Source organism: Labrus mixtus, chromosome 4, assembly GCF_963584025.1.
Source record: "Labrus mixtus chromosome 4, fLabMix1.1, whole genome shotgun sequence".
NCBI lineage: Eukaryota > Metazoa > Chordata > Actinopteri > Labriformes > Labridae > Labrus > Labrus mixtus.
In genome coordinates, this window is record NC_083615.1 from 22,131,298 (window position 1) to 22,417,271 (window position 285,974).

The following is a 285,974-nucleotide window of genomic DNA, read 5'->3' on the forward strand; positions in this document are numbered from 1 at the left end:
GAAAACAACCACATAAAGTTCCATAACCTTCTCTCTGTTTTTAATTTGTAATCAGGGTCAGTCCCTAACATGATTCTTGACTGAACAATTAAATATCAAAGATTTCAAAACCACAATTTTAACAAGAAGAACATGGGACGAGTTTGGGGGAACAAAATCAAACTTTTTTTTATGTAAATACATTTCCATTGTAGATAAACTCATAGCAACACAAGTTTATGTCCCAAAGTAGACACGAGATCAGTCGTTTAATTCAGATACGTTTTTCACATGCAGGCAGAGAGCCGGGTTCAAGGGGTTAAAAAGGTCAACTTGTCAGTCAGTTGGGTAACTGTTTGGATTATGGCTGATATATCTCAGGAACTCTTCAATACTGCCATGACATTTAGAATAGATATTAGATGGGTATTACCTGTTTAAATAAACACACTTAACATGACGGGGGGATGGGACATTTTTCTGAAGTTTTCAAAAGCTTTGTCAATATTTCTGTCCCTTTTTAAGCCTGAGTGTGTGTAAGGTTTCTCAGTCATCCAGGTCATGGTGAATCTAATCCAAAGGGCAGCTGCTCTTGGTTGAAGTTCTTAAAGATGTTCCACCATTTTCAAAAGAGACCAGCTGTCTTTTGGATGAAACTTTGAATCCATTTGAAGTCGTTTTAGGAGAGAAGGCAGAATAAGTGCAGACTCTGTGTGTGTGTGTGTGTGTGTGTGTGTGTGTGTGTGTGTGTGTGTGTGTGTGTGTGTGTGTGTGTGTGTGTGTGTGTGTGTGTGTGTGTGGCTCTTTGGGAAGTCACTGCAGATTAGTTCAAAGCATTTTCAGCTCACTTGAATATCATTCTAGACTGAGCTGACAAGACTGTACAGTCACACAGAGAGAGAGAGAGAGGGAGAGAGAGAGAGAGAGAGGTTGAGGCACAAATATGGCTATGACTCTTGTGACGTGTCATCGTCTCAGTTTCATGTGCAATCAGTCCCAGCTCAGTGCTAAATCACACGGTTTAAAGCTCGCTGGTTCAAAAGGGCTCCTAATCCAAGTGTTTATTATATTTTTTCACTCTCTACATAAACCGGCTACACTTGTCCAAATACACACTCAGCACCAGGGGAGGGCGGGGCTGTGATGAAGATTGATGGGCCCGGTTCAGGCCACATTAGCCGCTAATCAAGTTAGGTTTCCTGGCACAGAGCTCTATACATCATTATGTGCCTGAAACGTCCTCTACAGCAGGGACCATGCTGTTTACAACCTGAACATAAATGCAGAGACTGCATTACACATGTTCAGAATAAACCCCTGTAACATGTCATAATATTAAAAACAGCTGAACTGCAATAATTCTTACCTCATCAATGCTCAGTTTGAGTGGGATAAATCCTATAGTTGTGTCTGAGCCTGAACTTCAAATTGTTTTCTCATCACACCTCCTGTCGAGTCCACCGACTAAAAGGGGACCTGAAGTTTCTCAAGGCTTATGGTGGAAAAACGTCCTGAAATAGTCTTTCTATCGCCTATTCATGTAATTTGTCATTCATCTGTATCAAAAGATATGTATGGAAAATCAAGTAGCAAAAAAAAGAAAAACAAGAAAGAACTAAGGCAACACCGTTTGCATGTTTTTATAACTGCAGTTCCTTGAGTGGCCACTTGAGGCCTGCTCCAAAAGTGAGTCAATCCTCATCAAGCCCAATATTAAAATGTCAATCTTTACAGCAGAAACAAACGAGGTTACACCCAAGTTACTAAAATAGATTTGGTCTGCTTGTTAACTTGTATTTCCTGACAACTTCAAAGCAATATTTTTATACGTCTAACCTGTTTGAATTATGCTAAGGTTTAAAGTTTTCAATAACTAGGGATGTGGTAGTTTTCTGTGACCACTGGGTGCAGCTCTCACTTCTTTTGATCTAATGAGTTAACTTAGCCTTCTCTACAGCAAGACAGAACAGAATAGTGTCTACCATGTTGCTTTGTGAGGGCATGTGTCACAGATGGTTGTGTTTTCCATCTATTAAAATACAAGCTGTTTGTAGGATGAGGAGAGTGGAGGTAATGTGTTTATTTGTAGCCCCAAATTTTAATAATCAAAGCTGTCTTTAAATAAACAGTAACCCTTATCTGTCCACTCCCACCTGTTGTTTCAGTGCTTTCATACCTGATTGTTTGGACCCTGCAGAGCGTCAAAACAATTACAAACTTCATCCGGCTCAGGCTGGATAAAGGAGAGAGACCACACATGATATGTAACTAAAACGTGTTTATTTTACATAACTAAAAGAGACAGGAGGTGACAACACAGCAAAACAGGATGGAGAGGAAAGGACTGGCTGACAGCTCCAATAGTTCACAGACTCTCACACAGACACACAGGTGAGCTGAATCTGCCTCAGGGTTGACCCTGACTCTGCACAGCAGGCTCATCATCACAGTAACACAGCTCAGAGAGACAGAACTTTAAGGAGATCTCATGTCCTCGTGTTTGCAAAACCGAGACAAATCCAGCAATCTGAGATGGAAAAATGATTAGAAAGAAGCATTTGCTGTACAACATCTTTAAATTGGCACAACAGAAACTAACATGCATACTAATAAACTGCTGAATATTAAATCATGTTCAAGCTGCGATTCATGCCTTTAGACGTATAAAACAAAAATACCAAAAAGCATTGAGCCAAATACTGCAAACCAGTAAGACATGTGTGAAAAATATACCAGTTGATTTGATGGTAACTTTCAGTTAAATGAACTGGTAAATGGACATGAGCTTGTATAATGCTTTTTCTTTTTAATCTCAAAGTGCTTTTACACCGCAGGTCACACCTATTCACACACTGATTGTGGAGGTTGCTATGTGAAGTGACCATCAGAAGTAACTCCCATTCATATTCCAACGCCACCGCCGAAGCAGCGGAGCAACTTGGGGGGGTTAAGTGTCTTGCCCAAGTTCACATCGGAAATGTGGCAGTGGAATCGAACCCCCGACCTCCCAATTAAAAGACATCTGACTCTACCACCTGAAGCACAGCCGCCCCCAGTTAAACATAGACCAGATAAATGTGCTGTATTCATTGCTCAGAGCTCATCTACTGTATCACTCTACCTGAACCACAGCTAGTGTTTGAGACTTAACACACATTAAAAAAAATAACATTTGCAAATATATGATGTGCAATCTGTGAATTCTATATCTGACCATGAAACTAATCGTTACATTTGTCTGCCATGTTTTGCATAATTTCATTTTTTTTGGTACTTTTTCAGGTCATCAGGATTTGCACCAAAATGTTCTGCAAACCTGTACCACCCCCACCCTCCAACCCCCATTTGAATCACTTAATTTGTCTCTCATATATCCTTTATTAAATCCTGATTAAGCTTTCTTAACATGTACTATTCTTACATCAGATAAATTATTCTATGTCAATAAGCATGAAGAGGAATACATCTACATTTGTGGTTTGTTTTAACATTTACAGTATACTTGATTTTTTCATTGATGCTAGGTTGACTTTGACTCACTACAACTGTAGTTATTTTCTTTCTTCACTCATTGGATAGCAAACCCAAAGGCTAGGTTTAATTCAACATATGAAAATGAAATGAAACATTTCCAGTCGCGATGATGGCGTCACTGTCGGCGTCGGGTCGTTGAAACATTGCTCTCATCAAAACTTTTCAACATCTCTGCAGCTTTGCTTTCGCCAACTGTAAATAAATACCCACAGTCTCATGAGGCATGTGTGTATATCTGTGTGTGTGTATACGTGTGTGTATACGTGTGTGTATACGTGTGTGTGTGTGTGTGTGTGTGTGTGTGTGTGTGTGTGTGTGTGTGTGTGTGTGTGTGTGTGTGTGTGTGTGTGTATACGAACACTGGCAGAAGGATGTGTACACAGCAGCAGGATTACCACCCCCAGACTGGGACCACCCGGACTTTAACACTTAATCCAGGAGGAAGTGGAGCTGCATCACAGACTCACTTAGGGCCATCGCCCCCTCTGCACACACACACACACACACACACACACACATACATACACACACTCACAGGACATGTGTTGCAATGGAGATTGCGTTCTCAAATACACACCCATGCAAACATACACACATTTAATTTAAGCACTTCAGCTAAAACAAAACAGTCCAGATTTACGCTGCACAGCTGGTCTTGGACAAATCCAACATGTTTGCTGAATGTGTCATGTCAGAGTGAACATGAATGCATCATAATAGTGTTTGTATGTACAGCGCTCTTACAGTGTCAGTATATGTCTGCTGTAAAAGACATTAGTGCTCACTTCAGCTGTGTCAGCACTATGCCTGACTGTTAGTATGACGGTGTGCATGTGTGTGCATGTGTGTGAGTGTGTGTGAGTGTGTGTGAGTGTGTGCTTATATACTTGAACTGATGTCCCTTATGAACCATACAGAGTTGAACCATTAAAAGAAGGCCTGAATATTAAAAACAAAAATCTAAACTTTGATCTTGAACTTGGTAAAGAGAATAACCAGGGTCACTTAATGTCCTTAAAAATGAATCTGAATTATTCTTCATACTTCATCGGACTGAAAGTCTACACCTTTGAGTTTGGACTGTTCTTACACAGGAGCCAGGGATTATTTCCTGTGTTTACCTGTGTAATCTTTGTAGAGATCTTATTGGAGAGGGGCTTGCAGCAAAGAACTGTATTTCAAACCTTTTTTGTTCCCTTTTTATTTGTGAGAAACTTCGCAGTGAGCACTTGACGTGGTTTCAACATTGAAATTTGGATTTAAACAGGGTGAAAGCGGATCGGTCAGTCCAAGACTTCTCTCAAGCATTTAGCAACTGGCTAAAGTTACAACATCAACATGTAACCAAAGCACAGTTTTGTTGTATAGTTTTGATTACCATTACATGTTAGGGTTACAAGGAGGACAAAAATGATCGTCGTAGTGACATTTTGGATGTGGCCTCAGTTGGTAGAGTTGTCGTTACCCAAACTGGAAGGTTTCGGGTTCCATCTCCAGATCCTGCAGCCATGGATGTGTCCTTGGGCAAGACACTTAACCCCAAGTTGGTCGTTGGCGGCATATGAATGTGTATGAATGGGATTAGTTAATACTGATGGTCACTTCACATAGCAGCCTCTGCCATCACTGTGTGAATGTGTAGGTGTGACCTGCAGTGTAAAAGTGTTTTGAGTAGTCAGAAGACTTGAAAAGCTCTATTCAAGCTCAAGTCCATTTACCATTCCTCAAAAATGATCATCCAAGATTGTGTTGGTGGTGAAATCCTGTTAATGCAAAGATTTCAATGCCTCTTTTTCTTCAAAAATCGTAAATATGACGTGTTATTGGCTGTAAAGTTAACAAACCATTCAGAACCATTCAGAGGTTCTGTGAAGAGAACAGTTTCAAACAGATTTCCCAGCAAAATCTAGGCTAAACATTGACATTTTATCAACATCCTTAAATAGTTGGTGAAACAATTCAAACTGTTGAACCAGTTTTGATTGTCTTTTCAAAAGGTGGCCAGAGATTTTTTTCATCTTTCCAACGGAAAAAATGTCTTTGGTTGAAACCAAACTATAACTTAAAGTTATTGGTTATAAAGTTAAACAATCCATTAGCTGGTTAATGACAGTGTTTGCAAAGAATTAGAACGTGTCTGTTGTGGTAGCTGACTAGACTTGTTCTTCAGAAAAAAACCTGAGAGAGCTTGTAGGACAAAGTGATCTTGCATAAAAAAATGAAATTCCACTCACCAAAATAAGATGAAGCACAAACTTCTATGTTGGCCTGTTTTGTGGTGCAAAACCTATATGGCTAGCCACACTCTTGTCAGATATTTGCCTGAAACACAATCACAAAAGCCACCAGATACACAAACAAGAGGTTAAGTTCAGTGACTGAATAAGTTGATATCTGACTGACAGCTTGCACTAACAACCTGACACTCAAAATCTTTATGCCATAAATTGTGCATACGTTTTTAGCATCAATAGAATTTAAATTAGTGAGTCATTGTGAAAAATGACAATTCAATGCCTGAATAGTTGTCAGAACACATGAATTAGCCCAAGGGTTTGGGGTTAGCAAGGTTACTTCTGGGTTTTCAGTCTTACAAAGGTGGTTCACTTCTTACCTGCAGGATTATATATCGCCATGGTAACTTATGCTGCACACCTAACATGCTCCAGAGTCTTATTAGAGATTAGACATCAACCTGGGAAAATCTCCACCCACTGACCAATCAGATTTCTTGATCGTGGAGCTCTGTGAGCTGATCGAGCGAGGGGAGGAGAGAGAGAGACAAACACTTTATGTGTCCTGTAAAATTTTATATTATAGGCGAAAAATCATTTTTCACTGATATTGTCCTTCATCCTTCAAAAGAGACTGGAAAAGCACCGGAACCTTTTAGTTGTGTTTTTAAGATGTAAAATAATGACTAGCCAACTTATGGCTTTGAATTACATTTTCATATTAGTTTTTAATGGCTCAATCTCGCTCTGTTTGTTATCGTCAGAGCTGCAGCTGCAGTATAGCCTAACTTCTACAACTGTTATACACGGCACGCCACATGAAAGATTCAGACAAACAAATTCAGTTAAGGGAAAAAACAGGAGTTATTATAGTCAGTTCTAAGGTGAACTAACTATGGGACAAAAATATAATAAGCTGTAGTTTGCACATTGATACTCCCCAATATTTCTAGAAGCCAGTTGTCCTTCCTGCTTTTTTGCTGCAGCTGTTTAGCTTTAGTCTTTGGGAGCCTATTTGTCTTAAACTTCTTCATATTTGTATTATAGTTTGCTTAGTTTGTTAAATATAACGATCTGCTGACGGCAGACTCAGTGATGATTGTGATAGGTTATATGAAGCTAACTGAGCCCCTTTTATGTGAACATGCTCTCTGAAACTCTGGGTTTACCTATCAGGTTGATTACCAGCTTAATGTGAAGCATGATCTCTAATGTTAGGGTTAGTAGAACCAGATAACCCAAAGATATCCAGGGTATAGGCCCCAAGACTGTGTATGTAACAGGCTCTAAATCTGTATATTTATGTTGTAAAGTTTTGTATTTTACTATGGTATTCTATGGGGATCGAAACAATAAAGGAGCCAGCCTCAAGTGGCCATTTGTTGATTTGCAGTTTTGGCCGCATTCATATTGGCTTCATTATTCACTGAGGTTTACGCTGGCAACAAGTTATGTACACAAATAATTCAAAATGCTCTTAGTTTCTTGGGGAAGTTTCTGGTGAAATAAGGTTAAAGTTGCACTATGTAGTTTTGGTAAAGAAATGTGAAAGTTGGAGAAATGTACAGATTATGTGGTATATGTTCAGAACTCTATACAAACTGTCCTCAGAGGAAAATTTGGTCCCTGGAATTGTTTGAACATAAAATGCTATGCGAGAAGTTATGGTGGAGGGCCCGCATCAGTGAAACCGTAACTTTCCTGGTAGCTTTTTAACTCCAAACAGTATTCCAGGGACCCATTTTTAATTTGTGTAATTAGTTCAGAATATATTGCATAGAATGTTTAAATTCTCCAACTTTCAAATTTAACTACCAAATCTACACAGTACACCTTTAAGTGCTATAATCTTTCAGCTATGATGAGACCAAAATGACAGCGTGAAAGAACTCAATACATCTTAGCATATACAGACAAAAAGATAAGAAAATAAATGTAATACATAGATAAAATGACAATGTTCAAGTCTGTAAGAGTGACACAAGATGTGAATTTATTTTAACAAGGTCACACAATACATAAAGTTACCGTCTTGTATAGAAAGGCATTGAAGAAACTAGGTATGAAAAAAAAGAATTTACCATTTGCACATAAAAGAACAAAAGGGCTGCAGCTTTCATTGTGATTTGTTTACTCATTCTAAACGTCATATGGAGAACCTCATGTTAAGAAAATGTGACAAATGTAACTAACATGTAACATGACTGCCAGTGTCATGTGTGTTGAGGTCTGGTATTAATTAGATGGAGGATGGTGTGGCACTGCTGACTGGCCTTTCACAGCTCATTACATGGTGTCCAATCAGAGCGCAGCCAGCGTGACTGCTGTTTATTTACACACAGAACTTGAAATGGCAGAGTTGGGGCAGCTCCGACACAACCTCAAACACTGAACACTCCAGCACATTGTAACCCTGCAACGAGTCCCAATCAACACAATGTTCTTATTAACACAGACATATACAAGCTCTCACATACACACACTAAGAAAAAGGAATGGCTGTGCATTTTTTTGAAACCACCTGAATTTTTATGCTGCAACAACAATTCTTTCCTAGAGATCAATATAATAATAGTTATGTTAAAGAGATATTAAAGTTTGTAGTAAATTCTATATTTTGAGTTATATGGTCATAGTAAAATGTGCTGTTAGCATCTTCAACTTCCAGATACATTAAAAATTTTATATTTAAATCCACAACGTTTTTTTCATATCCAATTCCTACATTTTTGAAAACAGCTTATTGCCTTTTAGTGAATACTTACCATTTGAGACTATATTCTTCAGAAGGGTGCTTATTCTATTGGTTAAAGGCCACCACGGATAAACTTCTTAAACATTTTTGATGCAACAGTCTCAAATGTCTATAGAAAATAATCCAATATTTCATTTTGAGTGAAATTTTAACTCACAGGAACCCTTGACTCTTTTATGTCAACTTAAAAGTTTGATAGACCTCTCAGATACTATTTCAAATGTATAAAAAAAACATTTTGTACCCATGGATAGATGGAGCTTTTATCACAAAACTGTCATATGAATGGTGGTGTTCCTCAGGGTTCAATATTAGGTCTCTTATTGTTTACCTTTACATCTTGCCACTTTGAAATGCCCGATTGATTTATTGATTAATTATTTTGTTTTGTTTTTTAGCAGCTTTCAGTACATAGACCTCTTGATAGAAGAAGCAATCTGAAACATATATGAAGACTTGCTTCTTGGCTGCTGTCAAATACACTCATACAGCACATCATGCCCCAGCACGGCTTATCCAACAGTCTCAGCTTTAAAATGGTTGCAAAACTTTTTGCAAATCATTTAGGGGATTGGAAAAAGTCAAGTATTTAAATATAGCCCTTGTTGATACATTCACCAATTCTGGCTCTGAGTAAATTTGTTTTGGATTGACACCAAACTGTGCGGTATCGCCCACCCCTGTTGGAGACCACATTCTCATGAGTAAATCAAGAGGACAATCCCACAAAAATGTTTTTTTTTGTACTTTAATGATATATTCTGCTTTGTTGATACTTTACACAAAGTCAGTATGGTTGAACGTGTGTATACCTCCAGGCAATAAAAGACAAACTTGGGTCAACAATTCACAACAGATATGCCCATGGTAGAGAGACAGCATGCACTGAACAAATATAAAAGCAATAACCAGTGTAACATTATTCACAAGAGGATGTGTAGAGTGGATGTATGGACTACATGTAGTGCAAACGGCTCGCGCAGAGCAAACAGATAAAGGTTGGTACTTCAGAGAAAAACACAATGGTCTAAGAAGTCTAAGAATATGATTCAAAGTTTTAAATATTGACTTTGACCACATGCAAAGAGAGACTTTGGAGAAATAACTGAATCGTTAAAAACAGTTTGCAGGATACAGAGGTTTTCATGGCTTTCTATATGAATCATAGAACCATTAACTGTACATTTAAAATGGGTCATAATTTCACAACACTATGTACATACTTTGAACGGCCACATCAAACAGAGGCTACATGTTCAGAAGCACTTCAGGGTCATGACTACAGCTGGACACTTATTGGAATGACCACAACACACTTTTACAGCTACAGTTTATACATTTACAATTAAAGATCGAGAATTCACCAAAACAGCACATGATTAATTCTCACAACAGAAAAATAAACATTTACACTATTTACAAAATCGCTTAACAAATTATCAATCTGAAAAAGATCGACCTGTCAAAAAGTGCATCACCCTGGTATTCACATGTACATAACCATAATTATGTTCAAAAATCCCAGATTCATATTGTCTTCATATAGCTAAGAAGGAATTTGTTAAAGTGGGTTAAGGAATCTCTCCCTGGGAAGGGAATTGAATGAAGACACAATGCTGCCCCACAGTGGTCAGATGAAGTAATACAGTTGTCACTTCACAGTTCAATTTCACATTTGCTTGATGTGGGTTGCACATGCTGGGTATTTACAGAAATATACTAATGGAGCAGGGATTTAAAAGGACTACCACTTAGATCCAACAATGGGAGCCCAGATAGTAAGACTTCTATTTGCATGCAGGGGACATAGCAGGGAATGAAAATAAGATGAATAATGCATAAATGAAGGGTAAAGGGTATAGCATGAAATGATAGAGTGGAGGCCAATAACTTTCATTGAAGGCACTTGGGATTGGCAATGTTTCCAAAGGTATAAGGAAGTCTCTATTAAATAAACCCCATAATATATATACCACTGTATATTAAATATGTCCCACAGTTGGAATTGAAAACATTTCTAGGAAGACTTGGTTTGTTTGTTTCTTTTTCCCTCCCAGAGTTGGATAACAAGATTGATAGCATCGTCTGTTTAATATCAAGCTATGGCTACAGTTAGCTTAGCTTAGCACAAAGACAGGAAAAAATGTACTTGTTCTGCCGCTAAGAGAAGCAGATAAAATGTCAAATGAATGATGCAGGATCTAATGTCATTCACATCCTTCATATATTCCCTTTCAATGGCAGCAGTATGGACCTTTTAAAAGGTATATAATTATGGCATGTTTTACACAAAACCATAGGTTGAAGTAGTTTTTTTCCTTTCTTTTCTTTTTTTTTTTCCTTTTCCCATTAAATGTCTGTAGATACAATACTACTGAGACCAAAAAGTGTATATATCCACATGAGCAATGGGAAAAAATGAGTTAAAAATATCAGTATGTTTCAAATCTGTTCACTATCCTGCTTCCCTTTGAAACAATAAGAGCAGTTTCAGTCAACAGAGCTCCCACCATTTCCACACTCTTTAATTTGAACTCTATCTTATGGATTAAAGAAACGTTAGAGGCTTTAGGGGTGCTGATAAGTGAGTTTATTACCTTTAGAATGAACCAGGTGTGCTGTATCTCTCTGTCCTTTCACAGGCCTTGTGCTAAGCTAAGCTAACTGTTGCTGTAGTTTTATATTAGGCATACTAGCATGAGCAGGGTTTATCCTTTTTGTCTAACTCTCTGCATGAAAGTAAATAAACGGAATTGTCAAGAAGATATCAAACTTAAAAGAAATGTTTGGAGAGATAATGTTTTTGTCAATTTAAATGCAACAGATAAAGATAAACGATACAAACTCACATATTTCTACGTCAACTGCCACACAGGATACTACATTATACAGAAAACACAGATGAGCATGATAGAGTATTAAGTAATTCAATTAACTGTCTTATTTATTCTGATCCGACAACAACTAATATTTGAGTCAACATTGCCACTTAAGGTTGAACTGTACGTACACAATTATTTAAAAAAAATATAACAAGGGAGGACAATAGATACTCAGCACACTATTTAAATTAGAAGCTGTTAGGTGTGTTACCTGTAATAAATATAATTACCAAGGACCACACAGTTTAAAACAGCACAGATATATATATATATATAGATATATGTAATGTACACACATCCAGAGAGTCTGACTCCACACTGGGGCTGTTTAGGTTTATTCTTGATGGTTTCCCTTTGTGCTCTTCTTGTCTCTGTGAAGATGCTCAGTGTCAGCAGTGTTACAGATATTAAAGTACGCACCAGCTAAAGACGACGTATTATTGCTAAAACAGGACGAATGCAGAGGACCACTACCAGGCAGGGTTTGCTACAATATGATACAGTTCAGTATGTAAATGTTTGCCACTTTGATTCTTAGCAGTACAGCGCACAAATGCAACAACAGTGAGACAGACTGTTGGTTAATGTGATGCTCAGGTGAAAACAAACTGCTGGTGTGTTTATGTGTGTGTGTTTATGTGTGTTTGTGTGTGTGTGTGTGTGTGTGTGTGTGTGTGTGTGTGTGTGTGTGTGTGTGTGTGTGTGTGTGTGTACACTGTCAGTCTTTGAAATGCTGCCTGTCCTCCTCAAACTCATTCTGCCGCCATCTTCTCAATGTGGTCGGTCAGCAGCTTGTACTGTTCTGCAGAAAGATAAAACACAGACACATATTTGTTATGGAGCAGCTGTGGAGTCGGACGTCTGTCCACCGGAAGGGTTCTGGGTTCAATACCCAGCTCCTGCAGTCACATGGTGTTTCCTTAGGCAAGACACTTAACCCCAAGTTGCTCCCGCTGCTTCGTCGGCGTCATGTGAAAAGTGTATGAATGGGATTAGTAACTTCTGATGGTCACTTTACATAGAAACCTCTACCATCAGAGTGTGAGTGGGTAGGTGTGACCTGTTGTGTAAAAGTGCTTTGATTAGTCAGAAGACTAGAAGACTCTATACAGCATAACAGGCATTAGACCCAATTTACACTGTCTATCAACATGCGAAACTCCAAATCAGGACACATTCTGATTGGATAATAAGAGGAAGCAAAAGTCAATGTACATACGCAATGGCAATGAAGAGATCTCTCTAACAGACAACCTGTAGCTTTCAAAAAAGGAGTTAGTAAGTTCACTTATAGTTAGACATTACAACTTGATCCATCCATCAGGATTCTTTATATCTATAGATACCAAATCAATAATGATCCTATTGTTTCAGGTTGAATTGTTCCTCTCATGATTTACCTTCATTGAGGTTGCCGATGACAGCCTGCTTCTTCAGGAAGTCATTGCAGAGTTTCTTACTGAGCCCAAACGCCAGCATGTTGTGAGTGAATGTCCTGAAATACACACGTCCCCAAAGTCACATCAGTTCAAATGTAAACTATTGCTGACACAAAATAAATGTATTATTATCATTAGCATTTAGGTGTGCAGTTTGTCCTCAGTGAAAGGATTCATGCTCAAGAGCATTTTTTATTTCAAGTTTTAACATCGTTCAAGGAAGAGGACATTTTGAACACTTATTTAAAAAGTAGGGCTCTTAAATTTAACAACAAAAGAATCTGTAATCCAAGTATTAAATTACAAAGGACGCATCATTTGTCTTCAACATAACCTTTGTCAATATAACGGCACTTATTGACCGCAGTATCTTATTTAACCACCAGGAGCCTCTCCATGCCCTCCTCTTGTTTTAGTTTAAAGACATTACTGCGGCTTCTTCCTCACCCGAGTTGGCCGAAGGCGATGTTCTCATCGATTTTGGAGCTGTCGTCCCTCTCCTCCTGGGTCATATGACACCACCTCTCCCTGCAGCACAGAGACACTCAGAGTCAGCTTTTATCCCAAAGTCTCCACTCGACCTTCAGAACTACTGAAACAGGTCAGGGGTGGATGTCAGAAAATATCGCATGTCAGTGTCTTTCTGACTTTTTCCAGCTGTACAACAGACGGGAACTTGTTTTACACCAATCTGTCAAATGCATGACATTAAGATCATTATCATTTCATACTGAAGAGGATCAGGGCCACATAGCGAACATGTGAAAAATGTCTTTGAGTGTGTTTTTAAACTTGACTTAAAGGCCACTTCACTGCATTGTGGCCTTTTGACGATATTTAAATATCGGAGTCATTTGCTGGCATGTTGTCTTACTGAACTCTTTGCTGAATAATTAAGTGTAATACTGCGCTCAAAGTTCAAAAGTAAAACATGATGATGTTTGAGTTGAAAGATGCTGCAAGTTAATCATCATACTTAAAGGTTGCACAAGCAAACTGTTGTGATTGGACAACCCTACGTTGTCAAAGTATAGGTTGGAAAATGTAGCATTCGAGCCTAGATCATTGTACAAAAGCAAATGTTTGAAGTTTTCTGTCTGACACCCTGGGGTGCCACTGAAGTGTCAGTGTTTACACCAATACCAAGGAACTAATCACTGCGACTCTAACCAGGACTATGTGAGCAGGGCAGGGTTATAGTAAGGCAAGGCAACTTTACTTACACACCTCAGTCAGGTGCCAGGAGCTAAAACCTAAAAGGAAATCCAACACAGTACTGAATCATTATTTCATCTCTGTTAATGTTGTAGTGATTGTATGCTAGAGTGGCGGTCTGATGGCCATAGTGATCAATAATGTCCACTGATACAGTAACTACACCTATATTCTCCGCCTGAGAAAGAATATCAACACAAGAAAAGGTAGAAACCTTTACGAGAGTGAGACTTCAAACTTAAGATTCTGACTTTGGAGTCTGAACTCAAATATGTTTTTCACATGTGGCACAAATCAGCTTCTTCCTTTTGTTCCAGAAACTTTTTTCCAGAGATTGGTAACCATCTCTGTAATCCACCTAAAGAAACCCATGACATCCACCCCTGTACCTCGGATTATTGTTATGAGATGCAAGAAGAGCGACTACATTACGCATCAAAACACATTAAAACAATATCAAAAGCAACAAAAAAAAGACATCAACCAGCTCTCAGCAAAATAATAAAACAACAGGTAATGATGAATTCATAAAGAATCATCATTGGTAACAAGCAGAGGAAAGGTTGTTCTGATATGGAGCACCATCCTGAACTGAGTATTTACATGCAGATAAAAATAAAAGTGTTGATTCTGAAATCTTAGGCTTTTATAGAACATACTTAGCCTATATCTAAAACCATATTAGACAACTAGTTGTCCCGTAAAATGGTGAGGGATAGCTCTGCAACTTTGCACTGCTGAACATTTAATGGGGATAACAAGCGCTGTGACAACAAAGTAGAAAAACATGAAAGAAATCATAAGGTAAGATAATAACAACCAGATCACTTTCTCTCTCTTTGTGTATGGTGCCCACTACCAGTTTGAACCACTAAACCATGACCTGATGGGACCAGCAGAGAGTGTAAAATACATTTTATAATCACATATCTTTTTAATTTTTGTTGGTATTTGAAACTACATTCAAAATTCAAAGTTTATAGAGTCAACGTAGTCATTGCTGTGTTGGTGTAGCCCGTTTTATGGACCGCCAATCCTAAGTTTTGAGGGTGGCATTTTGCTCTTCTACATTTTTTTAAGCCAAAAATGACCACAAGTCAAGAGTGAGGCGCTGGAGAGAAGTAACAGTTACAGTATGGTTGGTAGGTTAGGTGCATCTGACATCCACTGTAACTGTTTGTGCATAGGATGATAATTTTAGCCAATGAAAAACAACTTACTCAGATTGTCTTCAAATCAACTTAACTCAAAAAGCACATTAAGTTAGTTTACCAAGGCAACTAAACATTCACAGGTGGCCAGCCCTACAGCAGACTCAACTCTACACCAAGACCATCACTTACTAAATAAACATTGTGCTGTATTGAAGAAGACTTAAAGTAGTGGTTGAGAACATGAACGCATTAGAAAATGTTTAATAGAGAAAGAATATGGGAAGAAGAAAACTCATTTCATGTGACTTCTATCTGGCTTGTTTGTATCTAGTCGAGTCGCCTCCTGCTGGTCATTAGAAACAACACACGTTTAAGGCCCCTCTGTATCAGCTTCACCTATCAGATCCCAGGATTCCTTTTTACAGTATATAAATGTAATATTTTCAGCAAAAGAAATAAGAGGAAGATGATATAGTGTATTATGAAGCATATTGGCGAGCATTAAAGAGAAAAATACCCCAAAACAAACAAAAATGCAGAGTGGTACCTCAGAAATGACTGTGTTTAACTGTTTCAAGTGCACATTTCTAGTTATTGTTCATTAAAATCTTTGCACTCACTCTGCAGTGAAACACAGAAGCTGGTAAAGATAGTCAAAAAGAGATTGCATATAGGAAATGTGCAGAAAGGGGTGAGAGCAAAAAATCCCATGCAGCGAGACGAATGGTGTGAACATGCAGAGAGCTGTGAAGAGACTGCAGAGGAGCTGCTGCCTCCGTCTCCTGCTCCAGATATAAATACCATCACAGACATTACACAAGGCTTTCATTGCACATCAGGATATTAAATGTGGGTGTGATGCTTTTACTCATCAAGGATGGGCACGTAAAAATCCTTTCAACAGCAGCATGAAAGCATACCAAGGTGAATCACATCACCTATTGGACACCCACACACAACATGCCAACTGAAGTTAGATGAAGGAAGATGAAAGGCAACAGAAAGAAAACGAGGATTTCAGCCTCTGAAGAGCTCAGAAAACAAGCTTAACAACAAATGATGTACAAATAAATATTCAAACACAGTAATCCAACTGTAATTACAATAAAACCACTCCATTAATCCTGTGATGTGGAAATTACTGCCAGCTGGGATTAAGCAGATTATATCTTTTAATGAATACACCGCTGTGTCTCAAACTAGACTTCCTGACGTCCTACACTAAGGCCATCCTATTATTTTTTAAGAGAGCACATGAAGGAAAACTCAAAGTTGGACGCAGAGCCATTTCTGGACCTTGAGGGTTCCCCTTCAACCCAATGTAACGCAGTAAATATTAAATTCCCATCTATGCTAGAACTCTGAGTTTAACAGTGTGGCTGCAATTTTGCCACATAAGATCTCAAATGTTAATTTGGCTTCGTTGGGTTGTTTCAACAAGCACAACCCATCCAACAAAATCTTTTAACTAGGTCTCATGTCAATTCAGATATTTGTTTCCAAGCGTCTGCCGCACTGATCCTACCTGACAGATTATACAACACAATATGTTTTCCTAGAAGATTGGTGATACAACTGCCAGGCCTACTGTCCTTCTTCTCCTCTCTGCCTTTATTAATCTATTCATTGTTTTAGGGCAGCGGACAAACAGAAGGACAGACCTCTCAGACTTCTCTTCATCCTGCGTTCCCCTGCTCGGCAGCAAGGCACAAGGAGACAAAGGGTCAAAGTCAACATGCAGCAAGGAGGAGAACAACAACAGCTTGTAGACAGGGGGGGGGGGATGTAGAGAAGTGAGGAAAGGAGAGGAGAGGAGAAAAATGAGGAGAGAAGAAGAGGTGAAGGGCAGGAGGAGATTATCAGCAGTGTTGTTTTTGGTTGAAGCCAGCAGCACTTCACTTCAGGATTTTAAATTTGAATAGACAGAAACAGTGACAAGAACAAAACAAACCTATCATGCTTTATTTTTTTCTAGAAGACTTTTTTTGTTATAAATAAATAGTTCCACTAATCCAGACTCACCTAGTAGTTGGTGATCTTTTCGTCCTCTCACAATGGACAGCATCAAAAAAAGCTGCGTTCCAAAATCGTAATGTATGCCTGACAGAGACAAGAGAACACAGATTACAGGTTTACTTCCTGATCCAGATCACAGAGTCTTAAAGCGAAGCTGCAAATGAAAACCATTGATCGCTAAGAATTAAGTCATGTAATCATAAATCTGGTCAAATCTGCCTTTTCTTGACGTTTCTCCGCGCCAGATCATGAACACACACGGTCACTAAGCTGCGACATTATTCACTTTAAAGTGCTTTGAATGATGCTAAATGTAGCAAGTCTGCACATCGCAATACATCCTGATAAAAGGTCTAAGTAGCATCAGAACCAACCTGGGCCCTAGTTTTACATAGAAGTTAAGGTTCAAGGTTTCAAGGTTTCTTTATTAACTCAACTCAACTTTATTTATATAGCACTTTAAACACAACATAGTTGATCCAAAGTGCTGAACATTGCAGAAACAAAGCATTAAAAAGTAACAGACAAGAACAACAACAATAAAAAATAAAAATAACAAGTGACAGTTAATTACAGTGTAACACAAGAATAACAGAGCTATGGGTTTTTTGTGCTTGATGGGTTACTGTACATTAAAAGCAATTGAGTAAAAATATGTTTTAAGGCGAGTTTTAAAAACACCAATAGTGGGAGAGAGACGGATGTCTGGGGGCAAAGAGTTCCATAGTTTTGGTCCTGCAATAGAAAAAGCCTGATCCCCATTGCACCTTGTCCTGGATCTAGGCAGTGACAGAAGGTTTTGTGCTGATGACCTAAGACCTCTCACCGTTTTATATGGGATAGGAGTTCTGAGAGGTAGGCGGGGGCAAGTCCACTTAATGCCTTAAACACAGTCAGAAGTATTTTAAAATCAATCCTCAGCTTGACTGGCAGCCAGTGTAAGGAGGCAAGAACTGGGCTGATATGATCTCTTCTTTTTGACCGTGTTAGGACTCTGGCTGCTGAATTTTGTATGAGCTGAAGGCGGGATAGAGATGACTGAGTGATACCAAAATAAAGTGAATTACAGTAATCGATGCGAGTGGATATGAATACGTGAATAACTTTCTCCAGGTCGGAATAACATAGGATTGCTCTTAATTTTGAGATGGATCGGAGCTGCATGAAGCTTAATTTTGCAACCTGATTTATTTGTTTGTCAAATTTTAGTGCTGAATCAAATATTATGCCAAGATTTTTTACCTGAGATTTAACGGACTGGGACAATGGGCCGAGATGGGGTGAAATTGAGTCTGCCAAGTGCTGTGGACCAACCAAGATAACTTCAGTTTTTTTGTTGTTGAGCTGGAGGAAGTTTGTGGCCATCCAAGATTTTACGTCTTGAAGACAATTTGTGAGGTTTGTGAGTTTGTTGTAGTTGTTTGGTTCCAGGGGGAGGTAAATCTGTGTATCATCAGCGTAACAGTGGTAAGATATGTTATATTTTTCAAAAATTTGGCCTAGCGGGAGTAAGTAAATGGAGACGAGGACTGGACCAAGTATGGAACCTTGGGGAACATCACAGGGAATGGGGGCAGAGGAGGATGAAAAGTTACCAATGGAAACACTGAAAGATCTGTTGGATAAGTAGGACGAAAACCAATTTAAGGCAGTACCAGAGACCCCAACCCATTTGTTTAGTCTCTGGATGAGAACTGAATGGTCAACTGTGTCGAAAGCTGCAGTTAGATCTAACAGTAGGAGAACAGAGCATTTACCAGAGTCCGCAGCTAAAAGCAAGTCAATTGTAATTCTGAGAAGTGCTGTTTCAGTGCTGTGACGAGCTCGGAAGCCAGATTGGAATTTATCAAAAATGCAGTTCAGCGCTAGATGGGACAATAATTGATTGAAGACTGTTTTTTCTAGGATTTTTGAGATGAAGGGGAGTTTGGAGATTGGTCTATAGTTATTTAAGACTGTAGGATCTAAATTTGTTTTTTTCAAGAGTGGCTGGACAACAGCATGTTTGAATGACTTCCAGAGAGTTATTGATGATTAAGAGAATACAGGGGCCAACGGTGTCTGTAACGTCCTTGAGGAGATTGGTAGGAATAATGTCTAGACAGCAGGTGGAGGTTTTGATAGAAGAGATTAGTTGATGAAGTTCTGGTAAAGTAATCAAGGTGAAAGAATTTAGAACCGATGTGTTCTTGGAGGGAATTAAAAGATTATTTACAGGTGGACTTATACTACTTATACTTATACTAATTAGTACCCAAAGGTAAATTTGTTGTGCAGACAGGAATTCAGCGTTCCAGAGATAAGAGGATGCTGAAAACCCACTGAAACATTAATCAACCAACCCACTTAAATGGGGTGGTTGGCTAATGTTGCGGCCTTAACAGCCTGTTGCTGAGAATCTACTAACATTCTGTCAAGGTGAATAATTTAGACCCCAAATTATGGGAAAAAAACAAAAACACAGGGCCCAGGTTTAAAATGACAAAATACACATTCCTGTACACAATATTTTACTTGATTCTCAAAATTTTTCAAATGATTGATACCTTCATCCCATGCCCCCTAAAAACTAAAAACTACACCCCAAAAAAACAAGAAAACCTAAGCTGTGATGAGAGGGGTCACTAGCCAAATCCTTCTTAGCTGAAATGATTATTATAATTCATAATTGATAATTCAATCAGGGCTGATCTGAGGGGTTTTGTTTTGGGCTTCACCATTAGAGTTTAGTGTAAACGCTGCCATCTCAATCTTTAAAGCCTGGAGTCGGTATCTAAAATTCAGGATGCAGATTTTCAGTAGAATACAATATGTCTTTTACTCTTAGTTACTGAATGATTGATTTCTGTACGTTCTTCAGACAGTCTCTATGAACCTTAAAACTGCAAAATAACAAATACACGTTTGGCTACTGTTTAAGGAAGGCAGATGCTGTATTGGTTATTTTTTTTCCCTTAAAAGGTCACATATTAAACTCCTTTTCAACAAGTTTAAATAAGTCTCAGCGGTACCTAAACTCTGTGAAGTTTCTTGCCAAATATCCACTCTGATCCTGTATTTGATCATGCCTATAAACCCCTTTTTATCAGCCATGCTCAGAACAGGCTGTTTCTGTTTCCGTAGCTTTAAATGCAAGTGAGCACCATGCCCATTTCTTTACAGTGACAAGGCAGACTCAGAGGGCAGAACAAACACCTAGCTGTGGGAGTGTCTCCCACCTGAGGGAGGGGTTACTGCCCTTTGTGATGTCACTAAGGGAAAAACTCTAAACGGCCTGTTTGAGGACACATTTTCTGGAAAGTGAAGCAGGCACAAGATGGAGAGGATGGACTTTTCTCATCTTTGGGGGGTTTGTAGACAGACTAGGGACACATATTAGTGTTAGAACATGGTAGAGTGTATTCTGCATAATATTTGACCTTTAACTTACCATATGGGCTGCTGCTTCAGGTGAGTGTAAAGGTACACCTTTTCACTTTTCTTTTCCTCTGGAGCATCTGACACTGGGATGGAAGAGGAGCTCAGTTAACATCTCAATCACATTTTGTAAAAGCTAATAGATTAGTGGAGGAGGGAAAAAAACACTCCTTGGACTGTCTATTATTGTAATAATCTCAGCACAGTGATTTGAAATTCACTATACCTGGTGATCTGGGCTTCGTCTCAACTGTTCCTTCACTTTCCCTACAAATGAAAAAGCAGGAGAGAGAAAATGATTGAAGCCTGGACACGACTATGTTATGAAAAAAAAAAGACTTCAGAAGAGGAGAAGCGTCTTCTCACTCAGTCTTTGTAGCCACCGAGCTCCTCAGCTTGTTTTCCAGGCCTCCAAAGAAACCTTTGACATCTGACTTTGACGTGTTTTTAAGGAGGCGCTCGGCTGCACCTTTCTTCACAGACAGCCAGGAGTTGGCCTTGTTGAGGTATGAATCCAGACTAACTGGAGGACCCCGATCCAGCAGCTCAGAGGGGGAAGGCTGAGATTTCCCTAAAGCAGAGGACAGCAGAGAGTTCAAAACAATCGATCAACGGTAGATATACAACTTAAGGTTATCCTGTACTGTATGTTTTAACCATGTTACAATGTACCAATAATTATTATTATTTATTTGTCCTGTTTAAAAAGATTTTAAATAAAAACCATAACAGCTTCAGTATTTCTTATTTTTGAACAGAAGTCTTTGGTCTTTTATGTCAACATGTTGAACGTTCGTATCTCAAATCACATAATCACGTTTCATGAAGCACAGCCGAAACATGCTTTTTACATTTTTTCTTTTTTTGGGGGGGCTTTTTGTGCCTTTAATGTAGAGATAGGACAGTGGATAGAGTCGGAAATCAGGGAGAGAGAGAGAGAGAGTGGGGAATGACATGCAGGAAAGGAGCCACGGGCTGGATTCGAACCTGGGCCGCCCACTTGGAAGACTATAGCCTCCATACATGGGGCGCGAGCACTAACCACTGCGCCACCAACGCCCCTGCTTTTTACATTTTTTAATTTTAAAGGTCTGTCACATTTTTTTATACTTTATAGTACTTTTGAGAACATCCTTTAGTCTATATACTACAGATTTTTGGGGCATGAAGTATCTTTTTAAGAAGTTTTTTTTTTTGTAAAAATACCAATGTAGCCATGATTATCATTATACTGCAGATAAAACTACTAAAATGCTTCTGCTGCTCATAAAAATTTGCATTTTTGTTAACAAGCTAAATTCTATTTAAAAACATTTGAGATATTTTCTTCTTTCTCTTTGTGAATGGATGAATGAAGTTAAACTGCTGCAACTCAGTAAGTGGGAAATAAAAAAACAAAAAAAGAGTTCATACAAAAATATCAAACAGCACGCACGTCCAAATAGTTCAGTATTGGTTGTTTCACAAAAACCAAATCCAAATACAGAGAAAGAAAGCGTTACATGTGGTGATAATTAACATTAAATGTTTATTGGAGCTGCTTCTGGTGTGCGGACTTCGTCTTTCTCAGTCTTTAAATCTTTTCAGAGACCATCAGGTTTGGATGGATCTGCCAGTGTTCATAGACTTTAAGACTCAAACTACAAAGTCTTCCTCATCTGATACAGACTACAAATGAAGAGATACTCAATGAATAATTTACAAGAATTCAATGAAAAAAATTATATTTTGATCACTAATTTGATCTAGATTTGTGAGACAGCATGTAAACCTGCTTCACTGCCTGCATACTGTAAGAGAATTCTTGAGTCATTCTTGGATACATATTGTAGTTCAGATTCATTTTTTGTGTCAAAGTGCTTTTTCCTTATTTTTTGATCCACAATCTAATTTATGTCAACACTATATGCATAAGGGCCTCTAATTGGAACCTGGCTTTATCTGTCGTAACATATGGAAACACCTGGCTAGTATAAAGGGACTGGGCCTTAAATTGGGATGGGCTTTTATTTGGTGTTTTACGGTATTATCATTATTATTAATTTCTAAGTTGCTTGTATAACGTTTTAATTGTCTAATGTTTTCTAAGGTGAAGAGTTCCCCCCTACCCTCGTGGTGTCTTCTGAAAGATCACTACTGAGTCACAGCACTTGAAATCCTGAAGTAGAACCAGTGGAGTGGAATACGGATGGAGCAGGATAACTTTGAACAGACACACGTACTCTTTTATTTTTAGGTCAAGATTCTTTGCAGGTAAAATGTGCAGGAGACCTTTTAAAGCCTTTCTCTTCGCTCCTTAAAGCTGCCTTCTGCAGGTTTATGTGTATAGAGAGTAATACAGGATCTGACTGCAGACTGATGTTGATTAAATTAATGTTGTGTTCTCTGTGTTACACAAATCACTCAAAGCTTCCTGCTTGCAGCATGTTTTGTGTTGCGGTGTGTCTGCAAGACAAACCACAGAGACGACCTGTGCCAGTTACACTCTGAATCATCACTGGGGAGTGATTTTCATTGGACCACGCAGAGCTCTGTTTACTTTGCTGTGTCAACTTTTCACTATTGCAATTTAGGGTTTCTTGTGTTGTGCAAAGAAAGTACTTAACACCACGCTGTGTTGTGAAAGAATAGCAAGTCATAGTTTGAAAAGAGGAGCTCCTCTAATCCTGGGCTCATACTACGGCACTTTTTCAAATCCTTACTGATTTTGAAATGGGGTTGAATCCCATGCACAAGGAGAAACTTCACAGATATTACCTCTCTAATCTCAGACATGCAAACACACAACATTTATAAAAAATGGCACAAAACACACTGAGGGGTTTGGGCTCAACATACAGACACACTGTGATCTTATATGATCTTGTGATGTCGTGTAGAAGTCAATGTAAACAAAGCAGAGAATGCTGTTGGGCAAGAAGCTGCTGCAATAATGTTCTATAAAGAGTGAAAACAAAAGGCTCTATGCGGTTTCTTTATTCTTCAGCAAGAACTGGTGGTGAGATTTCAACTATCACTTATCAGATCTGTCAACACCAGCATCCTCGAAAATGTTGACCACAAGGTTGAATCATTTCAAGACGCTGCCTCGCTGGTCCATCTCAGAAAGTACCAACGTAATCATCAAATCTTACCGATGTAGAAGTATGTGAAGCACATAGTCATGAGGTTTTTGGCGGGGCTGTAATCATCCATCTGGTAACATCTGTAACACACAATCACTGTAATGTTGATCCTGTCTTCACTTGTTGCTACTGTATTCATATAAATGACTTTTTATTACAAAGATTATTAGGTGGTACTGACGTATTTTTTTCAGCTTCATTAAAAAAAACCCAACCCTCACTAAATGACAGGGTGATATTTTCTTAAACATACACTGATTTTTTCATTTTTCCTATCTAACCACATGTAGAGCAGCGGGTGTGTGTGTGTCACAGCTGAAAAAAGTCTCAATTGTCACGTTTGCTCTTATTTGAGTAATATTTTCTAAAAACTTTATTGAAAGTTTGCATTTAAACCTTTATCCAATAAAAGCCAAACGGGCTGTAGAATAAAAATATTTCTGTCAATTTTCATGGGAAAACTGAAGTGCGGCATCCCCTTCACAGTTACACAGGTTCAGACGATTATGATATCTTAGACTCACTCAAACAGCATGACTGCAAACGACTGCACCAGTCTGTAGAAGGTGGCTTCACTCACACATTTGGAGTGGCAGCGCTGTGAACAAAGAATGACAGAGGGTGGTTTAGGTTTAAGATTATCACATCAAATCAGCTGAGGTGAAGGAATAAAAATCCAACAATTATTACGGACTCCACGACTTATCTAAAAGGAATTGACTTGAATATGCGACATTTTGTTCTTCTGACCCTTTGCCTTCTTTTGACAGAGCAGCTGTAGAGATACAGGAAATGTGTGGAGGAGAGAGAGGGGGAAGACATGCAGCAAAGGGTTGAAGTAGTGGCTGCTGCAATGAGGACTGCATCCTCTGTGTATTGGGCACATGCTTTAACCGCTGGGCTATACAGGTGATTAGTTCTTTCAATGGCGTTTCTATGACTCGTATGATTCTTATGCCAGTGCACTAAAATAGAATAGTTGTTTTTCCAAAAAGGTCATACACCGCATCATTTCCTCTTCATCCCCATATTCACCTGTGCACTGACGTATTTGGCAAACCACTCCCGACCTTTGCCGTTCTCTCCGCTGCACAGCTCTCCAAAGCGAGCCTGCTCTTCCTGGTCAAAGTCCTCCCTTTGGAAACAAGAACAAAAAAAGTCGTTATGGCACTCATTTGCAGACCCTGTGAAAAGACAGGCTTCTCACAGCTGGCTGTGTTTACTGCAGGATTTATGAGACAGGTTTTTATGATAACTGGAAAAGGTCTGTGACAGACAAAGAATGAGAAACAGGAAACATTACGAATAACCCCTCTTTTATGTGGACATTCAGTCAGTGGCATAGTCAGTAAAACATGCATCACTGATCCAAAACAAGATAGATCTACAAATATGTGAAAGACATTTGTACAGAAAAATTTGCATATTTCTAAATTCTAAAAATATATTCTTCATATGCTTATGAAAATGTGATTGCATCCCAACAGGTCATACATACAGGTAACATGTAAATTCATTTTGACTATGCAAACATGAAGCAAATTTGCTTTTTTTTTTATGTTGTATTTTAGACCTAGGTCTTCAAAAAATGTTTTTTTTTTGTGGAGTCCTCAATGAGAAATGTAGTAAATCAAAGCATTATGTGTGTTAAACTTACAGAAGGTTGAATTGTCTCCACATAGTCTGTGTGTACCAGAATGAACTGCAAGTGTCACCGTGCTCTAATTGTTCAATTAATTGTTCAATAATTAGCTTTCATATATTGAGGGAGAGAATAAGCTCTTCTTCTGTACATACAGTACTACACCCTCATCACACATAACACGTCAAACCTTTATAATCTGTAGCCTCTAAATGGTATTTTTGTTTAATCCACTATTTTTCTTCCTGCTTTTTCTCTTGACATTTAAGGAGGATTCACAGGAACTTAAACATGAAAGTTCAGACTGAAGTTTGGGAGCAAATTTAGGAGGCTTCAGGAGGAACAGCTCGGAGAGAGACATTTGCAACAATAAATAAATGAATACAGCGACCTCAAATTTAGCAGAACTAATATCAAAAGAGTGTTGCCATTAATAGCAGGATGCAGTTAAGAATGTTTTTTTCTATATTTCATCAGGCTCAACATGTGTCATGTTTGGAGACAAAGCTTGACACTTTTTTATTTTTTATTTTTTTTTAAGATAAATTTTTTGGCTTTAATGACTTTTATTCTAGAGAAAGGACGGTGGATAGAGTCATAACCCGGGGAGAGAGAGCGAGAGTGGGGAACGACCTGCAGGAAAGGAGCCATGGATCGGATTCGAACTTGGGCACTTACCACTAGGCTACCGGCACCCCAAATGTCACCACTTATTGGAGGATTGCTGTGTAATTTAAGTTGATTAAGGACACCTGGGGTGAGAGTGAGAGTGGGGAAGTGGAACAGTTTTTCGACTGCAAACGGCAGCTTAAGATTGAAGTGACAGCGATCTGATTTGTTTATAAACCTATTGGCTTTAAATGTATATTTATTCTTTTCAGACTGATGACAGAAGTATTCTGAAGTTATTTACCTCTTATTGGTGGTTTGACCATGAATCGGTACATCAAACAGTATAAAAAGAAAAAATTGTGAATTGACTTACTTTCCATGAAACACCTTCTCCACATAAGCCTTCATGAACTTCCTCCTCTCCACTGTGTCGGCGTCAGCGTCTTCTCCGCTGTGCGCCGACGAAGATGACGACCTCCTCAGCTCCCACGCGTCAGAGGGCGGGTCCATGTCATTCTCACTGTCTGCGGACTCTGTTGCATCGCTGTCATTGTCTCCCTCCTCTTGGTGGTGGTGGTGGTGGTGGGGGTGAGAGCCATGCTTGGTGGGTGCCATGGGCTCTGGCAGTAAAGGCTGCTGATGAAGTCCTGTGGATGACCTGGGCTCTGGGGAGAAAATGTCTGTGTGGCCTTGTTGTTGACCTCCGTCTACACTCAGCGTTGAGGCCCCTGAGGGCAGGTCGAAGTCTATGAGGTTGTCCACTGCCACACCCTCCATGTTAGAAATGATGAGTGGGATAGCTGGAGGTTTCAGCTGAGGTCATAGACACTGTTTGACTTTGCAGACCCTCCCATCCCCCGAGGATGCTGACATCAAGTGAACTCACAAGCCCAGTGCATCTGTGAACAGATTAAAAATAAAATTAGCATCACGGTCCTCACTGACATTGTCCTCAGACTTGGCAACCATATAGTGCAATAAGTCACTCACTACTGTTACCTACAGAATGTTCATTTACACTGACTATTGTGTCAATATTTACTACATTATGAGTACCAGGATGATCTACTCATAACAGTCAAAAAGTTGACTTTGGAACAATTGGAGACTTCTCACCCTACATCTAAATGGTTACAGCGTGATCATTTATTTTCATTTTATTAAGACCAAACTGAAATCAACAACACAAAGGCTGGCTGATATGTTCTTAAAGGTAAACTCCTGCACACTATCTAGACTACTTTGCAAATAATCATATATTGGCAATGTTCCAGTACCAGACATTCATCAGGTATTTGTTAGACAGTGTGCAAGAATTTACCTTTAAGCTTTCGATGGACACATTGCTCTCCTTTGCACCTGTCTTTTTATGTTTTTATTTTATTTTGAATTATATTGTTTGATTTATGATAATCATGCTCAAGTTTATGTGATAATGCACCAAGGCTTCATGTATTTTCTAAAATAATATCCAGTTGTCAAATAAAAGTCTTTATAAAAGCGCTTTAACACCTTCCCATTCACACACTGATGGTAGAGGCTGCTATGTAAAGTGACCATCAGAAGTAACTAATCCAATTCATACACATTCATACGCCACCAACAAAGCAGCGGGAGCAATTTGGGGTTAAGTGTCTTGCCCAAGGACACATTGGACATGTGGCTGCAGGAGCTGGGGATCGAACCCGAGAGACGACCGACTCTACCAACTGAGCCACAGCCGCCAGATGCCAGGTGGGGCAGCTACAATTTTTTGGGGCCTTGTACAAACAGATGACCAATAGGACGAGTTAAATACAAAGGCCTTCCTCTTATACAAGCCTGCTTAAAATAAATGCCTGGTATCTAAACCTAAGTCACCCTAAATGACTGTACTTTATTTGAATCAACATAAAGATTTACTTTTTGTTTAAATGTGTGGAAATACAAATGGGATTTATTCCGATGGTTGTTATAAATAATGTGAGCTCTGTGGGGCCGGTTTATGTTGTCTACAATTTAAAAAAAATGTCATGATAGAATACTATTTTGCCTCTGGATTGGAGGCAGCAGGAACAAGAACTTTAAGCTCTTCCATCCTTTTATTACAGTAACGAACCTCTGCATATCACTTTCCAGTTCACAGAGGAAAAGGGAGTGAGGAAAACAAGCAAGAAAAACACAGATCACAGAGTTTCTGAACCAGAATCGTTTGGCTTTCACCTTTGCTTGTAGCAATGAAATCTCAACTGACTATTCAGCATAAATGGATTCTAACAAGGTCATTTTAATTCATTACCCAGCAAGCATGCAGACGGGAAAGTATAGATGGAAACCACAAAGACAGGAAACACAGATCTTAATCTTCATGTCTGCTGCACATCTGAACCTTTAATATTGTTGTAATACTAAAAAAACAGCACACTGACCTGGTCTAACTTTAAAGAAATGAGCCAACCAAGGAAAGCACAGTTACACGAGTCTTTACCCTGACCTTGTATGCTCTGAGACGGAAAACAGCAACAGCTGCCCATCCTGCTCTCTGTCTGCGGGCTAATCTGCTGCAGCTCCTCTAGCACAGGGCACCATTTGGCCTTCTGACTACATATGAACAGTTATAACTTTGTTACACACACACGGACACACAGACACACGGACACACACACACACACACACACACACGGACACACACACACACACACACACACACACACACACACACACACACACACACAGGTCTGGTCCGGAGCCCTTGGGTCAACAGTATGTTTTGGTTGGCACTCTGAAGATGAGGTAGTTTGTTATATAAATCTGTGTTTAGTGAATAAAACCAACAGTGACGCACATAGACACATCATGAGTGCAAGATAAACACACATGCACATCAGCAGCACAGCAGCAAGCGTAGACTATGTAGTGGGTATTAATGACATCATAAAAAGGAGGAGAAAACATGATGAAGGGGAAATCACCTCATTGCCTTTTCCAAGTGTTACCCCTAACCAGTTTTATTCATATACTTTATGTAGTGTTGGAGTATTCAAAATTGGTCTTGGTCTCAAGACCGGTCTAGGGACCACATTTTGAAGGTCTCGTCACGGAATCGAAAGGATTTTTAATCTGTCTTGTCTCGGCCTCAGACTGAGCAGACTCCAGATTTTAAATCAAGACCGGTCAAAACCACCACTGATCTGCTGTTTTTCCACGTAATCACTGTGATTAGCAGGACAACGCCTGTTTCTTCAAACAACAAATAACTTAAATTCATTCATTTTATCCCCCAGTTATGTCCACAACCTTTCCAATGTTCACCGTCTAAATGAGTTACACGCCCCCTGCACACAAGATGATGATTATTCAGTGATATTTATGGTCTTGGTCAGTCTCAATCCCTAAATGTCTCGGTCTTGTCTCGGTCTCGGAGCACTTCGGACTCAGGTTTGTCTTGGTCTCGGTTAGTGTGGTCGTGACAACAACACTATCCCAAAGGGGTAATTTTATCTGCACTCTCTGTTGAGAGACATGCTACTCAAACACTGGTCCGAAATAATACACACATGCAAAAGAAATGTGTATATCAATGCTTTTCTGTCATTCTTAAATCTCTTTATTTGCCAATACATTAGCTGATGGAGGGAGTAAGTGTCATTGGTACATTTGTTGCAGAAAACAGGATAAAAGCTAACTGGATCAGCCTAATAGGACACCAGTGATGGGTCAGCTAGAGTTCAGAGGACTGAAGCTGCAAAGCTAAAAGAAGGCTGAAAATCAGACCTCACACAATGGATCTTGAAAAAAAGACCAAAAAAACAAACAACAAAATCAACCGAAGCTGCATGTACTGTATCTAGTACAGAACCAACAGACATCTTTAAATCAGTGAATATTGTCTTCCCACTGACATATTGATATTGGCCTTTAAGTTGGCTGAAATTTAAACTTTTTACAGGAAATGATGAAGAAACAGCGCTGAAGAAATGGGGTCATCACTCGCATTTTTAAGAGAGAACACTCTGACTCCATAGTATATACATCTTTAGCACTGTATACGGTATATAAAGAACAGACACAAGGAAAATGTCTGTTTTCATTCCATCTTAAGAACTAATCATGCTTTATCACACATGATCTAGTGTTGTTCATTTTCAGTATTGGTCTATAAAGAAATACAAAATAGGTTCCAATAGGCTCCATTCAGGAGTTCTATGCTGTTTGCTGATACTGCTTCAACACCGGAAGCTGTTTTATCACATCATCAGAATCCTTCTGCTACAGCTGTCACACTCACCACAATGACTTATGTGAGAAAGTCTGATGGTCATCTGACATCTACAAGGCATCAGCATATCTGTGTCATTATCATTTAAAAGTCTGTGTGATTAACGCTGCCGTGATATTCAACATCCTGAGTGCAGGGTCAACAAACAGGACACAGACACAGTTTTCTTCGTTGGGACGTTGTGCATGTGCCATTCCTCTCTTTTGTACAAGAACTCTTGCTCTTAATAAGCCCACCATGAGTTTTTTGTTGTTGTTGAAGAGGCAGTGAGGTTCCAATATGGTGACGGAGCATGTGGCTCAGTCTTACTGGTGATGTTGGAAGTGTGAAATGTCGCTGGGATGATGTTGTTCTACCCTCACAGCTTTTATTCTTATAGGCCTGAGCTGATCAAAGATAGCAGCAGAGAGCCTCAGTCAGTCATGATTCTCTGCAGGGGATGGATGGCAGAGGTACAATCACCTGCAGGCCAGTGACGCCATTTGGCCTGAGTAATGTGTCCTGTCTTCCTGTCCTGCTACGGCCACTAAAGTTGAAGGCACAAAAAACACACACACACACGCACACAAAGATGCAAGAGGACTCTGTAAATCCTTCACTCTGACTGCAGAGGCTGCAGTATTTCTGCTTCCATGAGCAGGAAGGGGGAGCCCCCACAAACCCTCAAACACATACAGTCACAACCTGCCCCCGCATCAACACCATCCCTGCATGTGATGTGCGCAGGGGGAGGGGCTTACATAAAACTACAGTACTTTGTGTGATTTCGTGTAGAGGATCCCTGCTTGTTGCTGCCAGCTATGCACCAAACATCACAAGACCTGTCCTGGTCTCTGCTCTCTTCCTCTGTGTTTTGCTGCATGATTCTCACATGAAAGTTGGTGCTGTTATGCAACGCGCCCCTGAGCCTCTCCCACCCCCAGGAAGTATCATTCAGCCCACTCATATGTAAAAAAAAAAAAAACATAGTAGAGCAAGATATGAGGTGCATTTACCCTTAACACTCAAGGTGATGCAGTTCATCCATCTCTGTCACCCCGGCTTTATGAGCAATATGCAGCAAATGCAAAGCCATTAATCACCTTTTCTTATATGTCAAATACTGTTTCATAGAAAATCAATTCAGCATGTGAACAAGGTCCTTTCAAAGTCCCAATAATGGCCCACTAGTCCATTATCCAAAGTGTCCTCTGTAGCATTCCTAAACAAAGCTTTGCCTAACTGAAGCTGCCTGCAGAAACCAACACCACACTAGGGACTTCACTGACCCACAATCCTTTTGGCTTCCTTCAGTAATTTGAGACTGAAAGTTGTTTCCATTGTTGTGTCTACTGGGATGCTTCAGTGACAAAAACAAAAGCAGTGAGTCCATTCTTTGTGTTACTCGTTCTTGATACTTTGGACTAACAAGGTTGTTTCCCATACCTCCCCCTGGCTCCTTTTTTCTTTCTATTTTTTTTTAGGTTTTTTTGGGCCATTTTTGCCTTTAGAACAGCTGAAGAGAGACAGGAAATGTTGAGAGGAGAGAGTGGGGGGGACGACATGCAGCTAAGGGCCGAGGTCGGATTCGAACATACAGCAGCTGCGGTGAAGATTATAGCCTCTGTACATGGGGCGCGCAACATTACCACTAGGCTATTCGGTCTCTTAAACATGCTTTTTACTGATACATTGTTAACTTATTTGCTTGTCATGCTATAAAGAGTCCAATGACGGCTCAAAGTGAGACTGTGACAGTCACCACAGCAAAGCTCATCAAGCAGCATCAGCCGACAGGTCAAACAGAAATGTTTGTATTTGTGATAATGCCTCAGTATATGCTTACATACTATGACTTCTCCACTGTCTTTACGTTTGTCGTGCCTGAGGTCTGTTTACAGTGTCTGATCTTATGACTTCACGTGATTCTTTTCTTGCTCTGCTGAAATTCTTACTAGCAATCTCCAGAGTTTACCAGAGTCTGCCTTTTCTTGACTGAAAAAGATTTACAGTTTGTGCAGGAATTCATGTAATATATAGGAGTCAGGTGTAGATGCATCAGGTTTATGTTAATGTAATGGTTAGCAACTATAAGACTCACTGTTATACTTCATTTTAATTGTATTCTATTTCTTTGTTATCGGTTACGCACAATACAAACCGTCTTCTACCTGCTTGGAAATAAACCTCACTCTGACTCTTTAAATATTAATACTGACAGAAAGACCAAACTAGGAAAGGGTACCCCAAGTCTCTCAAAAGAAAAATGTTATGCATTTTTTAAAGATTACATTTTTGGCTTTTTATCCCATAATTTGACAGGACAATAGACTCCAACCATGGACTGCCCGCTTGTAGGACTAGCCTCCATGGGATGCGACCTAACTGCTAGTCTGCTCAGCTAAACGGCGCCCCGAAATGTATGACTTTTCAAGACCTTTTAAACTCCAATTATACTCTCTGTAGATGGCAGACGAGGTTGACTTCTCTTGTACACTTTATGTCCAAAATATGAATCCATAGTCTACTTAGCTAGCTAGCTTACTCACTAAGATGACAGGCTTGCATGAAACATTAAACATGACTACAACTCCCCTGCTAACAGCAGTTAAGATGGACATACAAGTTCCAATTCTAAGGCAAGGAGCTCACTTTAGCATTGAGTAAGGACATTTAGTTTTCTTTCCTGATTGCTGGTTCACACCAGAGCTCCTGCATACTCCCACTGCCAAGAGCATAATGCAATGCAGTTATGGTAAGAGCACCTTTAATGTCCTAACCTCAGAGTCAGTCACCCAAACTGTATCCTTTAAGCCAGAGTTACTCCCCGACATCTCTCCTAACCAAAAGTATATCCCTTGACCCGTCAGACTTCAAACTGCCACTGAGTTCTTGCAGACCTTCACTTTATCTGGACCAGACTCAAACACTCTTTAGGAAGGGAGACAAGCGTTTAGGATGCAGGAATGTCAAGTTGACCGAAGCCTCTTTCCGAGTAGCTTTGGCACTTTGGAGCCAAATAAGGGTAAACAATATCAGTTGGAAGTGTCTGTGTGAGTCACCTGTTAAAGGCATAAAAAGGCTGCTGTTAGCTGTTATCAGCTTCTGTCACCAGTAAGTGGGAACTACTCTCTCGCAGCCTTGTATGACTGACAGGAGCAATAAAGTCATATTATTACAATGCAGCTTGAATGCAGAAAATCCCATCACTGAGTCAAATATGTATAGTTTCTCACTTCACAGCACGTTCATTTTTTTATTGAACATAATATTGTCAAATATGTAATTAAAAGCACCGTTCAGGTATACTAGTGTCACAGTGCCAGAGCACCTCCCATCACATGCTTCATTGAATATGTGTGACAAGGAGAAGTGGCTGCTGATAAGTTAGGTGCTGAACCTCGGCTGATGTTGGCCAGTAACAGCTAGGGGACTGTACTCACAGATATAATCTCCTCACCACAGGCAAACCTCACCAAACAACAACACCAACTCTGTTTTCAGGGACTATTTGTACTCGCAGAGACGGAAAACAGCAGCACCACTTCGGCCCTATACAGATAGACATCATCAGTCATTTAAGCATATTATTCATTTACACAGAAATGTGTCTCATTAAATGTGTTTAGAAAGATAAACAGTTCTTAAAATGACTGTACAGAACATATAATTCAGAAAACAATGCTTGAAGTGAATTAGAAATGACAGTTTGTCGAGCAGAGCGCTTTGATGCTATGGTTTTCAATACTCTCAGCACTGTCTGCAGCACATGCATACAACACAGCTCAGCTGACTCCATGGTTCAGCACTTCATTTGGTTGACAATATATAATGCCAAGGCAGCCTTATGAGTACATTTGCATGGACAAGTCTTCCAAGTCAATCCATTTAGAGTAGTTTTTTACCTTTAAACAGGTATCGGTATCAATGTTAGATAGTCATCATTGGTTGGGCCTGTCAGTTCTTGCCTATACTAGCAGAGGTGTACGACTACTTATCTATTCTTACTTGTTGTTTACCATCACTGTATCTCAGTTCTTTTCTTTTGTGTCACCGATTACTACGATTACTCACTTTGACATTTTAATCTGAAGGAAAGTGCTATACAAATAAGACAAGTCATTAAAATCACATGAAGCTATGATTTCAAGAGTGCCATTCTGACACTATCATGGCTTGGTTTTTAAGCACACATGACAACACTCTCTGTAGTATCACCACTGCCACGCTTATCATGTGAAATCTCTAATGTTTGCATTCCCCCTCACAACATTATACGTAAGTAGACATGAGTGTGGACAAATTCCTGCCTGTCTCATTCATGCTCAATGAGTATGGAAGCCAGGGTATATTTCAAGCCTTTTCTGCATCTTTTGCAGAAAGAGTTTAAAAAAATAAGTCCCTGCTATTTTTTTTTTTTTTTGCCTTGAAAATGCACATCAGGCCAACTGAACTGACATAATGGAGCCAGGTTAAATGAGGCATGTTGGATAGTACAAAACCTGGGAGGAAGTTCCCCCACATGTGCACTTTCAGATAACAGCAAACAGTCTTATTTGGCAAGGAGCTGAAGCTACAGCAATATTATGTCAGGCGTGTGAAAACAGGCAAAGTGGTATGGGGATTTGGAGGAATCATGATTGCGTAAAATAACTTTAAAACTTCTTGTTCTTTTTGGGTTTGTTTAAATTTGACACAGATATGTCTCCTGTTTGTGTGCAGAACTCCATGCTCATTACCATTTCGTCTCATTATTTAGGCTACTACTTTAGATTATCTTCCATGTGCTTGAATATATGGCTAGACCGTGAGTTTATAAAATAATTTAAAGTGCATATAGCCTATTATCAGTAAGCCTACTTGTGAAACCATGATAAAGTACAAAATGAGCTGTTCTCCAATGTGGCAAAAGTAGAGTTACTATAAAGCAGATCGTCTGTCATGAATTAATTATATTGAATAAAACGCACTTCAAAAAGACCACGGTGCAGGGCCGATTTAGTAAGACGGAACATCTTTAACTCTGAAAGTTCCCATTTTCTACAAATAAAATGCACTTGATGAATGATACATACGCTTTGTTTTCCAAATTGTTTTAAAGGCAACTAAGCTATTACAACCTTGGAGAGTGAAGTTAGGTTTACGCTGTCTTCTTGGAGGAAACCGGAATTAGTTGAGGTTGAATTGAGATACAGACAGTTAAAACACAAGCAAGAAACAGGTGCTTTGGCTCTCACAGTGCACACCTTAGCTTATAATGTAGCACAAATGCTGACCAATGAGTTGAAGCTGGGCTCACTTGACAGCTGAGATAGGAAGCAGCACTGAATAAACACAGCAAAGGCTGACGTTTCCTGCAATGTTAATCCCTAGCTTTACAGGAAAACAGGGATACCCCACGGCAGTCGAGAAGGTGTATCTACAAGTAAAGCCATAGACACATCAAAACACCGTTAATTCATCCATAAAGGCAGAAAACATCACGACCAGAGGGTAATAACCCTCCGCTTCGACCCCAGGAACATTCAAGAAGGCAGAAATCCAATGAGAAATGCGGTTTAAAAGTCGGAAAACAATACCTTTCGGATGTGTAAATGTATATTTCATAAGACAACGACATAGACAGCTGTACGTACATGAAAGGTCCCGCGCTGACAGCAGAAAGGGGTGTATAGTGCGTCGCTTTTTGCTGAAGACTGTGGTCTTGGAGACAGAAGAGCGCATGCGCAAACAAAAGCGAACACGACGAGGGGGAACCCAATGACGTTAAAGTCAGCACAGCCAATCAGAGCGACCTGTGCAGCCGCGTTGCTGCGACAAGCTAGAACTAATATTAATGGTTATGCCCTTCAAGATAAAAGCATGGTGTTTCCATTTACCTTAAAAACACAATAATTTCGGGGAAATTGAAATTTTGACGATAGGTAAAAGGTTTTCTTGAATCAAAATCATTCATTTTTGTATCTTTACTCAAATGATTCAATCCATGCCTCAGGAGATTTCTAGTAAAATGTTAAAATGTTCTCTGTTGTTCACGTTTTTTTTTAAACTTCTGTAAAAGGAAGTGTGCTTTGCAATAATATATCAAGCCCAGATACAAACTGTTCTCAGAAACGGGGGGCCTATTCCCTACCACATGATGATGAATTATAGCCTACCTGTTCACGGGGAATTCTATAAAGACAGATATCACACGCTTTGAGTAGTTTTGAAAACAATAGGTACACGTATCTGTAATTGGGAATTTGGTTTAATTTCAAAATGTATGGAAAATGTCTCACTAACTCACCAACACACTTCTGATAAGCTGCCTCCCAAAATTTTCAAGCAAGAGACACTTAGGCAATTTAGTTCCTTTATCACAACTATTAAACAAAACAACTGTAAAAAAGACACTAACATGGAATTGCTAAGGGCTCAGGAAAGAAGACCCACTCCAAAACAGAAAATTATTATTTGATTAGTTAGTTTCAATCATAGGGTATTTTAACTCTAAAACATATAGAACAATACAAAAACATGAGAGTGGTCAGTTTCCAGTTCATGCTGCTGCTGCTGCTGCCAACTCTTCCAGCTTCTGAGGGAGTCTGACGGTGGCAAAATCGACTCTGTCCTCCTTCAGTTTCTGTTTCACCGTCTGCGTCAGACCCAGCTCCATGTACTTCTGCGTCTGCCTGTCATACTGAGGCCAGCTGACCAGATCAGGACCATCAGGGGAGCTGATGGGATAGTCAGACATTAATAGACATCAGGGCAGTCCATGCAACGACAAAACATCTAAATATTGTCTGTGCATGTTTGCTGACAATATGCAAACGTTTCCATAAATCTGGATCACTTTCCCATTGCTCAGTCCTGCATATCTTTATATTGGCTATATAAGTTTATTTATTTGTATTTGTGTTCATTTTTAACAACTTAACAATAGGCCTTCCACAAAAGATTTTTTAGATTGTGGGCATATAAACAGAAGAAGAGTATCCGGTTGATGTTTCAATAGTTGCTTTCCAACTGTTTTTATTTTTAAATGACCACATCCTTTTTATTTAATTTAAGTTAAGTCACAGCTTCCCAACGTTTGTGGACTTTTAAAAAAATGTTTTCATAGCTTGTACTTGCTATTGTTTCCAGTATTAATATGCATCAACTTTCTGTCAAAAAACCTCTATAAATATAAACATTGAAATATTTCACATTATAAAGCTGCTATCAGTGTTTGTGTTAGAAAATCCAGCTCACAGAGAAACATTAGCATTCAATTGGTTCAACTGAAGACTGAAAATGTAAATTTAAGGACGCTAAAAAGCTTTCGAGAGTGACATAAAAACATTGATTTTTATAGTCTTCGATGCTTACTCACCTGCTGCGGACAAAATTGGCCCAGTAAGCCATCATGGTTTTACAAAGACTTTCATCCTCCTTGTTAATATTGCCTGAAGATAGGACAGGAAGAGTTTAACCGCACAATCAAATATGTTATTATCCATTAAACATGATCTGAATGGGCTGATTTTGTAGTGCAGATTCAAGGTCACCAACATTTACCTTCATTCATTCAACTCACATTTAGTTTGCCCTGAAAACATGTAATGAGAAGAGACAGTAGCAGAAGAGCCTATGAGATATTACACATAGCCTACCAATGATTTTTATGTCTCCATTCCAGAAACAGCCGCCAAACATGAAGCCGACATCATCAGCGTGATCTGCCTTCACAAAGCTGGGCCTGGTGTCACTGTGTATCCCAGCACGGTACACAAACTCATACATATAGACAGGAACATCCAAATCTGACCACACAAAGGAGAGAGGGGACAAGATGTGAGTGCTGAGACAGAGGTCAGAGGTCAAGAGTAATTGAACTATGAGGTGACTTAAACCAGATCTAAATAACATCAAGTAATCTATATTCTGTACCAACAAATTGAACTAGCATTGACAGATTTCCTCCCACTGCACGACAAGCTTTGGATCAATTTGTGCTCCAATGGCAATGTAGACAACAAGTCACATCTGTTTTGATTTGTGTAAAAGAGCCTCTCTGACCTGCGTGGTATCCGGCCACCTTGACAACAGGAAACGTCATCAGCAGGTCTCCAATGACCTCTGTGAATGCGTCTCTGATCTCCTCAGGAGTTTTAGCCTCTTTTAGGTATTCATCTGCGATGAGGCTGTTTGCAGTGGAGATCTGGACCGAGAAGAGGAGTTGGACCATTAGATTCCAAGGCTATGCTGAATATGGGCAAAAATCTTGCTCATAGCCTCCTATTCGATATGCATCAGGGCATACATATAATAATTTGGGATTGTAATGATAATGATTTTTAAGCAATTCTGCCACTTCAATCTGCCTGTTTTATTCTCTCTATTTATCCAACATTATGAGCTCACTTCTTCCTGTCTCAGTTTACATTGTTTCATTACAGTGGTAGAGTCATGTAGCATTACACAGACAACAACACAGCACAAAATCAAACACTACCAAAAATATTTGCTTGTCAAAACTGTGTTTAAGAATCAAAAGAGTTTCACATAAGATAAATATACCCAATATTCAAGTTTAACAATAATGTCACATTGTCCTGATTAAACTTAACTTAACATTTTTGAGCAGAAAATGTACTTGCCCAAAGTTCTGAAACTTAGCTATCAGTACTCTAACTCCAACAGGTTTGACATTTAGCAAGGATGGACAAATAAAAGTAAGACATTGTAATATATTATTAATATATAAATCTGTATAGATATAAGGATTGTATAAATATATAAATATAGTACATCAAATTGTACAAATAGATATGTATATATAGATATATGGATTGTATAAATATATAAATTATAAAAAATCATAGTAGATGAAGTTGTATATATGTATGGAAAATCATTGGATAGTAAATATCCAATATAGTATCATAAATGTAGTACAGCAAATTGTATATAGATAGATTGTGTATATAGAGAGATTATAAGGAACACAGGAAGTTAATTTAATTTAATAAATATTAATTATTGAGTTGTGGAAAAGGGGTAGGATTAAATAAGTTTTATACTTCTTCCTACTCCTTTTCAGGCATATCAATTGAATATATGTAATTTTCTTTTTCTTTTTCTTTTTTTGTGAAATAATTTGAACATTGTTTTTTGTTTATTGTATTTTCGTGCTTTTCATTTTGTTTTGTATTTTTGATATGTTTGATTTTATTTGATATGTCTGAAATAAATTTAATCAATCAATCAATCAAAGTTCAAGCTTAATATAAATCCACCAATCAATCAGTCATTATGATCAACATGTGGCAAATGTTATTGTGGTGCTTACCCCAGCAGGATTGAACATATTCACCACAGCCAGCACAGTCTCTCTGTTCATCCCGTTCTCCCAGCCAGGAGGGGCAAAGCTCTGTGACACACAGGAGATAGAGCTCAGGATGAAGAACACATCCTTTAATACAAAGACAGTCACAGAGGCTGGGTACAGTAGATCATATCTGGAAAAGCATTGATAAGCTTGTATGTGTGACCTGAGGCAGGATCCATCCAAACTCATGGTTGGTTATTCCCAACATCACAGGGATCTTCATCACTTCTTTCTTCTTCAGAAGCTCCTCAGCCAGGTCGGTCAGAAACACGCCGTCCACCACGGCGCCCAGATAAATCCTCATCTGTATTAAAGACTCAATTCACTTAATTTGAACATCAGGGTTATTTTGGACAACCAGGTGAAGGGACAGCAAACTTGTACCAGAGTGCCATCTTGTGGCAGAAGTTTGAAATTACACTTAAAAACAGTTTTAAGATCAGTCTGAAGTTCTATTAAAAAATTTGTAAAAAAAAAAAAAAAAAAAAATTCAATCCATACAATAAATGTACATTAATTCACAACCTTTAAATTCATCCTTTTGGTTCTTTTATGTGGTGGTACTTTCTGTACTGACTAGTAAATTCCTCCTGTTTTCAGTTTAGGTAAAGGCAGAAAAAGGTAAATTAACTTGAGGTTGTATATTGCTTTCTAGTCTTCTGATAACTCAAAGCTCTTTTACACTCAGGTCACACCTACCCATTCACACCCATTCACACACTGATGGCAGAGGCGGCTATGTAAAGTGACCATCATTATTAGTTAATCCCATTCATACACATTTGTACGCTGCCAATGAAGCGTAGTATCTTGTCCAAGGACATGTCGACCTGTGGCTGCAAGAGCCGGGGAACTAACGGAGAGATGAACAACTCTACTACTGATCCAAAGCCCCCAAACAAAACTGAATTAAACTAAGGCTAATGACATGTGTAAAATAGATCTTCACAGGACTATTTACCCTTTTGCTCGCGTCCACTAGCTCTTCTTTACTCTTTCCTCTCATACACTGGACCAGTTCCTCTGTGCTGCTGCGGTCACATGCAGTCAGGTTGGCAACCATCTAGGTACAAGGAAGAGATATATAAGTTCTCGGATAAAAGAGAAAATCAGTAAACGATTTCAGGGATTTCAGGAGTTGTTTTTTGTTTTGTTGTTAATCAGCAGGAGAAATGTCATGCTTCACTCTAAATTTCATTCTGCTCAATGTCAACTATAAGGCAAAAGAGAGACAAATTAAACAGAACAAACATTCAAAAGATATATATATTCCTATATATTTGCTATGTTGGCTTTTCTGGTACTCCGATACAGACTTACTCTAAGCAACTTGTTTTTTGACAGTTTCAATTGAAGACATAGTAAAGTCTATGCGGCATGTTTGCTGTGATACATTTTCAAACTGAGGCCCGACATTACATATTTTATGGTCTAATGAATCTCTACTGCTGTTTCAATCTGTTCTTCCTAGTTTACCTTGTTTAGGTACTCCAGTGGTCTGCAAGTTAATTTAGCGATATGTAATATGATGGTATGTTTAAGTCATTTGCAGATTTGCAGTTGGCAGTGTCTACAGGGGTCACCAAAATTGACACAAACTAAAAGTTCAATACAAGAGCTTTAAAATGAAGCTCGATCACTTCCTATAACAATCTCAGCCTGCCAGTGGCAAAGACAAAGTCTTGAAGCAGACTTGAAAAGAGTACCACACAGCTCTAGTGCTGTTATGCAAGCGCTGAAAAATTCCTGTTAATTCCTCATGTTGCGAAAACAAATTCAAATAATGCAGTTTTAAATATATACACTCCACATACAGTAGATGTTGTAAACACTGAGCATTTGCTTGACAAGTGTTACCTTTGCAGTAGCCAAAGGATGGCTGGTGGTGTATGTTCCAAGTGTTGCTACTCCACTTTGAAAGATCGCCTTTTGAAACAGTCCTTTAGATTGTGGAGACAGAGTCTGTTCATAAGAAATAAATGTATGCAATCACTTGAAATGGACATTAAGATCATACATTTAAGATGCTCCTGAACATGAATAAAGGACAGCGTCAGTGCTCACATCTTGGACTTAAACATGGATGAATGAGTTAACAGTCAACATATAATTGCCTAAATATATCGCTGAACAGGTTTTATTTTTTCTGGGATAACTTTTATTTACCAGTATGGATGCACTGATGCCTCCTGCAGATTCTCCGGCAATTGTGACACTTTGTGGATCCCCATTAAATGCCTCAATATTTTCCTGGACCCATCTCAGAGCTGCCAGCTGGTCCAAGAAACCCCAGTTGCCCTGAGCATGTTCATCTCCAGTGCTTCAGAAAAGCAAAAGTCACCACACCGCTTTATTTCTTGATTTCAATGCTGTGGCAGAATTGTAATGAGCTACACATTTCCTTACCTAAGGTATCCCAGGATGCCGAGGCGATACTGAATTATGACCATCACAATGTTTTCATAAGCAGCTAATGGAGCACCATCATACTGGGAAGCTGCACCCATTGACAGACCTCCTCCATGGATCCACACCATCACCTAGAGAACAGAACAAAGTAGACTGTTGTTAAATGATGATCTCTCGACACACAGAATTTCAAGCCATTAAACTGCCAGTAACAGAATAAGTGACGACAGTATGCAGTCTATTAGTTGGTCAACAGGACTGAGATTACCAGATGAAAGTAAAATGTACAGCTGTGTGTCATCGGCATACAAATGTTTCTTCATGATTTCACTAAGCGGGAGCATATAGATTAAATAGCAGCGTCCCATAAACTGACCCTTGTGGAACCCCATGTAGAACTTTTTTTTTTTCCAGATTTTAAATTGGCTGTTGAAACAAAACATGCCTGTTTTTTAGATAAGATGTGAACCAGTCATGAACAGGACCTGCCAAGCCAACTGACTCATGAAGCCTTTATATCAAGATTTCATGATCTACAGTGTCAAAGGTCATTGATAACTTTACCAAGTGATTTACTCTGTAACCAGACTGGTATATATTATGTGTGAGTTGGGAGATATTTCTCCAATTGATTGTAAATAACTTGTCTGTAAATTACTTATAAAAGGGACATTCAAGACAGATCTTTAGTTATTAATAACTGATGGATCTAAGTTGTTTTTGTTCAGCAACGGTGGTGTTATACCCATTTAAGAGAAGCAGGAGGAATGCCTGTCTGTAGAGAGGCTTTAATTATGTTTACAAAATAATTTATGAAGCAATGAGTCACAGAGGAATGAGAGAACAAGTGCAAGATTTTAGACGCTGAATTAGCTCCTCCAGATATTTTTAGGTAATCGGGGAGAAGGTCAACAATGAGCTCATGGCATAGAGTTGTGTAAAGGTTTGATAAAACCAGGTGTTTTGCTTTTAGTAAGTGATATATCATCTCTCAGAATATTTGTTTTTCTTCCTGAAATAAAACACCAAATAAATTACATTTGACCTTAGAAAGGAGCTCAGCAGGGGTAGATTTAGACAAGTTAATCAGTTTGTCAATTTGATAACAAATGATGCATTATTTAGATTTCTGTTAATCAAGTCGGAGGTGTAAGAATGTCTGGCAGATTTCATTTCTTGATTATAACAGTAGAGTGCATTTTTAAAGATCTCAAAGTCAACTGGTAACTTTTTTTCTCCACTTCTGTTCAGCTATATGGCTGAATCTCTTTTTCAGCTTTATTTTCCCCCTCAGACTATTTCTCTGAGGTGCTTTGGATAGTCTATGGATTTTTGCAATTTTTTCAGGAGCAATATTTTTAGACAAGGTGGCAGAACAATATTTTATCAAGGCATCACAGGATGGCAGGACAGATAATTTATGGAAACTTCATTAACAACTTTAGTATCTTTTCTTTTGAAGACTATCATCAGAAGTAAACATTTCGTCAAAAAATATGCAATAATGATTGGGAGATTACAAGATCTAGGACACCAGTTACATTAACATCAAGACCTTTACCTTTAATAAAGGTTGACCCAGTGACGTGTTTTTAAATCAAATAAATCAAGTAGACTGAGACATTGTTTCACAATTGCTATAAACACTGAATGCAGTCTACATTTCAAGCCCAGACCCAATAGATTTATGTACATATAGTAATAGTTACTTTCTTTTGCAGTAATGGACATGATAATATCTTGTTCATGTCTGTACAAACAAACTGTGTCTTTAACCCACCGGCAGTTTGTCACCTGGTGTCACGTCAGCTGGAGTGTACACATTCAGATACAGACAGTCCTCAGAAAGCTCAGGTTGGATATATTGCATTGACATGGTTTTTGAAACATTGGCAACTATTTCAGGATCCTGGATGCACCTGAGGTAGAAAGAGAGAGAATTAAACAAAGGAGTATGTGTCTCCCAGAGGGAGGAAAAAAAATCATCAAATTCTCGTTCTCAGTGTCTTTTGTTAACAAGTCTTACATAGGAGGCTGGTGAGTGCCATCTCTCTCCCCCACCCAGGGCTCTGCATCCTGTGGAGCAGCAAAGCGGAGGGGCCCCTCAGGGGGCTGTGCAAAGGGTATTGCCAGGTATTGTTTCACCCTCCTGTCTGTACCTTTCACCGTTGTGTATTCCCCTCGGATTTGACCATTTTTCAGAGAGACCACAAGGTTGTTGCTCCCTGCAGAAGATACAAGTTTGTGTTCAAAGTCCACATGTGTTATTGGGTGAAAAATAGTTTGTTTTCTACAGGACTGCCAGACATTTTTGTTTCCCAAAGTTATGTTGAAGAGATTTTAAATGATCTAGAAATAGGTTATCACAATGTGGACATCATTTGAGCTTTTAATGATCATTACACTATGGATGAGTGAAATATTTCATCCATCCACCCACCCTCCATCCATCCATCTATCGTGACAGCAGGATAAGCAATTTCAACACAGAAACATATCCCAGCTCCTTCTGGGGGATTCAGAAGCATTCCTGGGCCAGATGAGATATATAATCCTTCCAGTGAGCTCTGGGTCTACCCCGGGTGTAGTGTCCAAGAAACCTTTAAAGGGAGGCATCTTGATGGCATCCTAATCAGATGCCTGAACTAACTCAACTGGCTCTTTTTGATGTGACTATTGGCTCTTCTCAGAGCTTTCAGTGGGTGTCTGAATTCTTCACCCAATCCCTAAGAATGTGCCCAGCTACTTACTTACTTACTTACTGCCCTTTATGCCTACTGGCATGTAGGGCAGCAACAAAGGATCTCCACTCCTGTCTGTTTTGGGCGAGCTTTTGGATAGAACTCCAGGTCTGCTTCATGTCTTTCAGTTCTTTCTCCACTGTTCGACGCCAGGTTTCTTTGAGTCGTCCTCTCTTTCGTTTGCCTTCAGGTGTCCAGTGTTGGGCGGTTCTAGTAATGTAATCCTGTTCTTTTCGCATGATGTGTCCAATCCATCTCCACCGCCTTCTTTTTATGATGGTCTCTATACTTTCTTGGTTGGTCCGAGCAAGTAATTGCTGGTTGGAGATGGTGTTAGGCCAGAAGATACGTAGGATTTTTCTGAGGTTTCTTGTGTGGAATGCCGAGAGCTTGGAAAGGTCTTTCTCTGTCATCCTCCAGCATTCAGAGCTGTATAGTAAGGTGGAGAGAACACAGCTTTGGTACAACTTGAGTTTGGTGTTGATGCTGTACTTCGTGGACTTCCACACATTGTTCATCATTCTGAATGTGTTTCTTGCCTTGTTGAGTCGGCTTTTGATGTCATTGCCTGTTCCTCCATCATATCTAACAGTGCTTCCTAGATATGAAAACTCTTCTGTTGTGGGTATATTTACTCCATTTATTTGTATGGGTGGGGGATTTTGTGTGTTTAAGGTCATCACCTCTGTTTTCTTCAGGCTTATGTTCAGTCCTATTTGTTGTGCAAATCTGTTGACACGGGATGTTTTTTCTTGCATATGTTGGTGGGTATGGGAAACCAGTGCCAAGTCGTCTGCAAAGTCTAGGTCTTCAAGTGTTGTAAATAGTGTCCATCTGATGCCTCTAGGTTGATCTTCGGTTATTCTTCTCATCACCCAGTCTATGACGGTATTGAAGAGTAATGCTGACATCATGCATCCTTGCCTCACTCCAGTCCTGACTTCAAAAGTGTGGTTGCTGTTTCCTACTTGGCATGTGAAGTTGGTGTAAAAACTCTTTATGATGAGGATGATTTCTTGTGGAATCCCATACAAACGTAGAATGCGCCATAAACTGTCCCTGTGGATGCTGTCAAATGCTTTCTCGAAGTCTAGAAAGTTGATATATAGCTGTCTTTGCCATTCTGTGCACTGCTCTATGATGTTGTGCAGAGTAAAAATCTGGTCGGCACACCCTCTTCCTGCTTGCTCTCTTCTGAGCTGCTTGTCTATTGCATATGAAATTCTTTGTATGATGATTTTTGCAAGTATTTTGCTTGGAATTGACAAAAGGGTAATTCCACGCCAGTTGTCACAGTTTTTTAGGGAACCTTTCTTGGGGATCTTTACGATTACACCCTTTGACCAATCGTTTGGTATCGTCTTCCCCTCCCATATGGATGTGAAGAGTGGTTTGAGCAGTTTTGCTGAAAGTTCTGGATGTACTTTGAACAGTTCTGCATTCAGGTTGTCTTGCCCGGGGGCTTTTCCATTTTTGAGTGATTTGATGGCTGAAACAATTTATTTTTCTTCTGGTGGTGTAGTGTTAACATCAAGGGCAGTCTCAGGTTCCTGTATCTCTGCTTCTGCTGTTGGTGGGGGTCTGTTTAGGACCTCGTTGAAGTGTTCTGCCCACATTGCCTCTACTTCTGCCTCTGATGTAAGAGTGCACCCTTGTTTGTCAGTGATCGGCATATCTATAGCTCTATGGTACCTACCGCAGACCATTTTGGTAATTTTATAGACCTTACCTTGCTCTCCCTTGTTTGCTGCTTCTTCTGCCTGGTCTGCAAGACTGTTTATATAATTTCTCTTGTTTTCTCTTGCCATCCTCTTAACTGTTCTGTCGGTTTCCCTATATTGTTGCTTGTATTTATCTTTAATCCTTTCTGACTTGGCTTCCATTAATTTCTTCTTAAGGGCTCTCCTATCTGTTATGACTTTCCAGGTGTCTGCTGTAATCCACTCTTTTCTGTTCCTTTGCTTTAATCCAAGGCAGACTTCACTGCTATTGGAGTAAGCGGTTTTGATCTGTTCCCATTTCATGTTGGCATCATCAGGTCCTTTTTGTGTATTGTCATTCGTGTCTGCCAGAGCTTGGAATCTGTTTTTCAGCTGTAGTATAAAAGCAGCCTTCACTTTGGGGTCATGTCATTTCTCCACATCAAAATGTTGCTGTCCTATTGTCTTCTGCCCGGCTCTCCTTAATTTTAACTTCAGCACTGCTGGGACTAAGTGATGGTCACTGCCGACATCAGCTCCTCTCCTGACTCTGACGTCCAAGAGTGATCGTCACCAGGTGCCATTGATCATTAGATGGTCTATCTGGTTCCTGTCTCTTCCATTGGGGGACTACCAGGTGAGTTTGTGGATGTCGCAATGTGGGAATAGGGTACCTCCGATGACAAGGTCGTAAGTGGTACATAACTCTAACAGCCTCTCTCCGTTTTCATTCATGATGCCGCAGCCCTCCCTCCCCATGGCCCTGTCATAATTTTGGTTATTGCTGCCTACTTTTGCATTTAAATCACCCATTATTATCTTTATATCATGTTGTGGAGTTTCTTCTAATTCGGTTTGAAGCTGGTCATAGAATATGTCCTTGGTTATTTCATCACTGTCATTTGTTGGTGCATAGCATTGGATGATTGTGATGTTAATGTGTTTCCCCCACAATCTGACTTTCATGAGTCTGCTGTTTACAGGTTTCTATTCCATCAGACACTTCTCCATTCCTTTTCTAAGGATGATGGCTACCCCTTCATGATGTTGGTTGTCATCTCTTCCGGAATACAGGACGGTCTCTCCTGTGTTGGTTTTGTGTCTGCCTGTTCCTGTCCACCTACTCTCACTTATTCCGAGAATATGCAGGTTGTAATTTCTCATTTCTGCTGTGACTTGAGCGAGTTTACTTGTTTGGTACAAGGTTTGCACATTCCAGAATCCAATTCTGGTCTTGCATTTTGTGTTGAGGGCACCCACCTTCCTGTCAGTAGCTTCCTTAAGGCTTTCACTACTGACATTCATTCTAATTTCTTTCGATAACTCTGGAGACCCATTGTACACAGTAGTGTTTTTTTCCTTTGTTGCCGTTTCCGTAACAATATTTTTTTTCTACGGGACTGGGTTGTTAGCCCTGTGCCCAACCCCCAACCTGGAGGACCAGTGGATTGCACTTTGTCAGACCTCTATCCCTCGACCTGACCGACTTGGGTGACCCTACCAGGAGCCTAAGCTCCTGTCGGTATAGCTCTTGGGGTCATTGAGGCACGCAAGCCCCCGGACCACAACAAGGTGGCAATCCTTCCATGAGAAGCCCAGCTACCCTTCGGAGAAAACTAATTTGTATCTTCAATCTCATTCTGTCGGTCATTGACCAAAGCTCATGACCATTGGCCCCGGAGAGCTTCCCACCACATAGGGGTGGCCTTGCCCAGCAGTGGCAAACAATGAGACTTTCTTACAGAAGTAAGTGTTACATTACACTGGCATCTGTGTTTAGGTGGGATTCTCTAGTCTAACTTAGCTAATGGTACAAGTCTGCGTGTGGTATCATTTGCCGGTTTCCCAATAAAGGAGCTGTGCTGACCAGCGTCCCTCGTGGCTAATACACTCATCATTGACAAGTTCCTCATACAATCCCACTTAAAACAGAACTAACTATCACTTTAAGTACAAGATGAAGCTTGTACCACAGTTTGTTTACCGCTGCAATATCCAATTGGTTGATAGCTGATAACTGCTCGAGATGTTGCATCCTGATTTGAAGAGGTTCAAAGGCTCTTGAAAAGTTACCTGTACACTGTCCTCTGCACAATTACTTTCTGTAAATCCTGTATTATGAGAATTTCAGTTTAAAGCTGGGTTATACTTTGACTTCATAACATTTCAGATGTAAATATTGAGTTTTTTCTTGTTACTACATTTAATGACAGCTAGACTTGCTGTAGTTATTTGTCATTGATAATATAACCAGCCTCACTTGTTGAACTACAACAATAAATGTGACTCATACATTAATGCATCAGACCATTACCATAAAGTATTCGATAGAAGCACTTTACAGTATTTTTCTGCACTTGCACTACTTTGAGTTTATATGCTCTGAAATGTGTCTTTGCAGGACTTTTTTTTAATAAACTATAACTTTACTGGGTTATATCACCTCTTTTATCAGACTTTGGGACTGTAGCGCTTCTTGAAGGTGGGCTTTTTGAGAATTCAGTGTAAGCAACTGTGACAAAACAAAACACTGCAATCAGTACAGGGATTACTCAGTTTGTTCTTAAATACTGAATACAGCTATTGTCCTTTTAAAGCCTTTCAAAAGCTACAGAGGTAAAGCTACATGCAGACTGTTGTTGGTGTTCTTTTGCTTCATCTTGAATAATTTTGCTTCATCTTGAAATCTTGAATAAGATTTTTCATGTCCACATTCTGCTCGGTTATTAGAAAGTCATACAAAGGACCTATGCATCTGTCATTTCCAGTGGCTGCTGCATGAAAATGCCCTTCCCTGACATGAGGTAAAATAAATAGTTGTCTTACCTGGTGCAGCCTGAGCTATCACTGTCAGCGCAGGAAGGAGATAAACAAAGAACAGTGCTGTTCTCATCCTGACCGAGCTCGAAGAAAAGACAGAATGAATTACAGTGTACTTTGAGAGAATTAGACCTCTGCCCCAGTCCTGGTCCTCTAGGACCACCCCCTACTACTATACACACGCACATACACACACTATTTAAATTGTGAATATAAACAAATCAAAGGTTGTAGGCACTTTCAACCCCAAAGTCCTCACACACTACTCCCACACACAAACAAGCTCTTATGTCACAAACTCAGCTCAGCAGTAAAAGGATAATCTCCATTGATTTAACCTCTGATGGACCACAAACAGCACCCTGACCGCTGAGTCAAAAATGACAGAGTCCTGCTCTTTGACCACTTCAGCTCATCACAGTTCTGACACTGCTGAATGCTGCAGACCCTCATGTCTGTACTCAACTGTAATCTTTATATTACTGTTATATGCTTAAAATGTAATGTTGTACTTTTTGGATAGTCTAGGTTAGATTGAACACGTACATTGTAGGTTTCTGTTTTCAACAAGATTACAACGAGCAAATTAAAAGAAAGATTTAATATTTAAAAAATGTAATATATATTCTGTTTATGAAATTAAAACTTCAGAACATCTATTTTTTAGATTGTGAATGAAGGGATCATTTCAAAATTGGATTTCTGAAAAAGATTTACAGTTAGTCAAACTTAGAATAAACTATAATCAAATATGGTTTTTAATAGGAGGATGAAAAAAATGCACAAATAAAAAAATGCACAAATCCCTAATTATTTTGTTGAAACAATACCATCATAAATGTAGATTTAAAGGTAAAACCGCATATTTTTATCTTCATGAATGAGTTAATAAAAATAAAACCCTTAAATATATTTAGAAGGTGTGTCCAGTTTGATGATATGGGAATTAAACTACAGGTGCATTTATTGTTGGCTGGTCTGATCAGGAGCGTTTGTGTTTGTGGGTTTGTGTGTGGGCGTGTGTGTGTGTGTGTGTGTGTGTGTGTGTATCCACAGGATAATTTATTTTAAAGGAGCAAAGAGAAGACAGGAACATACATATTATCTAACGCTAAGGCCAGCCATGCACCAGTCATTTTCTTTAATTGTAATGCTGTTTTCTTTTTGTTATCAGGCTTTTCTAAGAATGTATATACATTAAAAGTTAAAAATGACATGATTGGCCTTTAGTGTAACCAATCCGGTTGATGTGGTGGCAACTTTTCAATCACAGGGAGTCACATGGTGAATCAAAACCTGCTCTATTTACTGTTATGACAGTTTAGTTTACATTTTCAACATTATTCTGTCTCGTAAAATAATTTAAACTGGCAATCAAGACTGAACATTTTTTGAATGAGGCAATTCATTAACAAGGAAGGATGCTTATTTTCTCCAATCAATTCAACTTCTTTTACAACCAACTGGATTTGAAATTTAGTGCATTAGAAAGAAAATGCAGATTTTGGGCACGTCCTTAAATGAAAGTGAAACACTGCTCATCTTAAAATATATGACTTCCACGTTTACCTCGCAAATCATTTATATAAAAAGTATAACTTGGGGCATTCGAGTAATCAGTTAGGTGACTAAAATACAGTGAACAGATCCCTGCCTGTCGATTGAATCTCCCTCACCAGAGGTCAGCTTTACCTTTCTATGTTTGTCTTTCTATAATCAGCAGAACAAGTTCCATCAGGTCGAACAAACATAGAGAGCTCTGTGAACTCGTGGCCGCATTGTTGTAACTATTCAATCTTAACCTGCAATATGGTGGATTCACTACAAAGTCATGTAACCTAATGGTAAGATTCTTTGCAACATGTTTCAGAATTGTGGTTTGGTAAAGGGGCATCTTCAAATATTGTAAAATATACAATGTAAACAAACGTTTTGTCCTGCCACAGCATGTTGAAGGTGTAACTAGCCTTTATGGTTTCTCAAGTCCATTACCTTGAATCCTGTGTCAGGGGAATCTCAAAGCTGTAAGACTTATATTAAAGACTATATTAAAGGATGTTCTCCAGGCCCTGGATCTTTGCTGCAAGTTGACCTGCTGCCTAATATTTCTTTGCACTGATCCCTGATGGCAGGAGACCAGTAGATGCTAGTGGAGGAGTTTTGGATCAAGGTGGAACAATGGTTAACTGTACGATTCTCTTTGGACAATTTTTTTAAATAAATGATGCATTCAACAAGATTTATAATCAGTGGTAATTGAAATGTACATTGCAACATTTGAAAAATAATACTTCTGTGCTTTTGCTTAAAGAGAAGTTTTCAGCCCAATTTGTATTTTAGTAAAGTACAAGGATTAAATCTCGTCTGCAATTGTTGTCAATGTTCTCTGTGTCTCTGTGTAAGCAGCTTGATGCTGCTGCGAAATCTCTCGTTCTTTGAGCATCAACAATGTCTGGTATGTCGTTGATGGCACAGAAGAACTACAATTCTCAAGTCTCTACACTTTGCTTGTATTGCAGGTTCCCTACAAAATCACAGCATCTTGTTATTAGAGTGCAGAGGATGTTATGGATCAGGGTTCTTCTATAAGTTTTGAAACTGACTCGATGAGTCCAATGATTTCTAGTAAATGTAGGCACTGCTGGCCAGGCTCTGTGCGCAGAAGAACTCAATTTCACAATAATGAAAATGGCGAAACTGACTATCAACACAGATTGGTCATCATCATTATACATGAAAAATATTGCTGTTTTATTGAACTATTTCCTTATACAAGAAAGTCAATTTATATCTATAATTGAGTTAGTGTAACATTTCAAAACTGTTTCCATGTTGATATGAAGAAGTTTGAACAATAAGGGTAATTTAAAGAAGAAGAAGAAGAAGAAGAAGATATACTTGAATAATCCCACGAGGGGAAATTCAGTTTTATACTCTGTTGTTGAACATGCTACACACACATCGGCTGAAATACACACACATGCACAAACAGGATCCTATGGACTGCACTAATGGAGAGATGTCAGAGTGAGGAGGCTGCCCACAGCGAGCGCTCCTGAGCTGTTTGGGGTTTGGTGCCTTGCTCAAGGGTACCTCGACAGTGCTCAGGTAGTGGACTGGCACCTCTCCAGCTACCAGACCAATTTCCAGACTTGATCCGCACCGGGACATAAACTGGCAACCCTGCAGTTCCCAACCCAAGTCCCTACAGACTGAGCTACTGCCGCCCCAGTTTTAGCAGTAGAAGACAAGATACAAAAACACAAACGTTTGACAACGTTCAAACACCAAACAAATATTTTGAGGCCATTAATAATGTTTTTTGTAGAAGTTGCAAAATTAGGGTGAAAATACATTCAAACAATACTGCTACACTTAGACAGAGAAGTGATATAGTAAATCCATTATATTCTGTGTAACATAGGATTGGCAAACACCATCAAACAAGACAGGCTTTTATCCCACAATTGCAGTTGCCTTCAGATTGGTTTGAAAACAACTGATCCCAACTTCTAAAGTCTAAAGTATAAAATGCATATGGCTCACTGACTATTCTGATGAGTGAGAAGACTATGTGAATATCTTTGGAACAATAATTCTCTTAATTCAAACGCTTATGGAAATGTTTTTTAAAGCAGTTGTGGATGTCAACTGTGGAACAACACTCTTGCTTGTTGGGTTTTCCCCTATGTGCATTGGTGTTTAGTTCCTGTTGACATAAACTAAAACTAGTTGGATGTAGCTGCATGAATTAAATCCCCTCTTATTCTCAGAAATCTCTCAGAAGTCAGAATGGTACTGATCTGAACAGCTGCACGGAACATAAAGAATGTGATGTTTTTTTTAAATTTATTTTAAGCTCTAAACACTTTCTTTTACTAAATCTAGTGATTTTAAAAGTGACCACTAGGTGGCAGCAGTCAGTCTAGCTGGTAAGACGCTCCCACTATTCCTACTGTACACATTCAACTGTTTGCTTTTATATATCATTTTAACTGATTGATCGAGACTTAACATTTTTAACAAAAACTTTCTCACTGTATGAATTATACAAGTGAAAGATTAAAACTTGAACATTATGCTTTTTTAATTTTTTTTATTTGGATCCCAATTAGCCACTACCAAGGTAGAAACTCTAGTTGGGATCTAGGTTTAAACAAAAAGCAATAAAACAATAATAATAATAATGATAACATTATTATTATTATTATTATTATTAATAATAATAATAATAATAATAATAATAAGAAGAAGAAGTAGTAAAATCATTACAATGGCAAACAAAGCAAAATACTCAATACTCAATAAGAGCATAGATTTGATTTGATTCAACTTTAATGAAGCTATTAAGTACCCACATTATATGTATTCAGGCAACCATTTTTATTGTAAAAGATGTTTATATATTAGAACATAAATGAATCAATACAATACATATCCTTGTCTTTGTTCTCCAACATCTCCCATACAGTACATGTCACAGTAATACTGCCATGGCACTGTGTGGATACCTTTGTAAGGCAATAGCCTCATCTGAGTCATCCATGCAGGAAACCAGAGCAGCCTGTAGTCAGCTAAAGGAAATCCTGGCTAATCTCATGTCTGTATCACATTTAAACAAAGAACAGTGCAAGGAAAACACGCAACAATATCATGTATCAGATGCTTAAAAAAAAGATTATTTTTACAGTATGATAACAAGGTTTTCACAAGTACACACTGATCAAGTTATTGAAAGGAAACCATCAATTGTAACAATCATTGGTAAATATGAGTGCCAACAAATTCAGAACTTCCTTTAGAACACATGATTTAACTTTGTTCCAGATAAGACAATGTACACACTACAACGTATAAAATAAACCCCCAAGAAATCCTACATTTTTCATCAAATAACTTTCACCTCACCGTCTAAGAAATATCAACGAATAAATAAGCTTTAATTTTCATGTGATAAAAAAACAATTTAAGATAGTCTCATAAGTGGTAGCCTAAAGCAAAAAAAAAAAAAAGAAAGATTACATAGAGAAAGAAGATTATTTAATTTGACAAACCATATCAAATCAGGCCTACCTTGCGCCTGTATAAGAAACCAGGTATATGATGAACCTGCCAGTATTTAATATATGTAGCCTAACAATTAAACTGTACTTCTTTGGCATTCATTCACAATCAGAAACATAATTTTAGAGGGCAAATATGTTCAAATTAAACTTTGAACTTTTCATAGGCCTATTCCTTACTGTATATGCATTTGTACAGCACTCTATACAACAACAAGTAGGCCAATCTAAATTTAGAAACATCAAAGATTTAAACGTGAATGAACAAATAAGTTGAGTATAGGCCTATTCAGTAACCTATGTAACACAGCTGTTGATATTTAGCTATTTTATTTCATTACTTTGGGAAAAAGCTGGATTTACATGGGTGTATTGTGAACCAATAGGGGGTGGGTGCGTTGGCATACGTCAGACGTAAGGGGTGTTCCCGAGGCACGTCTTCTTCTCAGTAGTAAGCAGAGTTGAGTGTAGCGCTCGGGCTCCACTAAAAGTAGCTCCCTGGTTCAGAGACAGCGCTTGTGGACAAGGGGGCGGACCGGCGTGAGGAAACTTGACAGAAAACAATAACAGTCACTCCGCTGACCTCTATGTAACTGATATTATTTATCAGCGCGTACATTTCTGACGACAGGCAACAACAGTGCCCGCTGACAGACGCGGTGGCGGCTGAAGCGGAGGCGCGCCCAGCGAAGGAATAACGTTAGCAGGAGAAAAAAGGTGAGGTGAAGAAGGCACGTCTGGGAGCAAGAGGAGGAGGAGGACATCAGTGACAAGTACGCGGACCAAGCCGCAGGTAGCTCTACGTTACCTGGCGTGGCACAAGATATCAAAGTGCAGGCGGGTCATGCGGATTTCTCCGGTGTGTGATCGGAGCGCCGCGTCGCAGCAGTAAACGGTGTTCAAAGAGAGAAGAGGCAGACAACAGAAGAACCAGACCGCGTCTATCAGTCCGTCCAAGCGGGCTCCTGGTCCCAGGGAAGAGCCACCATGTCCCGGAGGAAGCAGAGCAAACCACGACAGATAAAGCGTAAGCATGGCACAAGTTAATTACGAAGTGTTGTTTTCTTGTTGGGATAGAAGTGTGTGGAAAGCCACGCGCGCGCTGCTGCTGCTGAGAGGGCGCGTGTAGCATAGTTCTTGTATATTTGGCGTCGCTTCTGCTGTAGTAAACTATCAAGTTAATAAGTAGTTTGACTCGTAAAAGTAACGCCTGGTTGTCTCGTCAGTAGTTTTATTACTTTATTTTATGGGAAGGATAAATATTGCTGCAAACACAGAAGAATTAGGACTAAAGTAACTTCAGCATGTTCTCACAATAACTGGCTGATATAGACTTTACTCTTTTTTCTGCACAAAACTGACGAGCCACTTTGGCAGCCGCACTATCTGGACTGCGCAGTGATATCAAAAAGTTTCCATTTATTACCCTGTAAAGAATGCTTTGTCCATAGGCAGGCAGCCGAAAGTGTAGCCGTGGCTTCCTGTTTAATTCTGTTGTGGAAACGTCAGTGTTCTCTGAAAAAGCCGATGTGAGCATAGATAAGGCAGCGATCCGATGTGAGCCCTGATAAAGATTAAAATTGGATCTTTTTTTATTTGTTTTCTGTCTGAGGCCGCCGTTGCATTTTCCCTCTGGCTTTTCACTTCTCTTTTCCAGAGATGGGGCGTCAGATAGGCCGCTTGGCTGATTTCTTCGGCTGATAGCTGCTTACAATTGGATCTTTTTCTTTTTTTTTTTTCATCTGTCCTTTTAACTCAATAATGCATCTTAGGACCGCTTGAAAGGCCCTTTTCTTGTTCTGGTCGCTCGGCTTGTCTCCGTGCTTGACGAGTTCCTCCTGTGTATAAAACGTGTGAAGATTTTTTCACTGGGGGACTGATGTCCAAAGTTGATATCAGAACATATTAATGATGTCGTCATCAACCCCTCAGTATGCTTTGGGAGGCCAGACAGCAGGCCTTCATTTAATGTTATCAAACTGCAGATTAAAGATGAAGGAAAGAGTGTGATGTTTGGAAGACACAGCAGCAATGGAAAGCATGACATCAGCAGGACAGTTTGTTTAAGTTATCATTAAGCAAATAATAATATCTTACCATCATTGATCGTGTCACTATGTTCACAGAAACCTGATGTCTAAAAGTAGCCTATTTAAACTGTATAATATCATTAATAACAAGCACAGTGTAATGGAATAATAATGACTTTGGTATAAGAGCAGGTGTACTTTTTATGTAACATGTGGCTTCATGCAATTAATGTGATTGAGCTGATCAATCATGAACTTTTTTTTAGTCAATGTATGGAAACCTCTTTAATGAGTTTGTTGAGCAACAAGTGATATTGTTGTCACATATACAAAACTTAACTGTAGACATGACTCTGCACAATCTGCTCCTTATCCAAATCAATTTCAGTGTCTTGTTTAAAAAAACCTCTTACTCTGTGACAGGATCCTTTTCTCTCTATATAGGCCTCCTTATGTACTTTTATTGCTTAGCCAAAGATGATTTCAATGAAGCAGACTCATCACTTTGTGTAATAAAATGAGTCTTGTTTGATGGTTGGGTTTTTTTACTGCTCAAAAACTCCAACGAAGTGGGGGGTCTCGCTCTTTCTAAAAGATCTAGATGGTTAGTTTGCTAAGCATGGTAGTTTATGGGTAAATGATGGACATGTTTCACCTGAGCAATATGTTGTTTTTTTTTCCGATGCAGAGTTGTTAAGCTAATGTTAGTGTTAGCTTAAGCCAAAGTTCAGATATGTCAAGGTTATCATCAACATGTGCTGCAGACAGTGCTGAGAGTATTGTTACCTCTGGAGTCAGATAGCTCTATGGCACCATTTCTGAATCACCCAAGCGTTGTTCTCTGAAATATATGTCTGGTAAAAAGAAGCTTCATATCAGACTCAGACAACATACCACCGATGTATGGAAGTCCGTATCAGCAGACCCAGTCTATGGGTTAGTCTCTAATTATAAGCCATAGTTAGCGTGCTGTTTACAGTATTATCATTAGCCCTACTTTATTGATGGTTTAAAAATATCTCCAACCCACTTATGTCTGCTTTAAAGCAAATAAAAGGTTTTCAAATGTTGAGCTAACGGATACTCGATTTAGTGCGAAACGACTAAAGCTAACGTTTGCAGCTCACATTTGAGCAGGCGAACACATCTCAGGTTTAAACCATTCCTTAATTCCTAGCATGTGGACTACACTGTATTTTTGATAGATTCTAGATGCCAAGTAGTTCGTCATTAGCATTAGCAAGATAGCTTTTGCTGACCAACATATAACACACAGTGCTTTTCAGATGAAGATTAGGCTTTCTTTCATAACTATACAGGATAGCACTACAGTCATTGATGCCATCCATTGTCAAGCACAATATGCCTTGTTGCTAATAAGGATTTCACCCCTGAAAGTGTCCATATAGTCTGTCACTTCCTGGTTTTTCACATGTTTCCATAGAGAGGCCTATCAGCTGTGAACTCCCAGCAGGCTCCTGCAGTAGAGCCAGCAGCGAGGGCCTGGAGATGTATTCCAGACCCTGAGGCTGATAAACCCAGGCTAGACTTGGCGTGTATGAGAGAGAGAGAGTATGTGTGTGCATGTATGTGCGTGTCTCAGGGGTGTCATGGCCGTCTTTATCAGTGCTTCTGGTCCACTATGCTTCCCTGTGCACCAGGCCCCGGCTGCAGTCGAGGCCAGCCAGCCTCTCAGCCCTGTGACTCTCTTGTGATTTGGCAGACATTTTGATAGGAACTAGTGAAGAGTGATAAGGACTTTGTTCGGCTGGAGGGTGTGGGGGTTCGGCAGAGGTGGGGGTGCTACCTCTACCAGTAAAGTTACTACTAATGCAGTGTTTCTGCCATGTTGTTTTTGAGTGTGCTCTGCTGTTTGCTGCTACTGATATGACTAATTCCAGCCAGGTCACAGAGCTGTTGGTTTGTAGTACGCTTCTAACTTCTTGTATGTAGTTTGATTGTATGCAAATACACAACCAACGAAGTGTTTCGATCGGATCAGTTTCACTTTTCTGACCTGCTATGTGCTTTGGAAGCTTTAAAGATATTTGGATATATTGGATATTTAACCCCAGATGCATTAACCGAGCTAATTGTAAACCAACCAAGTTGTGTTCTCTCAGTATTTATTAAATATTTAAGCAAAAATTTCAGAGTATGCAATGAAGTGTTTTAAATTTGACCCTAGAGATAGAAATAGCACGTAAAAAGGTAATACAGCGGTGCTTTGGGTAAAGCTTTAGTTTCTGCAGAGATGCACAGAGACACACATACGTGTTTTATTTAAACTGCTGTGTAGGAGCAGGAGTGAACTTGTCAAGCATGCTGATTGGTTGAAAAATGACAAATCGTGATTCCCAAAATCAGCATGCAGATCAGAACAGAAAGAGCTGATCGTGTATCGTCTAACGAGGCACTGCACATTTGCTTCATGCAGCCAATAGAAGCAGGATTCAGCTTTAACTCTGCAATGAATCATTTCCATCCATTCCAAAGTCACCTGTTACTGAGGCAGAGGTGGTACTGCAAAATGTAATGACTCAGTTTAAATGTTGGGTACTTTGTTTAGGTCTGAATGATATTAGTTCTTGATCACTTGAACTTGATTTTTGGGAAAAGTTGTAGCCCTGTGCGAAGTGACAACTTAAAGTGCTTTCAATTTAGAAGAAACTATGAGCTCTGATGTATAAACAGGGTAAACAATTCATAATGGCTTAGAGTGGTTACCAAAAATGTGTAGACATTGAGTGCCAAAATTGTAGATTACAGACATTGGTATCAAATGTCTGCATCAAATTTCTTTTATCAGAAGATCTTTATTTGCATTTTTATTTTTATGAAAACCTCTTTCACAGCAGTAAGTTTTGATATCTGCCCAAACTCATATATTCTATCGACAGTTTTGTTTAAACCGTTACACTTGATGCAGCCCTGGAGGAGTGAATCTTTTCCTCCCGACTCCCTGGCCTGAAAAAACTTTAAAAAAAAAAAAACTACAGGAAAAGCAACAATTGACAACAACGCCCCCCTCCCTCACAACCGAGCACTGCATTAAGACAACACAGCATGGATATCTTTTTAAATTTCTCCCCCCCAACAACAATGGATTAAGTCCAGGGCTTTCTGGAGGCCCATGGTTGAGGAGGAGAAGCTGGTGTTTGTGCAGCAGATAGATATTTGTCTGTGCCTCTTTGTGCGTCATCCTCCCCAACGGTTGGTGATCTCTCAGCCTGATAAGGCTCCTCTCCTTGATGGAGCGATAGCAGGCAGGCAGGCAGGCAGGCGGCCCACTGAGGCTGGATCCCTGGGCTTATATTTTGGCGGTTGAGATGGGAGACGCGATAAAACTTGGCGGCGATCACTGCCGCTGATATCTCAGAAAGCAACAGAGAGAGAGAGATGGAAGAAGAGATGGAGGATGGAGGGCACATTGTAATTACATCTGGCTGTGTTGCATGCCATTTTCCCGGCGTTGTCACGTTGTTGTTGGTGGTTTTGTTTGCAATTGGCTAGGGGTGGGATCTCTAGATAATTAAAAGAAAAGCGGAGGGAGAGCAAAGGAAAAAAAAGCATGCAGTGATAAGAGCGAGGAGCGGAGGTGAATAGTGGGAAGGAGGAGTGAAAAAGTGTGTGAAATACATGGCTTTTAGATGAATGTGTTGTGATGTGTTTTAATGGAGGCGCAGCCTGCTCTGCTGCTTCCCCCACCCCTCTGTGAAAGATGTTTTAGGCTGATAAGGAGGCCTGCTGATGGTAGATAGATAACACCCTGCAGATCCACACTGCTGATTGTGTGTTTGTGTGTGTGTGTGTGTGTGAGAGAGAGAGAGAGAGAGAGAAAGCTTGCTTCCTATGACATCACTGCTAGAGCTCAGAGGTCAGCATGAATAATACGCTGCCTCCCACGGCTTAAAGCAAACCAGGACGCCTACAGAGGCCAGACAAAGAAATCGCCAATCTGACCTCCACAGCCTCCTTTACTTCTTCTTCTGCTCTTTTTTTCGCTTCATAAAACAGTGGTTAAACTTCTCTGAAAGCTCACAAGAGGTGTTATTAGATTAGTAAAATGACTTGAGTCAGGTTCCAGTTGAGTGTGTCGCAGCTGTGTGAAAGGAATGTGTTGTTCTTTATCAGTAGGCCAACAAGGCTCGGGTCACGTGAGTGTTATATGGACGCACAATTGAGAGATTAATTCATTCTTTGTGAGCCAAAGTGAAATACAGCACACAAGAACGTCTAAATTCCAAGCACACACAACACACACACACACACAACACACACAACACACACACACACACACACAACACGCACACACATACACACACACACACACCCAGAAGACTGAGCAGCGCCTTGGTGGCTTTCTCTTGTGTGTTTTTTTCGCCTTCTTTGTTCTGCTTTTAGCTTGATGTGAACTTTCGATAAGCCGCGGGGCCTGATCTCCGGTGCAGATAGAGATCGCCAAGTGTGATTGGAGTTGTTATCAGGCTGGAGCAGGCAGGAGCTGAGGCTCCACTGCAATAACAACAGGCCCGGGTGGGAGCAGCCGGGGTCCGGACCCTGGCAATCAGTTCCAGCCCTAATGGGATTAATGTTGTTGTATAATTAGATGATAGGTGTGAATGCATTTCTTTTCTCCCTCGATCTCTTCTCACTCATTCACACCCCCTCCCTCCTCCTCCTTCTTCCTCATCTCTTCTCTCTCTCCTCCCTAACAAGCATTGTCATTGATTAATTTAATTAAAATTAATAGCACGTATTACTCATTCCAGATTCTGTGTAAGATAGTGCAGACATGTTGGGAAATTTTGGTGTTCATCGATGATAATCTCCAGGTTTTTTTTTTGCGTGTGTCTTTTTAAATATTCTTCTCTGTTAAAGGCGTAAAACTTGAAGAGTGTACAGTCAGCGGGGAGGGAGGAAGAGGGAGGAAAGTTACAGCATCAGCAGGATGACTCGCTCTGAGTTGATTCTGACAGATATCAAACTAGAGATGGTGACTGATTGGGTATCAAACGGCAACAGTTGCTCACAGCTTGGTGTGCATGCAACTGCAGTTTGTCAAAAAGAGCTTGTTGCTTCACCTTAGGAGTAACATTTAGAAAACTTTTTGCCTCATGTGTAATCTAAAGTTTCTTTTTAAATCAATCAAACTCAAGTGACTTCACTCTTGTTCTTCACAATCTGTCATTGCACTGTTTGCTTTGTCAGTTTGTTGATCTCATGTGATATGTCCTAGTTTAACAGTAACCATGATATCACTTTACAGCGATAAGAATGTAAAATAAAGTATAGTTCAGGATTAAGGCCTTTCTTCACTTATTTTGGTGTAGGTTTAAGCTCTTATAATGCTTCATCCTTTAACTTCTTTTCACCCCTGTCAACTTCTTCTTTGGCCAATTAACTTCCACTTACGTTGCACTCATTTATGTCACAAGCGCCACCCTGAGGAGTCATGAAGTAGACACTGTGAGTCAAAATGGCAGGGCTCTTCTTAGAGTGCTGTTATTCTTATCGATATTTGGCACCAGGGATTGGATAATAGATTCAGAAGATTCAATCGGGACAACTATTAATTTCCATACTGAAATTTTGTCCAAAACCTAATATTAAATGAATATACTCTGTAATATAGATCTGTAAAATAATGTCTGAGGTGTAGGCTACACTTCCTGCTATTGTCTTGCTTACTTCTGCTGTGTGATAGGCTCTAAGTGTTTATAATTGTCGAGGAAAAAGTTCCAAAGCTTTATTGTATTGCTTTTATTATGATTCCATTTAGAGATTGTAGAATGACCTTAAAGAACCCACAGTATTAGCACCCTGATTGGCTCTCTGTCAGAAACTCATCAGATCCTTAACGGGAAATCATTTATGGCCCATGTGACCGGGAAATTATTGAACTTCTTCCCCAAATGTCAACTACTTTTTTGGTTTCAAAATCAGCTCTTGATAGAATAATTTATATTTTAGTTGATTTGATTAAACACTGGATTTTCCTGTTTTTTTTCTTCTGTTTATGTTAAAGGTGTTAGTTTTTTTTGCACTGATGTGTGTGTGTTTGTGTGTGTGTGTGTGTATGTGTGTGTGTGTGTTTGCATTGTGCCACTGACGGAGAGTGTGTGTGCATGTACGGTCAGATAGACCAAAGGGGGAAGTTGGCCGGGTTACAGAGGAAACACCGTTTGCGTTGGGTGTGTGGATGAGTTATTACTCTTTCCTGCTATTTACCCAGGGGACGGCCTTATGGTGAATTATGGTTCCTGAACTCAGCGCCGTTGTAAACGGTTTCACCCTTGACCTCGGCGTTGAGGACTCCGCAGACGATGGGGGGGGATATCACCCCGGACCAACAGTAGCGTAATCTACGTCCAAACTGTTTGCTCTCGCTGTAATTACCACTCTGCCTACTCTTCCCAGGGAGCTTTGTGAGAGCTTAACTCATGGCTGACGTGCTTTCTGGTAGGGGCAGTGGATGTTTAACCAGAGTAACTAAAGAATGTCTTCGAGCTGCTGTCCCAGGGAAACATGAATACGCACATAATTAGGAAGTATAGGCTAAAGCAGGTGTGTGTGTGTGTGTGTGTGTGTGTGTGTGTGTGTGTGTGGCTGCTGATGTAGGTGTTTGTGTGTGGGATAGCTGCTGGCCGTGCAGCTCTGATATCTGGTCAGAATGACTCAGGACACTTTGAGGACAGTGTGTTTATGTGGATATATATCTTTGTGTATGTGTATGTGTGTATGTGTGTATGTGTGTGTGTGTATGTGTGTGTGTGTGCGCGCGCAAGTGTGTGCGAGTGTGTTTGTGAAACAGCCAGTGTTATGACAAGGCCCCCCCAGCGGCAGTGATAAGACAGACCATTTGCTCCTACTGTGCTGAGCGCTCTGTTCCGGGGTGTTAAGGCAACCTGGGCAAACAACACCGCCTGACCTGCTTTTAGTCCACACACACACACACACACACACACACACACACACACACACACACACACACACACACACAAACTCACACACTCTCCTGACCCGACCAGCCGACAATTAATGCACCTGTGGCTTTAATTCCCACATCACCAAACTGGACAAACGTTGAAGAATTCAAAAATCAGACGTCAGAGCAACCTGACGACATCATGTCACTATATTCAATTGTTTCTAAACACATCATGATTTACTTTTTACAGACACATTCATTCACCCTGTTCTTGACCACTGTGTGATCCTGCTCAATGTTGTCAGGTCAAAGAAGTTTGATCATAACACAGAACATGTTCAGTGAAAACTCAAATCTGTCACGTGCCAAAAAAGTTTTTTTTTACCAAACTAAATTTTCTTTTGGTTTAATTTGGGTTCATCGAGCAACAGACATTTTGAACACAAATAAATGTGGGTCTTCCCATCTGAAGGTATTTAATCGGTGGTTATTCAGAGCGGTGCAGCAGGGCAGTTTGTGCATTTTTTTTTTAATTTAAATTTCCAGTTCACTTAATATACTCTGGTTATAAATAAGCCCTTCAATAGATATTTTTATTTAGTGACTTAAATGCAGGATTCTCCACCATGCTAGATAGAGCATCTCTTTTTACAGATATCGTGTAAAAGTGTCTTTTTCTGTAACAATGGTCACTGTGCCAGAGTAGACAATCACAGCTATACATTTGTGACTTTACAGACAGACATACTGCAGGATGGTGGTACCCAACAATCATCATGTGATGTTAATTTGATAACATTGGGGCGGAACTAGACGACAACCGGTTGTTATCACTGGCGCTCTACAAATAAAGATTGATTGACATCTTAATCCATATTATACTTTTTATACTATAATACTAAATTTATACCTGTCATGGAAAAGTTTCTGAGACAGATAATGTAATATTTTTTATCACTTACAGTATATTAATATTGATTATATTGTATTTAAGAAACTTCTGGTTGTGTGGCTGAATAAACCGGCTGACCTTTTTAAAGCCCATAACGTACAGAGCAAGAGGCAGATGGTATTTGTTGACCACAGAATTTAATTAGTTAGATACATTTTTTTTACTTCCTCTTATCTTTTATTTACAACACATCATTTTCATTCACAAACAGGTAGCACTTCCACAGAAGGCTTGCTGTTGCTTGGATAGAAAAGGCTTGACCAAACAGTGTTGAGATCATAAAGGAGCCACACTGCCTTAACAAATGAAAGAATTAGAGGAGGAGAGAATAAAAAAAACAAATTACCTCTGTATGAACAGTGATTGCAAGGAGATGATGATGAAGAGGACAGGAGGCATTGAGGGAATGAGGAAGCAGATTAATGTTAGGAGAAGGAAACGGGAAGGATAGGAGGGATAAGGGTGACTTGGCGTCCAAGACAATGCAAGCAGAAAGAGGAGATGCTGAAAGAGCCTCATGTGAGCCAACTTAACGGGGGGGGGGGGTCTAGACCAGCGGCTCCTCTCGCTGTCTATCTGCTCACACACTTGCACACAAAAACACACAGACGCAAATACATGCACTCACGCACACACACTTAGATCAGCGCTTTTAGATTTCAGGATTCCCATTGAGCATGAAAACACAATATTTTGGTTGCTGTAATCTTTCTTAAACTTTCTGATCTGATTTAGAACCTCTTGACTTGCAGGTGTCAAATGCTACATTTCCCCTGCTGTCAACTCCAGAAGTTGCTGTTGCAGTTCCCTCCAGCTGCCAACAGAGGAGGATAAAAGTCATAAATATCTTGTTTTCCATCTAAAAATTTAGTATTTGATTACATACAGGAATGTCAGGCTGACCAGATATTCGAAACGTACTCCTCTTTCTTTCTCTTCTCTCTCTTCCTGTCTCTCTCTCCCTCTGTCTCTCAGTATCTCTGTCCATGTCTCAGTGTGTACACTATGAGTCATGTGAGCCAGTAGTGTTGCAGTGATCCGGGCCTTTGGGTTGCTTTGTGCTTGTGTAAACCGTGGTGCTCCGGCTCCACAACTGATAAGTGAACTGCCAATCAACCAGCTGTGTGTGCGTCTGTGTATTTAGTGGGGCTGGAATTGTGTGCGTGTCTGGCCTTACAGTATATTCATATAGAGTGTATGGTATGAGCCAAAGATGAAGACATCATATTAGGAGCAGTAAATGATGTCAAAATATTAGATGTATAAAAGTCTTTTTTTAAATCAGTGCTCTTAGGGATAAATGAACACATCATTTTGACCGTCATCAACTGTGCTGGTGTGAACTATAAAGTCTTGTTGTAATATGAAATACATTTTTGAACTCTAAATTTGAACTCTACTTAGATTGTGAGGATTTAAACATACAATATGTTGAATTTTTACACTAAAATACTTAAATAATTCAAAATGGACTTAACCTGTATTATATATTTTTTGTTTTGGAGTACTAACATTCACTCAAATATTTCCAAAAGTTATAAAAGCCAGAGAAATCCCTAATTTTATACTTTTAACAGGACGTGTCTTGTCATGGCCGCCATCATGACCGACATGACATATTTATCGTTGCCATGGAAACACCGTTGTATGACAAAGACCGCTGCATAAGGAAGCGGTAGCTGCTACTGAAAGCTGCAGTACTGTTACTGTAGGTGCTGCTGTGATAAAAACCTCATTATGAATAGGGCTCAAAGCCATCGGGCTTCCATAGTTACAAAAGCTGTGGCTCCATATGTACAATTGAGTTTTACATCTTGATGTTTCTTCTCTGCATATGTTCACATATTGACCTCCCAAAGCTAATGTTTTTGACATGATACCATTTTGGTGGATTCTGCGAAAACATTTTTCAAATCCCAGTGAAAGGCGATCTCTGATTCTCACATGATACTCTGAAAGGTCAGTACTAGTCATGAGAAGTTCTCGACTGGTGAAAACAGTTTTCAGTGTGTTTCTAAAGTCTGAGAAAAAAAAGTGCAGTTTGTGCTTAAAGACCATAAAGAGAAGATCTCATTAAATCATCCTGTTTTGTTAATGGGGAATGCATGCTGCAGATTTATTTAAGCATGGCGCTTAAACATCAGGATATCTCTGCCTCCGTTGCTTGTCTATTTCATCTTTAAAGAAGTGCTACACTTAATGGCTGGAGAGTAGTCCTTTTAGATATTTGATTTAACATGTAATGTAATGTAATCTAGAGGCTTGTTGAACCTCACAAGAATAAAACCCTGCTGCCAAACTAAAACGAGTCTACAGTTAGAAACACAGTTTTGATAACGGAGATCAAATGTTAATATCAAAACTTTTCAAAATAAATCAACACTTTTGATTTCCATCTTTTATTTCTCAAGGTTTTGTTATTTTTAATATGTTGGGAGAAACATATTTTTGCTGTATCCTGTCGCATTGTTTCATCTTCCTTCCTGATTGAGACACAGATAATAGTCTGAGAGATCCCTTTATAACTAACTCTGTGTGAGCTCTTCTATAAATTATCCCTGTTGTAACATCTTTTATTGTGGACATGTGAAACAACAGTGGTGTAATGTGATGTAGCAGAGAAAGCAGGTAAAATAACAACACCTAATGTTTTCAAGTTTATTACCGTCTTTGGATTGTACCATCACTTTGTCAGCCTCACACCTTTATCTCCATCTTCAGCTTTTCCATCATTTTTTCTAGTTTTAAAATGATTTCCCCTCTCTCTCCTCTTGACCCTCCTCTGATTTATTTTATTTATTTATTTTTTAACAATATCTACCCTCCCACCTCCACTTCTCTATCACCCCTTCTTTCATTCTATCTATCTCCCCCCCTTTTGCCCCTCCTCTCCCTCTCTGTCTCCAGCCAGACCCCTCGTCTTGGCGAACCAGGTCTTGGCGGTATGATAATGTGGAAAGTTGAACTGGCCCCATTACAGCGAGGCTGATGCTGGGCCCGATAAGGCTGTTGATAATGGGTGCAGATAGCGCTGACACAGCGGTCCAATAGCCTAGCCCTGCCTCCCCCTCTCTCTCCCTCCTTCACCCCCTCAACCCCCCCCACCCCCCCATTATCATTCCTGCCCACCGATGGGCTCCCAGAACGCTATCTCCTCTCCATTTCCACTCCTGCGACAGATAAGAATGGAAATACTGACTTCATAGCTGACTGATTAAAGTGTCTGCCTTTCTTGATAATACACAGATAAATTATGTTTTTTTTTCTTTCTCTCCCTCTTCTTCTTCTCCCCCTCTCCCTTTCTATCTAGAAAAGGGTGGGGCACAGCAGGAAGAAGAAAAACCCTGTCCTCTTTACATTTCTCTTTTCTTTTGTGAAGGTTTTTTTTTGCAGTAAGGAGGAGATGAATTGCAGAGAGGAAGGAAAGAAGGAAGGGGGTATTGAGAGATTCTGTGGTGGTATAAAGATGTGAGTGTGTGTTATATTTGCAGATCCACTGGGCAGTATGTGTGGAAACAGATCACTGCAGTACCAACCTGAGTATAAAGAAAGTAGTATTCCTGGCTTTTTGAGTCATCATAAAGGCTAGCAGAGCGTCTGTAAGGGGGGGGGGGGGGGCATAGAGATGGGTAGATAGAGACAGAAGGGTGGGGGCACACAGGTCTGTTTTCAGCCCACTGAACTCCCACTGCAGCTACAGCCGTTTCCAGGTTGACTTTTTATCACTGATTGCTCCAGTTTGATACCAGCAAAGATCCCTCATGGATATGCTCCCTGCATCCAAATCCTCTATAACCCCCCACCCCAGACACACACACAAACACCCCCCACTCAACCTCTATCTCCCTCCCCTCTCTTATCTTTAGCTCTCAAGCTCCCCATCTGTCCAACTGAACTTCTGTCCTCCTTCCTCCGCTCACCTCCTCCAATATTTCCATGAGGAGAAATTCCCCTTCTGCTCTATCAGGATGATGATGATGATGATGATGTCATTATTCAAGTTGTTGGATGTAATTTGTACTTTTAATTCACTAAAAAAACTCAGTGTTCCACCTGGGGAAGGTACCTTACCTGCTGCGTGATCTTGTCAGCCGGCATGTGGATGCCTTGACATTCTTTGGATAAGCCTGCAAAACAGTAAACAGAATAAAAAGTTGTTTTTTGAGCAAATCTTTCTAAGCCCTAAGATCAAATCTGAATTTGTTTGTTTGGAATCATTGATTTTTGAATATAAACTTAGACTTTTGCTTCTTTTGACTTCACTGCTGGCACATCAATAGTTACTTTGTCCTCTGTTGAGTGGAGTTCTATTGCATCATTTTTTATTTGGGACTACAGATGCAAATGAGAGAATCGCTAGATCTGATGCACCCATATTTCAAATTTTCTTTGTTGTTGCACGCTGTCCACTGACAAATAGAATAAATGAAATGAAATGAAAATTACCTCCTGATGATATTTGAAACACTTTTACAAGTGAACAAAATATATTGCTGATTATATATGGACAACAATTAAATCCGGCATCTACAAATATATACTCAGAGAGCGTCGCCTGTAGTCTGATACCAATGTAATACCAGTATAGTAGCACCATAAATTACATTTTAATCCCAAAACACAATTTTTCCCTAAACACTTCGAAATTGGGATAATTTCTTAAAGTGATACAAACTACTCATAATTTGGTAAGGCTTGGGCTCAGAACACGTTTTAAATGCAGCCTTGCAGAGACTTGATACAGGATTGATACCTCTCCTACATCTTATCCACTTACACAAAGCTACAGCCATTCATCAATTAGCTTAGCTTAGCATAAAGACTGGAAATGGGGGCAAACAGTTAGCCTTGCTCTGTCCAAAGGCAACGAAATCTTTCTTACCATGTAACATTATTTTAATACATATAGAATCAAAGCCATCGTAAATGATCATATTCTGCTCGCAATCCAGTTAGACTGTCGTCAATATGAATTATTTTGGACCCAAGAAGTTAAACTGATTCCTTCCACGTCATTCAGTAAAACTTGCATGAGGTATAGAAGCCATGAGGCTAGAAACCAATTAAATTTTCCAACCTCAGATTAATTTGTCATGATACAGCAGTGCTTCAGTTAACATTATAAATCTGGTCATCTTGTCATGACAGTCCCTCAGCAGCTGTTACAACCCCGTCATCCCTGCAGCGAGCCCACAGATGTCGTGTTCTCCTGCAGGGAGCAGCGGGACGGAACAACATGCTGTTTGTCCGGGCCACACTCGCTGACCTTGATAGATTAGACCCAGAAAAGCTTTTCTGTCTGACACACAACCATGATAAGTCTGTGTGTGAAATAGTTTTTCCTCTTCTCAGAAATATGGCTCTATGCTGAGAGCAGATTCTGTGTGTGTGTGTGTGTGTGTGTGTGTGTGTGTGTGTGTGTGTGTGTGTGTGTGTGTGTGTGTGTGTGTGTGTGTGTGTGTGTGTGTGTGTGTGTGTGTGTGTGTGTGTGTGTGTGTGTGTGTGTGTGTGTGAGAGACTGTGTGTCAGTCTGCTTCTGCCAACCGACCTTCCTGTCTGCTAATAAAACAACTCTCCTCACACTCCACCAGATCACATAACGTAACATGTTTTCTTTTGCTTGTGTTCATGCTCCTGCATTTAACATGTACCTTAATGAGCGTGCAAAGCAATAAATAAACCAGAATTTAGCTTAATTTGACACCAAAACCTGGCTTTACTTTTTAAGGTCAGTGCTCCTTTTTCATTTACAAAGAACAGGGAGTGGAAGGCATACAAAAAGAAAGAAAGAAAGCAGAAGAAAAAAAAGCTGTGATAAAAAGCCCTGATAAGAGAATGACTGTGTTGTGTAGGAGTTGATATCAATGTTATCTATCTGTCTTTTTTTTCCTCTCTGCGAGCCCTTCTGTTGTTTTCGGCTCTTATCTCGCTGCACCAAAATGCCAGGAACAAAAAGGGGAGAAAGAAAGAAATTACCGTGCGGATTATTCGTGGGGGTTGGCTGATAAAACGTTGATGTCGAAATTAAAACCAATACTTGTTTTTTTCTCAATGTGATATTTGTGTTTTTTTTATTCATGTGTCTATGAAGGTTTTTGAATTTTGTGCAAGCTGTGCGTTGATAATTTCTTGCTGTTGCTTGCTATTAGCAGATTAGACCTCATTTAACTCTTTATGCCCTTCCTGACACCAATTCATTACACACACCCCTCTGTCTCCTCACACACGCACACACACACCCTGCTGGGGCCAGATAAGCACAGTCCTCAATCTGTCGTTAATAGAGAGCCACAAACCGGCAGCGGACAGGTTTGAGTTTCCACAATGACAGCCCCAAACGTCACCGTCGACAGCGGTGGCAGGAACGGGACGCTGTGATTGGCCGCTTTGTGGCACAGAGCCGTTCGGTGGCTTCCCAACAGAAGACATTAAGACAGGCAGGTCAGCAGCTTGACCCCACTTTACATCTGAATCCCTAATTGCTCCTGTGCTTAATACAATAGCTTTGAACTCCCAAGTGACTGACTGACTCTGACTTGTGTGTGTGTGTGTGTGTGTGTGGTTACTCATCCTTTCACTGGTACCGACAAAATGTGGCTTTGTAATCACTTTTCACTTCTTAAATGATTTATTCAAAGCTCTCCAGCCTACAGCCACAATGAAAACAGGAAAAAAGCAAAGATGTCTCGTTTTACCAACAGCTGCTGAAGACTTAAAGGAACAGTTTAACCTGGAAATACACACTCTTTTCTCTTTGTATGTGAAACTTCCAGTATTTCCTAAAATATTGAGTAATTTCAGTTGTCAATCAGCGACAAAATGTTGGTGTTCTTCATTAACAAGGAGAGCAGATTATAACTTCCCAGAGCCCTGTGTCTGTCAGAGAGCAAAGCTCCCCGGGTATAAAAGTCAGAGAGCTCACCCTCTCTCCGAAACAACTCAATTATTTACACAAAGAAAAGTTCTGAAAAAGCATCTCCTTGTAAGAATAAATGTGTCGCCACAGCTTTCAGGACACAAGAGGGAATAAGGAGCTTCAAGCTGAGTGTTTATAGTTCCTTCTCCCTTCTTTTCTTAAACACACAGACTTGATGATTGTAATGTGTTTTCTTAAAACTTAAAATCCAGAATATCAAGAATCCTCTCAAATGATACTGTAGCGGCGCAGGTTTAGCTCTGTTGGCAGAGTAGGCTCCTCATACAACAAGTCCACAATGCGAGCTTCAGGTTGGACTCCAGGTTGGTCCTTTGATGCATCAAGGTCCCGCTCTCTGCTCCCAACATCACCTGTCACGCTTCAGCTGTCTTATCAATATAGACAAAAAGGCAAAAATCAAAAATCTTACAAAAATACATAACCCATAAGACGATCCTGGTTTTGCTCAGTCAGTAGAGAAGTGCCTCATGTAGAAAGGTCCTCAACGCACTTGTTGCTGGTTGGAGACTCGGTCCATTCAGAGCCCCACTCTTTTTTTTCCACATTTCATGTCTCTCTTCAGCTCTCCTATTCAGTAAAGGCAAAAAAGGCAATCTCTGAAAAATTCAATAAAACCTGTAAAAAAGAAGAAAAGACAGTTCAATAATGTTGAGTCGACAGCTGGCATGCAGGGTTCCTCCTCGTTCACACTGTTTGTGCTAAGCTAGGCTAAACACATGCTAGTCTAATATTTGAACTGGACACACAACAACTTCATTAACTTGTCAGACATCTGTAAAGATGGAAAACTGTGTACTTCCCCCTGGTGTAACAGTGTTTTCTTATGTGGGCTTGTCTGTTGAAGCTTTAACACTAGAGGGACGTTACTCATTTGCATAAGCAGTGCTTGATATTTTCAAGTAATTTTATTCTGTAATGGCTTGGCCTTTTTTATCATGATGGAGTACACCTGTATAGGCTGGAAAAAAAACCCATAACTGAAATGAGAGAATACTATAGGAAGATTAATGAAATGAAATAAGAGATGATAAACCATTAATTTAATGTCTTCAGAAAGATCTTTTATTAGGTTATAATTCTTATTTTCTAAGGTTAGATTTTATTGGGTAATTCCAACTGAGATTAGGATCTCTAATAGAGAGAGGGCTTTTATTAAGCGGTAAACTGTCGATCTGGGCAGAGAGAGGGAGATAGAGAGAGAGACACAGAGAGAGAGAGAGAGAAAGTGGTCCTTGTGTTTCACACTTGACCCTTTTTTTTTTAACCGTAGGTCACCTGGCGCCCTACCTTCTGCCCCCCCAACCCCTCTCTGATAGCTCAGGTTACCCCTGACAGAGTGTTTGTGTGAGTGTACACAAAGTAGTACACACAGTTTTATCAATTTAAATCATATTTAAATGGTTGCCTTCATAGTCCATGGTCCATTTTTTAAAATATTTTGATTCTTTAATCTAGAAAAAGCTCACATAGCATTAGCGTTAATGTTTCCAGATTAGCGTGCCTGTATTTCCACAGGCAGGATAAGGACATATCGGACATCGGCTGTAATTTCCTCCAGCTCATCGCGGTTTCCCTGCCCTTACCTCTTTGTGCGTCTTGCCCCCTCTCCCTCCACCTCCCCTCCCATCGCCAGCGAGTCCTCTTGTCTGTGTATTAGTATTAGCAGCAGCAGCAGTGTCCCCTGAAGTAAAACAATCTGCTGTAATCTATCAGCGTGTTATCGGCCATATCTGAGAGCCGAGAAAGCCAGGGCCGGGGCTGTGGCGCCGCTCTCCGGAGCTGATAAAGTTTCAGAGTTCAGCGATGATGAATGTTAAGAAACTACACCCTCGTTACCGGCAATGTGGACTTGGCAAAGCTGAGAGATAGGGAGGGGGTGTGTGAAGGTGGGAAACGGAGAAAAAAGGGCAGAAGAGGAGGGTGGAGGTGGGAAAGGGGAGAGGAAAAAGAGGTCTTCTTGGCATCAGGTGTGGGTCGAGGGGTCAGGCCCTGCTGGGTCTTTTGTTTTCTTGGGTTACTCTGTGTCTGGAGCACGGCTCACTGTCTACCTTTCTCCCACCTTCAGATACCAGGATTGATGCTTTTGACCTTTTAAACTGAACTTTCTCTGCAATTGTTTTGTTGCAGTTTTTATGAAGGGTATTGAGTTTTAATGAACGTATTTAATCATTATACAATGTTAATGTAAAGTAAAAAAAAAAATGTTATAATGTTTTAATTTTTTACGAGCATAAAGCTACCATAAATACTGTACTATCAGAATATTGGGATCTTCAATAGAAATGAAAACAAGCTCTCAGGTTTAAAAATATAGATTTGAAATTGTATACATTTGACCATTAAAGAACACATTACAGGTTAAAGTAGATCCACGTGTGGCACAAGAGCTGCATACAGAGCAATCATTTTGGACTCATTTTAATCCAAGTTCAACCACAGGCTCATTTGCGTTTGTTCCTGTCAATTGAACAACCTATGAAAATAAGGCCCTTCCACTTGCATCCAAAAACCAAACCACCACTTTTAGAAAATTGCTGAATTTTGTAGGAAAAAAAGAAAACTTTTACGCATCAGATTTTGTTTTGTTGTCACTTTTTTGCACCTCAGAACCTGTAGCTTGAGAAAAGAAGCACCAACGATGTTTTAGTTTTTAGTACGAATAAATAAAGTAAGTGCGCCTTGTTGTTTCAGGAACAGGAAATTGATATGAATGATTATCAACATGTGCTCTTTGGAAAAAACAAAACACCCACCTCTCAAAACATGCACCTTTTTTCTTCTTCTAGTATCATTAATCTGTTGCACAGTCCCCCCCCCCTTCTTACTTAAGCTTAACATGGAGACCCAACTGTGTTGCGTCTGTATCAAAGTCTCATCAGCCGCCAACTCTTCAGTCTGTCCGTCCTCGTGAACACATCGACAGCTTCTATCTGTCAGCCATCAGACTGTCAGGCCTCAAAGTCCCCCGATTAGCTGATAAGAGTGGCGGTGGTTCACAAAGACAACAGTACAAATGACTGATAAAGCATTAGGAGTTAGTCCACTGATGATTAGTGGGCCTGCTTTTACAGGTCATAGAGCTCTCGATGATTTGAAGGTGCTGTTGACTTTTGGGACTCAAACTCTGTCGTGGCAAGTCTGTGATCTCTTGGCAGGTCAGGAGTTGCTCTGAAGAGTTTTCTCCACTCTTTACCTGACAGGGGGCTCTGAGCTTCAAACAGCTGGAAACAAATCAGCTGCTGCGTCTGCGTTGATCAGTATTTTTGACAGAGCTTTTAGGGAAATGCTATTGGTAGCAAACTTCTGGGGTAATGTCAAAGCTAAGATCCCTTACAGTATATTCTTCCATACTTTCTCCTTCTGTAGACAAACAGGGGTTATCTTAGTGGCTCCCAGAGGGTCCCAGCACTTATTTGCCTCCATGACAGTATTTATGACCATTGGTTCATTGGTTGTTTACACATGAGTGCAAGATATCAAAGTAAAAACCCCATCTGATGGGACAAAATCTAATATAATTTGGGGTCTGTGCCGTAGTGTTTTAGATATAAGTTTAGCAGTCCTGGATTTTCAAGAGCGTGAGAAGCGTAACAGTTCCCTTCTTTCTATTTCTAGCCATGTTTCTGAGCTCAATTTGTGAGTGTCAAAAAAGAAACGTGATCCACAAGGTTTGACAGCACCTTCTCAAAACCAGCAACAGAGTGAAGCACATTATTATACATATATGAGTCATATTAGCTGAAATCCTGTTTGAAAGAAAATGCAGGAATTAAAATTATCTCGTTTTGTCAGCATATCTCATGAGCCAGCGAAGAGGAATTTTTAACAGCGGGTCATAAATAAAAAGCTTGATTCTTAAACATGTTTTGAGTATTTCCCTAAAATATCTGTATATTTCTGGACAGTAGTTGCATGCAATTGAGCCCCTTTCTGGCAGCAGGTTGGCACACAGGTTTATAAGTCAGACCTTCATGGTGCAGTAGAAGAGTACAGTACATCACTCAGGATAAATCAGCACTTGTTAATGATACATTCATTGTGATTTTGCTCCTTAATTTGGTATTCATGACATTTTCATATGAAATATAACCAGATATCTGAATGCAACTATTGATTTAGTTCTTAATGCAGTGACCTGGTGTATTTGACCCGGGATGAGACTGTTGAACCGATGTTTATTTGAACATCCTCTTTTTTTTGTATAAACATCATCAGATCCCATACAACATCTCTGACACGCACACACAGACACACAAATGCAGAGCGATGTGGTTCTCAGTTCTCTAGAGCACAAAGGAAGACTCAAAATGTGCAAAATGGAGAATGGGGGAACCATTGTGATTGTGACAAAGTTCATGAGCGTATAATAGCAGTTAATGCGTAGCGGGGCGCGGGCAGCTTTGTTCGCCAAAGTGCCGGGCTCTTAATAGAATCTGATAGATAGACGCCTGTCTCCTCAGGCCTGTTAGGGGGGCGTTGGGCTGTTTCCACTCATCAAGCCCATAGTCTCTCTCCCCCCTCTCACTCTCCCTCACTGCTGTCCTTGTCTTACTGTCATTCTATGAAGGAATAATTTGTCAATAATTGGCCGTGTCATTCTCGTCAAGACGGTTTGATAAAGCGGCGGCTCTTTGGGGGCCAGGCCGGAGTATATCTCAAGAAAAAAAAAAGAAAAACTAGGGGAAGTGGGGAGAAGGCAGCATGTGGCAGCAGATCTGAGGCAGCGATAGAGCCATTAAGCGCTTTAGAAGTATTTTAGCTGAATGCACACAAAGCAAAAATAGATAAATAAATAATGAAAGAGGAAAAAGTGGAACGTCAACTGTCAGGGAAGTGATACAGACTTTAAGAAATCATTTGGGAGGGTGAAAGATAAAAGATTATCCCTCTTTTCTGCCAACTTATTGCCTCCTCAGCCATCGCTCGGGCTAATTCGCTTACTCAAGCAATCATGCGGACATACCGTGTCCCTGTGTGTGTGTGTGTGTGTGTGTGTCTGTGTGTGTGTGTGTGTGTGTGTGTGTGTGTGTGTGTGTGTGTGTGTGTGTAGCACGCTGCCTTCATAGTGCTGCTGGGAAGTGCTTGTAGCAGCAGCAGTATATAAACGTGTGTGTGTGGGGTGTATGTTGCCCATGTGAATCTGATCCTTCCTCCGTCCACATCACTCAGCAGAGTATGGCATCCATTATCTTCTCCACTGTAAGGGGCAGGAATTTTCCACAGATATCCCAGAATGCTTATTATCTTTAAAATATCTCTGGATGGCTGACACTCATCTGATTGGCTGAATCTGCCTTCCCAGGCACATTCCTCTGACCCCCCCTAAACCCTGATGTCTGCAATGTTCTTAGCTTAGCCCCCCCATGTGTGAAGTAATATCAGAATTGTGGCCGTTGTAATCTGGTCACCCGCAGAGAAACACAATGTGGAAAGATATTTGACAACACAAACAATAACAACAACAAAATGTATATAGAACACAACTGAAGTCACATCAAACTTCACTCTATATTAAAAAATGACTGAACATCTTCCTGCAAACTGTCTTAATCACTATGAAGTCCTGTTTAAAAAGGTTGGAACAGTTCATGTGGGGTCTATTTTTCCCCGGTTAGAATAGTTTTTAATTAAAAGAGAACTGACACATTTCATTAGTCATCAAATGCTGCACTTCCTCAAAGATAACTCGAGAAAGATAACTGAAAAAAATGATTGGCAAAGAAAAATAAAGCCGAGGTCGAGATGTCCTGGATTTAAGATCCTACAGTTCTACCTATCTAGTATTGAAACTCATAAGCAACACTCCATTGGACCACATTTTCTTGATAACACCTGCAGTTACAATTCCAAATAGTTGTCTTTAATGTTTTTTTGTTGACCTATATATCACAAGGCCATGCTGTACAGCTGGAACCCACCAGTATAGAAATAAAAGGGATATTTCCTTTTTCCCCCTTTCATCAGTGGGAGGATCTGATTGATAACGGTCTACTTAGCTTCTTTTGGCAGACTGACCGAACGCATGCTGACCTTTCAGTCAACTGGTCCAGCTTTGCATACCTACTTGCCGTTTCCCCCCGGCATGCAAATGGATGGAGATACAGAGCAGGCTTCCTAGGATGAGAAAGGCCTCACACGGAGCTCAGAGGACTCTGAGAAGAATAAGTGTTGTAAGCTCCTGTGGAGAGCAATGTTTGAAGAGATAAGTTACTAAGTGGTTGAATTGATGTTTAAGTTTCAGATTTGTGAGGTTTGCAAGCAATTAAGTATGTTCAGTTTCTCTGGTGAAATAGTCCATTGAATAAAGTAACAATATGAGGCCTGTATGGGGCTTTAAATAGTTACAAAAAAAAAATACCATTCTCTCTCTCACTTGAACACACTTGATGTAACCTTAGTGTCAGTGTTTACATGTGCCAGCTGACAGTCTTCTTCTGTGTCTGCCATTCCACACTGGGCCATCACCAGTGCACACACTGGTGATCTTGTGTATGTGTTTGAGATATTCACAAAGCAGGGAAAAACCCTTAAATACACTGATCATTAGCACACAACCTAATACACAGATAAACACGTCCTGCCCACCACCATGTTTGATACTGGACAGGAGAGTGGGATGATCAGAGCTTAAAATGTGGAAAATCTGTGTTCAGACAAACAAATAATGAGCTGAAAGAGGTTAAATGGCTCTAGAGCTAAAGGGGAACTTAAAGTCTGACCACCGTTCACTTTAGATTGTTACAGTTCTCCCCTTTAAATCGCATTCGTTTTTCCCTCTGATCAGAGAAACCCACTCACAGCTTCTTCTTTGACAGCTTGGTCATAGAGATATAGCAAAAGCCCAGCGGAGAAATGCAGTTTAAAAGAGATGAAAACAATTAAATAGTATTAGGCTCTCTAAAAATCTAATTAGGTGAAATACAAATTTTCTTTGATCCATATAAAAATATACAAATGCATAATTTAAACAAGATAAGAAATGGATAAGTGAAAAAAATTCTTTTAGAATTAATGTTTGTAAATTTGTATTTATTTTTTATGTATTATTTTTCATTTTATAACTATTCTTTTGACATTTTTAATTCTTTCATAGAATGTTTCTGGACATCCTTACATTCAGAAACAGCCTATACTTGTTTTCTTCTAGTATTTTTTTGATTTTCATGACTATAAACAGACTTAATAATATTTTCATTTTTCTTTTAACATTTCCATGTTTGTCTTTTTCGTTTCTACACCTGCTTCTGTTTCATTTGAATCCTTCTTTTAGAAGATATCTTAAAGGTTTTTATGGTATTGACTCCTGAAAGTTTCTCATTTCAAGTTTTTTTCTAATTGAGACTGAGTTCAGTCCTCTGCCCACCACTCTAAAACCACAGCGTGTCGTTTTAAAGTGAGGAGGAGGTAACCCTGGAATCCAGCATTCATTATTCATCAACAGATAGCACTTCCACAGTACGGCCTCTCACAATGTGAGGGCCACGGTGCACAGCGACTGAGTGGGTGTGGGAGAGGCTGATGTTAATATTCCTGCTCCTCAGAGAGACATCTATCGCTCTCATCCCGCTGCTTTTATTTCACTTTGAGCTCATCTTAAATTTCCATTATTCACCACAAAAAGCCAAGCCAAGCCAAGCCTTTTCACAATGACACTGACGGGCCCCTCCTCCTCTGTACACACACACACACACACACACACACACACACACACACACACACACACACACACACACACACACACACACACACACACACCTCAGAGGACCATGTGGAGGACTATTATTAATCATGCTCCTATCAGCTCCTCATATCTTCGCTGCTATTTGCTGTTTAATCACTAAAATAATACGAGGGGGGAAGGCTTGGCTGCCGGGGTGGGGGTGTCGGGTTGCCATGGTGACCAAATGGAAAAGGTCAGGTGTAGTTTATCTTATCAGTGATAGGGAATGGTTACTAATTACAGATAGGTACTACCAGCGCTCAGTCCACCGGGCCCTGCCTTAAAACACTATCAGCAATCCACACCGGCCTGATATTAAAATTATCTCCTAAGTCATCCACACAAAGACACACACACACACACACACACACACACACACACACACACACACACACACACACACACTCATGAACACACACAAAGCATCTTGTTTAGGCCCCGGACAGCAAATGACCAGACAGGGTCAGGCTAAGAAAGACATGACTTGATGCTATCATCAGTCAACCAGGAGTTAATCTAGTCAATGAGGACTCGTCCTACGACTTGGTGCTGCAGCCTTTGAGCAAGACTCTGTCTGATCCCAAACCAGATCCTGAATAACTTTACAGAAGTTTCTGCTTTCATTGGACACGTTCAAAAAATACATTTGCTAAGAATTCCACTTTTTTTGATGCTGGAACTAGATCAGATGTGGAAATGTTTTTTAAATAAGAGGGATTCATATTCTGTACATAATTCTATTAAGTGTTTTAACAATAATACATTCAGGCATGAGTTGGTGTAAACTGTATTTATTTACATTTATTTACATTTAAGAATTCCGAATTGTTATGCTACAAAAGTATTTTGTGTTACTTTTCCATTTTTCACCTCTCATTTTGAGGGCTAACTGATTTCATAAACCAGTTTTTAATTAAAAATAGAAGAGCAATACATGTAAGTTAGAAAAATAAATAATGTGAACACCTTGCATTATAAAAAACTGTCATATTTAAATAGTCACATTCCTCAGAGACATCGAGGGGAATTCAACTTCAGTAAATTCCACTCTGTGTTAAAATGTGTGTTATTTAAAGGCACAGTGTAGTCTTGATTGCAGAAGATACTGGATGTGAGCTTTGATAGATTCTTCAAACACGACAGTGACAGATGCAGATGCATTTTGTGTGTGTGTGTGCGTGTGTACACACTTTAATTTGTATGTGTGCTTTAAAAAGTACAATTGAGGAGGAGATCTCTGTCCTGCCTGCCTGCCTGTCCCGTGTGTGTGTGTTTTTTGTGTGCGTGTGATCTTGTCTCTGCACCCTTCCATTTATCATCTTTGACATTTGGCTGTACTCCCTCATCTATCTGACCATCATCTGAGGAAAGCACATTTTTCCCATCAGAAATCCCGTTGTGACTTTTTGCGTTCGGGGGGAGGCGAGGGCGGGGGGGCGCTGATACTTCCTTTGGCGAGGCGGAGAGATACATAGATGTGAGCAGGAGCATCTTTTCTTGGCTCTGCTCCGTGTGTGTGTGTGTGTGTGTGTGTGTGTGTGTGTGTGTGTGTGTGTGTGTGTGTGTGTGTGTGTGTGTGTGTGTGTGTGTGTGTGTGTGTGTGTGTGTGTGTGTGTGTGTGTGTGTGTGTGTGTGTGTGTGTGTGTGTGTGTGTGTGTGTGTGTGTGTGTGTGTGTGTGTGTGTGTGTGTGTGTGTGTGTGTGTGTGTTAAAGTAGTTGTGTATGCCTGGGCTTGCATACTTATGCATGCATGTGTTCGATCAGTAGTTTTGGATATGTCCACACACACACACACACACACACACACACACACCCTCTCTCTTAACATGGATGTTATCTGGGCACTGAGGGCTCCAGTGATGCCCTGCCTCTTGAAAATAGCCCCTTTCTTTGCTGCTGCCAGCCGTGCAGCGGGTTATATTTAACCAGCTATCTCCTTTACATCCCCTCTCCATGCTCCACGGGGCTATCGCACCAACACTGCTGCCACCATCGCACTTTATTTTTATTTTTATTTTAAGCCTTGTGACAGGAGGCGGAGATAACAGATGCAAAGCCAAGTTGTGAGTGGCACCCCCCCCCCCCCCCCCCCCCCCCCACAACTCTTCTTCTCTATTTCTGCTCTCTCTAGTAAAAAGCCTAACCCCCCTCCTCATCTCTCCATCTCTCCTTCCTCTTGTTTTTTCTTTTGCTTTGCTTGTCTGTCTCTTTATCTTTATCACTTCTCTGTCCTTTTATCCCCCCCCCCCTCCTTCTCGTGGTATTTCTCTTTACTTTTCCGCTGAGGGTTTCCTGGTAGCAGCGTCCTCTTCTTGGCAGTGGGAGAGGCAGATGTAGGCAGCTGGAGATCTCACAGATGTACGACACTGGGATTCTGTCGAGTGGAACGACGGCATATTGAATTTTTTGTGGCTTGATCTGTGCTTATTTATCAGTGCTTATTTATCCACCTCATGTGACACTTGACTTCAAGTGCAACGTGTGCATTCAAAACAGCTGTGAACCTGTTAGAGGGTAAGCAAATTACCTTCCAGGAAAACTGTTAGAGGATACCATTGATTACAATGATTTACTACAAATTGGTTGATATATCCCTCAGCTTATGTATTCTTTTTGCTCTCAAAACGTCAACCAATAATTATCAATAAAATTAAGTACAGAAATGTCCAACTAAGTCAGAAATCATTTAAACAGTGTAGCATGAGATCATTTTTGTGTAAACATTTTTGTAAGTGATGATGAGCATTAATGTTCCCATCAAGTTCTTTCCCCATATATATATATTCCTATAATCAGAGTCCAAATCCAAAACTTAACAGCCATAAAATAAATTATTTAAACTCCAAGGCCAATTACATGCTCTATATTTAAAAAAATAAAAAAACAGCCTACAATTTTTTTTTCATTTTATTTTAGCAAAATCTTTCTTCAGTTTAAAAATAAAAAGACCAGCGTAAATGGTGACCTATAACAAATGATATAATTTGAGTCAAAAGTCAATATTGATAATCAGTCAAAACAATGCAGTGAGCAGTACACATGTAGATGTGTTACATTACATTGGTACATCACTAACACGTCATCTTGCTGAGCATGTTTCATGATCATATTTCCTTAAAAATGATTCATCTGAAAGATTCCATTTTTATACCATCTGAATCGAATGTCAGCTATTAATGATGCCATATCATGATACAGTTAGTAATCTACTCTATTTAACCACAAAGGTGCTGCAAGATCAGAGTCATGAAAGAACACCCGAGTATTGATCCATAACATGGAAAACATAGCAAACAAACCTGAGTCATATCCCTAATATTACAGATGATACTGACTAAGGCAGAAGCCAATAACTGGAGCCCTGTCCTGTCTGTGCAAGACACACACATACAGCACACGCACACACATAAACACACACAGGCACACACAGCCCCTCAGGGCAGTTCTTGTTGCACTCTCGCTCATGTTTTTTGTTTCTGTTTCCTGGAGATGTTTTCTCTCCCTGTTGTAGTGTGTTTAGTCTCTGGGACTAGAAGAAACATCTGTGTGTGTGTGTGTGTGTGTGTCTGTGTGTGTGTGTGTGTGTGTGTGTGTGTGTGTCTGTGTGTGTAGTGGTTCCTGCTGTGATGCTGTACAGTTGACATGAAGTTTCGGGACTAAAACTTAAATTATAAGAAAGCTAAATGAAGGCCGTTGTCCAGGAGATGGAGGATGATGAAGAAAGTGAGTGAGTGAAGCAGAGGAGGACAAGATACATTTTGTAAACATTTGAATTATTTTGACCTTTTTAAAAACAGACTAATTTGGTCATTTGTCAAAGTCTGCAGTATCTTTGTGAGGTGAGCACAGAGCTGGTTCATGTCAGAGTGAGGCGTTCAGGGATGCTCAGACAGGGAGGAAGTCTCTCTCTCTTTCCTCCTGCATACCATCACAATCTCTCATCTGCCTCCCGTCCTTATTCAGGGCTGAGATCAAGGAGAAGGGATTGCAATCAGGCTTATTATATCATTCAGACACACAAACAGGCCAACACTAATCACTCTAAAAGTCAAACACACACAAACGCATGATGATCCTCCTTCATACTGTATACTCTCTGAGAAAAGTCTCTCATGTTGCATCGTGGTATACATACACATCTCTGATCTGCATCTAATGTCTCCTGTAGGTTTCCGCTCTGCCTTAATTTGATGCAGCATATCAGCAGATGACACACAGCCTTGTTATTAGATACTATTGATGCAGTTTGGATAATCGTCGTTGTTGGTGCAGTAACACGAGTTAGAATTTGCCTCTGAACGAGCCTGACTGCTTCTGTTTATAGTTTTTATTTGACTGAATCATTTAATGGATCAGCCAAAAAAAAAAAGATCCTTAGTGTAACCTTTTTACTCCTTTGATTGTTTTAACGAATCACAATAATGTTTCACATCACATGTATCACAACCAGAAAAAACACTTTTTATTTAGAGAAGGGAGGAGAACAAGTTAAAATAATTGCAGTTCCTCAAGTGTCCACTTGAGGCTGGCTGCAAAAGCCCTGGAAGTCACATACACACCCGTGTCAGTTTTTTTTAATTTTATTTTTAAAGATTCATTTTTGGGCTTTTTGTGCCTTTAATGGAGAGATAGGACAGTGGATAGAGTCGGAAATCAGGGAGAGAGAGAGAGTGGGGAATGACATGCGGGAAAGAGGCCACAGGCGGGATGTGAACCCGGGCCGCCTGCTTGAGACGACAGCCTCCATACATGGGGCGCACGCACTAACCACTGCGCCACCAGCGCCCCACCCATGTCAGTTTTGACAGCAGAAAAAAAAGAAGTTCACTGCCTGGTTCAAGAAACGATTTTCTATAGTATGTCAGATATGACTGCAGCTGTTTGACTTGAGGCTTAAGGCATGCCTCATCTCTATCTCTTTGCCTGTAATAGGCTGAGTGAAAGTTATGCTGAGGCAGCATTTTAAATATGGGGAAGGCCGTCTTTGGGCTTCAAAACTCCCCTTCAGTAACCAATGGGTCACCGCACTGAGACTACGTCCATGTTTCATACAGTCTATATAACAGAGTTTGTTCGGTTAAGTTTACAGACTACAGCGGGCTGGGGGACAACATTACTAACATTAAGTGTATGATTGTTGTCACCTCTAACCACCAGAGGAGGCCCGAATGATAAAAGCAGACAAGGTGAACCCTAGATCCAGCTCCACAAAAACAACTTTCTGTAGGCCATGTTGAATACTCCATTTATTGTGTTAGTGGTCAAGCTAACGCTAAAGCTGGCAGTCTGTGCGGTCTTCTCCCAGTGTTTGTCATCACTGGTGTATTTATTGCATATAAAATTTGGGTGAGTCACACCTACTGTTGAGAGCATGAGAGTCACATTAGAGGCACAGAGAGTGTGCAGTAAAGACCTTGTGAATGAATCCCATCAATAAATTTCACAGCCAAAACCATGTTGGATACGGGAATGACCTTATTTCACCACGCTGTGTGTGAGTGTGTGTGTCTGTGTGTGTTTGTCTGAATGTAGAAGTGTGTGAAAATTCTCACCATTTCACTCAAGGCCAAGTCTTTTCATATCAACGGAGAGGAGCAGAGATATGGAGAGAAACACTGTCTCATATGATTTTGGGATGAACTGTTCGACCTTGTGTGTGTGTGTGTGAGAGTCAGTGTGTGTGAGTGTGTGTGGCTGATGGTTTTGACCTCTTTTTGACCTCTTTATGAGACCTCGTTGTTGTTTCAACCCTTATTTTTCAATAAGAGATGACATCATGTATATATTCTGTGTGTGATATTCCCACTGGTCTCTTGAGAATCCCCACAGTGTGAAGCAGAAGAGTGGTTGAATTGTTGAGCAGTGGGAACCGTGCAGTCTCTTTTGAGTGTGTATTTGTATCAACCTTGTGTTCCTGCTCCTCTCTGGCCTTGCCTAGCTGTTGGGTTTTGGTATAAGGGGGGTTGATGGGGTGGTGGGGTTGTGGTTGTTGTAGATAGGGAGGGATTCAATAAGTAGTTGAATCAGCCCCTCCTCCCTCTGTGGATCTTAGGACGGTGGGAAAGTTCAAATCTGCTGCTATTTTCTATCTTTTATCAGCCGGGCTTATCGGCTGCCTTTCTCGTCTGCATGCCTGGCTTCAATAGTCCAGGGTCTCAGCTTGGGCTGCTGGGTAACTGCTCTCCGTCTCCCTCTCTCAGAACTCCCCCCCCTTTTTTTTTTGTTTTTTTGAAACACCACCTGTTCTGTTGTTTTCTGTTTTTACTCCCCTTTTACTCATCCACATTTGATCAGTTAAAATCTAGTTAAAAAAGATAGCTGGTATTCATTTTTTTTTTACTCCAGGGATTGCAGTTGGTTGTATAACCTGTTACTGGAGGTCGGTTTAGACTAATTCTTCTAATAGGTTATACACAAGTCCTGCATAACTCTCTGTATGTGGACCTGCGGTTGTTCATGTTGAAACAGTACCTGTGTTTGCAACACGTCCCTCCTGAATCCAAATCCAAACCTATTTGCATTGCTCCACGTCATCTGCAAAAGCATTGTGTGCAAGACAGTAAAAACTGATATATGATGCTATTTTTTTGAAACTTGAATTTATTCTCACAGAACCTGCAGGCTGTTGAGAAACACGAGCAGGAGTCGCCAGTAAAGTGAAGACTTTGGTCACATTAAATTGACATCTGTGGTGTGAAAGCTGGTGTTTTTTTTTTCTTCTTCTGAGAAATATGAACATACACACACTGTCTTTCCCTTCCTTTTCTTATCATAATGCACACATGTTCACTTCTCATTAGATTTGTGCTGTATTTAAACTGCAGACTGCCGCTCGTCTGTGATGTGTGTGGGAGTAAGGCGTCCTTGAGGAACATGAAACAGTCTGTCAGGGTGAGAGTGTCTGAAGTGCTGCCAGAGAAGAAACGGTTGTGTAAAAAGAATACCAGAGCAAAGACTTGATCCAACACATCAGGAGCTTTCTCCACACTGTCAGTGTGCAGGGAATCTAGCAGACGCTTCACTGGTGCAGTGCTGAAGCAAATGGATTTTTAGTTAAAAATCACCCAATATTTTCTACATAACTAACAATACGTTCCAACAAAAACATTTAGTCACATTTGTTCATTGATGGATACAGTATATATTACAGTATATAGTATTTATGATGTTGTTTCATCCCTCGACGAAAGCAGCAAAATCACAGAACCAAAGATTAAAGGCACAAAAGCTGTGAGTTTGTACGACAAGCCTCAGACGATCTGCTCTCCGTCAGAAGTGATGAAATCTGCTGAAATGCAGCATCTCCGAATGTTATCACACAAAATCAGTCCAGTGAAACACTGTTGTTTTAACACTGTGTTAATACCATTGCTCGGTGATCATTTTCTATGAATTGGTGCTGTCATGTCGTGTGAGCACAGTTCCTTGAAGAAATCCTTGAAGGATTTTTTTATGGCCTCAGAGTTAGTCCCATTTTAGAGCTCAGCTGAAAAGAGCAATTTTTCCTTTTGATTTTACGCAGAGGATCCGTCTCTGACCTCTGAAATGACTAACATAATGTGAAGGTGAAGAAACAGACTTTGTCAATATTTCAGAGTTCAATCAAATGAGGCTATTTCCCTCTATATTCAATTTTTCCTTAAATTAACCTTCTCGGCAGATGACAGCTGCTTGAATTATACATGTTGGAGAATGCTCACAGATATGCTTTAATGCAAAAATAGTCTTTTTTACATTTGAGTCATATTCAGAATATTCGTCTCTAGTGAACAATCTATTGAGCTGTGTAACCCTTTATAAAATATCAGACACTTATTTTTTCTTCTATTTCTATTTTGCATGAACTCGTTTTGACTTGCAGACATTAACTCTTTGTCGCCCTTTGTCCGTCATCTGTTTTAATGTTAAAAATAACCTTAACTCTACCCATGTATGGGATCTTTCATACATATCAGTATCCTCAACTTTGAAACGTTGGGGCTGAAACTAACAATAATTTAAATAATTGATTAATCTGCTGATGTTTTTCTTTGAACAATAAATATGTTTCTCTAAACATTTTCGGAAACAGAGAAGAATGTGTCTTCCAGTCCCTGAAACCTCTTTACACGTCTTGTCCTGTCAGTCAAAAAAACACAAAAATGTTCCTAGTAATATAATGTGAGTAAAAAAAATGACGTCAGGTATAATTGGATTGGTAAAATATTGTTGCCTCTTTTGGTCTATTTATCTGCTCCACTGTAAGTGTGAGTGTGTACAGTATTGGTCAGGTGCTACTGTAACATGGTGGGACTGCTATCAGGTGTGAAGCGACACGGTGTAGGGACATGGAAAGTAGCAGCAGGACCATTTATTTCAGCAGGCTCAGGTCGCTGAGTCGTCCTCCTGAGAGGAGCTGCTGGACTATCAGATGGGCCTGCTGTGAGGAGGCTGCTGATCCACTCCTCCAGGGCTGTTTTTTCTCTCCGGGGGGGGGGGCATGAAGGATACCCCGACACCAGACCATCCATCAAGGCCAGGGCTGTTGCAAGGCACTGTGGGTATCCGTGGTGCTGTATCACTACTATCTCTCCACCTGCCCTCCTCATGCCCAAGAAGCAAATCTCTGCTCCTCAGAGGATGGAAACTAATTGTTATAGTCTCTCTCGTTCTCTTTCGATTACACCCCATCCCTCCATCCAGCGTCCAGCTCTATCTCCGTCTATCTCTCCGTCTCTGTCTCTATGTCTCTCTCCGAAGGTTCAGCCAGTGTCCCACCCTTCCGTCTCCCCAGGACCTTTATCAGGGAGACAGCTTTGCTCATTAAGGAGTTAATTTTCTCACTCCTATCTCTGATTAGTATAGTCAACCTAAAGCACTGTGAATTCTTTAAATTTTCCTCCTTGTTATCAAAAAAGGCAGAGTGACAAAAAAAAGATGGGAATGGGGGGATATTTAATCGGTTAAGTAGTCTTCCTGGGGAACTAGATTTCTCTCTCTCTCGCTCGTCTTTTTTTTTTCTCTTCCCAGCAATGTAAAGAAATCTCGCTGAAAGCCGGCCCAGCTCAGTAATTCAGTTTTTAAAGCACAAGGATGGAGGGATGGGGGGGAAGGAGGGAGGAGGATGAGGAGGTGGTGGAGGGGGAGGAGGGGGTGATGGTGGTGGCGGCGGGAGAGGGAGGGAAGAGAGAAGGAGAGAAGAGAAAAAAAAAGAACGACTTGATGAAATTCCGCTATCAGCTCCGAACCAATATGCAAAATATCTCGCTGGAAATCAAATAGCTATTATGTTTTCATTTCCACGTCGGCGTATTTGCTTAATGAAGAGGAGACAGATCAGACCGGCAGAGAGAGTCTGCAGGAGCCGATAACCGCCAACGGCTCCCAGCTATCCGCGCAGAGTGACGCTCCCAGTCACTACGCTTTTTCACCAAAAGAAAAAAAAAAAAGGAAGGGATGGAGGGAGGGAGGGGAGGGAGAGAAAGAGAGAGAGGGAAGGTGATGGAGTATATGAGAGAGAGAGAGCGAGCGTGAGTGATATTGAAAGGTGGTGGAGAAGAAAAAAGAGAGGTTGTGTCGGCAGTGGTGGGGGGGGAGTAAGAGGGGATGAGGAACGGAGAGATAATGACAGAAAGAGGGGAGGAAGTGAGAATATAAAGGAGAGACTACTGCAGGTTGGAAAGGAGAGAGGTGAGGAATGAGGAGCGTTCAGAGCTGCTAAAACAGGGAGCTTAAAGTCTGAAATGCCTTGAATTCTTCCAAACTCCAGGCCTTTAAAGGGTCTTGAACACAACCAGTTTAAGTTCCCAAAGAAAATTACTTTTAGTTTCTTTAATGTACTGCTGTTTGTTAGGGTGAAATGTTCAAAATGTCAGGAACGTGCTGTGTCTGCTTTATGATTTCATGCATCTCCAGGCCTTTGATGTTAGGTGTCATGCTGCGTTCAAGTGCTCGAGCTCACCTCGTTATCACGGCACCGGGATCAGTCATTATCATTAGCCTTTCCGTGTGTCTGCAGTGATGGACATTTTTTACCTTTTTTTTTTTTTTTTTTTTTTGCTTATTTTTCCAAGGTGCTCCCCTTTTTATTTCTTCATCTCTTCACTCCGTCTGTTTTTCTCACATTTCTTCACACTGTTGGCGGGAGCTCTTTATTTCCTGCGGGCATGGCAGAAAACATGCTGTGGCGTGGAATTATAATGTCTCTCAGTGATGCAAAAAAAATTCCAACCTCATTGTGCAGCTTCTGTCATAACATAAAACCATTTAACATAAAATTGTGAAGGTTTGTATGGTTCAGTTAACGTTTGAAGCCAGTTGGTTTTAATTTGCTGCTGCCAATAAGCATTATTGTCCATATTAGAGCTTCAATAACTTCAGCTTTTTTTTGATAACTCTACTGTTTCAGTCATTTGGAAAGCAAAATGTCTAACTAATTTTTGGTGGCACTCCTTGAATGTAAATATTTTCTCCTCTTAACCATTTGTGAAGGTAAATGAAGAGTGATTGGGTCCTTTGAAGTCCTGGTCAGACAAAGGAAGCAATTTAAAGATTTCACTTTTGGACCAGCGGAGAAGCATTTATTTGCAGCACAGTTGATATATATTCAGATTATATTCAGCACTAATTTTAGTAGTAGGGTAGGATTATACACGTTTGAACATGTGTGCAGTGTTGGACACACAAAGAGTGCAGCACAGTGTTGATGTTACAGGTGTAGGAGGAGAGAAAGATTCTATCTGAGGTTATGTGTTCCTATCGTCTCATTAGAATAAACTCAACCTTTAAACCCGGTACTGACACCAGCTTGTGCCTCGTTCAGATTAAAGATTGTTGGAGCTAAAGGTCAGCATGCGGCAGCGACATATAGGTTTTAAGTTTATTTATTTCAAGTAATCAAAGAAAATGTACGTCTGAAATGTCCACATTTTACTCAGGTCAAAGAAGTTTAAAGCTGCCATAGTAATGAAAACACTCTGAACTGAGGAACAAGCAGCAGAGTCTAGGGATTGAAAATCCATAGGTCCATCTGTAGGTCCATTAAACTGTGATATCTGTCATTAAAACTTGTCTTGATTCATTCTTTGTAGATCTTAAAAAGTCACACGTCTGTTTGACTTTTGGCCGTGAGAACTGATTAGTGTTTCCTGACATTTTGTGGATTTATTGACAAATGAACACAAATAAGACAAATGACTAAAATAATTATTTAATTTTTTTATTTTTACAGCTTGGCCTGTGCTAATATGACGCTGTATCAAGTGGGTGCTATAGACTTATTTGAAGTCTGGTCAATCTCAAATTGAATAAAACAAACTAAAATAGCTAAACACATTGCTCTGGTACTCATAGTGCAGTTACTTACATTTCTCCTTCAACACAATGATGTGACCATACAGGTTATTTGTTCACACCTTTCTATACAGTACACCCCACAGGAGGGCGTCACACTTGAAGCACCCATTTAGATGGTTTTCAAGACATCCTCACAGCTACGTGTTGGTACTGGACAAACACACTGAACACATGGTTCTCTTTGTGATACAGTCAATTAAACTATTATGTTAATTTTAGAGAAAAAGAGATAGTGGTTTGGGTTCAAATTAGCTACAAGTTACGATACAATTGTAAGCTGCTGTTCCAGCAAAACACACATGATTTTGACAGAGTCATCTCCTAAACCTGAACCCAAAATGGACTTCATCACTCTTTGAAAAACATCACCAGACTTCAGCCATTTCTCCTAATCATTACTGTGAGTCACCATCCATCACATGATAAGATGGGTCGTAATGAGCTGTTGTTCTGATGACCTGTACGGCTGTGTTTTGTATGGGCGGCCTGTTTTTCAATCTTTTACCACAGGGTAAATAAGACTATCTATATTTGTGTATAGCCAAATCTTTCACAAAGAAATAAACAGTTTATTTCACCAAGCAGGTTCCACTGAGATACTAAAAACTAATTATTTTGGTAACATCTAAGAGACGTTGCACAGCCTATTGCAGCCCCTCCCCCTTACCCCACAATGCAATCTGGGAACTTTATCATCATCACATTAGATGTGAAGATGTGCAGGACGGTCAATAAGTCCTGAGGATTTCAGATCTGTCAAAAAAAAAATCTATGGCTTTGCTTGAGTTTGTCATTCCCGGAGTAATCAATGCTCAGTCGTTAGCAGCTCAGATCCTAAAGGCTGAGGAGAAAAAGCTGATTTTTATTGAAGCTGAATATAACCGATCGATGTCCTGGCCTGTGTGGATGCTTCCTCTTGTGTGAGGGGTTTGGATTGGAGGCAGCGTTGGGCCATGGAGCTGTGATAAGAGCCCACGCAGTGTTGAGGGAAAGTGCAAAGTTGATTAAAAGTGTTTCCTCAGCGGTGGGTAATTCTCGTCGCTCTGATCAATAAGTGGCTCCTCTCCAGTGCGTGACTCTGTGTCAGGTACTGTAGTTTTTCTCGAGAGCTCGCACATCCTCCTCTCCTTCCAATATTCTCCTCTTTCTTTCTCTAAATATCCTCTTTTAATGTTTCTCTTCACAAGTTGGCGATTTCCCGATACAGGCGTGCCTTCTCTTGCTTTCAGGTCTAATGTATTTTTTTGTGCGTTGGGTTATTAGCGTGAGAGCTGCGAGGCCTGCGTCTGTTTAATCAGGCTTGTTGAGCACGCAGGTTTGATGTGTGTTGTCTCTGTGTTTAATCAGCGAGCTGCGAGCTGCAGGTTTGATGTGGACGGAGAGTTAATAAAGCAGTATCTTTGGTGCCTTCATCAGCAGCAGCACTTTGTTCTGCCTCTCCACGCTCCTCCAAGACAGACAGCTGCAGTCTCTGCGCTGCAGCTCCAGTACTCCTCTCTTTCCACATCTGTCTTCTTCGTCTCATCTGGTGGAGGACGGATTCCTCCTCAGCCAACTTGTTTTTTTTATTTTTCAGTTTGACACCTTACATTCAGGTCCATCAGGACTTAAATGTTTAAGATAAATGATGTACAGTTATTACAGACTATTGGATGTAGACAAAAAGAGTCATCACAATGCCCATATGCCTGAGATGATGTTTGCTTGTTTATAGACTTAAAGGAACAAAGTGCGTCATTTTACACATTAATACATCAGAAATCATGTACCCTATGCAAATATCTCCCTGAATCATGAATGAGTGAGAAGTGCGAGTCCTGCTGCCGTGTTGTTGTCTGAGATGTGTTGACATCAGGTAAACATGGACGGGACGTCCGGCTCCTCCCCTTGTGTATAAAAGCTGTTTTAGTCAAGCACTAGAGGAAAGAAGAAGACATTAGAAAGAAGAAAGAGCGCTAACATTAGCCTGCTAACAGAACAATGCAGGCCACGGGCAAATTGCAATTTGCAATTTTGCAAACTCGAGTGGAGAGGGGTTGGAGGTGTGTCGCTGGAGGAGAGCGGAGGCTTCAGTATGGCGGATGTGCGACCAAACAGCAGTTTGTTTTGGTGAATGCTCAAGGGCGACATCTACTGGAAAAGAAAGTTACACATTCTTAATTTAAAGGGATACAGCAATGTATTGTTCAAACATCTGCATTGGCCGATAATTGCCTGGTTGACAAACATCGGCCCATAGGAAAATAATCCGACACTGATGTCAGTAGCCTATATGTGTATCTGTTGTGTTGCATTAAATCAATTCTTGCAGGCTAGTATACAAACGGTCACTTGTATTTCTCAGTTTTATTATAATAATCATTCTATTGATACATCTAGGGCGTGTTAATAAGAAAGAATTTAAAACTATTTTTGTTCCCATCGGTTTGTAAACTTGGAAAAAGATCAACACTTTCTGGAAAGCATAAAGTAAACATTTAGGGACATCTGAAAGAAAACAGCAGTTTTTTTGTTTACAGTTTTCTCTTTACAAAAGCTGATCAGAGACACAAGTGTTTCTTTGTGCAGACACTGATGTGAAATCAAATAAACTAAAACATGTGACACTCAGATTATTTCCAAGAAGGACCTGCCTACAGGATTGTAACGTCTGATAACTACAATAATCGTAGCAATCAAATAGATAAAAAAAAAAGTATTTAAAAGTCATGACATCAGTGTAATGTAACAATAAGTCACTTAAAACAAAAGTGGATAAAGATAATGAGCACTTCATCCACTGCAGATGAATATTTGCTTTTCATAATCAGATTAAAGGTACGTTGAAGGCCTCTGAAGATTTGGTTTGTGTTTGAAATGTGTCTTTGTATCTTCATGCATGTTGTTTTGTTGTAAATGACGCCTCTGCAATAAAGGGAGACAAAGATTTATTTTGGGCTTTTTTTGCCTTCATTGGAGGGATAGGATAGTTTGGATACAGTTTGAAATCAGGGAGAGAGAGAGAGAGAGAGAGAGAGTGACTGACGTGCCGGGTAAGGGGCCACAGGCTGGATTTGAACCCCCCCGTACATGGGGCGTTCGCACTTACCACTGCCCCACTGGCGCCCCGACAAATGTCAGACTTTGACAATAAAAAACTTAGTGATGTTGCTTCCTCCTCTAGAGATCCTTGCTTGTGTTGTTCTTACTCTTAGATGTTCATCTGTCGGTCTTCTCGGTGAATTATAGAATGAAGTTCAATCAATCAACTAAAACTGCAACAGTTGATATTCGTCAGAACTTTGACTGCTTTGCTGAAAATAACCGTTGCAACCAGAGTATCTAGCTTCAAAGTTCACTGAAATCAAATCAACTTATATGAATTGAGCTTAAACCAATCTGAGGCAGTCCATGAGATCAGTGTTATTTTTAGACCCTAAACTTCCTCCTTTTTCATATTCCACACTTCCCTTCCCCCTGAGAATCCAAAGTTTGGTAATGTCAACGAGCTTGAGGCTGAACTGGATCCTCCTACATTAAAACCTAGAAAGTTTCTTTGGTGCTGTTGGATAAGTCTCATGCTTAATTGATGTCCCTCCTACAGAGATACACATGTGGGCTATGTCTTCTTTATTATTATTTCTACATCTCTTCAATGAGTTCGGTCCCATTTTCCCGTGGATATCACGCTGTAACAATTAATAAGGCTTTAACTTTTAAACGAGCCAATGAAGTAGAATGTGCCGCACTTATCACACTATCCTTTCTGCCAACTATCCGAGGCGAGAGGAGAGGAGAGAGGGGGGAAAAGAGAGGGAGAATTTATTTCTCCTTGGATAAAAGAGGGGAGAAAGTGGAGCTGAAACTTTTCCGCACCATTTGATGTCTGAAAGCAGTGATGCAGCGATTGATTCATTAAACCCGAGCCGTAATGAGGAGAGAAATCATAATTCAAACTTACATTTTTAAACAGGAAATATAATTGGAATTTTATACAGAGAAGTCCCTTTGTACAATTATGATTAAAGGGAAATTAATTGTATGAAAATCTCCTTATAGATACCGAAAATTAGATCTAGCAAAGCTCAGGCGACAGAATTCTAAAAATATTGTGTACAGGATCGATCTTTTTCTTTCTCCTCTACTCTTTTTTTTTCTCCTCTTATGAAGGTCCAAATCTAGCTGTGTTAACTTTATCTGAAATTACAGTGAACCATGCAGGCGTGGAAGTTGAAATTAGCCTAAAGATGTTTCATTTACAAAGACAGAAACACTTTGTCAGCCGCCGATTGTTTCCCGGCATTATCTCTCGCCTGCTTTTTAATTGCTTTGGAAGTGAAATTAACAGAATTAGAAAAATTGCCTCTCCCTTTCTCTACAAGCTTCTTTATTCATGGGTATTGTTGTGTGCTTTGTATAGATTATAGACTCCTTTTGTTCCAGTATTGTAAATATATACGCCCCCCAGTCACGGCTTTAGCTCGGAAACAATCCCCCTGTTCGTTCGACGCAACCTACTGCAAATTAATTTACAACCTGTCTGGATTGGGGGGAGAAAGGCGGGAAATGGTTTTTCTCTCTGTCTTCATTTCACTGTGATTCAGTTATTCAAAAACAATGTGCCCACCCTCCTTGACTTTCCAGTACATCATTATTATGTACGTGACTTGTTTTCTCCCTCGGCAGTCGGCGGCACATTCTTCTTCACCCCCTAATCCTCTTAAAAGAAATGGTTACCCTGAATTAATAATTCTATCATGGCGTCCTCTCGGGAGAATCGAGCATGTCATCCGCTGCAGATGAACATGCCTTTTCATAATCAGCAAGCCTTGAAACACTTAATAACTCCGAGTCAGTCTTAAGATACACACAAACATGCTGTAAATATAATAATGGCGTACGAATAAAAGGATTCTGAGGAGCTGTTGATGCACTGTACAAGCAGCCGGGGTGTATTCATCATATAGAAGGAGAATAATTAATGAAGCAATTTAAAAAAGTCACATTAAATCCATATTAAGTGACTCCATTTTTTGGATGTAATCTTCAAACAGGCTAAAATAGATCAAAAGTATTGTATAATTACTATGGTCAGCAGGGATTATGAAACTGTAATTGATACAGATCAGCCCTGCACTAATCACTCTTTTAGCTACATTTTTAGGTATACTGTAATTTGGCTTTAAGGTCCCCCTTGGCTCCCTGCTATTAATCTTGTGGATTATACCGTACAGCGTGTCCAATTCTTGAAACTGTTTTTTGAATGAGTCCAGTTATAATAAAAAAAGACAAATTGGATCCGTGTGTTTAGGGTATTTTTCCCCCTCCCTTTTCTTTAGTGCCTAAAATCATACGGAGCTTGTTTAACAATATCACTTTCCTTTATTTCTTTTAACCTTCCTGCACCAGGCAGTTTAGACTTGGCGCCCATGGGGGAGGTAATTAAACTGAAATCCCTCTCTCTCTGTTTGCAGATTTAGGAGTATGACAGTGTTCTGTGATTGTGCCAGAGACGGCGATCTACTTCATGAAGATTCGAGTGATATTCTCAGTGTTCATGAACTAAATGTAACCCAAAAGTGCAATTTGGGCTGCTGTGGCTCAGTTTGTAGAGTCCGTCATCTCCTGATCAGAAGGTCGGGTGTGCGATCCCCAGCTACTGCAGCTACATGTCCGATGTGTCCTTGGGAAAGACACTTAACCCCAAGTTGCTCCCGCTGCTTCAGCGGCGCCGTGTGAATGTGTATGAATGGCATTAGTCATTTCTGATGGACATTTTACATAGCAACCTCTACCATCAGTGTGTGGATGTGTGAATGTGTAGGTGTGACCTGCAGTGTAAAAGCACTTTGAGTAGTCAGAAGACTTGAAAAGAGCTATACAAGCTCAAGTCCATTTACCACTTACCAATTCTCATAGCTCTCATATTTAAGTCTTAAATTGAATTAATAAACTTGTGTAAGCTCCAGGTTACATTCTTCAGATGTAACATGTACAGTAATACTGTAAGTGTCCTCTCAGACATCTTGTGTATAGGGGTGTTATAGTGTGCAATGAACACAAGTACAGGTTGGGTTTTAAATATTCTCTCTTCTTCCTCCTCCAGGTTCCCTTGGGGATCTCGATGGCGGTGAGGAGAACACGCCAGACAACCTCAGCCTATCAGGAGAGGAGGGCGGAGCCTCGGACCCTGATGATTCAGCCGAAGGTGACAGCTCCAGCCCACCACCATACACACCTCTGTACAACGAAGGTAAGAAGACGAATACAAAGTCAATCTCACAGCAGTATATAAGAGCAGAATAATCAATAAAAAGGTTTACTATTTTGACATTATTGAAACTCAAAGACTGGTCCAACAAAGACTTGAAGTCTCTTGAAGTGGTCTTCTTAAAAAGATGCCAAGCTGAAATATGTTTGCTGGATGGAAAAAGGAACCGTTCTTAATTTTGAAAAGTCACACAGCTTCCAATTATCTTGATGAACTCCTTGATAATGAGTAAAAAATGACACTAATTGCTTGTTTGGCTTGGTCCAAAACCCTGAGAGATTAATTTCCTGTCATAGACCACTCGTCCAATCAGTCTTTGATTTTGAATATTTTTCAAAATATATTTTCTTAGTTCTTTATGCCTTTATTTGTCAGGAAAGTGGATAGAGTAGGAAATCAGGAGAGAGAGAGAGAGTGGGGAATGACGTGTGGGAAAGGAGCCACAGACCGGATTTGAACACAGGACGCCCTCTTAGAGAACCATAGCCTCCATACATGGGGCGCAATGTAACCGCTAGGCCATCTGCGCCCCATCACAGACCCCTTTAGACCAGAGATAGTCCCTTCAAAGAATAAAGATACAGATGGTGACGATCTCACATCTCTATCATGTTGTCTCTTTGTGTGCCCAAACAAGGGTTAAGCTTAATTTTAGCAATGTCAGCCCGAGTATACACTGTCAGACTTTTTCATTGTTGTCCACCGAGTTTTTCTTCACAAAAATTCTAATGTGTTTAGTCGAGCTCCTCATCAGTTAATAATCCCTCTTCCACATGCTTTTTCTGTCAAATATGCACACTTGTTCACAGAGCGATGAAGAAGCAGCAGCATGGCAGTCTTTAAACTCTAACTAGAAAATGTTACAATAGTTTGTTGTGTTTACTTGCATGTTGGGATTGTTAGAAATGTTTCAGGCAAGCTATGCAATCTGTCACATTAAGACATTTAAACACATTTATTTAAAAAAAAGTTAGGAGAACATCAAATAGTTTCAATGCCCTTTAAAAAAAATCACATCACACATTTAGAAAAATGAAAAACAAACTATAACACACACAGCTCTACACAAAATCTAGTTGTGTAGTTTACTGACAGTTATTAGTGGTTATTACCAGATTTATCTCGTCATCAAGACTTGAGGTCTTTCTTTCATCAATAGTCTACCTGTTATCTGACAGGAGACGGTAAATGTAACACAGAGACAACTAAAAAAAACTCTGAGGGACCTTTATGGGGTTGCAGCCCTTCCACATGTATCACTATTTTATCTCTATTGTGTCTAAACGAACAAAAAAATAAAAACTCTCTGGGTTCAATCTTGGCTCCGGTGGATCTGCCCCCTCGTGCACCTCTTATCCCGAGCCTCCCCCTCGCACAGTGTGATAGCAGCAGAGTTTTCAGTCATATTCTTTTGACTTATTCAAGATTTCACCAGCTGTGTTTTTTAATCTCAAAAATTCCTGCTCTTGTGAAATTTTTGGGGCTGGAAGTGATAAGCGTCTGTTGGTTGGCTTGGTTTGATAAACCCATGGAAATTCTGTCAGGTGCTAATCGAGACGAGATTAGAGATTAGCTGTGCTATGTGGGTCTGTATGTGTGTGTGTGTGTGTGTGTGTGTGTGTGTGTGGGTGGGTTGGTGTATGTTTGAGGTGAGGAGTGGGTTATGTGTGTATTAGATTGTATAAGACGAAGAAGATGAGAAACTCAGGCTGGCTGAACATGTGAGAAAGTTTTTTTTCTGGTGATAGAAAACTGACGTAGTGTCTTTGTTTCTGCAGTGGAATCAGAGAAGGGCCATAAAAAAATACAGAAATATAAATGATAAAAATCAGCTAAATAACAAAAAAAAAAGTGATTACAAGCAATATCCTTAAGATCCATAAGATATTTCACTAGCCTAGCAAGTTCCACCCAAAGACATGATTGACAGCTTGCCCCCTTCCTTGACAGGAAGGAAAAAACTGATGTAATATAAATTAAATACATAAATGAAAAATGTAAATTACAAGAATGTCTATTTAAAAATGGGATTGCATCAACTATTAATGTATAAATTAATATAAAGATAATAGACCTAAGTAATTGTGCAAATAAAAGAAAAGCACTCAAAGAATTGTATATAATATTGTATTACTCTCCTGGGTTCCTCATATACTTACTGTAAGTTATTTGATTTATTTATTTCTGTGTCCCAATTTATTTGATTTTAGTACAGATTTTTTGTGGCACTCCTCTGACTCCATACTAACAATAAAACACACACACACACACACACACACACACACACACACACACACACACACACACACACATCCCTGTATCACACTGTTGATTTACTTCTACTCTCTCTCTCTCTCTCTCTCTGTTCTCTGGGGTTCCTCGGTTGCCCAGCGCTGGCATTATCAGTTCTCTGTAAATCAGCCATGTTTGACGAACCTGCTCTTTCAACCTGGGATCAATACCAGGTCTTTATCTGGGCCACTGCTGGCTAATAAAGGCAAGGCCTCTTATCCACCATCTGGAAGAGAGAGAAAGACACACACACACACACACACACACACACACACACATACACACACACACATACACTGCTGATAACCACACTGATAACTTTAGCAAGAAAAACACATTCTACTAGTAACAGGACCGAGCACTCTGTTGTCTCCATCACAGCCCCTCCTCTACCTGAGCCAGTATATTAATGCTGATACGATGGATCCATACGCACATACACACTTAACTTTATTGAGGAAAACTACTTCCCTCTTCCTCTCATGTAATATAATAATTTTTCAACATGTTTTTCAGTATTGCTCTACAGTTGCAGAAAAATTAAGGTTCTTGTTCATAGCAAGAAAATCACACTTCTCCATCACAGGAAACCAGATAAAATCCGCTTCAGGCTGATTAGTCAATATGTTACCTTTTGATGACCTCTGATCCTGTTGCCCTAATTTGGACCAATCAGAATGAAGTTTGTTGACCACAACTTGTTCTTTCTTATCAGAATCTGATCAGTGATGGGAAAGTGTGTGTGTGATGCATAAAGTTGCAATCACTTCTGGTATCATCATGATGGATAATTAACCGTGGACTGTCTGTATGCTATGCTAAAATATAAAAAATAGTTCTGTCTGTATAAACAGATTATTTACAAATGTCTTATTTCAGGTACTACTAGATGTTGCTGCTGTAACTGAAATTGTGATGTTGGAGCAATCAACTTTTAAGATAAAGAAAGATGACAGGACAGAATGGAGATGGATAAATAATAAAGAGTTCTAGCTGTACACAAGTAAGTTTGGTTACAGTTCATGGTCGGCATCAGCTATACATTTTTAGACCTCGGCCACATTTTAGGCCTTTAGTGCTGGCCGAGATAAGGATATTAATACAGATATTTGAATCGTTTGTGTAGGTATAACAGTGATTGTGCTCTATGGCAAACATGGTGGCTATAACACTTTATTCCCATACTCCACCATGTTTCCCAAATGTCCTGACTCCTTCATGTCTGCCTCAGTAAAGTCCCAGAGGAGAAAGACAGAGCAGAACTAACAGACACACTGTACGTTACTATACTGCATCCTCATTTACATTTAATTTTTATTTTGGTGGGGTGAAAAAAATCTGATATTCTTTTTTGCAAAATTGATTAGCCCCGTCTAGCACTCCAGTTGACCCTGACCAAACTTGATGATACTGTCACATCATATTGAGAAGTTAAAAGTTAAATTCACACACTTTTAACATATTTTCCTCAATATATTACTTGACAGACACCTCATTATATATTTGTCCAACATATATATATATATATATATAGATATATATATAAACACAGGTGGTGTATTTTTCAGCCAGGACTGATTGCCACAGCTGTAATAAAAATGGGACAGAGAATCTGATGGTGGACTGAATAAAGCCTCTGAGAGAGAATATGTGCACCATGATTAATCAGGATTTCACTATCATTATATATTTAATTATGCTTTATGTGCTTTAATAAATTAAATGTGAGAAAGTTTAATTCAATACTATTACATTTTATTTAGCAGTGCTAGCTTAGATTTGGGACACCAAAAATGAATTTCTTAAAACTCAAAGAGTTTATCCCTGTTTTTTAATATTCTCCGGAGATTGACGAGAAGATATCTGATTTTTTTGTCTGTAGATTCCTATTACTCTTCATGAAAGTTTGCACAGCACTTCCTCATCATAGATTATGTCTTTGTAAAGTGAAGAGGTTTGTGTACCTCATTTTTTTTTATCATTGCACAGTTATGACTCCATATGCTGGAGAACATTGCTCTAAGAGTTTGAGTCATATAGACATAGATGATATCTAAACATAAATGCTTATTTGTTCTATTGTCTATTCTTAACACACCGCTTAATTTTCTATTTATGTCTGAATAAATCATGCCCTACCCCTATTCACATTCCATTTGTGACCGGAGAAGACCTCTTCCTGTCACTACTTTTATACATTTTCAATATGAGGCTTAAGTGGAGCAGTCTAGACACTGACAGGTTGCTGTTTTGTGTTTTACTAGATCAAAGGCTTGAAGCTGCAAACATGAATTTAGTTTCAGTTCCCTTTAGCTTGGGCGGTGCCACCAACATAAAGACTTCATGAGTAAATATTCTGAAACCAAACTGTTAGGCGGCTCGTATGGAAGACAGAAAAGACTTTTACGTTTTGAATGAGAAGACATAAAACCAAAGAGGTTTGTAGAAGTTAGGAGGCGAGATTGTTGGGTGACTTTGCCCTGCAGGTGTGACAGGGGAAGTTCAGCTTATCAGATTGATGGAGACTGTCTCACTATTGGGTGGAGGGAGGGTGGGAGAGAGGGAGCGAGGGGTTGGTTGGTTGGCAGAAAAGTGTCTGTCGACTTCTCCTGATACCTGCCTCCCTGTCTGAGATGATATGGGAGATAATATTGATAATATTAAACGCAATAACTGTGTCTCCAGCTCCCCTCCCTCGCTCCAGCCCCTGCAGGATAAAATCAATGTGCCATTCAATGTGATTTATAGCTGAAAATAATGGCACTGTTTAGGCAGGGGGAGGTGTGTGTGTGTGTGTGTGTGTGTGTGTGTGTGTGTGTGTGTGTGTGTGTGTGTGTGTGTGTGTGTGTGTGTGTGTGTGTGTGTGTGTGTGTGTGTGTGTGTGTGTGTGTGTGTGTGTGTGTGTGTGTGTGTGTGTGTGTGTGTGTGTGTGTGTGTGTGTGTGTGTGTGTGTGTGTGTGTGTGTGAAGGTCTGCTTGCTTTAGTGTGTGTACAGTATGTATGAGTCTTGCATGGACAGGTGGACGTGATGTGAAGATGGATGATGTGTGTATGTTTGTGTCTCTTTGTGTGTGTGTGTGTGTGTGTGTGAGAGTGTGTGTGTGTGTTGATTTATTTGACGATGCAGATGCAATCTCACGACTGTTACATTAATAACAGTGTGCGAGTGTGAGGGCGTCACATGGTCGTTTATGGCTGCTATCGATCGGCTGTTATCGCTGTTTATCGGAGCGGGAATGCAAGGGTAAACACAGGCTTTGTGCAGACAGTGGAGGTGTTATCGGGGTGGTGGCTGAGGACAGGGTGGGATTTGGGGAAGGGGAGGGAGAGCTCAGAATGGGAGCCAGGAAGGAGGAGGAAGGAAGTACAAAAGAGGGCAAAAGTTAGAATGAGGAGGAGGACTGGGTTTCTGACAAAGCTCAGAAGAAGTGAGGAGTTAAATGAATACCTTTTTAAAATATATTTATACAACGTCAGTTAAACTCTACAAGTTCTCACAGCTGTTAGACATTTTTAGAAAGCTGAACTGAAACTTTTAATTGACAACAACAGACACTTAACAGAAGTGGATTCCAAACTTCATTTAACACTAGACATGCAATGCCTACCATATTTTAGATTTTTAAAATAAATTTAGTAGATGATTTTACAAAAACTGTGAATCATGTTAGGGTCAAAATTGAAAAGACACAAACTAGCTTCCTGTTGATATTTTTATGGTCATTCGACGAATGCGGTCGAAAGAGCCAAAGCTAGCCACAGTTTGCTAGATGAACATTATTAGTATAGCAGGCTGTTTGTGTGGCATTCTCTTCCTCCAAACTACTTTAAACTGCCTTTGGCACCAGAAGTGACTGCAGCCAAACTTACAATGATTCCTTACAGCAACGGAGCACCCAACAATTACTCCACCTTCAGTTGAGACACCCTGACGGCAGTCTCTTCCTTGGGTTCCCTCCATGTTTAAAGTTTACGTTCTTTTCCTTCCATTCAGGTGCTGAAGATAAACGCCCCTTTTGGTTGTTGACAGTGTTCATGTGATTGGCATAAGTCGTCCATTGATTTAGCTGGTTTTGCAATTGCCAGCTACGCTTTTTGGAGCCAGGTGTGACCATAATTTTCTTAAAAGGAATACTGATTGCATCATTTCAGTCCTAATGATTATTCATGTAGCTTAGACGTTAGTTATGTGTAACAAGTATGGAAACAAATTAACTTAGTTCTTATTTTCAAATCAGATGATCTCAGTAACAATGTGTTACTGAGGTGAAAAGGGGTAGGTATGATATTGAAATCCCTTCAACAGCAATTTTTTTTACCTGTCCAATAAACTTAAAGTTTTACTGTAGCACAACAATACTAACTGTTGAAGAGAAACGTATTAGTGAGCTTAATAGGGAAAGGTTTGGGGACTGTTTCCTGGCAGTCAGCTTTTGAGTCAACCTAACCCTTGGCCTGATAATGATGCAAGAGAACAAGAAGAGAGTGATCTTCAGTTTAGATAGCTAGAGGTGCCGTGATGTAACTATTAATCTAATCTAACTAATCATGAGTCCTGCTAATAGGGAGGGAGCCAGCAGTGTGATGAACTGGCTGATACCGGCTGCACAGCCAAAGTTCAGGGTTCACATTCTGAATATACACCCTGGATAAACACATCATACACACACACACACACACACACACACAGACACAGACACACACAGGTCCAGCCACGTGCAGAAAACCACACACTGATCTCTTTGATCAGCGAGCAGGAGGCTGTGTAATCAGCTTGATCAATGGCAGGGATATCAGTGCTGATTAGAGGAACACAGGCAGCCTCAGTCTCTGCTGAAGGTGACAGGCCGAGGGGATGAAGGGGAGGAGATGGAACGATAGGACGGAAGAGAAAGATGAGAACAATGAGACACAGTGAGGAGAAAGCTAGGGAAGGATTGGAAGGGAAGAGGGAATGAAACACTGGTAGAGGTCAGAAGGATGGAAGGAGCCATCAAGAAAGAAGGATAGAGACGTTGTTTCTGATGAGTCTTTGATTCACCAGAGTTGCGATGACAATCAAAGGGTCCACCTCTGCATGGAGAGGTGTTGTGTTACAAAGCTCAGGGAGTCATTTCACTGCTGCCTTTGATCTACAGACAGGAACAGCTTCTGCCCAGACACACCCGGCACATATACACACATTTGACACACACACAGGTTTCAATCACAGACTGTAAATATGAGGTTCCACCTCGGCCTCACCAAATAGCTGCTGTGTTGGAGTCTGGAGTTAGCCATCATGGCCATCACTGTTAATTTTTTTTGTGTTTGTTTTTTAAGCTAAGAGTGACCTGTTAGGTTAATAGCTCATTCCATTTTTGTCACAGAATGAGATTCAACAGCTGAGATGTTAAATATTAACTTTAAAAAAAGTAGCAAACAAGCCATTGTGCACCCACATCAAGGGCGGGTGCACCCACGTGTTATATAACTCCTGTCTTCACTTTGTGACACCTATTTCTTAGGAGAAAATCTACCAACAATTGTGACTCCTTTGTAATCGCAGCAGGCAACACAGCGAGCAATCTTATCTGGTCAACATTTGCACGAACATTTCACAGAGCACCTTCAGCACAAACACGGCCACGATTCTCAAATTTAGTGACTTTTTTTGAGCTGAGGAAACATCTAGCAGACGGCCTACAACACCTACCTGTCAATCAAAGTGGCCTCGTTATTAATTATGCAAAGTTTTTAGCCTTAATATATAATTCAAAACGGTAATTTATGGAAACATTTGACCATGCACAGATGTCATTAATAGACAGATTATCTTTAAAGAGCAAACACAATGTTTGTAGTTACATTGTTGGGCACTGTAACAATGCAGACTATGGGGATGGACTCGCTTTCAGAGCCTGCCTCAAGGGGCCACGTGAAAAACTGCAGTTCTAGAACCTCAATGTTGACTTCTTTTTTCAGCCCCACAGCTTGCAGCTTGGTTTCAGTCAATGACATGTTTTAAAGCCGGTCCCAAAGTTTGTGATGAAAATGCCTGGAGTCATGCTTCACTGTGTTCAACATGACTATTATCATTATTTATCTAGAGCCAAGGACTCACGACTCTCGAGGAGGCCCGGATGATGAAGATGAGGACGGAGAGGAGCAAAATTCGACGCACAGTGGTGGGGAGGATGAAGAGGAAAGGGGTGAAGAAGAGGAGGTGTCACATTGGAGGGGTCCAGGTCAGTAAACTCTTAGAGGTCCTTCACATGAAGCCAAACTGAAAAGGTTTGAGGTGGATACCAGTACTGAGTTTTAGAGGGAACAATGTAAAGATACTGATATAGCAGATACTGTGATTTTTTTTAGCTTGAATAAAAGAAACCAATCTAAATATGTAATGCACTAATGTTGCATGAATTTAAAGTCTTCTTTAAAGTTCAACCTTAAAGCTGACTCAACATAATTTGTTGTTTTGCCTCGGTCTGTTCAGCTGTGATGTTCTGCCACATGTGCTGCAGATAGTGCTAAGAGGAATAAACAATGTTATCCTAACCCACTCTTCAGGACAGAAACATGAGATGACACTACTTCTAAATGACCTCAAGCTCTGTTTTCTGCATTTTGTGTTCTGTTTTAGAAGTGCTCATATGGGAGAAACCTACCAAACTGATACCAATATATGTGTGCGGAGAGTCTATATGGACCTGATAACAGAAATATCTGTTGTACATCCAAGAAACATGTCATAGAGTGTCCAGAACAAATGTACAGTTATGCTCATGGTGATATGAGCTCTTATGGCACGACTGCACTATTTTCTTTTATTTCTCAAACTTGAACACAAGGTTTATGTTGGGCTTTTTATACCTTTATTTAAATAGGACAGTGGATAGAGTCAGAAATCATGCAGGAAAGGAGCCACAGGTGGGATTCGAACCAGGGCCGTCCGCTTGGAGGACTGTAGCCTCTCCACATAGGGCGCTCGCACTAACCACAAGGTTACTGGCGCCCCACAATCAACCAATCATTTAACTTCAACTTTAACCGAAGTTAAAGTCTCCTATGGTAGATATTAGACTGAAGGTAAGGCCGAGGAGGCTGCTGTGTTATTTTGACTCTAAATTATCACTTTTTTTTTTGTGTGAACATTTTTGACTCAGTTTTGCACATTTATATTTACATATTTCAGTTGGTGAAACATGGTAAGAATATTACTTAAGACTCTTGACAAGGAGAGGAGGGTAGACTGCTTTTCAAATGAGAGCAGTCGATATATCTCTCTATAAACACACGTGTTTACACACTTTTCAGTTATCACATTTTTAACTTAAGACAGAACATTCTGAGGGTTAGAAATAATTTAATTGTTTAAATATGACTCCTGCATGAAAGTTAGACCTGCTACCCCCCCAATCAGCACCACAGTCCTTAGTAAGTCTCTGATTCTTGTTCTTGAAAGTCTGTGAATAGCTTCAGAAAGGACTACAAGGGATTCAAGATTACCTGCATACTATAATTTCAGCTCTGAATATGCTCTCTCTCGAGAGAGAGTCTAAGTCTAAGCAGCTCTTAGTGTGTGCGTTGTGTGTCTTTGTGTCTTTGTGCTGGAGTTGTTCCTCTGTGTTGTCTCTTCAGGGTCCGTTGTGTTGTCCTTCTGTTTCCTCTAAACATGAGATGTGAAAGTGACAGGCCGGAGGAAAATTTATTCAAGACGTAACAAAAAACACACACACACAGACACACATCCGCAGCTAAGAGGAGATAACAAGTAAATCGCCATAATTTTATTATTTATTTCCTCTCTTATCGAGGTTTGTTTGGTTATTTATTTCTCTCTGTCTGTTGTCTTCAATGAGTTAAACAATGCAAGAAGATTACTGCACTATCTCACATTATTTCCTTTTCAAGCCGCACACGTTTTATGTACGTCTGTGTGTACGCTGTGTCGACTGTGTTTGTGTTTAGGGGTGTTTGCGTGTGCGTGTGTGTGTGCGCGTGTGTTTTAATTCCTCTGGTGGGGAGAGAGGATGTGTTCATTATCGTCCTGTCCCAGCCTCGTCCCTTTAACAGTAATTGGAGCGATATTAATTGCTGCGCGGTGGCTGGTTGATGGTAGCACCATGATGCTGCACTGATAGGGCCCCTGGTTTTTTTTCTCCCTTCCTTCCTCTCCTCCTCACAAACTAACTGCTGGGTGAGCGAGGCAGAAGGATGGAGGAGGAGGAGGCGGTGGGGGGAGAGAGTAAGGGAGGGAGATAGCCCCTCTATCAGCTCCGGAGCAGGCGCTGTCTTTATCAGGAGCACGATTGGCAAAAAGGAAACTTTGACCGGTCTGAATTTTTCTCTTATCGTCAAGCCCCCCCTCCACCACCTCCTCCACCTCCCCTCTCTCCCTCCATCCATCCACCTTCTCCTCTTCTGGTCTCTCCATCACCACTAACAACCCAACTAACAGCCCCCTCCTCCCCATCCATCGTTCGCCCCCTAAAGGCGTTCGTCTCTTCCTCTTTTTCTTCCTCCTTCTGTTGTTTCTTCTTCCTCATGTTCTTCTTCTTGCTAATGTTCACACCAAATATTCATCATATATCAGACGCATTTTTCCCATAAACAGATGAGGGGAAAAGTGTGTATTAGCTGTGATAGAGGTAAACAGGGCGTTATCTCCTCTGGGAGTGTTGGCATTCCACACGTTTCTCACTGTTGTTGCCTTTTAGACACTTCTGCTCCTCCATGGGACTACAAGTTTCTCGCCTTTTAATCCCATGGTGTTTGGCTTTAATACCAGTCGTGCCAACAGTAGCGGTCACGTCAGAGCACCTTTGATACAACAGGCGAAGACTTGAAAATAAAAGGAAGGTAAAGATCATAAGACTTGTATTTTAAATACAAAAACAAAATACATTGAAAATAATTGCAATATTTTTAAAATTCTAAATGTCATTACAGGAGTTTGGTCAGCTGGAATTAGATGTGAACTGTTAAGGTTTAGATTGTGAAAAATTCAAACTCAAGATGTTAAAAAGAAGTGTACTGTAGTAGTGGAAATACAACTTCTCTTCATAACAACTACTTTAGTTTGAGCACATGCTGTTTATGTGTTTTTTTATTATTTTACACTCAGCATTTCCAGTGTTTTCCTATTTTTTTATTTGATTTTTGGAAAGAGTGTAAAAAAAATAGCTCACACTCAGAACATCTATCCTTCTCATTTTGAAAGATCAGTCATCACTTTTCCTCTAACCACTGGTGTTGAAACGACTACTTGCTTAAGCTTTCAGTTGATTAGCAGAAAATAATGTTTAAAGTAATTTAGATGATGAAATTATAGTAAAACATGAACCGGCTCTGAATGTGACAATGCGCTGCTGACGAGCTCTCATTCGAACATAACTGGATCAATGAAATGATTGAAGCTAATCTAATGGGGTACCATCAGACCTCGGAGGTTACCTTTTTGTCACAGGTGCTCCTTTATTCCATCATTTCATTTCATTACATTTTGTCAACTTGTTTTCGAGTTACTTTATATCATATAGTCTTTTTTCATTTTCCCACTATTTAGCAATATTCATTTGTCGTAATGTTTGTATTTCAGCCTTTATCTACACCTTGTTTACAGCTATAATGTTGCTCTATCCTGGTCATACCTCCTCACAGGGCGGCTGTTGCTCAGTTGTTAGACTCGGTCGTCTCTCAACCAGAAGGTCGAGGGTTCGATCCCCAGCTCCTGCAGCCACATGTCCGATGTGTCCTTGGGCAAGACACTTTGACACCCAAATTAATCCCGCTGCTTGGTGGCGTATGCATCTGTGTGAATGGGATTAGTTACTTCTGATGGTTACTTTACACAGCAGCCTCTTCCATCAGTGTGTGAATGGGTAGGTTTGACCTGTGGTGTTAAAGCACTTTGAGTAGTCAGAAGACTAGAAAAGCACTATACAAGCTCAAGTCTATTCACGATTACAGCAATGCACGGCTCAAATCCTTATTTATAGGCTTCAGTGGGAAAAGAAACAGGTCCCAAACTAAATATTCTAGATTATATTTTATTGTAAATGAAAGTGAAAATTTCTAACTTAAAATCTTCTTTGGATAGTATTAACATTGAACAAATCTGATATACTAGTTTAAAAGACATTCATTCCTAGATATAAAAATGTTCATTTCTCTTTTCTGCAGAGTTTGTTTCCCAACCTTGTGATGATAATCTTCACATATATGCAAATAAATTGCTCAAGTCAGTCCAGAAGGACTGATATAAACATAAAATAGAGAAAACAACAACAGAACATTTTTATTTTATCCTCTCTGCTTCAAGATAATACAGTTCATTACCAGACACGGCATTTTTCAATCCACTTATTTGACACTGTCTCCTCACTGTGTAATGACTTGTTTATGTGTTAATCTGAGAACATTCCTGAGTCGCAGATGAAAGTAAAGACACATTTTTTGTGGTTTTTTTTCTAAATTTTTTACCGACAGCAGCTATCAAACATCGTCTTTGTTGCTTCTATTGATACAAAAAAATAAATCAGCATTAAAGGAGTGATAAACTTAGAATGGATTAGAGGCTTCAGCAATTTTCACTTTTTCTCCAGTTTGTAGATTGTCTAAAAACAATCAAAGCGTGTGTGTATATGTGTATGTGGGTGTGTGCGTTCTTGTGTGTGAGATGGTTGGTGGCATGGTGTCTAGGAGAAGTCTAGGTGCTTCCTATCAGGGATGGCATGATATGCTAAAGCCGCCTTTTTAATCTACAGTGTGTCCGTACTGCATGATATGCAAAATAAATTATGAAGAGAAGAAAAAAAAAAAAGAGGAACTATCTTTTGAATGACCTTGCAGGCTGGAGGGTTCGATATTTTCTCCCTCGCTGCTTAAAATTCTTGATATGCAAATGAGTGTCACAGTAATCCCCTGTCATTCGCTGGCTGCTGGTCCCCCACACATTCCCTGCTTCCTGTATGAATGTGAAGAAATCCATTGTCATTAAATGGTCAAAGTGTTACATATCCAGGACAAAGTAAATGAAACATCCACATATTTCTTCCTTTGTATTAGTTTTTTTTTTTAAAGAAGAAGAATCACCTTCAGATGTACTAGACGAGTGGACTTCCAAAAAAAGGTTCAGTTTGTTTAGATTGACTGGGGAAATAGAGTGTGAGACAGTTTTCTCATTTGGCGAGCATTATGACAGGACAAATGACATCATCCTAGGTTGCTTCTAAAAAATGTGTGCTATGTTCATATTTGTTTTCTCCTCCTGTTACACAAGCTGTCATAGATCCACCATAGTGCTGAGTTCAGCCTAAAAGACTGTGTAGACGTCTGCTCATATTTAGTCAATTATTCAATCCTTTAGCCAGTGGAAATAAACTGAAGTTTTTATATTATTAATACATCTTTAATGGAAAATCATTTCAAGCGTTCTGTAGGTTCAGGGAAAACCTGAACCAAAGACAAGCTTAAAATGACGTCATGGTCTTTGGGGTTGTCTTTGCAGTATAACAAGGTGAACAGAACTATTTTATTCTAATGATTGTTTGACTGATTATTTGTTCTGTAAAATGTGTGAAAATAGTAAGAAAAGACCAACGTAGACTTTCAAAACCTCATATGCAAGTTTAACATTTTGATACGATACAATACTGTTTGATACGATACCATACGATACACTTTATTGTCCCCATGAAGAAATTAGTCTTTGACTTATAGAGCTTTACACACTAATCTGCTTCCTCAGTAGTATTAAAATAAAATAAAAACTATTAAAGCAATCAACAAATACAAGAACCAAATTACTTGATTTTCAAAATAAACAACTCTTACTATGAACAAAATCAAAAAAAAATTCAATATAACAATTAAGAAAGAGGCACAATTGAATTTTTTTGTCATTTTCAAAAGATAATTTTTCCGACAATTTATCAATAACTCAACACACTATTAGTTCGTCCACTTGCAGTATTTAACAAATATTAGTTTATTTTATCACTTTTTGATGCATCAAGCTTCTTATTCTTATCTAGATGTTAATTCTTGCCCTCTTGTTTACGTTTTCTATTTACTTTTATCATTCAACTTTAATTTCTCAAAAAGTGTTCACGCTCCTCAGCAGCAGCAGAAACACTGTAAAAGGTGCATTAATAGTGAAGGGACATAACAAGTGATTACTACCACATGGGAGAATCACCAGAATCCTCCTTTCTCCTTTAAGCCTTTAGGTGTAACGTGAATGGAAAGAAGGTGGCATCCAATCAGAAAACTTTGACACCTTGTTCTCTCCTCGGTCCGCAGTGAGCCAGTCAAGTGAGGCGAGTGTTTTCCTGCTTACCCAGCATTCCTCGCTCCTTATCCTCCCCGCAGCAGAGTTACTTAAATTACCTCAAATAAAGAATTATTATGGCAGGCGAAATAACCATTATTATTATTTACCAGGCACAATGTGTGTGTGTGTGTGTGTGTGTGTGTGTGGTGGGTGTGTGCGTGTGTGGTGGGTGTGCGTGTGTGGTGGGTGTGGGGTTATCGCATAGCAGTTAATTATAATGGAGCATGAAGGCGCACTATGTGCATATTATCACAGCCGAGAGTCTCATTTATTTTGGTCGTGGAGAGGGGGATGTTGGTGGTGTCACATTTGCATACCGTTCATCGCAACTTTCCCCCCACTGCAAGCAAAACGGGCTGCACAAGATGCCCCCTCATCACTCTGCATGTGTGATAAAACCTGTCGTTCCCAGTTTGATCCATCTAGTCATGGCTAGCTGAATGTAACACCTGAAGGATAAGGTGTTTGTGGAAAAGCTTCCGGTTTTCTGCACCGCTGCAGGTTTTCTATGTCTGATTCTTAATGTTTGCATGGGTAAATACAGTTCTTTGCCAGCATAAACTCTCTGAATTATCTGGGAAAAACAGGTTATTTATTTATTTTGTGAAAACAGGTAAACAACTAATTGGCCACATTTCTCATAGTGTTTGTAGTTGTAATACTCATATCCGCCACAAGAGGCCAAAGTGCCCCACCATCACAAAGCAATTCTATTAAAATAAAAATCTGTTTCTGCAGGAACTCTAAGTGTAAGGTGGCTACATTTTCTCTGACTATAATTGTTTGTAGTTCTTTTTGACGGTAAGGATTTAAAACAATCGTTATTACAACCAGATTTTATAGCTATAGAATGATCGTTAATGTTGAATAACCTGCTGAAACACAATTTACAGTCGCTGTCCTGTGGTGACGCTGCATGGCAAAATTATAACTTTCATATTTTTTTCAATGACTGTAATGCCGTTTAGTGTTAGTACAAGCCCCTAGTGACCAAAAGGAGAATAACAACAACAAGCACAGAGACCCTCCAGAATATAATAAATTATATATATATTTAAAACTTTGTGTTTGAAAGTAGAGATGCACCGATCCACTTTTTTTAATCCAACTCTGATATTTTAACATCATAACTAACAGTGTTATTGTTGTTGTTGGTAGTATGTGTAACACTACACCAAGCTGCAGTAAACCCTTCGTTGTGCTGGCTTTGCATACAAACAGGAAGCAGCAACAATAGTAAGGTATTCAAATTAAATGTTTTGAACTGAAGTGTAAGAGTTGTACAGTGATCCTATAGAAGGAGCTGTTTCATCTCGTATGAACGTTGTCATGGAGACGATTATGGGCACTCACAGTTCAGTCTGAACGTCTTCAAAGAGAGACTGTACGAGCTGAGAATGTTTAAAGTGCCCAACAATCTTTCTTGAGTCAGTTACATGGATACCGTCAGTCAGATATCCGATTCGTGAATTACTTCAATATCGGACCTGATACCGATATAAGATTGGATCGGTTCCATCTCTTTTTGAAAAATAAAAAAACTTTCAAGATACTATTCATTACTTATTACTTACAAACAAAGACAGGACGACTTTTTAAGTCTTAGATCCTCAGATGTTTTTTCTTGTTGGCCTTTCAGGGTTTCCGTACATCATAGTTTCAATTTCTGTTTTTAAATGTTTATCTTTGGCAACTCTTTTAGTAACTGCATATAGAATGTTTTGATCAGCTTCTCTTACACTGTATTATCATGTTTCAGCACCAAAGACGAGAGCTAATATTAAACAAAACTGAGCAACTTTGGATTTTAACCCAACCTTAAACAGTATATAAGATCGTATTTCACTTTGATAAAGTCTGTATGTCTCTGACACAGGCACAGTGTGAAATCAACAGTATCTGTGTGCGCTGCTTTTCTCTGTGTGTTATCTGTTATCTGGTAAACCAGGAGCATAGACGGTTAACTCCCAGTGTTGAGGCAAGATCTCATCTCCAGACCAGTCAAGGCTAAAGGGGGTGAACTTTGGATAGAGGGATGACGGGTGAGAGAGGACTTAAGGAGGAGAGAGAGAACGGCATTAGGGAGGAAAAGAGACAATAAAGGGACAGGTGAGAAGAAGGTGAGAGAGGGAGGAAGAGCAAGAAAAAGTGGTTTGGAATAAAAAAAAAGTACAATATTGAGTTTGGATTGCAGCGATAACTAATGAAGGGTGAGAGAGGGGTGAAGGTTTAAGGATCAATGAGAGCGGGAGATGAGGGGGGAGAGGTGCAAATCAGATAGTGAAATTAGAGGTGAAGGAGTGGGAAGTGGGTTAGGTTTAAGAGATAGACGGATGAGAGAGATATAATCAGAAGAAATGACAGTCTCGCCATCCTGTTGGCTCTGTGGGCTGAGGTACTTACAGTAAAGCAGGTCTGGGTTTTGTTAAGACATTTTTTCCTCTTAAATATACTGTAGTTTTAAATTTAAAGCAGAGGTTATACTGGTCATATGTGAAAACAAATACAGTAACCTAATGTTACCAAATACAAATTGTTTAGCTATCTTTGGGGTGTTGCTTCTTGTTAATTTCTCTTTCGTCGACACTCCTTTGGACCAGTATATGATATCTTGATGGATCACAATTTCTCTAGAAACATCTGTTACCAAGAAGCGAGCCCCTATGAAAAAGTGTAATGCACATTCTCTGTCCCCAGTTGATCCCCAATTTGAACAACTTTGTTGGTCATTGTTTTGGTCAACATCAATTTCATGTTGTCCACTTTTGCATTATTGCTAAAAGCATAAAGAGCAGAATGTTTTCCCGTCCGCCTCAGACATGATTTGTTTTAAAAGCTAACTAGCAAATGCAACATGCCAATACAGGACACCAAACTACAGTATGACAACATGGCAAACAATAAATCTTCTTACCAGATGTTAAGCTTCATCAAATCGTCATCTAGCATTATCACTCTGAGTGAGGGAAACGTTTAGTTCAGATACTGTGTCACAGAGTCCCTGGCTTGGCTGTGGACATGACTTTGTGACAGGAAAAGGAAAAAAAAACATGATGTTTAAAAACTACAAATGCAAATTCACTTGATTAATCTGACTAGAAACAAACTCCAGTAGATACTATCAAAAGTCACACTTACCGCAGGCCGATTGAAACACTGCCTGCACCTCAAATGGAGCTTTTGTCCCTCCGAGAACTTCCTAGCTAACAGAACTGTGTGTTGGGAAGCATAAGTGGTTGGAGAATTGACTTTACTCTTTTGTTTTTTGTGGGCATGTCTTGATTTGATATTGAGAAAAATTCCAAATTGACAGCAGCATGAAACCTGAGGTACGAGTGGTTTAAGTGTACAGTACTGAAAGAAGCTCTCATCCAGACTGCTATCCCTCCTATTCTTTCTAGTTTCCCCTATTGTTTCAGATGTCCGATAAAAATGTTTTTTACGTTGGTTGGGGCAATGTCTGCTCCATGTCGGGTGCGACATATCTGTCTTCGGCACACATAGCTTGGTAGCTCTCAGTAAATCAGAGCAGTCGTTCACTGTCTTTAGAGTGACTCACGTTCTCTTTCATGAGTGGCTCAGGCTCCGTGTATGAGTACGTTCTGGGCTGCACAATGCTGGGAATAAAAAACAATTATTCAAGAAAAAAAATGTGTATAATGAGAGCCAAGTGGTCGTTTGATGTGTTCTAGTGTACATACCTTACCATCAGACATTCAGACTCTTGCACCTGCACACAATGGGACTATAACTTTAAAGTACAACTCCTACCATAAACAACTTAAGGTGATGAAAGTTTGATAGCATTTGCTTCTTGCTGCTTCTGACGTTCAAGCACAAAGCAATAGCAGAGGGACTGAGGAGTGTGAAGGGTTTGAGATGTTTAGGTAAAGGAGGGAAATGTTACCAACAGGAGACAAGTTCAGAGTTTCAATTGGACGAGAGTTTCTAGCAGCTTGTAACTACTACATCATATTTGTCACGTGGTCCCTCATTTTTCAGGTGGACTTTACAGCATGTTGTCACAAATCAGCTGTGATCTCCTTCAGCGCAGAGCTGACCTTCATCCTTTCATCTCTCTCTCTCTCTCTCTCTGAGACATACTGTATTCTCACTCTCTGTCTACCTCCATATCTGCAGCCAGCAGACTCCCCTGTCTCTCAGGAGGGGGGTGTCCCTGCAAGCAGCCTGTCAATTCCACCTGCCAATCAAAATGCTTTGGGATGTGATTGGTTGTCATGTGTCCACAGGGCTTGTCTTGTCAGTGAGATACCTCAGAATGAAGTTTGCAGTTTAAAAGGAACTCAGTGGAAGCTTCTTCTTTTTTTTCCACCCATGAACACAATCAGAAAAAGTTTTGGGTCAGCATGAAGGCATGTTGGACTGTTAGGATCTGTATCTGTTTGAAATGTTGTCACAAATCTTTTTGTAAAACCCAAGCACATCAAATACAATTCTCCAACTCCCAGTAAATGACACTCTGCCATCATACCGGTTTACTGTAGTCATCTAAACTAGGGCCGATACCGATAATGAGGAGGAAACGATTCAACCATTATGTGAGTATTGATATATATCTTCTTATCCTTTTTCTTGTTATCAAATTCTTCTTTGGCCAACTAACTTCCGCTCACAACCCTCATTCTTATCATAAGCGCAAAGGTGAAGACTCATGAAGTAGCAACAGGAGTCAGGAGTGCTTGGGAAATCTGTGTAGACCGCACTTTTTAAAATTAAAACATGGAAGTAGTAAGTGGCACCAGCCGTCAGACATGAGAGTAAGTCACACATGTACAGCTCTTAAGTCTCGGCTGGCAGCCATTCTGTAATTGTATCACGTGTTGGGACGACTGTATATTACCAATAATTTAACATAATCAAGTGTTAAGGTGCAAAAAGCAAAACAAATTCCAACAGTAAAAATATTCAGTATTTGGTTCTCTATATCACTTTGGTGCCTGATGACATTTTTTATTTCTGTCAAGAGAACTTCTCGCTGCAGCACAAAGCAGCTCATGTTAAGTTTAAGTTAAAGTGAGATATGGGAGCAGTGAAAAAGTGTCGCATATCTTTGAGAGTAGAAGCTCATGAGGAGCACTTGAATCCAGCATCACCCTCTGCCTCCTTCAGCCTCTCTCCATCTTCACCACATATTGTGACTGACACACACACTCTGTCACACGCACTCCACCATCTCCTCTCTCCAGCCTGTCTGTGATGTGTCGGCCCCCCCCTCCTCCATCCCTGATGATTGATAGGCACGAGGCCCTAATCTAAAGGAACATTTCTCCATGCTGTCCGCTTGCTATCAGCCCAGCAGCTCCCATACAGCCGATGTGTGTGAGCTGGTGGAAGGCCGGCCGCTGGTGGTGGGACTTTACATTGGCACGCTGATTACCAGCCACTATCAGATTCCTGGCTTCTCCTGCAGCCACTTCCTGCATACCTTCCTCTTGCACAAACACAGGGGAGCACTCTTGTACTCGAGTTGCCAGGGTCCATGCATCAAACCTTTACCATACACTGCTGCAAAATATAAGTTTCACCTTCGAGACTAGAGTAACTCCCAGTCTCTTGTCTTGCAGTAATGATCCAGCAGTTACTTACTTGTCACATACATCAGCTCGTCAGTGGCTCTTACCTTTGAAATATAAAGCACTTTTGGTAGTTGCATCACATTAGAATAATAGCAGTCATTAAAGAACCCAAACAAGACGTCTTTCCTAAACCTTAAAAAAGTAGTTCCAGTGCCTTAAAATGGTCAAACTGCGCCATGTAACCATATCACAACATTGACCAACATTGAGAGCGAATGGACGTGCATATTTATTAGCTCTGCAAACTGACATCCAGCGACAGAGTCAGAAAAACACATTTTCGTGCTTTCACACTTGAACAAAACTTGTGAAAACGTCCTGAAATTTTCAGGGTGAGCTGTATGTGTGGATGCAAACAGACACATTTTTTACTCCGACATCACCCGGAACTTTTCCAGCCAGTTCCCTTGTAAATTTTCAAATTTTCAGCGTTAAGTCAGGGGTGAGGTCACGGTGAGCTGATGTGAGAACGCAGCAGGAATTATTCAGGAAAATTAACTTTGAGCGAGTGGGAGGGCATGATGATGTTAATATCCTGTGGTACATATATATATATATATATATCCTTTATACCGTAGAATGTATGTGTGCGTCCATCGATCTCCGTGCATGTCATAAAAGTGCCTCATTATGTTTTCTGATCGTCACTATCTTATTCTCTGCTCTTTGGTTGATCTAACTACATCTTTCACTGATATAAATGAATAAAAAGTTGTCATCAAAGCATCAAACTCTGTTTCTTCATCCATCACTACTTGTCTTGGTAGTTCTTTTAAGTCAAGTAACGCCTCCTGAGACCCCTTACGTCGAACAGTAATGGACATGAAACCAACTTCTGGGATACTTCACTTTTGTTAATATTATCCCCTCCCATTTACTTTAGTTACTTCCAGCTTTCCCAGTCTTAAGGTGAGCATCTAACATACCACCATACACACCTCTGTGAATCTAACTATCACAGAGCAGAGGGGTTGGTAAGATTTCATGCTTATGTTTGCTTCACCTTTAGATACACTATGTTCAACTAATACTCAGTTTTACTCTTCAACCTAGAGGTTCAAGCAGCAATATTAGGGCCATGTAAGAACAGAAGTATTAACAACGAAACCCTCACACATCGTCTCCTGTTTTCTGCTCATTTTCCACCGTCCTCATAATATCTCTTTTCTTATCGTGTTCTTTCTCTCTCTTTATGTCCTCTGCACAGTATCTCTCACTCACCAGCTTCCTTCCTTTATTAGACAACCATCAACTTGTTTTCCAAGTGTTAAGGCAGTTTGTGTTTGCTTTGGAGCGAAATAAAAAAACCATTCAAACCAATCATGGGAAAGTCATTTCTGCTCTAAAATCTGCTCCATAAAAGTCATTTACATTTTTTTAATCATTCCAAACTGACTTTAGAAACTTTAACATGAAACTAGCCACAAAAAGATGAATCACTTTACCCCCTTAAATATCTTTGGTTACAACGAGTGTGAAGGAAAAAAGAAGTATTAAGGTAATGCTGTTGTGTATTTTGGATTTAATTATTCATATTGCTTTGAGAGGATAAGATGTAGATATCAGAAACATTTTGAAGATTATTCCATGCAGTGTTACAACTGTTGACTTCTCAACTGAATTCAGCAGCAGCAACTATGGATCATGTTGTTGGACCAAAACCAAACAGAACAAGTTAAATCGTGTTTTATTTACCAGCCTTTGACCTTTAAAATAACATGAAGATGATGAAACAGAGATTATTTATGTATGTGAGTGACTTCAGTGTTTTACATTCCCTCTCATATTCCCTCTCTGCTCTCTTCTTGGTCTCATCTTTTAAATTCGTGAACCTCCAAATGACCCCAAGTGTGTCGAGCAACTCTATCACTCCTCCAACTTTTTCCACATCTCCCTCCCCAGCCTGCGCTGCCTTCACCAACCTGATTGAAATGTCCTTTTTTTTTCTTTTTTTTTTTTTTTTCTGCGGGAGCCAGAAGGAGTTGTTAAAGCAGACACGAATTAATGATTGAATTAATTATCGGAGTCACATACCGTACAATTAATTTTGTGGCTTTGCCTCAGTCTTTTTTCCTCTCGCAGTCTGTGCATAGAGAATGTCAAGAAACATTTTCTAATTAATTTATGTGTGATTATCAGGGCTAGTTTCTGGAAGGTCTCCACTTTTCAATTTGTGACAGCCGAGGAGAGAGGGAAGGCTTGGAGAGATGGAGGTGGGAGTGTGAATGAGGAGACTGTGCTCGTCAAGTACGTGCCCTCTCTCTCTCTCACACACACACACACACACTGTCAGTGAGGTGCGCACACTCATTTACTAAAATGTTCTTTCCCTCTCTGTCACAGTTTCCCATCAGATTTACAGCCAAGAATTCCCTCCTTCTGCTTGAGTCATGACACTCCAGTTATTTTGACTTGAAACACAAAATGTTAAATATAATTTTAAATGTTCTTGAAATTATCAAAAAAAAAGATCATAACTTTTGCCCCGTATGGCTTTATTATTAAAAAGGGAATCCCACCCTTTCCCAATCCCGGTAGAATGACTCCAGTCCCATCTGGCTCTGTTTTTTATTTTTTTATTACTTCAAGTTCTCCATTTGGCAACTTACGTTAAACTAAACCGTCGATATTTGGCTGCTTTTCCATCCCACCTGCTTTTAAATTGTGTCTCCTGAAGCGTTCCAGAGTCACTGGTGTATTTGACAATGAAGATACATGTTTTACAAATAGCATAGGGCGGCACACTACCGACTCTAATGTCCTTTTTATTTTATTATGTCCGACTTGCCACAGAGAGAGGTGGACAGTTGGACAGCAGTTGAACAGACGTTTCAGTAGCTGCTTTTTCTGAGTCCATTGTCGTTTGATTTAATGCGACGGATGCAGCATGTGTGTGACTGTTCTCAGTTGCACACGTCATACGTCATGCATTTGTGTCTGCATATAAAACTGGTCTATTGTTACCACGATTCATCGACAAGCCAGGAAATACATGATCAATATTTGACAAGTTCATCAAACTTGAATTGGTCCTGAGGTTGGCAGTGAAAAAGAGTAGGGGATAAAAATCATAATATAGTGGGGCAGAGTTCATGGCCTACATAAAGCTTGGTCACAGACCTCTCAATCACCACCCACAACACACTACTACCAATTCTTCATGAATCTGAGTAGGACTGGTGAATAATGCGTAAACTGGTTTACATCATTTAAAAACAGTTTGTTAGATACACACTGTTCCCTCTCCTCCGTCTTGTGAGTGGTTAGATAATGCTGGACTCTGGTTCCCACACACAGATACTATATTTTATCAGCAATAAATAAAACTGCCCTGCAGCAGTCAGGTGATTGAACTCCAAAATGAAGTTTTGCATGTGAATGTCAGCATTCTTTGCCTTTTATTTGTTTCCAGTGAAGATGAGGAGGGGGGCGGAAGACGAAGGCTCAGCTCATCTCATCAACAGTAGCCTTGTCACTTGTTCTATTTTCACCTCCTTCGTCCTCTGAACAGAAAAATTCTTCTATTTTTTTCCCCCCGCTCATTTTATCTTTCTTCGCATATTTGTGAATTTGCATGTTTGCATCTTGCTCTTTTCTGGTGGTGTATGTATTTTGTAGATAAAAGTTCAGCAGTGCAGTTAAGAGAAATTAGTTGGGTAAACAGTGGTAAATGTCAATGATAAAGTTCTGTTGAAGCTCATCTGATTAGCGGGGGCTACGCAGGTGTCTTATCTTGCCTGTGCAACAGAGGGTAAAATGGAAATGATTGCGTGGTCCTGAGCAGTAGATGCCTATCCCAGAAATGTCTATCTGCTGCTGAGCCGAGCCTGCCGGACTCCAGGGACCCAGGGGTGCCATGTGGAAGATCACGGAGAGAGAGAGAAGAGAAAGAGAAAAGGAGGCGCAATCAGGCTGTGCTTGTTGTTAGATTGAGGCCTTTTATCAGCGAGCTTTATAAATGATGTGAGCGGTCATTTATGGGAAAAACTCCAGGGAATTCATGCAGGCAAATTTAACTCTCTTCAAGACCTTTACCAGAATAACAAAATGGATTGATTTTCTTACCCATTGAACATTGATAATTAGAGTTATTAACCTATAGATTAGAAGAGTAAAACAAACAACAACAGCTTATTTATGTACGTAGCTTTCATGAATACTGGATTGGTCATTAAAACCATTTAAGATGGACACATTTAATTACACTGTTAGTTAAATCAGTTTTATACGACGCAAACAGTGGTCTCTGCTTTTTGGTCCGAACAAAGGAATTCATATTTTCTTAATCAGTAAAAGTGAAATATTTTATTTAAAATTATTCATTAAAATTCAACACAGTTTTAATCGATACAATATCACAACACTCTATTGGAATACTCAAGTGTATTGGTATTTATTTAGTCACCTCCCCCCCTGTGTGCTATGACAAATGGATTGCTTATTAGGGGGGAAAAGATTGTTAGCAGATGATTCTCAGCTTTTTGAAATTCTGTCCTGTCCTTTAAGATTAAGTAAAATGACCAGGTTCAATAAAATATATAGATGTGTGTTCATGTCGAATCTAATCACAGACAACTGGTGAAAATAGTTTTCATGCTTTTAAGAAATTATTCTTTTAAGATCAGTTTACATTAAAAAAAACTGCACACAAATGATCAACATTACTGCCTTTGATATCTGCTTCGCTCTGGAATATATGTAAAATGTGTCTCTTAATCTTTAGAATCAGTCACCATGTGTACACATAGAACACATTAACAGAGCTGCTGTATTTGTTCGGTTTTTCCCACGAGGACTAGAGACAGAATAGGATCGTGAAGCGTTGGGATTTGTCATTCAGCAGAGGTTAAACCCCACCTATTAGTGCGAGGTCGGAGTAGCACGCAGATAAAGATTTTCTGTTGTGTGGTGTCAAAAAATCAATGGCTCCGCAGCGATGTGCTCATTTGATATCAACAATAGTCTTTTTAAAAATCAATTAGGCCGGGAAGAGGAGAACAACAGTGTTGGGTTACAACTTTTTTTTTTACCCCCTTTATTTTTGGTTGATATCCAATCAGGCCTGTTTTTTTACAGGTGCTTGTTCCAATTTTATGACAAAGTGTTTTGCCTGTATGCTCTGTTTTCTTCTTTTCAGCAATAGTATTAAGTAGAATGAGGGAAATTAGTAGGAATTATATTACACATTGATAACTGAGGACAGGTTAGCCATGACAGCATGTTCCTTCGAAATACATATAACAGAGGAACCTTTTTACATTTAAATGAATAAACATATGAAATCTACTGTTGATTTTTATAGCACTAAATGGTATTGAAAACAGTTCTTATCAACCGCTGTGGTATGAATTGTTCAGAGCTATAATTTGGGTAAATTTCACAGTTGTTTTGACCCAAATTTAACCAATTTCCATTTGAACTTGTTGGTATGAGGATGAGTTCCTGCAGTTTGGTTGGTGTGCATAGTTAGAATATGCCCCTCAGGTGATACTGGTTACCTGCAAATGATTCATTGTGTTGGTTAAACAACTTCTTGTTCTTTTATGTAAAGCACTAACTATTGAAAGATGCTCTAAACTTGCCTTTTTCCTTTGCCATATGTTTTAAAGACTTTTTTCTGTTCCCTTCACGAAAACAGTTTTGAGGGTAAAAGCCTGAAAGTACTATTGAACTGTACCAATGGTGTTACTCTGGCAGAGAAACTCCAAGCTTTTTTAAAAAAATATTTCTTGTCTTGGAGAAGAAGGATTTGTCATTTTAATACAAACATGAAGTGAATATTTGAAGGAAGAAAAAAATTAAGTTGGCCCAACCAACTGCCATGTGTGACTCCACATACTGTAACACAGGTTTATCAATAAAAAAAAGCTTATTTTGTAAAAACCTGTTTAAAATAATGAAAAGTGGTTTGAAAACAGACTTCAGCAGTATCTTTTTTTGAACCACTGCAGCTTAAATAAAACAATAGTTGAAGCAAAAAAAAATGCAGTGGCTTCTTCCCAAAGTTGTGGACAGTTTTCACTAAGTAAGCACGTATTAATTATATGACAAATCATTTAAGATAACAGCTCACCTGGAGGTTTAATTAATTTTCCCTCCAAGTTGACTTTGCATGGAGATGTTTCATCTTAGAACTCAACAATTAATCTCCCTGATTAAGTGTAGAGAAACACTGTTGTCCGTCATCTTATTTCCAATATGGCTGCATGTTAGGTATAAATCTTAAATCATCTGATTATGTTGCTTTAGTAAATCTTTAGTAAGCCTTGATCGTGGTTTTTATCACTGTTTCACTACTATTTATTACATACACAATATTTTATAAATCTAATTCACACCTTAGACCATCAAGCTATAGAAATTCAAGTTGTGGGATACTGTAAACGAAGATGCAGAAATGTTCTCCTCTCCAAAAGAAACAGAACCAGAGATGAAACACAAGGAAAGTAGTCTGCTAAAAAAATATTGTTTTAGGGTTCTCTGATAAATGTAAATTCTCCTGTTAAAACACGAGACTTGGGCGGACTAATATAAGAGTCAAGTCAAAGTAAGAGTCAGAGATGAACTGAAAAGCTGACACAAATTGAACGTAGACAAAACATTTGATTTGATGGTCAGTTGTAAAAGCTGCTTACAGCCCTAATCAAGTATTTTTTTTTAAATAGAAATATTAGCTTTTAATACTTTCTGTAAATCAGAGTCCCTTTCACAAAGTTAGACTGCATACATGCATTAATCTGTTCAGCTAAATATGTGTGTATTAGTGCAGTTAACATAATGCATTTAACAAAATAAATATTATTAAACTGTTGAAACAAACAAAACAAAAAGAAGGTTAATCTTGTGTAACATCATCACTCTTAAACGGGTACGTGCATGTGAGTGTGTGTGTGCGCACAGGCCACTTTCAGCACCGTCCTCTCTCTCTCTCTCTCTGTGTTTTTCTCTCTCTGCTCCCCTCCCCCCACTCATCGGTTAATTGCGTTAGTCATTTCATTAATGACGGACTGATTGTTTTATTGTGTTGGCTCGTCAAAGAGGCCTGGACGCCCCAGTGGCTGCTGAAGCGTCCGTATTGATAAGCCTTTGTGTGTGTGTGTGTGTGTGTGTGTGTGTGTGTGTGTGTGTGTGTGTGTGTGTGTGTGTGTGTGTGTGTGTCTGTGTGTGTGGGCACAGTGTGCTTGGCTGCAATGTGTCAACATGTCATCTTGTGGACTTGTGTGTATTCTGTGTGCTCGTTTGTGTGTGTGTGTCTGAGCTCAATGAGCAAGTCAGTGTGAATACTGTGGAGCTGGTTGGTATTGATAACAGGCCCATCCAGTCTGGTGTTTTTGGGAATGGGTCATCCAGCACTCAGACACTGATGTGTGTGTGTGTGTCTTTGTGCGTGCCCATGCGTGTGTACGATGTGTATAACCATGATGGGGGTAGTATCATACTGAGCAGTGAGGCTAGTAGCAGCCAGTGCAGTCATATTGATAAGGAGCACTGGGTTATTATGCAGGTCTTTGGTGGGCAGGAGGGGTAATTAACAGGGATAAGGATTGTAGGAGGCCTCATGCTACCCCAGTGAACACAGCTAACCTGCTGGGATTAGCAAGCAACTCTCATTAGCAGAGGTTCACTGATAGCACTTTCTCTCTACCAATACAAAGACGACGTTTGATTTAGCAGACTCCCGACTTCTTAATCTGCAGCCATTTATGCCACCTATAATCAACCGGGAAAACTCCATAACTTGAAATAACATATAAGTGCATGCTCATATGTTTGTTAGATGATCTGATTATAAGTTGTTGTTCCTTTTTTATGTTTTGGGGTCTGGATCCCTCTTAGGTACAACAAGTTTTAGAATTGCTCCAGTATAGATTAATTTGGCCCGCAGCTGAAAAAAGATCCTTAACAGCTGCTTTGTATTCTTTTATGTCAAATGTGCTCAATAAAAGTTCATCCGCACGTTTTTTTCTTCCTTCTGACAGACTCAGGGTTGTTAATGTAAATTGCCTGGAATCGTAACAAAAATGATCCCTATAGAGATATAAATACTTATAAGAGTGAACCCATTTTTTGATACAGAATCAGCTGTTACACTGCCACCAAACTCCATTGACAAAAACAGCAATTTTACAACATAGAGCATTGAAATGCATTGTCAACAACTTCCTCAATTGGGGATTTTTTAAGATTTAAGGATTTTATGTGTCTGCTGTCGACAGGTTAATTGAGGTGTTCTCAGTGATTTGAACTCTTTCATGTGAACATAATGGCTCAGGACAGATGAAGGAGAACCATGAAATTTGTCACAATACTCCATTGGGTTTAGAAAATGAACTGACTAGATTTTGGTGGTCACTGATCAAAGATCAAGTCCACATTGACCTCATGTCTAGTGAGTGAAATAGACAACAAATAAACAATTTGTTGCAAGTTCCATTCAAACAAAATGTTTGAAGATTAAAAGTTTTGTGAGCAAATGCAATGATTAGTTACCGCTGCTTGTTTGTGAATCTTAACTTACAGTTTCTTGACTTAAAAAGCTGACCTTAAGGAATCAGTCAGTGTCTCGTGGAGCAGTGGTTTTTGATTTAAGTTACATCGGGTGCAGGTCAAGAAACCGGTCTCAAGCCCAGCCAAAGACAAAAATAGCCCAGATTAATTTGACTAATGGCATGCTCTCATGCCCGAGTATGAAGCAACAGGTGATGAAAGGAATAAGATAACACATGTTCAGCCTTAATGCCTGTCTATCTAATGTTTGTCTTGGGCTTTTTTATAGGTTAATATTTGTGTTCAGCTTGTTGAGTTCAAATCCCCGCACTGTTTCACAATGAGGGTCAATTGAACTGCTCAAGGCTGATAAGAGTCCCATATGACGAGGACTGGCCAATAGGACAGAAGCAGACAGGACATTGATGGAGTGCTGAGATAAGCAGGGTCAGAGTGGCCAAATTGAGGCCCCGCAGGATGATAGGAGATATGATACTGGCTGGACAGACGCTGGACTTTAGACTCCTGCAGCCAGCAGGACAGACTGTTTGAGGAGTCATGTTTGGGTTGGTGCTTGACTTGGAACAGAAATCAGATTCTGACCTGACTCAAACAAGGAACATTTGTGTCCTAAACTCTCAATAGATTCTGAAAACTATCAGCAGACAAGACCCCAACTCCACAAACGTATATTAGTTTTTAATGTGGTGGTTTCTGCAAAGACAGAAAAAGAACTATTTCACCTTGAAAAATGTTTGTGAAATCAAGCTCTACCAAAAACTTCATTCGTCATTCAATAAAAAATTCAGCCCAACCTGACCCGAGAACAGGTCATGTCAGCTCTTGTTGCGTCTGGCCTCAATGTCGATCTCATGTGCACCGGGGGGGAGGGGAGAGAGCAGGCCTCCACCGTGTCGTTTACCGTGACCTGAAAAACAAGAGGCACCTGTTTAAAAACTAGTACAAGTGCAAACATTTAAAAGGTTATTATTTATTTGGAAATCTGGTCCTTTTCCTACTTTGGGCTGTAAATGACTGAAAGGACAAAACGTTTTGGAGATGCTTCTACATACAGTAGATCTGGTAAACAGGTGCCCTTGATTTTAATGGCTGCAGGTTATCCTTTTGAACCAATTTGTAGGATCAAAGTATGTCCAGTGAAAGAGTTTTTGACGCGGACAGGCTCAAGATGTTATTCCAAGAGTCTTACAAAAAAAAGATCCCTGCAGAAATAGATCTCCATTACGATCATTTCACCTTTAAAAGCACAATGACTACTTCTTTACTACTGCCTTGATCATAATACACAAATATCTTTGAATTCAAACTGACTGCCTTAAAAAGAAATCACATAATTGCATGTAAAACAAAGTTTTACTGCCAGTTGTTAAACAATCACTTAGTGGAAGTACTTTTACAGGAAAAAATGCTTGCAGGGATTAATTTGCCGTCTTTACAGTACATTTTTCAGCTGCTGACATGAGTTATCTACTGTGGCATTCCAAAACCCATCATTCATTTAGACCCCATAATATGTCAAAATAGGGCCTAGGTTTAGAAGTACTCGATTCATCTTTTATTGAAATAAGTTGAGTCGGTTTTCTGAGTGTACAAAGTTGGTTGGAAAAGCTTTGATCCTCAAAAGAGATAACATTATCATATCATGCCGTGACTTTTCAGCTCTGAGTTCAGTGAAGAGTACTTAAGAGTACTATGCAAGTCTTCATTAACTGTATTTTAAACAGCTTTTAACGAGTTTTATTAAATGAATGTCCTCCTCTCATTGCCCTGCATCAAACCATGTTCTTTTCTACTCCCTCCTCCCCCTCTATAACCTCCCCCCCCCACCCGTACACAAGCCCCCACCAACTCCCTCCCACCGGCTGTGGGAAAGCCATTTTATCAGCGTATGTCCGTTGTTCTCTGGTGGGGATAGATACAGAGAAGATAGATGAGTGTTTTGACATGGAGAGTGTTAGACAAACACTCTTATCGGGCCCGCCACTTTAGACCGACCCCCCGAAACAGTCGCCTGAACCACGGACAAGATGGGAAGGGGGGGTGGGAAGCGGAGATGAGAGAAGGAGGAGGGGGAGGATTTTGTGTGTTTTGATCAGAGAGAAAGATGGACGGTCATAACTAGGAACCTGAAGTCCACCCTGAGGCTGCTCGTGTTACTGAAGCTGGAGTTCCTGCTGCGGTGCACAGCAGTGTTGCTCAGACTTGTCCGTTTCTGCACACATGTGCAGAGACTTCTCTGCGGCTCCTGCTGCTCTCACAACTGTCTGAAGTTTTTAAATAGATGGATCTGTCCTTCGTGCCTCCCGGCTAACTGGCTCTATCTGGGCTGCAGCTTGCTCAGACCACAGCCGTCACTGCCATCCTTCTACAGTTATCACTTTGAGGAAGTACACAAGAAGTTTCCCCTGTTTGAAACGGGACAGAAAGTGCTCAGCGTGTATCAAACTCCCCCTGCTGTCGAGCTGTTGACAGCTGGGGCTCCTTGGTCAAAGCTGTTGTAAGGGTTCAGGTCAAGGTCAAGACACATGATTCTTTCGCCATTTCTTGTTTTTTTATTTCCCTTTGAAGGAATCATGTGGTCTCTACATCATGATGTCATTTGTGTTTCAACAAGGCTGATTGTGATATTTGGTTGAATGACATACTTTCTGTTTGCTACAACATATGCCATCTTTTACACAACAGCATGGTTCGCTTGTAGGGCATTGGGGCCCTGTATGTATTTTTTATAGATGGAGCCATCAGAGGTAACTTTTGTCATCGATTTAAATTGAATAATTGGCCCCTCCAGGCTGTGGTAGATTTTCTCCACCTCATGCCCAAGTTCATGTCCTCAACAGATACTGCCTTTGTAAACTGCTTTTCCGTTGTAATGCATCAGTGCTTTTTTTGTAGGGATGCCAAAGTGAGGACGTTTTCTCACCAGTTAATACACTTGTTATCAGTAATTTGTGTTACCTATTTCTATGGTTATATTACATGGAAATATATAAATCTAAAGAGTGCTTACTTTGATGGACATGTGTCCAGGCATTTCCAAAATAACATCAATCTAACCTCTTTGTGAAAGCTTTATTTGTATAATTTAAACAGTTAAACAAGTTCCTACTCAAAATTTTAAAATTATTCAAATGCCTATAAATATCAAAACTGTCATTTCTCGAAAGGTTTCTTCATCATATTTGTCATTGATGGCACTACCTGGATAATGTTGACTCATCAGGTTAGGTGAATTAACATGATGATAGGTTCAAACACTTATGTTTCATATTCTCTGGTGTTTACCCGTCCTCTCTCCTCTCCTCCCTGCAGACGAGCTGGAGTTAAGGGAAGAGGGTGGTGACAGCAGGCTGGTGGCAGGCAGGGATCTCCATCCAGACACAACGTGGGGTCCCTACCCAGGAATCCTCCAATCCGAGGGAAGCACAGATGAGCCAGAGACAGTGGTAAGAGCTTTTATCTGAGTGTGTTTTCATGAAGGTATACTCCCATACCAAACAGTTAGGGCTGTCAACGTTATGACGTTAATGCATGCGATTAATCTAGAGACCTTAACGCTTTCATTGTCTTTTCATGCAAATCAGTGATATGACTTTCCTGCTTCATATGCAAATTTACACAGAGCCTCATTAATCGTAATTATCCATTAAATAACATTAAATGATAATAACAAACTGTGATGCAGACTCAGCAGAGAAGGGGAGACCTGTGCTCATGTCACCGAGCAGCAGACGTCAACTTACAGACAGAAAGTTATGAAATGCCTTTCTCCTCATTGTGCTGCGTTATCCTTGTGGCTTACATCAACCAATTGAGTCATTCACAGCTATGGTTGAGTTGTAGTTTACTTGAGAAGTCGATGAACATCTCTTGTTGGTGTTGGTGGTCCTAAGTTTGTTACTATAATGCTGCATGGTGCCTCTGTACACTTAGGGCCTGATTTACTAAGATCCCAATTAAAGAGTACTAAACTGCCTGTTCGTTTCAACAAATTGCACGTTTGGTTGGTGGGCGTTTTGCGGGTGATCTACTAAGAAAATTTGCGTAAATGACACCAGGTGCAAACCTTGTGGAGGCGGTACTATTTAAGTTAGGTTTTTTTAGTCAGTATTAAAACCTCTGATTTATTGACAGCACTAGTAACAGTACAATATGAAGAGGCCACAATCTAAAGGAACATCAGTGCATTTTAGTATGAAAAAAACAGGTACAGCTCTGATCTTGAATTTTAAATTTGATTGTTTTTGGCAATCAGTTAACAGTAAGGCAACAAGTGGTTTGGATCTTTGTTGCTTCTCCTCTTTTTGCACCACAACATATATCATTCAAACCAAGAAGATCACAGATATTCAACAGCATTGTGGTTTGTGATATTCGTGTGATATTATTTTTTGTCTTGAGGATCTTGTAAAATGCAGAGATTTTTTAATACTTACTCTTCTGTAAAGTTGTGACAACAGAGCCGGAGCCAGACTTTGTTCTGCTGAAGGTGCCAACTTGTCACTTTCATCTGCTAGCAAACGATTAAAGCCTGAAAGCTGCAGTGTGGTGGGATGTGCTCCTAAGAGGATAACATAATAGAATAACATAAAAACCGAACCACCTTTTTGTAAGCATCCCAACAAAAGAAACGAGAAGTGGATAAAGGAAATATGTTGAGATGCATCAGTATATTAAGAGGTGAAACACTGACACTCAGTTGCATCATCAGACAAATCAACCAGGTTTGAACAGGTATGAAATTATCTTACCTGATTTAACAAAAAGGTTATGATCCAATATTAATATAACAATAATTATCAATATTATATATATATATATACATATATCATTATATATTAACTTCTGCTCATTCAGTGGGATCAACACCCCCACACACAGCCCAAAAAAACAGGTAAGAGGTATTATTTAGAAGCTAAGCAGAGTTTACATTGGGAAGGCTGGATGATGTTTGTTTCTTCAGCAAACTTTGTCACTTCTAGAAGATTTAGAGACCTAAAATACTTCAACAAGTCTTTAGCATTTGAGCACTTGTGTCCATATTTTGGCAGTGATCCTTCTGTGTGATTCCCTGCTCACCTTCAGAAGAAGACAAGCATTAACATAACAACAGATCAGACTGAGTTCTTTGAAATTCTCCTGTACTGAAGTTACTTACTATATAACAACCGTGATTTCCTCAATGTCACAAACACAGAAAGAATTGGGAATGAAAAATGGAACCTAAATAAATAAAATGTAGCCTTGCTGTTTTGATTTCCAATATTATAGAATGAGTGCAAGCTTTTTGGTCTTTAGCTGAATGAATTATAAGTTATTGTCAGCAGTGTTGTACAACTAATGAAAATGACCACTATTATTTAATTTGAAAATATTTATATATTACCCAAAGAATAAAGCAAAGCAGTTAATAAATACAATTCGAGTGAAATCTTGGATTATTAGAGGATAAATAACAGCACATCCTGCATTTTCCAACAGTGGTTTGAGCATAAACCATTTGTTGTTAAGTTGTGATGGGCTGAGACCAACTGAAGGGATTTCAGTTGAAAGGCCAAAGGTCAGATGTCAGATGGTCGGGTAACAAAGAGAGACAATGAATAAACACCTTATCACTGAAATGTGTGGAAATGAAAACAGCAGTGTGTATCTTCATGTGTGTGTGTGTGTTTGATGGGAACAGTGTGTGGGACCGGATGGAGCCCTATCAGAAGCTGCGTTTGTGCATCATGTGCAAGTCCATCTAATCATATGATACTGATGCTGGGAGAGGCTTCCTGGCACAGAGCACACTTATACACAGACACACATACACACAAACATATGCAGACATTCACACAGTCATTCTTAGCTATTTTTCACTATACTACATCACTATACTGTCGAAGTGCTGAAAGAAAAACTCTACAATTTCAGTCATGAGTATACAACTCATGATTTTCCCAATCAATAATTTCTCCTCTTCTCTACTGTCCTTTTCTCTCCTTTCCCCTTTTGACCTCTCCTCTCCTGTCCTCTCTTCTCCTCTCCTCTCCTCTCCTCTCCTCTCCTGTCCTGTCCTCTCCTCTCTTCTCCTCTCCTCTCCTCTCCTGTCCTGTCCTGTCCTCTCCTCTCCTCTCCTCTCCTCTCCTCTCCTCTCTTGTCCTGTCCTGTCCTGTCCTGTCCTCTCCTCTCCTCTCAGCCCTCCCCAGATTCCCATCCCATCCTCTCCCCTCTTCTCCTCCTCTCCTCCATGCTCTCCCCAGACGTCCGCCTGTCTTTTATCTCCACATGGCGCCATCCTCCTGGACAACAAACCCCAGTGATTGATTCCTACTTGATAGGCTCTCATTTCTAAGATTTCGTTTATTATCAGTGAGGTTCTGAGAGTACAGATAGATTGTGTGTGTGTGCGTGAACGTATGCGTGTGCATGCACAGACACACGGACACTCACCCATCACCTTTTGTTCTTCCCCTCCCTTCCTCTGCCCATACTATCCGACTTCTCCTCTAAACTGAAAAGTCAGTTTCTTTTCTTTTGAGGGCTTTGCATTCATATGGAAAGCTTCTTGTTCCGACTCTTAATACCCATTTTCTCGCCTTGTCCTCATTTTCTGTCCTCCTCCTCCTCCCCCTAGTCTCCGCCTATCTGTGGACTGAAGAAGTGAGGAGACAGACCCTCAGTATCTGCTGGAGATAGTGGACTGTAATCTCACATTCCTCCTGTGTTTCTCCCCCTGTCACTCCACATCCTCCCCCTCCTCTATCCATCCCTCCATCCCTCCCTGCCTCCCACCCTCGCGGGTCAGCAGAGGTCAGGGCTATCCTCCCCAGTGTCCTGGAGAGGAGAAATCTGCTCATCTTCTGCGAACAATCAAACTTCACTCCTTAACTGGTCATTTGGAAGAAACACTTTAAATAAAATGGCTATAAAGTCTTTGTATCAGTTCAAGAATAGATCCTAAGGGGGGTTCTAGTATTTTAAATCTGTGTCTTACTATAATATAATTTTGTCTTTAACTGACTAACAAGTGCAAAATAAAAATAAAAAGTCATCGATGAATCACTGGTCCTCCAGTAGATTACGTCACCAGCTACAGCAAACAGGCTGTAATGGCTACAACATTATGCTAAAACAATCATTCTCATGACTAGTCACTCAGATTTTTACACAATATATTAGAAAAAATCTTTACAGAGGTTTTTGTTAAAGAAGATCCTTTCCTTATGACCAGAAAATACCATTAAATGACTTTCATCAAACCCACCGGACTCTATTGATAAAACCAGTAACTTGACATCAGAGTTGTTTGTCTTTTACTGGCCCAATTAACGACAGACAATAACAAAAACAAAAAAACCAATTGAAGTAAATAAAAGACGAACAACTTTCATTTTCCCCAAAAGGAAAAATTACTGTTTTGTCAATGGGGTCTGGTTGCTATGAAGAAAGCAATATATTGGTAATTTCTGCTTTAAAACAAAAATCTTACTCTATTTCACACCCTCACTTGTATACTAAATTTAGAATGTTTGTTAAGAATAAGTTATTTTAGTCGTCGTACTTTGATAGTCAAGAGCTTCTGAGCAAAAACATGTTTAAATGAAAACCAGGTATATATTCTCTCTTTATCCATCCATATCTCATCGACTGGAACTTTCTCTTTTGGCTGAATGTGTGTCGTCTTTTGTCCCAGTCCTATGTTGTTTACCTCCCAGCTTTGGAAATGCTTTCACCATCTGCTCACCTTTACATATGTACATTTATTTTTTAAGCTGACTCTCCTTCCTCACCTCTATCTTACTCCTGCCACCTGTCTCTCTCAGTCCTCAGCCTCACCAGGCTCTGTAAAGGCCCCCAGGCTACAGCCTCATCTCTGGGTGAGATTGGCATTGCCTGCTAGCAGTCCTACCCCTCCCAGCATCGCCTTCTCTCTCACAACTTCCCTGGCTTCTTATTTGGTGCAGACAGATAAGCAATTTAATTTTAAATACAACACAACTACATTTGTGTGTATTCACTTTCTAGCAACACATACACAGGTAGACTGGCGGACATATCATATGCAAACCCTTCATTTTTTAAAGTGAAACAATGTAAGATTACATTTCTCTGATGCTGCCCTAGCTTGTGTGAATGGTATGGGTGAGGTTGAGTTTGTCTCCCCTGAGAGATCAGGGTGAAGCAGAAAGAGAGGGAGGCAAAGAGAAGCAGGGGAGATCCAGTCCCTGCTCTCCCTCCAACAGATCTCCTTGGTTAGATTAGTGCTGTGTTAACTGGCCTGTGTCATATGGAAATCCTGCCATTTGCATCTCTTGAGAAAGAGGCGTAAAACCATTTATCTATTTAAATATATTCTGGCTGATATGGCTGTTGGACTTTAGAACAGGGTATAATAATGTTTACTGATGGACTGATCAGCTGGCTGCTGATTCCTCACAGTTTTTGGTTGAGTGAACATCCAGGTCCTCCTCAGCAAGCCTCCCATGGCAACCCAGGAACGAGCACGCCACTGCTGCTCCTTTGATTGGATCGCACATAACGAATCTGATATAATATCTCCTCTTTCTCTGATTGGATCCTGCTTTAATTAACTGATAGTGCAAGTGCAGGCGATTGGACAAAAGTTGTAAGATTGTAAAAAAAATAAAAAGAGAGTACTGATTCTGAGAAGAATTCTTACTTTAAATCTGTTGCATCTGCTGCATCTTTATAGAGGACAGACTTCCAAATTGAAGTCCCACCAATACCACAGGAGAACCTATACAGAAAAAACTTCTCTTACACCATCCATCCCTTTTGTTTTCCCCTCCTGTAGCAGCACCCAGCAGCTCACCCCACCCCAATCCTGTCTTTCGTGGAAAGGCAGCCTGAAGGCACGATCCTAGAAGGAGCAGAGTAGGGGAGTTCAAAGCGTTATCACGCACAGAACGTCTTTTCATCATGTTTTAGAAACAAGCGTTCGCACTAATCCCCCAATAATCTCTCCAGGAGAACTGGGGCGATAAGGCGCGCCACCCACGGCTTTTCAAACACTTTTTGGGTAGTCTCTTCTCACTCTCTATCTCTCCTCCCCTCTACCTCCTTGACTCTCCTCTCCTTTCCTCACTCCCCTGGAAGGACGAGTGAAGGTGATCACCATCTCCTCCTCTTCCTCTCTCAAGTTGTTTTCTTTCTTTTTTTTCATTTCTGATGTTGACTCTGGGCTGGTTTGTTTACATCCTGATTCTGATCTTTATGTTTTATCTGGATTCATCAACAGTGTTTCTCTGCCTCTCTGTTTCTCCCTCTCCTCCGCCCATCAAATTAGAATGTTAATTAAAATGGTGCTCCTTCAGAAGATGACAAATCAATGATTACGGTGAGTGTGAGACACCTATTTTGATGCCCCACAGAAAAAAGCTAGATACAAGGAACAGTCTTAAAAGAAGCTAGAGTGCACGAACAAGAGTTGTTGTTTATTTTTTGTTACTTTAATGTTATTTCAAGAACTTAATTACCCTCCCCATGTTTTCAAGCTTATGGGTAACGCTTCTATCTTTCTTTAAAATGTTGACAGATCTTTAACTTTTCATCCTGAATTCAGGGGCATGGATACAATCAAAATAGCCTATTTTAATCACACCAAAACACATCACTATTTGTTGAGTTTTTTTAGTTACCAGAGCAGTGTCCTAGGTCATAGGTATGTGTTTGAATATCATGTAGCCAAACCTGTGTTTACACTGCTTTCAATGCATCTGTAAATAGACTTGAGCCCGTTTAGCGATTTTCTACACCACATTAACACACTGATGGCATATGTAAATGCTATGTAAATTGTACATTATTATTAACTAAGCTATTCATAGACTTTCACACTCTGCTGGCGAAACAGCTGGGGTTAAGTGTCTTGTCCAAGGACATATCAGACATGTAGCTTCAGGAGCTGGGGATTGAACCCGTGACCCCGAAAACAAGAAACTTGTTTTTTTCTAAATTAAGCTGAAGAAAATTATGTGACATCCAGTTCCTGATAGCGGCCAGACAGTTTTCCAGAATGACTAATTTTGTGAAATAATTTGGTTTAACAGAGACATACAACTGTCTGTCGTCAGCATAAAAGTGGTAAGAGGCCCAGAATTGACCCCTGAGGCACCCCATGTAATACAGGTGTAGATGAGGACACAGTTCCCACATACAAAACAAATTGTGTTTGATAAGTTACACTCAAACCATTTTAAGGCTTTCCCTGTGATGCCAACAAGGTTGCTTATTTGGCTAAGGTGTGTACCTTAATCAATAGTGTCTAATGCTGGGCCAGGATTCAAGGTTCTCCCCTTTCAGCTTTCAAGAGTAGTTCATTAGTAACACTTAACATAGCTGTTTATTTTCCAATATTTTTTAAGTAAAGGGCAATTTAGAAATTGGTATGCAGTTATTATAATTAGTTGGATAAAGACCAGGCTGGAAACAAGCTGTCTTAAATATATCAGAAACACAGCCAACATTGATGGATATGTTTATGATACAGAGAATAGCAGGACTTCTTCTGGAAGGAACAATGTCAGTCAGGCAGCAGGACTGGTGCAAGCTAGAGATGATATCGGTCAGGGCATGCAAGGTAATTGGGGTAAACTAAGAAATTCTTAAAACAGGAGATGAAATTGGAGGCACAACGTTGGATCTGATACAGTTGATCTTGTTGACAAAGAATTTAAGATACTGTTCACAATCTTCAGCTGAGGAAGGAGAGATAACAGTGGGCGCAGGTCCAACCAAGTGATTAATAGTTCCCAACAGAAAACTGGGGGTTGTGCCTTTTTTTTAATAAATCTTAAATCTGAGAAGCAAACTGATCTTGTGGTGTTGGTTTTCTGATTGAGTCAAGACGGGGGCTCTTTTAAGTGTAGGAGATGAACATTAAGTTTAGAGTCCTGCGTACAGCAATCTCACCATTGATCCATGGGGAGGATTTAGAGGCAGGTACAAACCTAGTTGTAAAAGGAGCGGTAGCATCTAAAGCCAAAGTGCATAGATCATTAAAGTCATTGACACCAAAGGTTTGGGAAGGGCATTTGTTTAAATCAGAGAAGATTACTGAGAACTGTGCAGTTGTCTGATTGTTAAAGATGCCGGAGCCGACGATTGGCTGAAAAAGCTAGATTAATGCATTAATGCATTCAAACAAATCGATTTATGATCTGAATCAAAATCTGTTAAAGACAGGGCATTAATAGACGTACCTAAAGCAAACAAAAGGTCAAGAGTATGGCCTATGCATGAGTGGAACCAGGTACATGCTGCACTAAAATAAAGGAATCTGTGACATGTAGGAATTCAAAGGCAAAATGATTAGATGAAATATCCACATGGGTATTGACATCCTCTACAAGGATAATTCTGTCATGGTTGAGACTAATGGAGGAAAGTATTTCAGAAAACTCTGCTAGAAAGCACCTAAGCATTTTGCTTAGGTGGGCGGTAAATTGCAATACAGCATACATGATTCTGACAGTTGATAGTAAACAAACATTTCATAACTCTGGAGTTTATGAACAGTGATCTGTCTACAGTTAAACGCTTAGTAGACAGAAGCGATGCCTCCTCCACGCGCTAAACCTAGGAGGGAGGAATGGGACTGGAGAACAAAATGGACTTCCTGCAGTGCTTTAGGACATTAAAAAGACAGTAGAAGTCTGATTTTGTCTTTCCCAAATGAAGAAGTTTTGTATCATTAGATACACACACATGGCAGTTCTTCTGGTGATTGAGGCGAGGAGTGATGGCCATATTTCTTGGAGTTTGTTATGAATGACAGGGACTGTGGCACTGTAGGCGTGAAGAGAGGCTGCTTAGCATAGCTGATTCAGATCTTGGGTACGGTATTCAAGGGAGGAGATTGCATCACTCTTATGAGGTGAATCCACTCCATGTGGGTCAGAGCAAGTAAGACCTTAGGAGTGCCGTATCACAGCCTTATAAACCCAAATAAGCTGTAAACTTGTAAACTTTCATTTTTTCATTAGACTTATCTTTCCATCTACTCTTTTTAGCTGCTCAGTGTACTCAGTGAAATGCAGGAACAATTGCAAGGCAGGTCAGTAACCTTTGCAAACATAATGATCACATAATGATCCTTCAGTGTTTATTGTTCACAAGGTTTTAGCATGTCCCAGAGTACTCCACAGAGGTCTGCCAAACCATAAAAATACTCAATAAACTTTCATGCTCTTATTCAGTGCAGACAGAAGGGTCTTTAAGCTGAACTGATGCTAGCTTGTGTGTAGATTGCTTTAGTATGTTTTTTTTATCAAATGTTTTTAACAGGAACTGGGTTATTCCTGTTTTTCAAGCTGATCTGTTGCTGACTTAAGCTCAGTAGCTGACTAAAATCCTTCGTCTGGGTACATTTACTGGGTACCTGCTGACCAACATGTCATCGTTATCTTTGCCAAATATAATAGGCTAGCAACACCACAGTACACCGATATAGGAGTTTGTTTTGGCACTTTATTTCCTGTTAAGGAAAGCCCATATTATGTATCACATTGTCTAGGTTAAATATATTCTAGCTGCAGCATCACTGGGACTTTAACAAGGACTCATAGAATCTAATGGCAGCATTTTTTCTGGTTGAACCCTCATCATCCTTTGAGAGATGTACGTATTTCCTTTAAATGTAACCCTAAGCGTCCCAGCCTTGGTAAGAGCCAGTGCTTGTCACTGGTGTGTGAATCAATGTGCTCCATATAGTATACCTGTTAAATGACATGCCATGATCATGACAGTAGCTGTCTGTCTCTCAGTGTGTCAACCGGGCCCTGACATAGAGCCTATCAGCCTGAGAGAGCGAGGGAGACGAGGGAGAGGGGAGAAAACTGCCAAATAAGATCAAATACTGATAGACAGAAATGCAGCCAGCCAGGCCAGAGAGGGAGAAAAACAAAAGAGGCCTGGAGAGCAGAGAAGGAGGAACCGAGAAGGTCTGTCAACTGAAACAAAACCTGAGAGACAAAGAAGAAATAATGCCGGAGAAAGAGATTTGGAAGAGAGGTGAGGCGAACATGGAAGAGGAGGGTTTAACGAGTCAGAGGGAGGAGGTGTTCATCACTCAGTGGCAATGACTGGCTGGTATCTGCATCTCGCTGTCATCTGCACCCGCTTCTGCAGGGCGGAGGAGGAAGGAAAAACGGGGGAGGAGGAGGAGGAGGAGGTGTAAGAGAGGAGAAGAGGAGAGGGAAAACCTCTATCCGCTGTATCTCTGAGCCTCATCTCCGCCAGTTCAGGAGCCTGCTTTCCAAGAGTGCCTCATTTTCAAATCTCTTATCTCGGCCCCCGTTTTAAGTATCGCAGTTTTATATTTTTACATGTCATTTGCATGCAGCTCATCAAACCTGGCTGCCTCGATTTTTTTTCTCCATCTTTTTCTGCTTCTAAGAGGTAATATATGAACACGCCTGCACATGGGAATAAGCTTTCATTTCACTGCAAAGCCTCAGCCATCTACTGTATTGACGATATTCCTACCTCGTGAGCAGAATATACAGAGTTAAAAAGTATCTGTTTAATGTTTGAAAATGCTGTGTTTGAGTGCAACAGAGGTGAAGTGTGTGTGTGTGTGTGTGTGTGTGTGTGTGTGTGTGTGTGTGTGTGTGTGCGCGCGCGCATGTGCGCGTGTGTGTGTGTATGAGAAAGGCGGATGAGAGTAGGTTTCTGATGTTTATCTGCCTTCCTTTTCTTCTTTGTATTTTTGGAGGATTCACACAGTGACCTCTTTGTTTGGGACAGTGAGTACACCACTCCAACCCCCTGGATCGGGAAAGAAACCATTTCCTGTAGCCGAGAGATATAACGAGAGACAGAGAGAGTGAAAAGAGGGAGCGATAGGACGGGGGTGAGGCAGACTGAAGGGTAGGAATGAGAGTTGAAGAGAGGAAGAGAATTGGAGATTAAGAAAGGAAAGAATGAAAGAGGTGTACAAAAAGGGAAGGAGGCGGTACAGGAGAGACAGCGAAAGTGGAGAAGGGAGGAAGAGGGAGAATTGGATGATTGGATTAATGATTCTGGGAGAGGAGTGAGAGAATGAGTAACGGTTGAAAAGGTCAAGAGAGGAGCAGGGTGGCTTTAAACGTACAGCTAGTAGAGGAAAACTTGTTTGAAACACTTCATGTAAGAGAGGACTTTAACAACAACAAAAAAGTTCAAATTGTAGACATGTGCTGAACAGCAGGCTTTATGTTCTTTACTTGCTGTTAAATGATCAGTATGTGCATTTTGATAAAGATTCAACAGGTGTATGATTTGGATACAACAAACCCTATTAACTGTTAATGATATTCCAACATCGGTCCTGTTAGTTTTAGCTAAATGACACCAGTAATAACAAGGAAATGTTTTATTTTTTTCTTATTAAATGGTTTATTATTTTGAATGCATTAGCTGTATTTTGCTCTGTTAAATGTGTCGAGGTGTGAATTGAACAAATTCAACAAGCAAATAACAAGTTTGCCCAGAACTTTTATCTTAAAGGACAAAAACGTATGAACAGTATTTCAATTAACAGGCAATTCATCAACAAATCCAATTAAAAGACACAGAACTGGAAGGTCAAAATGCCTCAATGTTATGGTCTCAGATATAGACACAAACACCCACTTACTGAAAATAATAACACTTAAGGAACCTTATTTTAATTCTTTATTTTTTCATGAATGCAATTGAAAAAGGTTTTAAATCAAACTCTTTGAAGAAAAAAAATGTACACTGCTCAACACTGTTGAGTCTTGCCGAATCCTCCTTTTACATGTTTTAGGATTATTAACATAGAAACGGTCACAATATGCATGTACAATGCATGTATGAAAGGCAAATTCCTGAAAACATCAGGACCTGAATGTCCTGAAACAGTCTAGAAATGATCATTCATCATGATTTTCATGATGTGTGAAAAGGCTCTTAGACGTAGACACAGGCATATTAAATCATTGTGACTGGCCTCCTGCAGTCATGTATGTACAGTGTGTATGCACTAACATGGGCTCTGGACTTGTGTCTTTCACTTGTAATGACCATGAGTATTTCCTGTACAGATCATCACAGAGCAGCAGTGTAAACCATATTAGAGAATGTAAAACAGTATACACCATTGAGACATAGATGTGTGAGATGTACCAGTGCTGATTTACATATACAAACATACTTATTCCCCTGTGGTGGCAGTAAAATTGTGGCAGTTGACAGCTGCACAGAGAAATCTTAATCTGCTCATCTGTAGGGTGGGGGTAGTGGTGTAAAAAAAAAAAAAAAAAGAAAAGGTGGGGGGCATATCTCAGCATATTTTTACTTTATTTCCTCCCCTCTGATTGAGTTTTAGTGTGTATACATAGCACAGTGAGATGTGAGATGGAGTTAGACGTCGGGGTCGGTTCAGGGAAAGTTTTCTGCTTTTGTCCCCATCATCGTGCTGATCATCCTCCTCGCCACTGTTTGCCTCCCCAGAGAGAGAGAGAGAGAGAGAGGGAGGGGGGGGGGAGCAAGGAGCCATTCTGATACTGAACAAGGGAATGGAGGAAGAAAATGAAGAAATGAAATCAGCCTGGCATCATTTGCATTCAAGTTTTATCGGCGTAGGAGGAGGGCGTTTTTGGGCCTGATAAGGAGAGGGCGTCGCAGGCTGCGCTGGAGGTGGAGGAGGGGGGAGTTGGTGTAGAGAGAGAGAGAGAGAGAGAGAGAGAGAGAGAGAGAGAGAGAGAGAGAGAGAGAGAGAGAGAGAGAGAGAGAGAGAGAGAGAGAGAGAGAGAGAGAGAGAGAGAGAGAGAGAGAGAGAGAGAGAGAGGTGTGTGTGTGTGTGTGTGTGTGTGTGTGTGTGTGTGTGTGTGTGTGTGTGTGTGTGTGTGTGTGTGTGTGTGTGTGTGTGTGTGTGTGTGTGTGTGTGTGTGTGTGTGTGTGTGTGTGTGTGTGTGTGTGTGTGTGTGTGTGTGTGTGTGTATTAATGTGTGTATGAATGTGAAGTGACTTTGGCAAAAGAAGGTGGCTCTGGAGTTCAGTTGATGCGCACTAACACACACACATATGGGAATCTTCAGCAGCTAGTAAGGACAGGGCGTTGGGGGCAGAAAGTCTGTGTGTGAATGAGTGTGTGTGTGTGTGTGTGGTGGGGGTGCAGGAGCGGGGGGCTAATATCAGACCAAATAATTAGATTCGCTATCGTCTCGGCGGCAGCAGTGCGGGGATCAGGCAGATTAAAGCCGGGCTCGGGGCTGGTTAATATTCATGAGGGGACCGGGGTCCGGGCGAGGGGCTTAGACTGCGGCTCAAAGACTCTCCTCTGGCTGATGGGGCTTAAGGCAAGGCTCTCAACCAAGATGGAGCTCTGCTGGGGAGGCCTGACATCCCACTGATAGATGGAGGGCTGAGCGGATAGTTAGGGTGAGACAAGAGGAGGAGAGGGTGACAGGGGCCGGAAAGGTTTGCTGCTGGATGCACAAAGATCGATCTACGAGGATCTATGGATCTTAATTTGATCCGGTTGTGTTTATGAAAAGCAAGAAATAACACACATCATTTTCTCTCCTCATTTCTTGTTTCTTGTCTTTCTCTCTAAACTGTTACTTCATACTGTCCTGACACTTGTAGTCAGCAGAAGCCTTCATCTCCACTGTAGAATATGTTTATATAAAAGACAACATGTAAAATAAATATGATCAATTGTCTAAAGATAATTAGCTAAATGCAAGATTAATCAAACCGCTTAGACTGAAAGAGGAACTTCCTTTGTCCTTGAACACATATTCTTTTGAAACAACCTAATGAAACAGTTTGGAGTAAAAAGGCTTTTTTACAAATGACATTCACGGTCATTCATTTTGACTTTTATGTTTATAAGTACAGTGATCATGTGTATGAAGGCTCTTTTAAAATCCTTGTTCGGGATCCTCCAGATGTGCAACTGGCTAAAGTGGCTGCAATGTAAACTAATCAGGCAAATGCACCCAATCAATCCACTAAAAATGCTTGTTTTAATCACGTACAATCTCACTCTGCTTTTTTTATTCGAAGTATCTGACAACTTTACTGAAAGGTTCCCTACAGAGAAAGACCTTTCCTTACATGTATTAACTTTTTTTTAAACTGAAAGGTGTTGTACATTCTTTTATATTACCTCCAGACTGCATTGACAAAAAAATCTAACAAATATAACATGTAGAACTGAAGTCCTAAAGCCATGTGTATTAAATGCGCTACATTTTTCATTATTTTCTAACTTATCTTAATAAAGCAGAAAGCTTAGAAAGCAGTGTTCCCTCTTTATGGGTCGAGACACGTTCCTCAGGTGACCGTTGGCCATTTGAGTCAATGAGATCGGCATCCGACCAAGAGAAGTGAAAAGGGTTTTGATACCATCCGGTGGCCTCGCCGTTCTCCTTAACTCACCCCTACATCTCTGGCATCTGCATTCTCTGCTGGCCTGGTTAATTACACACACACACACACACACACACACACACACACACACACACACACACACACACACACACACACACACACACACACACACACACACACACACACACACACACACACACACACACACACACACACACACACACACTTGCACTAAGAAACACCAACACTGAGACACAAAGTGAATCTGGCCCTGTTCCTTTCTGATTCTCCTTTCTCTCATGTGAAGCTGTGTTCTGGGTGTGTATTTGTGACTGTAAAGTGTGTGAACTCTCAGGTTTTCTCAGTTGCAGGTTAATGATGTAGGTAATCTGGTTTTTAACTGGTGTTAGCCAACGTTACAGTTTAGTTCTATGAGAGCTATTGACTTTTCTAGAGTCAAAGCAGCAGCATTTGATCCAGCTGTGGACATATTGAGGACATTCCCTTTGACTGATGTGATATCAAAGCTCTCATGAAGTTTGTATGTACAGGTGCCTGTACTTCAATACAACTGTGTTTCCTGAATCCCAATGAGGCCACAGGCGGCCCTACTAAATTCTTCTACCTTTAGTTTTTCAGTCTTCCTGTCTTCACATTGGACGGAGAGTCTGTCTCTACTTTGTAACTGCTTTGTGTTGTAAGCTCTGATATGGGATTAGAAAGGTTGAAGGTTTGAAATTATAAGATTCCAACCAAAACATTACAGGAAATAAAGTGAAGAAAACAATGCTTTGTGGGATTTAGAAATAGTATCATGAAGTTGTTTGTCTAGCTGAGTGCTCTGAGTCACACTGTCTGCATCCTATGTTGTTCAGAATCACTACAGAGCACATGCTTAGAATGAATAAAAAAGTATCTAATAATGTTTAATGTTCATAAAGGAAGTGAATTTGTTTCACAGAGCAGCTTTTTGATCAATCCACACAGATGATGCTGTTTTCTACTTTAGCTCAGAAAGTCACTTATTCAAACTATCATAAAGACAAGATATTATGAATCATAAGATATTACATCTTGTTAATTGTTATGAATTACATTTTTGAGTATGTCCTCTAAAGTATTTGATTTCTTATTGACATAACTATAAGACAAAAAACATTTAACTGTTATGTCTCAATTCAATTATTTCTTATTATTGTTAAGCGTCAATGATGTTGCATAGCTTTTGATAACTCCCCTCGTGGGAAACTCTGTATTATGTTTTTTGTGTGTTTCTAATAAGACGGTAATAATCTGACTGAATAATGGATATCATGTTGATGCTGTGGATAGAGAGGAAACTCCATCAGGGAGCAGTGGACAACACTGATTTTAATAAAATTTTTTATTAATTTCTCAAAGAAGAAAAGACGGCAGAGTATCGCTCTCACAATGACTCATAAGCACTTATTTAAGTTTTTAGATCTTTGAAAAAAAAGGAGCCTGTGTGTGCGTGTTTCTCTGGGGTTTTTTCTTGCTTTGTATATATATGTGTGTGTGTGTGTGTGTGTGTGTGTGTGTGTGTGTGTGTTTTCTGCTGGAGCGTTGCTGAGTTCTCCCCATTGCCCTATCATGGTGAATTCCAAAGCTGCGGCCGTGATGAATTAGTCTGAAACAAATTAGCAGTACTTACAGCTCAGACGGCTCCAGCATTGGGTTACAAATTAAAACAAAAGCAGTCGTATCTCCACATCAGCGCTAGTTCCCCATGAAATCCAATACGCTCTGCCTCAATCTGCAACGTACAACAGACGGAGATGCTTCCTTCCTTCCGTCCTTCTTGTCTCTCTTCTCACTGTCTTCTCCAGGCTTCACAGACTGTGTCTGGCTTCTTCAGGTATTTCAAAATCCTTCAGCTAGTGGAGTGCCAGTCGGAAGTTATGGGCTGTAATAAATGGATCAATGCAGTCTATTTTATATATACAACTGTACACCAACTCAGTTTTTGTGTTATTTCATTTATCATTTGGAAGACGATCTAAACCACTATTTACTTGTTTTTTACTTGAATATTTTTATGTGTGACAATTTGGCCCCCTGAGGCAAAGTTAAACATATTCTTAACTATTCTTTTTTTCTGATTGGGACCCTTTCATTTCCAAGAAATGTTTAAGGGCAACACCTCCTTTCTTCATAAAGCACTCAAACTCATGCTTCACAAACAAATCCACATTTTATCGTGGCAGTGGTGTTTTTGTCCTTCTCCTAAGCCCATATCAGGAAACCTTATGTAGGCTGTGGCTCAGTTTGTAGAGTCGCACGTCTCGTAACCCCAGCTCGACTCCCAACTCCTGCAGAAACATGTTGGGCAAGATACCTAACCCCAAGTTGCTCCTGCTGCTTCGTCAGCGGCGTATGAATGGGATCAGTTACTTCTGATGGTCACTTCACAGAGCAGCCTCTGCACATCAGAGTGTGAATGTGTAGATGTGGCCTGTGGTATAAAAGTGCTTTGAGTTGTCAGAAGACTAGAAAAGCACTATTTACACCATTTACCATGTACACCTGTTTCTCCCCTCACTGATAATCTCATCCACTTCACATGAACACCTCCATCACAGGTAACTGCTTTTTCCATCCCACTTTGATGTATTCATATTTGTGTATATTTTTTATTCCTTCTACTAGAACGACATGGTTTCCTGTTATGTGAACATCCTGAATTTCATCTCCACTCCATGACAATGTCACTTTGACAGAACAAGCAGTTTTGAATTAGAACTGCATCAGCCAAGCATATTTTTGAAGTCGGGTTATAGATTTAATGATTTACAAAAGTTAATGGGAAACCGTTGACAGCCTAGTAGCTGTATACATTATTTTACAATGGACAACTTCCTCTATTATCACATTTTCAAAACTATGAACACAACTGGCACAGCATCAGGATGTTGTGGGCCATACCATTAAAACGATTCATGTTGTTTTCCCATAACATGCTTCTGAGTAACATGCTAATAATTAAAAAAATTTTACACACAGGCTCACTCAATACCAAAATAATGATATATCCACCTACTCGTATATGCTTTCACATGCAGAAAAAAATACAATAATGATTTAATTAATTATAAATCAAGTTCAAACCTCAAAGCCCCTACTGTTACTTTTTTAAAGCAAAGATGACTTTCATTTTAGACGGTCTGTCGCCAACAATGCCCACATTGACACTCAGCTAGAAAACAGTTTACAGTAAATGAATAAGCAAACAATAATATACTTTATGTGGCCCTTTGTATGCAGATCAAACATGCAAATTACTGCAGTTCATTTTATAACATCGACTCATAGTGTTGTGGCAGTCGTTATTCTATGACTGACCATACGTTCCTCTTTGATGGATTACACATGGTCATAGTTTGAAAGAATGAATTGATAGGAAGTCATGCAGTGTTTTGTTAGAGATTGTTGATACAGAGAAAGTCGTTTTGGATTTGTTTCGATATTTAAAGTTGAACAGTTTGGAGAGACATTAAATATTTGGCCTAATTATGTGAAATGATTGTACAAAAGAAGAAAATAAAATAAAATCTATACACCTTAAAGTGTCAAATGGATAGTGTTTGTTCAGATGAAGAAGTACACCTTAAAAGTCACTTCCTGTACTCACATTCCTGTCTGTATCAGATAGATTTAAAAAAAAAAAAAATCTACATTACATTTAGTTTTCCAATGAAGGGCATTGACAGAGAGGAGAAGCAGGTTGTTGTCAGTTTATTGCGTATGGAACATAACGGGAGGTCAGAAACATGTGCAGTGACACTATTCATCAGTCAGTGTACTCGTTTCTTTTTTGGCTGAATGCAGGACATTTCCCACTTTTTATGAAGACACACTTCCTGCTCTCTCTGCTCTACACATCCTCCTGCACACTGCTTAGTGTTCCTCTCTAATAAAAATAACTCTGTTACCCGTTTTCACTCATAAAGGGTTCAGTGTCGCATTATAAGTTGTTCTTTAAACGCAGCAAAGGAATAATAATCGCTGGTAAAATGCTACAACACTTAGTTTAATTGGAGCTTAGTTGAATAGTGCAAACCAGACCTTAAATGTTATGCATATTTAAATACAATACCCCACATTGAGATGCTTGTGAAAAACACATTCACAAGCATTATGTCAACTTTGATCGTCATGGACAGTACCCACTCAGTCTGTCTGATCTGAGAGATATGAGGCAATACTGCATCCCTGTGGAGAATAATCAGTACTGCATCAAACACTGAACAGTACACTGCTGCCTTCACATGGTGAGTTTGATAGAGTAAACAAAACATAACATGGACATTGAAGCATTTAAATAGTTGTATTATCTGAAGTAAAATTTAATTGAACACATTGTTGAGCCTCACTGAATAATTTCTAGAAGAAACAGTAACCAGGGGTGTCACGAGGTGTTGAAATTCACAACACATCTGTTTTATTTTGCAGATCAGGTTTGATGTCTTCTGGAGAGGATGTGACATAAGCATGGTTTAATATCAGAAGTGTTAAGGCCTTTGCATTGGCAACAACTGTGGTAGGATGCTTTATGTTTTCCACATGTCTATCCGTCCTTTGCAAACAGAATATTTTAAAAACACCTAATTAGATTTGGTGGTCATGGTAACCGTGATCTATCAAAAGAAAATTGGCCTCAAGTGAAGAATACAACAGGCTTATTGTGACACAATTTCACATGTATTTGATACAGTAATATTAAAGACTAATGTTTGCCAACCAAAAGATACACCTAAATTGAGCTGTGACTGAAGTCCTGGAAAAATGTGTTTCTGCTGAACCTGATATCTCAAAACAGTCATGAGAAAATAAATCTCTTTGAATTTGGCACACGATTTAACTTTGTCTCAAGCATGAACTAATGAAATGTTTGTAAGACCTCAGCATCTGTCTGCTGCTTTGAGAATATGATATGCCCTATGGGGCTAACAACAAACCCACAAATTGACCCGAATGAAACACACCATACACCTTACCAAAGTCAAAACCATGGGCTGTATTATTAACAGACAAAATAAATGATCAACTCAAAAACTCATTCTACAAGATAACACAGAGGCACATCAACCCAACACCAAAAGCCTCTTTCCTCCTGAAACCAGCGCTTGACTTAAAGCATAGAGGCCAGGTGAACCTCGTTAGGTGATCAGTAGCTTCACCTGGGCGGAGCTGAAGACAACAAAAGTGACACGCAGCACAGGGAAAACATACAACTGGAACAACAGAGACGTGTTCTAGTGTGTCGTGTATTCATGACAATCTAAAACATACACAAGTCCACTGTGGAACTGTTCTCATTAAGAGATTATTGGACAAGTTGATGCTGGCTGCTTTTGTTCAATGAAAGCCATTCGCCATCATTTACTGTCAGTAGACATTGGAAGTAAAACATGTGGGTCCAGTGTGAAAATGTGTGCGTCTGTGAGTGTGTGTGTGTGTGTGTGTGTGTGTGTGATGGAGACATGGGATAAGCCTGTGTCCTGGGAGTGATTGTCAGAGGGAATTTTTCTGGAGGAGGATCATTGTAACAAAGAGCAGATTGTGCTCGGGATGCACAGGTGTGTGTGTGTGTGTGTGTGTGTGTGTGTGTGTGTGTGTGTGTGTGTGTGTGTGTGTGTGTGTGTGTGTGTGTGTGTGTGTGTGTGTGTGTGTGTGTGTGTGTGTGTGTGTGTGTGTGTGTGTGTGTGTGTGTGTGTGTGTGTGTGTGTGTGTGTGTGTGTGTGTGTGTGTGTGCTTAATGGCTTCTCTCTCTCCCTCTCTCTCTCTCTGGCTCTCTCTCTCTCTCTCTCTCTCATACCACCACAGACACTGGATGATGCGCCTCCACTCTTTGTTCAGTGTATTCACTGTGGATCTTATTATGGCAGCCATCTGAATAGCAGCCCATCGACCTCATCAGATCCTCTTTCTCTTTCTTTTCTTCTCTCACTCTCTCCCGGGGTCTCTCTTCTTCTTTTATCCGTCTTCTTCTCTTTTCTCCTTTATTTTCTATGCAGCTTTGTTCAGCCTATGCTCCCCTCATTTCCTCATTTCCTTTTTGGGTTGTAATCATCCTTTGCTCGCTGGCCTTCTTTTTATAAACGGCTGTTTACCAGCGGAGACACAATGGACAGTACCGTGTGACTCTGTATTCCCAATTGATGGCAATTATACTTAGGTTTTTTTAAAGATTATATCATGGTCAGCGTACTATAAAGCAGCCAAGACAAAAAGGAGAATGTGCACTTCAAGAGACAAAGGCATGCTGGTAGCTGGAGATGTGCCAGTTCACTGCCTGAGTTCCCTTGAGCAAGGCAACGAACCCCCCCCCCCCCCCCCCCACCATCACCTCAGGAGCACTCGCTGTGGGAAGCCCCCTTACTCTGACATCTCTCCATTAGTCACACCATTGTTCATGTGTGTGACGCATTTGTGTGTGTAGCATTGTCTAAAACAGAGTGTAAATTTTAATTTCCATTAATCTTCTTCTTCAAACAGAAACCTATTCAGATGATAGACCTTTTGCTTCAATACGTGCTGTATACTTTTATACTTTTATTAGGGTAACGTTATTTTTGTTCTCTCTCCAAAGGTAAAATTAAATCACCCACACAGAGAAGGGGGCGCGGCAGCAGGCCATGAAAATTCCTTCCTTGTGTCATTCCTAATCCCATTCTTCTTCTGTGTTTGTTTTTGTACAGGATTCAAGGTTGACTCTGGTCTGTGAAGATCCAGACTGTTGGATTAGACTGCTCCCTCTGACCTCTGACCCCTCAGCTGTCAACTGTACCATCTACAGTCAGGGTGAGATTTTATTTATGATTACAGAGAACACTTAACCTGTGCAGTACTTTGGAATATATTTTTTCAGGTCAGATTTTTTACAACAGTAATGCATATGTCCAACATGATCAATAATAATTTCATCATTTTATTCAGGTGTCACAACTCCAGAGCTTTGCTTTTGTGGCACGTCAGTTATAACTTTGACATGAGCTTGTGCCTTTTTCCAGGTGAGGAGTTATTCTGCAAGGTGACCAGGGAGCTTTTAGCAGGTGAAAAGCTTCTGGCATCCCTTTCAATGCCTCCACCGGGTTCCTCCTCCTCCCCGCTGGCCCAACTCTCTCCTCCACTCAGTTTGGTCATCCAGAAACAACCTGTTGTAAAGGAGGAGCCTATGTACCCAGCAGCACTGCGCTCAGAGATCCAGCTCCTCCCGCAGCAAGCTGGCATGGCCGCCATATTGGCTACTGCTGTTGTCAACAGTGAGTATTGTGTTCAAGGCATTAAAACACAATAGTAATATGTGTGATAAATAAGTAGATTCTAAGTTAGTTAAAGATTAGACAGTTTGACATTTAAATGATCCAAGGATACAAAAAAAGAAGAAAAGCAAAGAACAAGTATATTTCTTAAGATTATGTATTTAAATTGTACAAAAAAAAGTGACATAAGGTATTTAATATAAGAATTCTAAAACAGTATTATACGCTTTGGCCTCAAGATGGCAGTGCAGCATCATTGATCTGATAGATGTGACTGATGGCCAAACACAGACAAACTCAATTAGCTGTGATTTTTTGTTATCGTCACACATTGAAAGGTCAAGTAACTCTGAAACAAATATTTAGATGTTGTTAAATACAACAAGATGACAAGACGTGACAATTATTGTTCCATTAACCCTACAGAATGTCCTGTTACCTTGGATACTCAATACTTGATTAACTTGAAAAGTTTCATCAAGGGAGTGATTTAAATGTGTGGTATTCAAGACAGATATTTTGGTTTGCTGCTAATATCAGCCGACAAGAATCTTTATCGCAGAGATCAGTACCTGCGTTGAAAATTTCTGGGAAGTGTTAACATGAAAAGTTCTTGCAGGAATGCAGGGAAAGATTTTGAAACACTCTTATTGCTTCAATATCCATTCCAGCTCCTCGATTAACAATAGTCTCAACACTATCTACAGCACATGATGCAGAGTATCACACAGAACAGAAGATGGGCTGCCCTAGAACTGCTCGAAAATGTATAATAATGTTAAGTATTTATTAATTAAGTTGTATTTGTACAACAACAACAACAACAACAACAACAAAGAGAAATATACTATTCTCTTCAGCTATTCCATTTTTATTTCCCTTCTTAAATCAGTATCTTTAACGGTCTCCATAGTTACTTTTTGGTCAGGCTTTAAAAATTAGATCACTTTCAGCACTGAAGTTTTACATCAACACCATACAAAATAGCTGTTCAATTTTGTAATAGTGTGTTTTATTAGCTTTCATGAAACTCTTACTTATTTAATGTGTTTCTATTCAGGCTACTAACTCTAAATGTATGTTCTGTTGACCATCAGAGGACATATTCCCATGCAAGGACTGTGGGATCTGGTACCGCAGTGAGAGGAACCTTCAAGCACACCTTATGTACTACTGCGCCAGTCGTCAAAAGCAGCCAGCCGCGGCGGCTTCCCCACCAGAAGACAAACCCAAGGAGTCCTACCCGAATGAACGCATCTGCCCTTTCCCACAGTGCAACAAGAGCTGCCCTAGTGCCAGCTCACTCGAGATCCACATGCGAACACACAGTGGTGAGAGCAAGACTTACAGTATGTGTACATAATGGACAATGGCTCAGATTATGTATCTTGCTTTCATCACCCAGTTAATAAGCTGGTATTGAAAATGAGCTCCCTCTAATAATGTGCCTGTTCTTCCACAGGTGAGCGTCCGTTTGTCTGTCTCATCTGTCTGTCAGCCTTCACCACAAAAGCAAACTGTGAGCGCCACCTTAAGGTCCACACAGACACACTGAATGGGGTGTGTCATGGTTGTGGCTTCATTTCCACCACTAGGGACATTCTCTACAGCCATCTGGTCACCAGCCACATGGTGTGCCAGCCTGGATCTCGCAGTGAAGTCTACTCCCCAGGGCCAGGCCTTCCCAAGCTGCCCCTGTCCACTGGTAAGTCACCATCACTGTGACAGCTTGTTTTCATCATCAGTATGGCTCTGTGATGTGAGCATACATGTTTGTTTTTTTTTACTGTCAGGGCTTCAAGGCGGTTGATCAAGTAGGGATTTCCATTTTTACAACTTCAACAAATAGATTGGATGTACAATTTGAACGTTACCTTGTTGTTCTAAAAGTAAAGCTAATGTGAAAATGCTTTACCCGTGCATTCTTTGTAATGACCAGCAGGAGGTGGCTGCATTGGTTGTAAAAGAAGTCTGATTGTAATGAAGTATATTAGAATATTACCTTTCTTTCAAAATGGGTTTATCTTGTCAACAGCTTGTTTGAAGTCTTTTTCAATACTCAATAATCATAATTTTGTGAATTATACTCAAATTTGAAGTTAAATAGACAATAAAGTGAAGATAAGCTTTAGTACTTGGAAACTTGTGATTGATAACTTACTACATTGGTGATCTGTTAACCAGGAATGGGGCTTAGCAATGCCTATCCATTTTCCAGACCAAATGTGGTCACTTCAGGCACCAAGATAACCAAAGCAGAGCAAGAGCACACATTAGGCTGCAAAACTCATGAGCGACTCTATGTTGACTACTCACACTCACATTGTTGTGGTCCTTGTTATTCATTTTAATGTCGGTTAACAAATGTTGAATCTCTTCTTCAGGTCTCAGTCCAGGAGACTCTGGTGTGGTGCTGAAGTGTCAAGTGTGTGGCCACAACTCTGAAACCCCTTCCCAGCTTCAGCAGCATGTACGGACCCACCTAGAGGTCAGGGTTCCAGCTGAAAGGAGCCCCACCCCTCGCCAAGGTACCCCATCATCAGTTGACCACTCCCAGCTCCAGCTGTCTCCCCGGGAGCGGGAGCCCATTGCTTGTGTTCCTAAGCCTGACTCATCCAGCCCAGGCGCAAATGGCGGCTCAGCCACACCTCGTCATTATAGTCATCCTGATCCTGAAATTACTGAAATAAAGATTAAAGAGGAGCCTCATTCAGATTCTGAGACCGAAGAGCAACAAATGGAGATTAAGGAGGATGATGAAGGAGAGAGGGATCAAGAAGCCAGAGGTAGGATAAAGGACACTCAAACTGCAACCTCCTCCTGCCAGAATTCAAACTCTCCAAAGAGTCCAACTACCACAGCTGTGAAAGCAGAACCAACTAGTCCCACCCCTGGTTCAAGCCCTGCTCATGGAGGAGGTACAGGGTCAGCTGTTCCAGGAGGAGCATTGTTCCTGCCTCAGTACATGTTCAACCCGGAGGCAGCCATTTTGCCTCAGGCCTCAGAGATACTTGCTAAAATGTCAGAGATGGTACACAGCCGTCTTAAACAGGGCCAAACAATTCCTCAGAATAACCCAGCGGCCTTCTTCCCCTCTGGACCGACTGCAGCTACAGCAACAGGAACTCCACCTCACAAAGGAGCCACCTGTTTCGAGTGTGATATCACCTTCAACAACATTAACAATTTCTATGCACATAAGAGGCTGTACTGCTCCAGCAGGCACCATGGGGAAGGTGCAACATCGGCTTCAGGTCCTGGGCTAGCCAGGGATACAGCCCCAGCCATGGTGCCTTCCAGCGGGGCCCAAGGCTTGTCCGTGTCCCCCAAGGCTGGAGCAGCAAGTAGAGCAGCCTCTGCCTCTCCTACTGACTCTGATCCCCCTGCAGGGAGTGGAACAACAGAACCAAGGAGGGTGGTGGAAGTGAAGACAGAAACCCCTGTAGGGAGAGAGGGAATATCGTCTTCTTCAGAAGGGGAAGGTGGAGGTGGAAGTGTGGGAGGAGGGGCTGGAGGAGGAAGAGCAAGCGAGGGCAGCCAGAGTCCTGCTAGTGGATCCGCAGAGGACCTTGAAGATGATCCCAATAAAACCTTCTGCGAGGCCTGCAACATCCGCTTTAGCCGTCATGAAAACTATACTGTTCACAAACGCTTCTACTGTGCTTCACGCCATGACCCGTCTAACCACCGGTCTGTGACCAAGGCAACCAATGCAGCCGCATTCCTCCCCCAGCCCATACGCACACGAAAGAGGAAAAAGATGTATGAGATTCACATGGCGAGAACTGAAGCCCTAGCCAACGCTGCTGCTGCTGTTGCTGCTGCCGCTGCTGCAAATGCTGCAGCCTCTGCCCCATCTCCATCTGTTCTGGGCTTAGCAGTGAAACGAGAAGCTTCTCCAGGCGGGGCAGGCAGCTCAAGCCCTGAAGGAGATGGCCCGATTGACCTAAGCAAGAGGCCCCGTTTAAGAGAGGTTCCAAGGCACAGCAGTAGCAGCGTTCTCCCTGCCCTGCCTCTTACCGACTACCACAAGTGCACCGCCTGCAGTATCAGCTTCAACAGCATTGAGAACTACCTGGCACATAAAACCTACTATTGCCCTGCCACCACTCTCCAGCCCCAAACCTTGGAGCAACTTCACAGGCTCAAGAGATCGGCCTCTACCTCTCCCAAAAGCAGGCTTCAGCAAGATCGTCCAGATCATCTGCATCCTATGGAGGCCAAAGCCCTCCCTGCTGAGTGGGTCGCCCGGGCTCAAGGCCCATCATCCAGTCCTCACTCATCCGCCTTACCCGCCTCAGCCACAACATCCCCGCCCCATATGACCACATCACTTGCCGCAACCCCTGGAGCTGGAGCCAAAGTTGTAGCTGTTAGCTCTGCTCAGGTGGTCTGCCCATATTGCCCTAACAGGATCATCACCTGTGACCTTATGGAGCATTTCAAGACTACCCACGGCCTGGTTGTGGCCATTCACCCACCCCAGGAGATCCTACCCCAGCCAGGCAGTGTATCCAGCCGCAGCCCTAGCCTTAGTCCCAGGGATGGAGCTGCAGCAACCATCTCCACCACCCCCACCAGCCAGCCCAGACTGATCTCTCGAGTGCACAGAGACAGCATCAATGGGCAGGCAAGGAGCGGTACAACTTCTCCTGTGTCTCCACTGGTAAACGGCAGCCCTTCAGCCAGGGCTTGTTCACCCTCAGCTGGCTCACCTCTACCCACGTCTCCTCAAAGGGCTCCCTCCCTGACTTTGTCACCTGTGCCTGAAATCCTGAGAGAGACCGGGGGGTCAATCCATCTTCCAGACAAGGCCACTCAGGCTGTGGCACCCAAGCCCACTACCAGCCCTGGCCCTAAAACCTCAGTCATCTCCCCCGTCCAAAATGGTAACTCCCGCTTCTGTCGGCTCTGCAACATCAAGTTCAGCAGCCTCTCCACATTCATAGCTCATAAGAAATACTATTGCTCTTCCCACAGTGCGGAACATGTAAAATGAGTTATTTCCCTCCTTCCTCCCTCTCCTTTATCTTTCCGAGTGGAGGCTTTCCTTCTTTAAGTTCCAAGAAGCTCAGATGTCCCTCCTCCTCTGCCAGTCCTTCCACATAGGTGCCAAAAAGGCAAAGCTGGCACGACCATGAATGACAATAAATGACTGTTACTCACCTGCCTGGGCCTGACGCCCCGCTGCCCCTAGAGCAGTGTCTGCAGGTGGTGTTACGAACATATTGACTGATATCCCTCCTCATATGGGTCAAAGTTTATAGTACACTAAGAGCTGAGGCGATGCTACCTGCACACACTGGTGTGCCCTTGTGCCCAAGAGACTCATTTTTTTATGTAGCCCAGCCCACAGTTGAACCACTCCCAGGCCTCACAATGTGTTGTTTTATGGGACGTCCAAAAGATCTGTCAACAACCTCTTTTCTGTCTCTCTGTTGAACTGAGTTCATAACGGCAGTACTTACAGTCTGACTGATGGTGATAGAGTAATGGTGATGCTGATTATGACGGATCTCCGATCTTTTCCAGAGCTCTTAATGTTCATGACCTAAACAGAGGAATCATGTGTGGAGAAGACTTGATCATTGTTTATGTTTTTATTATCTGTGCATAGTATAAGATGTCTGAAAAAAAGAGTTCTATAATGCTTTTGGTTTCAACACTGGCTCTTTTTTTTTTTTTTTTTTTGCTTACTAGAGAAGCTAAGCGTTTTAGCTGAAAAAGAAATACGCTGTATCACAATGTTACTAATTACTGAAGGATAATATTTCAAAATGGACAGTTTCTTTTCTTTGACACCGTTTCTTTTTAAGTTTCTCTTCAAATTGCAAGGGAGAAAAAAATGTGAAATATTTATCTTATATCTTTTAGTCCTCACTGATTTCATGTCAACAGAAAACTACCTACCTGGTGTCTGAGAGTATTTGTATTTTTTATTTGTATATTTTCATACTGTCTGAAGGAACTGTTTGGATCTGGGTGTATTGAAGTGTATTTTCTAAGTGTAGATATGTAATATCTTCTCACAGTAATCACTGGGATCACACTGAACTTTGTTATCATGTTAGCTTTTGATGTAGTCTTTAATTGATGGTGAGCTCTTAAAAACCAGCGTTGTTTATTTTCCTCCCCTCGTGTACTTTGTTGATTTAACAACAAGATTGGATCAGAACAGCTTCCTGACTTACAGTTTTCACATCAGGAAGACGATGAAAGCTCGTCTGATACTGTTGTCTCTGTACTACGGTGAAAACGAAGTAGCGTCAAAGGTTTCAGTTCACAAAACACATTTTCAGTTAAACTGTTTTTTGTTTTTTTACAGGCAATTCACACCTATACTGAGGATGCACAAAGCACATCATTACTTTTGTGTTGATACAAATCTTAAATTGTCTTTTAAAGGCAGAATGAGAAGGTTTTCTCTGGCCTGTTCACACTGTTGAGTAAAATAAACGTAAAGCTAAAAACATTAAACAAAAAAAGTACAGCCATGTGGATTGAAACACGATTGTAATATTGAACAAGAATTGTAACAATAATTCCCACTATTTTATTGAGGAATTTGGTCTTGTTTCTTAAAACAAATATTCCAGGTCCGTCATATTGTACCAGTGAAAAGCTCTATGGCAGACACGGCCTTATGTTTGTAGGGGGTGAAAAAGATTGAGATGAATAAGGTTTTATCAGTCTTCACATTTTAGAAATCCTAACCATTCTGCCTTTAAAATAAATGTTTTCTGTCCGGAAATGAAGGCTTAGCAGGGACTGGCCGCTCCTCCCTCTAGAGAGAGCAGATACTGCATGTAATGCTCACTTATAGTGGCTATGGGTTATGTGTGCATGAGAAGGCCATACTGTTCCTCTCTCACCTCTTTGCCCTTTCAAACATATGCACACTTAACAAGTTTACACCACATGCACCTGCTGCAGTTTCAATCCAGTGTTAGTTAGTGCTGTGAAACACCTTTCTTTTTCTAATATACAGGTGAACAATAAGATGCATCTTAGGTTTTTAATGCTCAGAATTAGTTTTAAAATGAGTCTGTCAACATTACAAAAAGATTTGGTCCCTGAATTGTAAAAAAGAAACAGATACCCTCAGGATTCAACCTTTGTCAGTATGTGAAAGCCTCTAAAGCAGCATTTGGACCTCCAGCAGACACTGAATAAATTATCATTAGGTGTGTTTGGCTCAAGGCAAAAGCACATATAGATGGGTGATCGAGGGTCAAAGGTTTGTCCTGCTGAAAACAACGGTAAACCTAACACAGGAAAGATCTGCACCTTTGTTTATTCAGTGAGAGTAAATATCCAAATACACCCCTGATCATCTGTTCCTGTAACCTTAAACAAAATGTCAAAGTGAAGGATTTGTTTTAATCGTTATTGATTTTCCTCTCTGCTGTACCCGACACATCTTACCACTAAGTGTTCACAATCGAGCTGTTCTGTCTCTCCCAGTCCATAAACCAAGAGAGCGGAAGAAAGTCACAAACTCATGTCAAGTAGTCAAGGACTGAGGAAGTGCAAAATCATCTATTGAACTTACCCCATTTAATTGCACTGTGTTGTATAAAAATGTGCTGAATGTTTTAGTTTTAGGGATGTTTTTCTTGTAATGTATTTATGTTATACAGAACTTTCCCCCATCCACAATGCGTCATCCTTCTACCTTGAAGGACTGAAAGATTTAAAAACCTCCTGTTCAACTTTTTCCTTTTTCTAGATGCAAACATTTTGTGTTAATGATTCCTCTGATGTCCAGTCCAAAATGGAGAAAATCACAATGAATGTCCAAACTTTTATTTTCTTCATATTTTTAATTTCATTTCAGTTCCACTACACTCTTGTCCAAACTATGCATGGGAAATAAAAAAAAAAAGTTCTGAGAGACACTGACACTGTGGAGTGTGATTGTACTTCTTTCAGGTGGCTTGAGTATTTTCATGTTGACGCCTTTGCACAACATTCGTCATACACCTGAGTGGACGTCCTTGACTTTCCTTTCGGAGGATTTGATTCACAGTTGCTAACGTGTGGTGACTCATAAATGTCCTCTCTTTATAAGAAAGTTTCAAGTACACTGATTCTGTTTGATTCCATCTTTCATCAGCTTTCCTTTTTAAATAATGTGCATTAGTGTTAGTACTTGTAAGATGAAAAGCTTTCAGAGCTCAATCAGAGACCCAAGGCTGCTCCAATCAATGATAAAGTGCTCCACATTTTTTTTAATATAAATGCAGACTCTCTCTATTAGATGAAGAAAAAGCTAGATTAAACTCAAAGGAGAGATTCAAAGGGCCATCAATACACTTTAAAGCAATAAAGCCCTTGGCACGGATGGCCTCGAAGGTGAGCTGCAACAACATTCTCTATCCATATTTAAGTACGCCAACATCTGTATGACATTCAAACATTTAAAAAAGAAAAGGCGCCTCTTTTCTGTCTCCTTGTTAAATCATGATGGGAAAAAAAACTTTTTCAGTCCTGGCTAATAGACCAAGGTCAGCAAAGGCATTCAGACCAGAGTAGCTTTATGCCACACAGTACCATGCGCAGGGTGGAAAACTCAAATGATGTCATAATGCACTGCTGTGTTCCAGATTTACAAGTCTTATGATCAGGAACTCTAACAAAACATTATTATTCCTTTTCCTCAGTATGTATCAAAATATATGACGACTATAAAGGCAGAAAGTTAACATCTGGAGGGAATTTCTTTGATACCAACTGGGAGGTTGAATCAGCTGTCACTATCAAATCCCCTATATTAAAGTTATTTTAGCAAGGAAGCTTTTGAATGTGATCATTAGCTGTTGTTGAACGGTATGCAATGGATATATGGATTATGAAAAGTGTACCTTTTTATCCTGGAGATATGACTTAATCACATTTAGCTGATAAAGCAAGCATTAGTGCAATGAAAGCCATCTGTCATGTTCTAAACCTGTACAAGCTAGTTCAGGCAGTCAACTCGAGCTGCACTGATTTCACACTTGACATGCCTCATTCTCAACAATCACCTGACAACACCTCCTTCCAATTAGTGGTCTATTTAAAATGCAAGATTTCAGATTCAAGTTTGTTCAGATTCCCAGTCTCTCCCTCCGCTCTTCCATCGCGTGCTCTTAACTGCAGCAGTACTGCACTCACACTCAGCCCCACCACCACCCAGCATCCACCTGTAGGCTGCAGCTGGAGGGTTTAAGATGTCATCCACTCATTCCTCAAATTTCTGCATGTAAAATAAAACTGCGAGGAGTGATGATGTCGGAGCCTAACACAAACTATGTTCTGTTGCAATAAATATTTTAAACAATACAAACGTGAGTCGTCTGCGTTTAAGCTTCAAACCCTTAGTATGACGTCGGAGATAAAGACCATCATGATAATTCACCATGTGCTCTACTGAGGCAAAGACAACAACAGGCATTTTCCCCACTTTACCCACTGACTAGTAGAGTATCAAACTAAAGGAATCAGGGAACAATCCATTCAGGATTATTTTATGAAAACAAATTTGAGTTTGGTTTAAGGGATGACTTTGTGCATGAGGAATATGGTCAGCAAACTCCAAGGTAATCTGCAAGATAGATCATGAATCACATTGTGAGTAAAGTAGAGATTGTATTCTGATGGAGAAACTAAGATAAGCTCAATAAATTGGAAACTAAACCCTCATTATTCCTGTCAGATCTGACATTTTGATAGACCTTACATTACATCTAATCACATATAGGGTACATTCACAAAAAGTCACACTGATATTAGACTGCACCTTGTGCTTAGCTATCAGATCATTGCTTTGCTCATTGCAGAATGACTGATACTAAATTGAGCTGAGAATTGAACACCGCCTCCTGAGTTTCATTGAAGAGACCAATGCAATATCCTAAAATAAACTCCTACAGTCTCCTGAGTGGAGCAGTTCTTATGATTGTCCAGCCTTTAGCCCTGAGGTGGTTCACAGCTAAAACCGAAGTAGTCCCCAAATTGGTTTGGACAAGAAAATCTGTACAGAGAAAAACATTTTTTTTATATAATGCTTGCACAGGGATGGCAATATTTGCTTTTGAGCATAGTTAATAAAACTGGTGCAGACATGACCCTGAACATTGCACCAGCCAATGAAAAGTAACTTTTTCATTAAGTTGAGGTTAATTAAAATGTTTTCATGTTATACTGCTCTAATGCCATGTATTGCGTTTTTGTGATTTTGCATTTTTTTAATTACAATTTCAATGCACACGTGGTTTCACTGTTTAAAGTCATGTTTGACTGTCTGTTAACTTCTATTTTAAACACTGAGGATTCATGGAGTTCTAGTGACAAATGATAAACGCACTATGCCTCTTACAGAGATTTCTAAAAAAGGCCTCCACAAAAAGAGGAGCATGGGTTCTATATCCTAAAACGGCCAAGCTTTATCGAAGGTTGCTGGAAACAGTAACTGCTTGAGTAATATCTTGTCTCCTGCAGTAGCAGAATGAAATGCAGAATTTGACTGCACAAATGCAGCTAGCGTAGACGACACAAACAACATTTAACCTCAGATAGTGAGTCTGAAGTTTTCATGGGAGAAATAGAACAACAAACACTGAACTTCAGATGCAAAGTCATTTGTGACAGCTGCTGTGAATAGGAGGTACACATTTCCAGAGTCATTTTTTGTGGCTCTGGTCATGGAGGAGCCTTGTTAGGTTAAGTGGTCAATACGAGTCAAGCAAACAGTTTGAATCTGCTGTATCTGTGCAGCTGTACATGTCTAAAGTGCTGCAGAGCCTGCTCTCATGAGTCTTCTGCTTTAATGCTTTGTTAGCAGCATGGAAACCTGCGTGTCTCCCACTTCACCTATAATTTTAAGACTAATCTGTGACATGTGTAAGCCATCTACCTGCTGACAGCTGGAGTTCTGTAACATATCAGCGAGACAGTGAAAGCAACCACTTTACCACCTCCAGAGAATCCAAGCTCTATGAATTACCAAACTGCAAACAAGGTCAGCAGGTTCTGTCACAAAATGCCACAGGCTGGATCTTAACATAACCAACTTGGACTAAAATGCTTGGGGAAACTGGAGGAGCGGAAAAAGCCACAGCAATCCATGCCAATTACGTTATGATTCTTTTTTCACACGGCAGTTGTTTGCTTTAATGAGAGAGAGAAAAAAAAACAGGGTACGAGCACAGGTCAACGCGCGTGTATTTGTGTGTTTTTCTGCTCAATGCCGGTGGTCTTCAAAGAGCAGATCTTCAAGGCCTTCGCAGTATTTTCATGCACACTGTGGCCTTTTCAATCTCTATTTCATCTTTCCAACCGGCAAGCAGTTATCTGCGCCGACTCACAGAACACCCTGTTCTCTGCAGTACAGTGTGTCTCTCCTGCGGAGGAATAAAAAAGGTATTAGGGGAAAGGAACATGAGGTCAGGAGAAGCCACAGTGAAAGATTAATGCTTTAAACTGTAACTACAGATCAAACGGCAGAGAAAACAAGGAACACGTACTAATACACACGCACACACACGCACACACACACACGCACACACACACACACACACGCACACAGAGCACTAGACAATACACTGTCATAGAATTTGGCTGATGACTTGATGACAAACGTGGTCAAGTGTGACAGAAAGGACTGTGAGCCAATACCAGCTGTCCTCAAGAGCAGCGAGGTGTGACTGGCTGGTGAGGGATCTGGGGCCTGTACTACGAAGTGAGATTAACACACCCAGGGTATTTTGGGGTTATCTGGCTACACTAACCCTAACATAAGAGACCGTGATTAACAGTCATACGAAGTTGGTTATCAACCTGATAAGTTACCCTCGAGTTTCCAAGAGCGCGTTCACATAAAAAGGGCGGTGTTAGCTTCATATAACCTATTGCAAGCATAACTGCGTCTCCCGTCAGCAGACCGTCATATCTAACAAACTCTGAACAAACTATTAATAATATAAAGACGTTCTAAACAAACAGGCTCACAGAGACTAAAGTGACACAGCTGCGGGAATAAATGCAGGGAGGACAATTGGCAGATAAAAGAAAAATCGGCAAGTATTAATGTCCAAACTACGGCTTATTAAAAACATTTTTTCATTTGTCATCATTAGTTCACCTTGTGGATAAAGGCGTCTGCTAAGTGAATTGTGACATTGTAACATTGTAACTCGGACAACAAAATGGTTTTAATGTGAAGATTAGCGGCATTAATTTGGCATCCATGTAAACAGTGAAGTTGAAATCCCTAATCAGAATGATTTAAGGAATGATGTGGGTTAAAGATATTTTACACATGTAAATAAAGCTACTGTTGTTATAAAGCTACAGTCTCTTCCAGCTGAGGTATTTACATTGAGCACTTTTCTTAATGGTCCATTAAAACACAGAAAATGAGATTGAGTGACAGATCACCTGCCTGACATTCTTGCGTAATTCTAAAATTAAAGGCTGTATTGTGTGTAACTCTTTTGGCTCTTTATTTTCTCATGTCCTTTGAAGTACATGTAAGTGGTCTGTGGTCTTAAAAGGCAAATGAGGCTCATCTATTAGCAGACTATACAGCAGAATAAGCAAAACATAATGAACACCAACACAGCTCATACTGCAGCTCTTTCAGTCAATCCCTACTGCGCAGACTGCTTGCAAAATCGTAATTATTCAGCACCCATCACAGGTGTCACAGGAATATTCTGGCTTCATCCTGTTCAATGCGAGGAGGCTGAGGCATGCGGTCCATTTGTATATACAGTCTATGAATGATACAGACGTCAGTCTGCAGTAAGGTTTATTAACTTCATTATTAGACTACATAACTGTAACATCAGGTTTTTCAATCAAATAATGTCATCACATCTCATCAACATATCTGTACACATTCACCTGCTCCCTCTGTCTTACTTGTCCATGAGTACTCCCTCTATCCCTCTCACTTCCTTTTTTTTCCCATTGATGGTTTTTATTATGAAATGATTTGAAAATAGAGTCTATTTGAATATAGAGTAGGTAAGCCTCATCAGATCCCATGTGGACACTGGGAATGAAATCTACTGCCAGACGTGAACAGAGGTGCTCAGAGCTGTCTACTTGTAATTCAACCAGGATGCATGGTAACACCTGATGGAAACAGGAAGGAGACACTGACACAACTAACAATTAACACCCTACACAGTAATGGATGGATTGGGGGTTGTGGATATCAGATAATGAAATGACATTAGTCTCACAGCATTGTGTCAAATATTTGGCTGAATGGAAGATAACTGGAAGGTAATTTTGGGAAACTTTCAACCTTAATTAAAAACTGATAATGGGTGGTACAGTAAGGGGCATACACTCTGAGACACATGCTGGTTCTGTTCTGATTTACAACAGACTGTCTGAAGAAAGAAACCTTTATTATTTCACTTGGATGTCTAGAGAAATTAAACAACAATTCAATGAAAACACATCTAGGGCGGACAGCTGAAAGAAAACATGGTGGGCTACATACTGCATGGTGACATGAGTGATGTGGGTTTTTTCATTCTCCTGGGAAAGCTTGATTTCTGTCAGACACAGCTTTGTCTGAGAGAAGAGAGGATTCTTTCTGGACTGCACCATTCAGACTTTCTGACTGTTTACTTTGTGTCTGGCTGTAACGATCACACTTTTCATCTTGTTCTCAGTTTGAATGACCACTGTGAAGTCACATGTCAAGGACTTATAGAAGAATCCCTACAAAGGAGTGTTGACATTGTATTAAGAAAGGTTTACAGATCCTTCATAAGCCCCATTTGCACCATGCAGTTTAGTTCAGTTCAGTACTGTAGCATTTATTGGCGTTTCCACAGTCAAAACTTTGGAAATATTACCAAAATAACCAATTTGTACCATCCTACTTTTTTGCTACCCTTTTGTTGGGATGCCAAATGTACTGATCCGACCCTCAAAGGTGGACCTAGACACACTGCAGTCTGTTGATTGGTTTAAAGAATCGTCACTTCCCTTGTGGACCAATATTGACGGTCACTGCTATGTTTCTTCACCTACATAAATAGCAATAAATTATGAGTTGAACCACAAGATGTAGTTTTAACATCTTTTACAGTTTGAGTGTATATTTAATCACACAGGTATCACTCTGCTAAGATGCACTTAAAGTTATCCCTAAGGTATACTGACACGTATCATTAACAGAAAGTAGTCCCACTTGCCTATTTAAAATGTGATTATTATTTCTAAATAATTCATGAACATGGTGTATTCTTTTTCCAAATACATTAGAGTCACATACAATTACATTGATTTATTTACAGGACGTGAGTTCTGTTTTTTTCTTCTGTCAACACATTTATAATATTCAGTTAATGTTTTTGTGTATTTGGTGTAATGAGGTAACTCTATGCAATCACCATTTTTTTTTTTTTTCAATGTGAGCATTTACTTGTATTCATTATACTCGTTTAAATAAACAATGTATCTGTTTGTGAGGGCACTCTTCTCTAGGTTGGTGTCGGAATCAACTCAGTGCAGAGGCAGGTGTGTTTGTGAATGATTGGCCTTGATTAAGTCCAGGTGTGGGTTGTTAATATACTCTTGAGACTCCAGTGCTCTGTGCTGACTCATTACCTCACCTTCAGAGACAATGGGCCTCATTCACAGTGCATACGCACAAATCTGTTCATAAACCGTTCGTACAAATGTTTTCCCCACAATTCCTCACATATTCAGACTTCATTCAATATATTGAAAGTTTCATTCAATATTTTCAGACAGTCATTCAAAATATTAAAAGTTTTATTCCATATATTAATTTCCTAAATGGCTTGCCATAGTTACCAAAACCAGCTGATTAATGGGAGCCTATTTAAGGGCATGTGGGTGCCTTCAGAATCAGAAGAGTACGCATCAGACCGTCAAATCATGTTGGAAGAGTCGGTGTAAAGAACGATTTATCAGCTGATTCTGACTGCCAGTGCATGTACAGAATTGCATTACGGCATCTATGCCCCCAGGCACACCTTTTGGGAACCTCTCTTGCAACTTTCCACGTATCTTCACCTCAGCGCTCTCGTCCTGTAACAGCAATCGGATGTCCTTATATGGATAGATGGGGGCGTGGTAGTATGGTGATGGCAGGATGTGGGCACGCTCCTGTCGATTTAGAATGATTCTGATTCACTAACATACGGAAGGTGGTGAGAACAAAGTGGCTGGTACGCACGTGTCATTAATCAGACTGTGATTTTGCGTATGCACTTATTTTATACTCAGTAAGAACATTTCTTCACATACATCAATGAATGAGGCCCAATGAGATGTTCTCCCAGTGTTGTTCAGCCAGATGGCGTTGCTTAAAACACTGAATATTCCCTTTGCGAATGCGCAGTTCGAGTATGTATATCAATAATGTCACTTGTGACCCCTGGATGACCCGACAGAGGCTATATCTTCTGGTGTCATCCAGGGTTCTGTTACTATTTTTCTTCTCGCGTGCAGTTTGCATCAACTTTCATCACGAGCCGAAGCTAAAGCATTAACTTTAACCATGACATCTTTCAAGGTATTGTCGCTAGAAGCCTTGTGACCATGCGGTCGGAGCAGCGAAGTTTCGCCCTCCAAGGGCTGTGACGAAGGGTACGTAACTCATTTGATTTCATTTTCCTGGACATTAGTTAATGTTACTTTGTATCAAGTTAGTGGCTGTATTTCGCCAAAGCTAACTAGTCAACGTTAAGTTACAGGTGTTTGTCACCCTTTACTGTGAAGGCAGCGTTTGCGCTTCCCGCTCTCTGTACTGGATTTTATTTTGTTTATTTTAAAACTATTTTAAAGAAGAATGCGATCGCTCGTTTTACTGAGTCAAACCTCTGCTGGTGTAGGCGGCGTGCCCCCCGCTTACAGTACTATTTATCAGCCAGCTGTGGCGTCTGCGCTGAGCTAATTGGTAATTTAATGGTTTTATGTTTCATTGTCTCAACCTCTGCTAGTGTAGGTGGCGTACGCGCCCTCTTCTCCCAACAAACGGTGCTAACTAAAACAGGTTGGTGAGCGGCAGCTAACTGGTCCTCTGTGTACATTATTGACTCTCAACCCTCTGCTGGTGAAGGCAGCGTTCATGCTACTTCTCCCAGCTTACGGTGTTATGTTTAGTTGCCCGTAGCATCCCCGCTTAATGGGAGTTTGTGTTTGGAGAATATGGACTCGAACCTTTGCTGGTGTAGGCCGCGCCCCTTTGCCTCAGCAGGAGTGCATTAAGGAATTATTGTGCTGCCTGTGGGGCTTCTCTTGAGCCCAATGATGGCCATGACCTCATTGCAGTCCTGATGACCTGAGGGAGAGTCTTTCTGAGAGCCCGTGTATGAACTGCAGCTGCATGCCTCGAGCATTGAGGGCTGCTAGATTGGCGCAGGTTGGACCCTCAGTGGGCAAGGGTGACCTCCCTGCATCAGGCCAGTTGCATCCAGCCCAACCTAGGAGTTAAAAAAAAAAAAAACCCACTGCTGCAGCTGCCCCCTTCAGGAAGAAGGCAAAATAAGAACGCAAGCTTTCTTCGGAAGTGGATCAACTATCAGCTGAGCTGGCCGAGATGAGGTCTCGTCATTCTGATGCTCCAAGCTCGGAAGTTAATAGGAAGTCCATCCACAGCATTAATGAGCAGGTAGATTGACTTGTCACAAAATGTCAAAGGCTGCATCTAAATATTGCAACTAACATATCTCCCTCTCTGCACTGTCAGGATAATAAGTGATGCTGCATATTTAATTGCCAATTTGGAGGCAAAGTGACCAGGGTCCGTGCATGATTTAAGGATATATCAAGAGTCTACCTTGAGCAACAAACTGGAACAAGGTAAGTAGTGTTAAGCTTTGTGCAATTTAATTAATTTGTCTCCCTCCTTTTAAAGACTCACAGTATCCATTATATTTTTTAAGAGAGTTTGATGGCCTTCTGCTTGGTGACAGATGGTACCCATGCCAGAGGACTCTGATGAACCCCTGACCCAGAGCCAGGCCCCCAACAACATTTTAATGTCCCCCATTGTAAAACAAGGGCTCAGGTTGAAATGACAATAGGCCTGTTGAAAGCCAGTTTTTCAGTGCCTATGCCACCTCAGGGTAACCCCTGACAGGGCCTGTGACATTATCAAGGCATCAAAATGGTCATCTTTATTTCCTGCCAATAACAAAGCAAACAGTTATTTCTGTTGTATTTTTCCAGTACTTAAAACAATTCACCTGTGGCAATGAACCCACCGCTAACTTGTGTTGAAGTATTTCAATTTCCACATCAGTCTTCTGTATCTGGCGGTCCAAGAACAGCATTTTTTTGTCTGATCTTTTTTTTATGATATTCAGCCTGTACAATTCCTTTTCTGGGAATTAAAAGTATGACATTAAATCTCACAGTTCTACATGTAGAATAAACCTTTGACCTTTACTGAACATCTTACCGTGTTCATTTCTTGCTGTGGAATTTGAGGGACCCTCGTCATGCTGCCCAGCCATGCTCTGTTAAAAAGGATAAGAATGTCCGTTCACTCTTCAATGTAAGTTTCATATCACATTATATTTTACAAAAACATATAAGTAATGGAATGGGGAAATAACTAGCCTATCAGTAACATAATATTAAGATGCTACCTCTGTAGGCCTCTCTGGATCCCTCTCTGTCGCAGCAGATAATGTCTCCTCATCGTCCTCTTCATCCTGTTAAGATGAGTTATGTTTCAATAAACTCATTGCACCGTACGTGTAGTGCGGTAGAGCATACTCTACATTTCTTACATCTTATGAATCCACCTGTGTCCTGTGGGTTTACTGGCACAGATGAGATCCCTCCAGAAATTCCCTCTGCCACCGGCCTTCCTGTGTTCAGTCCTCTGCCTTTCTTTCTGTTAGCTGAGTAGAAAATCAAATTTGAGATTTTTAGGCCTAATAAATAAACTAAACATTATACAGACATTTATGTGTGTGAAAGCATTATGATGGGGAAAATGATAAAGTACATTAAAATATCTACAGAATGGCATTATATGTCGAATATGTTTAAAAAGTAGGCTAAGGTACCACCATGAGCCTCCTGTTTGAACGATGATCTTGTACTTCATTTTCAGCTGCTTCCAATTACGTTTTTCTCCACTCGGATTGCACCTAAATGTAATACATTTTAGCTTCAACACCATTATTCCACCAGTTTAATCTGATATAATATTATTACCGTGGTTAAATATTAAATGAAAAACTCACGCATTGATATTTTCTCCCAGTCCACTTCTCTCTCCTTTGCTGCTGCTGTAGTGTTGCTTTGTCTTCTAAGAACATGCTCACGATCACAGTATGACTGCATCAGAATTTCTAGCTTGAGCGAAGTGAAATATGATGAGCGGTTTTTTTCAGCTGTTGCCATGGTGAATTTTAGTATCGAGGCTCCATTAATGTTGTTGTTTTTTTATAGTCATGGTGCACGTGCTGAACACTGAGTGACCTAACTTGGAGTTGATTAAACAAACTCATATCAGCTGGTGTGGAACCCAAAACTCAGAGTTTCCCACCTTGAGGGTAAATGAACTCAGGGTTAGACGAGAGTTTGTTGATCTGTCTTTCTGAAACAGGCCTGATGTGCTGCACCTGTGGGCTGACTACAAAAGCCTGAGTCAAGCTCATCATCATGCCAAGTCATCTTCATGTTACAACAGTGCAATCATAGTTGGGTCAGCTTTAGTTTAGTTTATTGGGATCATTGATACTGTGCATGACAACATTGTGCACCAGCAGACCTTTTCAGAAGGACTTTAAGTGAAAGTGTTTCCTCCTTTCATTTATCTACATCATGATTCAGTGTTCTGGAAACTGTTTTTTTTTTTTTTTTAAAGTAAAAAAGAAGTACAAATGTACTTAACAATTCAAACAGAATATATCAGTTTCACGATCATGAAACACTCAACTGCTCATGATGATGATGATGTTTGCAAAAGTTTATAGCCCTCCTACACAACTTTGAATCCCCACATCTACAGATCTTTTAACACAACGCCTGAAGCATGATCCACTTTTTATTTGCCCTTTAGAATGTTAATATATGTTCAGCATTAGCTAAGTATTTTCTGGATATTTCACAAATTTCTAAAAATGATTTTCAATGGCCCTGTTGAACTCAACAACTCAAACAGATACACATATTCCCATGCACAGTGAAGAGATTTCTGTTGTTCTCTTTCTGATTTCTGTTGTAAGTGGTCTCTAAATGATCGATCAGTATGTGCTTTACACATTGATTACTTAAAGGTCATAAGTTATCCTGTGACTTTTCAATTTAGTAAATGGTCTTTGCAATTTTCGTTTATCTGATCCAGGGATTTTGTGCCAAGCCTCAGGTAAATGGATAGAATAAACAGTAGTAGCACTATTTAATTAAAAAAAGATACATAGGCCTGCATACACCAATTCTCCATCTTTCTTAAATTGCATTTGGGTGTCTGTACAGTGTGAGCAGTTAAATGTGTGTGAAGTGGCTGCAGTGGTGGATTTAAGGCAGCGTGCAGTAATAATCCCTCTTCGTAGGAGGCTATCAGAGGTCCTGATGACTCCAAATGAAAATGACTGAATGCCTCCCCACTATTCCCCCGTACAGAACTTAATGAAAATGGATTTTTATCTGAGTGTCTCTCTTTCCCTGCTCTTTTCTCTCCTCTCCTGAGGTACACTTAACAAGGCTGATTAGAGCTGCAGAGAGTGTGGACAGGTTTAGGATATGGCCTGCCTACTGTTCAGGAAGACAACTGTAGATAGGAGATATGAGACATGATTGTTTCCTGATCAATTTATCTTCTGTAGGAGAATGCAGAATGAAATGGGGGGGGGGGGGGGGGGAATCAGGCCCTCTATCCTTTTCAGATATGGTGTATGAATGAAAAGTTCATTTTAATAAGTTTCTATCAAACAAACTGTGCACTCAGATACACTTCCATATTTGATTAGCGAGCCGGACTCGGACTCAATGTGAAGGTGTCGTTTTTTTTCCTCAGGGCTGAGACGAAACTTTTGCTTCAAATCTAATCAAATCCTGAAAGTGCAACATCATAAACAGTATTACCTGAAGGAGACAGAGAAAGAGTAGAGGGTGTGCCCTCGTCTAAATGGCATAAAGCATGGTAAGTGTGTTTATAGAGCACCATAAAGGAAGACATGAAAATACAAAATATTTTCAAACACAAGGTAAAAAGAAATATGATATTAAGAAAATAAGAAATTAAAAATACAAAATATATTAAAATGTCCTCAAATTGAAAAAATGTTAAAGTTTGCTCTGCCCACCTTACAGTATAGTGCTCTTCTGTCACAGACTTGTCTCACTTAAATCGAAATGGGTTCTTCCTCAGCTCTCTTTTTAAAACCTGGCACCCTCAGGTGTCATCCAATCAGGACGCAGCACCAGCTTCCCTCCACTCAGAGGCCGGCGCGCACCATCCGGGTTTCACCAATCAGGGCTGGGCACCTGAGACACAGCACAAAGACAGACACACAAACCAAACACAGAACGCAAAGCATACCCAAAAAACACACTGATAGCAGAGGTTGCTATGTAAGGTTACCATCAACTAATGCCAGTCATACACATTTCCATGCTGCTGACAAAGCAGTGGGAGAAGCTTGGGGTTAGGTGTCTTGCCCGGGGACACTTTGGACAATTTGCTGCAGAAGCTGGGGATAGAAAAAACAGACCTTCCGGTTGGTTGAGGGACATCCAATTCTACCACTGAGCCACAGACCCCCCCCCCCATCCTAACTTGCTTACTTAGTTATTTCTAGAATTTAAAAAAATATATATATATATTTTGCCTGTTATCTTCTTTTGAGCATTTGTTTTTTCTTACAAGGCATGAGCCATTAAGAACCTGCTCTGTGCACCGACCAGTGTCATAGTGCTCTGAAGTCCCCGACTACAACCTTACCTTCCCAACAGACACCGATTCACCTGCTGGTCTTGTTTGAATTGAAATGGTTTCAGGATAACAAACACGGCTTAGTATACTTTGTCTTGGCAAGTTGAGCCAACCATAGACGGATATAATCAGTGGTGTCAGGATCAATGAAGTGAACATTAGCCACAGATGAGGTGCAGATGTAGGGTGAGACAACTATAATTAGGTATTTTAAGTAAACTATAGGCTATTCCTTAATATTCCTTTGCAGTTCCGAGGTAATTGCATCAGTGTGAATGTGCAGCTCAGGCTGAGCAAACATATTGATTTATTTTTTGCAACTGCAGACAGACAGTAATATTATTAACGCAATGTTTCAGGATTCAGTGTTAATAGGACAATCGGTGGTGGATTTAGTCATCTGGGGGGCCCCAAGACAAAAAGTCATTCAAAGGCCCTCTTTATTTGTTTTGGCTAATGCAGGGGTTGTCAACTGGTGGGTCGGGACCCAAAAGTGGTGAATGTTTGCCTGGTTCTGTTCCTTTGATAAATCACATGTTTTACCTTCTGAGATCCAAACTACACCATTTTTAATTAAACAATCTGATTTGTTTAAAAATGTAAAGTTGGTGGTGGGTCCTGAGGTTGAAAACATCTGATCTAATGTATTGTTAAACTTGTCAACATTTACTTTGGGTTTGTTGCAGGTTGCAGGAGGTTGATTGTAGTCCTCATGTGTTCTATCTTGTGTAACAGAGGATAACACAAGAGAAAACAAGAGGTCAATTATGGAGACACAGAAGTAATAACCATACCATATTATTAAAACTGTTAACCCTTTCTCTGCGTTACTCCCTCTGTATTTTTCTTCACCCTCTTCGTCTCTGTATCTCTCTTCATCTCCTCTATCTCTGTAATCTCCATGTACACGGGGGTCTGGATTTTTAGCATGAAAAGTGTTCTAGTCTCACCTGTACTGACAGCAGGCAGAATATTATCTGCACTAATGACCAGCTCCCATTGACGATATTCTGACGACAGAAGTGTAGCTATAACGGTCTGTTCTCAATTAGAAAAATGTACACTTAAACAACAAATCTGCTCGACTCTGTCACCTGAAATGCATCAGAAATTATTACCGGTAATTAGGCCTCCATTGGAAAAAAAACAAGCATTTTAAAAGTAATTTTCTTTGCCTAAGTGAGGACAGACCTGACAAGGCTTGACTTTATATTCCTTACAAAACCTGCACAATGATATTGTTATTTCTGTTAAATTCATTCCTGTTAATTGCAAGTAAATCACAAGAAAATTGGTTTCTTTTTCGGGCTCATCCAACTGGTCATCTCCTTTGTCTCTGGTTGTTTCTCTATTTGACCATCTATGCTTGCAGGAATCCGTTGTGTTAACAATATTTCTGGACTTCCTAACAGGAGCAGAATCACACCATAGTGCAGCAGTAAAAAGTCTTGTGACCTTTGGCAATTTTCAAACCTTTAGCAAAATTTTGGGAACTTATCTTTTGTGGCTAACCAAGACCCCAAGATAAAATGGCAGACAATCATTAGAAATTAGAGGATAAATAATAAGTAAGCAACAACAGTGGAAACCAGTCCTCTGTGTTAGCCCTACAGGTTGTATTACATGGATATGAGCTGTCAACACCTCATTTGAGATGCTAATGCTCTGACACACTAATGACTCCTCGGCTGCACCCAATTGTTATTCATGAAGCATCCACGTTTAGAATCAATTATATTTGGTGAGAAGGACATCAGAACTGATAAAGTGCCAAAGTGACATCTTGTCATGTTATGATATAAAAACATCGAGCTGTATGTTGAAGTAGGATTGTTCTACCATAATGGAATCATTTCAGCATGCTTTCAATCTTCATTGCAATTAAAGAAAAACGTTTGCCAAACTGTTTAAGACGTGTGACTTGCTACTAATAGTAAAGCTGCCTCTAACTGGAGACAGATGGACGTTCTGCAACTGAGAAGGAACATGGCAGTCTGTGCCCATCTAAGAAATCCTGAATCTGATCTTAGCTAACACTTAATCAAATTGGACTGGTCATCCTCAGTGCTAAAAGCCGCTGTAGGCAGCTGTACTTAGAGAGGTTTGTGAAGATCACAAAGCTGTTTGTGCCTCCAGGTGATGTTATGAACCCATGTATGTCAGCTTGTAGTTTTCCAGTGTGTTTCAAACAGGAACACTCTGAATGTGTTTAACTAAACAAGAACACAATGGAATAAATGGCATGAAAATGCATGAATCAGATTTGAAGGGAGGAACACTCAGAGCATGGACTAAAAGAAAAATCATGTGAGGGGCTTAACTGTCACGTTAGTCTCTTAATATTGAGGGGGTTTGTCTTTTGGATTAAATTTGGATGATTAAACAAAACCATTGTTCTTAGACCAAAAAGCAAGCTAAGGAACTACACTTGTTTCAACATAGTTCACAGCAGCAGTCAAAGACAAGAGTTTGATCTACAGTAATTGACCAAAAGGTGTGCAACATATATTTGATATAATAAAACCAGAGAAGCAGCTTGTCTGTGCAGCTGAAAGCTGAAAGGAGACAAATCATTATGAAGGAGAGTGAAGCAGACCCCAGACTCTCTCAGCAAAACACTGCTGATGCTCAGCACTGGAAGTGTACTCCCACACACTCTCCACTCCATTCCAATATATCAGCTGAGTCCACTCAGTCAGTTATGGCCAGGAGTGGGAATAAAAAAGGGGCAAAACAATCAAATAAAAGTCATAAGTCATCTGCAACTACACCGCTGCGTTGTTCCCACTTGCTCCCTCCTCGAAATGGAACACTAAATACCTTTTATGTATGTGGGCCCCTCAGCAATAAAACATAGAACCTGCTTGCTCAACATTATTAGGACTTTATTTAGAGCTTACATTTTCAATATGTGAAGAGTAAGAGTACATAGTCAATATAAGCTATGCACATACAGAATAACAACCTCAGATGCAAGCATGTGAATGGGATCATATTTTAGCTGAGGGGTTCTGCACGGTACAAATGAGCAGATACGTGCATTGGCTTTCCTACCTTTAACACATTTCAAATGACCTTAGTGACTGCCATGATCAAATGAAATATCATAGCCTCTTTAACATCTTCATGAAGTTTACAATGAGAGATACGTCTATCAAATAAGATCAGCATTCCCCCGTTTATCTGCTAAGGCACAAACACTGCGCATACAAAACAAAATGTTCAGGTCTGTGGCAATTTTCAAAATCACTGGGCATACAAGCCAGACCGTTCAAGTGTGTGTTCTTTTCACAAACACAACAAATGTTTAAATGCATTTTTATAGCACGCTTTCAGAATAGAACAAACCTTATATTCTCCTCTAGTACTGCCAAATGTCTCCCCAAGATACGCTGACTCACAGTCGATGCTTTGCACTTTACCGGACATGGCTGTTAGTACAATTAACCAAAGCAGTCCATGTTGTTTGTTTCATATTTTATAAAAATATCACCAAATGGCACCTACAACACAGACAAGGCCAAGAGGTCCAATTCAGTATGAAGTGAGAAAACACATTCACCATTAAGTCAAAAAGCCTATGAGTGCCTTAACACCTCTGACACATTTGCTTTGTTCAGATTAATATCATGAAATTGTACATTATTGCATTTTTTTCCTTGGGTCTTTTGTGTTCACACTGCAATATTGTTAATATACAGTATGTCCAAACAACCTGATCAAAGGGGGCAATGTCCCCTGTTTCACAACAATTTCATACGATCCCTGAAGGCAAGCCTCAGATTATGCATCACTTAAGCCTTTATAAAATTATAAAAGTGTTCATGAACAGGGATAAGGGACAAAAACTTGTTTTCGTATTAGGCTCAAAAGGTTTTTAATTCTGCTGTATTCTGCTTTAACAAAGGGCTCTTTTCACTCACTATTTGAGCCAGCCTCAAGAGGCCATTTAAGGAACTGCAGTTTCAAGCACTTCCATGTTGGTTGCTTTTTTCAGCCCTGGAGGATTCTCACTGGTCTTAATCCCTCAACACATGTTGGTTTATTAAAAATAAACTATTGCTTGTACTTTTTCAGCTGTGACTATATACTTGAAGCACTGAAGAAGAAAACACTGTCAACAGTCCAAGATGTTTGGCTGAAACATGGTGGCCCTTTTCCCTTTTGTACCAAGTCAACTTTGATGCAGGCTACCTATTCTCACTCTGAAGGCTTTGACTTTTATATTCCAGCAGGTTTATTATTTCATTTTAATGTGGTTTTTTTCTTCTTCTCTTTTTTCTTTACCATGTGTTCCCAGCTTTATGAGAGTGCTTTTATCTGTCTGCACTAAACAAATGGATGTCGGTGTCCATTATGCCAGGTGAACAAAGACATGCAAAAAAAACAAAAAACGAATATATTTTAGACAATAAGAGGTAGAAAAGAACGTGATGCAATGACTAGAGTCATTATTATGTGGTGGTGTAAAAGTTATTGTGCAGCACTTTACTTAAAAGACTCCTGCTATCAAATATTTTCAGGGATTTCATTATTTTCATCTTTTGCTGCCTGCTGTCTGTCATTCTTTTAAACTCACACACACACACACACACGGTTCTTCTTCATTAACGTCATCTCATTTAATTGTTTTAGCATGAATGGTTTTGTTTTTCTCAGTTTTCTCCTTCATGGACTTGTCACCGTGTTTTATCAGATCGTACTTCGCAGCGTTGTTTCGATCAGCAAGTCAATCAAAGGATCTAACTGTTCGAGACCCACGCACTCCACAAGTTAGTCACCGCCACCCACCAGGTCTGACTAATAGAGACTCCTTCTCAGCTTTTCACTTCAGATCCTTACACCAAACCAGCAGCAGAAACAAGAATAACATCAAACAGGACCGAGGTCATGTATCTGTCACTCAATTAAGTTTAGATGGCTCACGTTAGAGAGGAGAAATGAGCTTACTATCTCATCGAAGGTTCAACTGAAAGGCACTGGAACCCCAAAACCACCCTGGATGTCTGCATCCTCAGCAGACGATATGTGTTGATGCTGTATACTAACATTAAATCAGCTGTGAGGAACTTTTATTTTGTATTGGCAGCTCCAGTGAACAAAAGCAGTACGTCTAGAATTAAAACATCATGATCTGACTTAGTGTCATGTATTTGTCTATGAAGCTTTTATATGCTCTCTTTTTGAACCAGATTCTGCAGTATAAACAGCAGGGAGGTTAAGGTGTCAATGTAAAATTAAGAACTCTAATATGAAGACAAGAGTCAAGTTTCGTTTGAGTATTTTTGTTGCACCATTAGACCACCTCCAAGAGAATCGGTTGCTTGGTAATACTTGATAGAGGTGAAGTTATCCTAGTTTAACAGCAAGGTAGAGCTGTACAGAAAAAACAGCATGAATGTTAGGTTAAATTCACATTTTTTACTGTAATTTCAACTATGATCAGTCCCACAGTTATTCTTAAAGATGTCATACATTTACAGTTTTTTCCAATTGCTAACACACTAAAATGACATGCATAGCACAATTATTTAAACTGACACACAGAGAGCAAAACCTCTTCTCAAGTCTCCAAAAGTCTACACATTTTCTGCTTTACACACATTTTGCAATTCAAAATGGCACTTTTTAAATGCACTGAACACGGTTCTCTGCACAAGACACAACAATCTGACATAAAGTCACATGTTTGCCATCTCAAAACACTGCCATTCAAAATGACACTACATGAGTTAATTGGCCAATGTGCCACCTGGCCAAACACCTCAATGGTTAATTGTTATCACTTCAATCAGGAAGTAAGCACTGTGAAAAGACAACAAGTGAGCACCTTTTTTTTTTTACAACAACAATGGAAGACCTTAAAGAGGGAGGGTGAGAAGGAGAGGGGGAGGAAGAGTGATATGTAGGGGTAGAGCTGGTAGAGGAGTTCATGGCCAAAGAAGAAAACAACTTCAAATGAAATCATAGCAACCTTAGTTGATCATGTCATCAACCATGGGCTGACAATGTGAGAGGCTGGACAGAGAGTGCAGCCCAACTTGAGCCGTTTTACTGTACTGGTATATGTTGCACTGACTTGTTTGGTGAAAAATGAAAAAATAAATGTTTGAACAGCATGTGTGTGTATCTGCAAATATTTCTGTGCATGTGAACAATCTGAAGAATTTTCTACAATTCAAACTATTTTAGTATTGTGGCAAAGTATAGTAAAGACGAGAGTGCTTTTCATTATGCCCGACAGTGTGTGGTTGGTTAGACAAAAATCTGGTAATATGAATGAAGTGTGTGCCATTTGGTGCAAACGTTTGATCTTGATAATGCTATTTTTGGTTGCAGTGCTTCATTTTGCAGGATATATGAGGTATTTTCCAGTTTGGGTGTGTGGTTTTGTGAATTGTGTTAAGTATTTTTATAAAAACCAGCCTAGTTCGCATAATTGTGTTTTAACAATTGGAAAAAACTGTAAGAACGCAGCTGAGCTTTTATTTTTTTTGTCGCTACAAAAAAGGGCTAAAAAGAAAAAGGTTTGGAACCACCATGACACAGTCCCTTTTCTGTGTTCTCATATAGCAAAGCCCTACCGGTGCACCTGACCACACCTCATTATCAGACCAACACACTCATTTGCGCCAATGTGGGCGCAATTAATTTGCTCTTTTACACAATGTGAGCGCTGGGCGTGAAATTGACCACTGTGTCCATTAAGAATAGTAACACGTGCACTGAAAGAGCTGCTTCACTTTGTCCTGGGTGTGACATACGACCCAGAGGTGCAAGTATTAGAACTGGGGCTTTAAATCTATAGGTAAAATCTCCTATATGTAAACTATATGTTCAAGACAACACCTTACTGTAATTGTGAATTCAAAACATGCTTTTCTTATCAAACTCACAGTTAGATGGTCCTCCACTCGACTGCTGATCCACAGCCACAAGACAGCAATAGATTACCTCTAGTGCCAGGTTCAGACTACATAATTCTTAGAAATTAAATGGCAGTTGAGCATACATTTTTTTTTGTGTTTCTCAGTGAAGGAATCACTCTGGAAGACAACCAGAGCAGCCTTGTCTCGTCTAGTTTGCCAACTCCTATGATGTGTTGTTCAACATGAGCGCAGAGCACTTGTCCACCCACAACAGTAAACATGATGAGATGAAAGATTAATCATTTTGTTGCTGATGTGAAGGGAAACTGTCAACTCCTCATGCTTTTTTTCTCTCACAGCTTGGACATGATCCTACCCCCTAAAACATAAATATACAACTTATTTGCAGTATCATTCCTGAAGGAAACATAATGCAAAATTAATTATTTATTTTTTTAACACAATGAAAACATGTTCTGATTAACATATTCTGCAAGGTGCAAACATGTATTTTTGTGTGGGTTTGGGGGGTCCATCCATCCCATCCATTTTCTTCCGCTTGTCCGAGGTCGGATCGCGGTGGCAGCAGGCGCAGTCAGTCAACCCAGACTTCCCTCTCCCCGGCAACACTTTCCAGCTCCTGGGGGATTCCGAGGCGTTCCCAGACTAGACAGGATTTATAATCCCTCCAGCCTATTCTGGGTCTGACCCGGGGTCTCCTCCTAGTTGGGCATGCCTGGAAAACCTCTAAAGGGAGGCGTCCAGGAGGCATCCTTAACAGATGCCCAAACCACCTCAACTGACTCCTTTAGATGCGGAGGAGCAGCTGCTCTATTCTGAGCTTCCTCTGAATGTCAGAGCTCCTCACCCTATCTCTGAGGCTGAGCCCAGCCACCCTCTGGAGGAAACTCATTTCGGCTGCTTGTATCCGCGATCTCATTCTTTCAGTCACTACCCATAGCTCATGACCATATAGGTGAGGGTTGGAACGAAGATGAACCGGTAAATAGAGAGCTTTGCCTTCAGCCTCTTCACCACAACGGTCTGGCACAACGCCTGCATTACTGCTGACGCCGCGCCAATCTGTCTGTCAATCTCACGCTCCATCCTACCCTCACTCGTGAACAAGGCCCCGAGATACTTGAACTCCTTCACTCAGTGCAATGACTCCCCACCCGGAGAGAGCAGTCCACTCTTTTTCGGCAGAGAACCATGGCCTCGGACTTGGAGGTGCTAACCCTCATCCCAGCCGCTTCGCACTCGGCTGCAAACCACCCCAAGAGATTTTGAGGTCCCCAAACTGGAAACCCTCCCCCCCCCCCCCCGGCTGCTCTTTGAGATCCTGTCCATGAAACTCACCGGACCGGTGATAAAGGGCAACCCTGGTGAAGGCCAACCCACACCGGGAACGTGTCTGACTTTGTGCTGAGGAGGCAGACACAGTTCCCACTTTGGTCACACAGGGACCGGATGGCTCATAACAACGGCCCAAAGACCCATATTCCCGCAGTACCCCCCCACATGATCCCCCGAGGGACATGGTCAAAAGCCTTCTCCAAATCCACAAAACACATGTAGACTGGATGTGAAAATTCCTATGGCCCGCCCAAGACGCCTTGCGAGGGAAAGAGCTGGTCCACTGTCCCACGGCCAGGACGGAATCCACATTGTTCCTCCTGTATCTGAGTTTCAACAATCGGCCGGAGCCTCCTTTCCAGCACCCTAGAGTAAGCTTTCCCCGGAAGGCTGAGAAGTGTGATAACCAAATAATTGGAGCACACTCTCCGGTCCCCCTTTTTGTAAATGGAAACCACCACACCGGCTGTGTACTCTGAACTGCTGGAGCCTTCCTCTCTGCAACCTGAAGTCGCAGAGAGGCGACCCTCTCGTTCACCGGGGAAAACTCCAACACAGCGGCGCTCAGCCAAGGAAAGACTCCAGCCCCTCTCCAGGAGTTTGGTTCCAGAACTGATGCACACTTTGGCGCCATCATTCAGCGTTGTATTTATAGCTTAGAGAATTACAGTACGAGTAGCATTTCAGCTAACATAACAATAAAGAAAACAAATGCAAAACATTTTGTGATTTCCCAGCAGTGGTATAGTGCTGGGTATATAGTCTATATTTCAGTCTCTGTGTGGTATACGCACTTCCAAATCTCTCCCTCCCTCTGAATCACACCAATAATTGATTGACAATATTCAGTAGTAAGCTGCATTTTTGATGGTGAAGGGATGAAGGGACTCTGTCTCTAACTGGCTACACACTAACTTAATATGCAAGAGTAGTCTTACACTTCATTGTTTATAACAGAGGTCGTTTATACTCTGCTGGACGGGGGACTTAAACATTTGCAGGAAAAATTAAGTGAATTTATACACACTTCCTTAGACACCACTAAACCACTACTCACCAGTTACCGTCTGCTGTCTCCTCCAATCCACAATGACAGTGTGACTGATTGTCACATGCTGTTGTTATGTGCTAAACTTGATGTGCCACTTCCTTGCACAGCCCTGAGAAGTATGCCTTGACATCAAAAATGAGATGACTTATTCATAGTTCATGTTTATTTTCAATCAGATGTAAATGCTAAATGAGACTCTCAGCTTTGATATAAAAATGCATATATGTACTACTCGAAGCCAAACTTGAGGCTTGAAGGATGAACAGTTGAGCTGTGTGATAGTTTTCCTATCACACAGCTCGTAGTTTTATCTCAGCCTCTTAACTCCGCTCACCTCACCTTGATGTGGTTGCCATGGAGGGTGATTATAAAAAGTAACTGTTAAAGCTTGACACCGATATCCCTGTTCAGTCTTCAGATGTATTTTTTTCACACTCTTTGAGCCATCATTATGTGTAATCAAAAGCTCCCCTGTGATCTCAGCCCCTGCTGAGACAGAGACCCTTGCGACTCACTCGGTGTCACTGCGATTCTCACAAGGAGAAGCTCACTGATGCTTCCAAATGTCAAAGCCATCATCGCCCACACAGCATGCCACATTATATAGACAGGGTAAAGGGTATGCGGCGTATGTACTGTACACTGTATAACATAGGCGAAGTAACTGAAGTAATTAAGTAGTTTCTTCACTCTTCATCATTCTGGTCGAGAAAGAGAACAGATTGAAGAGAGGAGTCGAGACAATGAAGCCAAGTCTCAAAGGAAATAAATGAGAACACTTCAGCTCTGCAGCAAACTCCTTTTTGTTAAATCCCAATGAATCACCAAGTACATGAGCAAATAAACAATTTGATTCTACTGAGATCACAGCAGAATATGTGAAAACTTCTTTTTATTCTCTTCTCAATAAATGATTTAATGTAATAACTGTTGCGTTCATTACCTCCATGATAACGGACTTATATAATTATGTTGTGATCAAGTGTCATGTGATTCTGTGGCAGCCTATCACTGCACACAATGTCTAAAAATACCACCAAACAACCTTCAACCACAGCTCGCCATTGTCTCTGACAAATGAAATCCATGAGCGACTTTTTACACAGACCACTCACAGTGAAGAGAATCATTAGACACCTGCTGTGTTTGAATGAACAGGCACTGTTCCTTTACCATGAAGCAAACTCTGACTTTATTTTTCTCACTTTTAGAATAAAACTCAAGTAAAGAATGAATCACTCCTCCTTTGAAAATATTTTAAAGATGTGTTAAATTTGTGTACCTATAAGGCCTTATTCACCATTCCTCCCGCTTAGAGGGTTTTCCACCAAACATGACTGCCTTAAGATATTAAATCAAAAGAGGGATTTCAGATTTGACGTGGGCAGCCTGTTTCTCTCTGCTGCACATCAAAGCAAGGCGACGGAGAGTTTTCTGTGCTAAGTTTAACTTCTGCTACATACTTCTCTTTAATACATCTGTCATTTTAACATCACAATGGTTTTAAATTTACATTTAAAATACACACAAAGTTTTCAAAAATACCAGATATGTTTTCTGCTTAATTGTGGACAAAATGATGAACTGACAGCATTTTTCATCCAAACACTCAGATTATATCTGTTACATCATTGTACCTTTTTGGCATTGTTTATGGTGAATTAAAACCATTGAAACCTAAAATCACAATAGCCTCCTATCCAGGTTATTTAGGCTGTTATGGATCCCGTATTAGGCATTTAAAAAGCAATCAAAATTAGTTTCAATCCAAGTTGAAATATTGTCACCTAGTGTTCTGATCATTTGCCTGGTACTTGTTTGTGCTCAGATATAAAACCAATCATGAGGACAGATATATTTGGTATTTTTCACCCAGAACGAGCTTCGTCTGTGCTATCCCATCATGTCTAGGCTGCAGATGCAAAGTCATTCTTTTTCGGCTGCAAGAGTTTTTCTGGCCATTTGATCAATTTTTGGCAGAGGTTACTGTGTGTTATTGTGTAAAAATTATTAATATTACGGCCCCAGCTTCAACAATCTCGTCAGCATCTCTTGAATGTCATGATTTACTCTTGTTTAGTTTTCTGTTTCATTTTGTAGTTCTTGCCTCCAATTTTATTTGTCTTGTTCGACTTCCTCCCATTTTCCCTCCATTCTGTTTGCACTCATCAGTTTCACGTGTTTTTCACACCTGTGTTTGATTTGCCCCCAGTGTTTAGTTCTCTGTGTTACTTTCCTTCCAGTGTCAGTTCATCATCTAATTTGCCTTCTTTCCAGTGTTTCTCCTTGTAAAGGACTGGAAGTATGCCTTGCCATAGCGAGGCCAGGGAGGCAAAAACTAAAAGTTACTTTTTCCAATGTCCAAAGAAAATCCAAAGCAATACAAATCACTAAGAGCCACAAGGAGAAACATTGGAATGAAGGCAGGTTTGACGACAAACTGACACAGAAGAGAGACTAAAAGCACTGGGGGGAATCGAACACATGTGAGAAACTGATGAGTGCAATCAAAGTGAATAGGAAACACACAAAGGGAGGAAGTAAAATTGGGGACAAGAAAAACAGGAAACACTAAAGTTCAACAGAAAACTCAAGAATATAACAGTAACAAATACACACAAGGAGTGAGAAACACAACCGACGCAAAATACAACAGAAAACACAAATAAACAAGGACAAACAAACCATTAAGAGTAAATCATGATATTAATGTGCATTCATAACATTCTACATTTTAAAGTGATTGTCTTGTCTTTTTTATATATATTTGGCAAAATATGGTGTGTGATATCTTGTAAAGTGGTTTAAATATATTAACCACGACATGAAAGCCATTAGGGGTGCAGAAATGCAAAATTTTCTCTAATCGATTACTCTTCCCATTGTTAAAGCGAGTACTCGAGTAATTGTTTTGTAGTTCTTTTTTTTTCTGTGATTCTTTTCCCCCACGGGAGGCCCCGCCCCCAACTATGACGCGATGCCGACTGTATATTTTAATAATTGTTAGTAATAGGTCTTTGTATTAACATTCAAATATGAAATTTCTTACTTCAACAGACAGCAAACCTCAAATAAAAATTCACACAGACGTATCTTATGACCATTTTAACACTTTATTATAATTAGAGCAGTGAGTGTGGCGAGCGGACGTGCAGACATCAATGCGCACTCATCGCACGTTGAAGCTGTTTTGACAGCAACATTCTGTTAACAGAGACTCCAGTCTGCAGTGTAGAGCACACTTTACTCTGGTAAATGAAGTTACAATAGAACAGGTGAACGATTTAAGTGTCTGTCTGTTTCATCTTTCTCCTCTGTGCGTAATGACACACTCGCTCAATGTCGCTCGTCCGTCAGCTATGACCTATTTCTCCCTATAAGGTTGTTCCTTTTTGTAGTTATTAAAAGATTTTAAAATATAGGAAAACATCTAGTTATGCTGCTCTGTCCTGGATGATCAAACGTCATTGGTTTGTCGGGGTAAAGCGGTAATCGCAAAGTGAAAGTCCTTCTTTTTCTGTGGACTAAAAAGACAATTTGAACTGAACTTTCGTAGATCATATTGCATATTTTGTTTGTTTGGGACTTTTTGTTCATTGTGAATTCATAGGGGGATTAATTAAAGGGATATTTTGTTCGGGTAGCAGCGTACGGATCAACAACGAACACGTTTCAGCACAGAGCCTTTATCAGCGCTTTGTTTGTCATCTATTTTCTTTTTGTGCTCGTGCACCTGAAGTTTTATTTCTGTTTGAATGTGCTCCTTTTTTCTGTTTTGAATTAGGCCTATCCAAGAACCCACAATGCAACAAGAAATATTTACAAAATGGACTACAAAACGATTATCGATTACATTTTTTTTGTAACCGATTATTATTTAATGAACGAGTACTCGGGTACCCGATTGAAATCGTAAATATTAAACATGTTCAATATTTACGATCGGAAATCCTGCGGTGTGGGGAGAACACCGAGGACGGCCAAGCACAGACTCTGTGAATTGTCACGTGGAACGGAACAATAGCCATTACGGAAACTAGCTGACTGAAGCAGGAAACACAACAAACATTACCATGGTGACAACAGCAATTGCGAAGCATAAAGTTAAATGGATGTCATGAATTCAGGACGAACTTGTTGATTTGTGGCAACAACACGAGTTATAGACAACGTGTCCTGTAAAACAAACCACAATCCAACTGACAAGGAAAGGAATTCGACCAAAATGTTTACCGTAATGGATGTACCAGCTAGCCACATTTAACTTGCCCGTCATGTTTGTTTACTCTAAAGTCGTGTTTGACCGCGTGAGATTACACGTTGTGATAGTCGAGACTCTGGTTGTTGGCGAATTAATCGCATAGTATGTGGTGTCCTGAGTTGATCGTCTCGTTGCACACCACACACTATGAGATCTGAACTGTTAATCGGTCAGGATTGTTGTCATGTGTGGGGTCTCTCATGTTATCAAAATCGTGTAATGTGTACCAGGCTTAACTTAGCTTAAAAAAATCCTAGCAATGGTTTTTAGCCAAGGAGTGACTGAGGAACATTCTCAGAGCAACTCTGAGCAAGAAAGAGACCGAAACTATTATCTTAGTGAGGAGGCGTGGTCGACCCTGTTGCGTGTGATAATTTGTAAGACTTATTTAAGTATATAACCTACAAAATGTTTTATATCACATCAGCAGCTTCTTCACATGCTGATCGCTATATCAGCAGGTAAAGAGCCTTAATTAGTGATTGGATGCCCCTGTGGAGGTGACCACATGTAGGGAGACTCAACATGCATGTCTCCCTTTGTACTGAAAAAAGTCATAGGCCCTTTTCCGAATAGCCACAGTTCAGTATGGAGTGCATACTTCAGTAGGGAGTTTCAGTATACTGAACTTTTGTGGTCATTCAGTAGGCATTTTTTGGGTCCGCCTCAGTATACTGCATTTCAGCATGGATACTAACTTCCAGGTTTTATGCAGTATGGATCAGATGCGTGCTTTCAGGAAATGAATTGTATTTTACCACCCACAATGCTGTGCGAAGTTAAACGTAAATCGTCACTTCACATGCGCCTCCAAATCAAAAGAAACGAGCGTGGATTCATTTAATCAATTTTTAATCTAGAGTTAAAGTCCCGACTGAAATCACTACTTTTAATTAACAACAAAAAATGTAACAAATGTCTGCATTATTATAAAACCTTTCCCCCTCTATTTAAATAATGATTTAATTTGATTTCTATTTAAATGTGTCTTTATTGGTTCATTTTATATTCTGTATATTACTGTCTTTCATTTGTACTGTCCTTTATGTACTGTATGTTATTTAGTTATTTAATCTGTTCTTTAATTGATTTACATTGTGATATTGTTTTTTTTTTTACCTGACTGTATATGCGCATTACTCCTCTTGAATAAAGCTAAAAAAATATATATAAAAAAAACAGGTGGATACGGCCGGTTTGGGAAACACAAATGACGCCACTTCCATACCGAATGAATCAGACGAAGTAGGAACAAATATCTGCCTACTGTGCGTGCCTACTGAATAGTAGGTACTGAACAATAGACAGCACGGATAGTAGGTACTGCCTACTGACTACTGCCTACTGAAAGATTGAGTAGGTACATGGCAATTCGGATACACCCATAGGCTGTTTTCGAAAACCGCGTACTACATACTACTATCTAACTCAGTATGAAGTATATACTGTATACTGCATACTGAGTTCAACAGTAGTATGACTGCCAGTAGTCGGTTATCTTGCAGTATGCTTGGCACGGTTAAACGGGTTTCCAGTCCTGGAATGTGAAAGTAAACAACAGCCCATCTGGAGGTAATTAACATATTAAAATAAAACAAGTCTACAATCTCTCATATATTCTGTAATTTATACACAATGCCCTGGGTTGAAATATGATTGGAATGTTATTAAAATTGTAGTATACTTTTCAGACATTCAGGTTTAACTTTTACTCAGCTGTGAATAATATGTAGTAATAGATCAAGCCAAGGACCCTGTAATTGCAGCTGCTTGTCCAGCTGTGGCACATGCACTGTACAGTCTAAAAGGCAGGAAAATCTGAGGTGGTAAGACATATAAATATATAAACATGTCATATTTGTTATTGGTTCATGCCCATAATGTGACAAGATATTCAGTCACCGCCACCGACGAGTTCAAAAAGCTGCGCTCTGGCATTTTGATCTCTGACCTGGCACTTTGCATTGTGGGAAACAGTACGCGAGGTAGACTGGTCGGATGCATACTGTACATTTTTCCCGAATCAGTATGACATCCTGGTATTTTTGCCATACTGCGGATCTCGCAGTTGTTCGCATACTGCATACTACGTTCTGGCCACATCAGTATGTACTAGTAGTGTAGCATGCAGTTTCGACAGCCAGAGGCAGGAAGATAATACAAGAAACACTACATGAAACACTGAAGACACAGAGAAACTCAAGAATGTAACAATATACACTAGAACAAATAGACACAAGGATGAGACATGACCAAATAAAACAGGAAACACTAAAGACTAAACTAATAAACAATCAACACTAAGAAACATTCATTTACAGAAAAACAATGGAAACAAGCAACACCAGGGAAGAATAAGAAACTTTAAACAAGAAAATCTAAATTCTGAAAACACAAAATACAAAACCAGATCAAATCATGAAACCACGACGCTGTTGCACAACCGACACAGTCTTACGAAACATTATTTAGAATTTTGATCAACTTGACCACAAAAGAGTTTTGAAACGGTTCAGTTTACATCGGGGGCATCTGCCAGAAGGTAGAAGCTTATACTCAGAGTGGAGGTCAGACAACACTCTCTGTTCCAGTCTGAGAAAAGACTGCTCGTTGGCTGTAGGCAGAGACCTCTGCACTAGTTAAGCAAGTTTAGATTTTAACTGAGCAGAGATTACTCTACTCCGCTGACATACCATTCCTGAGTATACTCTCCAACACGGCCTGATAAAACAAAAACATGATCTGATGGTCAACACCAAACACCCTGAGTCTATGTAAGAAGTACATCCTTTGCTGTAAACGAGAACACAAATGACTAACATGACTTTTCAAGCTGAACTGGTTATCAAAGTGTACCTGACCTGGCTGACCTGGTTGTTTCTTTTGTCATTGGATAAAAACAGGGGTATGATCTCCTCCAGATCGAGGATCCAGCACCATCTCCTCTGTTTTAAATACATATACAACAAGGTAGTTAGCATCACACCACTGAACACAAGTCTGTACCTCAGTGAAATATGATGAGAGGTCCATGTCCTGGTACAACAGACTGACAATGGCTGTGTCGTCTGAAAACTTACCTGTGAGGCTGCTAGTGCAATCATGAGTATATAGAGTAAAGAGAACTGGAGAACTAACACAGCCGTGCGGTGCTCCTGTGCTGATAGATTTTGAATCTGAGAGTGTGTTATTGACCCTGACAGAGTTCTCTGAGACTCTGAGTTCTATTTGTTAAAAAAGAATAAAACTATTTGATAATAAAAGGATTAACAGTCATCCGGGCTAGCTTACTTATCAGCAAATGAGGATGCAATGTATTAAAGGCAGAACTAAAATCAATAAACAACAAACGTGCATAGGCCTGAGTGTCTTCAAGGTGTTTTAAAGTCAGATGATCGTCTGTGCCCCGCCCCTGTCTCTAGGCGAACTGGAGTGGATCTAACTCAGAGCTTACTTCTGCTTTCAATAATGACACCACATATTTTTCAACCAAGGGGCCACCTCCGGTCTCGAAAAATGAAGCCAATGCGGAAGTAAAAAAAACTGCAGTTTCTCGAGGTTCCGCTTGAGGCTGGCTGCAAAAGCGCCGGAAGTGCCATAAGCCCACAGCCAAAAAAGCCTGTTTTTACCACAGGAATTAACATGTTTACAGCCTGGTTCAAAAAACGAGATACATCTGATTAGTTAGTGACCTCATGTCTTCACACTGTTTTTATTCTATTAAGGAAAATGGCTATGCCCATATACAGGTTGTGGTAGATTTGATTGACAGCTCTGCGCGTTGCATCTGTCTGTCAGTTCAGCAGCAGGTCAGGAGGCTAACAGCTTGATCCGTCTGATTTCTCCTCTTTTTTACTTCCTTTGGAGAGTTTGTTTAACACATATCTGACAACATACATGGCTTGCTGTGCGGTTAACAGACCATCCAAGAAGTTGATGCTTCAGTTTTTTTTTCTGTAAGTGATATAGTCGTATTATATTTACTGCATACTCATGTCGGTATTTATATTTACGGACCTAGCTTGTTTAGCGTTAGCTTGTAAACCAGTCGGCTAACTGTACTCAGTGTAGCCCATTATTTACAATGGTTTAGAAATGTTTGTTGTTAAGATGTTGTTGTTGAGTTGAATGAGTTTATGTGATGTTAGAAACTAAAGGTTCACCTCGGTGGTTAACCGCAGACTGTAAATATGGTTATCTAACGTTATGATGACTGTTATACTCCACGGAAATGTCGACATTAAAAAACAAACTTTGTGTAGTAATTATCCGTCAGTACTTAACATAAACTTAACTCAACTGAACCTAATATGCTGTAGGTTATAGAGGATGACATTAACATTACATGGTTGATGTAGTGTCTTTGTGCAAACTGTTACCAAATTTAAATAAAAAATCACTTTGTATAAGTTCAGGGAAATTTTATATGGTTATTAATATAGTTCTTAATCGTTACAGATGCTCTTACAAAGAATATAGCAGTAGAAATATAAAATATAAATAACATATGGAATTAAAATAAGATATAAAGCAATTAGTATGTTACAGATTTAAGAATGAAGTAACGCTCACTCTCGGTGCAACACAGTAACAGTAAGAAATATGAAAAATACAGTTTTGATCAGAAGCTCTCTATCTGTATCACACTGAAACTCATTCATCACGTACTGACTACTACTTCTGCTCTATCGGCGTCAGCTACTCGTATACTGCTACCTTGCTATTACTTTAATACTTCATAAACAAGGGCTAAACCATACTACATCTTAGAATACACATGGACACTTACATACACTGAACATAGACATTTCAACCACTGTACCATACTCGCTCCTCATTTTCCAGGTTACCTAGTCAAAATACCCAGGCTAATTACTCAAATACATATATTAACCATACCTTTACAGGGCATACAGGTAAGTGAGACTAGCTATGGCTACATTGTACATTGTAACTGGCTGGCGGCGAGACCAGTCGCAGCGGCCCCTCTCTCTCCCGATAGAGCGGTGTTTTCTTCTTTTTCCAACTTATGGACTTAAACAGTAACAGCCTTTCTGTGGAGTTATTACCTGAATCACTAAAACAACAGCTTCAAACTTTGGGACTGCTTCGCGAGCCGGTTTACCCCCCCGGAGAGGAGACGTAAATGTAAACGGTGCGAGCGGAAACAAAAGCGAGGTAAACGTGGAGGCATAAGAGCAAGACTGGCTAAAATACCACACAGGTCCGCTCTTCCAAATCTTCTACTGGCAAAAGTAGGATCTCTGGACAATAAAATGGACCATATAGAGCTACTGAGAGCTGCGCACTGTGACGTGAGGGACGGCTGCGCGTACATTTTCACAGAGACATGGCTGAACGAACGCATCCCAGACTCCGCCGTTCAGCTTGAACGATTCACATGCTACCGTTCGGACAGAATCCTTATTAAAGGAGGAAAGAAAAAAGGTGGTGGAGTCTGTGTTTACATCAGTGATACTTGGTGTTGAGATGCTGCTGTGGTATGTAAACATTGTTCAGTTTATGATCATAAAGTGCCGTCCTTTCTACCCTGCTGGTCGCTGTGTATATTCCCCCCACCACCAACAACGCTGATAGAATCGACGCACTTTGGGAACTTTACAACGCCATCAGTGAGCAACAGACAGCCCACCCAGACACTTCCACCAACACGTGACCTTTCCCACAAGAGAAGGTAACATTCTGGACATGATTTACACATCAGTTAAAGGTGCTTACAAAGCTTCACCCCTCCCCCACATCGGCCACTCTGACCATATCAGTGTAATGCTAATGCCAGTTTACAGACTCAGGGTTAAAGTCACCAAACCAGTTCTGAAGCAGGTACGTGTGTGGCCAGAGGAGGCCTCTGCTGCACTACAAGACTGCTTTGATACCACAGACTGGGAGATGTTTAAGCAGGCAGCCACCTACAACAACCACACAGACATTGAGGAGTATTCTGACACTGTTACCTCCTACATTAGCAAATGCATTGCTGATGTCACCACCACCAGAACCATCACCACCCGGGCTAACCAGAAGCCATGGCTGACAGGAGAGGTACGCGGGCTACTGAGGGCCAGGAACACCGCCTTCAGAGCTGGGGACGCAGCCTGCCTGAGAACAGCGAGGGCCAACCTGTCCCGTGGCATCAGGAAAGCCAAACGCAGCTACACACTAAAAATAACCGGACACTTCAAGGACAGCAGAGACGCGCGGAGCCTGTGGTATGGTATCCAGACCATCACGGACTACAAACCCAAGCCACAGACCTGTGACAGCAACACCTCTCTGCTGAATGACCTCAACAGCTTCTTTGCCAGGTTTGAAGCACACAACAGCACGCCCCCTCAGAAGACCCTCCCCATGACCAGACCCTGTGCCTGACTGCAGCCAGCATGAAGAGAACCTTCTCCAAGATCGCTGAAGGACTGTGCAGAGGAGCTCAAACATGTCTTCACAGACATTTTCAACGCTTCTCTGAGTCGGGCTGTTGTTTCGTCGTACTTCAAAGCCACCACCATCATACCCGTTCCAAAAAAGCCCTCACCATCCACTTTCAATGACTATCGTTGCACTGACCCCCATCCTCATGAAAATACTCTGTGATAAAATAATAATACAGGTAAGTGGAACAGTAGTTTGCTTATGTTTTCAGAATTTAGATTTCAATCAGTTCAAAATTTAAAGGGGGGGCAACTATTTAGTCTTTTCAAACACACAGTGCCACAAGTACAAGAAATAGTTTGAAGAATAGATCCTTTTACAGCCAACGTCATCAAATAGTTGCACGTGCATTTTGGCAACGGAAGTGGTGTGGTTCCCCAATCGTTCTGACTCACACAGACGAGGTAGCAACTGATTAGCAAGCATTTAAAAGTGTTTCCAGCATCAAAATGTCTGGTTGTTGCGTATACGGTTGTCAGAATCGATATTCCACCGGCGGACTAAAGTTTTATAGGATTCCGACAGGATCACGACCATTTCAGAGCAACCGGCGGCGTCTGTGGCTGCAGGCGATTCAACGTGTTGACTGGAATGAGGACATAATCAAAAATGCTCGGGTCTGCAGCGCCCACGTTATATCAGGTACGGTTATCTATCTACTCTTTGATTTTCGGAAAAGCCTGGTTTACATTAGTAATTGTCGGTACGATGTAGAATAATAATCAAATGCAGCTAAAGTTTGATAAGCTGGCGTTAGATTTGTCTAGTAGGCTAAACAAACGTGTTTGTGTCATTGCTGTTGTTGTGTGCTTGTCCCTTGCTCTAAACTCGTCGTCATTGTAAGTGAGGGAAACCTCAATGCACTACGAGTGTAAATAAAGGTTTGAAATTATATGAAAAAGTGTGTTTTATTTGCAGGTGAGGCGTCATTGCACTCTAGTAGTCCCGATTTTGTGCCTTCTATGTTTGTGTACACAAAACAAAGCCAGAACCCCGATGCAAAGATGGACAGGTAAGATTAGAGTTGCCCTCCTCTCAGTCGTTTTTTAGTTTCTTTTCCTCTCTTGCATAAGCTTTGGTGCCTACAGCTGCTGTTTTGAGATATGGATCAGTCTAACTGTAAATTTCTGCTTTTTGTTTTACTGTAGGTACCATAGGAAAAGGAGGAGCAATGACAGACCTAACACTGCAGCAAATCAACCTGTTCCTTCTGAAACTCCAGAACAAGAATGCAGCATGGATCATTGTTCTGGTATGAATATATTTCATCTTACAATTAACTGATTGATTGTCAGGGTTCCCACCGTCATGCAATTCCAGGAGAAGTTATTACATTAGAACAGTTTTCCAGGCCTTGAAGTGGTTTTGGAATTTACTATGTTTATGAAAAGTTTTTAATACACACTGTTTTTGGGTATTGTTTCTCCCACGCCTCACCTCCTCCTCCTCCTCTCTTATTCTTCCCCTCTTACTCCTCCTCTTTTCCTGTTCTCCTACTGTCCTTGTAATCATACTACAATATAGGCCTACCTATTTTAAACTACTTAAATAAAGTTATGGGAATGGGGTAAAGTATAATGGAAACATCATGGACTGAAAGAGTCAGTGTGCTCCTCGTGTGTGTGTGCTCCTGCCAGGCACACTGCTCCAATTGCATATGTATGTATGTGTGTATGTGTACACTGGCCCCTGGATGGGTCAAATGCAGAGGAAAAATCTCCCCCTGGGATCAATAAAGTATCTTCTCTTCTATCATGGAAACATTTTGAAAATTCATTGGTAAAAATGTGTGAGAGCCCCTGGATTGTGAACTTGTCTGCATTGGTTGCAGCACATGCAAATTTTTCACTTTTCTATATTAAAGCTGAAGAGGATATCCCAGTTCCAAAGAGAGGGTACGATGATCTGAACCTGAGACACAGTCAACTTCAGGAGGACTATGCCAACCTGCGACAGGAGTTTGACACACTACGAGCTGAAAATGTAAAGCTGAAAGAGGAGCTGCAAAAATCTACATTTTCCTACACCACTGTCAAGTGCAACATTGTACAATTGATTTGTCTCACAGGACTGACCTCCGTGGTCTTTGAGTGTCTCATTGAAATTAAAAATCTCTTTTACAAGAGTGTCCTGGCCAAGACAGGCAGCAGCTCAATTACAGGGTTTCAGACATAAGACTCTTAACAACAATGAACATAAATTGATAAATTGATGAATTCATTGTTTCAAACTTTAATAAATGTAGGTCTGGGTGATATGGACCAGATTCAGATTAATATTTTTTACCAAATACCTCAATATGGATGACTATTGGTGCTTTCACAAAACATTTACACAATGAGATGTTTGATCTATAACAATCAGTACTGTGGATATAATGACTAAGTGGGTAAAGGCAAATAATAGAACAGAACAGTCTGGTAGGTTCAGAACATGACATCATTTAACTGTAATGCAACTTTTACAACCAGGAAAAGACAATCCATATCCAACATCTAAGACCATATCTGGTCTCATATCACAATACAATACATTATATTGCCCAGTCCTAAATGAAGGCATTCAAGCCTCAACTCTCAGACATTTCCTACATAACCATTCTGCTGGCTTCCTTTTTATTTGTGCACAGCTGTAGTGAATGTGGTTGTTGCATTTGACACAGATTATCATTTTTCCAAAATCTGGCCTTTCACAGTATTCGCAGGCTCTCTGTGTCACCAAGACAGGGTCATGCCTTCTTGTCAGTAGTTCAGGCAACAAACTTGAGATAAAGAAGTCATGTGCTTTTGGTAAAGCCTCCTGCAGAAACTCTTCATTTCTTAGAATACGTTGCACAATGAACTCCTCCTTCGTCCACAACACAAAGTCACAGTAGCTAACACCACACACAAACATGTGAAGTTGAGTTTGATAGTAGTATGTGTGTGAATGTTTCAATGAGAATGACTTGTCCAGACAAAACTGCTTGTCTTCTGTACATCCTTGAAGGCTATCGCGGTATTTGTAGGGACACTTTATCTCCACCACCCCTTTGCCACAGCAGGTACATCTTGCTATCCCATCTGGCGATGATCCAAGGTGTGGCTCAGAAGGTTTCACTACTAAGCCACATGAGCTGATGCTGAAATCTGGATGGCTTTGGGACATAAATGCAGTGTAGGCTTGTCTTGCCGTTTCCTCCATGTTTTGACCCCAGAGCACAGATGGGACATTTAACTGTGTTTTGTTGCACTGCATCATATCATTTAGGTATGTTTTGCTCATCTTGTCAGTTGTGGTCGCATGGTGAAATTTGGTACTTGTGATCCGACCAGCCCTATAGGTGTGCCACTCCTTTGACCTTGACTGTTGCCGTGTCACAAATTCCAGTTTCTCACATTGATGAGGTTGTAGTGTAATAATAATAATAATAATAATTTATACTGTATTGATCCCGCGAGGGGAAATTCGTTTTTACACTCTGTCTAGTAAACATGCTACACAAACATAGGCCAAAATACACACACATGCACAAACAGGATCCTATGGACATACTGTATACTAATGGAGAGGTGTCAGAGTGAGGGGGCTGCCCACAGCGGGTGCTCCTGAGCTGGTGGGGGGGTTAGGTGCCTTGCTCAAGGGCACCTCGGCAGTGCTCAGGAAGTGGACTGGCACCTCTCCAGCTACCAGACCAATTTCCAGACTTGGTCTGTGCTGGGACTTGAACCGGTGACCCTCCAATTCCCAACCCAAGTCCCTACAGACTGAGCTACTGCCGCCCAGACTGAGCTACTGCCGCCCGTAGTTTTTAGTCTGTGAAATATATCCTGACATTTCACCTGCATTTCCTGTGGTGAGAGTTCCCTAAGTGTTGCATCAAATAAAGCAGTCAAGGGCTCAGGTAAGTCTGGATGCTCCTCTGAATCAGGGTCAGATGATGCAGTGTCCGTGTCACTATTTTCCAGGCTTGTCAGCACTGCAGCACCTGGGTCCACAACCTGGAGTTCCCGGATGTCATCATCTCTCAACACTGATAATAGAGAAACCAAAATACACAATTATTGTGCTGCATAATGTTCACATTTTAAGAATACTGACTGAATTATTCTTAAACCAGTTAAGCAGAGCTTTAAACACACAGGTGTACAATAGATAACAAACAATCTGATTTCTAGATTCATTAATCTGAAGACAAATGCACAGACATATTAAAACTAACATAACAAATGATAATGACATTATTCAAAGTGTGTCTATAGGCCTTTTCATCTCTGCATCACCAAGTAACACCTTTCTCAGGCTACATTATGCTGTCAAAACACTGAGGAGAAATCCTGAGAATTAATTAAATGCGCTATGGCAAAAGGAAACTTATCTGGGCTCTGTCAACTATTACATGCCTCTGGGTGTGATACTATTCTTCCTAGCAGATGTTGAAGCTGTTGGAAGCTGCCTGCCTAGCCTCTTTGGTTTGTGGAAGCTGAGTTCCCTCAATGGAGCTGGTCTGACTTCTTTCCTGCTGATGTCTTTCCACATGCACGCTCCAGAAGTAACTGCTGCTTTCTCTGTCCTTCCCATCCTAACATAGAGCTCAACTTTGAATAATATTGCAGCTGCATGGCTGCAGCATGACCCAAGCCTGAAAAACATAATAAACATAATGGCTGCTCCATAATGTTATGACCGGGGCTTGAAAGTAACATTTGCTCTCAGACAAATTTCGGCTGTGGCTATGAAATAGGTAAACATCTGACTTACTAGACATGTGAGCAAGTATCCGACCTAAGCTTAATCAGGTTTTGAATTTAACTGAATGATATTGGCTGCTGACATTTTGAACCCTGTTGCCACTGTGTGTAGTTCATGGAAACGTTAGTTTCAAACCCTGGTTATGAGAATGTTACAGGGGCAAGGCATACGATTTTTGATATGGAAAGCAAAGTAATAGCCTAAGTTAAACCTGAAAGGACAGTAACACAGAAGCATAATTCATCTTTGCATAACAACTACGTATATCATAGAGCTCTGAACTATGTTAGCTACAAGCCCACAACACCCAATAATAGGCAACTTACCCCGCCATACAGGTGCAATTCGCTGTGAGGACGTAGTTTTCTCGTTGGTTGATTATAACCCAAGCCTCATACATCGTTGTCTTGTGTCCTTGTCTTTGACTAGGGAGGATTTGTGATTTCAACACACAAAACGCTGAGTCTATGTCATGGTATTTGACGTTCTGTACATGACCACAGACAACGTATTCATAAGCATCCAGTGATTTATAGGCTCGTAATTTCTCTCTGGTGTACACGCTCGGTTTCTCAATTAAATACGTATATATATCTGGCCACTGTATATTTGGCCACTTGCTAACGTCTTCAACCCACTCATTAATAGAACACGGATCTGGAAGTCGGACACCATTTGTCAAAATCAACTTGTTGAGGTAACATTTGCGATCTTGTGTTGATAATCCCCTTGCATAGCTTGACAAGCTGTTGATCTCCGCCATACTTCTGTTGCCAAAATACGTGCGCATACGTTTTACGTCATCATTGTGTACAAACAGTAAAAGGGTCTATACAGCCATGTATCGAGCTCATGTTAATAATAAATGAGCTACTGTATGTTCTGTACTAAAGCACAGAGAGTTGGGACCTGTTAATGATTTAAATAATTCAGGTAGTATTTGTAGGCAGGAAAATCTGAGGTGGTAAGACATATAAATATATAAACATGTCATATTTGTTATTGGTTCATGCCCATAATGTGACAAGATATTCAGTCACTGCCACCGACGAGTTCAAAAAGCTGCGCTCTGGCATTTTGATCTCTGACCTGGCACTTTGCATTGTGGGAAACAATACGCGAGGTAGACTGGTCCGATGCATACTGTACATTTTTCCCGAATCAGTATGACATCCTGGTATTTTTGCCATACTGCGGATTTCGCAGTTGTTCGCATACTGCATACTACGTTCTGGCCACATCAGTATGTACTAGTAGTGTAGCATGCAGTTTCGAAAACAGCCAGAGGCAGGAAGATAATACAAGAAACACTACATGAAACACTGAAGACACAGAGAAACTCAAGAATGTAACAATATACACTAGAACAAATAGACACAAGGATGAGACATGACCAAATAAAACAGGAAACACTAAAGACTAAACTAATAAACAATCAACACTAAGAAACATTCATTCGGGTCATTGTCATGAAACCATGAAAGTACCATGGCAGTAATGATTCTAAATGTAAAACTTGAAATTTAGTTATATAACTTAATATTATAATAAAGACAATAATCTTCTCTACCTTGCACAAAGAGTAATTTCAAGAAGAATTAATTATTTTAGTATTTTATTGCATTTTCTGCTGAAATTCTCATTACCGCAACTCGTCCAGCTCTATCTATGTTTTTTGTAATTTAAACAGAGTAAAATGAAAATATTCTGAAAAAAAATGAATGTAATCTATACTAGATGTTTTCAAATGGCAGAAAATGTATAAACTGAATATTCATGTATAATAATTATGGAAAATGTAAGTGTCCCTGACTGATGTTCTCATACTCCGCAACATTTTTGAAAGACTGTTTACACGTGCACAAAGAATTTTGATACATTTTGATTTAGAATGAAGCAACACATCTGCCAGTGCGTTCAAGATGGCTACCAGGTAAGCAGAACTCTTCATATTTCTCCAGTTAAAAGTTAAACATTCTGTTATCAGACTGCATACACGACAGTATTGATTATCATTACCGATATTGTCGTTTTCTACAATAAGAAAAATGTTAGTTTTAAAATTTTCTTTGGAAATATGTACTTAGTTAATGTCTAATTATGTTCATTGAGTAAAAATGTGCTTAGTCATTATGGCTCTCCTATTGTTAGCAAAACATGCTATGGCTCCTCATCCTCCGAAACACCATTCTCACTTACCGCTACAATTTAAGTCCGCGGTGCTTTTTCCTCCTCCGGCCATTGTTCCCGTCCTGTGTTGTGTTACGCAGGAGTTCGACCGGCAACCACTGATCATTGTTGGAAACTGTGTTTGTGACCAGTCTCTTTATGTCCAAAAACGTATTTCGGTCATAAGTTATCTTTGCTGAAAGAGCTGATGTAAAAAAGTTCACAAAAACAACATAAATAAAGAAAAAAACACACAGCCTCAGCGGAGCAACCCAGACGGCGTCTGGACACGGCAGCGCCATCATGTATCTATATATCTTTATGGACTTGTTTTGGAAAATATGTTCTAAAACGTGCTAAATTGTCAGTAAATATTTGATAATTAATGCCCACAAACACTTAAGACCTTGATATTAATGCCTAAAAAGGAAATTTGTTTAATCTAGTCTTTTAAAGATTTCATGTTGTAACTCTGTGAAACCAAGATTTCATGAGAATCACCCATTTACAGAAAAACAAGGGAAACAAGCAACACCAGGGAAGAATAAGAATAAGAAAATTTTAAAAAATTGCCCTATAACCCTAATAACCCTAACCCTAAACACAAAATACAAAACCAGATCAAATCATGAAACCACAACGCTGTTGCACAACCGACACAGTCTTACGAAACATTATTTAGAATTTTGATCAACTTGACCACAAAAGAGTTTTGAAACGGTTCAGTTTACATCGGGGGCATCTGCCAGAAGGTAGAAGCTTATACTCAGAGTGGAGGTCAGACAACACTCTCTGTTCCAGTCTGAGAAAAGACTGCTCGTTGGCTGTAGGCAGAGACCTCTGCACTAGACGAGCAAGTTTAGATTTTAACTGAACAGAGAGATTACTCTACCCCGCTGACATACCATTCCTGAGTATACTCTCCAACACAGCCTGATAAAACAAAAACATGATCTGATGGTCAACACCAAACACCCTGAGTCTATGTAAGAAGTACAGCCTTTGCTGTAAACGAGAACACAAATGACTAACATGACTTTTCAAGCTGAACTGGTTATCAAAGTGTACCTGACCTGGCTGACCTGGTTGTTTCTTTTGTCATGGATAAAAACAGGGGTATGATCTCCTCCAGATCGAGGATCCAGCACCATCTCCTCTGTTTTAAATACATATACAACAAGGTAGTTAGCATCACACCACTGAACACAAGTCTGTACCTCAGTGAAATATGATGAGAGGTCCATGTCCTGGTACAACAGACTGACAATGGCAGTGTCGTCTGAAAACTTAAAAATTACCTGGGAGGCTGCTAGTGCAATCATGAGTATATAGAGTAAAGAGAACTGGAGAACTAACACAGCCGTGCGGTGCTTCTGTGCTGAGAGATTTTGAATCTGAGAGTGTGTTATTGACCCTGACAGAGTTCTCTGAGACTCTGAGTTCTATTTGTTAAAAAAGAATAAAACCATTTGATAATAAAAGGATTAACAGTCATGCGGGCTAGCTTACTTATCAGCAAATGAGGATGCAATGTATTAAAGGCAGAACTAAAATCAATAAACAACAAACGTGCATAGGCCTGAGGGTCTTCAAGGTGTTTTAAAGTCAGATGATCGTCTGTGCCCCGCCCCTGTCTCTAGGCTAACTGGAGTGGATCTAACTCAGAGCTTACTTCTGCTTTCAATAATGACATAATGACACCACATATTTTTCAAAACAGAGGTTAACCAAGGGGCAACCTCTGGTCTCAAAAAATGAAGCCAATGCGGAAGTAAAAAAAACTGCAGTTCCTCGAGGTTCTGCTTGAGGCTGGCTGCAAAAGCGCCGGAAGTGCCATAAGCCCACAAAAAAGCCAATTTTTACCAAAAAAAAAGTCGCCACCTGGACTTAACTAAGCAAATAGGTAAGAGTCTCCCATTGGATAATAACTGCATGGGCGATTATCTTTCATGGCAACAAGTTATTTAACCCCAACTGATGCAATGAGTAGCTTCTCATTTCTCAAACTACTATGCTGAAAGACCCATCCTGTGGTCATGGAAAGATGTTAGTCTGTTTGAGAAGGGTCAAATCATTGGCATGCATCAAGCAGAGAAAACATCTAAGGAGATTGCAGAAACTACTAAAATTGGGTTAAGAACTGTCCAACACATTATTAAAAACTGGAAGGAAGATTTACTTTTTGGGCGGCTGTGGCTCAGTTGGTAGAGTCGTCGCCTCTCAACTGGAAGGTCGAGGGTTCGATCCCCAGCTGAGCAACATGTCTGATGTGTCCTTGGGCAAGACACTTAACCCTGAATTGCTCCCGCTGCTTCAGTGGCAGTGTATGAATGGGTTTAGTTACTTCTGATGATACTACATAGCGATCACTACCATCAGTGTGTGAATGGGTGGGTGTGACAGGCGGTGTAAAAGCGCTTTGAGTAGTCGGAAGACTAGAAAAGCGCTATATAAGCTCAAGTCCATTTACCATTTACCCTGTTCCAGAGTGATCAGGGTAAGAAGAGAGGCAGATGAAGTGATGCACCCATCATGCATAGTGCCTACTGTACAAGGGGGGGCAGTGCTATGATCTGGGGTTGCTGCAGTTGGTCAGGTCTAGGTTCAGCAACATTATGTGCCCAAAGAATGAGGTCAGCTGACAACCTGAATATACTGAATGACCAGTATTCCATCAATGGATTTTTTCTTCACTGATGGCACAGGAATATTCCAAGATGACAATGCCAGGATTCATCGGGCTCAAATTGTGAAAGATTGGTTCAGGGTGCATGAGACATCATTTTCACACATGGATTGGCCACCACAGAGTCCAGACCTTAACCCCATTGAGAATCTTTGGGATGTGCTGGAAAAGACTTTGCGCAGTGGTCTGACTCTCCCATCATAAATACAATTTATTGGTGAAAAATTAATGCAACACTGGACGGAAATAAATCTTGTGACATTGCAGAAGCTTATTGAAACAATGCCACAGCGAATGCATGCCGTAATCAAAGCTAAAGGCGGTCCAACGAAATATTAGTGTGTGATCTTTTTTTTGGTGGCAACTTTGTTTTTGGCCAGGCAGTGTATTTACAGTCTATGAGGTTAACGCGACAGGTCTTTAGTCATTATGTTCAGTTGGACAAGACATTTTAGGAATAGGAATGATGGTGGATTCTTTTTCCAGAGGGCAGGGACTGTGTGCAAATCCACAGACTGCTGAAATACAGGACACCAAGCTGGAGTGAGCTCCTCTGCACAGATCTTTAGGAGAAGAGCAGGGGGCCTGTGGATTTCCTCCTTCCTACCTGACTTAAAAGTGACTGAATTCTGTGAGGGTCAACTACCAGCCTGGGGCAAGGTTCAGTAGTTGAGACAGTCTGTAGCAAATGATTGCATTCCAAAGAAAAGTCCTGTGTTTCAAAACTGAGAAAAGAGTAATTGAGTTAATTTGCTTTATTCAGTTCGTCATTTGTTATCAGGCGTTTCCTACCTGTGGTCATGTTTGTTGCAGCTTTCATTGAGTCCCACAGTTTTTTTCATTGAAATGAAGGTTATCAAAACTGTATATTCTTAACGTGGAACACCAGCGTGTAGTGTCGCGTGTTTTCCTCCTGCTGTCTTGACACGGGGTCCTTTTTATTGTTCTTTTTTCACTGGAAATATTCCTGACAAAGGTTACAAAAACTTGATCTGCTACCTTTCAGAGGTCAGCAAGAAGTGAAAAATCATCGGCTTGTAAAACTACATTTCATTGCAGAGCTGATACTTTACATCCAAACGGATTGAACCAAAAGAAGTTACACTGAAACTCAGATTAGTGTACAGTTTAAACTTAAAAAAACGTACTGATAACAATCAGTTAGAGGTCTACAAGTTCCAGTTTCTTTAGGTTCGTTGGGTGACGATGCTATGGTGACGAGTATTTTGTAAGCCTGTGTTCAGTTCCTTGTTTTTGGAGAGATGATGAGATAAAAAGTTGAATATAAGAGCTGCTGCTTCTCTTCTAAAGTACCCACACTCACAAAGGTTGAAGCTACGCTGAGGCAGAGGAAGAAAAGGTAATTCTGCAGAAATTATTTAGTTTCCCTAACCCATTTAAAACTTTTGACTTCATCTGTTCCCCAACAGCAGCATCATCTGATCAACGTCACCATGAAGCTCCTGACCGTCTGTTCTCTCATTTGTGCCGTGATGGCTCTGACGAGCGCTGAAGGTGAGTATAATAAATGTATGACGTGTTACAGTCATATTCATGTGATGTCAGAAACAATTCAGGTCGATAACTCTAGTGTCAAACTTTCCAGCTGCTCCAGAGCCGGAACCTGAGAAAACTGCAGCAGGTCAGTTCTTTCATTTAAAAAAAAATGTTTTGGGTCAAATTCTCAACTATTTCCTAAATGTTATTTTATAAAGAGTTATCTAACAGTGTGCCATGCATTTTAGGGTTCATTGTTGTTGTTTTATTATCATGCCTTGTGTCATTTCATATATGCTGTTTGTTGCCCTTTGAATTAGATTTTGTCAATTTTGATTTTTTTTGTCATTATTTAATTACCGGTATGCATCATGCTGAACTGAATAAGTTGAAATGAAAAATGTTTTTTTTTATTTCTATTTTCTTAATGGGTTTTTTTGCATTTCATTTTTTGCTATTATCATGTTTTTTTATTAACTACTTTTAACATTTAGAGTCAAACGTTAGCTTGTTTTGTGCTTTGTGTAACAATTGAATGATAGGGTAGGGTTGTGTTGTGTTAATTGTTTATTGTTTTGTTTTATTGTCTCGATGTTATGTCATGTGGTGGTTTTATGGGATTGATGTTCTTATAGCGTATCGTGTATTTGGTGCCTCTTATTTACCATCCTTCAGTATTCTGTTTGTGTCCTTCAGAAGATCTCGATGTCGTCAAGAGGACATGCTGCTGTCACAACGGGGGTTGGACTCAGATCGGTCATCGTTATTTCTTCTACGTTCCTCACAGTCTGACCTGGCATCAGGCCGAGGTATAAGATGAGTAACATGGGCTGCAGAAGGCTTCCTAGCTTCGTCAATTTGTAACTTGACATCTTGTTCTAACATTAGGTTCCTGATAATAGTAATATTTCTGTTCATCTCCACTTCAGGCAAACTGCCGCAGCATGGGTGGCCACCTGGCATCTGTGCATTCACATCAGGAGTATGCTCAAATATTAACGCTGATAGCCCAAAAATCCCACAGGAATACTGAGGCTTGGATTGGAGGCTCTGACCAAATTCATGTAAGTCATTCATCATTAAAAAAAGGTTGATTATTGAAAAGCATTTGACGTTTAAGAGATAATAAGATAAGATAATCCTTTACTCATCTCACAATGGAGAAATGTACAGTGTTACAGCAGCAAAGCAGGATAGCAAACACAAGAAAATGCACACAGTGCAAAATAAAAAATAGAAAAATAGATAAAAATGTGAAAAAAATAGATAAAAAAAGTGAAAGAGCCAGCAACAGGGCTGCAGTTGTAACAGGATGTAATTCTGTATATAAAAAAACACTATCTTGCGCACATTGCATGATAGTGGGGGAAGCAATGAAAGGGAGTTAAAACTCTTTACTTGATGCAAGCTTTGGTTACATGAATTACAAAGAAATGTCCTCTGTATGGACACATGAGCTCCTTTCTGGTCAACAGAACCACTTTATCTGAATGTTCCTGTTGAAGTTGCCCCCGTCATATGAACTTGAAATAGATTAATGACACAATGGGACTTTGGTTTGGTTTGGTTAGCACTAAAAATGTCTAGAGATGGCTCGAGTTATGGGACTCAAACTCTTGTTGGAGATCTGGTTGACATTAAAAAATATTTTTGGGTGATTAAGTCTGATCCATAGAACCAAACTTCCTGGGATCTTTCTGATGTCTAGAGTGAGTGCAGTTGATGGTGCATACATTTTTTTCATAATGACATCTATTCTGTTTTCTAGGAGGGTGTTTGGCGCTGGAATGATGGAACCTGTTTCAACTACAAAAATTGGTGCTGGGGAGAGCCAAACAATGCGTTCAATCAGGACTGTCTGCAAATTAATTATACCGGTAAGTTATGAAGAACATTATTTTTGTGGTAATATAAGAAAGAGTTTATAAGGGACAAAAGAGACAAGAACTACAGTTTATTCATGTTTTAGTCTTTGGAATGCTTCACAGTATTCTCCTGATCTGTGTTTCTGATATTTACAGCTCACAAATGCTGGGATGATCGCTGGTGTCACCACCGTATTCCATCCGTCTGTGTGAGGAACAGGAGGTTCATTTGATGTGTGTTTGTGTGTACATTTGCATACTTGTTATACCATCTATCACATATGAAACCTGAACGCTCTAAATCTCTCTAAATATATTTTCTATCGCTGTAACGCTGCGTAAGGATTGACGCGACAAGTGACAAAAGCAGGAGCTGGATTGTCTGAGGCTTTGTGCCTGTAAGAACATCAGACTGAATGTGTAATGGAGGGAACGCTTTCTTTATTCTAAATCAACTCTTCTTTCTTATCTCATGCAAAATAAAATCTTCAAGCATTGAAAAAGTTGTCTGTGTTATGTCATTTATTAATCAGAGATTTCCTGAAGGTGTGTTGACTTTAAAAAAAGACGTGCTTTAGGAAAGGTTACATTGCTCACATTTAAATCTCTTATATGGGTGGTTCTCTGAAGCACTTTCATGTCCTTTGGTCATATTTTAAAAAATAATTATAATTTTGCACAATTTCTCTCTGTTTGATAAATAAACAATAAAACTCTCTCAAAAACTGTAAGCTTCTCTCCAATATGTATTTTACTTACTTTCCAACATCTTTATATGCTTCAATATCACTGTTTTGCTCTTGCCCCACACCTGAATCTCATATGTTCAATGATGAAACTTATTGTAAAAATGTGATTAATCATATGAATGTTGATGTACTTGTGTTAAGCAGTACTTAATCAAAAAACATGTAAGTATTTAATGTGAGACAATTGTTAATATTTATTTTTACACAAAATATATCTGTCACAGAGTTAAACCGTCATTTCCACCACACTGATGTATTTTCCCTCCAAAAGGTCTGTAAGAGAGATTAGTTGGGCAGTTGCTTAAGAAGTGAACAGTGACAATGGAGCACATGTCCCACAGCATAGTAAATTTGTGTCATCTGCAATTAAAATAGTTTGTAGAGCAGGAGACTTCACATTTATTATTGATGTACAGAATAAATAATAATGGCCCCAACACTGAACCTTGGGGAACTCCACACTTCATCTGTTCTGATTTAACCTGATTGATTTGAACGTATTGATATCTATTGTCTAAGTAACTGATGAGTCAAGTGACTGCTACTCCTCTTATTCCATATTTCTGTAGTTTTATTTGTTATAAGTTATTATCAACTGTGTCAAATGCTTTTTGAAGCATAATCTTTGTTTTCAACAGCTGTTGAGATAAGATTAAACTTTATTGTCATTACACATATACAAGTATAGAGTAACAAAATGAGGTTTGGCATCTCACCAGAAGTGCAATAAGCAGAAAATGCAAGAATCTGTGCTATGTACAAGTAATTACAGAATTTACAGATGTAGACAAAAAAATTTGAATTATTGGGTATATATTGATGGGTGGATTAATGGGATGCTATAAATATAAATAAATGCTATAAATATAAATCTAAGTATATTCTTCAGATTATAATATACAGATTAAGGTGCAGTGAACATGCTATACTAGTTTACAGATAATAAACAGAATATGGACATATTGTACAGGTCGATAACTTATTGAGGTGATATGAACATACTATACAGATTTAGGTGCAGTGAACAATAATACAGGTGGATGAGAGATGTATGTGTATGACCAGGAGGAATGGTGGGGGGATGATGGGTGTGAGGTGATGTGCAGGGGAAGGGGGGTCAGTGGGGGACAGAGTTCAGTAGAGAGACAGCTCTGGGGAAAAAGCTGTTCTTCAGTCTGCTGGTTCTGGTCCGGAGGCTTCTGAAGCGCCTACCGGAGGGCAAGAGGACAAACAGTCTGTCGGCAGGGTGGGAGGAGTCTTTAAGGATGCTGCGAGCTAGCTGCAGACAGTGTTTCCTTTGGACGTCCTCAATGGCGGGAAGTGGACACCTTGTGATGCGCTGGGCGTTTTTTACCAAACCTTACGGTCTGTGACAGAGCAGTTTCCGTACCAGACTGTGACACAGCTGGTCAGGATGGTAGAAGTTCATCAGTACAGCTGAAGACAGGTGGTGTCTCTTCAGTGTCCTCAGGAAAAAGAGGCGTTGGTGAATCTTCTTAACCAGACTGGAGGTGTTAGTGGACCAGGAGAGGTCCTCTGTGATGTGGGTCCCCAGGAACTTGAAGCTGGAGAAACGTTCAACAGCCATCCCGTTGATGTGAATGGGGTTGTGCGTGCTTCCTCTTTCTCTCCTGAAGTCCACGATGAGCTCCTTCGTCTTGCTGGTGTTAAGGAGCAGGTTATTGTCAGCACACCAAGCGGCCAGATGCTGTACCTCCTCCCTGTAGGCTGTGTCATCGTTGTTGCTGATGAGGCCAATCACTGCCGTATCGTCCGCAAACTTGATGATGGTGTTGGATCCATGTACAGGTCTGCAGTCGTGGGTGAAGAGGGAGTAGAGGAATGGGCTCAGCACACAGCCCTGTGGTACGCCTGTGTTGAGTGTGATGGTGGTGGAGCAGGTGTGTCCTGACCTAACATACTGTTGGTCAGAAAGTCCATTATCCAGTGACAGAGGGAGGTGTTGAAGCCCAGGTCTCTGAGTTTAGTGTTTAACTTGGAGGGGATGACAGTGTTGAATGCTGAGCTAAAATCAACAAACAGCATTCGTGCGTATGTGTTGTTATTGTCCAGATGTGTGAGCACAGAGTGCAGCGCAGTGGAGACTGCATCCTCTGTACTCCTATTGCTGCAGTAGGCAAACTGGTATGGGTCCAGTGTGAGTGGGATTCAGTTTTTCAGGTGTACTGGGACCAGTCGCTCAAAGCACTTCATTATGATGGGTGTGAGTGCTACAGGGCGGTAGTCATTCAGGCCCGTCGGGCTGGAGTGTTTCGGCACTGGGACAATGGAGGTGGCTTTGAAGCATGCTGGCACAACTGCTTGGGCGAGGAACAGGTTGAAAATGTCCGTAAAAACCCCAGTGAGCTGCTCCGCACAAGCACGCGCCCGGGGGTGCCGTCTGGACCAGCAGCCTTTCGAGCGTTGATCCGGCTCAGTGCAGCGTGGACGTCTGTGGAGGTGAGTGCGAGGGGCTGGTCGTCTGCAGTAGGTCTGGTCATGGTCTGAGTTTCCCTGTTTTCTCTATCGAAACGAGCATAAAAGTGATTTAGCTCATTCAGGAAGGAGACATCTGTGGTTATCGGGGTGGAGTTGCTGGATTTATAATCACTGATGGCCTGGATGCCCTGCCACATGCGTCTGGGGTCGGAGTTGGAGAAGTGTTCCTCTACCTTCAGCTTGTAGCAGTGCTTGGCCTTAATGATGCCCCTCCTCAGGTTTGCCCTGGATACGCTGTAGGCCATTGCGTCATCTAATCTGAAGGCGGTGTTGCGGGCCTTCAGCAGGAGCCGCACCTCCTTGTTCATCCATGGCTTCTGATTTGGGTACGTGGTGATCTGCTTCCATGTTGTCACACTGTCGATGGTGGTATTGATATAATCCAGCACAGAAGAAGTGTAGGTGTTAATATCTGTGTGAGAGCCCCAGGTAGCCTGAGAAGCAAACATACTCCAGTCTGTGTGATGGAACTTGTCCTGAAGTACAGAGTCTGTCCCCGCTGGCCACACTTTAATAGTTGTCACTGATGGCTTCACACGTTGGATGAGTGGGGAGTACTTGGGGATGAGGAACAAAGAAAGGTGTTCTGACTGTCCCAGGTGGGGAAGAGGGGTCGTGGTGTAGGCTCCTGCGATGTTTGTGTAAACATGATCCAGAGTTTTGTTTACTCTTCTATTGCAGGAAACATGACATTTAGGGAGCACTGTCTTTAAGTTTGAGTGATTAAAATCACCTGCAACTATAAATGCAGCCTCCGGGTGAGTAGTCTGTTGTTTGCTGATAGCTATGTAAAGTGCAAAACTGAGAGAGACGCTGGGCCTCACGATGCGCCGCCATCTTCTAAGCTGTTGTGATCTCTTCTACAAATTCTATGAGAGCCATTGAGGCGGTACTGTTGTTTCTAAATCCACATTGTTGGTCATACAGTATATTGTGCTTTGTAATAAAATCATCTAGACTGACGTAGTATATTTTTACCAGTATTTTCGGGAATTGTGGCAGTAAAAAGACTGGTCTGTAGTTGGAGAAATTGTGTTAATCACCTGATTATTATAGTGGTATAACCTTCGCAATTTTCACGTTATTTGGAATGCTGTTTATAAGTTTTTGTTAAACTAATCTTCAGTATAGTATGCACACTGCTTCTTTGTGTTAATGTGAAAATTATTGTCAGGGTCAACATCATTTTCAATATCATGGTCTTTATGTTCAGTGAATCCAAAGGTTTTTAATCCAAGCGTTACAAATTCTGGCATCAGAAATTGTTCAAAATTTCCGGTTGGAGGAAAATTACAACAGTTTTGGCCAGTCGTGTGTTTTGTATGTCAGGTTTTCCGTTTTATTACCTTTACTGATCTCCCATGAGATGACTCCTCTGGTACCTCTCCAGCTCTGTGATGTCCTTGATGACCACCGCTTTTTTGTTTTTTTTACAACTTTATTTATAATTTTTACCACATTAACAAAGAAGTATTTTGTTTTGTTTACAAAAAACATATTTAACACCCCTTAGGTTCTAAAACGCTGACAACAAAACAAAATAAACAAGGTACTGAAACATAACATAAAGGAAAAAAAATACTAATAAAAACCTTCCAAAAACAAAAGAAAACCAACAAAACACACAGAAACAGATTTAGACATTTGTATGTGTGAGTGTGTGTGTGAGAGAGACTAACATTGAATAATCTCCTTGACATACATTTTTTGACACTCTTAGCTCACAGTTGCCACACATGACTAAAGTTGTTCTTAGATCTACGCAAGATTTACAGTTCTCAGGTTGAAAAACAAAAATGGCTGTTAGAGGATTTGGAGTGATATGTCTCTTCAGTATTTTAGATATTGCATTAATAATTGGAAGACCAGTAACCCGAGAGCAACGGGCAGTACCAGAAAGTATGAGCTGGTGTTGCAGGTGAAATAGTACATCTGTTGATGAATAACACTCTGGCCTCCGCTGGTGATTCATTTCGTTTTATGAAGATCTTGCAGTTGTATGGCCATGTTGATTGTATCCTGCCTTGTTTCCTAAAAATGCGTGCCTGCCTGGCGATGTCAGCGTTTTTCTTCCTCAGGTTATCATTTAGATACACATTAGTTCCTCTCTGCTTTTTCCCCTGTATAAGCAATGCTATCTTCTGATTCCTGTTTTTTGTTTCTTTGGGGCAGAGGATGACACGTCTCAATATCTTGGGTGTCCACATTTATCCCCTTGCTGTCAAGGGGGTTGATCACCTGCTGTTCAAGGGAATCAAGATCTGGTTCTGTGGGCTCTCCATCAGCTCGGACTGCCCTGGCAGTTGGGCTGGGCTTGATATCCAAGCCGCTGACAATAACATCATTAATCCTTGAATTTTGCTCCAGGTCTGACACACGGGCCTCAAACATGCCTATTTTTTTGTCCTTTTCAACATTTTGTTTTATCAGTTCCTTTTTTTCGCCCATGAAGTCCATGATGACCTTTTGTTGTCCTGATATGTCATATATATATATATATATGACATAAATTTAAGAGACTTCTTTATCTCATCCACTTCCTCCTCTGTGATTGAGTTTATCTTCTTGGGTCCCAACTTGTTTGACTATAATTGAAAGATTAAAGTAGGATTGTAAGACAAAACCCTTCCGTCTTACGTCTTTTGATAATTCAAAAATAACATTACGCATAATAATATTTACCTTAGATACACAATTTATTTTTAAGCAAGCAACAGAAGGCAATAAACATTGTAATCAATAAGTCTGAGAATGTGATTTGAAATGAGCTTATAATAACAAATAACCTTTTAAATCTTCAACAGCACCATCTTATACAAACTTTACATTTTTACATTCACTGCTCATTCCATGAAACAATTAAAGTTAGGCATTTTACATTTCCCTAACCCAGCACTGAAATAAATTAACATCCTTCCCAAGACGCCATGCCCAACTATGATTGGTTTTGTGCCCAGTCAGAGGCGGGGTCTGCGCTCCAACTGACTTCTTGGGCTGTGTAGCATCTGGCTGCTAGTAGCTTTTGTAGCATATCAAAATAGCACACATTCTGTTTTTGGTACTTTTACTGTAATTTCTGGAGAAGTGTCTTCCTTAATCTTTAAAGATTTAAAAAGGAAGATTTTTTTTATGTCACTTGTGGTTTTTTTAATAAACAAACCTACACGCAGGAACTTAATATCTCTATAACGTGTTAATTTAAGTATACATAATAAGCTAATGCTATTCGTACATGTGTGTTTGCAACACCTCTGCTGTTTGCTAACTGCATCTCTGGCGTAATCAAACAGTATCAATTAAAAACAAACACCTCGTGGATCTTCACTATGACATGCAGAACTGAAAAATCACAATTGAAATCATCATGATTAAACTGAAGATTATTTCTTTCTTAGTTTGACTCTGAAGCTGAATCTTGCCTTGAACATTTAAAACACATAATATTTCTACCTGGTTTCTTTTTATCTTTCCTGTGTTTCTTTGCTGTGGAAGAGCGGCGCCACCATCTCTCAGGTTTTATTCTAGCTGTCTGTGTTTCAGATGTTACTTTAACCCTTTTGGCCTTTGAGATATTTGTGTCATTTTCATCTTGTACATCATGTACAAACCCTCTTTTGGTTCTGTGTTTCTGTGGTGATATGACTAAGCTCTGTATGGCATTAATTACTTTCTCATGTTCCCCTTCTTTATAGCAAGGCTCAGGTGATGGCGCCTTGACCACCGGGCGATCAATGACTCTGTCTTTAATGTCTTGAATATCTATTTGCTCAATTGAGTCCGGAGAAACAACCTCTTCTTTGTTGAACCCTGCTACTGCTACCCCCACCTTCTCTTCCTCGCCTACCATAGCAGCATCTTGACACTGGTCCACCTCTTCAGTGGTTGCTGGAGTACAAGTATCTGCAGTTTGTGCTGGAAAGTAGGTAGTGGTACATAAAATTAAGGCAATATTCATTCATACTACAGATAAGTCAGCATAATTAAAATGTTTGGCATCTTACCATTCTTTCTGTAAAAAAGAAGATAAGCACTTTTGGATCTAGTGAGTCAAACAAGAGAAAGAAAATGGATCAATTCAAACGATCACATTGAAAAAGATTGGGCCATTATGTATTTTGTGTGTGTGTGTGTGTGTGTGTGTGTGTGTGTGTGTGTGTGTGTGTGTGTGTGTGTGTGTGTGTGTGTGTGTGTGTGTGTGTGTGTGTGTGTGTGTGTGTGATTTGTGTGCTCCAGTACTTTCTGGGGATTCTGCCTGTGTCAAGGGGTCACTTGAATCATCTTTTTAACAGCTAAATGTATTCTGGTGGATAACTGAAATAAAGAACATGTTGGATGTCAGGCTGCCTCCCCTCTGCTGGCACCACTTTCTTTCCCATCCCATTTGGCTAATTTTTAAATAGTCTTTGATTGGATTATTTAAGATTAAATAAACAAATTATATTGTAATACATTTTGTGATACACCTTCCTACATTGATTTACCTCATTTCAGCAAAAACTAACACCCTTCTATTCACAGATACTTCCGGTCTAAGTAATCAATAAATACATTTTCTTTTTGAACCACATCTCGGTCTTTATTCAGTTGCTGAACCTGTGTTGCCTTTGTTTGAAGGAGTTTATATACTTCCTGGAGTAAAATTCCCCAGGTGGTGATGCTGGGTCAGTTAGATTCTTGTTTCTTGTTTATTACACACCAATAGTGCCCCTTGCTACATATGCATGTACCAAGCAACAACCCCCAGATCAGACACAAGGAGCAAAAAACAGCCACTTGAGGCTGGTTTCAAAAGCGAGTCATCCCATTTTACGCTACATATTAAATGTCCTCACTTTAAAGAAATATTAAGCATGTTTACAACTTGGGACAAAAAGATTTTGAGCTCCAATTCCAATCATGACAACTGTGTGAGGCTGGGTTTTATAACTCGACTGTAAAATGATATTAATGCTAGAAGTTATGGATAATGACAGGTGTGGTCACTTTGAGTAACAGGTGTATCAGCTTAATTATGATGATAAAAATGTTGCCTCTAAGGGATGTTTAATGCATGTATCAAACGAATAGTTTGTCTTGCTTTCTGCTTAATTATAATCAAAGACAATGATCTGGTTGGTGAGAAGAGATTTGGCTGCAGGATGGTTAAAGAAATCATCTGCAACTAAAACTAACCTTTGGAAGTTCCCTGACTGGAATGGGGAATCAACCTGTAGGACAAAAGGTTAATCAAACATCAAGCGATGAATCTCACGTCATGAGGATTTTCTGCAACACCAGAATTAAAGGGTTCTGTCTCACCAATGTGACCATGGTGTCACTGAAGTTATACCATGTAACCTTCTGTGTTTCATCCTCCTGGGACTTGATTGTAGCAGTGTAATGCCCACCTCTAAGATCTCCAAAATGCTCCACAAACGCATACAGTTCATAAGTCTGATTCTGATAAGCAACAGAGACGATGACATAAGATTAAGGAATTAAAACGATATTTGTTATTTAAAAAAAGCCTTTCAAATATTTTGTAGATCCATACCTCTGGTATCTGTAGCATGCAGGGAACACTGACAGTGTGGTTCATTTTGATGTAAGTCATGGTGGAGTAGTCAAGCTCAAATTTCTTCAGTAGCAGAGTCAGAACCTCTGGATGATGCTTTATTTCACATTTCTGAACAAAAAAAACATTTATATTATCATGCTGTTCTGTCTTTTGTGAAGAACATTTAATATTGTTTAAGTTTTCTTGTTTTTACTGCCCCCACCTGGTTGTTTAAGTGTATTGAGCAGTGTGAGCATGTGAGGTGTTAGTGCTGTGACGTGCCGACAACAGTTGCTTCACCTCTCGCAAAATGTTCTTCCAAATTGTTGCCTTAGACACAAATTCATTCAATATTTTTAATTATTTAGTGTACAGAGGCAGAACGTACGTTTTAAAGTTGTTGCTCAAGACGATTTGATTTCATAAATTCATAGCTACCAGAGCTGTAAGCTATCACAAATTGTCGCTTGGGCCTTATCTTCTGCTTATTTTTCTCTCATGCAGTTTGTGCTTTGTTACAGTTATGCAAAAAATAAAGTAAAATACTGTGAATTCTTCAATAAACATAAAGAAAAGTTACGCCCCAAAATAATTGGAGGACCTACACTTACAGCTAACTGTCCTTGAATCTCTGCAACTAATTGCAAGGACAGTAAACATGTAATTATGAGTTTGTTACTAAACTCTTATGGGTGATTTCAAGTATTTTTTTTAACTTGGTCCCTATTACTAATAAGATCTAAATGACTCAAAGGTACTATACATTTTGACTTTAGTCAATTGTTTCATCTGGCAGGTAGGACGCAGACATTAACAACTGCATTGTTTTTAAGGGGGACGACTGAGTTGATGAAAGCTTTCACTAAAAGGGAATTTGCCACTGATGAGATTGTAGTGAGTGTGGCAGACTTTGAATAACTATAACTCAGCTTTTATTAAGGTCAGATTTGTTTACAGCATTCCATCACTCGGTTCAAAGTTATCAGATTTTAAGCAGAGGCAATCTGCTTGATGCTCTACTAAATCTTTAGTATCTATCAATCATTTAGACCCTACAGTATGCTCAAATTTGGCCCAGCATTTAAAAAAATCAAATGTCCTTTTATAGTATAATTTTAGAATAAAATACACAAAAAAGAAAGATCACTCACAATTGTAGCATCACGTTTGTCATCACATTTGTCACAGTACATCTGGTTGTCTCCACTAAATTCCAAAGCTGTGAAATACTCCTCAATGCCTTTCACCTAAGAAAACAGGCAACAAACCATCAAGCAATAAATAGAGATAATACAAATACATTAGTCATAAAACACATGCCTTTTAATAAGATACATGAAAAGATGAGTTTGGTTCCTAATTTTCAGGTTAAAATTGAGTGCTATGGTTGTCATTTAATTTGATTGTCTAATTTAAAAGTGCTTGTATTCAAGCCATGCTCAGACAAACAGAAATAATACATTTCACCTTGCATAAGTTTGTCTGAGGCATCATTTCTAGTTATTCACATTAATAATCAGCTACTGATTCCTGAGTTTGGATTTTTAATTTCTGTTTCTGATTTGAGTCATACTGCCAACTAGCTGGAATTGTCATGAATTTGAGTATTTTGGTTGGCTATGTATGTAACCATGACATGGGTAAATAGAGAAGAGAATCAAAGCAGGCTGATTTACCGCTCTGCTGAGTTGTGTCAGTTGAATTTAGATAATTTATTTCAATCTAAACTCTTTGTCAGATGCATAGTCTTTGATTATGTATCCTAGCACTAGTCTGTAAAATTGCATTTTAAGTTCATCAAAAAGTGGCTACAGAAAAATCTTTTTAAATGGCTTGGTTTACAGATGCATACCACGCTGTATTCACTGTCGGAGTCCACCAGTGCAAGAGGAAGATGCCAAAACGGTCCATCTGTTTCAGTCTTTGTATCACATGCCGAACATGTAGTCCTGTGTGTCAACATGCCATGAAACATCTGACAGAAAACACATAGAGACAGGCAAAAATGTATTATTTAGTTAATAGATAGATAGATAGATAGATGGATAGATAGAGACAGACAGACAGAACAGGGACATAAATTCTCCTTTGACATGTAATTATTTAATCATTATTACTCCACCTGTGACGCCTCATCACTGGTTAGATTCAAAATCTTTTCAAAGTACTCTGCAGCATCTTGCTGTTCATACACTGAGAGGGGAGAGCGGAAATAAACATGTTTTATTAACATTGAAAGGACGACCTTATGTTACAAAGAACAAAACTCATTCTGTATTAGGCTACTTAAGATGTTATTATAATGTATAGGCCTTTAAGCCTACATTTTAAGATGATTTTCCGTAAAATGTTTTTTAAATTCAATAGGCTAACAAAAATAAGTCTTTGGAGCCTGTTCTAAAGCTCTGTTGCTCTGTGTGCTAACATGTACAGTAGGTCTACCTCGTGTGATGCCGAGCTTTTTGGTGATGTCATCGGGGTTCGCTGCTTCTTCATTCAATGTATGAAACAGGGTGTTAAGCTGACGATCAATACACTCAGTGCTACGATTGTCACAGGTGTACCTGAACAAAGTCAAAGCATAGTCGTCATCAAAAAGAGAGGTGCATTGTATCGTCACCTAAAATGTTAAATTGGACTTTGTAACGAACCTTTCCACAGCTTCTCTGAAGTCTTTGGTCATAAAGAGCACCTGCAGCACACTGTTCAGGTAACAAGTAGCTCCTTGGTTTCTCAAGCCATTAAGCCCAACTGTTGGAGATTGGAAAAAAAATATATAAAACCCTCGCACATCCATGTCATAGGACAGGTGCGTAAAGGTAAACTCCCGCAGACTGTCTCTAACTTGCAAACAAACATTTATTGGCTACGTTTCGGTACTAGACCTTCATCAGGCAAAACGTTGCCAATAAATGTTTGTTTGCAACTTAGAGACAGTGTGCTGGAGTTTAGTCTATCTTTAAATTAAAAAAAATAAAATAAAAAATAAAGCCTGTAAATCACACTGTCTTTATTTTGTGGATAGTGAACTGGTCTAAAATCAGGTAGCTTACTTGAAGAAGGATTGTAAGAAAACTGTCTACTATAATTCAATGGGTAACTCATTTTGATTTCCCTCTGTCGTTTCTTTCTTTCACTTAGGCTATAGCTCGCTAATAGTCTTGACAAGGAAATAATCGCAAACACAAATCAAGAAAAGCAGCTTACCTTCAGTTGTTGGCTTCATACTTGAAAGACAAACGTGTTAGACAGAAAGTCGTCCTCTCTGTTTCTTATCCAACGATCTATCTGCTCTGCAACAAACTTTCTCTTTCACTTATGGCCTCATAAGAATGCACGAGTTCAGGGTGTGACTAAGTTGCTTCCCAAAGCTAAATAGGACATGAGATAGACTTTTTACTGACATAAGTGACAGCCTGGGTATATCACGTAAAGTCTATGTGTTTTAGCTTTGTGGAAATTGGGATTTTTTTTTTTTCAAATGTAATGCAGTAGGCTACCCAGAAGTTAACATGGACATGAACAATAATATAATGACAACATTATTTGAAGCTCTGGCGTAAGTTCAGTCAGGAAGTACCATAGTTGCCTTCATGGTCTGGTCTTTCTCATTCATCCCTTTTTGCATGCTCTCATGTTTCCGCTGTCATTCTCCAGCTGTCATTTTCGAGCTGTCATTTTGGGGTAATCAGCTGTCTCGTCAGTGGTGTCATCTAACCAATCGCATGGCGCGTTCCTCCCTCATTTTCAGCCTATCATCGTTCTGCTTCCCTTTTAAATATGATTCTTTCTCTGCCTTAGTTCCTTCATGCCGATGTTTCGTGCGCCTCCCCACATTCATTGTAATAAACCATTTTCTTCATTCACTTGTCTCTCCTGATTGAAATGTCCATTCACAGAGTCTGAATTCCTCCAAGCAGCTGGCCGGGGTTAGACTCCGATCCTTGACACTTTACAGCATGTCACTCCCCACTCTCTCATCCCTCTATATCCACTGTCCTGTCCTCTAGTAAAGGCTAAAATGCCAAAAAGGTAGGCCTATCTTAAAAAAGGAATAGCACTATGGAATCATATTTTATCAATAACTTCTGAGTTTGAAAGTCCATATGCAGAACTGTGCAAAGGTTATAGGCCACCATTAGATTTGTTGTTTTAGCAATTTCATTGCTTACTGTTTTTTTCTGAATATGGGTAAAGTGGGACACTTTTTGTGTGTGTTAATTTTAGTTACGCTTGATTTGCCATAGCTCCTCATAATATCCTTAATAGCTTAAGAGCTCTACTTTACTATAGAGAAGAAAATAAAGACAAATATTAAACACATGACTGATCACTCTTCCTCAAACACACATTGACCCTAAACAAAAATGTTCCTGGGACTATTGGCAAAGTGGGACACCTTTAATTGGTAAACTGGGAAACTTAAAACATATTCAGGTTTTGAAGTCAAAAAACAATAATAATATAAATAACAACAATTATCAAATTTAAATAAAGAACCTTCATAAAAATCTCATAGATCATTAATTACACATACTAAATTTAATTGCGAACACACAGGCAGCAAACATTCATCAGCCCCCGCCTATAAGGGAGGTATGTTAAAAAGGAACTTCCCCCATTTCAATGACTTGAATGGCTGTCCCACTTTGCCAATATTGCACTGTCCCGTGTTAAAATTGCCCCAAAAAAATAAATAAATTAGACTTTATTTTATTTTGATTCATCATCATATTCCATACAATATAAATAAAAACGACAAGCTATCCATTATTGTTTTTATTTTTAAGACCTTTACATCATCCATCTCAAAATGTCATTGTGCTTTCCATCGCTGGTTCACTGCAAGCTTGTTGAATATGGTGTGCCCCGCCCCAGAAAGTGATGTCACACCCACAGAAACATTATCTATGATCTACATCTATGATTAGCTCAGTGTTGATTTTTTTAGTTGTGGAAGTCTTTACATGTAACGATAAACATGATTAGTCTTAACTGTCCCACTTGACCCATATTCACCCTGTATTTGTTAGCGATCTATTTACTGTCTAGATTGTGTTGCAACATTCTAATCCAGCTGACAACCGCCCTGATGATAGTCTCCTTATATCTGCACACAGAATCAATAACAATACATTACACTAAAAGTGTCTTTATCTTTTGCAACAATAAAAACAGAGTTTCAAGAGGCTTCATGGGCCAAGCAGGATCAGTATCAGAGGCAGTAGGAGCAGCAGGAGGAGGAGGACTCTATCAAGCAGACAATCCTCCAGGAACCTTCAACACCATCATGATGAGGGACATGTGCTGGACTCCATAATTTGACAGAGGCTTGGAGTCTTCTTCCAGCACCTTGTCTGTGAATATCAGCCTCACAGCAGCCCCTCCTATTGTACATTCACAAATAAACAATGCAGAACTCTGAATGAGCTGTCTAGTTTTTGAAAGTAAAATTAGACATTCAAAGGTGCAGCAGTGTCGTTCTTGTCCATCACTGTGACTACAAGGAGAAACTGTGGAGGCTTATCCAAAGTGCACAAAATGGCATGTGATTAATTGCAATATGAAAAAACGAATGCAATCATTTCAGACATTGATCAATGGTGATTAAGTTAACGCTGACAGCCCTAATTGTAAGTGGTTAAGAGCATTTTAAAGTGGCCTCATTTCAACCAACTCTATCAAAAAGTGGAACTCTGCTCATTTGTTTATACATCAAATTAAAATGTTTCTTGTTAAAAATAAAACTACAACAATTCAACTGCATGAGCCTTTCTGCACAATGAGTAGCTTTGAAATGGAGGCCTATAAATTATGACTTTCAATACAAGGCTGACTTTTCTCGGCTTTAATTCAAAATTGCACGAGGCTGCCCTCTTTTAGAAATAATATAATTCAGGTCCTTCTGCTATGTCACGTTGTCATGCCTCCACTGTACCTGCGGCGTCTGGAAGCTTCTGTTGTATCTTTTCCTTCAGCTGCTGGACCGTCATGCTGTTCATCTGCTCCTCGGTGTTGCACAGGTCGATGATCAGACTCTCCCCCCTTGGACCTTTGACCACGACCTGATAGGTTTTCCCCATTTTTGAGAGGGGCTTTCTGTTTTCGTTGTGCGAATTGCAGCAGTGCGTTCGACTCTGCAGCTGAGAGATAATGTCACCATAGCCTACATTTAAGGGCGTTGTTTAAAAAGCCTCTTACGTAAAGGGATGGGAGAATTCTTTCACTTTCGCCTGGAGCCGTAGCATTAAAAAAGCAAAGTGGCATTCAAAAGTAAGAAATAAAACGTGAAAGGAAAGTCGTCAGTCTCATAGAAAGATAGTCTACAAATAAGGAAAAAAAATAGATATTAATACCATTAATAAATATTAAAAAATAAACATGTGAAAGCATTTCCTTATAACTCAATATGATGATGGGAATCCCCTGATTCTCACATGTGTATCCGCCTAGTAGAACCAACTCACCGAGCTGCTCTGCTATCACGTGATTTCTATGAACTTTTCTGCTTCTTTTCAATCACGTGATTTCTTCAAACTTTTGTGGGGGGGGGGGCGAGATCTCAGTGAATGTGACAGACACAACATAAGGCGTAAGGTAGCGGTGCCTTTTTCACAGTTCAGACTAAGACGAAGTTTGTGACGGAGCTCAAACAAAATGAGCACTCAGGAGGAGAAAAGATACGACCCAAAAGACACTACTCTGAAGTTTGTCAAGAGGCGGGATGATCTGGACCCCTACCGTAAGTAGATTACCGAAATTGATGGATTGCCAATCAATTTAATAAATACAGCCACATTGACATTTACTAAAATAATGTTTCTTTTTACACATGCACACATCGATTGTGCTCATATAGACCCTAACATGTAGGCCTATTGCAAGCTTTTCATTAATATTATTTTTTTAATTACATTTTATTTTCTTGATATGCAGTTAATAACGACATAGCCTATTTTTTTTTTTTATCTCTATAAGGAAGGCAGGAGAAATCTTTCCCACTTGTTGAATTATATGTGGGTAACTGATGTTGTTGTTGTTGTTGTTGTTGTTGTTGTTGTTGTTGTGCTCTTCAGCCCCAGAGGAGGGAGATTTGGGTCTCCGGGCAGAGATGTCCTGCGGTCACGCCGTCACACCTCAGTCTCTTACTGGGTGGTGTCGCAGCTTGCTGGATCAAGTACTTTCCATCTTGTTATTTACAGATCACACATGCATTTCGCTTCAGAATAAGTTTTGCAAAATAAGTTTACAAATGTTGATGAACTATGCCATTCTCCTTGTTAAAAGGGCATTTCTGTTCATCTAAAATATGGCATATATGTTTAGCAATGTCACACCAAATTTCACCTCACGACATCATTTCATAAACAACGCATTACATAAAAGTACATAAAAAACAGAGTGTCAGGAGTCTTCATGGGCCAAGCAGGATCAATCAGAGGCAGTTGGAGGAGGAGGAGGAGACTCCATAGGCAGACAATCCTCCCTTAACCCTCAACACCATCATGATGATGGAAATGTGCTGGACTCCATAATCACACACAACCTTGGAGTCTTCCTGCAGCTCCTTGTCTGTTAAGATCAGCCTCATATCACCCTCTCCTGCATTTACAAATACACAATGCAGAACTCGTTCTGTTGATGCCAAGTGGCCCGAAATTATAATTTTAGATTTTAGTCAACATGTTGGCCTATGGTTTAATTTAGTGACAGTTGTCTTTGAACCCCTATGACATGATCTGTCCTTTGCTTGCAGGGCCAGTACAAATTCAAGTGCCCTGCTTTGAAGGATGGTACTGTCTTTAAGTGTGACGCACTTTGGTCTTATCAAGAGGTGCGCCGGCTGGCCGTGCTAACAACTGAAGAGATGCAGCACTTTGAACTGAGCATTGCCAGGATGGCTGCAAAAGAATACTGCGAATTCAAAGATGTGAGTGGACCTTTACAAAATTGACAGTAAAAAAATGAATTGCTTGTTCAAATATCTAGCTTGAGGACAGAGGCACTTTAGCCCAGCTTACTGTAGCCCAATGACCGGAAACAAGGGGAAACAACTTACCTGGATCTGTTTAAAGGAGCCAAATCTGCCTGCCAGCCCCTTTAAAACTGTGTCCTGGCAGCAGGGCTGGCTAAAGGCAAAGTTTGGAGCCTTTTAATATCGTAATAAAGTAATAATAGATGCATTATTTAATAACGAATGCATCGTCACCTCTGATAATAAAGTGTGGTTGCCAGAATTATATTCTCTCCTATGGCGCTGAAAAGGCTAGAGCCAGTCCCGCTTAGCAAAGACGTAGTCGGCACATTCTGAACTAAGAGCATGATTTCATTTTTGCTTCCACAGTTTGAAAGGAGTCAACAGGTTTTATTGAAAACTTTTTGCACTGAGGAAGTCAGCTATTTCCTGCTTCTTTCCGTCTCTATGACAAGTGAAGCTGGTGTGCTAGCTTCCCCTGATATTTACCTGGAAGAGCAGAGAGAAGTTTATTTTATTCAAATGAAGAAAAGTTATTGATTTTATTGATCTAAATATTAAACTTCTCCTTCTGAAATCATAATCAGTTTTATTAGCCAGGTGTGTTAACAAATTTGGCGTTGGTTTTTCCCTCCTCTCAACAGATTGATGCTTAATTCAGGGCAAGCTCCAAGTCAGTTGAATGTTTCTCACATCCTTTCTTGCAGTGTCCTGGGTGTAAGACCTATTTGGAGAGAGAGGACATGGATAACTTAAGTGTGCGCTGCACAATCTGCACAGCTGACAAAAAGGAAGCTTATGAGTTCTGCTGGCAGTGTCTGAAGGTGTGGAAGGGTCCAGCTCCACGCTCCGACCGCTGTGACAATGACAACTGTATCAACAACGACCTTGAGCTTCTGAGGACGTGCAAGACCACGGCGCTCCCTCAGGTGCAGGGTGTTGATGCGTGTCCCTCCATCCGGGCCTGTCCCACTTGCGGTCAGAAAGTGGAGCATGACAAAACGGGCTGTAAGAACATCATCTGTCCTCGCTGCCAGGTTGAGTTCTGCTTTGTGTGTCTAAAGCTCACTACTAAGTGTCTGAAGACGAGCTCTTACTTCATCCCCTGCAGCGGTGGTGTGGCTCCCAGACAGACCTCCATACCTACATGGCGTAGAAATTAATCTTGAATTGGTACAGGCATTTTTACTCATGATTTAGCTTTCAGGCCTCCTATGTCTTACTGTAATGGACTCTTCTTCTTGGGTTTTATTGTAACTGCTTATTCCTGTATTGATCTGTACTCAATAATATGTTATTTAAGACTACATGAAGTAATAAAAATATATCTCTACATTAATGCAAAGTATCTGGTGATAACTTACCTGGACAGATGTTTGAATGTGAACCTATTTCCTCTATGTTTCAATGAAAGCAAAATCCTAATTATCCATTGTGCAATATATAATTCAAACTTTCAAATTCACATTGATCATGTAGTGCCTCTAAAATTGGTCAATTATGCACACAAGGTTTGAAAGTGTAAAAATCTTCACACCTGCCCAGAAAAAGATATGTATGTTAAAGGAGATGTAACACCCCCTATAGGTCAATCCCAAAATAACTGATCAATGACAATACAGGTGATAATTCTTATGAAGTATACACTTTTTACACAACAATTTACATTTGAGTATTCAAACAATTGATTATTTTACTTAACCATGATGACACAGGTTCGTGTACGATAAGGGTCAGGATATGAAAGTATAAAACGTCAGACAGGATTTAACTGCATGAAAAACGGGAAAGCGTTTTTTTCGTTTTAAACCAAAAATGAGAAAATCAATTTCAAAATAATGGTCGATATTAGTTAATATTAATTACATTTCTTGTAATTACCGTAATTGATTAAGAAATGTCGTCACGTGACCAGGAAGTAAAAGTGTCAGAATAAAAGCCCAGGGGAACAGAACGAGATAGATAGATACAACCTCGCTTCGCTTTACCTCTCTGAACTCCTGCACATCAACACACCCACCCGCACTAAGGTCTTCTTCCATTCACCGCACTGCACCACCCGCCCGCCTGTCCACCATGGGGTCCAGAGCCTTCAGTCGCTCTGGACCCAGCTTCTGGAACTCCCTCCCACCACACATCCGTAATATTGACTCTCTCTTCATTTTTAAATCACATCTCAAAACAAATCTTTTTAAACTGGCATATTCAGTCTGATCATTCCCTTTCCCGTCTCATATATCCGCTACATCCTGTTAATTTGTCTTTTTAATGTTAATTTTATCGATGTATTGTGAATTTGTTGTTTTTATCTCTGCTTTGTAAGATGATCTGATGATGATGAGTGTTTTGAAAGGCGTCTTTAAATAACATTTATTATTACTATTATTTAGATAGATTGATGAGTTTTTAATGAATTTTCTTTTGCCAATTGATGACTTAGTTTTAATTTAATAGGCTATAATTCAATTTTACCTGATTGGTTGTGTGAAACCCATAAATATGTAAGAGTAAGTAAGAGAGAGTAAGTTATTTAATGTAAGAAAGGACACATTTAAATGTATGCTTTTGATGATTTTGGATTTTATTTCTTGAGCTGTAGTTACTCGTTTAAACCACAAGAGAGAGTATCCCCTGAAGTGACCTCTAGTTGTGGTAACTTATGAGTTCCCCATTATTCACTGTCAAGGTTGTCACATGGACATGTTTAACTTTATCGTTACAACACTAATCATGTTAATACCATTACAGTTGAACTTAAAAGTACATTACCTCATCATTTAATTTAAACTTGATTTACTTATTTTACCCCATGTATATAGTGTGTGTAATAATGGACAGGCACCAAAAAGTAAGCCAATGGGTAAAACCGCTACTCAGGTAATCTGATGGGTTTTTGAGTCCTGAGACCAGCAGGGTATTTCATTTACAATGGAAACTTGTTCCTGTGGTGGTTACAGTATGCATTACAGTTTTTTTTTCGATTGCTATGACAATTGTTTCAATACTTTTAACAATTTTACTAAACTCTTAACACACCAACTCACGAAAACACACAATTGGCAAAACAGTGAATTTCATGCTCAAAACCACCCATTGTAAACTAAACTCTAACACTCATTTTCAAAATACAATAATACACAAACACAATACCACAATGTACACCAAAACACTGGAAACATGTCTCAAAATCAAAAAAAGCTTCCATAACACTTACACATGTTGTCTTCCAGCAGGAACATTTAGTCAATCACATCACAATGTCATAAAAAACACTAACATCAGATGGAATAACAGAAACTGCATTACTTTACATGTGTCAGATCTGCCCTTATACAATGGACAGTATATTGTATTGATCATGGATTGTGTTTAGCCCTGCATTTTCTTTTGAAGCCTCTCTACATTTCTGTTTTGTTAGGTTAAGTAAATGCATGCATTTTGTTTCTTTTGCTGCAGGAATTCAAAACAAAAAATGAATGACCCATATCAGAGTAGCTTTACAGAATGTGCGGTTTATGAAAAAAGAAGACAGAAACAGAATTTCTGCAGTAAAGGTTTTATTTCATTGTCAGCAATCACCATGTTGATAATGGCAAGCTCCTGTTCTTCATTTACAGTAGGGGCGTTCCTCTGCCCCCTCAGGGAGGTAGACGTTGAATCCTTAGAGAGACAAAATACAGTTACATATTAGAAACCAGAGGCTTACAGTAACTGTAATACAAGGTAGAAATGATTTACACTTTGCAGTAGGATAAGCCATAATACAATATCCTACCTGTTGGTTTCTTGAAAAATCCGGACAATGGATGCCACTGTGTCCCGTCTAAGATTTGGCTGTACTCGTTCACCAGCCATTCTGTATGATAACCCGTGATTTATGACATGGTCTATGACAGTAGCTCTTATTTCATCAGTTACCCTAGCTCTGGTCCTTCTTTGAGCGCCACCACGCATTCTAACTTCTCTCCCTCTACCTTATCCTCATCCAGGTATTCCTCTCCCTTGCTGTTGCCCCCTCCTCTCCCATGTCCTGGTTCTTGTCTAACTCTCCCATGTCCTGGTACTCTTTTGCACACAAGATCAGCCCAAAGAGGTCCTTTTTTACTGTATAACATATGGTCATGCAATTGACAGAACCTCAACCAACACCTGAGTGTGTTCCTATGGGAAGCAGCTGGGATTTATCTTTTTGCATAACTTCAATCAGCTGTTTCTCAGTAGCAATGGAAAAAATACAGGGGATATATATGTGTTTCAATCTACAATATGACAGCTATGCATTTTGTGTCTAAGCAACAATAAATCAATTTCTTCAGGAATTGCCTATTCTAGTTATATATTTTTTAATTTTTTTGCTTGGAACTAAACACAAACTTCTCCTGGTAATTAATGAGTAGTATATCATTCCTGTAGCGACCAGCCTGTTTGCTTATTATCTATAACCAGACTGCTCTTTCCTTGTTCCATTGTCAGCTACAAACAATGAAAAGCCTGCAAGCAGTAATGATGTCTTGTCTTAACAAGGTCTGAAAAAACAAACATCCAGACATTGTTTTATATACTTTTAATGGCTGCTTGTCTGTGCAGAATCCTGATGATTGAAACAAATACTTTATTCAATGTGTATGTACATAGCCACTGCCACCTTCCCAGTAGATAATGATTATCTTTTTTCTGCATTTATTTATGAAAATCAGTCTGCAGAGTTGTTAAGTCATGTAAAAAAAACATTGCAATTTTAACAGCCTTTTCACAACTTTTGGATACAACAAGAAAACAACATAATTCTACATAACCTATTAATGCTCATCTTGAACACGTTTCTATAATCCTGAGGTTAAACTCACTGGATGTTTTCACACTCTCAATGTAACCGTGTTGCTCTCCCTTTAGGCTCCACTATTATTTTCACATTACTGTATCATTGATATAGGCATGAGAGAAACAAAAATATATTACATGACTTCTTTCATTGTGCTAACTAGGAATTTGCATCACATAAGCTAGGCAAAAATAAAACAAAGTTGAAGGTAAGACCCCAAGCGTCTGCCCGTGACCTATTGTAAACATTGTTTTGTTGTGCCAATAGACTGTATTTTTTATATTCATACGGCTCATTACAGTAAGAAAGTAAACTTTGTCCCTGAGCTTTGAATGAATGTTTGAATTTAGAATAATTCAAAGCTTGATTCAAAGGCAACTGGACTTGGTTGAAGATCTTGTAGACGTTTAACCTCTCCTCCAAAAGGTTCTTCAGTTGTTGACAGGGCTAGTTGCCTCTGTGGATTAATTTGAAGCCATTTAAAGTACACCTCAACAGAGTAAACAACAACATCATAATTTGCCAGAGAGGATGTCAGAGGAAACAGCTTGGCCTTCTTGGACTGTGAGGTGTGCATTGAAGAGGACAGAATCTCAACAATAGAGTCTACAGGAAACCTACACACTCAGACCAGTATTTACTTTTTGAACACTTAAAGATGATATTTTTATGTCACAAGGCGGAATTTACTTTTTACCTGTCAACTGTGCTGTGTGGGAGGTTCTTAACGTTAAATGAGCCATTTAAAGGTGAAGCGGGTTGAAGCCATTAATGCAGTTAAAAATAGGTATTGCATTATTGTCAGACCTTAATCACATCACGATTAACTTGTTAACACTGACAGGATGAGGACCTACAATCTTATGTCTGAGAGAGGACACCTAACACCTGAAAGATGTGTTAGTGACGTCTACTTTGGAGACCTTGAATAGCTATATTTATTAATTTCATGGCATTATCAATTGTTGGGCTATGGAGAGAGGACGGCTCTAGCAGAATAAGGCTGTTAACACAAGGGCTGAATTGCAGGACAGACAAACAGAAAATTAATAAATCATTCCCTGAGAATTTCCTCGTAGCTAATCCTATGGGGCTAGTGTGAAATGCTGGAAAAGGAGAGGACATACATGGCAGGGCAGGCTATAGCAATCAAACTGCACTCCTTGGGGTTCAAATTATCTTCTTTTAGCAGCTGACTCTGGGCAGCACACTGTTTTACTTCTGTTGGACCTGTCAGTGGCTTTTGACACTGTTGATCATAGTATTTTAATCAGACGATTTTAAAAGTGGGTCGGCATTTCAGGATTGGTTTTAGATTGGTTTCATTCTAACCTCTGGGAGAGATCATTCTGTGTGGAAATTGGACATTTTAAATCAACTTCAATACCTTTAACATATGGAGTTCCACAGGGTTCCTTACTGTTTTCAATTTCACTGCTACCACTTGGGTTGTATGTAAAGTGTTATAAATAAAGACGTCTATTTCTAAAAGCCTATTGACCATTCCTGACTCTTTAGCAGCAGACCGAAGATTTTTGCTTTATAGGTTACTGTAGAAGAAAATAAGACTCAGACACAAAAAGATTGTTTATTGGTGTAGAGGGGCGATTGTTCAGAATGTCTTTGAACCACATCTGTTCTCTTGCTGTGAGGTTGGGGTTCTGCTGAGGGGCAGACTCGCATAAGTGTAACTCCTTGTAGTAGCTGCAGACCAGGAGAGAGTGGCAGATGGGGAGTGAAAGTACATTTTATTTAAATATTTACAGGTTTGTATACAATGAAAGACATGCACCTGTTGGCCCTATTTCCCTGAAAGGTTCTGAGCAGCAGTAGGGGGGTTGGGCTTGTTGGAAGAAGGATGGAACGACATGGAAGAGCACAGCATGGCGGTATGACCTTGATTTCAACCCCAGGAAATGATTTGGTAGCCTCCGGCAACTATCACTAAGAGCTCAGGGTCCAAAGTGGTCTAGTTCAGGCAAATGTAATACAGAGCTATATGCATAACCGCTTTTCTTGATAAAGCTCTCTGATACAGAACTGGTGGCAGATAAACATTCAGTTTTTAGCCGTGAATCATTCAGGGATGGCAGAATCAGACTAACTAAATTAATTTTGTGATCTAAAAAAGATTTTAGATCTTAGATGGGGGTGATATGTAAGCTGCTTGAGGGGTGCATGGCCTATTGAGAGGTGGAGCTGAGTTTCATTGCATGTGAAAGCTGATTTTGGGTAAAGACAGACTCCAGATTGGCAATGTTGGATGCTGAGAATGAGGTGGTGGATGCAACAGTTTCTAGGAGACAAAGCAAACATCAAAACATCAAAGTTGTTTATAGAATATGCTAGGAACTGTTAGGAGACATTTTTCCTCTCAGGCTTCATGGAGCTTGAGAGGGACCAGATTTTTTTGGTTCTGGGAGGTAGCAATTTTTGACACTGGAGGGACACCAGGATCATGAAGCTGGGACAAGATGAGAGCTGCCTCGTCTGTTGTTGAAGTGTCACAAATAGCTAGGCAAGCGCTCCTGTGCCGGCAGTCTGAGGGGGTGGAAGCAATCTCCGGGAGCACCTGGACACTGGGGTCAAAATACCAAATACAAGATGATGGTGGTTGCATTCAGACATCAATATGAAATTCAAAAGTAAGAAGAAAAACAGGGTGAGTAGAATATTTGCAATTCACAGTGATTGAACTGTAACGACTAACTGATAGAGCAAAGAGGAGCCAATTTAAAACTTTGACAGCAGTAGGATTATTGGTTGCTGAAGGTCAAGGCAAATGATCCCAGTTTCCGAATTGGGAAGTCATTCTCTCAACTTCAATGTGTTCCCCAGGTGTTTTCAGTTCGAAAAGTTGGTAACAACATACAACGTGGATGCAATGGAGAAGATGTGTGGCATGTCACTGTTACAGGTTATATTTGAGCAAAAACTTGATGTGCAGTACGTGAATTAATAAAAGGTATTTCAACATTAACAAACATCTTTTTTCCCCCCATGTGATGACAAATATGACACGAAGTTGGCAAGTCGGCACCTATTTCTGGATCAATTTTCCAATTTGTTGTGCTGACTTGAGCAGGTGTTCATGTGCATTTTCCAACTTGGAAACTGTGTCCGACAGCTGTGGCTCAGTGGTAGAGCCAGTCGTCTCTCAACTGGAAGGTTGGGAGTTTTAACATCAGCACCCGCAGCCACATGTCTGATGTGTCCTTGGGCAAGACACTTAACCCCAAGTTACTCCTGCTGCTTCGACGACAGCGTATGGATGTTTATGAATGGGATTAGGTAATACTGAAAGTTTACATAGCAACCTCTACCATCAGTGTGTGAATGGATGTGAATGGGTAAGTGTGACCTGCGGTGTAAAAGTGCTTTGAGTAGTCAGAAGAAATGTGCTATACAAGCTCAAGTCCATTAACGACTTACCACATGCATGCAGGGATGCATGCCCCTGATTGGCAATCAGAAACAGGTTAGCTTAATCACCTGCCAATACTGTGGTAGAACAGATCTTGAAGTAAACACGAGAGGGAAAAACACTTAAAAAAAACCCCACCACAATAACCTTAGTACTCTTTCAAATCCATGAGGCAACCTGAAAAAAAAAATATTGTTCCTTTTTTCTTTTGACTGCAGAACAATTGATCATAAAAAAACAAAAGCAAACAATTAGTCCTTTTTTGGTAGCGCCTTCAGAAATAACAAAGAGTTGGAATTTTAAATATTGGTAACATGTTTATGTTATTGCGTTGTTCTTCAATGGGTCTCAGCCAAATTTAAATGTTAAAATATAGGCCCTGTTTATTTAATCCATCACATTAAACTCCATACCATAGAGAAAAGGTTTACGTTTTTGGTTTAGAGCAAATGTAAGTCATGTATTCTGCAAGTATTATACAATATATCACTAGGTATACTGTATTTGCACGTGTTGGAATTTAACTAAACATATTGTTCTATGATGGTATTAAGTTAGTTAACTTTAAGTCTAAAGAACATAGTACAAAGAAGTAAAAGGGCTTCAAGCTTCACTTGTTTCCATAAAATACATCAAGACTGTGAATTGTCAAACATGGAAGAAAAACACAAGATAAAAAAAAGAGTACTATAAAGCATCGGTTTTATATGCTTCAGGACAGCCGTTTGAAGTCAGCGTTAATAAGAACCATGATTTATACTTCTTGGGAGAATCATAAACCGTGTACTTTCTCACAAAGGCAGCTGGTCCTGTGGAACTGTACTGAAGGTAACACTTCATATAAAAAAAAGATGGTAGTCTCTTTAACCTTTTGGGGAAAAAGTCATTTGAGTTGTTGATTAATAAGAAATTTCTCTCTGCAGGACTATGAAAAGAAATGTGTCAACAACATGGATATAAAAGACATTTCATACAGGACATTGGTGTGACAGTTTTCATAACCAGGAGGTTTATTTCACTTCTTAACGCTTGAGGCTGACCAGTTTTGTTGCAGATTCTTATTTGTTGTGTTGCATAATGATACAGGAAAATAAAAGTAGAAATTAAAAATGCAATTAAACTGATTTGGATGGAGCATGAAATATAATGAAAAGCTCATGAGAAATTAAACACCTCCAGCAAAATAATGACAGAAACTAATATGGTGTTCCTGCAAGTGTGATTGAAGCTTTAAACAATAATAAACTTTTTTTTTTACAAACTTTTAATTGATGTAGTTTGATGATGGATGTGAATATAATGAAAAGCTATTTATAAAAAAAAGAACATATGCTGCTGTACCTGAAAGCTCTGTCTGAAATTACCTTTAATGGATCTTCATCAAAGCCTGACAGCTTTCTTGTGCAGAGGCTAAAGAGTGAAGCACTTTTCCTGCAATGATCAGCAAATATAGAAAATCAGCTTTTTACAGTTCATGTATTATGTTTTTTTTTTAATCTTCTTTCTCTGATCAACCTCAGCATCTGTCGGACCTTTGCTTAACATATTGCTATTTTATACGCGTCTCTGGTTTTATTTAGCTTGGCCTTTCTGTGGGGATTTTAATGTTCTTCTAACTTCTGGTGGTTTTTCTTCCAGTCAAAAGACATGCATGTTAGGTGGTAATTATAAAGAAACAGGTAAATGAGTGGGATGGATGTAAAGTGCAAGAAAGAAATGTGGTGTTATCAGATTTATTGATTGTTTGACCTGTGGAATATCTTAAAGTAAACACTTTCAGCAACACTCAGATAATAAGTTCCACTAAGTGATAATACAACTGTTCTCAAAATAAAGAGTCCTGCTCACTTCCAAACAAAGAAAGGTACCAGATTAAACAGCATGCCTTCCATGTCTTTCTCATGTAAAACAAATAGTTAGCTATCATTGGCATCAACAACCTTATCTCCAAAGGTGAAACTTTTTCATTAAACGTACATTGTGCGACACAAACCCATCATTTTAAAATGTTGATATTTTCTTCATGTAGCACTGGCACAAAACCTGCTTTGCAAGATAAAGATATTTGGTCAAATACAGACACTTAATTGGTGTCCCAACTAGGGATGGACATGAGTGCGCATTGGAATTATCTGAGTAACAATTCACTTCTCGGGCACACATCTTTTTAGGCTAAAATAGTTCCACTCAGTTAGTGTCACATGTGTAAGAGTTCTCTGGGTTTGCCTAACTTAATATACTCAGTAAGGAAACAGTTAAATGATACACAGAGGTACAACTTCTCAAGCCACAGCTCCCACTTTATTCAACATACACACACATGCACTGCAAGCCAGATTATGACAACCATGACAACCAAAACTGCTCAAGGCAGCTGCTTTAACTCTCAAAGGATAGATTACTCCAACAGGCGCGAGCACACACAAAAAAAGACGTAGATAACGTGCAGTACAAGATATGTGCCATTAGTATGGAACTCATTAGGACCTTTCTGTGTTTGCCTATATTTTATTTTTGCTCTGTAAAGTTAGCATTCTCACAGCATCATTACGTATTACACATGCAAACAATCTGAACAACATCATCTAATTGAATATGCCACCTGATAAAGACTTTTGTATACTATAATAAAGGATATAAGCCCAGAAAACAAATAAAATCAAAAAACAGAACTTGAGTTTTGCATTATTTCAATAAAAACCACACAGAAAACCCTTATAACGAACTAAACATCAACACAGACTATTGCCAAAATTACATGAGATAATTCCAGAAGTGTTCAGAAGTTTGCAGCTTCTACCATCACTGAGTAAGGAATAAATAGTAAACGCTCTAATGATAAGAAGTGCTAAGAAACAGACTTATTATTAGGCTATGTGTGAGGGAGATCACACTGGTCACTCACTGAGGAGGTAATCATGTCAGGCAGTGTCAGGTGTGTGTGTGTGTGTGTGTGTGAGTATGTGTGTGACTAATTGGTTGACCTGATTGGGCCCAGGTGTGTTAAGCTTATATATACCCTTGGGTTGCAGCAGTCTGTACAGACTCGTTGTTACACCATCAGAGACAGTGAGAGGTTCTGGGTGTTTCTTGTCGCTGCTAGAAGTGTATGGTTCTGTTAAGGTATGGAGCCAGGACAGGGACAGCTTAATTTTGGCATTGAAAATCAAATTTAGCATTGATAACAAAACCTGAACCAAAAACAAAAACAGTGGCACTGAAACACTTGTCCTGCATTGTAAACTGTCATATTAGCAATGAAATGGGTAGATCAAAACACATGCATTCAATTATTGTAGGATTTTGATACTTTTTTGCATTCTGGTGTGCTTAATGACTATCTCCTGAAATGTCAGTCTTTTGACAATCCCTGTCTCATTTTGACAGATTTTTTTACGATATAAGTGGTTTTCGGTTTCAGCTCTCTGTCACCTTTTTGGCATGGAGGGTTTGGGAGGAGGAGGAGGGTGCAATGGGTGATTTTCTTTTTAAATTACTCTCTCAACCCCTGAGGGTAGTTCTGGGTTATATTCTGTTATTGAGAGACATGCTTCTCTCACACACACACAGGACCTGTGGACATGCATTAGTGGAGAGATGTCAGAGTGGAGCTGACGGCCTGACCCCCCCCAAGATCAAGCAACATTTTTTTTAAAGATTTATTTTTGGTCTTTTTGTGCCTTTATTGTAGGGATAGGATAGTGGATAGAGTTGGAAATCAGGAAAGTAAGTCATTTAAGGATACCTTTCCGATAGAAAAGGACATCTGTCATTAAAAGTAACACATGAACACCAAGTGTTTGTGTCGGCTTGTCCCCCCCCCCCCCCCCCCCCCCCCCCCCCCCCAACGATGTAAACCTAGGGGAAACACTGATTTTCATTCACAATTTTGTTTGTATTCCAGGAACACATTCTGCTTACACAATTATGTTCCTTTCCCTACCGCAAGTTGGTAGTGTCAAAACTGGAGCTTCTCATGCAAGTGCGTTTAAAAAGAAGCAGTCAGTCATTCTCAGAATAAAACGGATACACGTGTAGGCTTTTTTTTCCAATATAGAGAAAATGAAACACTGTTTATCATAAAATATTAAAGGAAGAACATGCATTGAGCACCAGCATGAAACCACAACAACTCAGACTGCATTGTTGTGTTAGCATGCTAATGCTAGTGTGACAGGTCAATTGAGAACATTGATGTTTATTGTTTGGTTATCGGGGACCCCACAAACTAATTTTTGTTGTACTTGTCATTTTGAAATTCTTAGTTTATAATGTTTTTGAATTCATTTTCAAAGTTCCTAATGATAATGTATTTTTCTGAACTGCAAAATTATTCAAGCAGTTCATGTTAACATGTTATTAATTAAATACACAGATAATCAGGGACCAACGAGACACAGGTGAGGGTAATCAGGGCAGAGCTGACACACAAGGCGAGGACAAGAGGGACAGGATCTGAAAGACAGAGACAAGGGTGAAAACCAAAATACAACAAAACCCAGGAAAATAATATTAAATTTGCAAAACACAAAACAAAACCAAATGCAGAGTGGAACAGTCATAGTTGTTTCCAACACACTGTACGTTCAGACAAACAGAAGTAATCGAAAAGCACTCTTTCTCTCTAGCGACAAACAGTTTTGTTTATTTTAGCTACCTACTCTTAGCCTAGCTTAGCAGTTAGCTTTATTTACAATGGCTTCTTTTTCTGTCTCTCCCTCTCCTGCTCTCTCCTGCTTTTTGTGTCAGATGTTAAGTTACTCCTAGTCCTCCTTTAGTGATAATGATACATGTAAGAAATGTAGTCTATTTTTAGCTTTGGAGGCGAGGGTGTCTGAGTGAGAGACGGCTCCGCACCATTGAGTCAGAGTCATGGTATGCAGCAGCAGTTAGCCAGCCACCTGTAGCCGGTGCGGGCCGACATAGCTTGGCTTCCCCCCCCCCCCGGTAGCTCCCGAGCAGCCGGGAGGCAGTGGCTGGGTTACTGTCCGAGGGAAGCATAGTCGAAAATCGAAGCACATGGTTCCCCACCAACCACTTCACGTTTCAAACAAATTTTCCCCACTCAGCGACACACCTGCTGAGAATAAAACTCTGATTATTGGAGACTCCATAATCCGAAATGTGAAGCTAGCGAAGTCAGCGGGCATAGTTAGGTGTATACCCGGGGCCAGAGCAGGTGACATCGCATCTTATTTAAAGTTGCTGACAAAGACTAAAGGTAGATTTGATACAATCGTAAATCGTGTTGACTCACGACTACGCCAGTCGGAAGTCACTAACGTTAATGTGAAGTTGGTGTGTACTTTTGCTAGGACGATGTCGGACTGCATAGTGTTCTCTGGACCCCTCCCAAATCAGACCAGTGATAGCCGCATGTCATCACTCAACCGCTGACTGTCGAGGTGGTGTCCAGCAAACGATGTGGGCTTCATAGATAACTGGCAGTCTTTTTGGGGAAAACCTGGTCTGCTAGCTAGAGACGACATCCATCCCACTTTGGACGGTGCAGCTCTATTATCTAGAAACATAGCAGAGGTTATTAGTCCAAAACCTTGACAACAACAGAGTTCAGACCAGGAGGCAGAGCTGCAGTTTTACATGTTTCTCTGCGCCTCCCTTATATCTGTCTCCCAGTCACTATAGCTGTAATTCTGAACCTAACTGTAGTTATACTATAGGTACTGTGTCTGTCCCCCGGCCCAGACCCGTTTTTATAAGTCATCCAAACGTAGGAAAAAAAAAAGGCGTAAATCATAAAAATCTCATTAGAATCAAAACTACGAATACGATTTTGCAAAAACATCAGAAAATTCACTGCGGACTTTTGAACATCAGGTCCTTAACATCCAAATCTCTTTTAGTGAATGATCTGATATCAGATCAGCATATTGAATTATTTTGTTTGACTGAAGCCTGGCTGTGTCGAGATGAATATGTTAGTTTAAATGAATCCACTCCTCCCAGTCATTTTAGTACTCGTATACCTCGAGACACCGGATGAGGTGGTGTAGTAGCAGCTATTTTTAATTTGAGTCTCGACCAAAGCTGAATTTTTCTTCTTTTGAAAGCCTTCTTACTCTCTTACTCTTTCACATCCAGTCTCAAGAACCTTTCAGCCAGTTCTAGTTGTTGTAGTTTACCGCCCTCCTGGCCCATATTCCGAATTTCTATCTGAATTTGCAGAATTTTGATCAAATTTAGTCCTTAGCAGTGATAGAATAATTGTTGTAGGTGACTTCAATATCCATGTGGCTGTTGATAATGATAGCCTTAGCACAGCTTTCATGTCATTATTAGACTCTATTGGTTTCACCCAGGGTGTAAACGAACCTACTCATCGTTTTAACCACACCCTGGATTTTAGCTTATTTTAGCTTAATCCAAAACCTTAGTTTTCCTAGAAAATCCTCTTCCATCAGACCATTTCCTTATTACTTTCGACTTTGTACTAACAGAATTATCTCTGCTTAATAAAAATGTGCTCTCTAGATTTAGATAGATATTTATCTGATAGTGCTGTAGCTAGATTTAAGGAAGCTATTTCAGCTGCTTTTGATTCAGTACCGTGTTTCAACCCAATTGGAAACTCTTATGATAGCTTTAGTCCCTCTCAGCTAGATCAGTTTGTTGATGGTGCAGTGGATTCGCTGAGAGTTACTCTTGATTCGTTTGCTCCCCCAAAACAGAAGGTTATTAAACGGCAGAGACTAGCTCCATGGTTCAACTCAGAAACCCGTACTCTGAAACAATAGTCGCAAAACTTTGAAATAATATGGCACTCAACCAAAACGGGAGAATCTCGTTTATTCTGGCAGCATAGTCATAGAAAATATATAAAGCTCTACGTCACGCTTGAGCTGTCTACTACTCCTCTCTAATCGAGGAAAACAAAAGCAATCCTAGATACCTTTTCAGCACTGTAGCCAGGCTGACAGAGAATCATAGCTCCACTGAGCCTTGTATTCCTTTAGCCCTCAGCAGTAATGATCTCCTGAGCTTTTTCAACAACAAAATTCTAGACATCAGAGACAAAATTGGTAACCTCCTGCCCTTACCTGGTCCAGATACATCTGATATGGCAGAGACAGTTCCAGGACCAGATATTAGTCCAGACTGTTTCTCTCCAATCGACCTTTCAGAGCTGAATTCAATTATTTCTGTGTCGAAACCGTCAACCTGTCTTTTAGACTCAATCCCAACCAAGCTGTTTAAGGAAGTCTTTCCCTTAGTTAGCGACTCTATATTAGATATGATCAATATGTCTTTACTGGCAGGCTATGTGCCACAGTCATTTAAAGTAGCGGTAATCAAACCTCTACTCAAAAAACCTACTCTAGATTTAGGAACTCTAGCTAACTATAGGCCTATAGCCAACCTTCCTTTTATCTCAAAGATCCTGGAGAAAGTGGTAGCTAATCAGCTGTGTGACTTTCTCCATGACAACAGTTCATTTGAGGTGTTTCAGTCAGGATTTAGAGTCCACCATAGCACTGACACTGCACTAGTTAAAGTTACAAACGATCTACTTCTAGCTTCAGACAGGGGACTTCTCTCTGTGCTCGTCTTGTTAGATTGTCATTAGATCCTATTATACAGACTAGAACATTTACTTGGAATTACATGGACTGCTTTAAGTTGGTTTGAATCCTACTTATCAGACTTATCTCAGTTTGTACATGTTAATGATAAGTCCTCTATGCACACCAAAGTTAGCCATGGAGTGCCACAAGGTTCAGTGCTTGGACCAATTCTCTTTACATTATATATGCTTCCTCTGGGAAATATTATGAGGAACCACTCCATACAGTTTCATTGTTATGCAGATGATACTCAGCTTTATGTATCAATGAAGCCTGATGGCACCAGTCAGTTATGTAAACTAGAAACATGCCTTAAGGACGTTAGGATCTGGATGACCAGAAATGTTTTGCTACTTAACTCAGACAAGACTGAAGTTATTGTGCTAGGCCCTAAAAACCTCAGACATTTTCTAGTGATGTGACTGTCCTTAATAGCATCAGCCTGGCATCTAGCACCACTGTTACCTGTTACGAATCTAGGAGTTCTATTTGATCAAGATATGTCCTTCACCTCTCACATCAGGCAAATAAAAAAAAACAGCCTATTTTCACCTTCGTAATATATCCAAGATCCAACCCAGTCTCATGTCAAAATGTGTAATACCTACGTTGGTCCACAGCGCAAAACGTAGTAGTTTCACAATAAGGGCTCTAAAATTGTGACATGTCTACGTTTCCTTTTGTCTATTCTTTTGTATAGGCATACCTCAGGTCACGTGACTGCCCAGTTTTCCCCTGGCGAAAAAAAAAACATGGCGGACATCCCTTCTATTTTCGGTGGAAAATGCAATATTTTAAGATAGTTTGAGGCTTAAGTGTCGTTTTGATAATCTTTCTGCCGACAAATGTACATTGTATCTTCATAATCTTCGTTCGGTTTATGATCTTTAGTTTGTTCGTTTCTTCCAAGATTCTTTCAGGTCTCGATAGAAAAACGTTGGGACATTACGTTTTCTACTGTTGCTATGGACGCTATCAACAATGAACAGGAAGGAAGTGGACGTTCGGTTCGTGGCTCTTTTTTCGGCTGCTCTGGTTCCGGAATTAAATTTTTCCCATCCAAATCCTCCATTGATTTGTCACAAAATCCTTATATCAAGAGATTGGCGCCTGGGACCAAGACAACAAGCTACCCCAACACTCGTGACTATAGTACATTCAATTCGGCACCAAAACGGAAACAAAGGTATAGGTTCAAGACTGTGTACATCATTTACGTCCGGAGTCAAGGAGCTACCCATCCCACAATCCATTGCGAATGATACCGTTTATTCAGTCTTTCTGGTCTCGCCTGAAAAAACGTTGGGATATTATGTTTTCTACTGTTGCTATGGTGATAGCTATGGACGCTATCAACAACAAACCTGAAGGAAGTGGACGTTCGGTTCGTGGCTCTTAAAACGGGTTACATCAGACACTAGACATCAAACTAAGCTCCTATGCAATAAATAATGATTTCTGTTACATTTTTATGGATGTCTTTCATTGCAACCAAATTTAATAAAACGATTGGAACAGATCGATGCATATTAGCAACATTATAAACTATAACATATAACAATACATAAAGACAATACTGTACAGTTTGTGTGATTTATATTATTTTATTTAACAAAATAATCCTGACAGATTAATACTATCTTTTAAAACAGGTTTGATTTGACCACAAACTATGGTCTTTTACAACAAATTGATTTCTGCTGAACTTGTATTGATATCTTTATATTTTTATTGTTGTTTTTTTGCAACTTCTAATAATCTGTACTTCTGCACCTTTCTTATATTCTGTTTGTAGTTATGCTGCTATAACAACTTTATTTCCCTTCGAGGGATTAGTAAAGCTATCTATCTATCAGAATCAGAATTGTTTTAAATTTTTCTTTGCAAGTTCATTTACACATACAAGGAATTTGACTCAGTGTTTGGTGCAGAAGACAATATCTCACAGGACAGTTGGGTTTTACTCAATGGCTCCATCCAAAAAGTCATACAGGATGTAGGTGAGCTGTTTCTAGACAGAACTGTCGGGGGGCAGTTCCTTGAGTGAGATTACATTTAAATATAATAAGATTAAAATGTTATAGTGATACGAAAAAAATATATACTGTATATAGAAAACTAAAGGACACACAACATTTACAAGAAGGTGCAATAGAGGAGCTTATGATTATGCAGATTGACAGTGCTATCCAGCCATCAATCCTTCTGTAATGCATCACATCTAGTTCACACCTTTTTCAAATGTTATTTTTTTATTGAATTACGCAAAAATAGAAAAATATACATATTCCAAATAAATTAAATAATAAAATAAATTAAAATTCATAAACAAATACATAAAAATCAAAAATAATAATAATCTTAATCATAATAGTAAATTATACATACTATATATATTTTTTTTTAAATCAAAAAAAGGGCAGCAGCTCAAATAACAATACAATAGTCTTTAGACTGTATTTTCCTTTGCCACCCACTGTAGGGGCCACGTCTTCCCACTCCAATAAAATGTAAAGAAGAATTAATTTGACATAAGACATCACTGGAATTCAAAACGTGACAATGTAGAGGACAATGAGCCACAGCTCATCAGAGCTTCAGTATGTACCTCATACTCAGTATGATTACGTACACACAGTAACCCGATTAGTGTAAATGACCTGCATATGTTAATAGTTTGACTAAGGTAATTACATGTACTGGTGTTCTGTTGTTCCTTCTTGCAATTTAAAATGAATAAATAGCACCACAAAAGCATTTAACAATATATAACTTGCAATTTACAGTACATAAACATCAATATTATTTTTATAGTATTATTATATTATATTTTTTAGAGACAATAAAATAAAATAAAGAGAAATTCTACATACCAGATGGAACAGGGCTCCCACTCTACCAATTCCACTTGATTCCCCTGAAAAACATTTCAACATGTTTACCATTATAAGCAATCACATGGTCAGAGGACTTTAGAGTTTCCAGTTGTGGTGCATTACAATCTACTAAAAGCTTCTGTAGCAATGGTATATTTTTACATTACACTTTTTTAGCTCAAATTATGAAAAAGCAAACCTTCTGTATTTTGGTCTCGACCACCCTCTTCACCGGATAAAATTCTTCATCCCCTCTGACCATATGGCTGCATTCTGAAAGAGCAAAAAAGTGTCAACTGTTTATAGAACTGCAAGAAAGATGCACAGAAAGATAATTATCATTCTTGTTGAGAAAAGACAAAAGTCTTGCACAACACTGATAAACTAATGCACAATTTGATGAGCAGGCTAGATTATTGCAATGCTCTCATTTCTGGTCTTCCAAAGAATACAATAAATCAGCTGCAGTTAATTCAAAACACAGCAGCACGAGTGCTAACACAGAACAGGTGGAGAGCACACATTACACCAATTTTAAAATCTTTACACTGGCTGCCTGTGAGTTTTCATATTGCACTGCATAGCCTTGCACCGGACTTCATCTCAGAGTTGCTTTCAGTTTATGAACCAGGACGGCCCCTCAGATCCTCCGGCTCCTTTAGTTGTTCCACAGATTAGAACAAAAACTTTTGATTTTACTCATCAAAGAACGCTGCATAAAGGGCCTTTCAGATAGGTCGCAGAGGGAACTGCGTGTAGCTGTCAAGGCCATTCATTGTGTATTCTGTTGCTCTGCGCAAGTGCCCATCTCACTGCCGTGCAGTGCAGGGCCCTCCGTGCCGCTCTTGTGTGCTGTGCGAAAGTTAAAACATTTTCTACAACAACGCAGCGCTCCCTGACGTCCCCTCCACGCGTCCAATAGACGCTCAGATCACAACAAACGGTGTCTCACTTTCCTGAGTTCTAGTTTAAAGACATACCAGGACATCTGCAAGAAAGATCTTGTTTGGAAAGATATAGACAGTTTGGGCGTACCAGGTGTGTTTAAAACAGAGCAGTAATGTGTGTCATGCTCGTAAAGCAGTCCTTTTAGCGCTGCAGCTCCTGGACGAGCCTAAACTATCCCACATCCTGATGTGCCCTGATGATTTAATGAACACACACCCTCTTTTTCTTTGCTGCTCGTCTCCCCCTCCGCAGCAGAAGAAAAGTCGGGGCTTTTTTCTCAATAGTGGACACATAGGCCTACATAGTGATGTGGCAGAAGCTACTTTCCCGAGCTATTTTCCTGACTATCGTTTCGGTCACCTAGCAACGAGCGATTGCTTTTTGCTCGTGTACGCTCTCCCCTTCTGCTCTCAGCGCGCACCGCGTCCTATCTGAAAGGCCCTGAAGGAAGTGGGAGCTGCTACTGAAAGCCGTAATGTTGCTGTATGTGCTGCTGTGATAAAAATTACATACATTGACTACAGGGTTGATTCCCCGCGAGCCTCGACGTCATCTTTTGTTATTGTTTTGATTGAGAGCCCCCTAGCGGCGGATTTTACATAATGGGCATTTAACTTAATTTTACCCTTTACCTTTTACTGTTTTAATTACATTTAATAGTAACTAACTATTAGAGTGCATTAGTCGTTATTTCTAAGTCCATTTTTGTCTATATGTTTTTTCACTATTTTATGTTCTTTTTTTCAATCACTGTAAAGCACTTTGAATTGCATTTGATTTGTATGAAAGGTGCTATATAAATAGAGCTTGATTGATTGATGGCAAATGTAGTAGAACCAGTAAATATACTGTACAATTTGAAATGGGGTATGTAAACTAAGTAACCTTTAGGTAAATCTTTGTTGTTCTTCTTGAATTTCTTCCTCGGAGGCATGCCTGTTGAAAATAAAGAAAATTGTCTGTACAGAGCTGTTATTATAATATTACTACTGTTCTTAATACCACTACTCTACAAACACATATTGAATTTAACATTACTGTTTCAAATACGTAGTTGTTCCAAGACTACAAGATGTATCTTCAGACCGAATGTTAACAGTTTCATGACAATCCAATACAAGCTTCATTGCATCCTGTTATTCTTTTTGAACATAGAATAGTGTACCACAATATTTTAATATCTTAATTTGGCTTCCCCACATAAAATAACTTGTGATACTAATTGGATACATACACTATTTCAGGATGTAACCACAACATACCCTGGTTCTTTGTGGAGGGCTGGTTCGCAGAGGAAGTGGAGGGCTGGTTCGCAGAGGAAGTGGAGGGCTGGATGACGGAGGAAGTGGAGGGCTGGATGACAGAGGAAGTGGAGGGCTGGATGACAGAGGAAGTGGAGGGCTGGATGACAGAGGAAGTGGAGGGCTGAATGACGGAGGAAGTGGAGGGCTGGATGAAGGAGGAAGTGGAGGGCTGGATGACAGAGGAAGTGGAGGGCTGGATGACGGAGGAAGTGGAGTGTTGCTGGTTAGTCCAACCTCAATGGAACAAAAAGACTGATATTTAAATGTACTGTCTGATCATCAAGCTTTCATAAACTGTTGATGAGTAGAGTGAGCTATATCTTGAAATTTTAAATGATCACAGATACAAAGGCTTACCATTGACTAACACTTAATATTAGGCCTTCATTCTGTCCAGGCATTTTGCAGCCTGGTCCGAAAGCTGCCATTTCGGGTGCTGGACCTGAGTAATCCACGTGGCAGGCTTCTTCACTGGTTTTGCAATAAACACCATGGCCTTGTATCCCAGCGTTTTTAATTTCTCCAGCTGATACAGAATTTCAAATGTCATACAGAAATACCACCAGCTTTAATTTTGTGAAATACAATTAGAGACTTTAAACACATACCAATATAGACGCCTCATCCATCACGAGAGGTGGTTTTGTTTTTTTTGTTGTTTTTTTAGTCAGCCCTCTTTTTTGGCCTCAAACTTCAGCAGTTTTTTGGTCAGCCTTTGCTTCCTGGGCTGCACTGTCTGACAGGCCTTGCATGTCTTTGTGGCCACAGCAATGACTGCTTTGCAGCTGATACATTTTGTTGTAGTAGAGCCTCGTGGCATCTTGAACCTGGAATAAAAAAAAGTCACACAGTCAGCTAGGATTGTCAACCTTGCCTGAATTTGCCTCAGTCTCCAGGAAAATAAAAAATAAATTTAAAGAGATCTGTTGAAATGCTGAATCTAAGCTGGATGTTGGCATTGGGTAACAGAAGGATTTCAGTAAATTACATATTTTCATTCATGATCATCATATCAGAGCAGGACTGACTAGTGTGTTTTTTTTGAGAGAAAGGGAGACCCCCACATGAACAGGCAAAGTCTACTTGATTAAACATTCCTTCAACCTTTACTGAATAATGATATGGTAATCTTATTAGAACTATTAAGTTAATTACTAATCAGTGATCCAACTTGATAGTTTAGTCATTTTATAAGACTGATTTTGTTAAATTGTTAAATCTTTTCTGTTTTAAAGTTCTAGTGCCACCATCCAGAGGTGACTCATTGATAATCATGTCATCTTTTGTAATATTGATAATAATTTAATAATTGTATTTATACAATTATTAATAAATTCCAATCTCTGGGAATTAGCTAGCTCAAATGTAAGCAACCAAGTGCAGGCTACATCAGTGACTTTGTGATTTTCAATGAATGCTCAAGTAATGTGTAAAAAAATAAAATAAAATAGGCCTAAATAAATAAACATGTTCCTTCAACGAGGGGGGGTAAATGTTTGCGATTAAGGCCTACTGTTCTGCAGGGTGCATCGGAGGCTGCCACTCTCTTTTGCAATATATATTACCGTATATAAAATAGCTTTAGAACTCGAGAGCTCAAGAGCTCGAGAACATTACGGTCCCAGAATGCAGGCCTGCTAGTGGTACCTACAGTCTCTAAGTGTACTATGGGAGGTAAAGCCTTCAGTTATCGGGCTCCTCTCCTCTGGAACCGCCTTCCAGCTGGGGTCCGGGAGGCAGACACAGTCTGTATTTTTAAGAATAGACTTAAAACTTTCCTTTTTGATAAATGTTATAGTTAGGGCTGGTGCTGGTGTAGACCAGCTCTTTAGTTATGCTGCTATAGGCTTAGACTACCGGGGGAATTGGCACCTTGAGCTCCTCACTCTCTCTGAGTGGATGTGCTGAGAGTTGGTGTGTGAGAGTGTGCAGAGCTTTTGAGTGTTAATTTGCCAAACTTTTTCAAATCTAATTTATGTGTTAGTTGTTGTTTTGGGTACTTGTTTATTGTTACTGGGTGTATAGAGATCGGTTTAACGTTTAGTTGCGGTGTGTGTGTGTGTGTGTGTTTTGCACGTGTGGAGGTAATGGGGGTCGAGTTCACTGGATTAACGAGAAGGCACGCCGTGAAGATTGCCGGTGCCTCTCGTTACTCGGTGAATGAATTTGCTGAGGTGGTGGGACCGCAGAGTGTTAAATCTGCGGCTCGGATGAATGGAGCGGTGGTTCTGTTTTTAGACAGCGTTGATAAGACGAACGCCGTGTTGGAAAACGGAGTGGTCATAAATGACACTTTCGTTCCTGTGTCTTCTCTGCTTTCTAGGAAGGTCATTTTGTCAAATTGTCCGCCGTTTATAAGTGATGACTTTCTGCAAACGGAGTTATCAAGACACGGGAAAATAGTCTCTCCCATTAAGAAGCTGCCTTCGGGCTGCAAAGCCCCGCAGCTCAGTCACATGGTCTCACACAGACGTCAGGTCTATATGATCTTAAATAAAACAAATGTGGAGCTTAATCTTGTTTTCAACCTGAGAGTACAAGACTTGGATTATGTCACTTCTGAAAACATGAAATGTCTTCATTGTAAAAGAGAGGGGCATTTGATCAGAGCATGTCCATACAAAGATGAAGCTGAGGGATCCAGTGCAGGTGGGAGACGGACAGGTGAGCAGACACAGAGTAGTGGGGGTAAGGAGCAGACAGGTGAGGAGACACAGAGTGGAGGGGGTGAAAGCCAGACAGGTGAGCAGATACAAGGTGGTGGGGGGTTTAAGGAGTAGACAGGTGAGCAGATGGAGGTGGGGAATGGGTCTAGTGTTGACACTGAGCAACAGGTAGCAGGTAAAGGCTGTACTGAACCTGCTGAGGAGGAGATGGAGGAAGAAGAGTCTTCTCTTAGTACTCCTAGCTCCAAAAGAAAATCAGACTAGACTAGTGAAAATGTTTCACTAAAAGAAAAGAACAACAAAGAAAGCAAAAGGAAAAACAGCAAACAAACCAAAAGAATCTGATCCAGGATCAGAGGTGCTGATGAGGACTCTCCCCATCTCACTGACAGTGAAACGTCCAAGTGCAGATACTCTCAGAGACAGAAAAACAAAAGAGACTACAGTGTAGAACAAAAAAACAAAAATATGTGGGGTGTAAAAATAGAAAATTATTTCCCTGATAAAAGGCTTTTTTTTGAGTCGGCACAAGATCTCATTAGAGATAAAGGGAAAGGGTCTTTTTCTGATCAGGAAACTTACAGATTAAGAAAGTATGTGTCCAAACTGAGACAGGAACTATGTAACAATGTTGGTGCTGACGGGGATGATGATTATGATGATGATGAAAGAATTGTAGTTTATCTTTTAAAATACAGATGTTTTTGTTTCTAGTTGTTACTTTTTTAATCTCTCTCTCTCTCCATGAGTAATTTTAAAGTAGGAACTCTGAATTTAAATGGAGTTAGAGATTCCAGAAAAAGAGCTATGTTGTATGAAGAAATGAAAATGAATCACGTTGATATAATGTTTGTGCAGGAAACTAACAGTGACACTATTAATGAAGTGGACTGGATGAGAGAATGGGGGGGTCAGGTTATCCTGAGCCACAGTAGCAGCAGTAGTGGGGGGGTGGCTGTTCTGTTCTCACGGAAGTGTGCACCTGTCTCGTACACTGTGACAGAGGTAATACGGGGAGGCTGCTGGTGGTCAGAGCTGTTCATGAACAGTGTGAACTTTTTTAAATTAATATTTACAGTCCAGCTACAGGAGCAGACAGAATACCTTTTTTTAAATGAAATGAACATTCTTTTAAACAGTGTCACTCCAGATGTCTTTGTGCTTTTAGGGGGGGATTTTAACTGCACTGAAGATGACTCTGTTGATAGAAATCACACTGAACCTCATCCTGCTTCTAAACGGCTTTTAAAACAACTCATTGAAACTCATGACCTGTCTGATGTTTGGAGGTCATTTTACAAAGATAACAGACAGTACACGTGGTCTCACACCAGAGATGGTTTTATTTCACTAGCTAGGTTAGATAGTTTTTATTGTTTTAAACACCAGATGAACATTTAAAAAAAATGTTTTATCGTGCCTGCTGGTTTTACTGATCACTCATTAGTATTGTGTCACGTTTCTATTAGTCATTTTAAACATCAGAGTGCTTTTTGGCATTTTAACACTTCCCTGCTCCTTGATAAAAACATTTTACAGGGTTTTAGGTTTTTATGGAGGAATTTTAGAACGACATGTCCTGATTTTAAGTGTTTAAGACAGTGGTGGGATTGTGGGAAGGCTGAAATTAGGGTTTTCTGTCGGAAGTACACTCTCAATGTCACACGGGACATTACCAGATCTGTAAAAGCTCTAGAGATTGATATTGTGGAACTTCAATCCTTGATAGATTCCACAGGAAATGGAGGACATATGTAAGTTCTCAAAGCTAAAAAGAAAGCCCTGACAGACCGAGATTCCAAAGTGTGGCTCAGATGGACGCCCCGTCCAAGTTTTTCTTTGGAATCGGTAAAAAAGAATGGACAAAATATATGTATGCATGGTCTTCGAACAGCAGCAGGACAGGAGCTGGAGACATCCGAAGACATGCTGTGGACTTTTATTCTGGGCTCTACAACAGTGAGTACACTGACAATGAACAGCTGTTTGACTCTTTTTGTGATGGTTTACCCCGTGTCTCTGAGGACTCCAACCAGCTGATCAGAGAACCTCTACAGCTACAGGAGCTGTCCGCAGCTCTGCAAAGCATGGAGGGAGGAAAAGCTCCTGGAATCGATGGACTCCATGGTGAGTTTTTTTTAAGACATTTTGGGATGTGCTGGGAGAAAATCTTCTTGCTGTTTTAAATGAAAGCCTGGCTGAAGAGTCATTGCCCCTCAGCTGCAGGAGGGCAGTAATCCCACTCCTTCCAAAGAAAGGTGATCTCCAAGAGATAAAGAACTGGCGTCCTGTTTCCCTGCTATGCTGTGACTATAAACTTTTCTCCAAAGCTCTGGCCAACAGATTGAAGGACGTATAAGCTACCAAAACTACTGTGTGCCTGGCAGGTCTATTCATGACAATGTGTCTTTAATTCATGATGTTTTGGACGTCTCTAGTTCATTGGACATAGACCTTGGTCTTATTTTGTTAGATCAAGAAAAAGCTTTTGACCGGGTTGAGCACCTCTACCTCTAGAAAGTTCTGGTCTCAGCCCTGATTTCATTGCTATGATCAAGGTTTTGTACCAGGACATTGAGCGTGTACTGAAAATCAATGGAGGACTAAGTGCACCTTTTAAAATTAAGAGAGGAATAAGACAAGGTTGTGCTCTTTCAGGGATGTTATATTCCATCTCTATTGAACTCATGTTGTGTAAAATACGGTCTTCCATTGAAGGGTTAATTTTACCTCACTGTTCAAAACATTTTATTGTGTCAGCCTATGCAGATGATGTTATTGTCATGATAAAAAATCAAAAAGAATTGTTTTTAATAGAAAACATTGTGAAAGATTTTGGTTTAGTATCATCTGCAAAAGTGAACTGGGGGAAGAGTGAAGGGTTAGCAGTTGGTTTTAAATCACATTCGCTGCCCAACCTACCAGCAGGACTAACATGGGGAAGAAATGGTTTTAAGTATCTTGGTGTGTTTTTAGGGGATGAGCACACTGTACAGAAGAACTGGGAGGAGGTGGTGGAGAAAGTGAAGGGGAGGCTGGAGAAGTGGAGGTGGCTGCTGCCACAAATGTCGTTCAAAGGAAGAGTGCTCATCATAAACAACTCGGTCTCCTGTGGACTCTGGCACAAGATGCCATCTATAGAGCCCCCTGCTGGACTTAAACAACTGCAATCGGTGATGTTGGACTTTTTCTGGGACAAGCTGCATTGGGTTCCACAGGCTGTGCTGTTTCTACCTAAAGAGGAAGGAGGGCAGGGTCTGGTCCACCTGGCCAGCAGAGTAGCTGCCTTCAGAATGCAGTTTCTACAGAAGTTCCTCACTGGCCCAGCTGATGTGGTCTGGAGACCAGTGGCCAGCAGCATTTTTAAAAAAGTGAACGGATTAGGACTAGACTCCTCACTGTTTTTAATGAATACTGAGTGTTTTAAACTGTGCAACCTGTCTGCTTTTTATCAGAGCCTTTTTAAAACCTGGAAACTGTTTTTATGGAAAAGACTAGAGCCCACACTGTCCCTACACTGGCTGCTGGAGGAGCCTCTGATCTATGGGGCCTGGCTGGATGTTCAGGACACATCCTTAATGGGCCTCACGCATGCTCTCATCTCCACTGACAACACCACACTGAGACAGATCGTGGACGTAGCTGGACCTGAACTGAACAATACAGCAGCAGTGACCTCTGCTCTTGGTCTCCGGTCTGCACGTTTTGTGGACAGAGTGCTCAGTGCTGTTGCGTCTCAGACTGACGGGGGAGGAGAAGGAGATGCTGCAGGATTACTGTAGCAGGAAGGAAGTACCTATTGACAGTGATCCCTTTCCTGAAATAGGCCTCACAATGAATTCTTGTGTTTCAAGTGAAAAACATTCAAAAGGGACTGATGATAAATGTTTGAACTTTTATAATGTTAGAGGTAAGGAATTGTTTTGTGTGTGTGTTAAAGTATTAAATGAGAATGTTCTGAAAAACAGAGTGGACACCAAGTGGAGACCATGGTTGAAAGTGGCTGACCACATCAAGCCAGTGTGGAGAGTTTTTTTTATAAAAGCCCTCTGAACAAGAGATCTGGTGATCTACAATGGAGGATTTTAAATGGAGCAATAGCGGTAAATTCCTTTGTCTCTCGTTTTAATCCTTCTGTGTCTAATCAATGTTTTTTTGTGGGTCTGTGGAAACAATTTTTCACTGCTTTTCAGAGTGTGTCAGACTCAGCGATCTGTTTGGGGTTTTAAAGAAGGTTTTTATGGGTTTTAATGTGACATGGTCAAAAACAGTTTTTATCTTTGGAGCAGGGTACAACAAAACTAACGCGGTTAAATGGAAACTTTTAAACTTTTTATCAGGACAAGCAAAACTGGCAATCTATCTTAGCAGGAAGAAAGAGTTGGAGAACAGGCAGGGAAAGGAAGTGACTGACTTCTTCCTTTCCCTAGTAAGAGCCAGAGTCTGGGTGGCTTTTAATGGCTTGCCACAACAACCCCCCTCCCCACCGGATTGTTGATAGACGGCTTGCCTCCCCCCACCCCCTACCCCCTTGCACCCTATCCCCTTGCACCCTATCCCTCTTCTTGCATCTTATCCCATCTCTCCCCCTATCCCGTTCCAAGCCCGGCGCAGTCTAGGCCTGTGAAGGCTGTTTCGTCATGAGCCGGGGATCCAGCCGAAGACTTTTGCTGCTTTGCTAAAGTGCTCATGATGGATAGGCCGGGTCTTTGTAATATAGCATAAGTAAGGTCTTTTACCTGCTTTTTGTAACATAACAATGAATAAGGTATTTTACCTGCTTTTTGTAAAGTGTCTCGAGATAACACTTGTTATGAGTTGACGCTATACAAATAAAAATTGATTGATTTAATTAATTGAAATAGGCCAAAAATTAACTTTTTTATATCCCACATGCCTTGATGAATAAAGACTCACAAATTGATCACTTAATGCTGCGCAAAACCCAGACACCATCACACCTGTGGCTTTTTGTTGTTTTCCAGCTGCATTCTTTTCATAAATTAACCTTTGATTATGTTCTTGCCCAGCATCTAGAAGCTTCAAAAAATGTTTTACCCGAGGCCAAACTTCCTTGCAGACCCCTGAGAGGAAGAAGCGGAACACAATACTTACCATATTACACACCAAGCAGTTTTGGGGGTTAAGTGTCTTGCTAAAGAGTAACTCGGCAGTGCAAGTGTGCTGGCACCACTCCAGCAACCATAAAGCAGAGCCCTGCACTGAGGTGTACGTACCCTGACTAAGCTGCCAGATAGAAGCAGTTGGGATGGAGAAATTGTGAATTAAAAATAGTACATGAAAGCGCTTGGTTATGTACTGTACTGCAGTCAACTGTTTTTTTCTTTGTAATGTCAATTACCACCTGAAAAGAAAAAAAGCTAAACCTGAATATGATTCATGTGTTTTCAATCCAGATGTATCACTGTATCAGGATGTACTGTTCCCTTATGATGTCCCTGGATTACAAAGCCGGTCACATTTGCACGCTCTGTGTGGAGGATATTGGAGATACTATATCTATCTCCTACAGCCTTTAATGAAAACAGATCCTTGTGTTTTAAAAAAGGCACCAGGATCCATTGGATGAATATCAACTCTTATCAGAGCATAATTTTCCCCTGCCTCATGTGTGTGTATAGTGTTTTCATCATTGTGTAAAGCTCCTGTATATAAACATAATAAAATGTAATCTATTGCTTCATTTTCTGAGTCAGGTGCACAGCCCATTAATAATGCCACAAAGACAACACACTTATTGTCATGGGTGATTGGGCAGAGGGGTTATTATGAGATTCAATGATCACTGTTGTTGTCATACTGGTGTTCATTAAACTGAGCTGTCAGAGGGGGAAAAAAACGCTCCATGATTCATATTTCTGCTGTTAGAAAGACAAGCTGTAAGGTTACATACACACGCTTCAGTCATCTCCAAGCCCCCTTCACAGAGTCTCAGTCTCCAGCATTCTTTATCTGTGTCACACACAGATGCCCACAAGTATCCGTCTCTGTCCTCTGAGCTATTTTGGTACATGTTTGTTCAGAATTACAGTAGCATGCCCCTGCCCATCAAGTGTGAAAGGCACCGCTGCAGTGGCATGTAATCTATCATTAAAGATGCATTAAACGTGTTTATTTGTGTCTCCTCTTGAAACCAACTCCTTATGTCTCAATGCCTGTCTGTCAGACGGATGCAATGTTAATTCTAACAGCAGAAAGATATATGAACACACTTTAAAATAGAAAACGGTGACATTTAGCTCCTTATTTAAAAAATGTGCTTTTTAGCTGCTGACATTTTCCCTTTCTTGGGCATCTGATTATCATCTTAATACTCCTGATGTTCTCTGAGAGGTGTAACAGCTGCGTAGTCTCAGTGAAGTGACACAGTGATTAAGTCGTGATTTTATGGACAATGACAGACCACTTCCTCTGATCCAGTGTGTCTTACAGAGATGTCAGACACAATCAGGAAGGAGAAGACAACAGTTTGATTAAGAGGATGAGACAAAATGAGGACAGGTGAAGACTTTCATAACTTTGTGTTTACTCACATATTGCAAACTATTTTTTAAAAATAGCACAAAATCGTAATGCAATCTGAATACTTGACAGTGACTAAAAATGAATTGTCTTTTGTCTTTGAAATACTGGAGACATTTACATATTTTTTCATGGTGTGCTGCAGCAGAACAAATATTTAGCATCTCAGCAGGGATAAGAGGCATGCTGACTGGTCCACTAAGCCAGAATTAATCATAAGGATTAGTTATTAGCTCTGAGATGGTAAAAAACCAATTAGCTTTGCTGACCAAGTATTTGTGCAAATGGAAGCGATTTGAATCTTGGACAGATTGGATGGGGTTTGATAATGTGTGGTATGTTTTCACAAAGGACCTTAGTCCCTCGCTCTTGTTGTGACTACTGTTAGAACACATCTGTCCTTTCTAGCAATTATGGAGAAAACTCACCGTGCTCCCTGACCAAACCAGACTTTAACATCAAAGTCCAACAAGCAGCCGTCTAATACTGTGAGGAACTCGGTCAAAATGAAGACTAACAAGATCTCACACTGAGTAAGACAGCAGGCAGAGCATGACTTTTGCACCCAAACACACACAAACACAAATCCACACATACACAACTTGGAGAAGGAACAAAAAAACAAAAAACCTCAATAACTTTCAAAGAAAACTTTCTTCACATGACCTACTGCTAGCTTTTAGCTCATTGATGAAGGCTGCAAAAGTGGAAAATAAATGTGGCTGCTCAAAGTCTGCCACGTCGTTTTGTTTTTCTTATTTAAGAGACGGTTTCTAAAACAGCTTGCAACAGGAGAACTTGAATGACTTGAATGTGAATTCGTATTTGTTTCTCAAACCGAGAGTTAGTGCCCCCTATACTTTATTGTAGCTCAAGCATTTAGGGGCGGTTAAAGGTTAAAGAAGGGGTGTAAATGACCCAGTAGTCTGTTGTTAGTGTGTATTTTAATTAGAAATTTATTTCTTAAGGTTTGTGATAACTTCCTGTTAGTTACATCGAAAAGACGGATGCTTTTATTTTGAAAGGAAAGGTGCAGGAAGTGAAGGGAAAAAGTAACGTCGCAGAGACGCAGTAGAACCTGCTTACATGTGTTTCAAACATGAAGTATTACGGTCATTTCTTTTATTAAGCACCCCGCTGTTTGAGGCACGAGGTTTGTATTTATTTTGTTCACATGCACATTGATAAGAAGTTACTTAAAAGTCACATTTTGTAGTTTTATTAAGTTTTAGAATGTGTGTTGGTTAGCAAAGATGCTGCATCTTGGAACCGTATTTGATCAGGTTAACGTGTGCGTGTGTATGTGTGTGCGCATACATGTCGAGGTGTGCATAAGGTTTAATTCATATTAATTCATGAGGCTTTAAATAATAATATTATAGGTCATAATTTTACACATAAGAACATTTAAAGGTTTAAGTTCATATATTGTGTAGTTATACACTATAGTAATATTTTCTTTATTACTCTCTTTTAGTTCTTACGGTGTTTCCATTAAAAACGGAAAGTAAGGAACTTCAAATAAAAGTCTGAAACATCAGTTTGAGAGCCAGGCCATCTGTAACAGCATGGGGTATGCTACAAGGGGAGAGAGAGATATTTCAAAAAGGTGACAGTACTTTGTCAGCAATCCACTGTGGGCTTGTGTGTGTGTGTGTGTCTTGTAAAGATGATGATTACTCCATTCAGTCTGGGATCCTGTAACACAAGAGAGCAAGGCACAGGAGAAGTATAGCAGAGTGAAAGCCAGAAAAAGAAAGGAGACGAGAGAGAATACAAATGGAGGTTGACACCACATTTTCAGAGACTTTAATATGGCTGTTATCTTAACAGTAGGACAGGAAAAAAAATCGGTTGCATCATTGTGCTGGAAGGAGAATGAAAGGGATCCAAAAAACGACACTTGGTTTTTGGTCAGAGTTTGCACATAAAGAGGTGGTCATTGTCTTTATGGGTGGTTACCTTGTGGTTATTTCTTCTATCCCTGTTAAATGAGACATAAACATTACATTGTCACAGCTATAGGGAACCATGTACGCCATCACCACAAAGTTAGCTCGACTGCCTGTTCAAGTAATTTTTCCAAATACTGTACGCAAAGCCAAATTGTGTGCTGCTTTGAGATACAGAAGATTACCCCCCTCACCCCATTTTATTAAATGTGGTTTTCATAATATGAAGATGGAGTGGAGATTATAGGAATAGACTCAGTTTGGACACTAGTTTGCAGTTTATCACTAGATTTACTCAGGTGTGTCGACCATAACATCACTTAAGGCCAAATCTTCCAGAGCATGAAATAAAGAGGGGGCAGCGTTCTTTCACTGGCGATTTACTTCTTCCTTCACTCACAGTTACACAGATACAGATATCTCAGTGTCCATGCAGTACAACTTGGTAGTGGGTATTGCTGTGGTTTCTATAATGAAATGAGTAGCAATCAGCTAAATATATATTATGTAACTAAAATCATAATGCATCAGCTTACCTCTGTATGCAGTAATATACACAATATTATAGAACAGAAAGTACTTATTTAGGAGTGAAATAAAGGTCTACATGTCTCTTTGACCTGGATTACTACGGAGAGGCTTTCAAAGGCTTTACAATCAGAACAATCAATCGTATCCCTGTATTTGTGTGATATGTGGCTTTCATTGACAAATTTAATCTGCTCTGGAACCGCTATTCTCTTTTTAAAGTTGACGGACTTCACCCAAACAAAGCGGCTCACAGTTGCTAACTACAAACATCCATCACACAGTACAGTACACTCCGTGCAACTGACTATCAACAAATGACGTCATCAATACAGCCGACTCCCATTCTTCCTCTATGGTTCCACCACACCCAACTGTTTCCCCCACCAGCCCCCCATACCGTCCAAAGGTCTGCTCCTCCATCCTCCCGGCTGTCTCTGTGATCAACAGATCCCCCCCACTGGCCTCATCCCCACAGTCACCAACGTCCTCCTTCTCTCCTCAGACTCTGGCCTCCTCAACATCCTCATCCTCCTCAATCTCACTGCAGCCTTTGAAACCATCAGCCACAATATTCTTCTATTCCGCTTAGAACACTCACTCAACATCACTGGCACTGCTCTTTCCTGGTTAAAATCCTACCTCACCGACAGACAACAGTTTATCAACATCAATAATTTCTCCTTTGTCCCAAGGCATCCCCCAGGGTTTGGTGCTTGGTCCCCTCCTGTTCATCATATACTTGCTCCCCACCCCCTTGGTAACATTATCCGCCAGCATGGTCTCCATTTCCACTGTTATGCAGATGACATCCAGCTCTACATCTCCTCCAATTCAATCACCACTGAAACCCGCTCTACCCTGACAAACTGCCTCAATGAAATAAAAACATGGACACCAATTTCCTCTCTCTCAACTATGCAAAATCGGACATAATAATCATCGGCCCCAAATCCCTCACCAACTCCATTCACAACTTCTCCTTCACAATAGACAACTCCACTCTATCCCCCTCCCCTCATATCTGCAATCTTGGAGTCATCTTTGACAGCCAGCTCTCCTTTGATCACCACGTCACCCAGCTCACAAGAACCGCCTTCTTTCACCTCAAAAATATAGCCCGTCTCCGTCCACTACTCTCATTTTCTGCTGCTGAAACCCTAATCCATGCATTCATCACATCCAGACTCGACTATTGCAATAGCATCCTTTTCGGCACATCCTTAATAAACTCCAATACATCCAAAACTGCTGCACGCCTTCTCACCCACACCTGAACCTGTGAACACATCACCACTGTCCTGCAAAATCTCCACTGGCTCCCTGTCCTGTACCGTATCCAATTCAAAATCCTTCTCCTCACACATACTGTAAAGCCCTTAACCACCAGGCCCCCTCCTACCTCACGGCTCTCCTTCACCCTCACACTCCTGCATGCAACCTTCGTTCTTCAAAAGCCAACCTCCTATCTCCCCCACTTAGAACCAAGTACCGAACCTGGGGGGACAGAGCCTTCTCCATAGCTGGCCCCTCCCTCTGGAACTCACTCCCTACACACATTCAACACTGCACCGACCCTCCTACTTTCAAATCACTGATCAAAACTCACCTCTTCAAACAAGCTTTTAATGTATGATTGTGATGTATGTTCTGTTTTCTGCAGCTGTACCTTTATGTTGTTATCTTTATGATTTGTGTGTAATGTTGCAATGTCTGTTCTTACTGTGCTGTTCTTTCTGTTTTTTAATAAATGTACAGTGTCTTTGAGTTTGAAAAGTGCTTATAAAGAAAATGTATTATTATTATTAGTAGTAGTATTATTATTATTCTTGTTATTATTATCTTCATACACATTTACACAGGACTCTGAGACATATTACTACGACAGCAAGTGACTGCTTGTGTTAACAAGTGAGAGAGATTGGGGGCAGAGTTTTTAGACCCCCCACCACCTTGAAAACAAACTCCGCGTTGACGTAGTAAAGATGAATGGGACGAAACTGACTTGAGGACGAGAATGGATGAATGAAGCTAAAACTATGAAAAGTATGTTTTTAATCACCCCACTTCATGAAAATAGTTTAGTAAATTAAGTGACAAATTTATGATGGCACATCTAGCGAGTTTCAGAACTATATAGTTTGGCACTGTCAGTTCAAGCAGGACTGATGCCGCTCTTTGTGTTGCACGCCAGAATTGCCTCTTCTAATTATTGTGCGGTTGTTGTAAACAAACAGCCCTGTCAATGTATGCCTCAAGATTTCTCATCCACCTGCCCCACTTTGTGCACCAGAGATTTCCTTCTCCTACTCTCTTGTGTCTGTGACTAGAGTTTTTTTCCTCTGTTATTTTTTTCAAAATTGGACCTACATCATGTACTTCAAGATGTACTTTGTTCTGTGTTCTCCTTAATTAAATTGAAAGCTCCGCAGTACATACTTGTCCTCGATAAATGTGGAGAGTGCAGGAGTATCTTCAGCCTTCAGACAATTTGAAGAGTGAGAGGCAGACATGCGCAGTAAAAACTGTTTTATCCCAACCAGCAGGGCAGGATTGGAAAAAACGTTTACATGGACACTGATGCGAACCATTAGCATAAACCACCCCTTGTCACGGGTGTGGGAAAACGAGAGGTGGACCAAAGTGCAGAATATCCAAAATAATTTAATTAAACAAAAAGGCAGAAGGCAAACCAAAACTTACTTTCCAACGAAAAAACACAGGGATCAAAAACAGGGAGCCACACAGGAGCACGAGGAAAAACTGGCATCTGCTGACACTGACATAACACACTGACAAACCCCCTCCAAGTTCTGAGCCTCCGCAGCTCCACAGTGACATGTCTTACTTGCAAGATATCACATGTGTCAGAAAAGTGAGCAAGTCAGCTCAGAAGATTTTTATTGAGCATTTAAGAGAACGGCTATCCTGTTGCTATTGGAGCAGAGTTTTTTAATCAGAGTCTATGCAGTTTCAGCAAGATTTTATAGGTACCAAAACTGCTTCATAAACTCCTACATGAATGCTACCTCAGAAGGGCAGGTATGTGCTCTCTATAGTGCACACATTGCTGCGCAGCAATGCCTGAATCTGGCTCTGTCATTAAAAATAACACAGAAAAGTTTTCTGGACATAATTATAAGTATTGAAGTCCTGGCTCCCTCCTACTCTGCAACACAGTTTTACCTCCTACTCCCTTCAGACAACCAAATCAAAAACGCCTCAGCGGCGTCCCCAAAAACAGATGCCTACATGCAGAGAGGCCAAACACACATTATGTAAACAAGCTTTTATGTGACTGCCTCTGATTTTGTATAAGGTTTAAATTCAATCTTTTTTTTTACATGTACAATTTTAGCAAAAGCGCTGCCGTCCTGCTGTCTGGCTTTTACATAACCTCTAGGACTGTTTATATCTGTGTGTGTGTGTGTGTTCGGTGTGGGCTCATATGCCTGTGGTGTGTGTGCGTGTTGTGTGTGAACATGTGAGAGTAAGAGATTGGGTTTGAACTCCCATTTGAGTGTGTTTGCTCACTGTGGTGGAAAGAAGCTGCTACACTTCTCCATCTGCAATCACTATGTTTCAGTCTCTGAACAATGTGCAGCCAAGTTTCCCATCATGCATCTGTTATGTTTTCCTTTCATCCATCTTTTTTGCTGCAGCTGCTGCTGTCTTATTAGAACTGAAATACCTGAATTGATTCACTTTAACATTAACACTGAACGTTTAATCTGTCAAGGGCGGATGTACTCTCAAAATGCAGCTTGCCATGAATAAAAACTATGGATTGGGGTTGAGTTAGTTTGGCCTTCAAAGTATGATAAAAGTGATTATTTTTCACAAGATACTCACAAAAGTGGTATTAATATTTAGAAATTACATTTGTTAGAGCTTTCTTATAGAAATTGACAGAAATCCATGAGCTAACCTAATAGGTGCTGCAAAGCAAATTTCTGATATGCAATTTCAGTGAATACCAAGGTTGAGGAATACATTGATACATTCACCAAGTCTTGTCCATGAAACATGCTTTAGTATAAAACAACCTCCGTTTTGATTGAACAGGTCAACAGCGCATCAAGATTTGCAAGTTGAAAATAAAATGCACAATTTTGGTTCAAGAGAGATTTTGGTTCAGATGTGTACATGGGATGTGACCTTATTCAGTTGAGTGCCTTTTACAGTATACTTATAAGTATATTAAGTATATTTTGGTTTCTGTAGCTAATCTCAATATCCATGGGCCTGAACATAACATATCTGTTTCACTATTTAAAGACCTTAAGTTAAACGTAATTAGAGGAATGTTTGCTTTGAGTGATTGTTATGACATCAACATGGTAAATTCAGTCAATGAGCCATGACTGAATCATTCAGCCATTTCAGAAAGTGGTAGTGGACATTCTTGATGTTAAGCCTGAGATGAGGGAAGTTCTGAGTTTTTACGTTTCACAAAGCCAGTTCAGCATAACCCTCTGTGAGTCACTATGGCTCTGAGGCTGATTGCCCGTTGAGCATGTAGCAGGAGGTCGTGGCAAAAATAATTCAAAGGCGGTTGCATAAGGAGAGGGTGATTAGTCCCTGTTTGGACACATATCAAATTTAACACGCTGATTTGCATTGTCAACAGAGCAAATTTTATGCATTGCCCTTCGATTCTTCGCAAATGGCAGTTTTCTCTACAATAGCGGAGATACTGAACATTTTAGCAAAGCAGTTTGTCAGCCATAAGAAAAGTCACTCTGGCACTGAAAGGACTTTTGCCTGTTTTTATGGTTTCCCTGAATGGGCCTAAATCAGAAAGGATCATCAAAGAGGAATTCCACAGATTTGCAAGTTTTATTTGATTTTTTAGTGTCTTAAATAAGGGCAAATGTACCAGGGGCTCTGCAGTGGATTGGTAAAGTGAAGCACTGTACCTTAAGTTTCATGAAAACAAAGCTGATTTCATATTCAGAGTCCTAAGCCAGCAAAATAAATGTATCCATGAGATTCCCTCAAAGAGCACTGAACTATCTCGGTCTTAAAGTCTCTGCAAGTTTCCTTTTGTTTTATGCACTACAACTAATGATGACGATTATTCTGCACTAGAGGTGATATTTGATGCAGCTCACATATCACCCATGTTGAAGCCAAGTGGCCAGGCTCTTACTATGACTCACAGATGTATCGTGAGTCTACATTGAGCCATACATTATCACGGGGTAAGTTCAAATTTTAAAAATAGTAACCTGTTCATCTACCAGTATTACAACAGGAGAGTTCAATGGCATCTCAATTGGAGACAGAGGGTACCCCTGCTGACCTCTTCTGACCCCTTACCCTGAGCCTGCGCTACAGCAACACTACAACCTGGTGCACTTCTGGAACTAGAGGACAAATTAAGATGACAATTGGCATTCTCGGGACCTGCTCCCAGTGTCTGCGTAGGCTCAGGGTTTACTCAGAGCGACCATATGACATTATTATGGCCAGTGTCATGCTCCACAAAATTGCTATTTTAAAATAAAAACTACAACCTGCTGTAGGCCAACTGGTAAAAGACACAGAGGAAGATCTATGATGAATGATGAACAAGACGTCTTGATTCGTTCGCTAAGTTTTATAGTTTGTTAATTTCAGTGTTAAGATTTAATTTCCTCTCATCCCTTGGGTTGCTTTAATCCCTGTGTAAATCTCTGGTATAAGTTTCTAGTGCTTCCTGTTTTCATACTTTCTCATTTGTATCCTCGTGTCTCTCTTTTTCCTGTGTGTGCATTTCCATATTCTTTTCTTTAGTGTTTCCTGTCTTATTTTGTAATTATTTGCCTTTCCTATCATCTCTTGCTTAACGACTGTTGTCCATGTAAGTCGGTAGTGTTTACCGTTTTGTTTTGTAGTTTTTGCCCCCAGTGTTTCTGGTTTAGTGTTACTTCCTCCCTTTGTGTGGTTCCCTCCCTTTCCACCTCATTGTTCTCACCTGTGTTTGATTGCCCCCTGTCTCTCTGTGTTCTTCCCATCTGTGACAGGTCATTGGCCCTTTCTGAAAAGCCACAGTTCAGTATGGAGTGCAGACTTTCAGTAGACTGAAGAGACGTGGTCATTTAGTGGGCATATTTTTTGGCTCTACCTCAGGAGACTGAACATTTCAGCATGGATGCTAACGTCCAGGTTTTATGCAGTATGGTTTGGATGCATCCATTCAGGAAATTAATTGTATTTTAACACCCACAATGCTGTGCAATCACATCTGTGTTGGAGTGTTAATAACATGAGGCAGGCTAATGACGTCACTTCCAAACTGAATGAATCAGACGAAGTAGGAACAAATCTCTGCCTATTGTGCATGCCTACTGAACATTCATGTGCTGCTCGGGTGGTCCAAGTTTCCGAGTTGGGAAGTGGTTCTTCCGACTTCAGTGTGTTCACATGATTTCAGTTCTGAAAGTCGGAATGATGTAACAACAGCAAAAAACAGCGTTGATGCTACGAAGAAGATCTGTGGAATGTCACTTTTACAAGTTATATTTGAGGAAAAAGTTGATGTGCAATACATAAATTAATAAAAAAGTATGTTAACATTGACAAAATATATTTCCACCCCAGGTCATGACGATTCTGACGTCAAGTCAGTATGTCGGGTACCTAATTCTTTTCCTAGTTTCCGAGTTGTTGTTCCGACTTGAGCAAGTGTTCATTTTACAACTCAGAAATTTGTTTTCCGATGTGTCCGACTCCACATTTGCACATTGTGAATATTTTCAACCGCTTTCATGAAGTATATTATCATTTCTATGCCGATGACACTCAGATTTATTTTTCCGCCAAACCAAATAACCTCAACCAACTTTCTTCTCTTCATAACTGTTTAATCGCAATCAATGAATGGATGTGTCAAAATTTCCTTCATCTCAACTCCGACAAAACTGAAATACTTTTAATTGGCCCTCTTCAATCAAACATCAAACCAACCGCTAAGAACCTTGGAATCATTTTTGACCAACACCTGACCTTCGACACCAACACCACTAAGCTTGTACAGTCCTTGTTTCCTGCAACTACCAGATATCTCAGAAATCAGCTCTCCCATTCAGATCTTGTAAAATTAATTCACACATTCATCTTCTCCTGTTTAGATTATTGTAACTCTCTCTACATTGCCTCAGCCAATCATCATTAAACCGTTTACAGCTAGTTCAAAATGAAGCCGCCAGATTATTAACATGAACCAACCGTCGTTCCCACCTCTCCCCCGTTCTTACTTACTTAAATGAATGCAGCAAAAGTCCTAACAGTCTATACAGCACGAATAGAAGGGACTGTCTACCTTCTACTATCAGATTGTGTAGGCACTTTTCAATTTGGAAGCACCCATTGTCAGACTTTCCCTGTGTTCCTTTGTTAACTTTCCTTGTGGTTCTGTTTTGTTTTTGGACTTTTGATGGACTTCGTGGTTCTGCTGGAAAGAGAAAGCTTCTGTTTTTGTGGTCCTTTTGATCTTTTTTTTTTAAATATTTTTGCGACACTGCATTTGGGTTCTCAAAATAGGTTGGTCCATAAAGGAACAAGGGCAGCCAGCTCTCAGCACAGAAATACAAAAGACAGAACTGTTTTGAATTGATTCATCCTATTCTACTATCAGATCTCTACTCTTTCTACATAACAACTCTTCATAATTTGTCCTTTGAATTGAATAAATACTTTTACACACTCCTTGACCTCCAAAAGGCCATACCACACACGCTGGATGGTCAGGGAGAAAAAATATTAGATGATATACTGTACTGACTTGTTTTGTTTACAAGGTCCAGCTGGTGCAATTGTTTGGTTTTATGAAAAATGACTTTTGGGTCATTTGACCAATCTCATACCCCATTTCAATGTCAAACCATTGTTTCAAAAATTGCATTTTCCAGGTCTTCAATTTTCTATTTTGCTAAATATAGCAATACATATCGTACCGTGGATTTATCGTGACATTATCGTATGGTGAGATTTAGATATCAGAATCAGAATCGGGTTTTACTGCCAAGTACATTTACACATACAAGGAATTAGACTTTGTGTATTGATGCTGAACAATTAACAAGGAAATAAAGCAGAACTAGCAACAACTTAAATAATACAGTATAAGAAGCTATTACAATATATAAAATAGAATTTAAAAATGTAAAATATAAAACACAAAATGTACAAAGTAGGAGCTGTGTAGTGGACAATAAGAAACAAATCTTACAGTGTATGTAACCTACTCACAGAGTGCATGTAAAGAAAATAAATGTAAAGTCCAGTGGGCGTTTATGTAACGCATAAAGAACAGTTTAGCATTCACATTACTTTGTGACTGTGGGGCTGATGAGAGTCTGGGTTATGTGGGAGGAGGGGGAGAGGGAGGGGGGAGGGCAGGGACATTGTTCATGAGGCTGACAGCAGAGGGGAAGAAACTGTTCTTGTGGCGAGAGGTTTTGGTCTTGATGGACCGCAGCCTCTTACCAGAGGGGAGGGTCTCAAACAGTCCATGTGCTGGGTGAAAGGGATTGGCCACAAGCTTACCTGCACGCCTCAGGGTCCTGGAGGTGTACAGGTCGTGGAGAGATAGGAGATTGCAGCCAATCACCTTCTCTGCAGAGCGGATGATGCGCTGCAGCCTGCATTTGTCCTTTGCTGTGGCTGCAGCGTACCAGACTGTGATGGAGGAGGAGAGGATGGGCTCGATGATGGCAGTATAGAAGTGAACCATCATGGTCTTTGGCAGGTTGAACTTCTTCAGCTGCAGCAGGAAGTACATCCTCTGCTGTCCTTTCTTGATGAGGGAGGTGATGTTCAGCTCCCACTTGAGGTCCTGGGTGATGATGGTCCCCAGGAAGTGGAAAGACTCCACAGACACCGTGCATTCATCGATGGTGATGGGGCTGAGGGCGGCTGCATTTTTCCTAAAGTCCAGAACCATCTCCACTGTCTTCAGAGCGTTAAGCTCTAGATTGTTTTCGCTGCACCAGGTCACCAGATGGTCAGCCTCCCACCTGTAGGCAGACTCATCCCCACCAGAGATGAGTCCAATGAGGGTGGTGTCGTCTGCGAACATGAGGAGCTAGACAGACTGATGACTGGAGGTACAGATGTTGGTGTTCAGGGAGAAGAGCAGAGGAGAAAGAACGCAGCCTTAAGGGGAGCCAGTGCTGATAGTCCTGCTGTCTCATGTCAGAAAGGAGAGCTTGTCCTGGAGCAGAGCTGGGATTATTGTATTGAACGCAGAGCTGAAATCCACAAACAGGATCCTGGCGTAGGTTCCTGCTGAGTCCAGATGCTTGAGGATGAGACGGGGGCCAGGCTGACAGCATCATCTACAGACCTGTTGGCTCTGTAGGCGAACTGCAGGGGGTTACATCCCAATTCATTACCAAAGTAATATTATTGTGATGTATTGGGCTAATGCCAGTGTTTGGATAGACCTATTAGTGTGTTTGCCTGGCTGTGCCCAACATTAAATGCTTAAACAGGGACAGTGGCAGCCTCTACAGTAGCACTGTTATTTTGGGGGTCACGGGCTGAAAGGTTTGGGAACCCCTAACTAAAGCTACTAATGGAAACCAAATTGAGCTGTGTACTGCCTAACTACAAACCTCTTTTATTACTCACCACTCAGAGCGCCACAGAGTGTCTATCAAGTGTTTAATCACAGCCTCTTTCACACAACCATGATTTGACTCCTGCATACAGATTTCAAGAAGCCATTGACTCTGTGTGTGATCACGTCTTAAATGGCAGCTTCTCAGAATACTTGATTCAAGTTTGTACTAGAGCAAACAGTGGGCAGAAAAGAGTGTCCCATTATCTACAGAGTGAGGGTCTGTAGATTTTATATTGGTTATTGTTGCTGTTTGAAACTACTACTCATTTGAATGCTAAAAATTATAGTTGTATTTTATTAAAGCAACAATGGTCCAACTTTAATTGTTATTGGGAAAAAAAATGCTAATTCCAAAACGGCGTATGGCCTGTATTGGACAGTGTTTGCTCGACAGTTTTGTTTGTGATTATTACAAACGGTATGATATTTCCAATCCAATCCAATCCACTTTATTTATATAGCACAAGTTTAAACAAACACAAGGTTTCCAAAGTGCTGCACAAGAGAGTAAAATAGAGATAACAAATAAATAAAAATATGCATGTGTACACATAAAACAAATACAGTCACATAAAACACATAAAATCAACACTCTACGTGGGGGTAAAAGCCAAAGAAAAGAAGTAGGTTTTAAGAAGAGTTTTAAAACGAGATAGAGAAGAGGCCTGCCTAATGTGCAGCGGCAGCCCATTCCAAAGCCTTGGAGCAGCAATAGCAAAAGCTCGGTCCCCTCTGAGCTTAAGCCTAGCTTTAGGGACTGTCAGGAGCAGCTGGTCAGCTGACCTGAGAGATCGGCTAGGCATGTAGGGGTGCAGCAATTCAGAAAGGTAAGGAGGGGCAAGTCCATTTAAGGCTTTAAAAGAAAATAAAATAATTTTAAAATGAATCCTAAAATGGACGGGCAGCCAGTGAAGTGAAGCCAAAATAGGTGAGATGTGCTCATACTTGCTTGTGCCAGTTAAAAGACGTGCAGCAGCATTTTGAACCAGTTGAAGACGCGCAATGGAGGACCCACTAACCCCCATATACAGTGCATTACAGTAGTCCAGCCTAGTGGTCACAAAGGCGTGGATTACTGTCTCAAATTGCTGTCTCTGAAGGACTGGTTTAATTTTTGCCAGCTGCCTTAACTGGAAAAAACTAGACTTCACCACAGCTTTAATCTGGCTGTCAAATTTAAGGTCTGAGTCCACTTTTACACCCAGATTGTTCACAACTGGCTTGTGATACTGTGCCAGAGAAACCAGATCAACTTGGGGGAGGGTCACAGAAGTGCCACCAAAGACCATGACTTCTGTCTTGTTTTCATTAAAATTCAGAAAATTTAACGACATCCAAGCTTTAATGTCATGTAAACATTTTTGCAGTGGGTTAGTGGAGTACGAATCAGCCTTTTTGAGGGGGACATAGATCTGGCTGTCATCCGCATAGCAATGAAAAGAAATGCCATGTTTCCTCAGAATAGAGCCAAGTGGTAAAAGATAAAGAGAAAATAAAAGAGGGCCAAGCACAGAGCCCTGTGGTACCCCACATGAAAGAGGAGCAGTGGAGGACACAGAGTCATCAAGGCTGACACAGAAAGTCTGATGTGACAGGTAGGACCTGAACCACTCTAGTGCTGTGCCACTGATGCCCACCCACTGCTCCAAACGAGCAATCAATATATCATGGTCCACTGTATCGAATGCTGCAGTCAAATCTAAAAGTACAAGGACAACACAGTGACCAGAGTCAGTAGCTAAAAAGATGTCATTAAAAACTCTTAAAAGTGCTGATTCTGTGCTGTGCAAAGTTTTAAAACCTGATTGGAAAATCTCTAGAACATTTTGTTGATTTAAAAAGTCCATGAGTTGGGAATACACAATCTTCTCTAAGATTTTAGAGAAGAAAGGCAATTTTGAGATAGGCCTGTAATTTGCCAAAACAGCAGGGTCCAGTCCAGGCTTTTTTAGTAAAGGCTGCACAACTGCATGTTTAAGATTTACAGGGACTACTCCAGTGGACAGACTGCTATTAATAACTGAGAGACAAGATGGCCCAACAGTGGGAAAAACCTCCTTAAATAAACGAGGCGGGACAGTATCATCCGGAGAGCCTGAGGGCTTCAAGTGACCCACAATCTCCTGCACAAAAGACAGGGTCACAGGCTCAAACGTGTCCAACACAGCAGAGCAGGGGACAAACACTGAAGGATCAGAAGCAGGAGGTGAATTAAGTGCTCTGGCAGATGTGACTTTGTCAATGAAGTGATGAAGAAAGTTCTCACACACAGCAGGGGAGGCCTCAATATATTTGATGATATCTTTTATGAACATCTTTTCACTTTGCAAAGCCAAGACATTGTTCAGGTGATACAGGTATTTCAGGGACGAGTGTGAATGTGGAAGAGACGTGAAAGACCTTGCAGGCATCTGAACCAATACAGATGAAAAGGAGGAAGACAACGTGAGGATGTTGAAAAACAACCTGTAAATGGAGAAGTATGTAGAAATATTCAGAGGAAGAGTAACTTCAATCAGATGATCCAGGTTTGTGGCCAGCAAAGATAACCTATGGACATAGAGAGTAATGTTCGGAAACTGGCTACAAGAGATAAAAGATTCAGAGAGAAAACTACTCTCGTATACTTACAGTATGCTAAGGCAGCCAATGAAAAGGAAAGGTTAATGAGGGACTGGGTAATTCATAGCAAAAGTACTAATGCTCTATGATGCATAGCATGTGTCATATACATGATGAATTCCCAAACCACGAGGAATATGGGGCCCAAAATCTGCTACTTGAAGTGGAAGAATACACACCACTCTGTAATAGCAGTCACTCATGACTGTCAGTTGCAGCAACAGATACAAACAGACTGAGAAAAATAAATCTGTCTGAGAATTCAGTATGTGACAGTGCACTTGACATCAGAAAATGTCATCCTTCAGGGTTTAAACCAAAGGCGCACTCTTCTCTAATTATACCTCACTGCCGAATGAGCACTTACAGGCACAGAAAATCAAAACAGACTGACCTATTATCTGAGCTCTTACATTCAAAATAATTTCATTGAATTATGTGGCAAGAAAGTTCTGAATACAATTCCCAAGGAAAGGGAGAATGCTTTTTATCATTTTTATCAAGTCTTCTGTAATGCTATGCCAGACATTTGCCACACTGTAAAATGTTAAACTTAATAAAGATATGTTTTTCATAATAAAGAAACAGATGACTGGAAGATCAACGAATGGTTCCTTGGATTTAAGGATGGTCATGAAAAGAAAGGAAATGGATTTCCAGAGATGGATGAAAATGTGTTCTGTGACCAAGGGATATGTCAAGGGGAAGTCGAGGGAATCCATATCCAAATCATCTAGTCATCCAAAAAAAATCACCTGGTTACATTTTACCTAGTGCATCCTACACCTTACATATTGTAGCTGTGCATGCTGCAGAGTCTAGCCCTGAAGTGTAAAGATGTTTTTTCCTGCGTCAATCACTTCACAGATAGCTGTTGGAGTGCAAGGATGGTTAAACATGAGGCAAAACTCTGTCATCTGGGCCCCCGATGGTACAATGATAACATGCAGTCTCACCAATGAGTCCAAATCAGAAGCAATATGGTCTGAAGAACCACTGTATGTCATTCAATGCTATTGCTTTTCTAACTGTCTAGCTGAAAGTACTGCAATGTCATGATTCGACCTTATTTAGTTTGTGTTTTGTCTATTTCAAAGTTTAAGTTTCCTTGTGGTTATTCATCCTAGTGTTGCTTGTTTCCCTTTTGTGTTTTTGTCTTAATGTTTCATAGTTTAGTCTTTCGTGTTTCCTGTTTTATTTTGTAGTTTCTTATCCTTGTGTTTCTTTGTTCTAGTGGTTATGTTACATTATTGAGTTCTCTGTGTATCTTAGTGTTTCTTGATTTATGCTGTAGTTGTAGTTACCAGTGTTTCTTGTCTTGTGTTTATTCCTTCCACTGTGTGTTTCCCTCCGGTGTGATTGCCCTCATTGTCTTCACCTGTGTCTGTTTAGGGTGCGTTCAAATTGTCTTTTTGGCTTAGGAAGGTTCCTAACTGAGTGAAATTACCCGGAAGCGTTTAAGTGGCGGCCATGATAAGAGCCTATCGAATTCTCTAAAATGGAATGGTGCCATGCATGAGGCTCTGGGGGAAAGGCCTTCCATTCAGCCTCCCACCCTCATTGCCCCATGCCCGGTGCCAAACCATGACCAGACTGCTGCTGAGGCCTCATCATCCCTCCAGCCTGCCACAGATGATGAGGAGTCCGTGCCCTCCACCTGCTCCCAGCCTCCCACCAAAAGGCAGAAGAGGAGTGGGTGCATGTTGGCATTTATGAGGGAGCAGGCCAAAAAAGATGATGCCGCCAATACTGCTCTCCTTGAGCTAAATGAGAGATTCCTGGGCCTGCTGGGCGAATTAGTGAAAAATTAGAAATAGAAGGAAACGTACCAACGAAATTAGTCCAGTTGTGTTAATTGAATGATATCAAATGTAAAGTTCTGCAGCCATCTATCAGGAGGATAAAACATGACACCCATACATACTCTCAATTAAACAACCCAAACTAAGGAAAGACAGGCAGCTCAGCCCATTATGTCAAACTGAAAGAAAAAGAAAGTGGGGGGAATTAACATTAGTGCAAATTAATTTCAGAATTGATAGAAAATGTAACCAGAAACCCATGCATTACCTTAGAAATATTATAAATAGTCATGATCCTGCAGTGCGGGGGGACATTGGTCTGGAGCTGATGCATGTGCTGCCAGCCTGTCCCTGAAATGCTGACCCCCATTCTCATCCCCTTGTACAGGTGGTGGTGGAGGCACAGGATCCTCTTCCTCTGCCGGCTCCAAGATGTCCCCAGCAGTGAGGCAGATGTTATGGCGCATTGCACATACTGCCACAACATTTGGAGCAAAGGTGTGATCCACTTCCAGGGCTCTGAAGAAGATCCCTCGCCACCGTGCCTTCAACATGCCAAAGGCCCTCTCTATGATGCATCGCCCTCTGGCATGGTGAGCATTATAGCGAGCCTCCCGGTATGGGGTAATGAGGGTCACCGGTGCATTAAGGCACGGATATCCCCCATCCCCCACGATGAAATATCCAGCTGGTGGGTAACAGTCCCTGACAAATACTGGACTATTTCGCAGCACCCTGGTGTCGTGGACTGAACCAGGGTAGCCCACAACAATGTCCAGAAATTTGCCAGTGCTGTCACAGATCGCCTGCAGCTGGACTGAGTGGAACAGTTTCCTGTTCAGGTAACCTGCTGCATGGGGACTGTGGGGAGCCTTGATTCGGATGTGGCATCCATCAATGGCTCCCACACAGCAGCTGAAGGCTGGGCTGTTGGCTAGGTGCTGGAAGCCATTGCCTACTTCAGCACACTGTGCGAGGAAATTGAACAACTTTTTCCAGGTGGAAAAGTAGTGTGTCACACATTCCATGAACAATGTCAAAGACGGTTGTCTTTGGCACATCGAAGACCCGAGAGACAACAGTGTAAGACAACCCATGTGCCAGCCAGTGCACCACCAGGAGGACCTCCATGTAGGGTCTTCTCCCTCCTGAGTAGGGCCATCAGTAAGGTAAAACATAATGCCTATATTGTACATAGGAACACATTAGATATGTGGGATTAGTTTAAATTATGCTTTGATGGTATATTAAATTTAAGCATGCTCTGATCTTTGGTTTAAACCCATAGCAGCATCCTCTTACCATTTCTGCACACAATGCTATGAGCCTCCGCAGTCGCACCCTCCTCCTTCTGATTATGCATTGGTTTTGCTGCATGGCGGACTATGCTGCAGCAGCAACTTCTTCGTTCTCCATTTTGCTTGGTAACTAAACTCCCCAGCTGCCCTTTTATAGGCCAGTAAATGATTATTGTCTCTTCTGGATTCATACCACACAGCTGGGTAGATCGTTATTGGCCATCCATTGAGTGTGGTAGTGTTGGGCCATTGATTATTTGATCGTTATTTCTTAGGGAATCAACTATTTTGTCACATTATACATGCACAGCCTGTATCAGTTATAGCAAATTCATAGCAACATAAAGTCTAGATATCCCAGTGTTTTCTGATTTGTGTGGTGGTTTTTAAGATATTATGTAAAGCCAATTAATCAGATTATAATCACCATAAAAAAATCACTGTCTTTTAAATAAAAAGGGATCAGAGACATTTTGAGCCAGATGATGTTTTATTCAACATATTTCTTCAGTTGTACATTTGTATGCTTAAAACATTATGTATGTCTTACATAAATGTAACAATTAATTTCATACAATCATACTTATTTTGGATGAATGTTGATTCATGAGTGGACAGGAAGGTGAGCGTGAGCAATCATTCTCAATGTGACATTCTTTTAAGTTTCACTTTTGTTACTGGTAGCCTCTTTTCCTTTTATTTAAATCCCAACCTTGTGGTTATTAGGATTATATCACCGTTAAGAGGCACAGGGGAAACGTTTTTAGATGCTCTTTTAGTAGTCCATTTTCGGAAAATATTAGTTTTACCACGGCAGACCCACGTCATTAAAATCCTCTTAACACCTTTCCTTAACCTCATGATGTTTTCCCCAGGGTTAAGGTAAAGTGGATAGTGAAAGGACAGAGGATGGACAATTCCATCCTCTGTCTCTGTGTTTCTTCCCTTCTGTGTCATTAGTTCATTGTCGTTTGTCGGTGTAGTTATGTCAGTCCATGTCAGATTTAACCTCTACTCGTGTTCCTGTATTTTTCCTCGTGCAGTCTCTCAGATATAAATAGAAGTCTCTTCTGTCTGAAACTACACTGATTGCTACATGAATGGTTCTTGTGTCTGAAATAAGGAACACCAAACTGCCAGAAGAATAGAAGAGATTCAAGCTGAAACTCAATGAAGGAGACAGTACAGGTTGGGCAACAACAGTTTTTCAGAACACAGTGTTCTAAACCACTGCGCAGATGTTGAAGAATCAACTGCTGTTCTGAAAGTTGGGCAAATGAGTGAGAGGATAAAGTTCTGTGTGCTAACCAATGTTTACAAATGAAGTAAGACACCTGAACATTGTTTATAATGCTATTTTCTACCCTAACGTGTCCACTTGGTCAGCTTAGTGTAATTTGTCAAATGCAGTTTTGCAAGTTTGCATTTCTTGACATATTTTGCACACTGCCTGTGACTGATGCAGGTGGTTAAAGAGCTTTAAGGACGCTAAAACTGATTTTTTTTTTTAAAACAATGCCTGCCCTATATCATAGGACAAGCATTGTCCAGGAACTGGACCCAAGCACAGAACTAACACATTTTTTAATTTAAACAAATTGCAAACAAAGCTTACTTATTCTAAATGTCCAAAAAAAATGTTAATCAAAAGTCCAACAGGAGAAACAAAAAGCAGCCACGAGGAAACATCACAGAACAAAGGAACACAAGTAGGAAGACAATCATCAAGGGTAGATAGATTAATTAACTTACACAGAAGGGAAGAAACACAGGTGTGAGGAACAAGCCACAGGTGAAACTAATGAGTGCAATTAAAAAGGGAGGGAAACACAGAAACATTGGGGACTAGAACTACAATATAAAACAGGAAACCGAAAAAGACAACTATACACACAAGTAGTAAGAATCACAAAGGAAGGAAAATAAAAAATAAAGCAGAACATAGGCAAGGGCAAGAGGTTAGACAGGAGATGACACTAAAGGCAAATACTAAATAACATAAAACACGAGTAACTTAAACCAGGAATATGAACAGAAAAATATACAGCAACAAAAGGGAACAATACAATAAAAACAGGGTATTAATTAATAAATACTGAAATTAACTAAATATAAAAGTGAACAAGAACAAATCCTGATAATACTAACCAGACTAACAGTCTTTACATGCATTGTCCATGTCCAGTTCTTAAGGAGATCAAAGTTGTAAATAAGTACTATCAGCTGGAAAAGGAGACAGCTTGGGTGTCTTCAGAGACGTTAACAGGCTGTTCATATCAACTCTAACTCAAAATTTCCATATACTCAGTTTGCGCACCCTGCCCCACTGGGTCAGTATTTTGAGCGTGAGCGGCTGTCCACACATCACAGGAGAACTAAAAGATCACGCGAGAATACAGAAAAATTACGTGCAAACAATCTGTTACTGAATCTGTCTATCTGAGGTTGATTTGTTGTTTGTTGGTCGCCTGTTTTGACGTGATATTCATAAAGTGAGCGTTTCCTTGTCTGACTTCCTGTCCAGGACGTATTATTCTGTACAGCTTGACAGGTGCATACAGACTCGGTGTGTATTTGAAACAGAGCAGAGCGTAGTGGCGCCGCTGGCACGCTCCGGAAACACAATCATTGCCTAGAGTGGCAGCATAGTGCGCAGCGCCGGAGAACCACAGCACGCACAAAGTATGTGGAAATTGTGAGTAAGAGTGTGCACTTGTGGTTGAGCACTTTGCTGATCAACATGTCCCTCTGACTCACGAGGCATGGTAGATGGAATGACCCTTTAAGAAAAGCTTTCATGGTTACTTGTGACACGTGCTCAAATCAAAGACAGTGTTGCCAAGTCGGCTGATTATTAGGGATGAAATCGTCACAATTAATTGATCCAAAAGGCTCCACTACACCTGGGCCCGTATTTACTAACATCCTGAGAATTCTCTCAGAGAGCTCATATCTTAGCTTGAAAAATCCTTCAAGGATTTTTAGTTTAAGAGTGATTTAGGAACATTCTGAGTGAGGAAGAGACTTTTATCTTAGTGACGAGGCGTGGTTGACCCTGTTGCTAGGTATGACCACAATTTTTTCAGAAGCTGTGATTGGTTAATCCAAAAAATAAAAAAAACAGAATCTAGTCAGACATTGTGTAATAATGAACACTATGAAATGATCATCTGTGTGATACTTTGTAAGACATACTTAAAAGTATATAGCCTACAAGATGTTTGAAATCAGATGATCACTCAATGTGCAGCAGCTTCTTCACCTGCTGATCGTTATGGCAGCATGTGAAGGACCTTAATTAGTGATTGGATGCACCTGTGGAGGTAAGCACATGTAGAGAAACTCAAGGTGCATGTCTCACTTTTTACTGAATGAAGTCAGAGATGGAATGAAATGTCTGCACAAATCATTTTTTGTCTGTTCTGCCCAGCTATGAGCCAAAAATATTCTTCATGTAGTGTTTTGCAGAATATGTCTTCATTTTCTCCTCAGCTAGAGAAACTCTTAAGCCTGTTAAAAGTCATCCCCACTCCTCCTAACAGTTTGACACCTTAGGAGCTCTCTTAAGGGCTAAGACACTTTGTTAATAACTTCACATCTTAACAAGTATCTAGTCCTAACCTTTTATGTCCAAATACGCTTGTTATTAACTGGAATGTTTTAAAGTCCATTTTAATGCTGTGCTTTTATTGATGCAGCATGCACCCCCTGATTCCCTGCTGCACAGTCATATTCCTCTGCCCATCCCTCTACATTCATTCGCTGAGACTGTGGCATAACTTTAGTCTAATCTCTGCGATTTACAGCAAAACAAAACAAAGAAACTGTCGTTTAAGCAGGATGTGTGGATATCCTCTATTTTAAAAAAAGCTTCTATTGAAGATTGTTTCATTTAATCCACATTACGAAAGTCATTTGTGAGCTCTTCTCTCTGCCTGCACACTGGAGGTGGAGCCGTCTCTCACTGCCTCCTATTGGGGGAGGATTCATTAAAAGTTGGGCAGTGAAAGCTTTGTGTCTTGCAGGTGGCTCTTTTTAAAAACCCTACAAACATTACATTAGAATTCAGCTAAGAAATGTACGTTTTTAACTTTGTCAGTTTCCTCCACTTACAATAAGAAGTCGGAGTTCAGTTTGAACTTTGTCCAATCAATCAGGGAATAGATGGACATTACTCAAGTTCAATGAGTACTTGTGTAGCTATTGAGGAGGAGAGAGGCAAAGGATAAGAGGGGCCACAGATTTCAGCCTAAGTAACAAAATCAGTCGGCCAGGCAAACAAAGAAATGGGAGTCTAGGACACCGTGATGACAAACTAAGACTGCACACTCGGGAGAAACAATTTTCACTTCAAAAAGCAAACACTTTTTGCTTTAATTTGTGGTTTATTGATCCTTTTAGGGTCATCTTCATATGCTGACAGCGTTCAAATACTTAAAACAGCTGGGTGTAAACATCACATTCAACCTTGTCTTTATAAGTTTGGCTATGGATATTACACAATACTCACAGTAGTTCTGGATAATGGGTTTAAGACTATTAAATCGATCAATATAACCGAGGTGGATGATTTAATTATGGCTATATATGACACAAGCGATGGGGAGTCGGCCTTAATGAAAACTGGAGAGTGGGGACACCAAACAGAAATGCATCTTTTTGTAAAACACAATCAAAATTGCCTACATGGTGCCTTTTTTTCATTCATATTAATTAACAGGAGAAAATCGTTTTGAAAGCCTTCATCCATTACTTTCTTCCATAATTCCTTCAAGTACAATGAAGTCAGATCTGGTATGTTGATATGCACATTTGCACATGATACGTAGAATTGGTTCAGAAACATATATGGTAAATGTTTCTGCAATTTGCAGAATAGTAAAATGTCAACACTTTCCTCTGGAGACTGGGTTGCTTTTAGGGAGTGCTTGCTAAGGGATAGGTTTGTTAAAAGTATGGCCGTGGATCCAATCTCCATTTATTTACCATTAAATAGTCTTTAAGAACTAAAGTTTGGTCCTGACCAGAAAGCCATCATCCCAATCTCCTCATACCCTTATACACTCATAGCATCCCTAGCCCTCCAAACCTAAGTATTACCTAAACCCATCCATCATATTAACTCATCCAGTCATATTTCAAATTGCAACATGGACTTACAAATCAACACATTAATTGATGCATATTTACACACAAAAAAAACTTTTCAATTCTCTCTTCTCCCTCTCTTGGACATCCCAAGACACATCCCTTCTACTCCTTTTCTCTGTTTCCTTATTTATGAACTATAGCCTCTGTACATGGGGCGTGACCTAACCGCTAGGCCATCTGCGCCCGTTGTCTTTCCTTTTTTTGTCATGTTTCATCTCTCTTTATTTGTAAAATTTTTGCCTACTGTAGATTATATAGGATTATTTTGTCTACACTGTCCTCCAACTCCGTTTTGTCTTGTATGTCTAGCATTTTGTTGTTTTGCTACAGTACAGTATTTTCACACTTTCTCACAATAAAGATGAACAACAAGTCGTATTAAAAATGATATACAATCTAACTTTCAGACCAATCCTACAAGAAAAAAAAAGAGAAAGATTACTCAAGATAAAATAAGATTATAGTACCTTACCCTGGATTAAAAAAATGAAATCCAAAAGATAACAACTAAACCTTACTTCCTAAAGCAAATCAAAAACAGGAGAAAATGGGTACAAAAGAAATGGCTGCTCATCCTAACTGCTTCTCAAACAAAATAATTACCTAAACTTGAAAGGACAAGTACAAACACCTAACGCCAAAAATATCAACAAAGTGATTCTAAAACACAATATGCAATTAAAACCGCAAGCGGTGATGAAGGGCCCTCGCACCCCTGTGCATGTCGGGGTGTGTCGCGACCACAGAAGCGGAAGCAGCAGCGGAACGTGGCTAAGCAGCAGGCCGTGCAGTTTGATTTGTGTAAAAGTCGTAGTACTGGCATGTTGAAATAGGCAACGTAATGAAGATCACATTAAATTTTGACGTAGAGCAGTTCAGGCTGGCACTGTCATGATAGCTCTGAAATCTGGAGGAAATTGAGCTATGGTTGAAGTTCACTATTGTTATTATGTCAGTGTGTTCAGAGGCCAACCCTGATCATACATGTGAAATTTCAATCAGACCAGACAAAGTATATAGGATGTAATACTTAGTCCTTGCAATAGGGGGCGCTATGGTTGATGTTGACTATTGTTATTATGTCAGTGTGTTCAGAGGCCAACCCTGATCATACCTGTGAAATTTGAAGCAGATCAAAGTGTCTGAGCTGCAGTACCGTCTCTGTCCAGTAGGGGGCGCTATGTCAATGGCATAATTGTATTAGGGTAGATGTGATCAGGCCAGTACTGACATTGTTGATGTGAAATTTGGAGCAAATCTGACTTTGTATATGGGAGGTAGTACTTATTCTTTGCAGTAGGGGATATGAATGTGTTCAGAGGCCAACCCTGAACACATTCAACCCGCAACCCCTCGCACGGTTCGTGCTCGGGCCCTAATAAAAAACTTTAAAGATCGAGGACAGAAACGGAGCGCTGCTGCTCTCAGTTGTCAGAACGGCATCTATTGTGTGCAGATGTGTTCTATTTGAAAGATTTCAATCCGTGCATGGACCAATCTGGCGTACAGCCTCCACTCCAACAGCATCTCAGCACACTCCACCTTAAACAACAGACAGACCACACAGAAAAAAGATTTAAAACTGCACTTACTTGCACACAAACACTGACAACCTCAACAAAACAAAAAGTAATACAGCCAGGGTCGCAACAAAGGACAATAAGAAAAACTCATCCTGGCTCCTAATGCCTCAGATATTCAGCATTATTAACATTCTACCGGCTGGCCTTTTCAGAAGAGCACCTGGCATTATTCAGCTTAGGAGAAAAGGTCTGACAGACAATCGGCTAAATATGGACCAAGGTTTGGGACCAACACACAAACACTCATAATGTGACTAACTGAGCAGATGGTTAACAAATCAAATCCAGACATCATCCCAAACAGGAGAGGGGAACACTCCACGTAAAAAGCTGCCCTCACCAACGTTTGATCTTTTCAAAGATATTGTCCCTTTGGTGTCCTTCGCTATAAAAAACATCAGAGCAGCTGAGTTGGTTTGTGTTGAGGCCAGGGGCCAGGTCACTGTTTTCTAACAGTATTTGCAGCTAAGTTGACAGACTTGGTCATGAAATGTCCTTTTTACATGTGTATGTATCTGTTCATAACCTTTTCAATGATTTCACTCACCATTGCTGCATACTGCCTTTTTGTTACATTGTGCTTTGGCTTTTGAGACATTATACGTCGTCCTAGATGTCCTACATTACATACATCATAGTTTTTGGAGGATGACAAGAGTTTTTCAGACTGCAATCCATCAGCCATGACCATAACACTTGATGCACAGCCATTAACAGTTTATGTTACAGACAGCTTGTTCAGACACAATCTCTATCCAACCCCTTATGAGTCCTGATGGAGGATGAATGGAACAAGTTCAAGATGATTGGAAAAGAAAGCGAGCAGGAGGAGAAAGAGGCCAGAGAATGTGAAAGAACACAAGAACAGAAAGACTGAAAATCACTATTAGTCAGACCCTGCAGGTTTCCAGCTCGACTGGCTGCCGCAGACCCTTTTTGAAGGTGCAATGTATGAACTCTCTCTTTGCCTGCTTCTGCCTTTTTTGGCTCAATTAATGGAAATCAAAATTATTTTTTTGACGCTGATAAGATGCTGTTTTCATTTTCTTTAAAGCAAGGATGTGGTAACAGTAGAAGGTGAAAGAAAGTTAGGTGAGGAGCAGAACCTTGAATAAAGCAAGCCACCATGTGACTAAAATATTTGAATGTACTTCAGCTAATCAGAAAGTAGAGCAACAGACATCAAGGTCAGTCTGAATTCTACCAACTTCACTGCTTGTCTTATTGCTAATTGGATCCTGTTGAGTTTCGCTGTGTTGTTTACTGTGGCTATGAGCTTCGAAGGACAGACATCTTTGAAGAACAACAACACAAAGTGTAGCTGACGTGCCTGTACAGAAAACTTGGTGAAATCAAAAGTGAAGTTCAGTTTGTTGATTACAAACTTGTTCTTCAAACAAATCCAATTAAAGTCAATACCATGGTCAGTCAAGTTTAAGTCAGAAGCATCAATTTGAGCTCGTGATCGAAATTGTTTGCACACACAGAGACAGAGAGAGAGAGAGAGAGATTCAATGTGTAGTTGAGCCACAATGTGCCACCAGAAGAGCTCCTATATGCTCTCTGGCATTGATTGTAAAAGTCTCTAAACTCTACTGTAAAAACACTTCAAAAGATATGTCCTGATTTAGTGTGTTATGGTGTTACAGGAAACAAGTACCATATTAATTATAACAACTGTGTATATAGCACCTTTAAAAACAGATGTTTACAAAGTGCTTTGACACACAAAGTAAAGTCAGTGTCTGCACAATTCAAACACAAGGCAATTTCAAAATGCAAAAGATCAGCAAGAAGAAATGTGTATATGAAGTAGAAACAACAGGTCTGAAAAGTTAAACTAAAAGAAATGCAATCGAAGAATAAATGACACAATGTTAATAAGACCATTTAATATTGTAAGAGGATTATAAGAAGAAGACGGGACATCACATCACAGAAAAATATAAACAAAATAAAGGTTAAAACGGATGTGTAACAGACACATTAGGTAAGTAATAGCAATAAAGGATGGTTGGAGCGCAACACCAGAAGAAGGACTAGGAATAGATCAAACAATTAAGTAACATGAATTAGGAAAATATACAATTAAAAGTAATTTAAAGAAGTGACATCACATAAAAGCAAGTCTGTAAAAGGTAGTTTTTATTTAAGATTGATTTTTGGGCTTTTTGTGCCTTTAATGGAGAGATAGGACAGTGGATAGAGTTAGAAATCAGGGAGAGAGAGAGAGAGTGGGGAGTGACATGCGGGAGGGAGGCCACAGGTGGGATGTGAACCTGGGCCGCCTGCTTGAGACGACAGCCTCCATACATGGGGCGTGCGCACTAACCATTGCGCCACCAGCACCCCTGTAAAAGGAAGTTTTAAGAAGTGATTTGAAAAGAGGTAACTGATTCTGCATGCCTTATCTCTTAATGGAGGTTGTTACAAACTTGAGGAGTCCTGACAGCAAAAGCACGGTCACCTTTAGATTTGAGGCTCGACTTTGGCAAGGCCCCTCTGGACAATCTATGGTTGCGGATGGCTCATAACGGGTCTGCATTTCAGAAATGTAAGGGGTAAGACCAAGAAGAGCTTTAAAGGTGATTAGTAAAATCTTAATATCAATTATAAAAGTGCCAGTGGATAGAAGCAAGGATATGAGTGATGTGATGTTGTCTGTTAAAACCAGTAAAAAGCCTAGCTGCTGCGTTCTGGACCAGTTGAAGAGCTATTCATGAGTGACAACAGGAAGGAGTTGCAGGAGTCAAAAAGTAAAAGTAAAAGTAAACAAGATTTAAATCTGACTCACATAATACCATCATAGTGAGGGCTGTGAATCTGACAGCTCATTTCCACAAGAAATAGACAAAATATTATTAAAGGAAACACCCCATCAAAAGTTCCTCATTCAGGCCTTTAGTTACTTCTGATGGATGATACTACATAACGAACACTACCATCAGTGTGTGAATGGGTGGGTGTGACATGTGGTGTAAAAGCACTTTGAGTAGTAATATAAGCTCAAGTCCATTTACCATTTTAAAATTACATAAATGTGTCTCCTCAGTTCCCAAACACTAAACACAAAACAGAAGAAGAAATGATCTTAGGAATTTTCTAAATCACGTGAGTAACACTCTGCAAGTGTATTTTTACATCAGTCATGGTTTGTTTGAGGACCACTTTTTGTACAACAGATAAAACAGGGAGTACATTTCACAGTAATAGCCCTGCAGGAGAATTGTGCAGCCTATTTTCCATAGAGCACTGCAATCAGAAACATTGATTATCTGAAGGCCACCGTATGTGAGAGACAAAGCTAGTCTATGATTTGATAACAAAAGGATCGCTCTCTCTTTCTCGCTCTCTTTGTAAGCAATCAATTCAACCCAGGAACACAACACAAATACAAAAGCAAATCAACAATTTCTGGTACCCACCTCGTCCTTCTATAAAGTACAGAAACCTTGTTAACATATCTTGTAGGTATGCTCCAACTCTGATTTCTTTCTTTGCTTTATTCGCCCCACACACACCATCACAACCATTCAGCTTCACACACCCACGGACACACAGTCGTGAATCTGTATGAACTTGAGACATTAAACCTTCACTGTATAGATGATTATTACTTCAGCTACGTGTCAATTCATAACCTTCTTCCCACAACTTGTAGGCTATCATTTGTCATTAGACAATCTGACATTTGAAATCCACATACACACAAGCACTGTGCTTAACTGGTGGTATTCGCTGTATCTCTTTCATGCATCATTTTACATCTGAATCATCATGCCAACCCTCTTATTATAGGCTTCAGAACTGTGAAGGCATCAGATGTCACACTCATCCACATTTTGACTCACTTGGGATGATTTACTGTTGAATTATAGATTGTAGAATATTATCCATGAACCAGATAGGATGTGTGAGGAACTAAAAAATGTGATTAAAAGACAATTAGACCCTCATCTGTTTGCTGGCGAGAGACACTCGCCTGGAGCGACAGTTAATGTGTGAGTGTGCTCCACTGTGTTACGGTTTTTTCGTTTGCTTACATGGCAGTCTCTCTCACACACACACACACACACACACACGCACAGACACAAAAGGAATCACATTTAGGTTACTCTTAATGTGCTGAACTTGTGAACTCTGCCAGAGAATGTCTCAGAAAAAGGAGAGATGATCAAGTGGTTACATAACGACTTCAACAACCCACAGATTGATTTAAATAAGAAACACTTAAGTCCCTATATTGATCCCTTAAAGCTCGAAATATGCCATCTTACCACACGGATGGAAGAGAATCACACTGATTTCATTGCTGATTTGCAATCTTTAGCTATAATGTACAATTTGCACTTTGATTGACCTCAATCAAATAATACAAACTGTTTCTCCCTGTAGGGAGCATGAAGGTGTAACTGGGGCATAACTAAAGGAGTGCAGTTTGTTTGTTCTCCCGTTCCATGTGTAGGTCCTCTCTGGGTACTTGGAGTCGTGCCTGCTTAATTGGTGACAATTATTAATTGCAGATGGAAATGGTTGTTTATGTCAGCCCTGTGATGACTGCGACCTGTCCAGAGTGTAGCCTGCCTTTCAACAGTCACAGCTTGGATTGACTCCAGCCCTCTGTGACCCTGGACGTGATGAGCGGTATTGATATTAGACGGTTGGACATAACTAGAGAACATCTCTATCAGTGTTTCTCTGCACAGACTGTGATTGTCAGGAGACCCCTTCACGCTGCATTGGAACAAGCAGCAAGGGTAAATTGTCCATTCATTGATGGAGGATAACATAATCCTCTCAGATGGATGAAAACTAAAAAAGATAGGGCAGATGTTAAAGGTCACATAATTATTATTTGTCTTTTAAGTCAGTTTCTTCTAGGTCTCAGAGGTCCCCAAAACATGTTTTCAAAGTTTCTTGCTAAAAATCCACTGAGATCCTGTATTTAAGCATGGCTATAAATCCCCATTAGAGCTTTCACACTTATGGAAAACTCCCGGATATTTTCAGGAGGAGCTGTATGTGTGAACGGAAACAGCCAAATTATTAATCCCGCAAGGGGAAATTCAGTTTCACAGTCTGTCTAAAGAATATGCTACACAAACATAGGCCGAAGTACACACACATGCACAAACAGGATCCTATGGACATGCATTAATGGAGAGGTCTCAGAGTGAGGAGGCTGCCCACAGCGAGCGCTCCAGGAAGACGAATATTGTTGCCTTGTAGGTTTTCCCTCTTCAGGCCATTTAATCCAATTTAATGTGGATTTTGCTAAGCCAGATATAGCCAGTGGCAGATGCCTTATACGACTGCATCATTTTGCTCAATCTAGCAGGGTTTGATGGAATAGGTGACAAATCAGGCTGGATGTCGCCACCTCTGGGCACAGATGGTGAAACCTCTGAAATTCAAATCCAGTCAGTGAATCAACAATTTCATTATCAAAGCTGGGGTTATGAACTGTTGGACAATAAAGTAACCCAATACAGAACACCAGGTAATGCGCCTAAAGAATCTGTTTATAAATGGAACTGAAGAGCGCCCTTTGTTAATGATATTAACAATTGCTTCATTGTCACAGAAGAAAAAATAATGTATTTCATTGACCAGTGCTTTCCCCACAGAAGACAAGCAATAACTATTGGGTACAAATCCATAAGCGCGATAGAGGAAACATTGACTGGCAGTGCTAAAAATTCTTTTGGCCATACATCTGCAAACCATTCGCATAGCAAAATTAAGATGGCCGAGCAAAGAAAGCAATTCCCTTTTTGACATAACTGCTGCTTGTTGCGCTATATTTGTGATTTCTAAAATGCGATTTCACTTCTCAGGGACGCTTGCATTAGGTTGCTTTCTAAAGAAATGCCTAGAAACTCTAAAGACTGAAGTGAGCCTTTCTTCAGACAGAGGAATTCCTGATCTAATGACAGTTTGCTTGAGAGCGGTGATGCATCAACCTGGATTTGAATGTGGATAATCCACTAGAAGGAAATCATCTAAAAGGTGAAGCACAAAAGGAAGCTTGCAGTTGTTGGAGAGAATCCAGCAAAGCCTCCCTGATAAGGTATCAAATATTTTGGGACTGCTTCTACAACCAAAAGTGAGTCAAACTGAATAAATACTGAACTTTTCAAATACATGTTCTCCCTCCATTTAACACCTAAAAGATGCCACTGAGAAGGATTCAAAGGCATCACTTTGAAAGAGTGTAATATCGGCCTTTGCTAGCCATGCTCCTTTACCTGCTTTCTTAATGAATTTGATGGCATCATCAATGGAAGCATTAAAGGGGGGCAACGGAATAAGACTATTAATGCTTTGTGTTTATTATTTGTGAGTAGCTAAACCTATAGGATTGACACAAGTAGATGAAAAAGGTAGATGTATCAAATGGACCGATCATGAATCCTTTAACTTCTTTCTCCAGCACGGCATCAACTCTCTCAGGCTCTTTTAAAGGAGATTGTAAATTATTGTAAATTAATGATACTTTTGGCAACCAAGTCAGACATGCCAAGAATCCTTGAACCAGACCCGTAATCAAGTAATTAACAAAACAACGATTAGGATGCTTTCTGAGCGCCTTCCCCAGCTCAGGGCCATTGACTGGGGTTGAAGTCAATATTTGTTCTTTTCCATTTCTGCAAGGCGGCTGCGTCTAATGCCCGTCTCCACAGTAGCTGCAAGCATGAATATATTTACAATTATAGAATTTGCATACATTTTGTGGAAATTGTAACACAATGGAGTTGTTAGAGGCATCACCTTGGTCTGTTCAGGTTGGGGGCAAGGCATGAGTGGATGGCTAGCAACCACAGTTTTTGGGGTACAGATTGGAGGTATGAGAGAAGGAGCCACATATTGAGCAAGACAGTCCTGTCCTGCAAAATGTCTACTTATGAGAGCCAAATCGACAACAGGCTAGTCCAATCTCTGGTTGAACCTTTAAATGTACATGGCAGCTGTTGCAGAGTAGGATTTGTGATATTCCTAAAAAAGTGTTCCTCCATAAGACATGGCCATATCAGAGATAATGGGTATTTGTCCAATTCAGCTGTGCGGGATGGATAGACTTCACAGATAACATCTCTGAACACTCCAAAAGCTATATTAAATACAGCTACAGTTAGAATTTTAGCAAGAAGGGGGTCACTTTCTTTTAACATCACATCTCCACAATCAACAACACTCCTATCACTTAACTCAGTGCACAGCAGGATTTTAACTAATTAAATTAATGCCATTAGCTGCAAGGATCTGGCTTCTTCATGTTGGCCCTGAACTAATGCTACGCTCTATTTCTGGGGCAAAAGATCTACCCCTACAAAAAACCCGCCTAGGGGGCTAGTACTTTCTAAAGGTCCAAGAACTTTGGGAGGCAGAGCGTGCAGCCCCTGCTGTGCTGAATGTCTGTGATTGGTCAGGCACAGCAGGGTTTCAGATTTCCCACCGTGTTTAAAGACTGCATCTGAACGCCCACTGCAAATCATTAGGGATTTGTACATTTTTTCTTTTTTAAATCTCCATTATGCCATCTTTGATAGTATGTTTTTACTTTAATGACTTTTAATCTTTCTCAGAAATCCAATTTTCAAATGATCCCTACAAAGATCTTGTGTATTCACAATAAAAAAAATAGATGTTAAAAAGTTCAAAGTCATAATCACAAAAAAAAAAACATTTATTTTTTTCAATATTAACTCTTTTATAAGAAATTCATTACATGAGTTCAAGTAATTTGTCATCTTAAAATGTGGTTCTTTGGCTTTGGGTGAAATGGGGGGATTGAGGTATCCAGTTCTTCTAACATTTTCATTAGAGTACTCTTTCTTTTTTAATGAAACACTAACCACAGTACTTGTCTCCTTTCCATTGTTAATCAATTAAACCATTTGCAAAGCAATACAACCTTTGTATCTTATCGGGACTTCAGGCAGCGGTGGAAATGCCGACAACTATGGGTCACAGAAACCATTATTTCCTTGAAGAGAAGTCCTTGTAACTTTTAGTTCTGGGAGAAATGAAGGGTAACTTTTATCATCACCAGTTTAGTACACCACTTGGGAGCAGATAAGGGACCTGAACTTCAACACTGTGTGTTGAAGTTCAGGTCTTTTGCGTGCTTTCTCCCCTCCAAGGATGTTTACACAGCTGAGTGTAATTGTTATAACGCACATTAAAATTGACTGAACAGAGAGGTTAAACGTGGAGAAGATTGAAAAGGAGTTCAGACAGGTTTGAACAACAACACCGTGAGTGATGGATGTAGCCAATTTCTAGATGAGAGGGACAGTAACCTCTCAGTTACCTAGCAACACAATGTTGTGTGTGTGCAAACATGTACCAAATCTGGACTAACTGAGCTCATTCTGATATCAAGCAAATGCCTTGTTTTGCCTTGGTACTTATTCTAACACAACACAAAATACGTCCTTTTAATTCAGAAGCTCCATCAGTACAAACAAAAAGTTGTGTAAACAGTCTGCTATGTGCTGTCTATCATAATGATAGTTGGTTTGGACACAAGCTCTCGTGTTGGAATGGTTTCCTGGTGTAAACACAGATATTTAACACTAAATTAAATGTATTTTGTTGAATAAAACAAAGTAGAGAGAGAGAGAAATAATGATATGGTAAGATTAATAGAGACATAACAACACACACACAGTGTTAAAGAAACAAAGAGGAGGACCCATGTGCAGAAACTCTAAAACATTTAATTCAACAAAAAGGTCAAAAGGGAAATATAAGGCTTAGTCAATCTCCAACTAACCCCCAGACAAGGGGAAATAACACGAAGTTCACAGAAATCTACACTATAGCTGCTCAGAAACATGGAAGGGTAGAAGTATTGTATGAACTGACACAGAAGGGAAGGAACACCGAGACTAATTGGAAACTTGGGTTCTCTATCAATCTCTCCACCTACATTACATGTATGGTATAGGATCCCTGCTCGTACACTCCGGCTTGCCCTTTCATGCCCCACAGCTTATCTATAAAGCACCTGAGCTCGAGTGTTACTGTTTTTGTGTGATCTTCTGAGTCAGGGAGCAGTTTCTGTGTGATCCATGTGATTTTGAAAGAGTTCACAGAAAGTGAAAGTGTAGTGTTTGATTCAGCAATGTGTCTCCTCTCTTGTGTACAGTTTTTTCGTGATCTCCCAGTCACTCTGCTTCTGTGAAACAGGGAGGACTGTAGCGAGGTGCCAAGCTTGGCTCCAGGCATACTGCTCTCACTGAATCCCCGCTCAGGTCTCTACAGATGGACGCTCACAGCTGGGAGGGAGACGGGGAAGTGGATTTATTATCAAACCACATACCGATAAACACAACCGCAGCAATGTTTCTCCGGGGCTCTGCCCCACTGTCTATTGTGCACAAACGTGGCTTTATTACATGTTCAAAAAACCACACACCTTTGAGAAATCAGTTCTGGTTGACTGGTAGCTCTGTTAAGTGGGGAGGCAATAGTTTAATAATTATAAAAAAATAGGATTTTAAGAGATTTTATCAAATTTACAACTTATTAAAATACCATATTTTTTTTTTGATTAAAAAAACAAAAACATCAAGCAATGTTACAATTTCCAGTGCCAATGCTTCCAATGTGTCAGTTAACACAAGTGAGGAAAACTGCAGCAGCGAAGATGGAGATGGCTAGCTGGAAAGTACATTTCCCATGGATAGGGTATGATGCGGCTAAAAACAAGGTGTTTTGTGAGGTTTGCACTACAGCTAAATCAACTGGTGCTCCTCTCCCATCCACAACACATGATCAGGAGTCTTTGAAAGCTTTTGTGCGGGATGGCTTTTCCAGCTGGTGCCAAAGCACTGGAGAGATTCAGATTCCATGTGAAATCTAATCTTCACGAGCTGCTGTTAGCATTGCTGCTGCTGTTAATTCCTGTGTTAACATCGCCGCTTCCATTTCTGCTGGTAAACACAAACAAATGGCAGCTGCCAGAACAGCTTTGTTGGCGATTCTTTCCTCAATCCAGTACCTTTCATGTCAGGGATTGGCAAACTGAGGAAGCACCGATGAGGAGTCAAACTTGACCCAGTTGTTAAACTTGCGTGCTCAAGACATACCGGTGTTGGGGTTGTATCAAGTCAACTTTGGTTATATTCTTTAATAATTATTTCTAATTATTAATAATATAAATAAAATATCATCAAACTATGTTTAATCTCATTTTGGGGCACCACCCTGTACTCAGGGAAATATAACCAAAATATCACTCAAATCAGTCTCGAATTAGTTATTTAATTACTAATATTATTAATAATTAATAATATATTATTGTATATATATATATATATAATAAATTGAAGGCGTGAATCCGTACACAAAGCCTTCGCACCCAGCTTATATCACAATGCAAATACACTAGTAATCACAAACAACTGCTCTCTTAAATTATAACAGAATTTATTTAAACAAAGCAACATCAATCCAAAATCAATTAACTTAATCAAACAAATAACTATCATAAACTAATCTAAGCAAACAAACATTATCAAGCATGGCTTGTGGAAGGGGTGTGTGTGTGAAAGAGAGAGGGGGGGAAGAAGAAAAGGGGGAGATGGCTTCGTACCCACGTGGTCGCTCACGATGGCGCACCTAACAAAGACCTGAGTGTGTGCGTGCGTGTGTGTGTCTGTGGATGAAAGAGAGAGGGGGGGGAGATTACTCCGTCCCACGTGGTCGCCTTTCCGATGGCGCACACCTAACAAAGACCTAATGTGGCCTTAATGTCTAAAAGAGACCGAGTTCGGCCCTACACGATCTGTGTC

General features: G+C 40.2%; 7 protein-coding genes across 14 annotated transcripts; 3 read left to right on the forward strand and 4 right to left on the reverse strand.

The window, feature by feature from the left end:
* Positions 1-11,413: 11,413 nt before the first annotated feature.
* On the reverse strand, positions 11,414-36,432 carry kiaa0513 (KIAA0513 ortholog). Of its 3 annotated transcripts, none has more exons than XM_061036387.1 (13): positions 35,878-36,432; positions 26,378-26,903; positions 24,786-24,885; positions 24,275-24,348; positions 23,760-23,830; positions 20,992-21,196; positions 20,852-20,892; positions 20,639-20,711; positions 17,215-17,292; positions 16,854-16,883; positions 13,271-13,351; positions 12,785-12,879; positions 11,414-12,186 (listed from the first exon to the last, which is right to left on the reverse strand). In XM_061036387.1, the coding sequence occupies exons 2-13, from the start codon at positions 26,779-26,781 to the stop codon at positions 12,137-12,139; spliced, it is 1,302 nt and encodes a 433-aa protein (XP_060892370.1). In that variant the 5' UTR covers positions 26,782-26,903; positions 35,878-36,432; the 3' UTR covers positions 11,414-12,136. The 3 variants fall into 3 exon arrangements, with proteins under 3 accessions (XP_060892370.1, XP_060892371.1, XP_060892372.1); XM_061036388.1 differs by having other exon boundaries at positions 35,362-36,432; XM_061036389.1 differs by lacking the exon at positions 16,854-16,883.
* A 147-nt stretch (positions 36,433-36,579) lies between these two features.
* On the reverse strand, positions 36,580-49,433 carry ces3 (carboxylesterase 3). The gene is made up of 13 exons (XM_061036386.1): positions 49,276-49,433; positions 44,035-44,233; positions 43,789-43,927; positions 42,006-42,139; positions 41,766-41,919; positions 41,457-41,561; positions 40,561-40,662; positions 39,763-39,903; positions 39,561-39,641; positions 38,288-38,429; positions 37,882-38,031; positions 37,602-37,674; positions 36,580-36,960 (listed from the first exon to the last, which is right to left on the reverse strand). The coding sequence occupies exons 1-13, from the start codon at positions 49,340-49,342 to the stop codon at positions 36,783-36,785; spliced, it is 1,665 nt and encodes a 554-aa protein (XP_060892369.1). The 5' UTR covers positions 49,343-49,433; the 3' UTR covers positions 36,580-36,782.
* Positions 49,434-54,783: 5,350 nt separating this feature from the next.
* On the forward strand, positions 54,784-157,738 carry zfpm1 (zinc finger protein, FOG family member 1). The gene is made up of 9 exons (XM_061036405.1): positions 54,784-55,359; positions 96,322-96,468; positions 104,868-105,005; positions 128,515-128,648; positions 149,271-149,373; positions 149,583-149,834; positions 150,932-151,165; positions 151,297-151,539; positions 152,219-157,738. The coding sequence occupies exons 1-9, from the start codon at positions 55,320-55,322 to the stop codon at positions 154,831-154,833; spliced, it is 3,906 nt and encodes a 1,301-aa protein (XP_060892388.1). The 5' UTR covers positions 54,784-55,319; the 3' UTR covers positions 154,834-157,738.
* A 43,819-nt stretch (positions 157,739-201,557) lies between these two features.
* LOC132973130 (type-2 ice-structuring protein-like) lies at positions 201,558-204,207 on the forward strand. 4 transcript variants are annotated; one of them, XM_061036392.1, is made up of 7 exons: positions 201,558-201,699; positions 201,770-201,854; positions 201,946-201,981; positions 202,536-202,645; positions 202,766-202,900; positions 203,605-203,713; positions 203,858-204,207. In XM_061036392.1, exons 2-7 carry the CDS (start codon positions 201,794-201,796, stop codon positions 203,932-203,934), a joined length of 528 nt encoding a protein of 175 aa, XP_060892375.1. In that variant the 5' UTR covers positions 201,558-201,699; positions 201,770-201,793; the 3' UTR covers positions 203,935-204,207. The 4 variants fall into 4 exon arrangements, with proteins under 4 accessions (XP_060892375.1, XP_060892373.1, XP_060892376.1 ...); XM_061036390.1 differs by having other exon boundaries at positions 201,559-201,699; positions 202,533-202,645; XM_061036393.1 differs by having other exon boundaries at positions 201,640-201,699; positions 201,773-201,854.
* A 6,536-nt stretch (positions 204,208-210,743) lies between these two features.
* On the reverse strand, positions 210,744-216,036 carry LOC132973140 (ubiquitin carboxyl-terminal hydrolase 38-like). 2 transcript variants are annotated; one of them, XM_061036410.1, is made up of 10 exons: positions 215,693-216,036; positions 215,137-215,236; positions 214,928-215,049; positions 214,608-214,678; positions 214,338-214,460; positions 213,637-213,732; positions 212,483-212,614; positions 212,248-212,388; positions 212,122-212,156; positions 210,744-210,988 (listed from the first exon to the last, which is right to left on the reverse strand). In XM_061036410.1, the coding sequence occupies exons 1-10, from the start codon at positions 215,709-215,711 to the stop codon at positions 210,910-210,912; spliced, it is 918 nt and encodes a 305-aa protein (XP_060892393.1). In that variant the 5' UTR covers positions 215,712-216,036; the 3' UTR covers positions 210,744-210,909. The 2 variants fall into 2 exon arrangements, with proteins under 2 accessions (XP_060892393.1, XP_060892392.1); XM_061036409.1 differs by lacking the exon at positions 210,744-210,988 and having other exon boundaries at positions 211,090-212,156.
* A 1,213-nt stretch (positions 216,037-217,249) lies between these two features.
* Positions 217,250-219,005, reverse strand: zgc:194655 (uncharacterized protein LOC794380 homolog). Of its 2 annotated transcripts, XM_061036413.1 has the most exons (3): positions 218,953-219,005; positions 218,424-218,628; positions 217,250-217,872 (listed from the first exon to the last, which is right to left on the reverse strand). In XM_061036413.1, the coding sequence occupies exons 2-3, from the start codon at positions 218,566-218,568 to the stop codon at positions 217,739-217,741; spliced, it is 279 nt and encodes a 92-aa protein (XP_060892396.1). In that variant the 5' UTR covers positions 218,569-218,628; positions 218,953-219,005; the 3' UTR covers positions 217,250-217,738. The 2 variants fall into 2 exon arrangements, with proteins under 2 accessions (XP_060892396.1, XP_060892395.1); XM_061036412.1 differs by lacking the exon at positions 218,953-219,005 and having other exon boundaries at positions 218,424-218,813.
* A 62-nt stretch (positions 219,006-219,067) lies between these two features.
* Positions 219,068-221,799, forward strand: si:ch211-212k18.15 (uncharacterized protein LOC563681 homolog). The gene is made up of 4 exons (XM_061036411.1): positions 219,068-219,227; positions 219,562-219,662; positions 220,242-220,415; positions 221,168-221,799. Exons 1-4 carry the CDS (start codon positions 219,143-219,145, stop codon positions 221,621-221,623), a joined length of 816 nt encoding a protein of 271 aa, XP_060892394.1. The 5' UTR covers positions 219,068-219,142; the 3' UTR covers positions 221,624-221,799.
* The last annotated feature ends 64,175 nt before the right edge of the window (positions 221,800-285,974 follow it).

Bases quoted from the DNA above. Each gene is read 5' to 3' on its own strand.
- kiaa0513 (XM_061036387.1), bottom strand. From the start codon at position 26,781: ATGGAGGGTGTGGCAGTGGACAACCTCATAGACTTCGACCTGCCCTCA. The intron at 24,886-26,377 runs GTAAGTCAATTC...TTGTTTCCAAAG, and splicing joins GAGAAGGTGTTTCATGGAAA to GGAGGACTTTGACCAGGAAG. The intron at 17,293-20,638 runs GTAAGTTAAAGG...TGTCTCTGTCAG, and splicing joins CTGAAGCAGCAGCCCATATG to GCATACATTACGATTTTGGA.
- ces3 (XM_061036386.1), bottom strand. From the start codon at position 49,342: ATGAGAACAGCACTGTTCTTTGTTTATCTCCTTCCTGCGCTGACAGTG. The intron at 41,562-41,765 runs GTAAATAAAAGT...TCTTATGAACAG, and splicing joins GCATCAGTGCATCCATACTG to ACTCTGTCTCCACAATCTAA. The intron at 37,675-37,881 runs GTAGGCTATGTG...TCCTATCTTCAG, and splicing joins TGGAGACATAAAAATCATTG to GCAATATTAACAAGGAGGAT.
- zfpm1 (XM_061036405.1), top strand. From the start codon at position 55,320: ATGTCCCGGAGGAAGCAGAGCAAACCACGACAGATAAAGC. The intron at 149,374-149,582 runs GTGAGATTTTAT...GCCTTTTTCCAG, and splicing joins CTGTACCATCTACAGTCAGG to GTGAGGAGTTATTCTGCAAG. The intron at 149,835-150,931 runs GTGAGTATTGTG...GTTGACCATCAG, and splicing joins GGCTACTGCTGTTGTCAACA to AGGACATATTCCCATGCAAG.
- LOC132973130 (XM_061036390.1), top strand. From the start codon at position 201,794: ATGAAGCTCCTGACCGTCTGTTCTCTCATTTGTGCCGTGATGGCTCTG. The intron at 202,646-202,765 runs GTATAAGATGAG...TCTCCACTTCAG, and splicing joins TGACCTGGCATCAGGCCGAG to GCAAACTGCCGCAGCATGGG. The intron at 203,714-203,857 runs GTAAGTTATGAA...TGATATTTACAG, and splicing joins TCTGCAAATTAATTATACCG to CTCACAAATGCTGGGATGAT.
- LOC132973140 (XM_061036409.1), bottom strand. The intron at 214,679-214,927 runs GTAGACCTACTG...CTCCCCTCTCAG, and splicing joins AAAGCTCGGCATCACACGAG to TGTATGAACAGCAAGATGCT. The intron at 212,615-213,636 runs GTGAGTGATCTT...TTTTTTGTTCAG, and splicing joins ACAAACGTGATGCTACAATT to AAATGTGAAATAAAGCATCA.
- zgc:194655 (XM_061036413.1), bottom strand. From the start codon at position 218,568: ATGGGGAAAACCTATCAGGTCGTGGTCAAAGGTCCAAGGGGGGAGAGT. The intron at 217,873-218,423 runs GTACAGTGGAGG...AATGTACAATAG, and splicing joins GAAGCTTCCAGACGCCGCAG to GAGGGGCTGCTGTGAGGCTG.
- si:ch211-212k18.15 (XM_061036411.1), top strand. From the start codon at position 219,143: ATGAGCACTCAGGAGGAGAAAAGATACGACCCAAAAGACACTACTCTG. The intron at 219,663-220,241 runs GTACTTTCCATC...CTTTGCTTGCAG, and splicing joins GTCGCAGCTTGCTGGATCAA to GGCCAGTACAAATTCAAGTG. The intron at 220,416-221,167 runs GTGAGTGGACCT...CCTTTCTTGCAG, and splicing joins AATACTGCGAATTCAAAGAT to TGTCCTGGGTGTAAGACCTA.